The sequence below is a fragment of the Phyllobates terribilis genome, unplaced genomic scaffold (assembly GCF_046119375.1).
Source record: "Phyllobates terribilis strain yellow unplaced genomic scaffold, ASM4611937v1 Scaffold_4__5_contigs__length_816908805, whole genome shotgun sequence".
Taxonomy (NCBI): Eukaryota; Metazoa; Chordata; class Amphibia; order Anura; family Dendrobatidae; genus Phyllobates; species Phyllobates terribilis.
Genome location: NW_027362764.1, coordinates 19,188,983 through 19,477,340, shown reverse-complemented (window position 1 = coordinate 19,477,340; position 288,358 = coordinate 19,188,983).

Sequence of the window (288,358 nt, the reverse complement as noted above, 5' to 3'; positions counted from 1 at the left end):
TCTCCTCATCCTCCACCACCATATCACGAGGGTGACGTGGTCCGTGATGCAACACCCGCATAATTTTTTTAAGGGTGTTTATGATGCCTGTAGGATTTTTTTTAGAGGCTTACCTCTAACATTCTGTATGAAATACAGTATGTTCATGTATACCCCCCCAGGGGTACATGTTTTTCAGCCCATGCACTTAGTGCATGGGCATTACAAGTATAGGAGAGCCAACCCTTAACAATGGTAAAAAATTTTTGAATGAGGCCCTCCTCTACATCTCTTCAAAGGGTATTGGAGTGCGCCCAATTTTTTGGCAGCCCTTGCAGTCACAGCATGGGCATTACCACTATAGGAGACCCGCTCCTTTATAATTGGAACATTTTCTTACTGGGGCCCTCCTCTGACTCTTCAAAGGGGCATTGGAGTGCGTCCAATTTTTGGCAGTCCTTGCAGTCACTGCATACGCAATACCAGCATAGGAGACCCGCCTCTTAATAATGGGAACATTTTTTTACTGAGTCCCTCCTCTATGTGTCTTTAAATTGGTATTGGGGTTTTCCAAAATTCAGGAAGCTGGTGCAGTCACTGTATACGCAATAACTGTATAGCAGAACTGCTCCTTTCTAATGGGAACATGTAGTTACGGAGACTCACCTCTATGTGTCTTTAAATTGGTATTGGGGTTTTTCCAAAAATTAGGCAGCCGTTGTACTCACTGCATATGACGCGCCCCTGGGCCTACTTGGTGTAGCGTTGCGCACGTGGGGACTACCCGGAGCCGGGCCTGTTGGGGGTAGTAGTCTCGTGGCGGTGACCCGGTCCGTGCCCAGGGAGTCAAACTGTGTAGCTGAGTATTAGCAGTAGATGTTGGACGACTACGCCACCCGTTGAATGCAGCTATGGAGCTGCCGCTGCAGGGCAGACCGCTGAGGCCGGTGGAAGGATTGTGCAGCGTGGATGGTATAACCCCCAACGGGAGGGGTATGGCCTCAGGGCAGCCGACGTGGATGATGGGGGTAGCAGGAACCACTCAGAGACGATGCGGTGTAGTTCAGGGTCTTTACTGGTGACATAAATAGACCCTCCCGGAGTACTGGCTAGCGATTGGGGCCTGGTCAGTCCTTGAGCAGATGGGATCTCCCCTGGCCAGGCGGAGTTGTAGGCCTCCCCAACTAATTGTACTCTTCTGGCTACCTTGCTAAAGGCGGGTAAAAGTAGCCCACGTCCCTGAGTGTACCGTGTGGTGCTCACCCGTATGGCCGGTGACTCGGGGCCTTCTAGTGGCTTCCGCTCTACGACAGCGGTGCTGGTCCCACGCGTGTGACCGTGCCTTCGGGTTTCTTGGCCAGAGGACCTGAAATCCTCTGCCGGTCGGTTTCTGCTGCTGGGTAAGGATTAGTCCCCACAGCCTCGGACTCCGGGTCCGGTGGTAACTCTTCAATCAGGGCGAGCTCTACAGCTGCCAGCCCCTGATTCCTTTTAGCACGACTTCCCCAGAGCTCCTGATCTCTCTTTCCTATAGCTGCTTCTCCTCTTCTTAACTCTACTTCTTAACTCTCTAACCCTGCCTCAGCCCCAGTTTTATATAGGGGAAGTTCTTCCCCTCCCAGGACTGGGCAGGAGGTGTGGCATGCATAGGATTCCTGACCAAGAGACCTCCCACCTGCTCTCAGACATAATATAGCTATTACTGTGGAAACCAGACCCCTGGGGTGCCACATTCCCCCCTAGTGAAATTTAGTACTCCGGGACTAAACATACTTTTGTAAAACATAACAAGTAAAAACAGAAACAACGCAATAAAGAAAAACATTAGGATGGTCACGGCGTGTCCGCAACCGGGTGCAGTTTTTGAGAAAACAAGGGTGTCCATTTCACCAAAACAGGGAGACGTAACCAGGTAGGGGTCTGTCCTGCCCCGAGTCCTTATCAGTCTTTTAGTCCGTCCTGGGTTACGCTCCAACTATGTGCACAAAGGATTCCCGGTAAATCCACCAAAGACTCCTACAAATAACTAGAAACACATAATTATACACAAGCAACAATAAACAGGTAAACATTAATAAAATAGCTTGAACATTTAGATCCTCCACCGTATGGGCAACTGGCCTCTAGTGACCCTAGTGGACCTACGGAGCTGGCTGACTGGTCCTGAGCTACAGGGTATAGGAGCTGTCAAGGGTAAACTGGGCAGCCGTCTACGGACTCTTTGGCTCACTAGGGGTATGGCAGGCTCACTATAAGCAGAGGGTTGATTCTCCTGGTCTGCTTGTGTGGGGTCTTCTGCCTCCTGGACCGGCTGTTCTTCCAGCTCTACCTGTGTCTCCGTAGGCACTTGGGATGCTGGTTGGAGGAACGTGAGGACGGGTAACACAACAGCACCATTGACTTGAGTCCAAGACCGAGGGAAGTCTCCGAGCACAGTACTAACCATATCTTCCCTTTCCTCTACGGGTCGAGGGTCTTCTTGTTCCTCTTCAGGGTTCCGTAGCTGTTCGGGACACTTCTTCAGGTGATCCCGGGATACAATGGCTGTGGTTTCCCCTCCGTCTTTACTGATTGTACAGATCTTTGGGTTGTCGTGGCTTGAGGGCAGTACGGTGTACGGGTCCTTCTCCCACTGGTCGTCCAACTTGTGGAGCCGTCTTTTCCTCTTCAAGACCTGCTCTCCGGGCACCAGGGGAACAGCGGGAGCATACTGGTTGTAAGTTTTCTCTTGTCTTTCCCTAGCTTGACAGAGACTTCGCTCCACGCTCTCCTGTACTTTCCGGTACTGCTGCTGCCTCTCTGTGTCCCAGTCTGCTTCTGGTGAAGTGTCCTCGGGTGTCAGGACTCCCATCTCCAGATCAACAGGAAGCTTACCAGGTCTTGCCCTCATTAGGTAAGCCGGGGTACAGTTGGTGGAACCTACAGGGATGTGGTTGTATAGGTCCACCAGGTCGGGCAGCTTTTCAGGCCACAGACTACGTTCTTCCAGGGGCAATGTTTTCAGAAGATCTATCACCACCTGGTTCATTTTCTCACAAAGTCCATTAGTTTGCGGGTGATAGGGTGTTGTTCTTATCTTCCGGCAGCCATACAGGGTGCAGAACTCCTGGAAGACTTCCGCTTCAAAGGCAGGCCCCTGGTCCGTCAGCACCTGCTCCGGGTATCCGTGCGGACGGCAGAAGTGCTGCTGGAAGGCTCTAGCTGCTGTTTGAGCCGTTAAGTCCTTGACGGGGACGACAACCAAGAACCGGGAGTAGTGATCCACGATGGTTAACGCGTAGACGTAGCCACTTCTGCTTGGGGTCAGTTTTACATGATCCAAGGCTACCAGTTCCAACGGCTGTCTGGTGATGATGGACTGCAGGGGAGTCTTCTGGCTGGCACGGTCCCTCCTTCTTAGGTTGCAAGGGCCACAGTCTCTGCACCACCTCTCGATGGTTCCTCTCATGCCTACCCAATGGAACCGCCCGCGCAGCAGGAATTCCAGCTTCTTCCATCCGAAGTGCCCAGCTCCGTCGTGGTATGCCTCCATTACCATAGCTGCGTCTCTTCTTGGCACCACTACTTGCCAGATTAGTTCATGCGTCCGGGAGTTAACCATTCTGCGGCACAACTTCCCCTTGTAAAGGAACAGTCGACTCTTCTCAGCCCACAGTTGCTTGGCTTCCTCCGGAGCGTCTGGGTCAAGGCGTGCATCTGGCCGAGTCAGCATCTCCTTTACCAGTCGGACGGCAGGGTCACTGTCTTGCGTCTCCGCCCAGTTGTAATGAGGTAATGGGTTGAACGTAGCGGATTGCTTACTCCTTACACGGTGGGAATACTGAATAGTCCCATGACGGTGGAACGCGGGGAGTTCAACTTCTTCCAGTTCCTCTGAATCTTCCCCTACGTCCGGTAGGTTCGGCATCCTGGACAGGGCGTCCGCGTTGGTATTGGAGCGTCCTGCCCGGTATTTGATTGTAAACTCATAGTTGGACAAGCGGGCCATCCATCTCTGCTCTAGGGCACCGAGTCTTGCAGTGTCCAGGTGTGTCAACGGGTTGTTATCCGTGTACACGGTGAACCGGGAAGCAGCGAGGTAGTGCTTAAAGCGTTCGGTGACTGCCCACACCACTGCCAGGAACTCTAGCTTAAATGAGCTGTAATTCTCAGGGTTTCTTTCGGTGGGTCGCAGTTTTCGGCTGGCGTAAGCAATTACCCGTTCCTTCCCCTGCTGGATCTGGGACAGTACGGCTCCTAGCCCGATGTTACTGGCGTCGGTGTAGAGGATAAAGGGCTGGCTATAATCAGGGTACGCCAGGATTTCATCCCCCGTGAGGGCCATCTTCAGCTGGCGGAAGGACTCTTCTTCCAGCTTCTCCCATCTGAAGGGTGGCTTCTGGTTCTTGGCCTTCCTGGACTGGCCTATCAGGAGGTCCTGCATAGGAGCTGCCTTTTTGGTGAAACCGGGAATGAACCTTCGGTAGTAGCCTACCAACCCGAGGAACTGCCTCACTTCCTTTACGCTGGAGCGGCTTGGCCATGCCTTAATTGCGGTGATCTTATCAGGGTCGGGAGCCACTCCGTCAGCACTCACCACGTGTCCCAGGTACTGCACCTTTGGCTTCAGGAGGTGACACTTGGAGGGTTTCAACTTTAGGCCGTAACTTGCCAGAGCTTCGAACACTTCCGCCAGGTGTTTCAGGTGGTCCTCGTAGGTCTTGGAATAGACGATGACATCGTCCAGGTATAACAGGACCGTCTCAAAGTTTCGGTGTCCCAGACAGCATTCCATCAATCGCTGGAAGGTTCCTGGTGCGTTGCAGAGTCCGAACGGCATGCAGGTAAACTCGCTAAGTCCCATCGGGGTGGTGAATGCGGTCTTCTCCCGGTCCGCCTCTGCTACAGGAACCTGCCAGTACCCGCTAGTGAGATCCAAGGTGGAGAAGAAGTTAGCAGATTTTAAAGCAGCCAAAGACTCCTCTATTCTTGGTAAGGGGTACGCATCTTTGTGTGTGATACGGTTAATTTTCCGGTAATCTACACACATTCTCATGGTGTTGTCTTTCTTTTTGACCAAGACTAGTGGAGCTGCCCAGGGGCTACAGCTATCCCTGATTACCCCAGCCTCCTTCATGTCTCTAAGCATCCCCTTGGCGTGTTGGTAGTGTGCAGGGGGTACGGGTCGATACCTCTCTTTTATGGGAGGATGGTCTCCCGTGGGGATGTGGTGTTCTACCCCCTTGACTCGCCCGAAGTCTAACGGGTGTTTACTAAACACTCTCTCGTACTCTCGAACCACCCGGTAGACTCCCTGTTTCTGGTGGGAGGGAGTGGAGTCAGTACCCAAATGTAGTTGCTGACACCAATCCTCCATTATTTTCGTAGAGTCGTTACCTTCCTCCGGGTGAGATGGAGGCAAGGGTTCCACAGACTGTATAGAATTTTGGTTGATAGTATATAATTTGGCTAGCGTAGCATACCGGGGCAGGTATACTTCCCTTTTCCCGATATTTATTATACGAACGGGCACCCTCCCATGGCGTACCTCAACTACCCCCCGTGCTGTCAAAATGGTGGGCCTACTGTCCGAGTAGACTGGTTCTACCATGGCCTGGTAATCTCTACCTCTCAGACCAATAGCTGCCCGGCACCAAATCATCATTTCACTTTTCGGGGGCATGGCAATAGGGAAAGGGTCACACATTCTTACGCTACCAATCTCACCACCGGAGAGTTCCACCTGTTGCCGTCGCATCAGTGCCCGGATCTCTTTCTGGAGCACTCGCTGCTGGCCGGAGCTGGCATTCTTGGCAACCTGCTGTAAAATGAAAATCACCTCTGCAAGACAATTTTCAATCACATTAGTTCCTAGAGTTATCTTTGGGTGACTCTCGCGCTTGTCAATGTCTACAATGATCAGTCCCTGTGCTGCCAGTTCGACTCTACCGATTTTAATGGTCATTTCTTTAAATCCGATCTGTGGCACGGGCTGACCATTACTGGCGATGATACTCAAGTCGTCGTCTGGATAGCGGGTTATATCCGAGTCATTCCAGTACTGCTTGAAGAGCACGTACGGGATGGTGGTGACCTGTAACCCGGTGTCCAGTAGGGCACTCATAGGGATGCCATCCAGTACCACAGGCAAGACTGGACGTCCTCCCACATATTTGTCGCGCCAGTTCGATGGGCCTGGTGATCTTTTTCCTGGGGGTTGGCCCTCTACCCCAGGTTGTGCCAGTTTAAAGGACAGTACCTTGCCATATGTCCGGGTTGATTGCAGCGGCGGCAGATAGGTTGTCCGTCCTCGTTGTACCGGTCGCTGGGTCTTCCTCTGGCCGGTGGGGTCCTCCTTGGTCGACGCCACGGGATGTCCTCCGGTCCGGATGCCAGCTGGATCTTCCCTGGAGTGGAAACCTGTAAAGACTGCACAGTTCGGGTTAGCGCAGCAACGCTTTTAGCTAGCTCTTGGACCTGATGGTGCAGGTCCGGAGCCGGGTCATTGTTCAAAGCCTGCGCATCAGCCCCCACAGGCGCTGCCGACAAGGGCGCCGCCTCCTGGTGGTAAGCGGTAGTAGGGCGCCTGTGGGCCACAACGCCACCCGGTGCCGGTTCTCGGAGCACCCGGATGGCTCTGTCCTTGAACTGTGCAAAGTCCAGATGAGGGTCCTGTAAGGCCATTGCCCGCAACTGGGTTCGGTGGGCATTGCAATATAGTCCCTCTATAAATTGTTCGGTCAACAGCCTGTCCTCGTTTCCCACGCCGTCAGGGTCGGTCTGCTTAATGGCTCTCAGGGCCTCTTGTAGGTTTAGTGCATAGTCCCTTATACTCTCATGCGCTAGCTGCTTGCACCCATAGAATCTAAGCTTAATCTCGGCTGAGGTGCGGGTATCAAAGGTGTCCCTCAGCCGGGTTAGTATCCCTGCGACAGTCCTCCTCCCAGGTGGCCAGGACTTTACCTCCCTTTGGGCTGCCCCGGTTAGTTGGGCCACCAGGATGCTCACTTTTTGCTCTTCTGTGAGGGGGTACACCTGGAAGAGGCTATCCAGCTTTTCTTTAAAGTCATTCAGGGTATGTGACTCCCCTGAGTACTGGGGTAGCCAGGCTGCTCCCGGGATATAGGGCATGGTGAAAGGCATGACCGCAGCAGCGGTGGCGCTGGCGGTGGCTGCGGCAGTGAAGCTCTCCTCCATATCCGACATCTTTCTCCCCCCCTAGTGGACCGTGGCCTACCTTGCGATGATCCTCTTCCGTAGGCCGCGGCTCCTCAGTGGATCGTCAGAGTTGAGGACCTTCCGTCGCGCTCCTGTGACGTCGACGTCTGCTGGGCTCCTTCCAGGACCTTACGCAACGTCCGGACGTGAGGCGGGGCTTCAGTTCTCGCGCGCTTTCGGAGTCCACGCCCCTCTTCTTCCCGCGCGGCATCTTCAAGATGGCGTCCAACGGCGGGAAAACTCCACGGATGGCGGGAAGAAGGCAGAAGATGGCGCCGGATGGCGGGAAAATTCCACGGATGGCGGGAATCTTCACCACTGGTAAGTTTGAACAGTCTCTTTCAGGCACGCAGTACCCGGTGGTTGCGGGCACGAAATCCTGCCGACTACGCCAAAAGTTGACGCGCCCCTGGGCCTACTTGGTGTAGCGTTGCGCACGCGGGGACTACCCGGAGCCGGGCCTGTTGGGGGTAGTAGTCTCGTGGCGGTGACCCGGTCCGTGCCCAGGGAGTCAAACTGTGTGGCTGAGTATTAGCAGTAGATGTTGGACGACTACGCCACCCGTTGAATGCAGCTATGGAGCTGCCGCTGCAGGGCAGACCGCTGAGGCCGGTGGAAGGATTGTGCAGCGTGGATGGTATAACCCCCAACGGGAGGGGTATGGCCTCAGGGCAGCCGACGTGGATGATGGGGGTAGCAGGAACCACTCAGAGACGATGCGGTGTAGTTCAGGGTCTTTACTGGTGACATAAATAGACCCTCCCGGAGTACTGGCTAGCGATTGGGGCCTGGTCAGTCCTTGAGCAGATGGGATCTCCCCTGGCCAGGCGGAGTTGTAGGCCTCCCCAACTAATTGTACTCTTCTGGCTACCTTGCTAGAGGCGGGTAAAAGTAGCCCACGTCCCTGAGTGTACCGTGTGGTGCTCACCCGTATGGCCGGTGACTCGGGGCCTTCTAGTGGCTTCCGCTCCACGACGGCGGTGCTGGTCCCACGCGTGTGACCGTGCCTTCGGGTTTCTTGGCCAGAGGACCTGAAATCCTCTGCCGGTCGGTTTCTGCTGCTGGGTAAGGATTAGTCCCCACAGCCTCGGACTCCGGGTCCGGTGGTAACTCTTCAATCAGGGCGAGCTCTACAGCTGCCAGCCCCTGATTCCTTTTAGCACGACTTCCCCAGAGCTCCTGATCTCTCTCTCCTATAGCTGCTTCTCCTCTTCTTAACTCTCCTCCTTAACTCTCTAACCCTGCCTCAGCCCCAGTTTTATATAGGGGAAGTTCTTCCCCTCCCAGGACTGGGCAGGAGGTGTGGCATGCATAGGATTCCTGACCAAGAGACCTCCCACCTGCTCTCAGACATAATATAGCTATTACTGTGGAAACCAGACCCCTGGGGTGCCACACATACCCTATAACTGTATAGCAGAATCGCTCCTTTATAATGGGAACATTTTTTTACTGAGGCCCTCCTCTATGTGTCTTTAAATTGGTATTGAGGTTTTTCCAAAATTCAGGCAGCCGTTGCAGTCACTGCATATGCAATAACTGTACAGGAGACCCACTCCTTAATAATGGGAACAACAAAGCATAGCCAGCTGATGGCCCTCTAACAATAGTGAGGGACGACTGTTGGCCCTCTAACAATAGTAAGGGCTGCCTGATGGCCCTATAAAAATATGGTTTGTGACTTTCAGAGTCCCACCTTCATAAATGAAACAGGATGCGTCTGATCATGTCTCACACACCACATGGCCAGATAAGGTTGGAAAATGTTAAAATGACATTTCGCAGTGAATGTATTTTTTATAGTTTGAAAGTAATGCAAAAGTGCAAAAATGCATCAAAAACGCTACGTGTGAACATAGCCCAAGGTGTGGAGGAGTATTTTTGATTTTGGATATTTATTTTGCCTTATATACAAGTCATTACCCTGGAAAGGATGTTCCTTAACATATTTCCCAGGAAAATCCATCTTGGTTTTGTTTTGGTATGTTTTATTGTGAGTCCGTAAAAGTGGTGTAATACTCTGACCACGTTGTTGACAGCAGTGATCTGGGAGTTAGAGATGCTTCCAGGGGTCTTCCCCATGTTGTTTCCATGTAATTTCAGCACTGTTCCCATCGATTTGGGTAATGTTTAGGCCCCCTGCAGACCTCCGGGGGACAATGACGCCGGAAAAATGCTCGAGTTTCCCATAGACTTACATTGGGCTCGTTGCTCGACCCAAACAACGAGCACCTGAGCATTTTAGTGCTCGCTCATCACTATTCTTAATGCACCTTTTAAAAAATAAATGACAAATGTGCAACTAATATAGATATTTTTGGGAACCCTGTAATTGTAACAGCTTATACAATACAGGAAACCAATTATTTACTGTGAATAAAAAATGGATTAAAAATGTGGTGTTTCTTTTTGTCAATTTAAACACGTGAAAATTTAATAAAAATCTTACACTTAATGTGTGTTTGGCAAAATGGAACTTAAAATACTACAGGTTGTCTAGCAAAAAAAGCAAGATGTCATGTAGTGAGTCTTATGAAAAATTAAAAAGATATGGCCACTAGCAAAAAATAAATCCATAGGTCCAAACTGTTACTGGATACAGTGGGACAGTCCTGGATTTCTTTCTCTGCCCTGTTCTCCTGGGAGGTCTCATAGATTTCCATCAAGACCACTATGCTGTTCTGACATCTCCTCCTTTCATTAGCGCTGTGCAATGTGAGTATGGCACTGGCCTGCTGAGCTCACGTTGCCTATTGTCATACAGATGACCAGCCTGACCCAGAATTTTCACTTCAGCTATGGGAAGCTGCAGAGAGCAGAGAGAAGTGATGAGGAGATGGCCTGAGGGCAAAGAGGAGCTGAGGAGATGGTCTGAGGGCAAAGAGGAGCTGAGGAGATGGCATGAGGACACAGAGAAGTTCTGAGGAGATGGCCTGAGGGCAAAGAGGAGCTGAGGAGATGGCCTGAGGGCAAAAAGGAGCTGAGGAGATGGCATGAGGACACAGAGAAGTTCTGAGGAGATGGCCTGAGGGCAAAGAGGAGCTGAGGAGATGGCCTGAGGGCAAAGAGGAGCTGAGGAGAAGGCCTGAGGGCAAAGAGGAGCTGAGGAGATGGCCCGAGGGCAAAGAGGAGCTGAGGAGATGGCATGAGGACACAGAGAAGTTCTGAGGAGATGGCCTGAGGGCAAAGAGGAGCTGAGGAGATGGCCTGAGGGCAAAGAGGAGCTGAGGAGATGGCATGAGGACACAGAGAAGTTCTGAGGAGATGGCCTGAGGGCAAAGAGGAGCTGAGGAGATGGCATGAGGACACAGAGAAGTTCTGAGGAGATGGCCTGAGGGCAAAGAGGAGCTGAGGAGATAGCATGAGGACACAGAGAAGTTCTGAGGAGGAGGCCTAGGGGCAGAGAGGAGCTGAGGAGATGGCATGAGGACACAGAGAACTTCTGAGGAGGCGGCCTAAGGGCAGAGAGGAGAACTAATTAGACAGCCTGAGAGTAACGATGAGCAGTGAGGGGAGAAAAGAGCAAAGGAGATTGTCTGAGGGCTGAGAGGAATGCTGAGAATATGAACTGAAAGCAGTGAGCAGATGGCCTGAGAACAGAGAGGAACGCTAAGGAGAAGACCTGAGGGCAGATAGGAATTCTGAGGAGGCAGTCTGAGAACAGAGCGGAATACTGAAGAGATGGCCTGAGGGCTAAGAGGAGCCGAGAAGATGGCCTGAGAGCAAAGAAAAGCACTGAACAGACAGCTCAAGTGCAGAGAGGAGCACTGAGGAGACAGCCTGAAAGAAGTGGAATGCTGAGAAGACCTGAGAGCAGAAAGGAACACTGAGGAGACAGCCTGAGAGCAGAGACCGCTGAGGAGGTGGACTGAGAGCGAAGAGGAGCAGTGAGGGGATGGCCTGAGGGCAGAAAGAAGCTGATGAGACTGTCTAAGGGCAAAGAAGAATACTGAGCAGATGGACTGCATTGAGGAGACGGCCTGAAAGCAGAGAGGAGCACTGAGGAGATGGCATGAGAGAAAACAGGAGCTGAGGAGACGGCCTGAGGACATAGAGAAGTGCTGAGGAGACAGCTTGAGGGCAGAGAGGACAATAAGGAAATGGCCTGAGAGCAGAGAGGAGCAGTGAGGGGATGGCCTAAGGGAAGAAAGGAACTGAGGAGATGGCCTGATGGCAGACAAGATCACTGAGGAGATGGACTGAGAGCAAAGAAGATCAATGAGGAAACTGGCTGCGGGCAGAGAGGAGCACTGAGGAAACGACCTGAGAGCAGAGAGAAGCACTGAAGAAACGGCCTAAGGCTGTGTGCCCACGATGCATTTTTTAAGCGTTTCCGCAGCGGCAATGCTTGGTAGAAGGCCTGCCATGTTCCCCAATGATAATCCGCATGTGCTGTGCACATACTGCAGAAATTTCCGCTGCGGATTATCATTGCGGAAAAAAATGCAGCACTACCAATTATTTTGCGGAAGCGCTGCGTTTTCGCCGCCACTGACTTGCATTGGAACACATGGAATCCGCATCACTGCATCTGTACATGCAGAATCCATGCATTTCAATGTGCGGATGGTACCCGGGTGTGGAGGACAGGAGACTCTCCTCCAGACCCGGGTACCTCTAAAAAAAAGAATAAAATAAAAAATATACATTATACTCACCTTCTGATGGCCCCCGGTGTCCTTGTCTCGTGGTAGACTCAAGGACCTGCCATGACGTCATTTAGTCATGTGACGGGTCACGTGACGGCTGACGTCGGCAGGTCCTTTAGTCTGCCGCGAGCTGCCGGCAAGCCAGGACGCATCGGATAAAGACACCGGGCGCCATCAGAAGGTAAGTATAAGATTTATTTTTTACCATTCTTTCGGTCACACTATAAATGCCGGTTGCATGGATTTATATAGTGTGACCAAGTTGTCAAGCACTTTCTAAGTGATGCTAAAATCGCTTGTCAACCCGCATGCGGAAATGCATGTGAAGAACACTACACTTCCACTTGTCCCTGGAAGGAAAACGCATGTACAATCCGCATGTACAATCCACATGCACAATCCGCATGTACAATCCGCATGCACAATCCACATGTACAATCCGCATGTACAATCCACATGTACAATCCGCATGCGTTTTTTTCTGCCAGGGAGAAGCAGAAACACTCAGGAAAAATCCAGAGTATTTCTGCTTCGTGGTCACATAGCCTAAGGGTAAAGAAGAGCTGAGAACATGGCCTCAGAACAAAGGGGAGCAGTGAGGAGATGGGCTGAGGACAGAGAGTAGCTGAAGAGATGGTCTGAAGGCAGAGAGGAACGCTGAGGAGATGGACTGAAAGCAAAGAAGAGCTGTGAGGAGATGGCCTGAGGGAAAAAAAGAGTACTGAGGAAACGGCCTGAGGACATAGAGAAGTGCTGAGGAGACAGCTTGAGGGCAGAGAGGAACACTAAGGAAATGACCTGACAGTAAAGAGGACCAGTGAGGAGCTGGCCTAAGGGCAGAAAGGAACTGAGGAGATGGCCTGATGGCAGACAAGATCACTGAGGAGATGGACTGATAGCAGACACGATCACTGTGGAGATGGACTGAGAGCAGAAGGGAACAGTGAGGAGATGGTCTGAGAGCAAAGAGGAGCACTGAGGAAATGGCCTAAGGGTAAAGAAGAGCTGAGGAGATGGCCTGAAACATAGAGAAGTGCAAGCAGAGAGCAACACTGAGTAGACAGACTGACAGCAAAGGGGAGCATTGAGGAGATGGTCTGAGGGCAGGGAGGAACGCTGAGGAGATGAACTGAGAGTAGAGAAGAGCAGTGAGGAGATGGCCTGAGAGCAAAGAGTAGATGAGGAGGAGGCCTGAATGCAGAGAGGAAAGCTGAGGAGATGGACCAAGCATAGAGAAAAGTGCTGGGGAGACAGCCTGAGATAGAGAGGAGTGCTGAGAGGCAGCCTGAGAGCAAAGAGGATGTGAGGAGGTGGCCTGCGTGAGGAGAGGAACACTGAGGAGAGGGCCTGAGGACATAGAGTGATGCTGAGGAAACAGCCTGAGTGCAGAGAGGAACACTGAGGAGAGGGCCTGAGGACATAGAATGGTGCGGAGGAAACGGCCTGAGGGCAGAGAGGAACACTGAGGAGAGGGCCTGAGGACATAGAGTGGTGCGGAGGAAACGGCCTGAGGGCAGAGAGGAACACTGAGGAGAGGGCCTGCGGACATAGAGTGGTGCGGAGGAAACGGCCTGAAGGCAGAGAGGAACACTGAGGAGAGGGCCTGAGGACATAGAGTGGTGCGGAGAAAACGGCCTGAGGGCAGAGAGGAACACTGAGGAGAGGGCCTGAGGATATAGAGTGGTGCGGAGGAAACGGCCTGAGGGCAGAGAGGAACACTGAGGAGAGGGCCTGAGGACATAGAGTGGTGCGGAGGAAACGGCCTGAGGGCAGAGAGAAACACTGAGGAGAGGGCCTGAGGACATAGAGTGGTGCGGAGGAAACGGCCTGAGGGCAGAGAGGAACACTGAGGAGAGGGCCTGAGGACATAGAGTGGTGCGGAGGAAACGTCCTGAGGGCAGAGAGGAACACTGAGGAGAGGGCTTGAGGACATAGAGTGGTGCGGAGGAAACGGTCTGAGGGCAGAGAGGAACACTGAGGAGAGGGCCTGAGGACATAGAGTGGTGCGGAGGAAACGGCCTGAGGGCAGAGAGGAACACTGAGGAGAGGGCTTGAGGACATAGAGTGGTGCGGAGGAAACGGTCTGAGGGCAGAGAGGAACACTGAGGAGAGGGCCTGAGGACATAGAGTGGTGCAGCGGAAACGGCCTGAGGGCAGAGAGGAACACTGAGGAGTATGCCTGAATACAGATAGGAGCACTAAGTGGATGACCTGAAAATAGAGAAATGCTGAGGAGACTGCCTGAAGGCAGAGATGATCACTGAGAAAATGGCTTGAGAGGAAAGAAAAACAGTTAGATGGACTGAGGGCAGATAGGAGCTGGGGAGACGGCCTGATGGCAGAGAGGAACGCTAAAGATACATCGTGATAGCAAAGAAAATGGCAGCGGAGACTGTCTTAAAGCAAAAGAAGAACGCTGAGTGTACGGCCTCAAAGCAGAGAGGGGTGCCGAGGAGATGGTCTGAGGGCAGAGAGAAACACTGAGGTAAAGGCAGTTGAGTGCAAAGGTATATATCAGGAAGGTGGGTGCATTGGTGAATATCAGGTAGATGTGCATATTGGTGAATATCGAGCAGGTGGGCGCATTGTTGAGTATTGTGCTGGTGTGGAACATTGGTGAATATGACGCAAGTGAGAGCACTGGTGTTTTCCCTGGTAAATATCATGCACTTGGGAACATTAGTGAATGTTGGGAAATTAGGCATATTGGTGAAAATCAGGCAGGAGGATGCATTGGCTAATGTGGGACTGGTGGGCTTATTGATGCATATGGGGCAGGTGGGTGTACTTATGAATATGAGGTTGGTGGGCTCAGTGGTAAATATTGGGCAGCTGGGTGAATTGGTGATTCTGGGCCAGTTCAGCACATTGATGAAAATTGAGAAGATGAGCATAATGTGTAATGTAGGGCAGATGGGCTTAATGGTTGAACATTGGTCAACTGGGCGAATTGCTGAATACTGGCCAGGTGGGGTTATTGGTGAATATTTGCTCATTGGTAAATACCAAGCAGGTGGGAACATTGGTGAATAATGGGCAGGTGGGCTCATTAGTGAATGGAGACTGCATTATTGAAAACCTAGCAGGTGGGATCATTTGTAAATACTGGGCAGGTGTGACTCTGAATCACTTCTCACGAGCAAGCCGTGAGTCGGATAGTCAAGTAGTCCAAGGTCAAAAGCCAGGAGGCAACATCATAAACAGAGGTAAAAGACAAAGGCGTAGTCAGGTAACAGTCCGAGGTCATAATACTGGGAGGATAGTGGATTACAGCAAAGGGGTTTAACAGATGGATGGTCAGAACAAAGTGTAAAGTCAAGCAGCGAAAGATCATCAAGCAAAAACACTAGTCACAGAAAAATCCAACCACACTTAGCTGAAGCTACGTCTGGCAGAGGTCTGGGACTGACAGCCCAGTTAAGTAGCCTGGCAATAGCCTGGGTCAGAGAACACCTGAAGACAGCCCATCACCTCCCAGTCTCAGACTGAACGGCCGAGCTGTCAATCAAAACACTGACATGCTCAGCACGCCCTTGCACCAGACTGGACAACTGAGCTGTCAGTCAAAGTACTGACAGCTTCAGCACGCCCCTGCACCAGACTGGATGGCTGGGCCATCAGTAACTGCATCCCAGACACACTGAGGGGTAGAATCGTGGCAGCAGGTGGGTTCATTTGTGAATATGGGGCAGGTAGGCTCATTAGTGAATACCGGGCAGGTGGCCTTACATGTGAATATTTGGTAGGTTGGCCAAATGTTGAATATCGGGTGAGTGGGCTCATATGTGAATATCTGGTAGGTTGGCACATTTGTGAATATCGGGTAGATGCGTTCACTGGTGTATACCGGGCAGGTGGGCTTATATGTGTGTCACCCTGACCTGGATGCCACAAGTGTAATTAAAGCTGTGTCTGAGAGCAAGGGGGAGGTTCTCTAATCAGGGGAACATTAGCATGCAATGCCTCCTGTGTCAGGCCAGTAGGGGGAGCAGGCTGCCCCTATAAAAGCTGGTGCTGGGGGCAGGGTTAGAGAGAACTAGATGACCTGTCTCAGGACTGAGGCGTGTCTCAGCAGAGCAGGGACAGAGAGTTGCATTGTAACCTAAGAGGAAGTGTGGCAGGAGAAGAGCCACAAGCCAGAGACAAGAGGCGAAGAGAGCCTGTCTTGGCAGAGAAAAGACTTAACTTTACCAGACTTTGGTGTCTGAGGCTGGAAGGATTCCACATCCCCCAGCAGAGAACCAGTCCGCAAGGGACCGTACATTCCTTGGCCTAAGAAGCCTGGAGGCCCTGCCACAACCGAAGGGACCAGTAAAGCCGTACGAGGCTGGGAGCAGAAAGGAACCCACATCGCAGGCCATACAGGCGAGAATACACGGAAAGCTCGGAAACGTGGGCTGTTACCCTATCAGGAGGAGATAGCCAGAAGGAGCGCAGAAAGCACGGTAGGCCTACACCCTCACCCTGACCAGGGCCAATTTCCCCGTTGCTCTCAGACATCCAGGTCCCCTCCTACCCGGGACTGTTTGTGGGTCAATTTACCTGTTTTAGTAAAGACCCTGGACTGCAACCTGTTGTCCGTGTGCTCCTTGCTCCTCCAGCACTACCAGCACTGGGACTCTCGCTACCATCACTCCCACCATCCACTATACTGCCCTGGGGCCGCACTCTTCCCGTGGGGAGTCACACTACCCTAGCTGCACACCTCATCAGCCCCAGCGGTCTGCATGCAGCGGCGGTTCCTAATAACCGCAATCCACGGGTGGCGTAGTCGGACATTATCAGCAGAACATAGCAGACTACCACTGGCCTGACCACCCTGAGCCACGGAACCGGGTCGCCACTACTACCCCCATCGTCTCCCTATTGCCCGGATCCGAGTGCCCCACGGCCCAGGGGGCGAGTCAGCTTTGGCGTAGTCGGCAGGATTTCATGCCCGCAACCACCGGGTACTGCGTGCCTGAAAAAGACTTTTGTAACCTACCTGTGGCGAAGTTTCCCGCCGTCCGGAGTCGTTTCCCGCCATCCGGAGCCGATTCCCGCCATCAGACGCCATCTTGGACCTTTTCCCGCCGTCTTCCCGCCATCCGCAGCTGTTTCCCGCCATCGGACGCCATCTTCAGGACGCCGCGCGGGAAGAAGAGGGGCGTGGACGTCAAAACCGCCCGAAATCCGAAGCTCCGCCCCACGCACCGACGCTGCGCAAGGTCCTGGAAGGGAGAGAGAGCGACCCTGACGTCATCAGGACTCGACGCCAGGTCCTCGTCCATAGCAGCAGCAGCGGAGCCGCGGCCTACAGAAGAGGATCGTCGGAAGGTAGGCCACGCTTAACTAGGGGGGAGGAAGATGTCGGACACAGAGGCCCCCACTACCACCAACGCAGCTGCAGCAGCGGTGATGCCCTTTTCCCTGCCCTACATCCCTGGAGCGGCTTGGCTGCCCAAATACTCAGGGGTGCTCCATGCCCTAACTGACTTCAAGGAAAGGCTATACAGTTTGTTCCACGTTTACCCCCTGACAGAGGAACAGAAGGTCAGCATATTAACAGGGCAGTTAACTGGCGCAGCCCAAAGGGAGGTAAAATCGTGGCCCACTGAGGAGAAAAGGACTGTGAAGGGTATTCTGGCCCGGCTGCGGGGTACCTTTGACACACGTACCTCCGCTGAAATTAAAATGAGGTTCTATGGGTGTAAGCAGCGGGCACAGGACAGCATCAGAGACTATGCCCTAAATCTACAGGAAGCCTTGAGGGCTATTCAACAAACTGACCCTGGCAGCGTGCAGGAAACGGATAAGCTGCTAACAGAACAATTCATAGAAGGTCTGCTGTCTAGCGCCCACAGGGCCCAACTGCGCCTCATGTTCTTTCAGAACCCCGACCTGACCTTTGCCCAATTTAAGGACAGGGCCATAAGGGTGCTCCGTGAATCTGCAACCAGTGGCGCTATAAACCCCCGGCGCCCTGCTATCACCTACCACCAGGAGGCGGCGCCCTCCTCTATGGACTCCGTGGAGGCTGATGCACAGGCCCTGAACCAAGCCCCGTCGAAAGATCTGCACCACCAAGTCCAGGAGCTGACCAGGAGCGTCGCGGCGTTGACCAGGACCGTCCAGGCGTTGCAAGTGGACCCGTCAAGACCCATCGAGCTGGCTTCAAGTCCGGAGGATGTCCCGTGGCGTCGACAGAGGAGGATCCCGTCGTTCCGAGGGAGGCCCACAGACCGCTACGCAGAGGATGGACAGCCCATTTGCCGTTGATGCAACCAGCCCGGACACATTTCCAGGTACTGTAATTTAAACGGGTCCTACCTGGGGCAGAGGGCCGACCCCCAGGCATAAGATCACCAGGCCCTTATAATTGGCGTGATAAGTACATTGGGGGGTGCCCGGTTTTACCCGTGGTGCTGGACGGTATCCCCATGAGCGCCTTGCTGGATACTGGGTCACAAGTAGCCACTATCCCTTATGTACTTTTTAAGCAGTATTGGACTGATGCTGATATCACACGGTATCCAGCCAGTAACTTGAGCATCATCGCCAGTAATGGCTTACCCGTGCCGCAGATGGGGTTCAAGGAGATGACCATTAAAATTGGTAAAGTTGAACTGCCGGCACAGGGAGTGATTATTGTGGACATTGACCGTCATGAAAGTCACCCTAAAATAACTGTGGGTACTAACATAATTGAAAATTGTCTTTCAGAGGTAATTGTAATTCTACAACAGGTGGCGGTGAATGCTAGTTCCAGCCAACAGAGAGTCCTCAACAAGGAGATAAAAGCCCTGATGAGACGGCAGCAGGTAGAACTGTCTGGTGGTGAGATCGGTAGCGTAAGACTCAGTGATCCATTCCCCATTTACATGCCTCCCAAAAGTGAAATGATGATCTGGTGTCGGACTGCAATCGGGTTGAGAGGTAGAGACTACCAAGCCATGGTAGAACCCGTGTACTCAGACAGCAGGCCCACCATTTTGACAGCCCGGGGGGTGGTTGATGTCCGTCATGGGAGGGTGCCCGTCCGCATCCTCAACATTGGGGAGAGGGAAGTACACTTACCCAGGTACGCTACACTCGCCAAACTGTTTGTTGTCGAACACCAAGCTATCAGGGCCGTGGAACCCTTGCCTCCATCTCCTCAGGCGGAGGGTAATGGCTCCCAGAAACAAAAAGAGGACTGGTGCCAGAAACTCCACGTGGGTGCTGACTCCACTCCCCTGCACCAAAAACAAGGAGTCTACCGGGTGGTACAGGAGTACGAGAGAGTCTTTAGTAAGCACCCGCTAGACTTCGGCAGAGTAAAAGGGATAGAACACCACATCCCCACAGGGAGCCACCCACCAATAAAAGAGAGGCACAGACCGGTACCCCCTGCACATTATCAGAACGCCAAGGGTATGCTGCGGGAAATGAAAGAAGCTGGGGTCATTAGAGATAGCTGTAGCCCCTGGGCAGCCCCCTTGGTTCTGGTGAAAAAGAAAGACGGCACCATGAGAATGTGCGTGGACTATAGACAAATCAACCGTATCACCCACAAAGACGCATATCCGCTGCCTAGAATAGAAGAGTCTTTAGCCGCACTAAAATCTGCTAACTTCTTTTCTACTTTGGACCTTACTAGCGGGTACTGGCAGGTTCCTGTGGCAGAGGCTGACAAGGAGAAGACCGCCTTCACCACCCCGATGGGACTGAGCGAATTCAGCTGTATGCCTTTCGGGCTCTGCAACGCACCAGGGACCTTCCAGCGGCTGATGGAATGCTGTCTAGGGCACCGAAACTTCGAGACGGTCCTCCTTTACCTGGACGACGTGATCGTCTATTCGAAGACCTACGAGGACCATCTAAAGCACCTGGCCGAGGTGTTCGAAGCCCTGGCAGGCTATGGCCTGAAGGTGAAGCCATCGAAGTGTCACCTGCTGAAACCAAAGGTCCAGTACCTAGGGCACGTGGTAAGCGCGGAAGGAATGGCCCCCGACCCTGACAAGGTCACGGCAATCAAGAGCTGGCCAAGCCCCTCGAACATCAAAGAGGTGAGACAGTTTCTCGGGTTGGTAGGCTACTACCGAAGGTTCATCCCCGGGTTCACTAAGATGGCAGCTCGTATGCAGGACCTCCTGATCGGACAGTCTAAGTCCCGAAGTCAAAAGCCACCCTTCAAGTGGGATAAACCGGAAGAGGAGTCCTTCCGCCAGCTAAAGATGGCCCTCACGGGGGATGAGATCCTGGCCTACCCTGATTACGGCCAGCCTTTCATTCTCCACACAGACGCCAGTAATGTGGGACTGGGAGCCGTACTGTCCCAAAACCAACAGGGCAGAGAACGGGTGATCGCATACGCCAGTCGGAAGCTGAGGCCCACCGAGAGGAACCCGGAGAATTACAGCTCCTTCAAGCTAGAATTCTTGGCAGTGGTGTGGGCCGTGACGGAACGCTTCAAGCATTACCTGGCCTCCGCAAAGTTCACCGTGTACACGGACAATAACCCGTTGACACACCTGGACAATGCAAGACTGGGTGCCCTAGAACAGCGGTGGATGGCCCGTCTCTCTAACTATGACTTCGTGATCAAGTACCGGGCCGGCAAAACCAATGCCAACGCTGACGCCCTATCGAGGATGCCTCACTTACCTGAAGGTGACGAAGACCCAGAAGAGCTGGAGGAGGTAGAACTCCCCGCGTTTCACCGGTATGGAGCCGCTCAATACTCCCACCGTGTGAAGGAGGAGGATCTAACAACCGTGATGATCAATCCCCTACCTCACCACAGCTGGGCCGAGACCCAAGATAGTGACCCTGCCATCCATCTGGTGAAAGAACTGCTGACCCAGGAAGACGCCCGCATGAATCCGGATGCTCCAGAGGAAGCTAGACAGCTATGGAAGGAGAAGAGCAAGCTGTTCCTCTACGAAGGCAAGTTGTGCAGAAGGATTGTCAACCACCGGACGCACGAGCTGACCTGGCAAGTCGTGGTCCCAAGGCGGGATGCAGCTATGGTCCTGGGGGCTTACCATAACAGAGCGGGACACTTCGGTTGGAAGAAACTGGAGTTCCTACTAAGAGGAAGATTCTTTTGGGTCGGCATGAGAGGAGCTGTAGAAAAATGGTGCAGAGACTGTGGCCCTTGTCACCTAAGGAGGAAGGACTGTGTCAGCCAGAAGACACCCTTGAGGCCCATCGTCACCACGCAGCCTCTTGAGCTGGTAGCTCTGGACCACGTCAAATTGGCTCCAAGCCGGTCTGGATACATCTATGCCCTGACAATCGTGGACCACTATTCCCGTTTTCTAGTGGTGGTCCCGGTAAAGGACTTGACAGCCCAAACAGCGGCCAGAGCCTTCCAGCAATATTTCTGCCGTCCACACGGGTATCCGGAACAGGTCCTGACAGACCAGGGTCCAGCGTTCGAGGCTGAAATCTTCCAGGAGTTCTGCAACCTCTATGGCTGTAAGAAAATACGGACAACGCCTTACCACCCCCAAACCAACGGGATGTGTGAGAAGATGAACAATATAGTCATTGATCTCCTGAAGACGTTGCCCCTGGAGGAACGCAGCCTGTGGCCAGAAAAATTGCCGGACCTGGTAGACATGTACAACAACATCCCGGTGAACGTTACAAACTGCACCCCGGCTTACCTGATGCGAGCTAGACCAGGTAAGCTGCCCGTAGACCTGGAGATGGGAGTCCTAATACCTGAGGACACCTCCCCGGATGCGGACTGGGATACGGAAAGGCAACTGCAGTACAAGAAGGTACAGGAGAGTGTGGAGAAGAGCCTGGCCCAGGTGAGAGAGAGGCAAGAAAAACTCTTCAATCAACACGCCCCTGCTGGTCCCCTAGAACCTGGTGAGCAAGTCCTGAAGCGAAAAAGAAGGCTACATAAGTTGGACGACCAGTGGGAAAGGGAACCCTACACCGTACTGCAGTCTGACCACGACAACCCAAAGGTGTGCGTAATCACCAAGGACGGAGGAGAAACCACTAGTGTCGTCTCCAGAGACCACCTCAAAAGATGCCCCGAGCAACTCCGTAGTGCAGAAGAGGATCAGAGTGACCTTGAACCCGCAGAGGACAAGGAAGAAATGATCAGCACCGTTCTCGGAGAGTTCCCTCAGTCCTGGACTCGCATAAATGATTCCATAGTGGTACCTGTCCTGCATTTCCTGCAACCGGCACAGCAACAACCAACACCAGAGCCGGAAGGTGAAGAGGAGCAAGCGGTTCCAGAGGCAGAAGAGCCTGTACCAGCAGCCCAGGAGAGTCAACCCTCTGCTGACAGTGAGCCTGCCATGCCTGCGGTAAGCCAAAGGACCCGCAGACAGCTGCCTGCCCTACCTGTACACCCAGCTGGTAGCTGTACCCCTAACGCTAGTGGGGAAAGCCAGGTTGGTCCACCACCAGACAGTGGGTTAAGGAGGTCAACCAGGAGCACAAAGGGGCAGATACCCGCTCGCTGGAGAATATAGAGTGTACAAAAATTGTAAATAACCCTGTTGCAAAATGTTGAATTGTTTGCCAGAGTTACCTGCGTGTTTATTAATAGTGTGTTTCAGTTTCTTGCAGCTACCAAAAGGACTCAAAGGTTATGGACTTTTTATAACCGGGACCTTGTATGGACTGTGTTCGGAGCCTAACCCAGGAATGAACTAAGACTGTAAAGGACTTGGGGTAGGACAGACCCCCACCTGGTTAAGGCTCCCCGTTGTGTTGGTGATATGGACACCCGGTCACAGGCCACACTGTGACCTTAAGAACTCAATCTGTGCGTCACTTGTATACTAATGTTTTATGGTATGCATATTGTCTTTGTTTACTGTTTAGTCCCGGAGTACTAAATTTCACTAAGGGGGAATGTGTCACCCTGACCTGGATGCCACAAGTGTAATTAAAGCTGTGTCTGAGAGCAAGGGGGAGGTTCTCTAGTCAGGGGAACATTAGCATGCAATGCCTCCTGTCTCAGGCCAGTAGGGGGAGCTGGCTGCCCCTATAAAAGCTGGTACTGAGGGCAGGGTTAGAGAGAACCAGATGACCTGTCTCAGGACTGAGACGTGTCTCAGCAGAGCAGGGACAGAAAGTTGCATTGTAACCTAAGAGGAAGTGTGGCAGGAGAAGAGCCACAAGCCAGAGACAAGAGGCGAAGAGAGCCTGTCTTGGCAGAGAAAAGACTTAACTTTACCAGACTTTGGTCTCTGAGGCTGGAAGGATTCCACATCCCCCAGCAGAGAACCAGTCCGCAAGGGACCGTACATTCCTTGGCCTAAGAAGCCTGGAGGCCCTGCCACAACCGAAGGGACCAGTAAAGCCGTACAAGGCTGGGAGCAGAAAGGAACCCACGTCGCAGGCCATACAGGCGAGAATACACGGAAAGCTCGGAAACGTGGGCTGTTACCCTATAACGAGGAGATAGCCAGAAGGAGCGCAGAAAGCACGGTAGGCCTACACCCTCACCCTGACCAGGGCCAAATTCCCCGTTGCTCTCAGACATCCAGGTCCCCTCCTAGCCGGGACTGTTTGTGGGTCAATTTACCTGTTTTAGTAAAGACCCTGGACTGCAACCTGTTGTCCGTGTGCTCCTTGCTCCTCCAGCACTACCAGCACTGGGACTCTCACTACCATCACTCCCACCATCCACTATACTGCCCTGGGGCCGCACTCTTCCCGTGGGGAGTCACACTACCCTAGCTGCACACCTCATCAGCCCCAGCAGTCTGCATGCAGCGGCGGTTCCTAATAACCGCAATCCACGGGTGGCGTAGTCGGGCATTATCAGCAGAACATAGCAGACTACCACTGGCCTGACCACCCTGAGCCACGGAACCGGGTCGCCACTACTACCCCCATCGTCTCCCTATTGCCCGGATCCGAGTGCCCCACGGCCCAGGGGGCGAGTCATATGTGAATATCTGGTACGTGGGTTCATTTGTGAATGTTGGGTAGTTGGGTGCATTGATGAACATTGAGCAGTTGGGCGCATTAGTGAACATCGGGCAGATGATTGTCACACTTTAGTTTGCAGGTGAATAAGTCAGTTATTAATGACCCTCAGTGAGGCGACCAATGGCAGCTTTATATCGGGGTACGGAACATGTTAAGATTTCAATCCTTTTGCAGATGGGATTAAAGAAGTTGTCCAGTACTTTATATTACCCCCCCTCCCCAATGTATCCCAACAGGGCCCCTAAGGATTTTTGTAATTACCTTACGTTGCTGATAATGCCTGTGAGCGGCGCTATCGGTGGCCGCTCACAGGCATCATGTGACCCCGCGCTGATGTCGCGTCAAGTGAGGCGTGGCTCAGCGCTGGGGTCCCCGCGGTGGCTGCTGGGTTGCATCACACCCAGCATCCATCGCGCACTTTCCCAATGAATGGGGAGAGGCAGAGCGCGCGGTGGATGCTGGGTGTGACGCGGGGGGGGGGGGTAACCCCACCCATAGCCTGGCATCCACTGTGGAACCAGGAAGACAGAGACTGCCGGCTGCTGCCAGCACTTGTCGTGACGTCAGCGGATGTCAGAGCCGGCTGTAGCCGGGGGTCACGTGATGCCTGTGAGCGGCCAGTGATAGCGCCACTCACAGGCAGTATCTGCAACATAAGCTAATTACAAAAATCCTTAGGGGCCCCGGGGGAATACATTGGGGGGGTAATATAAAGTAGTGCACAACCCCTTTAAGGTAAAGTCCTGGACTTCATCACCCCTCCAGCTTACGTTCAATCCCCCAATTGTCACTCGTGTCAAATGGAATCATATCTGATTGATGTAACTAAGAAAGCCAGGGGTGGAAATCTGCGCTCAGTCTACACGGATTAGGTTTCTTATAGGTAGAGTTGCATGTTCTCAGCTCAGACAATGGAGCCTCTTTGTTTCGGATCATGTTTCTAAAATTACCTGCAAACTAATGAGCCAAGAGGAAAATGTGGAGGTGACTCTGACCCTAATAAGGTCAGTGGAGGACAGTGTGTAGGATATATTATATGCTATGTACTGTATATTGTGCTGCCTCTCATGCCTTTGCAGATGACGACTCTATCACGATTCCTCCACTCAGTGAGACTTGGACGCAGTGATTGACAGCTCAGTCGTCCAACCTTTTGCAGGGGCATTCTGAGTAGTCAGTATTCTGATAGACAGATCTGAGACTGGGAGGTGCTGAGTTTCCTTCCGGTGTTCTCTGTTCTAAATATTTACCCAGCTACTTAGCTAAGCTGTCAGCCCCAGATCTCCGCCAGCCATAGGATTTCTTGGTGGTGCATGTTTGCCTTGTATTTCTGTGCTCTCTTTGTTGATCTATTGCTGCCTGATCTTGGACCTCGTTCTGACCATCCATTTGCCTAGCCCCTTTGCTTTGATTCGCGATCTTCTTGGTATTCTGACCTCGGACCGTGACCTGACTACACCTTTGTCTTTCACCTTTAGTTTACAATGTGCTCTCCTGGTATTTGACCCTGGAACGTTTGACTACTCTGCCTCACAGCTTGTCTGTGAGAAGTGACTAGCATCATTTCTGGAGACACTTCCACAGAGGAGCCTTTTTTTATAGTCAATTCAGTAGAGAAGTTTTACCTCCATCATCAGTTGGATATGATCCCAAAATACCACAAACTCTCCAAGGTTTGGTCTTTTCTTGAGCTATGGGCCAAAGTTATGAGGAACTGAAAAGTTGTTTAGCTGTAAAGTGTATCTTTAATTAGTAAGACATCTAATATGACGATGAACCAGGATGAAGAACCTCCATATCATTGACTTGGGATGAAGAAGAATCACTGATGTCCACCCTCTTTGGGCTCTGATCCATACACGATCCTTTATCGTTAGAAGGGTCCATTGACAATAAGTGGACTAGAAGGAATCCCTCTTACTGGAAGCTGCAGTAATCGTGTTCCCTGCAGCTCCCCCAGAGGGAGAATGAAGCATTACACAGTGTCCATATCAGTGTCAATCACATGGGGTCAATCATGAAGGGTTCAATCTCCAAAATGGGGACACTACAAACCCTGGAAATCATTGCAGATCCCACTAACAATCAGTCATCCAGTGGTGAAAGTCATATAACTGTACAAAGAGGGCAGGGATATATTGTGAAAATTACAAGTTATATAGAACGTTCTACGTGAAGCCATGATGGGTGGGGGGGACACAGGTGTGAACTGGCTCCAGGGAATCCATTTATGAGACACTTGGCATGAATAAGCCCCTTAGGATCACTGCATATATTTGTTGCAGAACTGGGGAGTTGAGAGAAAATCATGGACCTGATGATAAACACTCAACGCTTGCTTCCTTTTCCAAACTTGAAAATATATTCTTCATTACTTGAAACAATCTACAGCGTGAGACGCTGAAAATCTGGGCAGGAGACGAGGTAATGAATTTATATATTGAGCTGATATTTATATATAATTTTCAGGCTGGCGCTTCACAATCAGGCTGTAAATCCAGCGTCCTCCAACACATTGTAACCCAAGGAGTATAACTCAACACAGACGCACATTCCCATCAGATCCCATCAGCACGGGGTCTCCATGAAAAAAAGAGTAGGGTTGGAGAATGTGAGAATCAGAACTTCACCCAAATCCTGATAATAATGAGAAATTCCTCTAGTCCGGGGCACTTGGAGATGTGATAATCTGCCACCAAACTGTGGAAAAATTCAGAATGTTACTCCCTTTACCTGGTGGAGATTCTTTTTTTATATATTTTTGGTTTCCTGCAATTGGTGAGTGTTGCAGCTTATCCAACCATTATTTTTCTATCCCTGGTCACTACCAAAGTCCGACCTCTCATGAAATACTTGTCACCCAGGTGCTGAATAAACCTCCTGCAAAGCCGCACTCCCCCAAAATTTCCATTCAATTGATGCATCATCAGACTCCGCTCTTGTGTCTAGACACAAATTTGGGGATTGTTAACTGGGGCATGACCTGCTGGAAAGAGGGCATGTGTGTGCAAATAAAAATGTGGAGCTGAACTTTGTGCACCACAATCCTTAATCATCCGTGGAAGAATTTATAAAAGTTGGCAAGTATTTCCTACAGAAGAAATCCAAGGTTTACGGCCACGCTATTCTCTAGAAGTATAACTATTATTAATGTCTATAAAGCTTTCTAGAGAACTTTTAAGGGTCAGAACCTGATATTTTTGAAGACATGAAGCGTGAACCTGCCCAGACCAGTGGAACAACCTTGATCATAGACATATAACCTCTCTGGAGTTTGTTTTGGCATAGTGCGATATTTGGCATTCTTAGGTGGCCTCCCTTAACCTGCGAGCACGGGCTGACACTTGAATCCGAGCCCTGTCTTCCTTTTGTGGTCAACCACATTGCCCCTTAGAGGTCTCAGAGGAAACATTACATTTCCTAAAACTGTCTTTGAACTGTTGGATCTGCACTTCCTTTTCATCTGGAGCTGTTCCTGCAAACACGCTCTTGAACACGTGAACTCGGCCTGACCATAATCAGGCTTTGTTTCTGTGTAAGCAATTCATCCCATGGCGCGCGGCTCTTACACATCGAGGAAAAGAGGGGAATATTTAATGCTTAGAAAGGTTTTACTGGAGCTAAGATCACAGGAGAACAGATTCTACCAACAGGAAAACCTTGAAGGATACCCCTACTGGTGTCAAGCCATGGTCAAGAAGAACGACGGATAGACTTCCTCGGAATCAGGATGTTTTCTTGCATAACCTAGAGTCCTGTTCGTAACATGGCACAGGAAAAAAATCAGAGCGTTGACAAAACAAAAGCTTAAGCTTCATCCAAGATCAGCACATTTGAAAATTTAACTTTCTTTATTTTTTTTTACTTAAACATTAAAACTTTTTAAAAAATTTTTTTCAAAAAGTTGAGTTTAAAAAAATTGGATTTAAAAACTATTTTAGAATGTCAAAGCTTTGGCCGAGCAATTTCTTATCCAAACTCTAAGACATCCAAAAAGTGAATACTCAACGCCCTCTATCCAACGCCTTCTCTTCTGGTTCAGCCAGATCCATTAAGAAGTCATCTCATGTCACCTGTATGGCTGGGCCTCTGGATTAATGGACTTCGAAGAAGGGGATATTACAATCTATGTGGTGACCCCGACATTATTTGGGAATTTTGAGGAAATAGACCGGATTCTCCACTCAGTGCCCCATTCCATCAAATATCTCACCACTTCCCAATGGAATGGATAGACATTGACCACTCAGCGAGAGTTCTTGTGGTTGATAACAGCTCATAGACCTTCTCTAAAGAGTTGACATTTCAGATAACTCCTTTAATTAAATGTTTTAATGAGTTATATTGAAAACATATTTTATCAGAACACTAGAGATTCATCCATCCAAGTACCAAAGCACCTCCACCACCATGACACCATCCAGTCCTCGACTAGATCATCTTGACTCTTAGTCAACTTACAAGCAGCCCATTTGCAACCTAAGAGCTGGGCAACCAACCGCTATATTCACCTCACAAATCAAATCCTTGTCTGAAAACACATGGCCAAGTCCAGTGCATTATCGGCACTGGATGCCATGGAGAAGATAAAGCAGCTACCACTAAGAGCTGAATGCAGGGAATGCTCATGCTTCTAATGGGCACAAACATCTGGAACATCTGGCCATGTCCTTCAGAATTGAGGCCACGGAGACAGCGGCAAATCAATGATACCACTACACAGTAATTGGAATTTACCAAAATTTACTCTGGGAGTGACATGTAAGGACTTTGCACTCTCCAACGCTCTACTAGATGCTTAATAAGACCACTCCAAACATTCCAAGAACTTTTCATAAGTCAATACTGTCTGAGGTCACAGCACATTACAGGTGTTCCTACATGAGATTTGTTTGTAGTCCGTAATGATGGAGAGTAGACGCATAACTCTGCATATGAGCTCTGTACACAAAACAGGGAGGATTCTCGATGTAAGACTATTTGTAGTGTTGCAGAGAAGTTTTAAAGAGACCACTCCATATTTATTCTCCATTGAGTAAAATGGCAGATGTATTATTTTCTGCCAGTAAACCTGGGGCTAAGCTCCTCTCACTGTAGGAGACCAGACTACAAGCTTTGCGGCCAGGTTATATGGTTCCATATTGTGAGATCTTTTTTTCGCAGGTGAGATCGGCATCTGATCTCCGGACATCTCCATGATTGTCATAGAGAATATGAAAATATTAACAGCACTGAAACCCCTCTCCCCCTCCCTCCTTCCCTTTGTCATTTGCAATCTGAGCTGACACTTAGATGTAGGATTGTACAATAGATTATTACAAGTAGGAAATTGAATAGTGAACCAGATTAATTAACATGCAAGAGCCAACAGTCTAGTGAATTACGCAGTTTAAAATATGGGCCAGGTGACTGAACGAGGATGTGTACTGCGTATAGACAAAGAGTACAGATTAAAAGATAGGAAAAGGCTTGTTATGGATAAAAGGGAATATCTCACACTCTCTACAAATAGCTATTGTCCTTCATATTTCTATAAATCCAATATTAATGAGACATACATTTTCAACCCCGGGGATATATTAATGAGACATACATGTTCGACCCTGGGGATAACCAGGGAAAAGATACATATTTTTTAATATCTGTAGCTCCTGCATATAAGCCACAAATCAGTTGTGAACAGTTAACTGGCAACAGCTATGCCATGCTTGGTCTCTAAGTAAAGATAAAATCCCAATGGAAAATATGGCATCAATCTCCAACTTCTGCGACCATCCGAAGAGGAGTTATTGCATAAGTTGGAGATTTCAAAAAATCACGAAGGGCTGAGACCAGCAAACAACCCTGCCCAAGTGAGGTCATCACGGGGGAGTGTGTGGGTGGGACTCAGGGGCTTATAAAAGATAAAGTCAAATTATAATCTGCATTCGTGTAAAGAGATACATATTGTGTATGCATTGACCCCGTTCGCTGAATGGCCAATCAAAGTGCTCTCCTTCAGCTAAAATGAATCGTCTCTGTGATCAGTGTAGTAAGTTCTCTTGTTAATCCCTTTTATTTTCTGTAACTGTATATGGTGTACTGATTTGTCCTCTTAGTTAAATCATTTGTATATTTTTCTTTAACACTGCCTCCCTTTGGATTAAATATAAAATGTAATAGTTCTGTTCCTTTTGTTCTGTAAACGTGCCCCGCCTCAGAGCCATACTCTACCTATAAGGCGTCTAATCGGCCTGAATTTAAAAACGGATTGGTGGTGGCAGCGAGTAGTCTGGAGTTATCATGAAATTTGCAGTGACTGCATTGGAAGTATATACACATATTCCAGGTGTGGGAATCCGTATGCGTATATGCCATATGCTCACTGTTAGTTTTCCAATAACCGGCCAGTTAATGCAAACAGCCCGCGGCCCCTTTCGTTAATCATCAGCCAATCGTGTAATTGTCCAGATGATAGGGGGCAGAAGAGAGCTGTTCACTCCAAAGATCACAGAGGGTGGTTCTGAGAGACTCCCCGCCTGTGATCTCTGTGAAAATTGGATTTAATGATTATTCTTTGTTGTCTCTTCAACATAGAATTATGATCTTATGGACATTTGTTACACGCACGCCGCTAGGTTCAGATAGGGCGAGACGGGTTTCATGAATTCTTTGGAATCCTGGGGGAACCATTACTCAGGGCGACCATAGGATGCAACTTCTCTCAGGCACACAATAGATTCAATTGCTGACCAGACACATCTGACAAGAGTCTTTTTCAACAGTTTAACAGTGGAATTTAATCTGAAGCACGACCATTACAATTCAGGGATATTAAAGCAACAATCTTCATTACAGTACAGTTTAATAAAGCAGGCACAGTAACATCAGTCTCTTCAGTAGCATAATTCAGCACAGATTAGATCTCTTAGTTGCACACTTCTATGCATATGACGCGCCCCTGGGCCTGTGTCGCGCTGCGTTGCGCACGCGGGAGCTTACCCGGAGCCGGATCTCTTGAGGGTTGTAGTCTCGTGGCGGTGACCCGGTCCGTGCCCAGGGAGTCAAACTGAGCGGCGATGTAACAGCGGTAGATGCAGGACGACTACGCCACCCGTTGAATGCAGCTATGGAGCTGCCGCTGCAGGACAGTCCGCTGAGGCCGGTGGATGGATGGTGCAGCGTAGATGGTATAACCCCCAACGGGAGGGGTATGGCCTCAGGGCAGCAGATGTGGATGATGGGGGTAGCAGGAACCACTCAGAGACGGTGCGGTGTAATTCAGGGTCTTTACTGGTAACAACGATAGACCCTCCCGGAGTACTTGCTAGTGAACGGGGCCTGGTCAGTCCTTGAGCAGATGGGATCTCCCCTGGCCAGGCGGAGTTGTAGGCCTCCCAAACTGACTGTACTCTTCTGGCTACCTTGCTAGAAGCGGATATAAGTAGCCCACGTCCCTGAGTGTACCGTGTGGTGCTCACCCGTATGGCCGGTGACTCGGGGCCTTCTAATGGCTTCCGCTCCACGATGGCGGTGCTGGTCCCACGCGTGTGACCGTGCCTTCGGGTTTCTGGGCCTGAGGACCTGAAATCCCCTGCCGGTCGGCTTCTGCTGCTGGGTAAGAGTTAGTCCCCACAGCCTCGGACGCCGGGTCCGGTAAGAAAGCTTCTCAGTCAGGGCGAGCTCTGCAGCTGCCAGCCCCTGACTCGTAGTAGTATTGCTCCCACTGAGCTTCTGCTGTTTCTTCCTATGCTGCTTCTCTGTCTCTACTCTCCTTGACTGACTAACCCTGCCTCAGCCCAGGGTTTATACAGGGGAAGTTCTTCCCCTCCCAAGACTGGGCAGGAGGTGTGGCATGCACAGGATCCCTGACCAAAGGACCTCCCACCTGCTCTCAGACATAACATTACATTACTGTGGAAAACCAGACCCCTGGGGTGCCACATTCCCCCCTAGTGAAATTTAGTACTCCGGGACTAAACATATTTTAGAAAAACATAACAAGATATAACAACAATAACAGTACAATAAGAAGAAACACATAAAGGTGGTCACGGCATGTCCGTAACCGGGTGCAGTCTTTGAAGAAAAGCAAGGTGTCCATTTCACCAAAACAGGGAGACGTAACCAGGTAGGGGTCTGTCCTACCCCGAGTCCTTAACAGTCTCTAGTCCATCCTGGGTTACGCTCCAACTAATTGTACAAGGATTCCCGGTAGATCCACCAAGGATTCCTAAAAATAACTGGAAACACAAAATTATACACAAGCAACAATACACAGATAAACATAAATAAAACAATTTATACACTTCAAATCCTCCAGCGTGCGGTTAACTGGCCTCTAGTGGCCCTAGTGGACCTACGGAGCTGACTGTCTGGCCCTGAACTACAGGGTGTAGGAGCTGTCAAGGGTAAACTGGGCAGCTGTCTACCGGCTCTTTGTCTCACTAGGGGTACGGCAGGCTCACTATAAGCAGAGGGTTGATCCTCCTGTTCTGCTTGTGTGGAATCTTCTGCCTCCTGGACCGGCTGTTCTTCCAGCTCTACCTGTTGCTCCGTAGGTGCTTGGGATGCTGGTTGGAGGAAGGTGAGTATGGGTACCACAACTGCACCATTGACTTGAGTCCAAGACCGAGGGAAGTCCCCGAGCACAGTACTAACCATATCTTCCCTTTCCTCTACGGGTCGATGGTCTTCTTGTTCCTCTTCAGGGTTCCTCAGTTGTTCGGGACACTTCTTCAGGTGGTCCCGGGATACAATAGCTGTGGTTTCCCCTCCGTCTTTACTGATGGTACAAACCTTCGGGTTCTCGTGGCTTGAGGGCAGTACGGTGTACGGGTCCTTTTCCCACTGGTCGTCCAACTTGTGGAGCCGTCTCTTCCTCTTCAAGACCTGCTCTCCGGGTACCAGGGGAACAGCGGGAGCATACTGGTTGTAAGTTTTCTCTTGTCTTTCCCTAGCCTGGTGAAGTGTCCTCGGGTGTCAGGACTCCCATTTCCAGGTCAACAGGTAACTTACCAGGTCTTGCCCTCATTAGGTAAGCCGGGGTACAGTTGGTGGAACCTACCGGGATGTGGTTGTATAGGTCCACCAGATCGGGCAACTTCTCAGGCCACAGACTGCGTTCTTCCAGGGGCAACGTTTTTAAAAGATCCATTACCACCTGGTTCATTTTCTCACAAAGTCCATTAGTTTGCGGATGGTAGGGTGTCGTCCTTATCTTCCGGCAGCCATACAGATTGCAGAATTCCTGGAAGACCTCCGCTTCAAAGGCAGGTCCCTGGTCCGTCAGCACTTGGTCCGGGTACCCGTGTGGACGGCAAAAGTGCTGCTGGAAGGCTCTAGCTGCTGTTCGAGCCGTTAAGTCCTTGACGGGGACGACAACCAGAAACCGGGAGTAATGATCCACGATGGTTAACGCGTAGACGTAGCCACTTCTGCTTGGGGTCAGTTTTACATGATCCAAGGCTACCAGTTCCAACGGTTGCCGGGTGACGATGGACTGCAGGGGAGTCTTCTGGCTGGCACGGTCCTTCCTTCTCAGGTTGCACGGGCCACAGTCTCTGCACCACTTCTCGATGGTTCCCCTCATGCCTACCCAGTGGAACCGCTCGCGCAGCAGGAACTCCAGCTTCTTCCACCCGAAGTGTCCAGCTCCGTCGTGGTATGCCTCCATCACCATGGCTGCGTCTCTTCGTGGCACCACTACTTGCCAGAGTAATTCATGCGTCCGGGAGTTAACCATTCTGCGGCACAACCTCCCTTTGTAAAGGAACAGTCGACTCTTCTCTGCCCATAGTTGTTTGGCTTCCTCCGGAGCGTCTGGTTCAAGGCGAGCCTCCGGCCGAGTCAGCATCTCCTTCACCAGTCGGACGGCAGGGTCGCTGTCTTGCGTTTCCGCCCAGTTGTAGTGGGGTAAGGGGTTCAACGTAGCAGCCTGCTTACTCCTTACCCGGTGGGAATACTGGATAGTCCCATGACGGTGGAACGCAGGGAGTTCAACTTCTTCGTGTCCCTCCGGATCTTCTCCTCCGTCCGGCAGGTTGGGCATACTGGACAGGGCGTCCGCGTTGGTATTGGAGCGTCCTGCCCGGTATTTGATTGTGAACTCGTAGTTGGACAGACGGGCCATCCACCTCTGCTCCAGGGCACCGAGTCTTGCCGTGTCCAGGTGTGTCAACGGGTTGTTATCCGTGTACACGGTGAACCGGGAAGAAGCGAGGTAATGCTTAAAGCGCTCGGTGACTGCCCATACTACGGCCAGGAACTCTAACTTAAATGAGCTGTAATTCTCGGGGTTCCTTTCGGTGGGTCGCAGTTTTCGGCTGGCGTAGGCGATTACTCGTTCCTTCCCCTGCTGGATCTGGGACAGTACGGCTCCTAGCCCGATGTTACTGGCGTCGGTGTAGAGGATAAAGGGCTGGCTATAATCCGGGTACGCCAGGATTTCGTCCCCCGTGAGGGCCATCTTCAGCTGGCGGAAGGACTCTTCTTCCAGCTCCTCCCATTTGAAGGGCGGCTTCTGGTTCTTGGCCTTCCGGGACTGGCCTATCAGGAGGTCCTGCATAGGTGCTGCCTTTTTGGTGAAACCGGGAATAAACCTTCGGTAGTAGCCTACCAACCCGAGGAATTGCCGCACTTCTTTTACGCTGGAGGGGCTTGGCCATTCCTTAATTGCGGTGATCTTATCAGGGTCGGGAGCCACTCCGTCAGCGCTCACCACGTGTCCCAGGTACTGCACCTTTGGTTTCAGGAGGTGACACTTGGAGGGTTTCACCTTTAGGCCGTAACTTGCCAGAGCTTCGAACACTTCCGCCAGGTGTTTCAGGTGGTCCTCATACGTCTTGGAATATACGATGACATCGTCCAGGTACAACAGGACCGTCTCGAAGTTTCTGTGGCCCAGACAACACTCCATCAGTCGTTGGAAGGTTCCCGGTGCGTTGCAGAGTCCGAACGGCATGCAGGTGAACTCGCTAAGTCCCATCGGGGTGGTGAATGCGGTCTTCTCCCGGTCCGCCTCTGCTACAGGAACCTGCCAGTACCCGCTAGTGAGATCCAAGGTAGAGAAGAAGTTAGCAGATCTTAAAGCAGCCAATGACTCCTCTATCCTTGGTAAGGGGTACGCATCCTTGTGTGTGATACGATTGATTTTCCGGTAATCCACACACATCCTCATGGTGTTGTCTTTCTTTCGGACTAAGACTAGTGGAGCTGCCCAGGGGCTACAGCTATCCCTGATCACCCCAGCCTCCTTCATGTCTCTAAGCATCCCCTTGGCGTGTTGGTAGTGGGCAGGGGGTACGGGTCGATACCTCTCTTTTATAGGAGGATGGTCTCCCGTGGGGATGTGGTGTTCTACCCCCTTGACTCGCCCGAAGTCTAACGGGTGTTTACTGAACACTCTCTCGTACTCCTGAACCACCCGATAGACTCCTTGTTTCTGGTGTGCGGGAGTGGAGTCAGTACCCAGATGTAGTTGCTGACACCAGTCCTCCATGTTTTTCTTAGAGCCGTTACCTTCCTCCGGGTGAGATGGAGGCAAGGGTTCCACAGATTGTATAGAATTTTGGTTAATGGTATATAATTTGACTAGCGTGGCATACCGGGGCAGGTACACTTCCCTCTCCCCGATATTTATTATGCGAACGGGCACCCTCCCATGGCGTACATCAACCACCCCCCGTGCTGTCAAAATGGTGGGCCTACTGTCCGAGTAAACTGGTTCTACCATTGCCTGGTAATCTCTACCTCTCAGACCAATAGCTGCCCGGCACCAAATCATCATTTCACTTTTTGGGGGCATGGCAATAGGAAAAAGGTCACACATTCTTACGCTACCAATCTCACCACCGGAGAGTTCCACCTGTTGCCGTCGCATCAGTGCCCGGATCTCTTTCTGGAGCACCCGCTGCTCGCCGGAGCTGGCGTTCTTGGCAACCTGCTGTAAAAGGAAAATCACCTCTGCAAGACAATTTTCAATTACATTAGTTCCTAGAGTTATTTTTGGGTGACTCTCATGTTTGTCAATATCTACAGTGATCAGTCCCTGTGCTGCCAGTTCGACTCTACCGATTTTGATGGTCACCTCTTTAAATCCGATCTGTGGCACGGGCTGGCCATTGCTGGCGATGATACTCAAGTCGTCGTCAGGGTAGCGGGTAATATCCGAGTCATTCCAGTACTGCTTAAAGAGCACGTACGGGATGGTGGTGACCTGTGACCCGGTGTCCAGTAGGGCACTCATGGGAATGCCATCCAGTACCACAGGCAAGACTGGACGTCCTCCCACATATCTGTCGCGCCAGTTCGATGGGCCTGGTGATCTTTTTCCTGGGGGTTGGCCCTCTACCCCAGGTTGTGCCCGTTTAAAGAACAGTACCTTGCCATATGTCCAGGTTGATTGCAGCGGCGGCAGATGGGTCGTCCGTCCTCGCTGTATCGGTCACTGGGTCTTCCTCTGGCCGGTGGGGTCCTCCTTGGTCGACGCCACGGGATGTCCTCCGGTCCGGATGCCAGCTGGATCTTTTCTGGGGTGGAAGCCTGTAAAGACTGCACAGTTCGGGTTAGCGCAGCAACGCTCTTAGCTAGCTCTTGGACCTGATGGTGTAGGTCTGGAGCCGGGTCATTGTCCAAAGCCTGCGCATCAGCTCCCACAGGCCCTGCCGACAAGGGCGCCGCCTCCTGGTGGTAAGTAATAGCTGGGCGCCTGTGGGTCATAACGCCACCCGGTGCCGGTTCTCGGAGCACCCGGATGGCTCTGTCCTTGAACTGTGCAAAGCCCAGATGGGGATCCTGTAAGGCCATTGCCCGCAACTGGGTTCGGTGGGTATTACAATACAGTCCCTCTATAAACTGTTCGGTCAACAGCCTGTCCTCGTTTCCCACTCCATCAGGGTCGGTCTGCTTAATGGCCCTCAGGGCCTCTTGTAGGTTTAGTGCATAGTCCCTTATACTCTCATGCGCTCGCTGCTTGCACCCGTAGAATCTAAGCTTAATCTCGGCTGAGGTGCGGGTATCAAAGGTGTCCTTCAGCCGGGTTAGTATCCCTGCGACAGTCTTCCTCCCAGGTGGCCAGGATTTTACTTCCCTTTTGGCTGCCCCGGTTAGTTGGGCCACCAGGATGCTCACTTTTTGCTCTTCTGTGAGGGGGTACACCTGGAAGAGGCTATCCAGCTTTTCTCTAAAGTCATGCAGGGTATGTGACTCCCCTGAGTACTGGGGTAGCCAAGCTGCTCCCGGGATATAGGGCATGGTGAAGGGCATAACTGCAGCAGCGGTAGCGCTGGCGGGGGTTGAGGCAGTGAAGCTCTCCTCCGTATCCGACATCTTCCTCCCCCCTAGTGGACCGTGGCCTACCTTGCGATGATCCTCTTCCGTAGGCCGCGGCTCCGCAGTGGATCGTCAGGGTTGAGGACCTTCCGTCGCGCTCCTGTGACGTCGGCGTCTGCTGGGCTCCTTCCAGGACCTTACGCAACATCCGGACGTGAGGCGGGGCTTCAGTTCTCGCGCGCTTTCGGAGTCCACGCCCCTCTTCTTCCCGCGCGGCGTCCTCAAGATGGCGTCCAATGGCGGGAAAACTCCACGGATGGCGGGAAGAAGGCAGAAGATGGCGCCGGATGGCGGGAAACTTCACCGATGGCGGGAAGAAGGCTGAAGATGGCGCCGGATGGCGGGAATCTTCACCACAGGTAAGTTTGAAAAGTCTCTTTTTCAGGCACGCAGTACCCGGTGGTTGCGGGCACGAAATCCTGCCGACTACGCCAAAGTTGACGCGCCCCTGGAGCCGGATCTCTTGAGGGTTGTAGTCTCGTGGCGGTGACCCGGTCCGTGCCCAGGGAGTCAAACTGAGCGGCGATGTAACAGCGGTAGATGCAGGACGACTACGCCACCCGTTGAATGCAGCTATGGAGCTGCCGCTGCAGGACAGTCCGCTGAGGCCGGTGGATGGATGGTGCAGCGTAGATGGTATAACCCCCAACGGGAGGGGTATGGCCTCAGGGCAGCAGATGTGGATGATGGGGGTAGCAGGAACCACTCAGAGACGGTGCGGTGTAATTCAGGGTCTTTACTGGTAACAACGATAGACCCTCCCGGAGTACTTGCTAGTGAACGGGGCCTGGTCAGTCCTTGAGCAGATGGGATCTCCCCTGGCCAGGCAGAGTTGTAGGCCTCCCAAACTGACTGTACTCTTCTGGCTACCTTGCTAGAAGCGGATATAAGTAGCCCACGTCCCTGAGTGTACCGTGTGGTGCTCACCCGTATGGCCGGTGACTCGGGGCCTTCTAATGGCTTCCGCTCCACGATGGCGGTGCTGGTCCCACGCGTGTGACCGTGCCTTCGGGTTTCTGGGCCTGAGGACCTGAAATCCCCTGCCGGTCGGCTTCTGCTGCTGGGTAAGAGTTAGTCCCCACAGCCTCGGACGCCGGGTCCGGTAAGAAAGCTTCTCAGTCAGGGCGAGCTCTGCAGCTGCCAGCCCCTGACTCGTAGTAGTATTGCTCCCACTGAGCTTCTGCTGTTTCTTCCTATGCTGCTTCTCTGTCTCTACTCTCCTTGACTGACTAACCCTGCCTCAGCCCAGGGTTTATACAGGGGAAGTTCTTCCCCTCCCAAGACTGGGCAGGAGGTGTGGCATCCACAGGATCCCTGACCAAAGGACCTCCCACCTGCTCTCAGACATAACATTACATTACTGTGGAAAACCAGACCCCTGGGGTGCCACACATACACAACCACAGGCTTTTCCTTCACAAGGACACAATAGTACACAGCATTCTTTATCCTGCATGGAGATGGAGGGGGGGAGGGTTTGATGAGGGAGATGATCCCTGTGACAAAATTCCCTTTCAGTCCTTATCTTCCTGCCCGATAATACTCTGCACTGTTCCTTCAGGGAGTTTATCTGACCTGTGTTTAGTTTCTCTCTTGATCTGAATCCTGTTCAGTTGCCTTCTGTCAGATACAGATAACACACCACCTTTCTCTTTGGCTTCAGCCAGACTACAATAACAAGTTCCTCACAATCCCCCTGGGGCTCTGCTAAAACACTCCCTGTCTCCTGTGACTGTCTTAACCCCTCTAGTTGCTGGATGCTTCTGAAGCACAACACTTCCTGTCTCCTGTGCTTGTATTATTTGTAACAGTTGCTGGATGCTTTTGAACCAACAGCACTACTTCTGTATGTCACACATTCCTAGTCATTTTTTCTAATTAATGAGACGTCTTCTTTGTGGCATAACAGATAATTAAGATTCCTTGTCTTTACTGTCAGCAGATTCCTGATCATATATAACTTGTGGGATGGAGAGGTTTGTTATCCAAACTGATAAAAGGACAGAGAAGCAGCGTGACCCGGAGACATGGAGGACAGAGGCTTCCTGAGTTCTGTCCATCTGAGGATCTGAATGTGTCTCCTACACAGAGTTTCCTTTTAATAGGACATCACTGTTGTATGTTTTGGGAACACTGGGGCCCAAATAAATCAGCACAATGAAGGCACAGCAGATAAGATCCACTGCCATCATGCTTGCCAACTCTCCAATAATGTCTGGGAGGCTGTCACGATTCCACCATTCATTATGTACTGGATGCAGTGAGTGACAGATCAGCCACCCTATAGAATCAGGGTTGTGCTGAGCTGTCAGTATTGTGAGTGACAGTCTAACCACCAATCAGGGCAGGGGCATGCTGTTTTTTTTTCCAGGTGTTTCATGTTCTGGCTGATTACCTAGCTATTTAGGTTGGCTGTCAGTGTCTGATTATTGCCAGTTGCTGCTGTAGTTTGGTGGTGTGTGTGCCTTGTTTTCCAGTGCTCTGTTCTGATCTTTTGTTGCCCAACCTTGCACCTTGCCTTTGACCATCCATTTGCCTAGCCCCTTTGTCTTCATCCACTACCTTCCTGGAATTCTGACCTCGGACTCTGACCTGACTATGCCTTTGTCTTACCCCCTATGTTTAGGACGAGCTCTCTTGGTATCTGACCCCAGACCTCTTGACTACCCTGTCCCACAGCTTGTCCGTGAGTAGTGTCAGTGTCACATTTGTGACTCAGCGTTACAGAGGCTCAAGGAAAAGGGAAGATCCCACTGAATATCCAGAAGAGTCAGCAAATCTCCTGGTTGCCACCAAAATCTTATGGAGAACAATCAGGATCCTAGTGCCATGGCATCTTGGGGAGAAATGGGTCAAGGTACTGAGGTGGTGAATATTGGGAGTGGTGCCCCAAAAGCTGCCCCTCTCCTAATGCCAACTTTTACTGCCAAGCATGCATTAATGCTTATCAGTGATGATTTCTACTGAGTGTTTCCATCTCAGGTTCCAGTCTGGTGCATTTTCTTGGTGGACGACTCGGATTAGACACCTGGATGTGATGGAGCTTTTAGGTATTCTAATGTTGGGATGTTTGTTTTAAGAACAGACTATCAGTATTACCGTTCTGTGGAACCCTTGTAATCCCTCTCCTGGGGTCTCCCTGTAAAGTTCAGGCACCCCCTCCACCTCTCCGTCTTCCTGGGGAGGCCGGCAGCGCCCTGGTTGATCCTCGCGATCAGATTCCAGCCTCGGCTCTCAGCGTCACAGCAACTTTCTACAGTTTATTATTATTTCCAAATACAGAAATTCCATTGAATGGCAATCAAACCAGAGCGGGAAATCCCAGATCCAGAGATCGTCACTTTCTGTAAATGATTTGCTTTTGCTTCTCAAACATTCAATTTCCTGACCAACGAGATAATGTGTTTCCGTCTCTGTGCCATGTATTGTTACGTCTGCGGGGGGGAGAAATCTGCGTCAGGAAGCAATAAAGTCCAATATTCAGTAAATGTTCCTTTGCGACAAAGGTCCGGGTGACAAAGCTTCGTCATCGCATTGCAAAGTTCTAGAACTTACTACCATATTATGTTTGTTACAATGTATCAATTCAGGTGAAATGTATCGTTCTGGAGTCCAGAGGATTGTCCAGCCTGGATACAGTTGTAACAAGCCCTCAGCTGTGCCACATGTTGGGTCAGGGCAGGGTTTAAGGGGAACTTGTACAAGTTTCAGGTTCCCTCGAATTATCTAATCTGTGTTACGTCGATGCAATTCAGATTCACTCCGGACCATTGTTTTTTCAAGCCCCCCTGCACTTGAGGCTCATTTACATAAATTTATAAAAGTGATAATTTGAGAATGGAATAAAGAAATGAGAAAACAAAGGTCCTGTATGAATCTGCATTACAGCCACATAACAAAGATTAAATCAGTTGGGGAATTAAAACGTGCAGAGAAAAAGCAATGGCTTCCAGCTTCTGGTAAAAATATTTCAGTCCAACCTTATTGGGTTAAAAATCCATAGCAGAAGTAAGGTGCAAGAGACAGAAATATGTCTTACGCCTCTGTCATGGCAGACTTAGTAGGCTCCCATACACATTAGATTGTTGTACAACTTGATCAGTATTGGTGGGTTTGGGTGACTTTAGTGGCGGTAATATATGGGTGCTGTGTGGGCATTATATTTGTCCTGTGCGGATAATGTATGGGTGGGGCAGTGTAGGGAGTTGTGTGGCTATTATAGGAGTGCTGTGGGAGTGTTACATGGGTGCTGGCGTCGTGCCTGTGTTGCATGGTGCTTTGTGGCTGTATTATGGGTGCACTGGTTTTGCACAGTTGCTGTGTGGGTGCGGTATGAGTGGTGCGTCCACCTGGGTAAGGGCTCGGTTTTGGGACAGCACTTTTGCAGCTTCATACATCCTTCTGAAGTCATTGTCGGATGCGGTAGACGTTCCCTGAGCCGCAGGGTGCTCTTTGGTTTGGGTTTGGGTTGTATTTTCTCCTTGTGGCGAGGTTCTCTCTCCCCTTCAGCGATGTGATTGATATGGGGTTAGTGGACTCGTGTTTCTACAGCTGCTCTGGAGCCATTCTTCTACACTCCATCTCCTGCTAACAATTAATATGTTTCAAATCCATCATTTATTATTTAGAAATGTAGAAAATCCAAACTTCCCCTTAACTCCATCTGGAGCATCCCTGGGGGGGGGGGGGGGGGGTAAATGCACCACCAAAGTCCTGAAGACTCCTCCGAGAACCCCTTCTAGAGACAATGGTGCAGACGCTGCAGGGTGCTGCACCCCCTGAGATCAAGTCTAATTGTTAAGCTACTCTTTCACAAATTAGTACACCCCATATTTCATAAACCTCGTGTTTAAATATTGCACCATATATGTTATATATACTGCAGCCTAAAACTTGATATTTTATATACTACACCCGCTAAAATTGTCACAGTAATGTGGGCGGAATACTCTGCGTCATGCGCTTGGCGTGGGACCCCTGCGGGCAGGACAGCAAGGTACCCTCTCTGTGGTTATATTGTAGCTGGGGATAACAATTATCACCCTAGGGGCTGCATAGGGGGCTGCACAGTCGGGGGTCATTGTTTGCTTGGATCCTTCTGGCCGCCATGATCTACAGAATATACATCAGTCGTTCCTCCGTCTCACAATAATGTGAAGAATGATTGATATCCGCCTGAGATCAGATCTGTGGTCAGAGTCCCAGAAGAAGAGAAATGAATATATATCGGCCCATAAATCGATTTTCTATATAAGCAAAGCATAGTACTACTAGAAAGCCACGAATAATACAAAAAAACAAAACTGTTCCTGGTGCCCGACGGACCTGACGGTGGAGGCCACAACCTCCCGGAGAAGAGGTCGCTCTTCCCTTCTTACATCTCACCAGACTCCTGACGTCTCTCTCGAGGCTGGAGCCATTTTTTTTTCCGTGCTCGGGACACATGGTTCGTATTTCCACGCAAACGTCGACGAAGAATAGAAAATAAATAAAAACATTCAGTGAAAAATCTACCGAAGCCAAGAGGAGGGGGTTTTTATTTCCATTCTCGGAGAAATGTGCAAGCGAAGCAAGAAGACGAGAGAAAGCTCAGAAGAGTCAGAAGAAAGGGGAAAAAGAATGCCGAGCGCGGAGCAGCAAAGAGCGAAAGGAGGAGAAAACAAAAACATTCCGAAAAAGTGAGCCCTGAAGGAAGGTTCAGGCCGGAGCGGGGGGCTTCCTCGGGATCTGCAGGCCCCGGGGGGGCTTGGACAACGGCCAACTCCTAATGAAGATCATTACTCCAATAGCAGAGAAAAATAATGGCCTGTCCTGTCAGGGCTTCTCTGGCCGTGAACCTGGGTGTTCCTGCCCAGCAGAACATATTTAGTCTGGATATTACAGGGATTGTTTGAAGAGAGAGATAGGAGGAATTCTGCTCCGTACCCACAGTCTGACCCCACCCGACATTCCTGGCCCACCTCCAGGTTATTGCTTTCTTCATTTTCCTGCAGTTTTCTGGATTTCGCACGGCTCCCGCTGACACGTGTCTTCTGCACATTTCTCACAAACTTCTGGGAGGAAAAGTGAAAAGACAAGTATCAGATTGTTATCGGGAACCCACAGGTCTTATGGAAAACTGCTATAAATATGGGAAGAAGGCAACAGGGAAAAAAACAGTAACCTGCAGCCAGAGGCATTCACACTATTCTCAAAAGTAACAATATTAACCTCTCCACGAAGGAAAAAAGACCTGCATAAAAGAAAGCCCAACAACAACTCCTGGACAATCGTGGCTAGTCTGCTCTGAGACCTGTGTCCTCAGTGATCGCATGACATAAAAAATATAAAGTACATGCTACAGTCCTCAATAAACTGTCTCCAAACATCTCTGTATACAGGGAGCTCCCCCTAGTGGTGTCTGCAGACAGGATCTTATCATGTATCTCTGTATACAGGAAGCTCCCCCTAGTGGTGGCTGCAGACAGAATCTTATCATGTATCTCTGTATACAGGGAGCTCCCCCTAGTGGTGGCTGCTGACAGAATCTTATCATGTATCTCTGTATACAGGGAGCTCCCCCTAGTGGTGGCTGCAGACAGAATCTTATCATGTATCTGTGTATACAGGGAGCTCCCCCTAGTGGTGGCTGCAGACAGAATCTTATCATGTATCTCTGTATACAGGGAGCTCCCCCTAGTGGTGGCTGCAGACAGAATCTTATCATGTATCTCTGTATACAGGGAGCTCCCCCTAGTGGTGGCTGCAGACAGAATCTTATCATGTATCTCTGTATACAGGGAGCTCCCCCTAGTGGTGGCTGCTGACAGAATCTTATCATGTATCTCTGTATACAGGGAGCTCCCCCTAGTGGTGGCTGCAGACAGAATCTTATCATGTATCTGTGTATACAGGGAGCTCCCCCTAGTGGTGGCTCCAGACAGAGTTTTATTATACACTGCTCAAAAAATAAAGGGAACACTTAAACAACAGAATATAACTCTAATTAAATCAAACTTCTGTGGAATCAAACTGTCCACTTAGGAAGCAACACTGATTGACAATCAATTTCACCTGCTGTTGTGCAAATGGAATAGACAATAGATGGAAATTATTGGCAATTATCAAGACACCCTCAATAAAGGAGTGGTTCTGCAGGTGGGGACCACAGACCACTTCTCAGTACCAATGCTTTCTGGCTGATGTTTTGGTCACTTTTGAATGTTGGTTGTGCTTTCACACTTGTGGTAGCATGAGACGGACTCTACAACCCACAGAAGTTGCTCAGGTAGTGCAGCTCATCCAGGATGGCACATCAGTGCGAGCTGTGGCAAGAAGGGTAGCTGTGTCTGTCAGCATAGTGTCCAGAGCATGGAGCAGATACCAGGAGACGTGGAGGGGGCCGTAGGAGGGCAACAACCAAGCAGCAGGACCGCTACTTCTGCCTTTGTGCAAGGAGGAACAGGAGGAGCACTGCCAGAGCCCTGCAAAATGACCTCCAGCAGGCCACAAATGTGCATGTGTCTGCACAAACGGTTAGAAACCGACTCCATGAGGGTGGTATGAGGGCCCGCCGTCCACAGATGGGGGTTATGCTCACAGCCCAACACCGTGCAGGACGCTTGGCATTTGCCACAGAACACCAGGATTGGCGAAGTCTCCACTGGCGCCCTGTGCTCTTCACAGATGAAAGCAGGTTCACACGGAGCACATGTGACAGACGTGACAGAGTCTGGAGACGCCGTGGAGAGCGATCTGCTGCCTGCAACATCCTTCAGCATGACTGGTTTGGCAACAGGACAGTAATGGCGTGGGGTGGCATTTCTTTGGAGGGCCGCACAGCCCTCCATGTGCTCGCCAGAGGTAGCTTGACTGCCATTAGGTATCGAGATGAGACCCTCAGACCCCTTGTGAGACCACATGCTGGTGCGGTTGGCCCTGGGTTCCTCCTAATGCAGACAATTCCAGACCTCATGTGGCTGGAGTGTGTCAGCAGTTCCTGCAAGATGAAAGCATTGAAGCTATGGACTGGCCGCCCGTTCCCCAGACCTGAATCCGATTGAGCACATCTGGGACATCATGTTTCGCTCCATCCACCAACATCACGTTGCACCACAGACTGTCCAGGAGTTGGCGGATGCTTTAGTCCAGGTCTGGGAGGAGACCATCCACAACCTCATCAAGAGCATGCCCAGGCGTTGTAGGGAGGTCATACAGGCACGTGGAGGCCACACACAATACTCAGCCTCATCAGGAGCATGCCCAGGCGTTGTAGGGAGGTCATACAGGCACGTGGAGGCCACACACAATACTCAGCCTCATCAGGAGCATGCCCAGGCGCTGTAGGGAGGTCATACAGGCACGTGGAGGCCACACACAATACTGAGACTCATCAGGAGCATGCCCAGGCGTTGTAGGGAGGTCATACAGGCACGTGGAGGCCACACAGAATACTCAGCCTCATCAGGAGCATGCCCAGGCGTTGTAGGGAGGTCATACAGGCACGAGGAGGCCACACACAATACTTAGCCTCATCAGGAGCATGCCCAGGCGTTGTAGGGAGGTCATACAGGTACGTGGAGGCCACACACAATACTCAGCCTCATCAGGAGCATGCCCAGGCGTTGTAGGGAGGTCATACAGGCACGAGGAGGCCACACACAATACTCAGCCTCATCAGGAGCATGCCCAGGCGTTGTAGGGAGGTCATACAGGTACGTGGAGGCCACACACAATACTCAGCCTCATCAGGAGCATGCCCAGGCGTTGTAGGGAGGTCATACAGGTACGTGGAGGCCACATACAATACTCAGCCTCATCAGGAGCATGCCCAGGCATTGTAGGGAGGTCATACAGGTACGTGGAGGCCACACACAATACTCAGCCTCATCAGGAGCATGCCCAGGCGTTGTAGGGAGGTCATACAGGTACGTGGAGGCCACACACAATACTCAGCCTCATCAGGAGCATGCCCAGGCGTTGTAGGGAGGTCATACAGGTACGTGGAGGCCACACACAATACTCAGCCTCATCAGGAGCATGCCCAGGCGTTGTAGGGAGGTCATACAGGCACGAGGAGGCCACACACAATACTCAGCCTCATCAGGAGCATGCCCAGGCGTTGTAGGGAGGTCATACAGGTACGTGGAGGCCACACACAATACTCAGCCTCATCAGGAGCATGCCCAGGCGTTGTAGGGAGGTCATACTGGCACGTGGAGGCCACACACAATACTCAGCCTCATCAGGAGCATGCCCAGGCGCTGTAGGGAGGTCATACAGGCACGTGGAGGCCACACACAATACTCAGCCTCATCAGGAGCATGCCCAGGCGTTGTAGGGAGGTCATACAGGTACGTGGAGGCCACACACAATACTCAGCCTCATCAGGAGCATGCCCAGGCGTTGTAGGGAGGTCATACAGGTACGTGGAGGCCACACACAATACTCAGCCTCATCAGGAGCATGCCCAGGCGTTGTAGGGAGGTCATACAGGCACGTGGAGGCCACACACAATACTCAGCCTTATCAGGAGCATGCCCAGGCGTTGTAGGGAGGTCATACAGGTGTAGCACCCTGAGGATTCGGCTGCTACAGGGGTATTGCACCTCAAGCCAGAGGTGTGATATTCCACTCCCGGGTAAGGATGGAGTGTGGAGCTGAGCTCAGTTAGCTGCATGCACTACACACATCCCATTTCCGGAGGACGGACCAATGGTACTCCCACTTAATAATGTGCAGGTACGACCGAGTCTGTCCTTGGCTGGAGTGGGAGGGGGGTGGAAAATCCCAGTAGTGTAGGGGCAGATAGGGGGAGCAGTCTGGGTAGTGCTAGGAGCTCATTGGGTGCTGGTCACCTGAGCTCACACATAGAGGGAGTATATAAGGTGGGCACCATCTTAGGACAGGGTCTTTGCAGAGGAGTCTTTTGCAGAAGGCTGGTCAGTCAGTGAGACATCAGTCTTTTGCAGAGCAGTGGAGGAAAGCAGAGGAGCAGAGCAGCCCCAAGGCCAAGAGTGAGAGAGGAGAAAGAAAGACCCAGAGGGGGAGAAAGAAGGAACTCTGAGAGCCCAAACTAAATCAAAGGGTGAAGAGTTGGCAACAGGGTACCGGATCCCAAGCTGGCAGAGGCTACAGCACACCTTAGCCAGGAACCGGAGGTCGTGGGCAGGATTGATCTGCCACGATCACCCACTATATCCACCCGGAAGGCAGACCACGCATAGGGTCAGGGAACCCAGAGACAAGGGTTCACCAACAAGAGGCCCGAGGGAGCCGGACTTAGGTGGATCCCTGGTGGGGAAGGCCAGAGACGAGGACAGGACAGAAAGGGAGCTCAGAACCACGCTCCAGAACTACTTGGGGGTTGGCCGAGTCCAGGACCTGGTGGACGCAGCGCGGCTCGGGTGGTCACTCAAGGCCGGAGTGACCGGTACAAGAACAGCAGTAAGTAAAGAACCCTGAACTGCACAACCCGACTCTGACTCTCATTACCATCTTCACTGCACTTCCACAACCACCATCCTCTGCACCTGACCCCCTGAGGCTATACCCCTCCCGTTGGGGGTTATACTACCTGGGCTGCACAAACACCATCAGCCTCAGCGGACCCTGCTGCAGCGGCGGCCGAAGTGACCGCAATTCAACGGGTGGCGTAGTCGACATAAAGAACTTTAGTAACATCAGTAAGGACTGCCACACACTGAGCTTGACACCCTGGGCACGGACCGGGTCACAGCCACTCGGAGACTACAACCCCCATCTGATCCGGCTCCGGGTATCCCTAACAGCACTGGCCCAGGGGGCGCGTCACAGGCACGTGGAGGCCACACACAATACTCAGCTTCATCAGGAGCATGCCCAGGCGTTGTAGGGAGGTCATACAGGCACGTGGAGGCCACACACAATACTGAAACTCATCAGGAGCATGCCCAGGCGTTGTAGGGCGGTCATACAGGCATGTGGAGGCCACACACAATACTCAGCCTCATCAGGAGCATGCCCAGGCGTTGTAGGGAGGTCATACAGGCACGTGGAGGCCACACACAATACTCAGCCTCATCAGGAGCATGCCCAGGCGTTGTAGGGAGGTCATACAGGCACGTGGAGGCCACACACAATACTCAGCCTCATCAGGAGCATGCCCAGGTGCTGTAGGGAGGTCATACAGGCACGTGGAGGCCACACACAATACTCAGCCTCATCAGGAGCATGCCCAGGCGCTGTAGGGAGGTCATACAGGCACGTGGAGGCCACACACAATACTGAGACTCATCAGGAGCATGCCCAGGCGTTGTAGGGAGGTCATACAGGCACGTGGAGGCCACACGGAATACTCAGCCTCATCAGGAGCATGCCCAGGCGTTGTAGGGAGGTCATACAGGCACGAGGAGGCCACACACAAAACTCAGCCTCATCAGGAGCATGCCCAGGCGTTGTAGGGAGGTCATACAGGTACGTGGAGGCCACACACAATACTCAGCCTCATCAGGAGCATGCCCAGGCGTTGTAGGGAGGTCATACAGGTACGTGGAGGCCACACACAATACTCAGCCTCATCAGGAGCATGCCCAGGCGTTGTAGGGAGGTCATACTGGCACGTGGAGGCCACACACAATACTCAGCCTCATCAGGAGCATGCCCAGGCGCTGTAGGGAGGTCATACAGGCACGTGGAGGCCACACACAATACTCAGCCTCATCAGGAGCATGCCCAGGCGTTGTAGGGAGGTCATACAGGTACGTGGAGGCCACACACAATACTCAGCCTCATCAGGAGCATGCCCAGGCGTTGTAGGGAGGTTATACAGGCACGAGGAGGCCACACACAATACTCAGCCTCATCAGGAGCATGCCCAGGCGTTGTAGGGAGGTCATACAGGTACGTGGAGGCCACACACAATACTCAGCCTCATCAGGAGCATGCCCAGGCGTTGTAGGGAGGTCATACAGGTACGTGGAGGCCACACACAATACTCAGCCTCATCAGGAGCATGCCCAGGCGTTGTAGGGAGGTCATACTGGCACGTGGAGGCCACACACAATACTCAGCCTCATCAGGAGCATGCCCAGGCGCTGTAGGGAGGTCATACAGGCACGTGGAGGCCACACACAATACTCAGCCTCATCAGGAGCATGCCCAGGCGTTGTAGGGAGGTCATACAGGTACGTGGAGGCCACACACAATACTCAGCCTCATCAGGAGCATGCCCAGGCGTTGTAGGGAGGTCATACAGGTACGTGGAGGCCACACACAATACTCAGCCTCATCAGGAGCATGCCCAGGCGTTGTAGGGAGGTCATACAGGCACGTGGAGGCCACACACAATACTCAGCCTTATCAGGAGCATGCCCAGGCGTTGTAGGGAGGTCATACAGGTGTAGCACCCTGAGGATTCGGCTGCTACAGGGGTATTGCACCTCAAGCCAGAGGTGTGATATTCCACTCCCGGGTAAGGATGGAGTGTGGAGCTGAGCTCAGTTAGCTGCATGCACTACACACATCCCATTTCCGGTGGACGGACCAATGGTACTCCCACTTAATAATGTGCAGGTACGACCGAGTCTGTTCCTGGCTGGAGTGGGAGGGGGGTGGAAAATCCCAGTAGTGTAGGGGCAGATAGGGGGAGCAGTCTGGGTAGTGCTAGGAGCTCATTGGGTGCTGGTCACCTGAGCTCACACATAGAGGGAGTATATAAGGTGGGCACCATCTTAGGACAGGGTCTTTGCAGAGGAGTCTTTTGCAGAAGGCTGGTCAGTCAGTGAGACATCAGTCTTTTGCAGAGCAGTGGAGGAAAGCAGAGGAGCAGAGCAGCCCCAAGGCCAAGAGTGAGAGAGGAGAAAGAAAGACCCAGAGGGGGAGAAAGAAGGAACTCTGAGAGCCCAAACTAAATCAAAGGGTGAAGAGTTGGCAACAGGGTACCGGATCCCAAGCTGGCAGAGGCTACAGCACACCTTAGCCAGGAACCGGAGGTCGTGGGCAGGATTGATCTGCCACGATCACCCACTATATCCACCCGGAAGGCAGACCACGCATAGGGTCAGGGAACCCAGAGACAAGGGTTCACCAACAAGAGGCCCGAGGGAGCCGGACTTAGGTGGATCCCTGGTGGGGAAGGCCAGAGACGAGGACAGGACAGAAAGGGAGCTCAGAACCACGCTCCAGAACTACTTGGGGGTTGGCCGAGTCCAGGACCTGGTGGACGCAGCGCGGCTCGGGTGGTCACTCAAGGCCGGAGTGACCGGTACAAGAACAGCAGTAAGTAAAGAACCCTGAACTGCACAACCCGACTCTGACTCTCATTACCATCTTCACTGCACTTCCACAACCACCATCCTCTGCACCTGACCCCCTGAGGCTATACCCCTCCCGTTGGGGGTTATACTACCTGGGCTGCACAAACACCATCAGCCTCAGCGGACCCTGCTGCAGCGGCGGCCGAAGTGACCGCAATTCAACGGGTGGCGTAGTCGACATAAAGAACTTTAGTAACATCAGTAAGGACTGCCACACACTGAGCTTGACACCCTGGGCACGGACCGGGTCACAGCCACTCGGAGACTACAACCCCCATCTGATCCGGCTCCGGGTATCCCTAACAGCACTGGCCCAGGCGGCGCGTCACAGGCACGTGGAGGCCACACACAATACTCAGCTTCATCAGGAGCATGCCCAGGCGTTGTAGGGAGGTCATACAGGCACGTGGAGGCCACACACAATACTGAAACTCATCAGGAGCATGCCCAGGCGTTGTAGGCGGTCATACAGGCATGTGGAGGCCACACACAATACTCAGCCTCATCAGGAGCATGCCCAGGCGTTGTAGGGAGGTCATACAGGCACGTCGAGGCCACACACAATACTCAGCCTCATCAGGAGCATGCCCAGGCGTTGTAGGGAGGTCATACAGGCACGTGGAGGCCACACACAATACTCAGCCTCATCAGGAGCATGCCCAGGTGCTGTAGGGAGGTCATACAGGCACGTGGAGGCCACACACAATACTCAGCCTCATCAGGAGCATGCCCAGGCGCTGTAGGGAGGTCATACAGGCACGTGGAGGCCACACACAATACTGAGACTCATCAGGAGCATGCCCAGGCGTTGTAGGGAGGTCATACAGGCACGTGGAGGCCACACGGAATACTCAGCCTCATCAGGAGCATGCCCAGGCGTTGTAGGGAGGTCATACAGGCACGAGGAGGCCACACACAAAACTCAGCCTCATCAGGAGCATGCCCAGGCGTTGTAGGGAGGTCATACAGGTACGTGGAGGCCACACACAATACTCAGCCTCATCAGGAGCATGCCCAGGCGTTGTAGGGAGGTCATACAGGTACGTGGAGGCCACACACAATACTCAGCCTCATCAGGAGCATGCCCAGGCGTTGTAGGGAGGTCATACAGGTACGTGGAGGCCACACACAATACTCAGCCTCATCAGGAGCATGCCCAGGCGTTGTAGGGAGGTCATACAGGCACGTGGAGGCCACACACAAAACTCAGCCTCATCAGGAGCATGCCCAGGCGTTGTAGGGACGTCATACAGGCACGTGGAGGCCACACACAATACTCAGCCTCATCAGGAGCATGCCCAGGCGTTGTAGGGAGGTCATACAGGCACGTGGAGGCCACACACAATACTCAGCCTCATCAGGAGCATGCCCAGGCGTTGTAGGGTGGTCATACAGGCACGTGGAGGCCACACACAATACTCAGCTTCATCAGGAGCATGCCCAGGCGTTGTAGGGAGGTCATACAGGCACGTGGAGGCCACACACAATACTGAGACTCATCAGGAGCATGCCCAGGCGTTGTCGGGTGGTCATACAGGCACGTGGAGGCCACACACAATACTCAGCTTCATCAGGAGCATGCCCAGGCGTTGTAGGGAGGTCATACAGGCATGTGGAGGCCACACACAATACTCAGCCTCATCAGTAGCATGCCCAGGTGTTGTAGGGAGGTCATACAGGCACGTGGAGGCCACACACAATACTCAGCCTCATCAGGAGCATGCCCAGGCGTTGTAGGGAGGTCATACAGGCACGTGGAGGCCACACACAATATTCAGACTCATCAGGAGCATGCCCAGGCATTGTAGGGAGGTCATACAGGCACGTGGAGGCCACACACAATACTCACCCTCATCAGGAGCATGCCCAGGCGTTGTAGGGAGGTCATACAGACAGGTGGAGGCCACACACAATACTGAGCCTCATCAGGAGCATGCCCAGTCGTTGTAGGGAGGTCATACAGGCACGAGGAGGCCACACACAATACTCAGTCTCATCAGGAGCATGCCCAGGCATTGTAGGGAGGTCATACAGGCACGAGGAGGCCACACACAATACTGAGCCTCATCAGGAGCATGCCCAGGCGTTGTAGGGAGGTCATACAGACACGTGGAGGCCACACACAATACTCAGCCTCATCAGGAGCATGCCCAGGCGTTGTAGGGAGGTCATACAGGCACGTGGAGGCCACACACATTACTCAGCCTCATCAGGAGCATGCCCAGGCGTTGTAGGGAGGTCATACAGGCACGTGGAGGCCACACACAATACTCAGCCTCATCAGGAGCATGCCCAGGCGTTGTAGGGAGGTCATACAGGCACGTGGAGGCCACACACAATACTCAGCCTCATCAGGAGCATGCCCAGGCGCTGTAGGGAGGTCATACAGGCACGTGGAGGCCACATAGAATACTCAGCCTCAACAGGAGCATGCCCAGGCGTTGTAGGGAGGTCATACAGGCACGTGGAGGCCGCACACAATACTCAGCCTCATCAGGAGCATGCCCGGGCGTTGTAGGGAGGTCATACAGGCACGGGGAGGCCACACACAATACTGAGACTCATCAGGAGCATGCCCAGGCATTGTAGGGAGGTCATACAGGCACGTGGAGACCACACAGAATACTCAGCCTCATCAGGAGCATGCCCAGGCGTTGTAGGCAGGTCATACAGGCACGAGGAGGCCACACACAATACTGAGCCTCATCAGGAGCATGCCCAGGCGTTGTAGGGAGGTCATACAGGTACGTGGAGGCCACACACATTACTCAGCCTCATCAGGAGCATGCCCAGGCGTTGTAGGGAGGTCATACTGGCACGTGGAGGCCACACACAATACTCAGCCTCATCAGGAGCATGCCCAGGCGCTGTAGACAGGTCATACAGGCACGTGGAGGCCACACACAATACTCAGCCTCATCAGGAGCATGCCCAGGCATTGTAGGGAGGTCATACAGGTACGTGGAGGCCACACACAATACTCAGCCGCATCAGGAGCATGCCCAGGCGTTGTAGGGAGGTCATACAGGTACGTGGAGGCCACACACAATACTCAACCTCATCAGGAGCATGCCCAGGCGTTGTAGGGAGGTCATACAGGTACGTGGAGGCCACACACAATACTCAGCCTCATCAGGAGCATGCCCAGGCGTTGTAGGGAGGTCATACAGGCACGTGGAGGCCACACACAATACTCAGCCTTATCAGGAGCATGCCCAGGCGTTGTAGGGAGGTCATACAGGCACGTGGAGGCCACACACAATACTCAGCCTCATCAGGAGCATGCCCAGGCGTTGTAGGGAGGTCATACAGGTACGTGGAGGCCACACACAATACTCAGCCTCATCAGGAGCATGCCCAGGCGTTGTAGGGAGGTCATACAGGCACGTGGAGGCCACACACAATACTCAGCCTCATCAGGAGCATGCCCAGGCGTTGTAGGGAGGTCATACAGGCACGTGGAGGCCACACACAATACTCAGCCTTATCAGGAGCATGCCCAGGCGTTGTAGGGAGGTCATACAGGCACGTGGAGGCCACACACAATACTCAGCTTCATCAGGAGCATGCCCAGGTGTTGTAGGGAGGTCATACAGGCACGTGGAGGCCACACACAATACTGAGACTCATCAGGAGCATGCCCAGGCGTTGTAGGGCGGTCATACAGGCATGTGGAGGCCACACACAATAATCAGCCTCATCAGGAGCATGCCCAGGCGTTGTAGGGAGGTCATACAGGCACGTGGAGACCACACACAATACTCAGCCTTATCAGGAGCATGCCCAGGCGTTGTAGGGAGGTCATACAGGCACGTGGAGGCCACACACAATACTCAGCTTCATCAGGAGCATGCCCAGGCGTTGTAGGGAGGTCATACAGGCACGTGGAGGCCACACACAATACTCAGCCTCATCAGGAGCATGCCCAGGCGCTGTAGGGAGGTCATACAGGCACGTGGAGGCCACACACAATACTCAGCCTCATCAGTAGCATGCCCAGGTGTTGTAGGGAGGTCATACAGGCACGTGGAGGCCACACACATTACTCAGCCTCATCAGGAGCATGCCCAGGCGTTGTAGGGAGGTCATACAGGCACGTGGAGGCCACACACAATATTCAGACTCATCAGGAGCATGCCCAGGCATTGTAGGGAGGTCATACAGGCACGTGGAGGCCACACACAATACTCACCCTCATCAGGAGCATGCCCAGGCGTTGTAGGGAGGTCATACAGACAGGTGGAGGCCACACACAATACTGAGCCTCATCAGGAGCATGCCCAGTCGTTGTAGGGAGGTCATACAGGCACGAGGAGGCCACACACAATACTCAGTCTCATCAGGAGCATGCCCAGGCGTTGTAGGGAGGTCATACAGGCACGAGGAGGCCACACACAATACTGAGCCTCATCAGGAGCATGCCCAGGCGTTGTAGGGAGGTCATACAGACACGTGGAGGCCACACACAATACTCAGCCTCATCAGGAGCATGCCCAGGCGTTGTAGGGAGGTCATACAGGCACGTGGAGGCCACACACATTACTCAGCCTCATCAGGAGCATGCCCAGGCGTTGTAGGGAGGTCATACAGGCACGTGGAGGCCACACACAATACTCAGCCTCATCAGGAGCATGCCCAGGCGTTGTAGGGAGGTCATACAGGCACGTGGAGGCCACACACAATACTCAGCCTCATCAGGAGCATGCCCAGGCGCTGTAGGGAGGTCATACAGGCACGTGGAGGCCACATAGAATACTCAGCCTCATCAGGAGCATGCCCAAGCGTTGTAGGGAGGTCATACAGGCACGTGGAGGCCGCACACAATACTCAGCCTCATCAGGAGCATGCCCAGGCGTTGTAGGGAGGTCATACAGGCACGGGGAGGCCACACACAATACTGAGACTCATCAGGAGCATGCCCAGGCATTGTAGGGAGGTCATACAGGCACGTGGAGACCACACAGAATACTCAGCCTCATCAGGAGCATGCCCAGGCGTTGTAGGGAGGTCATACAGGCACGAGGAGGCCACACACAATACTGAGCCTCATCAGGAGCATGCCCAGGCGTTGTAGGGAGGTCATACAGGCACGAGGAGGCCACACACAATACTGAGACTCATCAGGAGCATGCCCAGGCGTTGTAGGGAGGTCATACAGGTACGTGGAGGCCACACACAATACTCAGCCTCATCAGGAGCATGCCCAGGCGTTGTAGGGAGGTCATACTGGCACGTGGAGGCCACACACAATACTCAGCCTCATCAGGAGCATGCCCAGGCGCTGTAGGCAGGTCATACAGGCACGTGGAGGCCACACACAATACTCAGCCTCATCAGGAGCATGCCCAGGCATTGTAGGGAGGTCATACAGGTACGTGGAGGCCACACACAATACTCAGCCTCATCACGAGCATGCCCAGGCGTTGTAGGGAGGTCATACAGGTACGTGGAGGCCACACACAATACTCAGCCTCATCAGGAGCATGCCCAGGCGTTGTAGGGAGGTCATACAGGTACGTGGAGGCCACACACAATACTCAGCCTCATCAGGAGCATGCCCAGGCGTTGTAGGGAGGTCATACAGGCACGTGGAGGCCACACACAATACTCAACCTTATCAGGAGCATGCCCAGGCATTGTAGGGAGGTCATACAGGCACGTGGAGGCCACACACAATAGTCAGCCTCATCAGGAGCATGCCCAGGCGTTGTAGGGAGGTCATACAGGTACGTGGAGGCCACACACAATACTCAGCCTCATCAGGAGCATGCCCAGGCGTTGTAGGGAGGTCATACAGGCACGTGGAGGCCACACACAATACTCAGCCTCATCAGGAGCATGCCCAGGCGTTGTAGGGAGGTCATACAGGCACGTGGAGGCCACACACAATACTCAGCCTTATCAGGAGCATGCCCAGGCGTTGTAGGGAGGTCATACAGGCACGTGGAGGCCACACACAATACTCAGCTTCATCAGGAGCATGCCCAGGTGTTGTAGGGAGGTCATACAGGCACGTGGAGGCCACACACAATACTGAGACTCATCAGGAGCATGCCCAGGCGTTGTAGGGCGGTCATACAGGCATGTGGAGGCCACACACAATAATCAGCCTCATCAGGAGCATGCCCAGGCGTTGTAGGGAGGTCATACAGGCACGTGGAGACCACACACAATACTCAGCCTTATCAGGAGCATGCCCAGGCGTTGTAGGGAGGTCATACAGGCACGTGGAGGCCACACACAATACTCAGCCTCATCAGGAGCATGCCCAGGCGCTGTAGGGAGGTTATACAGGCACGTGGAGGCCACACACAATACTCAGCCTCATCAGGAGCATACCCAGGCGTTGTAGGGAGGTCATACAGGCACGTGGAGGCCACACACAATACTCAGCCTCATCAGGAGCATGCCCAGGCATTGTAGGGAGGTCATACAGGCACGTGGAGGCCACACACAATACTCAGCCTCATCAGGAGCATGCCCAGGCGTTGTAGGGAGGTCATACAGGCACGTGGAGGCCACACACAATATTCAGACTCATCAGGAGCATGCCCCGGCATTGTAGGGAGGTCATACAGGCACGTGGAGGCCACACACAATACACAGCCTCATCAGGAGCATGCCCAGGCGTTGTAGGGAGTTCATACAGGCACGTGGAGGCCACACACAATACTCACCCTCATCAGGAGCATGCCCAGGCGTTGTAGGGAGGTCATACAGACAGGTGGAGGCCACACACAATACTGAGCCTCATCAGGAGCATGCCCAGGCGTTGTAGGGAGGTCATACAGGCACGAGGAGGCCACACACAATACTCAGTCTCATCAGGAGCATGCCCAGGCGTTGTAGGGAGGTCATACAGACACGTGGAGGCCACACACAATACTCAGCCTCATCAGGAGCATGCCCAGGCGTTGTAGGGAGGTCATACAGGCACGTGGAGGCCACACACATTACTCAGCCTCATCAGGAGCATGCCCAGGCGTTGTAGGGAGGTCATACAGACACGTGGAGGCCGCACACAATACTCAGCCTCATCAGGAGCATGCCCAGGCGTTGTAGGGAGGTCATACAGGCACGGGGAGGCCACACACAATACTGAGACTCATCAGGAGCATGCCCAGGCGTTGTAGGGAGGTCATACAGGCACGTGGAGACCACACAGAATACTTAGCCTCATCAGGAGCATGCCCAGGCGTTGTAGGGAGGTCATACAGGCACGAGGAGGCCACACACAATACTCAGCCTCATCAGGAGCATGCCCAGGCGTTGTAGGGAGGTCATACAGGTACGTGGAGGCCACACACAATACTCAGCCTCATCAGGAGCATGCCCAGGCGTTGTAGGGAGGTCATACTGGCACGTGGAGGCCACACACAATACTCAGCCTCATCAGGAGCATGCCCACGCGCTGTAGGGAGGTCATACAGGCACGTGGAGGCCACACACAATACTCAGCCTCATCAGGAGCATGCCCAGGCGTTGTAGGGAGGTTATACAGGTACGTGGAGGCCACACACAATACTCAGCCTCATCAGGAGCATGCCCAGGTGTTGTAGGGAGGTCATACAGGTACGTGGAGGACACACACAATACTCAGCCTCATCAGGAGCATGCCCAGGCGTTGTAGGGAGGTCATACAGGTACGTGGAGGCCACACACAATACTCAGCCTCATCAGGAGCATGCCCAGGCGTTGTAGGGAGGTCATACAAGCACGTGGAGGCCACACACAATACTCAGCCTTATCAGGAGCATGCCCAGGCGTTGTAGGGAGGTCATACAGGCACGTGGAGGCCACACACAATACTCAGCCTCATCAGGAGCATGCCCAGGCGTTGTAGGGAGGTCATACAGGTACGTGGAGGCCACACACAATACTCAGCCTCATCAAGAGCATGCCCAGGCGTTGTAGGGAGGTCATACAGGCACGTGGAGGCCACACACAATACTCAGCCTCATCAGGAGCATGCCCAGGCGTTGTAGGGAGGTCATACAGGCACGTGGAGGCCACACACAATACTCAGCCTTATCAGGAGCATGCCCAGGCATTGTAGGGAGGTCATACAGGCACGTGGAGGCCACACACAATACTCAGCTTCATCAGGAGCATGCCCAGGTGTTGTAGGGAGGTCATACAGGCACGTGGAGGCCACACACAATACTGAGACTCATCAGGAGCATGCCCAGGCGTTGTAGGGCGGTCATACAGGCATGTGGAGGCCACACACAATACTCAGCCTCATCAGGAGCATGCCCAGGCGTTGTAGGGAGTTCATACAGGCACGTGGAGGCCACACACAATACTCAGCCTCATCAGGAGCATGCCCAGGCGTTGTAGGGAGGTCATACAGGCACGTGGAGGCCACACACAATACTCAGCCTCATCAGGAGCATGCCCAGGCATTGTAGGGAGGTCATACAGGCACGTGGAGGCCACACACAATACTCACCCTCATCAGGAGCATGCCCAGGCGTTGTAGGCAGGTGATACAGGCACGTGGAGGCCACACACAATACTGAGCATCATCAGGAGCATGCCCAGGCGTTGTAGGGAGGTCATACAGGCACGTGGAGGCCACACACAATACTCAGCCTCATCAGGAGCATGCCCAGGCGTTGTACGGAGGTCATACAGGTACGTGGAGGCCACACACAATACTCAGCCTCATCAGGAGCATGCCCAGGCGTTGTAGGGAGGTCATACAGGCACGTGGAGGCCACACACAATACTCAGCCTCATAAGGAGCATGCCCAGGCGTTGTAGGGAGGTCATACAGGCACGTGGAGGCCACACACAATACTAAGCATCATCAGGAGCATGCCCAGGCGTTGTAGGGAGGTCATAGAGGCACGTGGAGGCCACACACAATACTCAGCCTCAACAGGAGCATGTCCAGGCATTGTAGGGAGGTCATACAGGCACGTGGAGGCCACACACAATACTCACCCTCATCAGGAGCATGCCCAGGCGTTGTAGGGAGGTCATACAGACACGTGGAGGCCACACACAATACTTAGCCTCATCAGGAGCATGCCCAGGTGTTGTAGGGAGGTCATACAGGCACGTGGAGGCCAAACACAATACTCAGCCTCATCAGGAGCATGCCCAGGCGTTGTAGGGAGGTCATACAGGCACGTGGAGGCCACACACAATACTCAGCCTCATCAGGAGCATGCCCAGGCGTTGTAGGCAGGTCATACAGGCACGTGGAGGCCACACACAATACTCAGCCTCATCAGGAGCATGCTCAGGCGTTGTAGGGAGGTCATACAGGCACGTGGAGGCCACACACAATACTCAGTCTCATCAGGAGCATGCCCAGGCGTTGTAGGGAGGTCATACAGGCACGTGGAGGCCACACACAATACTCAGCCTCATCAGGAGCATGCCCAGGCGTTGTAGGGACGTCATACAGACAAGTGGAGGGCACACACAATACTCAGCCTCATCAGGAGCATGCCCAGGCGTTGTAGGAAGGTCATACATGCACGTGGAGGCCACACACAATACTCAGCCTCATCAGGAGCATGCCCAGGTGTTGTAGGGAGGTCATACAGGCACGTGGAGGCCACACACAATACTCAGCCTCATCAGGAGCATGCCCAGGCGTTGTAGGGAGGTCATACAGGCAGGAGGAGGCCACACACAATACTGAGCCTCATCAGGAGCATGCCCAGGCGTTGTAGGGAGGTTATACAGGCACGAGGAGGCCACACACAATACTGAGCCTCATCAGGAGCATGCCCAGGCGTTGTAGGGAGGTCATACAGGCACGTGGAGGCCACACACAATACTCAGCCTCATCAGGAGCATGCCCAGGCGTTGTAGGGAGGTCATACAGGCACGTGGAGGCCACACACAATACTCAGCCTCATCAGGAGCATGCCCAGGCGTTGTAGGGAGGTCATACAGGCACGTGGAGGCCACACACAATACTCAGCCTCATCAGGAGCATGCCCAGGCGTTGTAGGGAGGTTATACAGGCACGTGGAGGCCACACACAATACTCAGTCTCATCAGGAGCATGCCCAGGCGTTGTAGGGAGGTCATACAGGCACGTGGAGGCCACACACAATACTCAGCCTCATCAGGAGCATGCACAGGCGTTGTAGGGAGGTCATACAGACACGTGGAGGCCACACACAATACTCAGCCTCATCAGGAGCATGCCCAGGCATTGTAGGGAGGTCATACAGGCATGCGGAGGCCACACACAATACTCAGCCTCATCAGGAGCATGCCCAGGCGTTGTGGGGAGGTCATACAGGCACGTGGAGGCCACACACAATACTCAGCCTCATCAGGAGCATGTCCAGGCGTTGTAGGGAGGTCATACAGGCATGCGGAGGCCACACACAATACTCAGCCTCATCAGGAGCATGCCCAGGCGTTGTAGGGAGGTCATACAGGCACGTGGAGGCCACACACAATACTCAGCCTCATCAGGAGCATGCCCAGGCGTTGTAGGGAGGTCATACAGTCACGTGGAGGCCACACACAATACTGAGCCTCATCAGGAGCATGCCCAGGCGTTGTAGGGAGGTCATACAGGCACGTGGAGGCCACACACAATACTGAGCCTCATCAGGAGCATGCCCAGGCGTTGTAGGGAGGTCATACAGGCACGAGTAGGCCACACACAACACTGAGCCTCATCAGGAGCATGCCCAGGCGTTGTAGGGAGGTCATACAGGCACGTGGAGGCCACACACAATACTCATCCTCATCAGGAGCATGCCCAGACATTGTAGAGAGGTCATACAGGCACGAGGAGGCCACACACAATACTGAGCCTCATCAGGAGCATGCCCAGGCATTGTAGGGAGGTCATACAGACACGTGGAGGCCACACACAATACTTAGCCTCATCAGGAGCATGCCGAGGCGTTGTAGGGAGGTCATACAGGCACGTGGAGGCCACACACAATACTCAGCCTCATCAGGAGCATGCCCAGGCGTTGTAGGGAGGTCATACAGGCACGTGGAGGCCACACACAATACTCAGCCTCATCAGGAGCATGCCCAGGCGTTGTAGGGAGGTCATACAGGCACGTGGAGGCCACACACAATACTCAGTCTCATCAGGAGCATGCCCAGGCATTGTAGAGAGGTCATACAGGCATGTGGAGGCCACACACAATACTGAGCCTCATCAGGAGCATGCCCAGGCGTTGTAGGGAGGTCATACAGACACGTGGAGGCCACACACAATACTTAGCCTCATCAGGAGCATGCCCAGGTGTTGTAGGGAGGTCATACAGGCACGTGGAGGCCAAACACAATACTCAGCCTCATTAGGAGCATGCCCAGGCGTTGTAGGGAGGTCATACAGGCACGTGGAGGCCACACACAATACTCAGCCTCATCAGGAGCATGCCCAGGCGTTGTAGGCAGGTCATACAGGCACGTGGAGGCCACACACAATACTCAGCCTCATCAGGAGCATGCTCAGGCGTTGTAGGGAGGTCATACAGGCACGTGGAGGCCACACACAATACTCAGTCTCATCAGGAGCATGCCCAGGCGTTGTAGGGAGGTCATACAGGCACGTGGAGGCCACACACAATACTCAGCCTCATCAGGAGCATGCCCAGGCGTTGTAGGGACGTCATACAGACACGTGGAGGGCACACACAATACTCAGCCTCATCAGGAGCATGCCCAGGCGTTGTAGGAAGGTCATACATGCACGTGGAGGCCACACACAATACTCAGCCTCATCAGGAGCATGCCCAGGTGTTGTAGGGAGGTCATACAGGCACGTGGAGGCCACACACAATACTCAGCCTCATCAGGAGCATGCCCAGGCGTTGTAGGGAGGTCATACAGGCAGGAGGAGGCCACACACAATACTGAGCCTCATCAGGAGCATGCCCAGGCGTTGTAGGGAGGTCATACAGGCACGTGGAGGCCACACACAATACTCAGCCTCATCACGAGCATGCCCAGGCATTGTAGAGAGGTCATACAGGCACGAGGAGGCCACACACAATACTGAGCCTCATCAGGAGCATGCCCAGGCGTTGTAGGGAGGTCATACAGGCACGTGGAGGCCACACACAATACTCAGCCTCATCAGGAGCATGCCCAGGCGTTGTAGGGAGGTCATACAGGCACGTGGAGGCCACACACAATACTCAGCCTCATCAGGAGCATGCCCAGGCGTTGTAGGGAGGTCATACAGGCACGTGGAGGCCACACACAATACTCAGCCTCATCAGGAGCATGCCCAGGCGTTGTAAGGAGGTTATACAGGCACGTGGAGGCCACACACAATACTCAGTCTCATCAGGAGCATGCCCAGGCGTTGTAGGGAGGTCATACAGGCACGTGGAGGCCACACACAATACTCAGCCTCATCAGGAGCATGTCCAGGCGTTGTAGGGAGGTCATACAGGCATGCGGAGGCCACACACAATACTCAGCCTCATCAGGAGCATGCCCAGGCGTTGTAGGGAGGTCATACAGGCACGTGGAGGCCACACACAATACTCAGCCTCATCACGAGCATGCCCAGGCATTGTAGAGAGGTCATACAGGCACGAGGAGGCCACACACAATACTGAGCCTCATCAGGAGCATGCCCAGGCGTTGTAGGGAGGTCATACAGGCACGTGGAGGCCACACACAATACTCAGCCTCATCAGGAGCATGCCCAGGCGTTGTAGGGAGGTCATACAGGCACGTGGAGGCCACACACAATACTCAGCCTCATCAGGAGCATGCCCAGGCGTTGTAGGGAGGTCATACAGGCACGTGGAGGCCACACACAATACTCAGCCTCATCAGGAGCATGCCCAGGCGTTGTAAGGAGGTTATACAGGCACGTGGAGGCCACACACAATACTCAGTCTCATCAGGAGCATGCCCAGGCGTTGTAGGGAGGTCATACAGGCACGTGGAGGCCACACACAATACTCAGCCTCATCAGGAGCATGTCCAGGCGTTGTAGGGAGGTCATACAGGCATGCGGAGGCCACACACAATACTCAGCCTCATCAGGAGCATGCCCAGGCGTTGTAGGGAGGTCATACAGGCACGTGGAGGCCACACACAATACTCAGCCTCATCAGGAGCATGCCCAGGCGTTGTAGGGAGGTCATACAGTCACGTGGAGGCCACACACAATACTGAGCCTCATCAGGAGCATGCCCAGGCGTTGTAGGGAGGTCATACAGGCACGTGGAGGCCACACACAATACTGAGCCTCATCAGGAGCATGCCCAGGCGTTGTAGGGAGGTCATACAGGCACGAGTAGGCCACACACAACACTGAGCCTCATCAGGAGCATGCCCAGGCGTTGTAGGGAGGTCATACAGGCACGTGGAGGCCACACACAATACTCATCCTCATCAGGAGCATGCCCAGACATTGTAGAGAGGTCATACAGGCACGAGGAGGCCACACACAATACTGAGCCTCATCAGGAGCATGCCCAGGCATTGTAGGGAGGTCATACAGACACGTGGAGGCCACACACAATACTTAGCCTCATCAGGAGCATGCCGAGGCGTTGTAGGGAGGTCATACAGGCACGTGGAGGCCACACACAATACTCAGCCTCATCAGGAGCATGCCCAGGCGTTGTAGGGAGGTCATACAGGCACGTGGAGGCCACACACAATACTCAGCCTCATCAGGATCATGCCCAGGCGTTGTAGGGAGGTCATACAGGCACGTGGAGGCCACACACAATACTCAGTCTCATCAGGAGCATGCCCAGGCATTGTAGAGAGGTCATACAGGCATGTGGAGGCCACACACAATACTGAGCCTCATCAGGAGCATGCCCAGGCGTTGTAGGGAGGTCATACAGACACGTGGAGGCCACACACAATACTTAGCCTCATCAGGAGCATGCCCAGGTGTTGTAGGGAGGTCATACAGGCACGTGGAGGCCAAACACAATACTCAGCCTCATCAGGAGCATGCCCAGGCGTTGTAGGGAGGTCATACAGGCACGTGGAGGCCACACACAATACTCAGCCTCATCAGGAGCATGCCCAGGCGTTGTAGGCAGGTCATACAGGCACGTGGAGGCCACACACAATACTCAGCCTCATCAGGAGCATGCTCAGGCGTTGTAGGGAGGTCATACAGGCACGTGGAGGCCACACACAATACTCAGTCTCATCAGGAGCATGCCCAGGCGTTGTAGGGAGGTCATACAGGCACGTGGAGGCCACACACAATACTCAGCCTCATCAGGAGCATGCCCAGGCGTTGTAGGGACGTCATACAGACACGTGGAGGGCACACACAATACTCAGCCTCATCAGGAGCATGCCCAGGCGTTGTAGGAAGGTCATACATGCACGTGGAGGCCACACACAATACTCAGCCTCATCAGGAGCATGCCCAGGTGTTGTAGGGAGGTCATACAGGCACGTGGAGGCCACACACAATACTCAGCCTCATCAGGAGCATGCCCAGGCGTTGTAGGGAGGTCATACAGGCAGGAGGAGGCCACACACAATACTGAGCCTCATCAGGAGCATGCCCAGGCGTTGTAGGGAGGTCATACAGGCACGTGGAGGCCACACACAATACTCAGCCTCATCACGAGCATGCCCAGGCATTGTAGAGAGGTCATACAGGCACGAGGAGGCCACACACAATACTGAGCCTCATCAGGAGCATGCCCAGGCGTTGTAGGGAGGTCATACAGGCACGTGGAGGCCACACACAATACTCAGCCTCATCAGGAGCATGCCCAGGCGTTGTAGGGAGGTCATACAGGCACGTGGAGGCCACACACAATACTCAGCCTCATCAGGAGCATGCCCAGGCGTTGTAGGGAGGTCATACAGGCACGTGGAGGCCACACACAATACTCAGCCTCATCAGGAGCATGCCCAGGCGTTGTAAGGAGGTTATACAGGCACGTGGAGGCCACACACAATACTCAGTCTCATCAGGAGCATGCCCAGGCGTTGTAGGAAGGACATACAGGCACGTGGAGGCCACACACAATACTCAGCCTCATCAGGACCATGCACAGGCGTTGTAGGGAGGTCATACAGACACGTGGAGGCCACACACAATACTCAGCCTCATCAGGAGCATGCCGAGGCATTGTAGGGAGGTCATACAGGCATGCGGAGGCCACACACAATACTCAGCCTCATCAGGAGCATGCCCAGGCGTTGTAGGGAGGTCATACAGGCACGTGGAGGCCACACACAATACTCAGCCTCATCAGGAGCATGTCCAGGCGTTGTAGGGAGGTCATACAGGCATGCGGAGGCCACACACAATACTCAGCCTCATCAGGAGCATGCCCAGGCGTTGTAGGGAGGTCATACAGGCACGTGGAGGCCACACACAATACTCAGCCTCATCAGGAGCATGCCCAGGCGTTGTAGGGAGGTCATACAGTCACGTGGAGGCCACACACAATACTGAGCCTCATCAGGAGCATGCCCAGGCGTTGTAGGGAGGTCATACAGGCACGTGGAGGCCACACACAATACTGAGCCTCATCAGGAGCATGCCCAGGCGTTGTAGGGAGGTCATACAGGCACGAGTAGGCCACACACAACACTGAGCCTCATCAGGAGCATGCCCAGGCATTGTAGGGAGGTCATACAGGCACGTGGAGGCCACACACAATACTCATCCTCATCAGGAGCATGCCCAGGCATTGTAGAGAGGTCATACAGGCACGAGGAGGCCACACAGAATACTGAGCCTCATCAGGAGCATGCCCAGGCGTTGTAGGGAGGTCATACAGACACGTGGAGGCCACACACAATACTTAGCCTCATCAGGAGCATGCCGAGGCGTTGTAGGGAGGTCATACAGGCACGTGGAGGCCACACACAATACTCAGCCTCATCAGGAGCATGCCCAGGCGTTGTAGGGAGGTCATACAGGCACGTGGAGGCCACACACAATACTCAGCCTCATCAGGAGCATGCCCAGGCGTTGTAGGGAGGTCATACAGGCACGTGGAGGCCACACACAATACTCAGTCTCATCAGGAGCATGCCCAGGCGTTGTAGGGAGGTCATACAGGCACGTGGAGGCCACACACAATACTCAGCCTCATCAGGAGCATGTCCAGGCGTTGTAGGGAGGTCATACAGGCATGCGGAGGCCACACACAATACTCAGCCTCATCAGGAGCATGCCCAGGCGTTGTAGGGAGGTCATACAGGCACGTGGAGGCCACACACAATACTCAGCCTCATCAGGAGCATGCCCAGGCGTTGTAGGGAGGTCATACAGTCACGTGGAGGCCACACACAATACTGAGCCTCATCAGGAGCATGCCCAGGCGTTGTAGGGAGGTCATACAGGCACGTGGAGGCCACACACAATACTGAGCCTCATCAGGAGCATGCCCAGGCGTTGTAGGGAGGTCATACAGGCACGAGTAGGCCACACACAACACTGAGCCTCATCAGGAGCATGCCCAGGCATTGTAGGGAGGTCATACAGGCACGTGGAGGCCACACACAATACTCATCCTCATCAGGAGCATGCCCAGGCATTGTAGAGAGGTCATACAGGCACGAGGAGGCCACACAGAATACTGAGCCTCATCAGGAGCATGCCCAGGCGTTGTAGGGAGGTCATACAGACACGTGGAGGCCACACACAATACTTAGCCTCATCAGGAGCATGCCGAGGCGTTGTAGGGAGGTCATACAGGCACGTGGAGGCCACACACAATACTCAGCCTCATCAGGAGCATGCCCAGGCGTTGTAGGGAGGTCATACAGGCACGTGGAGGCCACACACAATACTCAGCCTCATCAGGAGCATGCCCAGGCGTTGTAGGGAGGTCATACAGGCACGTGGAGGCCACACACAATACTCAGTCTCATCAGGAGCATGCCCAGGCGTTGTAGGGAGGTCATACAGGCACGTGGAGGCCACACACAATACTCAGCCTCATCAGGAGCATGCCCAGGCGTTGTAGGGAGGGCATACAGACATGTGGAGGCCACACACAATACTCAGCCTCATCAGGAGCATGCCCAGGCGTTGTAGGAAGGTCATACATGCACGTGGAGGCCACACACAATACTCAGCCTCATCAGGAGCATGCCCAGGTGTTGTAGGGAGGTCATACAGGCACGTGGAGGCCACACACAATACTCAGCCTCATCACGAGCATGCCCAGGCATTGTAGAGATGTCATACAGGCACGAGGAGGCCACACACAATACTTAGCCTCATCAGGAGCATGCCCAGGTGTTGTAAGGAGGTCATACAGGCACGTGGAGGCCACACACAATACTCAGCCTCATCAGGAGCATGCCCAGGCGTTGTAGGGAGGTCATACAGACACGTGGAGGCCACACACAATACTTAGCCTCATCAGGAGCATGCCGAGGCGTTGTAGGGAGGTCATACAGGCACGTGGAGGCCACACACAATACTCAGCCTCATCAGGAGCATGCCCAGGCGTTGTAGGGAGGTCATACAGGCACGTGGAGGCCACACACAATACTCAGCCTCATCAGGAGCATGCCCAGGCGTTGTAGGGAGGTCATACAGGCACGTGGAGGCCACACACAATACTCAGCCTCATCAGGAGCATGCCCAGGCGTTGTAGGGAGGTCATACAGGCACGTGGAGGCCACACACAATACTCAGTCTCATCAGGAGCATGCCCAGGCGTTGTAGGGAGGTCATACAGGCACGTGGAGGCCACACACAATACTCAGCCTCATCAGGAGCATGCCCAGGCGTTGTAGGGAGGGCATACAGACATGTGGAGGCCACACACAATACTCAGCCTCATCAGGAGCATACCCAGGCGTTGTAGGAAGGTCATACATGCACGTGGAGGCCACACACAATACTCAGCCTCATCAGGAGCATGCCCAGGTGTTGTAGGGAGGTCATACAGGCACGTGGAGGCCACACACAATATTCAGCCTCATCAGGAGCATGCCCAGGTGTTGTAGGGAGGTCATACAGGCACGAGGAGGCCACACACAATACTGAGCCTCATCAGGAGCATGCCCAGGCGTTGTAGGGAGGTCATACAGGCACGTGGAGGCCACACACAATACTCAGCCTCATCACGAGCATGCCCAGGCATTGTAGAGAGGTCATACAGGCACGAGGAGGCCACACACAATACTTAGCCTCATCAGGAGCATGCCCAGGTGTTGTAGGGAGGTCATACAGGCACGTGGAGGCCACACACAATACTCAGCCTCATCAGGAGCATGCCCAGGCGTTGTAGGGAGGTCATACAGGCACGTGGAGGCCACACACAATACTCAGCCTCATCAGGAGCATGCCCAGGCGTTGTAGGGAGGTCATACAGGCACGTGGAGGCCACACACAATACTCAGCCTCATCAGGAGCATGCCCAGGCGTTGTAGGGAGGTCATACAGGCACGTGGAGGCCACACACAATACTCAGTCTCATCAGGAGTATGCCCAGGCGTTGTAGGGAGGTCATACAGGCACGTGGAGGCCACACACAATACTCAGCCTCATCAGGAGCATGCCCAGGCGTTGTAGGGAGGTCATACAGATGTAGCACCCTGAGGATTCGGCTGCTACAGGGGTATTGCACCTCAACCCAGAGGTGTGATATTCCACTCCCGGGTAAGGATGGAGTGTGGAACTGAGCTCGGTAGGCTGCATGCACTACACACATCCCATTTCCGAGGAGCAGACCGACGGTACTCCCACTTAGAAATGTGCAGGTACGACCGAGTCTGTTCCTGGCTGGAGTGGGAGGGGGGTGGTACATCCCAAGTAGTGTAGGGGCAGATAGGGGGAGCAGCCTGGGTAAAGATAGGAGCTCATTGGGTGCTGGTCACCTGAGCTCACACATAGAGGGTGTATATAAGGTGGGCACCAACTAAGAACAGGGTCAGTCAGTCAGCCACAGTCAGTCAGTCTGTGAGTCTTTGCAGAGAAGTCAGAGGAAGAGCAGAGCAGAGAAGTCTGAGCCAGAGTGAGAGAGGAGAAGAAAGAAAGACCCAGAGGGGGAAACAGAAAAGGAACTCTGAGAACCCAAAGTCCATCAGCGGGTGAAGAGTTGGCATCAGGGTACCGGAACCCAAGCTGGTGGGGGCAAAAACACACCCCAGCCAGAGACCGGAGGCCGTGGGCAGCGTCTGCCACGGCCACCCACCACATCCACCACGAAGGCATACCACGTGGAGGGTCAGGGAACCCAAGGCCAAGGGTCTCCCAACAGAAGGCCCGAGGGAGCTGGACCTGGGTGGATCACTAGTGGGGACGGCCAGAGAAAGGACAGAAGGAGAGCTCAGGGTCACGCTCCGGACTTGCTTGGGGGTTGGCTGGATCCAGGACCTGGTGGATGCAGCACGGCTCGGGAGGTCACTTGAAGCTGGAGTGACCAGAACATCAGCAGTGAGTAAATACCCTAAACTGCATAACCCGACTCTGTCTTCATTTAACACCTATGCTGCACCACCACAACCCCCATCCTCTGCACCTGACCCCCTGAGGCTATACCCCACCCGTTGGGGGTTATATCACCAAAGCTGCACCTACACCATCAGCCTCAGCGGACCCTGCTGCAGCGGCGGCCATAGTGACCGCAATACAACGGGTGGCGTAGTCGACATTAAGAACTTATTAACATCTGTAGGACTGCCACATACAACTGAGTTTGACACCCTGGGCACGGACCGGGTCACAGCCACTCGGAAGACTACAACCCCCATCTGATCCGGCTCCGGATATTCCCTCTAAAGAATATGGCCCAGGGGGCGCGTCAACTTTGGCGTAGTCGGCAGGATTACGTGCCCGCAACACCCGGGTACTGCGTGCCTGAAGAAGAGTGCAAGTTTACCTCAAAAAGAAGTCTCCTGCCGGTTCCGGAGGGTCCCCGCCATCGGACCCCATCACCAGTCGATTCCAGCCGGTTGTCCGCCATTAACAGCGTTTTCCCGCCATCTGCAGAGTTTCCCGCCACTGGGAAGCGATTCCCGCCATTTCCAAAGGTTTCCCGCCTTGCCAGAGCGGACGTCATTATGGGCGTGCCAGAGGGTGGCGAGAGGCCACCTCCCATCGTGGGCCAGGACCGAAAATGGCGCCAAAAGTGGAAACCGCCCCCACCAACAGAGACTGTGATGCTAGCGGTGTCTGTCAGCGTGAAAGAACCGCCCCTGGAGCTGACAATCACCAAGTGGCCCCGGGACCGCCCTCGAGGTGGGAGGAGACGAAAGGAGAGAACAAAGATGGGTGCCGCCTGGAGCAGTCTAGAGCGAGCGCACCCGGAGGCAAGAAGCCTGGAGAAGAGTATCGGAGGAGCTTACCCGGAGATGGCGAGAAAGCAGAGCAGCACCGGCCCGTTGGCCAGGAGCCTGCTAGAAACCGAGGAGGGAGAGCAGAGCAGCACCGGCCCGCTGGCCAGGAGCCTGCTGGAGACGACTGTAGGAGAGCAGAGCAGCACCGACCCGTTGGTCAGGAGCCTGCTGGAAACAACGACCCCACTAGGACTAGTGGAGGTCCTAGCACAGCTCCCCCGAGACCGGGAGTGTGCACAGACCGCTCTGGAGGGCCTCGCAAGGAGGATGGCCCGGGTGCAGCGAGAGACGTTGGCGGAGTGGAGCCGTGAGATGGCCCAGCAGACTGAGACCTGTCAGCGGAGCACGCCACCCGAGACGAGGAGACAGACCGCCTCTGAGGATGGCGCGGGAGGACTGAAGGCCGGAGACGGCGCCGAGAAGGGAGCCGAACGAGTGGAGGCAGGTAAAGGGGACGTCTATACCCCAGACCGGGAAACCGCGTACCTGCCCCAGCTCCCCGTCGCAGAGCCCGAAGTCTATCCTGCCGTGCCCGTCGCTGCAACGTCACCGCCGCAGACTAGGCCTCAAACGGGAGCCGCGACCCCTGTGACGTCACACGCCTCGACCCCGAGCGTGACCAAGCAGGAAGTACCACCAGCCTGGTCGCAAGGCCTAGTACCCCCGGGCGCCGCAATACCAACAGCGCCCCCTACCTCCGCGGAGCCCCCGGCCTGGTGGCAGGGCCAAGTAGCCCAGGGCGCCGCCGTCCTTACGGTGCCCTTTACCTTCCAGATACCCCAGGCCTGACCGCAAGGCCCGGGCAACCCGGGCGCTAACACCACCGCGCCCATAAGACCAAGAGTGCCGCATCTGGGAGAGGACCTGTACGCCCAGCATACGTGCCCGGATGGGCAGCCATTTATATGGCCACCGGAGTACCACCATCCCCGACTCCGGAGAGAGAGACCCCTGGATGAACCCCTGATCCCGGCTCCAAAGCCCGTAAAGAGGATCTCGCCCCCGCTAGCGGAAGCACAGTTTGAGTGGGACCCCACCGGAGAAGATCTTATGGGGTTCACTCAAGAAACTCGGGCAGCTGCAGCGGAGCGTGCTGAGTGCTGCCGCCAACAGCTCGAGGACTTCGAGAGGGAGCGGAGAGAGAGGCGGGTCCGGGAACAGCAAGCTCAAGTAAAGAGCGCGGAGCAGAAGAGCCGAGCCAGGAGAGACCCCCGTGCAGCGCATAGTCCCCGCACCACCGGGACTGTGATAAAGTTTAACCTGCAGCATGGGTGGGGCTTCATCCGAGACCACCACACCCTAGGCGACGTCTTCGTAACCAGGAGAGACGTTGAGTCCCACCTACCGGAGGGACACAGAGGTCGTGACCTTTACATCGGGGACGAGGTCACCTTCACCCGGCACAAGTGTGCCAAAGGTCCCTACGCCCTCCATGTGCATCGCCTGACGGAGGAAGAGCTGCGGTGTGAGGAGGAAGAACAAGAGGACCCGGACGGGTCTGAAACTAGAGCCAAAGGTAACCAAAAAGCAAGAGCAGGAGGACGCCGTCGCTAAGGACAGCGAAGCAGAAGCTGTATATAGTTGCCCGTCGGGGCACAGTAAATTGAAACCGTAAACTGAAACTGAGTACTGAAACTGAAACTGTTGCTGTTGCTAATATAGTCCCCGTTGGGACCAGCATGTGTGAACTGTTACCCGTTTTTCCCTTAATCCCACTGACCGAGGACTGAGAGCGGTCATTCCTCCCTAATACTTGGCCGAGGACTGAGAGCGGCCATATCCTTGTATATAGTTGCGCATCCTAAAGCGCCCCCTACCGGTTTTATAGAAAAACCAGTTTTCCAGAGAGACTGTCGCACTTTACCCGGTCACACGTTGCACAGTGACCGGAGGAGGAGCCAGAGGCGACGAGAATGTTTTATAATGTTTTATATATATATAATGTTTTATATGTTTTATATGTTTATGCAAAAATTTGTATGTTTTGGTGTTTTGTCTTACAGCCCGAGGACGTGCTGTGATTTACCAGGGGGGAATGTAGCACCCTGAGGATTCGGCTGCTACAGGGGTATTGCACCTCAACCCAGAGGTGTGATATTCCACTCCCGGGTAAGGATGGAGTGTGGAACTGAGCTCGGTAGGCTGCATGCACTACACACATCCCATTTCCGAGGAGCAGACCGACGGTACTCCCACTTAGAAATGTGCAGGTACGACCGAGTCTGTTCCTGGCTGGAGTGGGAGGGGGGTGGTACATCCCAAGTAGTGTAGGGGCAGATAGGGGGAGCAGCCTGGGTAAAGATAGGAGCTCATTGGGTGCTGGTCACCTGAGCTCACACATAGAGGGTGTATATAAGGTGGGCACCAACTAAGAACAGGGTCAGTCAGTCAGCCACAGTCAGTCAGTCTGTGAGTCTTTGCAGAGAAGTCAGAGGAAGAGCAGAGCAGAGAAGTCTGAGCCAGAGTGAGAGAGGAGAAGAAAGAAAGACCCAGAGGGGGAAACAGAAAAGGAACTCTGAGAACCCAAAGTCCATCAGCGGGTGAAGAGTTGGCATCAGGGTACCGGAACCCAAGCTGGTGGGGGCAAAAACACACCCCAGCCAGAGACCGGAGGCCGTGGGCAGCGTCTGCCACGGCCACCCACCACATCCACCACGAAGGCATACCACGTGGAGGGTCAGGGAACCCAAGGCCAAGGGTCTCCCAACAGAAGGCCCGAGGGAGCTGGACCTGGGTGGATCACTAGTGGGGACGGCCAGAGAAAGGACAGAAGGAGAGCTCAGGGTCACGCTCCGGACTTGCTTGGGGGTTGGCTGGATCCAGGACCTGGTGGATGCAGCACGGCTCGGGAGGTCACTTGAAGCTGGAGTGACCAGAACATCAGCAGTGAGTAAATACCCTAAACTGCATAACCCGACTCTGTCTTCATTTAACACCTATGCTGCACCACCACAACCCCCATCCTCTGCACCTGACCCCCTGAGGCTAGACCCCACCCGTTGGGGGTTATATCACCAAAGCTGCACCTACACCATCAGCCTCAGCGGACCCTGCTGCAGCGGCGGCCATAGTGACCGCAATACAACGGGTGGCGTAGTCGACATTAAGAACTTATTAACATCTGTAGGACTGCCACATACAACTGAGTTTGACACCCTGGGCACGGACCGGGTCACAGCCACTCGGAAGACTACAACCCCCATCTGATCCGGCTCCGGATATTCCCTCTAAAGAATATGGCCCAGGGGGCGCGTCACAGACATGTGGAGGCCACACACAATACTCAGCCTCATCAGGAGCATGCCCAGGCGTTGTAGGAAGGTCATACATGCACGTGGAGGCCACACACAATACTCAGCCTCATCAGGAGCATGCCCAGGTGTTGTAGGGAGGTCATACAGGCACGTGGAGGCCACACACAATACTCAGCCTCATCAGGAGCATGCCCAGGCGTTGTAGGGAGGTCATACAGGCACGAGGAGGCCACATACAATACTGAGCCTCATCAGGAGCATGCCCAGGCGTTGTAGGGAGGTCATACTGGCACGTGGAGGCCACACACAATACTCAGCCTCATCACGAGCATGCCCAGGCATTGTAGAGAGGTCATACAGGCACGAGGAGGCCACACACAATACTGAGCCTCATCAGGAGCATGCCCAGGCATTGTAGGGAGGTCATACAGGCACGTGGAGGCCACACACAATACTCAGCCTCATCAGGAGCATGCCCAGGCGTTGTAGGGAGGTCATACAGGCACGTGGAGGCCACACACAATACTCAGCCTCATCAGGAGCATGCCCAGGCGTTGTAGGGAGGTCATACAGGCACGTGGAGGCCACACACAATACTCAGCCTCATCAGGAGCATGCCCAGACGTTGTAGGGAGGTTATACAGGCACGTGGAGGCCACACACAATACTCAGTCTCATCAGGAGCATGCCCAGGCATTGTAGGGAGGTCATACAGGCACGTGGAGGCCACACACAATACTCAGCCTCATCAGGAGCATGCCCAGGCGTTGTAGGGAGGTCATACAGACACGTGGAGGCCACACACAATACTCAGCCTCATCAGGAGCATGCCCAGGCGTTGTAGGGAGGTCATACAGGCATGCGGAGGCCACACACAATACTCAGCCTCATCAGGAGCATGCCCAGGCATTGTAGGGAGGTCATACAGGCACATGGAGGCCACACACAATACTCAGCCTCATCAGGAGCATGTCCAGGCGTTGTAGGGAGGTCATACTGGCATGAGGAGGCCACACACAATACTCAGCCTCATCAGGAGCATGCCCAGGCGTTGTAGGGAGGTCATACAGGCACGTGGAGGCCACACACAATACTCAGCCTCATCAGGAGCATGCCCAGGCGTTGTAGGGAGGTCATACAGGCACGTGGAGGCCACACACAATACTCAGCCTCATCAGGAGCATGCCCAGGCGTTGTAGGGAGGTCATACAGGCACGTGGATGCCACACACAATACTCAGCCTCATCAGGAGCATGCCCAGGCGTTGTAGGGAGGTCATACAGGCACGCGGAGGCCACACACAATACTCAGCCTCATCAGGAGCATGCCCAGGCGTTGTAGGGAGGTAATACAGGCATGCGGAGGCCACACACAATACTCAGCCTCATCAGGAGCATGCCCAGGCATTGTAGGGAGGTCATACAGGCACGTGGAGGCCAGACACAATACTCAGCCTCATCAGGAGCATGCCCAGGCGTTGTAGGGAGGTCATACAGGCACGTGGAGGCCATACACAATACTCAGCCTCATCAGGAGCATGCCCAGGCGTTGTAGGGAGGTCATACAGGCACGTGGAGGCCACACACAATACTGAGCTGTAGCACCCTGAGGATTCGGCTGCTACAGGGGTATTACACCTCAAGCCAGAGGTGTGGTATTCCACTCCCGGGTAAGGATGGAGTGTGGAACTGAGCTCAGTAGGCTGCATGCACTACACACATCCCATTTCCGGGGGACAGACCAATGGTACTCCCACTAGAGAAATGTGCAGGTACGACAGTGTCTGTCCCTGGCTGGAGTGGGAGGGGGGTGGAACATCCCAGTAGTGTAGGGGCAGATAGGGGGAGCAGTCTGGGTAGTGCTAGGAGCTCATTGGGTGCTGGTCACCTGAGCTCACACATAGAGGGAGTATATAAGGTGGGAACCATCTTAGGTCAGGGTCAGTCAGTCAGTCTGTCAGTCTTTTGTAGAGTGAGTCAGAGGAAGAGAGCAGAGGAGAAGAGCAGCTCCAAGGCCCAGAGAGAGAGAGGAGAAAGAAGGACCCAGAGGGGGAGAAGAGAGAACTCCAAGAACCCAAGATTAGATCAGCGGGTGAAGAGTTGGCACAAGGGTACCGGATCCCAAGCTGGTGGAGGGCCCTAATCCTTAGCCAGAGACCGGAGGTCGTGGGCAGGATCTGCCACGACCACCCACTAAATCCACCCGGAAGGCAAACCAAGAATAGGGTCAGGGAACCCAGAGACAAGGGTTTACCAACAAGAGGCCCGAGGGAGCCGGACTTAGGTGGATCCCTGGTGGGGAAGTCCAGAGAGAAGGAACGTCAGAAAGGGAGCTCAGGATCACGCTCCAGAATTACTTGGGAGTTGGCCGAGTCCAGGACCTGGTGGACGCAGCACGGCTCGGGCGGTCACTCAAGGCCGGAGTGACCAGCATAACAGCAGTAAGTAAAGACCCTGAACTGCACAGCCCGACTCTGAGTCTCATTACCATCCTCACTGCACCTCCACAACCACCATCCTCTACACCTGACCCCCTGAGGCTATACCCCTCCCGTTGGGGGTTATACTACCTGAGCTGCACACACACCACCAGCCTCAGCGGACCCTGCTGCAGCGGCGGCCGTAGTGACCGCAATTCAACGGGTGGCGTAGTCGACACTAAAGAACATCCAGTAACATCTGTAGGACTGCCACACACTGAGCTTGACACCCTGGGCACGGACCGGGTCACCGCCACTCGGAGACTACAACCCCCATCTGATCCGGCTCCGGGTATCCCCCAAACAACACTGGCCCAGGGGGCGCGTCAACTTTGGCGTAGTCGGCAGGATAACGTGCCCGCAACAACCGGGTACTGCGTGCCTGAAGAAAAGTTCAACGTTACCTTAAAAAGAAGTCTCCCGCCGGTTCCGGAGGGTCCCCGCCAACGGACCCCATCACAGGTCGTTTCCCGCCGGTTGTCCGCCATTTGCAGCTTTTTCCCGCCATCCATGGAGTTTCCCGCCACTGGGAGACGATTCCCGCCATTTCCAAAGATTTCCCGCCTTGGAAGAGCGGACGCCATTATGGGCGTGCCAGAGGGTGGCAAAAGGCCACCTCCCATCGTGGGCCAGGTCGAAGAATGGCGCCAAAAGCGGAAACCGCGCCCACCAACAGAGACTGTGATGCTGGAAGTGTCCATCAGCGTAAGAGAACTGCCCCTGGAACTGACAATCACAAAGTTGCCCCGGGACCACCCTAAATGTGGGCGGAGACAGAACAAGAGAGCAAAGATGGGTGTCGCCTGGAGCAGTCTGGAGAGAGCGCACCCGGAGACAAGAAGTCTGGAGGGGAGTCCAGAGAAAGCCTACCCGGAGATGGAGGGAGAGTCAGGCAGCACCGACCCAGTGGTCAGGAGCCTGCTGCAAGCAACGACCCCACTAGGCTTAGTGGAGGTCCTGGCACAGCTCCCCCGAGACCGGGAGTGTGCACAGACTGCGCTGGAGAGCCTCGCACGGAGGATGGCCCGGGTACAGCGAGAGACGTTGGCGGAGTGGAGCCGAGAGATGGCCCAGCAGACCGAAACCCGACAGCGGAGCACGCCACCCGAGACGAGGAGACAGACCGCCTCTGAGGATGGTGCAGGAGGACTCAAGGCCGGAGACGGCGCCGAGAAGGGAGCTGAACGGACGGAGGCAGGTAAAGGGGACGTCTCTACCCCGAGCCGGGAAACCGTGTACCTGCCCCAGCTCCCCGTCGCAGAGCCCGAAATTCCCCCTGCCGTGCCCGTCGCTGCATCGTCACCGCCGCAGACTAGGCCTCAACCGGAAACCGCGGCCGCGACCCCTGTGACGTCACGCGCTTCGACCCTGAGCGCGGCAAAGCAGGAAATACCATCGGCCTGGTCGCAAGGCCTAGTACCCCCGGGCGCCGCCATTCCAACAGCGCCCCCTACCTCCGCGGAGCCACCAGCCTGGTCGCAGGGCCGAGTAACCACGGGCGCCGCCGTTCTTACGGTGCCCTTTTCCTTTAGCGTGCCCCAAGCCTGGTCGCAAGGTCTGGTCAACCCGGGCGCCGCTACCACCACAGCGCCCATAACACCTAAAGTACCGCACCTGGGTGAGGACCTGTTCGCCCAGCATACGTGCCCGGATGGGCAGCCCTTCATATGGCCACCGGAGTTTCACCATCCCCGACTCCGGAAAGAAAGACCCCTAGATGAACCCCTGATTCCGGTTCCGAAGCCCGTCAGGAGGACCCAGCCCCCGCTAGAGGAGGTACAGTTTGAGTGGGACCCCACCGGAGAAGACCTCATGGGGTTCACTCAGGAGACTCGGGTGGCCGCAGCGGAGCATGCAGAGTGCTGCCGGCAGCAGCTCGAAGTCTTCGAGAGGGAGCGGAGAGAGGCGGGTCCGGGAACAGCAAGCCCAGATAAGGAGCGCGGAGCAGAAGAGCCGGACCAGGAGGAATCCCCGTGCAGCTCATGGTCCCCCTTCCACCGGGACTGTGATAAAATTCAACATGCAGCATGGGTGGGGCTTCATAAGAGACCATCATACCCCCGGCGACGTCTTTGTGACCCGCAGAGACGTAGAAAGCCATCTGCCGGAGGGACACAGAGGTCGTGACCTGTATGTAGGGGACGAGGTCACCTTCACCCGGCACAAGTGTGCCAAAGGACCCTACGCCCTCCATGTGCATCGCCTGACGGAGGAGGAGCTGCGGTGTGAGGAGGAGCAAGAGGGCCCGGACGGGTCTGAAACTGAAACCAACCAACAAGAAAGAGCAGGAGGACGCCGTCGTTGAAGTACGGTAGAGAGAGACTGTACAAAGTTGCCCGTCGGGGTACCAAGAACTGTTACTTATTTAAAATATGTTCCCCGTTGGGACAAAGTGTGAACTGATGCCCGTGTGTCCCTAGTTCCTAATAGCTGGCCGAGGACTGAGAGCGGCCATATCCCCTTTGTATATAGTTGCGCTTCCTAAAGCGCCCCCTACTGGTTTTATGGGAAAACCATTTTTCTTCAAGAGACTGTCGCACTTTACCCGGTCACAAGTTGCACCGTGACCGGAGGAACCAGCGACAGGAATGTTTACAAGAATGTTATTTATGAAAACGTTTTATTGCTGATATATATATGATGTTTTATATGTTTATATGTTGATGTTTATGAAAAATAATTGTATGTTTTGGATGTTTTTATCTTTAACAGCCCGAGGACGTGCTGTGATTTACCAGGGGGGAATGTAGCACCCTGAGGATTCGGCTGCTACAGGGGTATTACACCTCAAGCCAGAGGTGTGGTATTCCACTCCCGGGTAAGGATGGAGTGTGGAACTGAGCTCAGTAGGCTGCATGCACTACACACATCCCATTTCCGGGGGACAGACCAATGGTACTCCCACTAGAGAAATGTGCAGGTACGACAGTGTCTGTCCCTGGCTGGAGTGGGAGGGGGGTGGAACATCCCAGTAGTGTAGGGGCAGATAGGGGGAGCAGTCTGGGTAGTGCTAGGAGCTCATTGGGTGCTGGTCACCTGAGCTCACACATAGAGGGAGTATATAAGGTGGGAACCATCTTAGATCAGGGTCAGTCAGTCAGTCTGTCAGTCTTTTGTAGAGTGAGTCAGAGGAAGAGAGCAGAGGAGAAGAGCAGCTCCAAGGCCCAGAGAGAGAGAGGAGAAAGAAGGACCCAGAGGGGGAGAAGAGAGAACTCCAAGAACCCAAGATTAGATCAGCGGGTGAAGAGTTGGCACAAGGGTACCGGATCCCAAGCTGGTGGAGGGCCCTAATCCTTAGCCAGAGACCGGAGGTCGTGGGCAGGATCTGCCACGACCACCCACTAAATCCACCCGGAAGGCAAACCAAGAATAGGGTCAGGGAACCCAGAGACAAGGGTTTACCAACAAGAGGCCCGAGGGAGCCGGACTTAGGTGGATCCCTGGTGGGGAAGGCCAGAGAGAAGGAACGTCAGAAAGGGAGCTCAGGATCACGCTCCAGAATTACTTGGGAGTTGGCCGAGTCCAGGACCTGGTGGACGCAGCACGGCTCGGGCGGTCACTCAAGGCCGGAGTGACCAGCATAACAGCAGTAAGTAAAGACCCTGAACTGCACAGCCCGACTCTGAGTCTCATTACCATCCTCACTGCACCTCCACAACCACCATCCTCTACACCTGACCCCCTGAGGCTATACCCCTCCCGTTGGGGGTTATACTACCTGAGCTGCACACACACCACCAGCCTCAGCAGACCCTGCTGCAGCGGCAGCCGTAGTGACCGCAATTCAACGGGTGGCGTAGTCGACACTGAAGAACATCCAGTAACATCTGTAGGACTGCCACACACTGAGCTTGACACCCTGGGCACGGACCGGGTCACCGCCACTCGGAGACTACAACCCCCATCTGATCCGGCTCCGGGTATCCCCCAAACAACACTGGCCCAGGGGGCGCGTCAGAGCCTCATCAGGAGCATGCCCAGGCGTTGTAGGAAGGTCATACAGGCACGTGGAGGCCACACACAATACTCAGCCTCATCAGGAGCATGCCCAGGCGTTGTAGGGAGGTCATACAGGCACGTGGAGGCCACACACAATACTCAGCCTCATCAGGAGCATGCCCAGGCGTTGTAGGGAGGTCATATAGACACGTGGAGGCCACACACAATACTCAGCCTCATCAGGAGCATGCCCAGGCGTTGTAGGGAGGTCATACAGACATGTGGAGGCCACACACAATACTCAGCCTCATCAGGAGCATGCCCAGGCGTTGTAGGGAGGTCATCCAGACACGTGGAGGTCACACACAATACTCAGCCTCATCAGGAGCATGCCCAGGCGTTGTAGGGAGGTCATACAGGCACGTGGAGGCCACACACAATACTCAGCCTCATCAGGAGCATGCCCAGGCGTTGTAGGGAGGTCATACAGGCACGTGGAGGCCACACACAATACTGAGCCTCATCAGGAGCATGCCCAGGCGTTGTAGGGAGGTCATACAGGCACGTGGAGGCCACACACAATACTCAGCCTCATCAGGAGCATGCCCAGGCGTTGTAGGGAGGTCATACAGGCACGTGGAGGCCGCACACAATACTCAGCCTCATCAGGAGCATGCCCAGGCGTTGTAGGGAGGTCATCCAGACACGTGGAGGTCACACACAATACTCAGCCTCATCAGGAGCATGCCCAGGCGTTGTAGGGAGGTCATACAGGCACGTGGAGGCCAAACACAATACTCAGCCTCATCAGGAGCATGCCCAGGCGTTGTAGGAAGGTCATACAGGCACGTGGAGGCCACACACAATACTCAGCCTCATCAGGAGCATGCCCAGGCGTTGTAGGGAGGTCATACAGGCACATGGAGGCCACACACAATACTGAGCATCATCAGGAGCATGCCCAGGCGTTGTAGGGAGGTCATACAGGCATGTGGAGGCCACACACAATACTCAGCCTCATCAGGAGCATGCCCAGTCCTTGTAGGGAGGTCATACAGGCACGTGGAGGCCACACACAATACTCAGCCTCATCAGGAGCATGCCTAGGCGTTGTAGGAAGGTCATACAGGCACGTGGAGGCCACACACAATACTCAGCCTCATCAGGAGCATGCCCAGGTGTTGTAGGAAGGTCATACAGGCATGTGGAGGCCACACACAATACTCAGCCTCATCAGGAGCATGCCCAGGCGTTGTAGGGAGGTCATACAGGCACGTGGAGGCCACACACAATACTCAGCCTCATCAGGAGCATGCCCAGGCGTTGTAGGGAGGTCATACAGGCACGTGGAGGCCACACACAATACTCAGCCTCATCAGGAGCATGCCCAGGCGTTGTAGGGAGGTCATACAGGCACGTGGAGGCCAAACACAATACTCAGCCTCATCAGGAGCATGCCCAGGCGTTGTAGGGAGGTCATACAGGCACGTGGAGGCCACACACAATACTCAGCCTCATCAGGAGCATGCTCAGGCGTTGTAGGGAGGTCATACAGGCACGAGGAGGCCACACACAATACTCAGCCTCATCAGGAGCATGCCCAGGCGTTGTAGGAAGGTCATACAGGCACGAGGAGGCCACACACAATACTCAGTCTCATCAGGAGCATGCCCAGGCGTTGTAGGGAGGTCATACAGGCACGTGGAGGCCACACACAATACTCAGCCTCATCAGGAGCATGCACAGGCGTTGTAGGGAGGTCATACAGGCACGTGGAGGCCACACACAATACTCAGCCTCATGAGGAGCATGCCCAGGCGTTGTAGGGAGGTCATACAGGCACGTGGAGGCCACACACAATACTTAGCCTCATCAGGAGAATGCCCAGGCGTTGTAAGGAGGTCATACAGGCACGAGGAGGCCACACACAATACTGAGACTCATTGTGACTTGTTTTAAGGACATTACATCACAGGTGGATCAGCCTGTAGTGTGTTTTTCTACTTTAATTTTGGGGGTGACTCCACATCCAGGCCTCCATTGGTTAATAAATGTGATTTCCATTGATGATTTTTGTGTGATTTTGTTGTCAGCACATTCAGCTTCTACAGAACAAAGTATTTAATGAGAATATTTCATTCATTCACATCTAGGATTGGTTAGTTCAGGGTTCCCTTGATTTTTTGAGCAGTGTATATATGTGTACAGGCAACTGCCCCTAGTGGTGGCTGCAGGCAGAATCTTATCATGTATCTCTGTATACAGGGAGCTCCCCCTTATGGTGGCTGCAGACAGAATCTTATCATGTATCTCTGTATACAGGGAGCTCCCCCTAGTGGTGGCTGCAGACAGAATCTTATCATGTATCTCTGTATACAGGGAGCTCCCCCTAGTGGTGGCTGCAGACAGTATCTTATCATGTATCTCTGTATACAGGGAGCTCCCCCTAGTGGTGGCTGCAGACAGTATCTTATCATGTATCTCTGTATACAGGGAGCTCCCCCTAGTGGTGGCTGCAGACAGAATCTTATCATGTATCTCTGTATACAGGGAGCTCCCCCTAGTGGTGGCTGTAGACAGAATCGTGTCATGTATCTCTGTATACAGGGACCTCTCTCTCTCTCCCCCTAGTGGTGGCTACAGACAAGATCTTATCATGTATCTCTGTAAAGAAGGAGCTCCCCCTAGTGGTGGCAATATAATCTAATTATATATATCTGTATACAGGGACCTCTCTCTCTCTCCCCCTAGTGGTGGCTGCAGACAGAATCTTATCATGTATCTCTGTATACAGGCAGCTGCCCCTAGTGGTGGCAGCAGACAGAATCTCATCACTTATCTCTGTATTAAGGGGAGCGCCCCCTGGTGGTGGCTATAGACAAAATCTTATTATATATATCTGTATACAGGCAGCTCCCCCTAGTGGTGGCTGCAGACAGAATCTCATCACTTATCTCTGTATTAAGGGGAGCACCCCCTGGTGGTGGCTATAGACAGAATCTTATTATATATATCTGTATACAGGCAGCTTCCCCTAGTGGTGGCTGCAGACAGGATGTTATCATTTATTTCTGTATACAAGGTGCTCCCCCGAGTGGTCGCTGAAGACAGAATCCTAATAAGCATCGCTGTATACAAGGAGCTCCCCCTAGTGGTGACTGCAAACAGCATCTTATCACATATCTCTGTATACAGGGAGCTCCCCCTAGTGGTGGCTGCAGACAGAATCTTATCATGTATCTCTGTATACAGGGAGCTCCCCCTAGTGGTGGCTATAGACAGAATCGTGTCATGTATCTCTGTATACAGGGACCTCTCTTTCTCTCCCCCTAGTGGTGGCTGCAGACAAGATCTGATCATGTATCTCTGTAAAGAAGGAGCTCCCCCTAGTGGTGGCAATAGAATCTTATTATATATATCTGTATACAGGCAGCTGCCCCTAGTGGTGGCAGCAGACATAATCTTATCATGTATGTCTGTATACAGGGAGCTCCCCCTAGTGGTGGCTGCAGACAGAATCTCATCACTTATCTCTGTATTAAGGGGAGCGCCCCCTGGTGGTGGCTATAGACAGAATCTTATTATATATATCTGTATACAGGCAGCTCCCCCTAGTGGTGGCTGCAGACAGAATCTCATCACTTATCTCTGTATTAAGGGGAGCGCCCCCTGGTGGTGGCTATAGACAGAATCTTATTATATATATCTGTATACAGGGAGCTCCCCCTAGTGGTGACTGCCGACAAAATCTTATCATGTATCTACGTATACAGGGAACTCCCTCTAGTGGTGGCTGCAGACAAAATCTTATCATGTATCTCTGTATACAGGGAGCTCCCCCTAGTGGTGGCTGCAGACAGAATCTTATCATGTATCTCTGTATACAGGGAGCTCCCCCTAGTGGAGGCTGCAGACAGGATCTTATCATGTATCTCTATATACAGGGAGCTCCCCCTAGTGGAGGCTGCAGACAGGATCTTATCATGTATCTCTGTATACAGGGAGCTCCCCCTAGTGGTGGCTGCAGACAGAATCTTATTATGTATCTCTCTATACAGGAAGCTCCCCCTAGTGGTGGCTGCAGACAGGATCTTATCATGTATCTCTATATACAGTGAGCTCCCCCTAGTGGTGTCTGCAGACAGAATGTTATCATGTATCTCTGTATACAGGGAGCTCACCCTGGAGGTGGCTGCTGACAGAATCTTATCATGTATCTCTGTATACAGGGAGCTCCTCCTAGTGGTGGCTGCAGACAGAATATTATCATGTATCTCTGTATACAGGGAGCTCCCCCTAGTGGTGTCTGCAGACAGAATCTTATCATGTATCTCTGTATACAGGGAGCTCCTCCTAGTGGTGGCTGCAGACAGGATCTTATCATGTATCTCTGTATACAGGGAGCTCCCCCTAGTGGTGGCTGCAGACAGAATCTTATTATGTATAGTGTTGAGCCACCCCCGTAGTGTTCGAGTTCGGTTCGGTTCGTCGAACACCTTCGAACACCGTTAAAACCAATGGCAGGCAAACAAAAACACATAGAAACACATAGAAAACACCTTCAAACGTGTCCAAAAGCTGACAAACTGCTCAGAAGGACACAACTAACACATGGAAAAGTGACAAGTACATATAGTCATGCGAAAAGAAAAGAGGTGGAGGAGTAAAAGGAGGGGGAGACACAGATATAGGCATGTCATGCCCTTCTAAAATCCAAAAAGTGAGAAGCCGACACGTTCAGTCCGCTCCTGCCCGTGCCACCTCCGTGTCGCCGGGTTTGTGCCAGAGCCGCGGTGAACCCTGACGGCCAGCCCCCCTCTCCCAATACTGGTGCCTGTCCGCTGGTGGGTCGAGAGAGCCCCCCTGTGGTGGAGGCAGCTCTAAGCTTTTTAATTTAAATTGTCCCTCTAATTTGAATAAATACACTTTAAATCCATTTACAAGGATCTATTGGAGGGCAAGTCTCATGCCAGCAGCCGCGTAATTCCAGCTCCAGTAGCGTCCACTAAAGCTGCTGCAGTTAAAAAGCTTTTATAAGGATCGAGCTCGGCTGTCCACCGCAAGGCATCCTACTGCCAGTCCCAGCCCCTATGCCTTGGGGTGCCTCCTGATGCTCTTCACTGAGTATCCCGTGGTCCCGAAGCATTTCCTTTGAAAAAATGAAGTGTCCAAACTACAGGTGGTGTAGCTTGCTTAACAGCCGGGATAATCCGCTGACTAGCAGACACTGCTACTAGGCACAAAGTATTTCCTGGGCTAGATGCAGTTAAAAATTTGTAATTAGATACTCTCGTTGGATGCTGAGAAAGCATTCCATAGAGTCTCCTGGCACGCCATATATGATTCTCTTAAAAAGCTTGGGGTAGGGGTCTAGGGGACCCTTTTATAGCCAAAATCACGGCCCTGTATCGCAATACGTCACCTAGGCTGAAGATAAATGGAACTGTAGCACCCTGAGGGCTCGGTTGCTACAGAGGTATTGCACCTCACCCAGAGGTGTGATATCTCACTCTCAGGTAAGGATGTAGTGTGGATCAGGACCCGACACCTGCATGCATTACACCACATTGCCGTGGGGCAGGGCGACCAATATGCCCCTGAGATGGGCACGACAGTCCCTGTCCCTGGCTGGAGTGGGGGGAGGGAACACTGAGGAAGGGGAACCCTGTAGTGCAGGAGCAGGGAGGAAGCAGTTCCTGGGTGCATTGAGAAGGGAGTATAAAAGGTGGGCACCATCTTAGTTCAGTGCAGAGAAGTCTGAGCAGAAGTGGCAGGGAGCAGGGGCTCTGCATGAGCTCTGCTCCGGAGGCGGGCCTAGTAACAGAGGCCCAGGCCTGGAAGAGGGAGAAGGAAGGAAGAGGAGCGGAGAAGGCTCCAGGAACGAGGAATGAAGGGATCCCAGGGGTGCGGACGGGCGAGTCGCCACCGCACGCCCGAATCCACCTGCGTGGAGGGGTCAGGCCAAAGGGGGAGACCGGTTCCCGAACTAGTGGAGGCAGGAAACGACCCTCAGCTAGAAACAGGAGGCTGTGACATTTTATGTGGCGCAGCCCCTCGCGACACCCGCTAGGAAGGCACCACATAGGGTCAGGGAAACTGGCGCCAAGTTTACCAAGAGGAGGCCCGAGGCAGCCGGACAGAAGGGTTGGTAAGAAAGGCCAGACAAAGGACACACAAAGGGGGTTCTGTGAAGCGCTCCAAAGTTATCTGGGAGTTGTCTGAGCCCCTCACCTGGTGAGCACAGTACGACGTGGACAGCCATTACCTGCAGACGTGGTCTGGATAATAAGAACTGTGAGTAAAGGCCCTGGACTGCATCACTGACTCCGTGTCGTTACTGCTGCTGCCCTGCACCATCACCCCCATCCTCCGCATATGTGGCACCCCAGGGGTCTGGTTTCCACAGTAACAGCAATGTTATGTCTGAGAGCAGGTGGGAGGTCTCTTGGTCAGGGATCCTGTGCATGCCACACCTCCTGCCCAGTCCTGGGAGGGGAAGAACTTCCCCTATATAAACCTAGGGCTGAGGCAGGGTTAGTGAGTAGAGAAGAAGTAGAGACAGAGAAGAGAAGCAGATATAGGAAAAGAACATCAGGAGCTCTGTGGGCGCAGTGCTACAAGGAGTCAGGGGCTGGCAGCTGCAGAGCTCGCCCTGACTGAGAAGATTTCTTACCGGACCCGGAGTCCGAGGCTGTGGGGACTAACTCCTACCCAGCAGCAGAATCCGTCAGGCAGGGGATTCCAGGTCCTCTGGCCAAGAAACCCGAAGGCACGGTCACACGCATGGGACCAGCACCGCCGTCGTGGAGCGGAAGCTACTAGAAGGCCCCGAGTCACCGGCCATACGGGTGAGCACCACACGGTACACTCAGGGACGTGGGCTACTTATACCCGCCTCTAGCAAGGTAGCCAGAAGAGTACAGTTAGTTTGGGAGGCCTACAACTCCGCCTGGCCAGGGGAGATCCCATCTGCTCAAGGACTGACCAGGCCCCAATCGCTAGCCAGTACTCCGGGAGGGTCTATCTTTGTCACCAGTAAAGACCCTGAACTACACCGTACCGTCTCCGAGTGGTTCCTGCTACCCCCATCATCCACGTCGGCTGCCCTGAGGCCATACCCCTCCCGTTGGGGGTTATACTATCACGCTGCACAATCCTACCACCGGCCTCAGCGGTCTGCCCTGCAGCAGCAGCTCCTTAGCTGTACTCAACGGGTGGCGTAGTCGTCCAACATCTACCGCTGATACATCGCCGCTCAGTTTGACTCCCTGGGCACGGACCGGGTCACCGCCACGAGACTACAACCCTCAACAGATCCGGCTCCGGGTAAGCTCCCGTGCGCGCGATGCCGCGCGACGAAGGCCCAGGGGTGCGTCAACTTTTGGCGTAGTCGGCAGGATCTCGTGCCCGCAACCACCGGGTACTGCGTGCCTGAAAAAGACTGTTCAAACTTACCTGTGGTGAAGATTCCCGCCATCCGGCGCCATCTTCCGCTTCCTTCCCGCCATCGGTGAAGTTTTCCCGCCATTCGGCGCCATCTTCGGCCTTCTTCCCGCCAGCCGTGGAGTTTTCCCGCCATTGGACGCCATCTTGAGGACGCCGCGCGGGAAGAAGAGGGGCGTGGACTCCGAAAGCGCGCGAGAAACTGAAGCCCCGCCTCACGTCCGGACGTTGCGTAAGGTCCTGGAAGGAGCCCAGCAGACGCCGACGTCACAGGAGCGCGACGGAAGGTCCTCAACCCTGACGATCCACTGCGGAGCCGCGGCCTACGGAAGAGGATCATCGCAAGGTAGGCCACGGTCCACTAGGGGGGAGAAGGATGTCGGATACGGAGGAGAGCTTCACCGCTTCAACCCCCGCCAGCGCCACCGCTGTTGCGGTCATGCCTTTCACCATGCCCTATATCCCGGGGGCAGCCTGGCTACCCCAGTACTCAGGGGAGTCACATACCCTGCATGACTTTAGAGAAAAGCTGGATAGCCTCTTCCAGGTGTATCCCCTCACAGAGGAGCAAAAAGTGAGCATCCTGGTGGCCCAATTAACCGGGGCAGCCCAAAGGGAGGTAAAGTCCTGGCCACCTGGGAGGAGGACTGTCGCAGAGATACTAACCCGGCTGAGGGACACCTTTGATACCCGCACCTCAGCCGAGATCAAGCTTAGATTCTACGGGTGCAAGCAGCGGGCACATGAGAGTATAAGGGACTATGCCCTGAACCTACAAGAGGCCCTGAGAGCCATTAAGCAGACCGACCCTGACGGCGTGGGAGACGAGGACAGGCTGTTGACTGAACAATTTATAGAGGGTTTATATTGCAATGCCCACCGAACCCAGTTGCGGGCAATGGCCTTACAGGACCCTCATCTGGGATTTGCACAGTTCAAGGACAGAGCCATCCGGGTGCTCCGAGAACCAGCACCAGGTGGCGTTGTGACCCACAGACGCCCCACTACCACTTACCACCAGGAGGCGGCGCCCTTGTCGGCAGGGCCTGTGGGAGCTGATGCGCAGGCTTTGAACAATGACCCGGCTCCAGACCTGCACCATCAGGTCCAAGAGCTAGCTAAAAGCGTTGCTGCGCTAACCCGAACTGTGCAGTCTTTACAGGTTTCCACTCCAGGGAAGATCCAGCTGGCATCCGGACCGGAGTACATCCCGTGGCGTCGACCAAGGAGGACCCCACCGGCCAGAGGAAGACCCAGCGACCGATACAACGAGGACGGACAACCCATCTGCCGCCGCTGCAATCAACCCGGACATATGGCAAGGTACTGTCCTTTAAACTGGCACAACCTGGGGTAGAGGGCCAACCCCCAGGAAAAAGATCATCAGGCCCATCGAACTGGCGTGACAGATATGTGGGAGGACGTCCAGTCTTGCCTGTGGTACTGGATGGCATCCCTATGAGTGCCCTATTGGACACCGGGTCACAGGTCACCACTATCCCGTACGTGCTCTTCAAGCAGTACTGGAATGACTCGGATATCACCCGCTACCCTGACGACGACTTGAGTATCATCGCCAGCAATGGTCAGCCCGTGCCACAGATTGGATTTAAAGAGGTGACCATTAAAATCGGTAGAGTCGAACTGGCGGCACAGGGACTGATCATTGTAGACATTGATAAACACGAGAGTCACCCAAAGATAACTCTAGGAACTAATGTAATTGAAAATTGTCTTGCAGAGGTGATTTTCCTTTTACAACAGGTTGCCAAGAACGCCAGCTCCGGCCAGCAGCGAGTGCTCCAGAAAGAGATCCGGGCACTGATGCGACGGCAACAGATAGAACTCTCCGGTGGTGAGATTGGTAGCGTAAGAATGTGTGACCCTTTCCCTATTGCCATGCCCCCAAAAAGTGAAATGATGATTTGGTGCCGGGCAGCTATTGGTCTGAGAGGTAGAGATTACCAGGCAATGGTAGAACCAGTTTACTCAGACAGTAGGCCCACCATTTTGACAGCTCGGGGGGTGGTCAATGTACGCCATGGGAGGGTGCCCGTTCGCATAATAAATATCGGGAAGAGGGAAGTGTACCTGCCCCGGTATGCCACGCTAGCCAAATTGTATACCATCAATCAAAATTCCATACAGTCCGTGGAGCCCTTGCCTCCATCTTCCCCGGAGGAAGGTAACGGCTCCAAGGAAACAATGGAGGACTGGTGTCAGCAACTACATTTGGGTACTGACTCCACTCCCTCACACCAGAAACAGGGAGTCTATCGGGTGGTTCAAGAGTACGAGAGAGTGTTTAGTAAACACCCGTTAGACTTCGGGCGAGTCAAAGGGGTAGAACACCACATCCCCACGGGAGACCATCTTCCCATAAAAGAGAGGTATCGACCCGTACCCCCTGCACACTACCAACACGCCAAGGGGATGCTTAGGGACATGAAGGAGGCTGGGGTGATCAGAGATAGCTGTAGCCCCTGGGCAGCTCCACTAGTCTTAGTCAAAAAGAAAGACAACACCATGAGGATGTGTGTAGATTACTGGAAAATTAACCGTATCACACACAAGGATGCGTACCCCTTACCAAGGATAGAGGAGTCTTTGGCTGTTTTAAGATCTGCTAACTTCTTCTCTACCTTGGCTCTCACTAGCGGGTACTGGCAGGTTCCTGTAGCAGAGGCGGACCGGGAGAAGACCGCATTCACCACCCCGATGGGACTTAGCGAGTTTACCTGCATGCCGTTCGGACTCTGCAACGCACCGGGAACCTTCCAACGATTAATGGAGTGCTGTCTGGGCCACAGAAACTTCGAGACGGTCCTGTTGTACCTGGACGATGTCATCGTATATTCCAAGACTTATGAGGACCACCTGAAACACCTGGCGGAAGTGTTCGAAGCTCTGGCAAGCTACGGCTTAAAGGTAAAACCCTCCAAGTGTCACCTCTTGAAACCAAAGGTGCAGTACCTGGGACACGTGGTGAGCGCTGACGGAGTGGCTCCCGACCCTGATAAGATCACCGCAATTAAGGAATGGCCAAGTCCCTCCAGTGTAAAGGAAGTGCGGCAGTTCCTCGGGTTGGTAGGCTATTACCGCAGATTCATCCCCGGTTTCACCAAAAAGGCAGCTCCTATGCAGGACCTCCTGATAGGCCAGTCCCGGAAGGCCAAGAACCAGAAGCCGCCCTTCAAATGGGAGAAGTTAGAAGAAGAGTCCTTCCGCCAGCTGAAGATGGCCCTCACGGGGGATGAAATCCTGGCGTACCCTGATTACAGCCAGCCCTTTATCCTCTACACCGACGCAAGTAACATCGGGCTAGGAGCCGTACTGTCCCAGATCCAGCAGGGGAAAGAACGAGTAATCGCTTACGCTAGCCGAAAACTGCGACCCACCGAAAGAAACCCTGAGAATTACAGCTCATTTAAGCTAGAGTTCCTGGCAGTGGTGTGGGCAGTCACCGAACTCTTTAAGCACTACCTTGCTTCTTCCCGGTTCACCGTGTACACGTATAACAACCCATTGACACACCTGGACACGGCAAGACTCGGTGCCCTAGAGCAGAGATGGATGGCCCGTCTGTCCAACTACGAGTTCACAATCAAATACCGGGCAGGACGCTCCAATACCAACGCGGACGCCCTGTCCAGGATGCCAAACCTACCGGACGTAGGAGAAGATCCAGAGGGACTGGAAGAAGTCGAACTCCCCGCGTTCCACCGTCATGGGACTATCCAGTATTCCCATCGGGTAAGGAGTAAGCAAGCCGCTACGTTTAACCCCTTGCCTCACTACAACTGGGAGGAAACGCAAGACAGTGACCCTGCCGTCCGGCTGGTAAAGGAGATGCTGACTCGGCCAGAGGCTCGCCTTGACCCAGACGCTCCGGAGGAAGCCAAGCAACTGTGGGCTGAGAAGAGTCGACTGTTCCTTTACAAGGGGAAGTTGTGCCACAGAATGGTTAACTCCCGGACGCATGAACTAATCTGGCAAGTAGTGGTGCCACGGAGAGACGCAGCCATGGTGATGGAGGCATACCACGACGAGGCTGGACACTTCGGATGGAAGAAGCTGGAGTTCCTGCTGCGTGGGCGGTTCCACTGGGTAGGCATGAGGGGAACCATCGAGAGGTGGTGCAGAGACTGTGGCCCGTGCAACCTAAGAAGGAAGGACCGTGCCAGCCAGAAGACTCCCCTGCAGTCCATCGTCACCCGGCAGCCGTTGGAACTGGTAGCCTTGGATCATGTAAAACTGACCCCAAGCAGAAGTGGCTACGTCTACGCGTTAACCATTGTGGATCATTACTCCCGGTTCGTGGTTGTCGTCCCCGTTAAGGACTTAACGGCTCAAACAGCAGCTAGAGCCTTCCAGCAGCACTTCTGCCGTCCACACGGGTACCCGGACCAAGTGCTGACGGACCAGGGACCTGCCTTTGAAGCGGAGGTCTTCCAGGAATTCTGCAATCTATATGGCTGCCGGAAGATAAGGACGACACCCTATCATCCGCAAACTAATGGACTTTGTGAGAAAATGAACCAGGTGGTAATGGATCTCCTGAAAACGTTGCCCCTGGAAGAACGCAGTCTGTGGCCTGAGAAGCTGCCCGATCTAGTGGACCTATACAACCACATCCCGGTAGGTTCCACCAACTGTACCCCGGCTTACCTAATGAGGGCGAGACCTGGTAAGTTACCTGTTGACCTGGAAATGGGAGTCCTGACACCCGAGGACACTTCACCAGAAGCAGACTGGGACACAGAGAGGCAGCGGCAGTACCGGAAAGTACTGGAGAGCGTGGAGCGAAGTCTCTGTCAGGCTAGGGAAAGACAAGAGAAAACTTACAACCAGTATGCTCCCGCTGTTCCCCTGGTACCCGGAGAGCAGGTCTTGAAGAGGAAAAGACGGCTCCACAAGTTGGACGACCAGTGGGAGAAGGACCCGTACACCGTACTGCCCTCAAGCCACGAGAACCCAAAAGTCTGTACCATCAGTAAAGACGGAGGGGAGACCATAGCCATTGTATCCCGGGATCACCTGAAGAAGTGTGCTGAACAGCTACGGAACCCTGAAGAGGAACAAGAAGACCATCGACCCGTAGAGGAAAGGGAAGATATGGTTAGTACTGTGCTCGGAGACTTCCCTCGGTCCTGGACTCAAGTCAATGGTGCAGTTGTGGTACCCGTCCTCACGTTCCTCCAACCAGCATCCCAATTGCCTACGGAGCAACAGGTAGAGCTGGAAGAGCAGCCGGTCCAGGAGGCAGAAGACTCCACACAAGCAGAACAGGAGGATCAACCCTCTGCTTATAGTGAGCCTGCCGTACCCCTAGTGAGCCAAAGAGCCGGTAGACAGCTGCCCAGTTTACCCTTGACAGCTCCTACACCCTGTAGTTCAGGGCTAGACAGTCAGCTCCGTAGGTCCACTAGGGCCACTAGAGGCCAGTTACCCGCACGTTGGAGGATTTGAAGTGTATAAATTGTTTTATTTGTGGTTACCTGTTTTTCTTGTTGCTTGTGTATAATTATGTGTTTCTAGTTATTTATAGGAGTCCTTGGTGGATTTACCGGGAATCCTTGTACATGGTTGGAGCGTAACCTAGGAATGGACTAAAGACTGTTAAGGACTCGGGGCAGGACAGACCCCTACCTGGTTACGTCTCCCTGTTTTGGTGAAATGGACACCTTGCTTTTCTTCAAAGACTGCACCCGGTTGCGGACACGCCGTAACCATCTTTATGTGTTTTTCTTATTGTATTATTATTGTTTATACCTTGTTATGTTTTTCTAAAAATATGTTTAGTCCCGGAGTACTAAATTTCACTAGGGGGGAATGTGGCACCCCAGGGGTCTGGTTTCCACAGTAACAGCAATGTTATGTCTGAGAGCAGGTGGGAGGTCTCTTGGTCAGGGATCCTGTGCATGCCACACCTCATGCCCAGTCCTGGGAGGGGAAGAACTTCCCCTATATAAACCTAGGGCTGAGGCAGGGTTAGTGAGTAGAGAAGAAGTAGAGACAGAGAAGAGAAGCAGATATAGGAAAAGAACATCAGGAGCTCTGTGGGCGCAGTGCTACAAGGAGTCAGGGGCTGGCAGCTGCAGAGCTCGCCCTGACTGAGAAGATTTCTTACCGGACCCGGAGTCCGAGGCTGTGGGGACTAACTCCTACCCAGCAGCAGAATCCGTCAGGCAGGGGATTCCAGGTCCTCTGGCCAAGAAACCCGAAGGCACGGTCACACGCATGGGACCAGCACCGCCGTCGTGGAGCGAAAGCTACTAGAAGGCCCCGAGTCACCGGCCATACGGGTGAGCACCACACGGTACACTCAGGGACGTGGGCTACTTATACCCGCCTCTAGCAAGGTAGCCAGAAGAGTACAGTTAGTTTGGGAGGCCTACAACTCCGCCTGGCCAGGGGAGATCCCATCTGCTCAAGGACTGACCAGGCCCCAATCGCTAGCCAGTACTCCGGGAGGGTCTATCTTTGTCACCAGTAAAGACCCTGAACTACACCGTACCGTCTCCGAGTGGTTCCTGCTACCCCCATCATCCACGTCGGCTGCCCTGAGGCCATACCCCTCCCGTTGGGGGTTATACTATCACGCTGCACAATCCTACCACCGGCCTCAGCGGTCTGCCCTGCAGCAGCAGCTCCTTAGCTGTACTCAACGGGTGGCGTAGTCGTCCAACATCTACCGCTGATACATCGCCGCTCAGTTTGACTCCCTGGGCACGGACCGGGTCACCGCCACGAGACTACAACCCTCAACAGATCCGGCTCCGGGTAAGCTCCCGTGCGCTCGATGCCGCGCGACGAAGGCCCAGGGGTGCGTCACATACACTGCCCTGAGGCTATACTCCTCCCGTGGGGAGTTATGCTACGCTCTGCTGCACCCACAACACCAGCCTCAGCGGTCTGCCCTGCAGCGGCGGTTCACTCTGACCGCAATCCACGGGTGGCGTAGTCGGACATTTAAACATCAAAACCACATAAATAGTTCCGCCACTGGTTTGACCGCCCTGAGCCACGGAACCGGGTCGCCGCCACGGAGACTACAACCACCAGCATCCACCAAAAAGGGTCCGGCTCCGGGTGTCCCAAGGCCCAGGGGGCGCGTCAGAACATTTTCATCACCTTTCACAATCACCAATGGGACAAGGCAGGGATGTCCTCTGTCCCCTCTCTTATACATCCTAGTGACGGAGCACCTGCTCTCATCAATTCGCCATAACCCCAATATTAGGTGGATTGAGGTGGGAGGCACCGAGTACAAGTGCTCTCTATTTGCTGATGATGTCCTAGTATATATCACTCAATCACATATATCCATCCCTGCTGTTATGGCTGAAATAGATCACTTTGTTACATGGTCAAATTTTAAAATCAATGCAGCGAAGTCTGAGGCCCTCGATGTCTCCCTCCCCAAATCCATATAGGATTCCATCCAGTCCAACTTTCCCTTTGCCTGGCCCTCACAGGGTATCAAATACTGAGGAATTCCTATTCATAGAGACCTCTCCCATCTATGTTATCTTAATTTTGGGCCCTTTATTGAACAATTCCATACAGACCACGGTTGGCAAGTTAGAACTGTAAGATTCACTACGTGAACCACTGGTGTTTTGTGGAAAAGCACATGTACACTGTGTTCCAAATTATTATGCAAAAAGTGTTTAGGAGTGATAAGGGAAGAGTTTGTCAGTTAAACTCATTGATGGTGATGTGTGTCAGGGCTCTTTATATCACTGTAAGCAATTGCAGACACCTGTGCTAATTAGTTTGGCAGGTGTGTCCAATGAAAGGCAAGACTACTTAAGAAGGCTGTCTCACATTATTAAGCAGCCTACATTTTCTGCCAAAATGGGAAAGAAAAAGGATGTGTCGGCTGCTGAGAAGCAACAAATTGTGGAGTGTTTAGGTCAAGGCATGACTACAAACAACATTGTGCGATGATCAGGATGAAGTGTCTTGGCAATCAAGAAGTATGTAGCTGATTCACAGTACACACGTGTGCGTGCTGATAAGGGCAAATTGAGGACTCTTTCCTACAGGCAATTACGTCAGGTTGAAAGAGCAGCGGCAAAAAAGCCTTGTCATAGCAGCAGACAAGTTTTTGAAGCTGCTTGTGCCTCCAACGTCCCCCGAACAACAAGATGCAGGGTCCTTCAGAGGTTTGCAGCTGTGCATACGCCATCCTGTCGACCTCCTCTATCCACTTCACACAAGCAGAAACGGCTCCAGTAGGCCAAACATTACATGAAGACTGATTTCAAAACTGTTTTGTTCACGGATGAGTGCCGTGCAGCGCTCGATGGTCCAGATGGATGGAGTGGAGGATGGCTGGTTGATGGACACCCCACGCAAACACGGCTACAGCGCCAACAAGGAGGAGGTGGAGTAATGTTTTGGGCTGGAATCATGGGGAGAGAGATTGTCGGCCCCTTTAGGATCCCTGAAGGCGCTAAAGATGAACTCCATAATGTATGTGGATTTTCTCAAACAGCACTTCCTGCCATGGTTCAAGAAGAAGAACCGTGTATTTCACAGCAAGATCATTTTTCTGCATGATAATGCACCATCTCATGCTGCACATAAAACATCTGCATCTCTGGCTGATATGGGCATAAAAGGGGACAAACTTATGGTGTGACCCCCATGCTCCCCTGACCTCTACCCCATTCAGAACCTTTGGAGCATCATTAAAAGGAGTGTCTATGATGGCGGGAGGCAGTTCACATCTAAGCAACAGCTCTGGGAGGGTATTCTGTCCTCATGCAAAACAATTGAAGCAGAAACCATCCAAAACCTGACAAATTCAATGGACGAGAGAGTTCAGAAGCTCCTTTCGAACAAGGGGTCCTATGTGAAAATGTAACATCACCTAGAATAAAGTTTTGAGTTGAAAACTGTTTGATTTCAGTTTCTAACAACCTGCTAATGCTTATAATTTCAAAAATGACCATTTTTTTGGTCTTTATTAAAATGAAAAGGTTGATCGAAAAGTTTGGGGGATCTAAGAGTGTGGCAACCCAGTAGTCATGATTACTTCGAATTCTGACAATATGAGGGTCATGCTGCAGGTAGTGCAGCAAGAAGGCACTTATGTGTCTTGCGCATCTCGGAGCCCCAAAATTATTTTCCGGGCTAGATGCAGCTAAAAATTATTATTAATTTTAAATCTGGTGAAGCTTTAGTATAGATGGCCTAATAGGATCAGTGCTGCACACTGCTACAAAGCCCAAATTATTTTCCAGTCAAGATACAGATAAACATGATTAGTAATTTTAAATCTGGTGGAGCTTATTATAGATGGCCTAATAGAATCAGTGCTGCACACTGCTACAAAGCCCAAATTATTTTCCAGCCAAGATACAGATAAACATGATTAGTAATTTGAAAGCTTAAAACGGTTGGTAGGGTGATTTTAACCAATCCTCAAGCTTTTACTCTCCCCAGGATGACACAGGGGTAGAAAAGTCGTTTCGGATCCATGATTTGTTCACCTTTATGAACGTGAGTCTGTCTACATTATCAGTGGAGAGCCGCGTGCGCTTATCTGTCAGCACACCACCAGCAGCGCTGAACACACGTTCAGACAGAACGCTGGCTGCGGGGCATGACAAGATCTCCAAGGCGTAAGTGGCTAGCTCCGGCCATTTCTCCAGATTGGAAGCCCAAAAAGAGCAAGGGTCCAGTGACACAGTCATGGCTTCAATGTTTACTTGGAGATACTCCTGTACCATCGTCTCTAGGCGTTGACTATGTGTCAGACTTCTTGTCTCCTGTGGCCTTGCAAAGGATGGGCTAAAAAAGTGATGAAATGATTCCGCAAAATTGATGTTACCAGCAGATACTGTGGTTCTGTTACGGTTTGAGTGCTGAACACTTGACGGTCCCACGGTTGGCAAGTTGGAACTGTGAGATTCACTACATGCACCACTGGTATTTTGTGGAAAAGCACATGTAAGATTCTGCAACAGTCTCTGCTGATACTACTGCATGCGTGCATCCCTTTCTATGGCAGGAATAATTTCTGCAAATTTACTTTTGTACCGGGGATCTAACAGTGTGGCAACCCAGTAGTCAGGATTATTTCTAATTCTCACAATTCGAGGGTCATGTTGCAGGTAGTGCAGCAAGAAGGCACTCATGTGTGTTGCGCATCCAGGAGCACCAAGTCCCTGTTGTGTTGGTGGCGAGGTAACAATCATGCTTCCTTCCTCTGTCCTCTCCCCCCAACCTCGCACAACAGAAATGTGATCAAGGTCTCCCTCATCTGATGAGTCTTCCATCAGTTCGTCCTCCACTTCTTCCTGGGCTCCTGCACCTTCCTCACTAGTTTGGCTGCTACCATGCGCCCTGGTAAAACCATCTCTCCCACCCTCACATGCCTGCCGCCTTGGTGCTGCCGACCGTCTGGACCTTGCAGATGTTAGCCCTTCCGCATACAACTCCTCCTCCTCTACTTCCTCCACCTCCTCTTGTGCCACCACCTGACTCCGAATTCTGTTTAACATGTGCTCCAGCATGTAAATCACCGGAATAGTCATGCTGATAATGGCATCGTCAGCACTAAACATCTTCGTCGCCATTTCAAAACTGTGCAGAAGGGTGCATAGGTCCCTGATCTGAGACCACTCCTCCAGCGTGATTTGCCCCACCTCTGGATCTCGTTGGCCCAGGCTATACGTCAGAACGTATTGCACCAGGGCTTGTCGGTGCTGCCACAGTCGCTGCAACATGTGCAGAGTTGAATTCCACCGGGTAGGCACATCGCATTTTAGCCGGTGAAGTGGCAGGCCCAACGACTTCTGTAGAGATGTAAGTCGCTGAGCTGCGGGATGCGAACGGCGGAAGTGAGCACACAGCGACCGTGCCCTCTGCAGAAGGCCATCTAGTCTGGGATAGTGGGCTAAAAGTTGCTGGACAACCAGGTTCAACACGTGAGCCATACAAGGCACGTGTGTGACATTGTCCCGGCGAAGGGCCGCACCCAGGTTTGCAGCATTGTCGCACACGGCCTTCCCTGGTTTCAGGTCGAGTGGAGACAACCATTCATGAAATTGGTTCTCCAGAGCTGACCACAACTCCTCAGCTGTGTGACTCACATTTCCCAGACATTTCAATGTAAAAACCGCCTGATGACGTTGAGCCCTACTGCCAGCATAGTAAGGAGGTGTGCAGGATCCCTTCTGCGCAGTTAGAAAGCTTGTGGCATGACCAGACAGGCTTTGGGTGCAGGTGGAAGACCGAGAGGAGGTTGAGGAGGCAGAAGCAGTGGAGGAACTTTGACATAAAGAGGATTGACGCACAACTCGTGGGGACAGCAAGACTTGGACAGCAGCCCCTTGTCCTGCTGTCACCATAGTTACCCAGTGCCCAGTCAGCGACATGTAACGCCCCTGTCCATGCCTACTCGTCCAAGTGTCTGTGGTGAAATGCACCCTGTCACACACAGAGTTTCTCAAAGAAGCGGTGATGTTGTGTGCGACATGCTGGTGGAGCGCAGGCACACCTTTCTTTGAGAAGTAGTGCCGACTGGGCATCTGGTACTGGGGCACTGCGACGGACATAAGGTCTCGAAAATCCTCTGTGTCCACCAGGCGGAAAGGCAGCATTTCTGTAGCCAAGAGCTTGCAGATGGTGAAATTCAACCTCTTAGCTTTCTCATGGCTAGGAGGAAATGGTCTTTTACTTGTCCACATCTGAGGGACCGAGGGCTGGCTATTGTGCTTAGACGGGGTTGATAAGGGTGTCCCCGGCAAACTGCCGGTCTGTGAGGAAGATGCAGGCGGACATGTTAGGTTGCCTTGATCCAAAGGTGGTGCTATCGATGTCGGACAGCGCTCAACACCAGCTGGTGTTACCACCTCCAAAGAAAATGATGACCTGCCAATCACGCTGGCTGTTGCGGGTAAAGAGGTGGCAGGTCTGCGCCCCAAAACAGGTGTGACTGCTGTCCCCCCAGTCACAGAGGATGAAGAGGCCGCGGATGCACAAGATATGGCAGACGGTGGTTGGCCCGGCCGGCTAGGCCGCATTGTAGCACACTGAGCTTCCCACTGCAACTTATGCTTCATGTCCATGTGCCGGTTCATGCATGAAGTACTCAAACTATGTATTTTTTGGCCTCTACTTAGCTTTTGCTGACAAATGTTACAGATAACACGAGTTGGGTCATCTTTATCGATCTGAAAAAATGCCCAGGCTATGCAAGGCTTAGCACCCATGCGACCTGAAGAGCCACCACGACTTGTGGTGAGAGGCAGAGTTGTGTTTGAGGATGCAGTTGTTGACGTGCTTCCAGTACTACGTCTCTGTCCAGGAAGGCGCAACCTGACCTCGTCGTCACTAGCATCTTCCTCCACCTCCTCTGCTGACCTCATCTCTTGGCTGACTGTGGGTTGACAGTAAGTGGGATCTCCAACCTCATCATCATCACCCTGTGCGTTATCACACCCGTCGTCCTCAGAGCCAACCTGTTCCTGCCCTGACAAAAAACTAAAGTTGTCGCTCCAATCAGGTATTTGAGTCTTATCATCGTCTTCCTCATTGTCTCCACCAACAGGAGTTACAGTTTGGGAATGAGGGTCTACATTATGGTCAGAACCTTCTGCGTCTGGTCCTGGATCCGATTCATAAAGATTCTGGGCATCAGTGCAGATCATTTCCTCGTCTGGATTCACAGAAGCGCTGGAGTCGACCTCTGATTCCCAGGCTATAGTATGAGTAAACAGCTCTGCAGACTCAACCATCTGTTCTACCTCATACTCAGACGGGCAGCTGGAGATTTGGGAGCTGTGAGGAAGCAAGTGCGATTGGGTTGACACCTTTGAGGACTGGAGTATTTGTGATGTTGAAGTTGATGTGGAGGAGAGCCCACTTAAAGGAGCACTTGATATCCGTTGAAGCACCTGCTGTTTTTTTTCCTCATCTGGAATTTGTAGCGATTGGCGTGGCCGTAAGAAAGGGATCTTATCACATTGTCCGCTAAAAGAAGTAGACATTTTAGTTTGGCTGGAAGATGGTCTTTCTTCTGCAGATGTTACTGTTGCTTTAACACCTACCCCACGGACACAACCTTTTTTCCCCTTCCCAACACGCCTATTCCCCTTTCCACCAGCAGCAGGCCTTTTTCCACTCATTTTGGTGGTTAACTAATTCACAACTCTGGAGTTGTTTGCACAAAAAAACAATGGATGGTAACCGAGCAGAGCTGAGTGGCCAAACTGTGGTATTAGGCCAAAACTATTGGCTGGGTTAGATGCAGAAAAAAATTATATTCAATTTGCAACCTGATGGAGGTCAGTATAGATGGACTAATAGAGAAAGTCCCACACACTGCTAGAAGGCCAAATATTTTTTCAGAGCTAGATGCAGAAAAAAATATATTCAGTTTGCAACCTGATGGAGGTCTGTATAGATGGATTAATAGAACAAGTCCCACACACAGCTAGAAGCCCAATATTTTTTCAGAGGTAGATGCAGAAAAAAATATATTCAGTTTGCAACCTGATGGAGGTCAGTATAGATGGACTAATACAACAAGTCCCACACACAGCTAGAAGCCCAATATTTTTTCAGAGGTAGATGCAGAAAAAAATATATTCAGTTTGCAACCTGATGGAGGTCTGTATAGATGGATTAATAGAACAAGTCCCACACACAGCTAGAAGCCCAATATTTTTTCAGAGGTAGATGCAGAAAAAAATATATTCAGTTTGCAACCTGATGGAGGTCAGTATAGATGGATTAATAGAACAAGTCCCACACACAGCTAGAAGCCCAATATTTTTTCAGAGGTAGATGAAGAAAAAAATATATGCAGTTTGCAACCTGATGGAGGTCTGTATAGATGGATTAATAGAACAAGTCCCACACACAGCTAGAAGCCCAATATTTTTTCAGAGGTAGATGAAGAAAAAAATATATGCAGTTTGCAACCTGATGGAGGTCAGTATAGATGGATTAATAGAACAAGTCCCACACACAGCTAGAAGCCCAATATTTTTTCAGAGGTAGATGCAGAAAAAAATATATTCAGTTTGCAACCTGATGGAGGTCAGTATAGATGGATTAATAGAACAAGTCCCACACACAGCTAGAAGCCCAATATTTTTTCAGAGGTAGATGAAGAAAAAAATATATTCAGTTTGCAACCTGATGGAGGTCAGTATAGATGGATTAATAGAACAAGTCCCACACACAGCTAGAAGCCCAATATTTTTTCAGAGGTAGATGAAGAAAAAAATATATTCAGTTTGCAACCTGATGGAGGTCAGTATAGATGGATTAATAGAACAAGTCCCACACACAGCTAGAAGCCCAATATTTTTTCAGAGGTAGATGAAGAAAAAAATATATGCAGTTTGCAACCTGATGGAGGTCTGTATGGATGGATTAATAGAACAAGTCCCACACACAGCTAGAAGCCCAATATTTTTTCAGAGGTAGATGAAGAAAAAAATATATGCAGTTTGCAACCTGATGGAGGTCTGTATAGATAGATTAATAGAACAAGTCCCACACACAGCTAGAAGCCCAATATTTTTTTCAGAGGTAGATGAAGAAAAAAATATATGCAGTTTGCAACCTGATGGAGGTCTGTATGGATGGATTAATAGAACAAGTCCCACACACAGCTAGAAGCCCAATATTTTTTCAGAGGTAGATGAAGAAAAAAATATATGCAGTTTGCAACCTGATGGAGGTCTGTATAGATGGATTAATAGAACAAGTCCCACACACTGCTAGAAGGCCAAATATTTTTTCAGAGCTAGATGTAGAAAAAAATTATATTCAGTTTGCAACCTGATGGAGGTCAGTATAGATGGACTAATAGAACAAGACCCACACACAGCTAGAAGCCCAGCTATTTTTTCAGAGGTAGATGCAGATAAAAATTAGTTTTAATTTGCAACCTGATGGAGGTCAGTATAGATGGACTAATAGAATGATGCTATGCCGAAAAGATTTTACTTCACTAGGTGCAGTAAAAAAATTGGTATTCTATACACAGGTGGTATATCTTGCAACACAGATAGGCTACTCCACTGACTAACACACTCTGCAATAGGCCAAAAAGGATTAGCTTTGCTAGATTCAGCCAAATGCTGTGAAAAAAACTTGCACAGCACTGGCACAGACCTGCCTGGCAAAAACTGATAGGAACTGATGTAACCTAGTCCTGAAAAGGACTGCAATCACAACTATTCCCTACTCCCACAACCTATCTGTAGATTTGTGCGAAAATTGGCTTGAAATTAACAAGGTATAGCGCACACAGCAACAGCGGTGCCGTCTAACACGCAGCTGCAGCAGTGAGAAAATGGTGGCGACGGGGAAAATGGCTTGGTCTTATAGGGCAAGGACATGTGACATACACTGCCAATGACACATGCCCTTGCTTGTGTGAAAAAAAGCACTTCGCTCCGTGTGTGCGCTGCTGATAGGCTGACAGATTGCACCTCCCCACTGCAAATGCGGGAAAGAGAAAAAAAAATGGAGATCTTCATTATTCCTGCAGAGATCCATCCCCTGCCCCTCCCCCCGCCCCGCTGTACACTCAAACTGCGGATTAACATTAATTTTCATCATTACTGAGAAAAAATCCAGTTATGATTTTGGTGCACGAACAGTTATCGAACATAACCTCGAACAGCCGAATTTTTCTCAAATTGTTCGTGTTCGCCGACCGGCTCGAACACCGCCCAAAACAGCTCGAATTTGAGATTGGCGAACAGTTCGAGTAGAACAACGCTCATCTCTAATTATGTATCTCTCTATACAGTGAGCTCCCCCTAGTGGTGGCTGCAGACAGGATCTTATCATGTATCTCTGTATACAGGGAACTCCCCCTAGTGGTGGCTGCAGACAGGATCTTATCATGTATCTCTGTATACAGGGAGCTCCCCCTAGTGGTGGCTGCAGACAGGATCTTATCATGTATCTCTATATACAGGGAGCTCCCCCTAGTGGTGTCTGCAGACAGAATGTTATCATGTATCTCTGTATACAGGGAGCTCCCCCTATTGGTGGCTGCAGACAGGATCTTATATATCTCTGTATACAGGGAGCTCCCCCTAGTGGTGGCAGCTGACAGAATCTTATCATGTATCTCTGTATACAGGGAGCTCCCCCTAGTGGTGGCTGCAGACAGAATCTTATCATGTATCTCTGTATACAGGGAGCTCCCCCTAGTGGTGGCTGCAGACAGGATCTTATCATGTATCTCTGTATACAGGGAGCTCCCCCTAGTGGTGGCTGCAGACAGGATCTTATCATGTATCTCTATATACAGGGAGCTCCCCCTAGTGGTGTCTGCAGACAGAATGTTATCATGTATCTATGTATACAGGGAGCTCCCCCTATTGGTGGCTGCAGACAGGATCTTATATATCTCTGTATACAGGGAGCTCCCCCTAGTGGTGGCAGCTGACAGAATCTTATCATGTATCTCTGTATACAGGGAGCTCCCCCTAGTGGTGGCTGCAGACAGGATCTTATCATGTATCTCTCTATACAGGGAGCTCCCCCTAGTGGTGGCTGCAGACAGGATCTTATCATGTATCTCTATATACAGGGAGCTCCCCCTAGTGGTGTCTGCAGACAGAATGTTATCATGTATCTCTGTATACAGGGAGCTCCCCCTATTGGTGGCTGCAGACAGGATCTTATATATCTCTGTATACAGGGAGCTCCCCCTAGTGGTGGCAGCTGACAGAATCTTATCATGTATCTCTGTATACAGGGAGCTCCTCCTAGTGGTGGCTGCAGACAGAATGTTATCATGTATCTCTGTATACAGGGAGCTCCCCCTAGTGGTGTCTGCAGACAGAATCTTATCATGTATCTCTGTATACAGGGAGCACCCTCTTGTGGTGGCTGCTGACAGGTTCTAATCCTGTATCTCTGTATACAGAGAGCTCCCCCTAGTGGTGACTGCAGACAGAATCTTATCATGCATCTCTGTATACAGGGAGCTCCTCCTAGTGGTGGCTGCAGACATAATCTTATCATATATATCTGTATACAGGGAGCTCCCCCTAGTGGTGACTGCAGACAGAATCTTATCATGCATCTCTATATACAGTGAGCTCATTCTAGTGGTGGCTGCAGAGAGGAACTCATCATTTATCTCTGTATTAAGGGGAGCTCCCCCTAGTGGTGACCACAGACAGACAGAATCTTATCATTTATTTCTGCATACAAAGAGCTCCCTTTAGTGGTGGCTGCAGACAGAATCTTATCATGTATCTCTGTATACAAGGAGCCCCCCCTAGTGGCGTCTGCAGACAGAATCTTATCATGTATCTCTGTATACAGGGAGCTCCCCCTAGTGGTGGCTGCAGACAGGATCTTATCATGTATCTCTGTATACAGGGAGCTCCCCCTAGTGGTGGCTGCAGACAGGATCTTATCATGTATCTCTATATACAGGGAGCTCCCCCTAGTGGTGTCTGCAGACAGAATGTTATCATGTATCTCTGTATACAGGGAGCTCCCCCTATTGGTGGCTGCAGACAGGATCTTATATATCTCTGTATACAGGGAGCTCCCCCTAGTGGTGGCAGCTGACAGAATCTTATCATGTATCTCTGTATACAGGGAGCTCCTCCTAGTGGTGGCTGCAGACAGAATGTTATCATGTATCTCTGTATACAGGGAGCTCCCCCTAGTGGTGTCTGCAGACAGAATCTTATCATGTATCTCTGTATACAGGGAGCACCCTCTTGTGGTGGCTGCTGACAGGTTCTAATCCTGTATCTCTGTATACAGAGAGCTCCCCCTAGTGGTGACTGCAGACAGAATCTTATCATGCATCTCTGTATACAGGGAGCTCCTCCTAGTGGTGGCTGCAGACATAATCTTATCATATATATCTGTATACAGGGAGCTCCCCCTAGTGGTGACTGCAGACAGAATCTTATCATGCATCTCTATATACAGTGAGCTCATTCTAGTGGTGGCTGCAGAGAGGATCTCATCATTTATCTCTGTATTAAGGGGAGCTCCCCCTAGTGGTGACCACAGACAGACAGAATCTTATCATTTATTTCTGTATACAAAGAGCTCCCTTTAGTGGTGGCTGCAGACAGAATCTTATCATGTATCTCTGTATACAAGGAGCCCCCCCTAGTGGCGTCTGCAGACAGAATCTTATCATGTATCTCTGTATACAGGGAGCTCCCCCTAGTGGTGGCTGCAGACAGAACCTTATCATGTATCTCTGTATCCAGGGAGCTCCTCCTAGTGGTGGCTACAGACAGAATCTTATCATGTATCTCTGCATACAGGGAGCTCCCCCTAGTGGTGGCTACAGACAGAATCTTATTGAGTATCTCTGTATAAAGGGAGCTCCCCCTAGTGGTGGCAGCAGACACAATCTTTCATGTATCTCTATATACAGGAATCTCCCCCTAGTGGTGGCTGCAGACAGGATGTTATCACGTATTTCTATATACAGGGAGCTCCCCCTAGTGGTGGCTGCAGACAGGATCTTATCATATATCTCTGTATACACGGAGCTCCCCCTGGTGGTGGCTGCAGACAGAATCTTAATAAGTCTTTCTGTATACAGGGAGCTCCTCCTAGTGGTGCCTGCAGACAAAATCGTGTCATGTATCTCTGTATACAGGGACCTCTCTCTCTCTCCCCCTACTGGTAGCTGCAGACAGAATCTTACCATGTATCTCTGTATACAGGGAGCTCCCCCTAGTGGTGGCTATAAACAGAATCTTATTATATATATCTGTACACAGGCAGCTACCCCTAGTGGTGGCAGCAGACATAATCTTATCATGTATGTCTGTATACAGGGAGTTCCCCCTAGTGGTGGCTGCAGACAGGATATTATCATGTATCTCTGTATACAGGGAGCGCCCTCTAGTGGTGGCTGCAGACAGGATCTCATAATTTATCTCTGTATTAAGGGGAGCTCCCCCTAGTGTTGGCAGCAGACATAATCTTATCATGTATCTCTGTATACAGTGAGCTCACTCTAGTGGTGCCTGCAGACAGGATCTTATCATGTATGTTTGTATACAGGGAGCTCCCCCTAGTGGTGGCTGCAGACAGGATCTCATCATTTATCTCTGTATTAAGGGCAGCTCCCCCTGGTAGTGGCTGCAGGCAGAATCTGATCATGTATCTCTGTATACAGGGAGCTCCTCCTAGTGGTGGCTGCAGACAGGATGTTATCATGTATCTCTGTATACAAGGAGCTCCCCTAGTGGTGGCTGCAGACAATCGTGTCATGTATCTCTGTATACAGGGAGCTCCCCCTAGTGGTGGCTGCAGACAATCGTGTCATGTATCTCTGTATACAGGGAGCTCCCCATAGTGGTGGCTGCAGACAGGGTCTTATGTATCTATGTATACAGGGAGCTCCCTCTAGTGGTGGCTGCAGACAGGATCTAATGCTGTACCTCTGTATACAGAGAGCTCCCCCTAGTGGTGACTGCAGACAGAATCTTATCATATATCTCTGTATACAGGGAGCTCCCCCTAGTGGTGACTGCTGACAGAATCTTATCATGTATCTCTGTATACAGGGAGCTCCCCCTAGTGGTGACTGCAGACAGGATCTTATCATATATCTCTGTATACAGGGAGCTCCTCCTAGCGGTGACTGCAGACAGAATCTTATCATATATCTCTGTATACAGGGAGCTCCCCCTAGTGGTGACTGCTGACAGAATCTTATCATGTATCTCTGTATACAGGGAGCTCCCCCTAGTGGTGACTGCAGACAGGATCTTATCATATATCTCTGTATACAGGGAGCTCCCCCTAGTGGTGACTGCAGACAGAATCTTATCATGCATTTCTATATGCAGTGAGCTCATTCTAGTGGTGGCTACAGACAGGATCCTATCATATATCTCTGTATACAGGGAGCTCCCCCTAGTGGTGACTGCTGACAGAATCTTATCATATATCTCTGTATACAGGGAGCTCCCCCTAGTGGTGACTGCTGACAGAATCGTATCATGTATCTCTGTATACAGGGAGCTCCCCCTAGTGGTGACTGCAGACAGGATCTTATCATATATCTCTGTATACAGGGAGCTCCCCCTAGTGGTGACTGCAGACAGAATCTTATCATGCATTTCTATATGCAGTGAGCTCATTCTAGTGGTGGCTACAGACAGGATCCTATCATATATCTCTGTATACAGGGAGCTCCCCCTAGTGGTGACTGCTGACAGAATCTTATCATGTATCTCTGTATACAGGGAGCTCCCCCTAGTGGTGACTGCAGACAGAATCTTATCATGCATCTCTGTATACAGGGAGCTCCCCCTAGTGGTGGCTGCAGACATGATCTTATCATGTATCTCTGTATACAGGGAGCTCCCCCTAGTGGTGGCTGCAGACAGAATCTTATCATGCATCTCTGTATGCAGTGAGCTCATTCTAGTGGTGGCTACAGACAGAATCTTATCATGTATCTCTGTATACAGGGAGCTCCCCCTAGTGGTGACTGCAGACAGGATCTTATCATATATCTCTGTATACAGGGAGCTCCTCCTAGCGGTGACTGCAGACAGAATCTTATCATATATCTCTGTATACAGGGAGCTCCCCCTAGTGGTGACTGCAGACAGAATCTTATCATGCATCGCTATATGCAGTGAGCTCATTCTAGTGGTGGCTGCAGACAGAATCTTATCATGTATCTCTATATATAAGTGTAGCATCGGCGTCTCTGCCCTCTGCCAGGCAGAGACGCCATCCCTCTCACCTCCCCACTCCCCGCGCGGTGTTCTCCTGCGCTCCTCTTCCTGCTGCCGGTGCGCGCAGCTTCCCGGGCACTGTGCTTAGGGCGCGCGCGCTCCCTCTCTCTTAAAGGGGCCGCGCGCGCCGAGGGTCCTCCCATATATAAGGCACCTCCTCCAAAATGGAGGTGCCCGAGCAAAAGTTGATGCATAGCATACTTACCTCTTCTTCAGCAATCAGGTCCAGTTGCCAGCCTGACTACTGTTCCAGTCCGCCAGTCTGACTACTCTCCAGCCCGACAGTCTGCTTTCCGTTCTACCCACCAGTCTGTCTATGAGCAAGTCCGCCTGCTTACCAGGAAGCACCTGCCAGTTACCTGCCTGCTACCTGCCGTACCTGCTAGCCCGCTCACCTGGGAGCACTCGCCTGTTACCTGCCTGTTACCTGATAGCCTACCTGGAGGCTCCTGCTGTCACTTGCCATGACCACCTGTCAACTATCCAGAGACTTCACCCTGCCTGTTGTGACCATCCACCATACAGGTCAGTCCCAGTCATCTGACCCGTGGGAGCCACTTGCTCTCTTACAAGGTCGTCCCCAGAGTAGCACCTGGTCCCTCTGCTCAGTCCCTCCCTGGTCACGGAGTCGTTAGCCGCCGTACGACCAGGGTCGGTCTGAGTTGATACTTAGTTACGCCCCTCTGGGTCCCTCCTTGCACCGCGGCACAGAGGTTCCACCACCCGGACCCGTAACAATAGGGAGCTCCCCCTAGTGGTGACTGCAAATAGGATCTTATCACGTATCTCTTTATACAAGGAGTTCATCAATGAGATTGTCTCTCTGGTTTCTATGTCGTATGAAAATGTGAATTTTCCCTTTAAATATTTTTTGTGCTCAGAGAGGGACGCAGACAATCTTGAGCGATGTCAGATCATAAATATCCCAGACGCTTCTCAGCTTCTTCCAACACCACAAGATGCATAGAATAAGTCAGCGGAGGTCCTGGATCTTCGGGTCTGTAATCATGACCAGTGCGTGCGACATCTGCGAGAGGTAAGCGGTGGAGAGCCCCCTCGACTTATGGAGTGTGATTCCACGCTGTACGTTCCCGGCGTGCAGCCCCCGCCTGTGTTCCTCATAGACTGTGATCATGGGACATATGGAATTGATTGTGGTTGCTGTTGTCTGATCCACCACGGATGGGTCCGGCACGTAGAGTCGTTTTCACAATCACTTATGGTTCTGGCTCTCGTCCACGGAAGCCACATCCAAATAGCGCGGATTAAAGGTTTTATATCGTCAGTTTGTGAGACGGATCTGCCGAGGACGTCAAGGTCTCGGTCCCGAGGTGCGGAGGAGTCCTGCGGCTCCTGGAGGGGCGGAGGAGTCCTGCGGCTCCTGGAGGTGCGGAGGAGTCCTGCGGCTCCTGGAGGGGCGGAGGAGTCCTGCGGCTCCTGGAGGTGCGGAGGAGTCCTGCGGCTCGTGAAGGTGCGGAGGAGTCCTGCGGCTCCCGGAGGTGAGGAGGAGTCCTGCGGCTCCTGGAGGTGCGGAGGAGTCCTGCGGCTCCCGGAGGTGCGGAGGAGTCCTGCGGCTCCTGGAGGTGCGGAGGAGTCCTGCAGCTCCTGAAGGTGCGGAGGAGTCCTGCGGCTCCTGGAGGTGCGGAGGAGTCCTGCGGCTCCCGGAGGTGCGGAGGAGTCCTGCGGCTCCTGGAGGGGCGGAGCCCGCGACACTGATACATTGTTAATTATTTCACTTACAGAAAAGAAACTTTAATTTATGTTTAAAGAGACCTTGCTTCAATTACGGACCCTTTCTGACGAGGGGGCAGGGTAGTGGGTGTAATGTGCCCTCTGTATAACTCTAGTAGGGGGTCTCACTGAGGTCCGGTCAGCTGCAGTGAGAATCAGGTGATGTATTCTGGGATAGTAAGCAGGTACCTTCATCTGTCACTTGCTGATGAGCGGAAGCTGTGCCAGGGCAAACCGCCATCCATGGGAGTGTGTCACCCTGACCTGGATGCCACAAGTGTAATTAAAGTTGTGTCTGAGAGCAAGGGGGAGGATCTCTAGTCAGGGGAACATTAGCATGCAATGCCTCCTGTCTCAGGCCAGTAGGGGGAGCAGGCTGCCCCTATAAAAGCTGGTACTGGGGGCAGGGTTAGAGAGAACCAGATGACCTGTCTCAGGACTGAGACGTGTCTCAGCAGAGCAGGGACAGAGAGTTGCACTGCACCTAAGAGGAAGTGTGGCAGGAGGAGAGCCACAAGCCAGGGACAAGAGGCAAGGAGAGCCTGTCTTGGCAGAGAAAAGACTTAATTTTACCAGACTTTGGTGTCTGAGGCTGGAAGGATTCCACATCCCCCAGCAGAGAACCAGTCCGCAAGGGACTGTATATTCCTTGGCCTAAGAAGCCTGGAGGCCCTGCCACAACCGAAGGGACCAGTAAAGCCGTACAAGGCTGGGAGCAGAAAGGAACCCACGTCGCAGGCCATACAGGCGAGAATACACGGAAAGCTCGGAAACGTGGGCTGTTACCCTATCAGGAGGAGATAGCCAGAAGGAGCGCAGAAAGCACGGTAGGCCTACACCCTCACCCTGACCAGGGCCAATTTCCCCGTTGCTCTCAGACATCCAGGTCCCCTCCTAGCTGGGACTGTTTATGGGTCAGTTTACCTGTTGTAGTAAAGACCCTGGACTGCAACTTGTTGTCTGTGTGCTCCTTGCTCCTCCAGCACTATCAGCACTGGGATTCTCACTACCATCACTCCCACCATCCACTATACTGCCATGGGGCCGCACTCTTCCCGTGGGGAGTCACACTACCCTAGCTGCACACCTGATCAGCCCCAGCGGTCTGCATGCAGCGGCGGTTCCTAATAACCGCAATCCACGGGTGGCGTAGTCGGACATTATCAATAACACATAACGGACTACCACTGGCCTGACCACCCTGAGCCACGGAACCGGGTTGCCACTACTACTCCAATCGTTTCCCTAATTGCCCGGATCCGAGTGCCCCACGGCCCAGGGGGCGAGGCAGCTTTGGCGTAGTCGGCAGGATTTCGTGCCCGCAACCACCGGGTACTGCGTGCCTGAAAAAGACTTTTGTAACTTACCTGTGGCGAAGTTTCCCGCCGTCCAGAGTCGTTTCTCGCCATCCGGAGCCAATTCCCGCCATCAGACGCCATCTTGGACCGTTTCCCGCCGTCTTCTGCCGTCTTCCCGCCATCCGCAGCTGTTTCCCGCCATCGGACGCCATCTTCAGGACACCGCGCGGGAAGAAGAGGGGCGTGGACGTCAAAACCGCGGGAGATCCGAAGCTCCGCCCCACGCATCGACGCTGCGCAAGGTCCTGGAAGGGAGAGAGAGCGACGCTGACGTCATCAGGACGCGACGCCAGGTCCTCGTCCATAGCAGCAGCAGCGGAGCCGCGGCCTACAGAAGAGGATCGTCGGAAGGTAGGCCACACTTGACTAGGGGGGAGGAAGATGTCGAACACAGAGGCCCCCACTACCACCAACGCAGCTGCAGCAGCGGTGATGCCCTTTTCCCTGCCCTACATCCCTGGAGCGGCCTGGCTGCCCAAATACTCAGGGGAGCCCCATGCCCTAACTGACTTCAAGGAAAGGCTATACAGTTTGTTCCACGTTTACCCCCTGACAGAGGAACAGAAGGTCAGCATATTAACAGGGCAGTTAACTGGCGCAGCCCAAAGGGAGGTAAAATCATGGCCCACTGAGGAGAAAAGGACTGTGAAGGGTATTCTGGCCCAGCTGCGGGGTACCTTTGACACACGTACCTCCGCTGAAATTAAAATGAGGTTCTATGGATGTAAGCAGCGGGCACAGGACAGCATCAGAGACTATGCCCTAAATCTACAGGAAGCCTTGAGGGCTATTCAACAAACTGACCCAGGCAGTGTGCAGGAAACGGATAAGCTGCTAACAGAACAACTCATAGAAGGTCTGCTGTCTAGCGCCCACAGGGCCCAACTGCGCCTCATGTTCTTTCAGAACCCCGACCTGACCTTTGCCCAATTTAAGGACAGGGCCATAAGGGTGCTCCGTGAATCTGCAACCAGTGGCGCTATAAACCCCCGGCGCCCTGCTATCACCTACCACCAGGAGGCGGCGCCCTCCTCTATGGATCCCGTGGGGGCTGATGCACAGGCCCTGAACCAAGCCCCGTCGAAAGACCTGCACCACCAAGTCCAGGAGCTGACCAGGAGCGTCGCGGCGTTGACCAGGACCGTCCAGGCGTTGCAAGTGGACCCATCAAGACCCATCGAGCCGGCTTCAAGTCCGGAGGATGTCCCGTGGCGTCGACAGAGGAGGATCCCGTCGTTCCGAGGGAGGCCCACAGACCGCTACGCAGAGGATGGACAGCCCATTTGCCGTCGATGCAACCAGCCCGGACACATTTCCAGGTACTGTAATTTAAACGGGTCCAACCTGGGGCAGAGGGCCAACCCCCAGGCATAAGATCACCAGGCCCTTATAATTGGCGTGATAAGTACGTTGGGGGGCGCCCGGTTTTACCCGTGGTGCTGGACGGTATCCCCATGAGCGCCTTGCTGGATACTGGGTCGCAAGTAACCACAATCCCTTATGTACTTTTTAAGCAGTATTGGACTGATGCTGATATCACACGGTATCCAGACAGTAACTTGAGCATCATCGCCAGTAATGGCTTACCCGTGCCGCAGATGGGGTTCAAGGAGATGACCATTAAAATTGGTAAAGTTGAACTGCCGGCACAGGGAGTAATTGTTGTAGACATTGACCGTCATGAAAGTCACCCTAAAATAACTGTGGGTACTAACATAATTGAAAATTGTCTTTCAGAAGTAATTGTAATTCTACAACAGGTGGCGGTGAATGCTAGTTCCAGCCAACAGAGAGTCCTCAACAAGGAGATAAAAGCCCTGATGAGACGGCAGCAGGTAGAACTGTCTGGTGGTGAGATCGGTATCGTAAGACTCAGTGATCCATTCACCATTTCCATGCCTCCCAAAAGTGAAATGATGATCTGGTGTCGGACTGCAATCGGGTTGCGAGGTAGAGACTACCAAGCCATGGTAGAACCCGTGTACTCAGACAGCAGGCCCACCATTTTGACTGCCCGGGGGGTGGTTGATGTCCGTCATGGGAGGGTGCCCGTCCGCATCCTCAACTTTGGGGAGAGGGAAGTACACTTACCCAGGTACGCTACACTCGCCAAACTGTTTGTCGTCGAACACAAAGCTATCAGGGCCGTGGAACCCTTGCCTCCATCTCCTCAGGCGGAGGGTAATGGCTCCCAGAAACAAAAGGAGGACTGGTGCCAGAAACTCCATGTGGGTACTGACTCCACTCCCCTGCACCAAAAACAAGGAGTCTACCGGGTGGTACAGGAGTACGAGAGAGTCTTTAGTAAGCACCCGCTAGACTTCGGCAGAGTAAAGGGGATAGAACACCACATCCCCACAGGGAGCCACCCACCAATAAAAGAGAGACACAGGCCTGTACCCCCTGCACATTATCAGAACGCAAAGGGCATGCTAAGAGAGATGAAAGAAGCTGGGGTTATTAGAGACAGCTGTAGCCCCTGGGCAGCCCCTTTGGTTCTGGTCAAAAAGAAAGACGGCACCATGAGAATGTGCGTCGACTATAGACAAATCAACCGTATCACCCACAAAGACGCATATCCGCTGCCTAGAATAGAAGAGTCTTTAGCCGCACTAAAATCAGCTAACTTCTTTTCTACTTTGGACCTTACTAGCGGGTACTGGCAGGTTCCTGTGGCAGAGGCTGACAAGGAGAAGACCGCCTTCACCACCCCGATGGGACTGAGTGAGTTCAACTGTATGCCCTTCGGGCTCTGCAATGCACCAGGGACCTTCCAGCGGCTGATGGAATGCTGTCTAGGGCACCGAAACTTCGAGACGGTCCTCCTTTACCTGGACGACGTGATCGTCTATTCGAAAACCTACGAGGACCATCTAAAGCACCTGGCCGAGGTGTTCGAAGCCCTGGCAGGCTACGGCCTGAAGGTGAAACCATCGAAGTGTCACCTGCTGAAACCAAAGGTCCAGTACCTAGGGCACGTGGTAAGCGCGGAAGGAGTGGTCCCCGACCCTGACAAGGTCACGGCAATCAAGAGCTGGCCAAGCCCCTCGAACATCAAAGAGGTGAGACAGTTTCTCGGGTTGGTAGGCTACTACCGAAGGTTCATCCCCGGGTTCACTAAGATGGCAGCTCCTATGCAGGACCTCCTGATCGGACAGTCTAAGTCCAGGAGTCAAAAGCCACCTTTCAAGTGGGATAAACCGGAAGAGGAGTCCTTCCGCCAGCTAAAGATGGCCCTCACGGGGGATGAGATCCTGGCCTACCCTGATTACGGCCAGCCTTTCATCCTCCACACAGACGCAAGTAATGTGGGACTGGGAGCCGTACTGTCCCAAAACCAACGGGGCAGAGAGCAGGTGATCGCATACGCCAGCCGGAAGCTGAGGCCCACCGAGAGGAACCCGGAGAATTACAGCTCCTTCAAGCTAGAATTCTTGGCGGTGGTGTGGGCCGTGACGGAACGCTTCAAGCATTACCTGGCCTCTGCAAAGTTCACCGTGTACACGGACAACAACCCGTTGACACACCTGGACAATGCAAGACTGGGTGCCCTGGAACAGCGGTGGATGGCCCGTCTCTCCAACTATGACTTCGTGATCAAGTACCGGGCAGGCAAAACCAACGCCAACGCGGACGCCCTATCAAGGATGCCTCACTTACCTGAAGGTGACGAAGACCCAGAAGAGCTGGAGGAGGTAGAACTCCCCGCGTTTCACCGGTATGGAGCCGCTCAACACTCTCACCGCGTGAAGGAGGAGGATCTAACAACTGTGATGATGAATCCCCTACCTCACCACAGCTGGGCCGAGACCCAAGATAGTGACCCTGCAGTCCGCCTGGTGAAAGATCTGCTGACCCGGGAAGACGCCCGCCTAGATCCAGATGCCCCAGAGGAAGCCAAGCAGCAATGGAAGGAGAAGAGCAAGCTGTTCCTCTACGAAGGCAAGTTGTGCAGAAGGATTGTCAACCACCGGACGCACGAGCTGACCTGGCAAGTCGTGGTCCCAAGGCGAGATGCAGCTATGGTCCTGGGGGCTTACCATGACAGAGCGAGACACTTCGGTTGGAATAAACTGGAGTTCCTACTAAGAGGAAGGTTCTTTTGGGTCAGCATGAGAGGAGCTGTGGAAAAATGGTGCAGAGACTGTGGCCCTTGTCACCTAAGGAGGAAGGACCGTACCAGCCAGAAGACACCCTTGAGGCCCATCGTCACCACGCAGCCTCTTGAGCTGGTAGCTCTGGACCATGTCAAATTGGCTCCCAGCCGGTCAGGATACATCTATGCCCTGACAATCGTGGACCACTATTCCCCTTTTCTAGTGGTGGTCCCGGTAAAGGACTTAACAGCCCAAACAGCGGCCAGAGCCTTCCAGCAATACTTCTGCCGTCCACACGGGTATCCGGAACAGGTCCTGACAGACCAGGGTCCAGCGTTCGATTCTGAAATCTTCCAGGAGTTCTGCAACCTCTATGGCTGTAAGAAAATACGGACAACGCCTTACCACCCCCAAACCAACGGGATGTGTGAGAAGATGAACAATATAGTCATTGATCTCCTGAAGACGTTGCCCCTGGAGGAACGCAGCCTGTGGCCAGAAAAATTGCCGGACCTGGTAGACATGTCCAACAACATCCCAGTGAACGCTACAAACTGCACCCCGGCTTACCTGATGCGAGCTAGACCAGGTAAGCTGCCCGTAGACCTGGAGATGGGAGTCCTAATACCTGAGGACACCTCCCCGGATGCGGACTGGGATACGGAAAGGCAACTGCAGTACAAGAAGGTACAGGAGAGTGTGGAGAAGAGCCTGGCCCAGGTGAGAGAGAAGCAAGAAAGACTCTTCAATCAACACGCCCCTGCTAGCCCCCTAGAACCTGGTGAGCAAGTCCTAAAGCGAAAAAGAAGGCTACATAAGTTGGACGACCAGTGGGAAAGGGAACCCTACACCGTACTGCAGTCTGACCACGACAACCCAAAGGTGTGCGTAATCACCAAGGACGGAGGAGAAACCACTAGTGTCGTCTCCAGAGACCACCTCAAAAGGTGCCCCGAGCAACTCCGTAGTGCAGAAGAGGATCAGAGTGACCTTGAACCCGCAGAGGACAAGGAAGAAATGATCAGCACCGTTCTCGGAGAGTTCCCTCAGTCCTGGACTCGCATAAATGATGCCATAGTAGTACCCGTCCTGCATTTCCTGCAACCGGCACAGCAACAACCAACACCAGAGCCGGAAGGTGAAGAGGAGCGAGCGGTTCCACAGGCAGAAGAGCCTGTACCAGCAGCCCAGGAGAATCAACCCTCTGCTGACAGTGAGCCTGCCATGCCTGCGGTAAGCCAAAGGACCCGCAGACAGCTACCTGCCCTACCTGTACACCCAGCTGGTAGCTGTACCCCTAACGCTAGTGGGGAAAGCCAGGTTGGTCCACCACCAGACAGTGGGCTACGTAGGTCAACCAGGAGCACAAAGGGGCAGATACCCGCTCGCTGGAGAATATAGGATGCACTAAATTGTAAATAACCCTGTTGCCAAATGTTGAAATGTTTGCCAAGTTAAATGCATGTTTGGTAATTCTGTGTTTCAGTTTCTTGCAGCTACCGTAAGGACTCAAAGGTTATGGACTTTTTATAACCGGGACCTTGTATGGACTGCGTTTGGAGCCTAACCAAGGAATGAACTAAGACTGTGAAGGACTTGGGGTAGGACAGACCCCCACCTGGTTAAGGCTCCCGTTGTTTTGGTGATATGGACACCCGGTCACAGACCACACTGTGACCTTAAGAACTCAATTTGTGCGTCGTCTGTCTATTAATGTTTTATTGTTATGCATGTTATTCTTTATTTACTGTTTAGTCCCGGAGTACTAAATTTCACTAGGGGGGAATGTGTCACCCTGACCTGGATGCCACAAGTGTAATTAAAGCTGTGTCTGAGAGCAAGGGGGAGGTTCTCTGGTCAGGGGAACATTAGCATGCAATGCCTCCTGTCTCAGGCCAGTAGGGGGAGCAGGCTGCCCCTATAAAAGCTGGTACTGGGGGCAGGGTTAGACAGAACCAGATGACCTGTCTCAGGACTGAGACGTGTCTCAGCAGAGCAGGGACAGAGAGTTGCACTGCACCTAAGAGGAAGTGTGGCAGTAGGAGAGCCACAAGCCAGGGACAAGAGGCAAGGAGAGCCTGTCTTGGCAGAGAAAAGACTTAATTTTACCAGACTTTGGTGTCTGAGGCTGGAAGGATTCCACATCCCCCAGCAGAGAACCAGTCCGCAAGGGACTGTATATTCCTTGGCCTAAGAAGCCTGGAGGCCCTGCCACAACCGAAGGGACCAGTAAAGCCGTACAAGGCTGGGAGCAGAAAGGAACCCACGTCGCAGGCCATACAGGCGAGAATACACGGAAAGCTCGGAAACGTGGGCTGTTACCCTATCAGGAGGAGATAGCCAGAAGGAGCGCAGAAAGCACGGTAGGCCTACACCCTCACCCTGACCAGGGCCAATTTCCCCGTTGCTCTCAGACATCCAGGTCCCCTCCTAGCTGGGACTGTTTATGGGTCAGTTTACCTGTTGTAGTAAAGACCCTGGACTGCAACTTGTTGTCTGTGTGCTCCTTGCTCCTCCAGCACTATCAGCACTGGGACTCTCACTACCATCACTCCCACCATCCACTATACTGCCCTGGGGCCGCACTCTTCCGTGGGGAGTCACACTACCCTAGCTGCACACCTCATCAGCCCCAGCGGTCTGCATGCAGCGGCGGTTCCTAATAACCGCAATCCACGGGTGGCGTAGTCGGACATTATCAATAACACATAACGGACTACCACTGGCCTGACCACCCTGAGCCACGGAACCGGGTTGCCACTACTACTCCCATCGTTTCCCTAATTGCCCGGATCCGAGTGCCCCACGGCCCAGGGGGCGAGTCAGGAGTATATGAGGGGGGGTGGTATGGACTAATCCTTCTGATATAAGCGGGGGTGGTATGCACTAATCCTTCTGATATAAGGGGGGGGGAGTGGTATGGACTAATCCTTCTGATATAAGGGGGGGGAGTGGTATGGATTAATCCTTCTGATATAAGGGGGCGTGGTATGGACTAATCCTTCTGATATAAGGGGAGGTGGTATGGACTAATCCTTCTGATATAAGGGGGGAGTGGTATGGACTAATCCTTCTGATATAAGGGGGGAGATGGTATGGACTAATCCTTCTGATATAAGGGGGAGGTGGTATGGACTAATCCTTCTGATATAAGGGGGAGGTGGTATGGACTAATCCTTCTGATATAAGGGGGGAGTGATATGGACTAATCCTTCTGATATAAGGGGGAGGTGGTACGGACTAATCCTTCTGATATAAGGGGGAGGTGGTATGGACTAATCCTTCTGATATAAGGGGGAGGTGGTATGGACTAATCCTTCTGATATAAGGGGGAGGTGGTATGGATTAATCCTTCTGATATAAGGGGGAGGTGGTACGGACTAATCCTTCTGATATCAGGGGGGGTGGTATGGACTAATCCTTCTGATATAAGGGGGAGGTGGTATGGACTAATCTATCTGATATAAGGAGAGGTGGTATGGACTAATCCTTATGATATAAGGGGGGAGTGGTATGGACTAATCCTTCTGATATAAGGGGGGGGGTGTTATGGACTAACCCATCTGATATAAGGGGGGGGTGGTATGGACTAATCCTTCTGATATAAGGGGGGGGTGGTATGGACTAATCCTTCTGATATAAGGGGGGGGGTGGTATGGACTAACCCATCTGATGTAAGGGGGGGACGGTATGGACTAATCCTTCTGAAATAAAGGGAGGTGGTATGGACTAATCCTTCTGATATAAGGGGGGAGATGGTATGGACTAATCCTTCTGATATAAGGGGGGGTTGGTATGGACTAATCCTTCTGATATAAGGAGGGGTGGTATGGACTAATCCTTCTGATATAAGGGGGAGGTGGTATGGACTAACCCATCTGATATAAGGGGAGGTGGTATGGACTAATCCTTCTGATATAAGGGGGTGTGGTATGGACTAATCCTTCTGATATAAGGAGGGGTGGTATGGACTAATCCTTCTGATATAAGGGGGAGGTGGTATGGACTAACCCATCTGATATAAGGGGGGGTTGGTATGGACTAATCCTTCTGATATAAGGAGGGGTGGTATGGACTAACCCATCTGATATAAGGGGGGTGGTGGTATGAACTAATCCTTCTGATATAAGGGGGTGTGGTATGGACTAATCCTTCTGATATAAGGGGGGGGTTGGTATGGACTAATCCTTCTGATATAAGGGGGGGTGGTATGGACTAATCCTTCTGATATAAGGGGGGGAGGTGATGTGGACTAATCCTGATATAAGGGGGGGTGGTATGGATTAACCCATCTGATGTAAGGGGGGGACGGTATGGACTAATCCTTCTGATATAAAGGGAGGTGGTATGGACTAATCCTTCTGATATAAGGGGGGAGGTGGTATGGACTAACCCATCTGATATAACGGGGTGGTGGTATGGACTAATCCTTCTGATGTAAGGAGAGGTGGTATGGACTAACCCATTTGATATAAGGGGGGGTGGTATGGACTAATCCTTCTGATATAAGGGGGGTGGTGGTATGGACTAACCCATCTGACATAAGGGGGGGTGGTATGGACTAATCCTTCTGATATAAGGGGGGGTGGTATGGACTAATCCTTCTGATATAAGGGGGGTGGTATGGACTAACCCATCTGATATAACGGGGGGGTGGTATGGACTAATCCTTCTGATATAAGGGGAGGTGGTACGGACTAATCCTTCTGATATAAGGGGGATGGTATGGACTAATCATTCTGATATAAGGGGGGGTGGTATGGACTAATCCTTCTGATATAAGGGGGGTGGTATGGACTAATCCTTCTGATATAAGGGGGGAGGTGATATGGACTAATCCTGATATAAGGGGGGGTGGTATGGACTAATCATTCTGATATAAGGGGGGGTGGTATGGACTAATCCTTCTGATATAAGGGGAGGTGATATGGACTAATCCTTCTGATATAAGGGGGGGGGGTGGTATGGACTAACCCATCTGATATAAGGGGGGGGTGGTATGGACTAATCATTCTGATATAAGAGGGGGTGGTATGGACTAATCTTTCTGATATAAGGGGGGTGGTATGGACTAATCCTTCTGATATAAGGGGGGGAGGTGATATGGACTAATCCTGATATAAGGGGGGGTGGTATGGACTAATCATTCTGATATAAGGGGGGGTGGTATGGACTAATCCTTCTGATATAAGGGGAGGTGGTATGGACTAATCCTTCTGATATAAGGGGGGGGTGGTATGGACTAACCCATCTGACATAAGGAGGGTGGTATGGACTAATCCTTCTGATATAAGGGGGGGTGGTATGGACTAATCCTTCTGATATAAGGGGGGAGTGGTATGGACTAATCCTTCTGATATAAGGGGGAGGTGGTATGGACTAATCCTTCTGATATAAGGGGGAGGTGGTACGGACTAATCCTTCTGATATCAGGGGGGGTGGTATGGACTAATCCTTCTGATATAAGGGGGAGGTGGTATGGACTAATCTATCTGATATAAGGAGAGGTGGTATGGACTAATCCTTATGATATAAGGGGGGAGTGGTATGGACTAATCCTTCTGATATAAGGGGGGGGTGTTATGGACTAACCCATCTGATATAAGGGGGGGGTGGTATGGACTAATCCTTCTGATATAAGGGGGGGGTGGTATTTACTAATACTTCTGATATAAGGGGGGGAGGTATGGACTAACCCATCTGATGTAAGGGGGGGACGGTATGGACTAATCCTTCTGATATAAAGGGAGGTGGTATGGACTAATCCTTCTGATATAAGGGGGGAGATGGTATGGACTAATCCTTCTGATATAAGGGGGGGTTGGTATGGACTAATCCTTCTGATATAAGGAGGGGTGGTATGGACTAATCCTTCTGATATAAGGGGGAGGTGGTATGGACTAACCCATCTGATATAAGGGGAGGTGGTATGGACTAATCCTTCTGATATAAGGGGGTGTGGTATGGACTAATCCTTCTGATATAAGGAGGGGTGGTATGGACTAATCCTTCTGATATAAGGGGGAGGTGGTATGGACTAACCCATCTGATATAAGGGGTGGTTGGTATGGACTAATCCTTCTGATATAAGGAGGGGTGGTATGGACTAACCCATCTGATATAAGGGGGGTGGTGGTATGGACTAATCCTTCTGATATAAGGGGGTGTGGTATGGACTAATCCTTCTGATATAAGGGGGGGTTGGTATGGACTAATCCTTCTGATATAAAGGGGGGTGGTATGGACTAATCCTTCTGATATAAGGGGAGGAGGTGATATGGACTAATCCTGATATAAGGGGGGGTGGTATGGACTAACCCATCTGATGTAAGGGGGGGACGGTATGGACTAATCCTTCTGATATAAAGGGAGGTGGTATGGACTAATCCTTCTGATATAAGGGGGGAGGTGGTATGGACTAACCCATCTGATATAAGGGGGGGTGGTATGGACTAATCCTTCTGATGTAAGGAGAGGTGGTATGGACTAACCCATCTGATATAAGGGGGGGTGGTATGGACTAATCCTTCTGATATAAGGGGGGTGGTGGTATGGACTAACCCATCTGACATAAGGGGGGGTGGTATGGACTAATCCTTCTGATATAAGGGGGGGTGGTATGGACTAATCCTTCTGATATAAGGGGGGTGGTATGGACTAACCCATCTGATATAAGGGGGGGTGGTATGGACTAATCCTTCTGATATAAGGGGAGGTGGTAGGGACTAATCCTTCTGATATAAGAGGGATTTTATGGACTAATCATTCTGATATAAGGGGGGGTGGTATGGACTAATCCTTCTGATATAAGGGGAGGTGGTATGGACTAATCCTTCTGATATAAGGGGGGGGTGGTATGGACTAACCCATCTGATATAAGGGGGGGTGGTATGGACTAATCCTTCTGAAATAAGGGGGGGTGGTATGGACTAACCCATCTGATATAAGGGGGGGGTGGTATGGACTAATCCTTCTGATATAAGGGGGGGTGGTATGGACTAACCCATCTTATATAAGGGGGGGGTGGTATGGACTAATCCTGATATAAGGGGGGGTGGTATGGACTAATCCTTCTGATATAAGGGGGGGTGGTATGGACAAATCCTTCTGATATAAGGGGGGAGTGGTATGGACTAATCTTTCTGATATAAGGGGGAGGTGGTATGGACTAATCCTTCTGATATAAGGGGGGAGTGGTATGGACTAATCCTTCTGATATAAGGGGGAGGTGGTATGGACTAATCCCTCTGATATAAGGGGGGAGTGGTATGGACTAATCCTTCTGATATAAGGGGGAGGTGGTATGGACTAATCCTTCTGATATAAGCGGGGAGTGGTATGGACTAATCCTTCTAATATAAGGGGGGGTGGTATGGACTAATCCTTCTGATATAAGGGGGGGTGGTATGGACTAATTCTTCTGATATAAGTGGGGGTGGTATGGACTTACCCATCTGATATAAGGGGGGGTGGTATGGACTAACCCATCTGATATACGGGGAGGGTGGTATGGACTAATCCTTCTGAAATAAGGGGGGGTGGTATGGACTAATTCTTCTGATATAAGAGGGGGGGTGGTATGGACTAACCCATCTGATATAAGGGTGGGTGGTATGGACTAATCCTTCTGATATAAGGGGGCATGGTATGGACTAATCCTTCTGATATAAGGGGAGGTGGTATGGACTAATCCTTCTGATATAAGGGGGGAGTGGTATGGACTAATCCTTCTGATATAAGGGGGGAGATGGTATGGACTAATCCTTCTGATATAAGGGGGAGGTGGTATGGACTAATCCTTCTGATATAAGGGGGAGGTGGTATGGACTAATCCTTCTGATATAAGGGGGGAGTGGTATGGACTAATCCTTCTGATATAAGGGGGAGGTGGTACAGACTAATCCTTCTGATATCAGGGGGGGTGGTATGGACTAATCCTTCTGATATAAGGGGGAGGTGGTATGGACTAATCCTTCTGATATAAGGGGGAGGTGGTATGGAATAATCCTTCTGATATAAGGGGGAGGTGGTATGGACTAATCGTTCTGATATAAGGGGGAGGTGGTATGGACTAATCCTTCTGATATAAGGGGGAGGTGGTATGGACTAATCCTTCTGATATCAGGGGGGGTGGTATGGACTAATCCTTCTGATATAAGGGGGAGGTGGTATGGACTAATCTATCTGATATAAGGAGAGGTGGTATGGACTAATCCTTATGATATAAGGGGGGAGTGGTATGGACTAACCCATCTGATATAAGGGGGGGTGGTATGGACTAATCCTTCTGATATAAGGGGGGGGTGGTATGGACTAATCCTTCTGATATAAGGGGGGGTGGTATATACTAACCCATCTGATGTAAGGGGGGGACGGTATGGACTAATCCTTCTGATATAAAGGGAGGTGGTATGGACTAATCCTTCTGATATAAGGGGGGAGATGGTATGGACTAATCCTTCTGATATAAGGGGGGGTTGGTATGGACTAATCCTTCTGATATAAGGAGGGGTGGTATGGACTAATCCTTCTGATATAAGGGGGAGGTGGTATGGACTAACCCATCTGATATAAGGGGAGGTGGTATGGACTAATCCTTCTGATATAAGGGGGTGTGGTATGGACTAATCCTTCTGATATAAGGAGGGGTGGTATGGACTAATCCTTCTGATATAAGGGGGAGGTGGTATGGACTAACCCATCTGATATAAGGGGGGGTTGGTATGGACTAATCCTTCTGATATAAGGAGAGGTGGTATGGACTAACCCATCTGATATAAGGGGGATGGTAGTATGGACTAATCCTTCTGATATAAGGGGGTGTGGTATGGACTAATCCTGATATAAGGGGGGTGGTATGGACTAACCCATCTGATGTAAGGGGGGGACGGTATGGACTAATCCTTCTGATATAAAGGGAGGTGGTATGGACTAATCCTTCTGATATAAGGGGGGAGGTGGTATGGACTAACCCATCTGATATAAGGGGGGGGGTGGTATGTGACGCGCCCCCTGGGACATATTCCTTTTTGAGGGGAATACCCGGCACCAGATCAGATGGGGGGTTGTAGTCTCCGAGCGGCTGTGACCCGGCCCCGTGCCCAGGGCGTCAAGCTCAGTGTTATGTGGCAGCTTTACAGATGTTACTAAAGTTCTTTTGTGTCGACTACGCCACCCGTTGGGATGCGGTCACTGTGGCCGCCGCTGCAGCAGGGTCCGCTGAGGCTGATGGTGGGTGCGCAGCTTGGTGGGATAACCCCCAACGGGAGGGGTATAGCCTCAGGGGGTCAGGTGCAGAGGATGGGGGTTGTAGTGGTGCGGTGCAGCCGGCAATGAAGACAGACTCGGGTTGTGCAGTTAAGGGTGTTTACTTACTGCAGATGTTGTACTGGTCACTCCAGCTGCTAGTGACCACCCGAGCCGTGCTGCGTCCACCAGGTCCTGGATCCAGCCAACCCCCAAACAAGTCCGGAGCGTGGCCCTGAGCTCTCCCTCTGTCCTTTCTTCAGCCGTCCCCACCAGGGATTCACCTAGGTCCAGCTCCCTCGGGCCTTCTTTTGGGACACCCTTGGCCCTGGGTTCCCTGACCCTTCACGTGGTGTGCCTTCGGGGTGAATATGGTGGGTGACCGTGGCAAACGCTGCCCACGATCTCCGGTCTCTGGCTAGGGATTGTTTTTGCCCCCACCAGCTTGGGTTCCGGTACCCTCTTGCTGACTCCTCACCCGGTGTTCTAATTTGGGTTCTTGGGTCCCTTCAGTCTTCCCCCTCTGGGTCTTTCTCTTTCTTTCTCCTCTCTCTCTCTCCAGGGCTGCTGTTTCCTTCTCTCTCTCCAACTGACTTGTTCTCAGCGTCTGACCCTGATCTAAGTTGGTGCCCTCCTTATATATCCCTCTATGTGTGAGCTCAGGTGACCAGCACCCAATGAGCTCCTATCACTACCCAGACTGCTCCCCCTATCTGCCCCTACACTACATGGGATGTACCACCCCCCTCCCACTCCAGCCAGGAACAGGCTCGGTTGTACCTGCACATTTCTAAGTGGGAGTACCGTCGGCCTGCTCCTCTGGAATGGGATGTATGTAGTGCATGCAGTCTATCTGAGCTCAGTTCCACACTCCTTCCTTACCCGGGAGTGGAATATCACACCTCTGGGTTGAGGTGCAATACCCCTGTAGCAGCCGAATCCTCAGGGTGCTACATTCCCCCCTGGTAAATCACAGCACGTCCTCGGGCTGTAAGACATAAAACACCAAAACATACAAAATTTTTCATATAAACATATAAAACATATAAAACATTATATATATAACATATCTTATCAGATAAAACTTTCTCGTAGACTTCTCTTGTCTCTGGTTCCTCCTCCGGACACTGTGCAACGTGTGTCCGGGAAAAGTGCGACAGTCTCTTAGAAAATCTGGTTTTCTTATAAAACCGGTAGGGGGCGCTTTAGGACGCGCAACTATATACAGGGAAGTTGGAAGTTGGCCGCTCTCAGTCCTCGGCCAGGTAGAGGGAAGGGAATGGCTGCTCACAGTCCTCAGCCTGTAAGATGAAGGGGTTAACGGGTAAAACAGTTCACTGGTCCCAACGGGGACTATTTTAGCAGCAACAACAGTTCCAGTTCCTTTATACCCTGATTGGGTAACTATTTACAACACCTGCTCTGCCGCACTCAACGGCGTCTTCCTCCTGCTCTTTGCTTATAGCTGGTTGTTACTTCAGACCCGTCCGGGTCCTCTTGCTCCTCCTCCTCGCACCGCAACTCCTCCTCCGTCAGGCGGTGTACGTGGAGGGCGTAAGGTCCTTTGGCACACTTGTGCCGGGTGAAAGTGACCTCGTCTCCGACGTAGAGGTCACGGCCTTTGTGACCTTCCGGCAGGTGGGACTCGACGTCTCTGCGGGTCACAAAAACGTCACCGCGGTTGTTACGGTCCCGAATAAAGCCCCACCCATGCTGCGGGTTGAACTTTATCACTGTCCCGATGGTGCGGGGACAATGCGCTGCACGGGGGTTCCTCCTAGTCCGGCTCTTCTGCTCCGCGCTCTGGATTTGGGCCTGTTGTTCTCTGACCCGCCTCTCCTCCCGTTCTCTCTTAAACTCTGCCAGCTGTTGACGGCAACACTCTGTACGTTCAGCTGCGGCTGCCCGAGTTTCTCCGGTGAACCCCATCAAATCTTCTCCCGTGGGGTCCCACACGAATTGGGCTTCTGCTAGAGGAGGCGAGACCCGAGCCACGGGCTTCGGAGCCGGGATTAGGGGCTCACACAAGGGCCCTAGTCTTTGCTGCCGCTCCAGCTCAGGGTACCCTTCGGGCCAGATGAAGGGCCGCCCGTCCGGCCATGTGAGCTGGCCGAAGAGGTCCTCCCCCAGGTGTGGCACCCTAGGTATTGCGGGCGCGGTGGTGGTGGCGCCCGGGTTGCCCAGGCCTTGCGGCCAGGCCTGGGGCACCTGGAAGGTGAAGGGCACCGTTAGGACGGCGGCGCCCTGGGCTACCTGGCCTTGCGGCCAGGCCGGAGGCTCCGCGGAGGTAGGGGGCGCTGTTGGTGGTGCGGCGCCCGGGGGTACTAGGCCTTGCGACCAGGCTGGTGGTATTTCCTGCTTTGTCACGCCCCGGGTCGAGACGCGTGACGTCACAGGGGTCGCGGCGGCGGCTTCCGGTTGGGGCCTAGTCTGCGTCGGTGACATGGCGTTTTCGGGCACAGCAGGGGGACTTTCGGGCTCTGCGACGGGGAGCTGGGGCAGGTAAGCGGTGTCACGGCTTGGGGTATAGGCGTCCCCTTTACCTGCCTCCATGCGTTCGGCTCCCTCCTCGGCGCCGTCTCCGGCCTTGGGTCCTCCTGCGCCATCCTCAGAGGCGGTCTGCTTCCTCTTCCAGGGTAGCGTGCTCCGTTGACTGGTCTCTGGTTGCTGGGCCATCTCCCGGCTCCACTCCGCCAGTATCTCGCGCTGTACCCGGGCCATCCTCCTTGCGAGGCCCTCCAGGGCAGTTTGTGCACACTCCCGGTCTCGGGGGAGCTGCGCTAGGATCTCCGCTAGACCTAGCGGGGTTGTGGACTCTAGCAGGCTCCTGACCATCGGGTCGGTGCTGCTCTGCTCGGCTTCCGGCAGGCTCCTGGCCAGCGGGCCGGTGCTGCTCTGCCCTCCTTCCTCGGTCTCTAGCAGACTCCTGGCCAGCGGGCCGGTGCTGTTCTGCTCTCTTTCCATCTCCGGGTGAGCTTTTCTGCTGCTCCTTTCCAGGCTTCCTGCCTCCGGGTGCGCTCGCTCCAGACTGCTCCAAGCGACACCCATCTTTTCTCTTCTCTTTCGTCTCCTCCCACTTCGAGGGCGGTCCCGGGGCAACTCGGTGACTGTCAGCTCCAGGGGGAGTTCTTTCACGCTGACAGACACCTCCAGCATCACAGTCTCTGTTGGTGGGGGCGGTTTCCACTCTTGGCGCCATTTTCTGCCCCGGCCCACGATGGGAGGTGGCCTCTTGCCCTCCTTTGGCACGCCCATAATGGCGTTCGCTGCTCTTCCAAGGCGGGAAATCTGCGGTTTTGGCGGGAAGCGTCGCCCAGTGGCGGGAAACTCTGCAGATGGCGGGAACAAGTTGGAAATGGCGGACAATCGGCGGGAAACGACTTGTGATGGGGTCCGATGGTGTGGACCCTCCGGAACCGGCGGGAGACTTCTTTCTGAGGTAAACTTGCACTTTTCTTCAGGCACGCAGTACCCGGGTGTTGCGGGCACGTAATCCTGCCGACTACGCCAAAGTTGACGCGCCCCCTGGGACATATTCCTTTTTGAGGGGAATACCCGGCACCGGATCAGATGGGGGGTTGTAGTCTCCGAGCGGCTGTGACCCGGCCCCGTGCCCAGGGCGTCAAGCTCAGTGTTATGTGGCAGCTTTACAGATGTTACTAAAGTTCTTTTGTGTCGACTACGCCACCCGTTGGGATGCGGTCACTGTGGCCGCCGCTGCAGCAGGGTCCGCTGAGGCTGATGGTGGGTGCGCAGCTTGGTGGGATAACCCCCAACGGGAGGGGTATAGCCTCAGGGGGTCAGGTGCAGAGGATGGGGGTTGTAGTGGTGCGGTGCAGCCGGCAATGAAGACAGACTCGGGTTGTGCAGTTAAGGGTGTTTACTTACTGCAGATGTTGTACTGGTCACTCCAGCTGCTAGTGACCACCCGAGCCGTGCTGCGTCCACCAGGTCCTGGATCCAGCCAACCCCCAAACAAGTCCGGAGCGTGGCCCTGAGCTCTCCCTCTGTCCTTTCTTCAGCCGTCCCCACCAGGGATTCACCTAGGTCCAGCTCCCTCGGGCCTTCTTTTGGGACACCCTTGGCCCTGGGTTCCCTGACCCTTCACGTGGTGTGCCTTCGGGGTGAATATGGTGGGTGACCGTGGCAAACGCTGCCCACGATCTCCGGTCTCTGGCTAGGGATTGTTTTTGCCCCCACCAGCTTGGGTTCCGGTACCCTCTTGCTGACTCCTCACCCGGTGTTCTAATTTGGGTTCTTGGGTCCCTTCAGTCTTCCCCCTCTGGGTCTTTCTCTTTCTTTCTCCTCTCTCTCTCTCCAGGGCTGCTGTTTCCTTCTCTCTCTCCAACTGACTTGTTCTCAGCGTCTGACCCTGATCTAAGTTGGTGCCCTCCTTATATATCCCTCTATGTGTGAGCTCAGGTGACCAGCACCCAATGAGCTCCTATCACTACCCAGACTGCTCCCCCTATCTGCCCCTACACTACATGGGATGTACCACCCCCCTCCCACTCCAGCCAGGAACAGGCTCGGTTGTACCTGCACATTTCTAAGTGGGAGTACCGTCGGCCTGCTCCTCTGGAATGGGATGTATGTAGTGCATGCAGTCTATCTGAGCTCAGTTCCACACTCCTTCCTTACCCGGGAGTGGAATATCACACCTCTGGGTTGAGGTGCAATACCCCTGTAGCAGCCGAATCCTCAGGGTGCTACATATGGACTAATCCTTCTGATGTAAGGAGAGGTGGTATGGACTAACCCATCTGATATAAGGGGGGGTGGTATGAACTAATCCTTCGATATAAGAGGGGTGGTGGTATGGACTAACCCATCTGACATAAGGGGGGTGGTATGGACTAATCCTTCTGATATAAGGGGGGGGTGGTATGGACTAATCCTTCTGATATAAGGGGGGTGGTATGGACTAACCCATCTGATATAAGGGGGGGGTGGTATGAACTAATCCTTCTGATATAAGGGGAGGTGGTACGGACTAATCCTTCTGATATAAGGGGGGATGGTATGGACTAATCATTCTGATATAAGGGGGGGTGGTATGGACTAATCCTTCTGATATAAGGGGGGTGGTATGGACTAATCCTTCTGATATAAGGGGGGGGTGGTATGGATTAACCCATCTGATATAAGGGGGGTGGTATGGACTAATCCTTCTGATATAAGGGGGGGTGGTATGGACTAATCCTTCTGATATAAGGGGGGTGGTATGGACTAATCCTTCTGATATAAGGGGGGGAGGTGATATGGACTAATCCTGATATAAGGGGGGGTGGTATGGACTAATCATTCTGATATAAGGGGGGGTGGTATGGACTAATCCTTCTGATATAAGGGGAGGTGGTATGGACTAATCCTTCTGATATAAGGGGGGGTGGTATGGACTAACCCATCTGACATAAGGGGGGGTGCTATGGACTAATCCTTCTGATAAAAGGGGGGGTGGTATGGACTAATCCTTCTGATATAAGGGGGGAGTGGTATGGACTAATCCTTCTGATATAAGGGGGAGGTGGTACGGACTAATCCTCCTGATATAAGGGGAGGTGGTATGGACTAATCCTTCTGATATAAGGGGGAGGTGGTATGGACTAATCCTTCTGATATAAGGGGGAGGTGGTACGGACTAATCCTTCTGATATCAGGGGGGGTGGTATGGACTAATCCTTCTGATATAAGGGGGAGGTGGTATGGACTAATCTATCTGATATAAGGAGAGGTGGTATGGACTAATCCTTATGATATAAGGGGGGAGTGGTATGGACTAATCCTTCTGATATAAGGGGGGGGTGTTATGGACTAACCCATCTGATATAAGGGGGGGTGGTATGGACTAATCCTTCTGATATAAGGGGGGGGTGGTATGGACTAATCCTTCTGATATAAGGGGGGGGTGGTATGGACTAACCCATCTGATGTAAGGGGGGGACGGTATGGACTAATCCTTCTGATATAAAGGGAGGTGGTATGGACTAATCCTTCTGATATAAGGGGGGAGATGGTATGGACTAATCCTTCTGATATAAGGAGGGGTGGTATGGACTAATCCTTCTGATATAAGGGGGAGGTGGTATGGACTACCCCATCTGATATAAGGGGAGGTGGTATGGACTAATCCTTCTGATATAAGGGGGTGTGGTATGGACTAATCCTTCTGATATAAGGAGGGGTGGTATGGACTAATCCTTCTGATATAAGGGGGAGGTGGTATGGACTAACCCATCTGATATAAGGGGGGGTTGGTATGGACTAATCCTTCTGATATAAGGAGGGGTGGTATGGACTAACCCATCTGATATAAGGGGGGTGGTGGTATGGACTAATCCTTCTGATATAAGGGGGTGTGGTATGGACTAATCCTTCTGATATAAGGGGGGGTGGTATGGACTAATCCTTCTGATATAAGGGGGGGAGGTGATATGGACTAATCCTGATATAAGGGGGGGTGGTATGGACTAACCCATCTGATGTAAGGGGGGGACGGTATGGACTAATCCTTCTGATATAAAGGGAGGTGGTATGGACTAATCCTTCTGATATAAGGGGGGAGGTGGTATGGACTAACCCATCTGATATAAGGGGGGGGGGTGGTATGGACTAATCCTTCTGATGTAAGGAGAGGTGGTATGGACTAACCCATCTGATATAAGGGGGGGTGGTATGGACTAATCCTTCTGATATAAGGGGGGTGGTGGTATGGACTAACCCATCTGACATAAGGGGGGTGGTATGGACTAATCCTTCTGATATAAGGGGGGGTGGTATGGACTAATCCTTCTGATATAAGGGGGGTGGTATGGACTAACCCATCTGATATAAGGGGGGGGTGGTATGGACTAATCCTTCTGATATAAGGGGAGTTGGTACGGACTAATCCTTCTGATATAAGGGGGATGGTATGGACTAATCATTCTGATATAAGGGGGGGTGGTATGGACTAATCCTTCTGATATAAGGGGGGTGGTATGGACTAATCCTTCTGATATAAGGGGGGGAGGTGATATGGACTAATCCTGATATAAGGGGGGGTGGTATGGACTAATCATTCTGATATAAGGGGGGGGTGGTATGGACTAATCCTTCTGATATAAGGGGAGGTGGTATGGACTAATCCTTCTGATATAAGGGGGGGGTGGTATGGACTAACCCATCTGATATAAGGGGGGGTGGTATGGACTAATCCTTCTGAAATAAGGGGGGGTGGTATGGACTAACCCATCTGATATAAGGGGGGGGGGTGGTATGGACTAATCCTTCTGATATAAGGGGGGGGTGGTATGGACTAACCCATCTTATATAAGGGGGGGTGGTATGGACTAATCCTGATATAAGGGGGGGTGGTATGGACTAATCCTTCTGATATAAGGGGGGGTGGTATGGACAAATCCTTCTGATATAAGGGGGGAGTGGTATGGACTAATCCTTCTGATATAAGGGGGAGGTGGTATGGACTAATCCTTCTGATATAAGGGGGGAGTGGTATGGACTAATCCTTCTGATATAAGGGGGAGGTGGTATGGACTAATCCCTCTGATATAAGGGGGGAGTGGTATGGACTAATCCTTCTGATATAAGGGGGGAGTGGTATGGACTAATCCTTCTAATATAAGGGGGGGGGTGGTATGGACTAATCCTTCTGATATAAGGGGGGGTGGTATGGACTAATCCTTCTGATATAAGAGGGGGTGGTATGGACTAACCCATCTGATATAAGGGGGGGTGGTATGGACTAACCCATCTGATATACGGGGGGGTGGTATGGACTAATCCTTCTGATATAAGGGGGGGTGGTATGGACTAATCCTTCTGATATAAGAGGGGGGGTGGTATGGACTAACCCATCTGATATAAGGGGGGGTGGTATGGACTAATCCTTCTGATATAAGGGGGGGGTGGTATGGACTAACCCATCTTATATAAGGGGGGGTGGTATGGACTAATCCTGATATAAGGGGGGGTGGTATGGACTAATCCTTCTGATATAAGGGGGGGTGGTATGGACAAATCCTTCTGATATAAGGGGGGAGTGGTATGGACTAATCCTTCTGATATAAGGGGGAGGTGGTATGGACTAATCCTTCTGATATAAGGGGGGAGTGGTATGGACTAATCCTTCTGATATAAGGGGGAGGTGGTATGGACTAATCCCTCTGATATAAGGGGGGAGTGGTATGGACTAATCCTTCTGATATAAGGGGGGAGTGGTATGGACTAATCCTTCTAATATAAGGGGGGGGTGGTATGGACTAATCCTTCTGATATAAGGGGGGGTGGTATGGACTAATCCTTCTGATATAAGAGGGGGTGGTATGGACTAACCCATCTGATATAAGGGGGGGTGGTATGGACTAACCCATCTGATATACGGGGGGGTGGTATGGACTAATCCTTCTGATATAAGGGGGGGTGGTATGGACTAATCCTTCTGATATAAGAGGGGGGGTGGTATGGACTAACCCATCTGATATAAGGGGGGGTGGTATGGACTAATCCTTCTGATATAAGGGGGGGGTGGTATAGACTAACCCATCTGATATAAGGGGGGGTGGTATGGACTAATCCTTCTGATATAAGGAGGGGTGGTATGGACTAACCCATCTGATATAAGGGGGGTGGTGGTATGGACTAATCCTTCTGATATAAGGGGGTGTGGTATGGACTAATCCTTCTGATATAAGGGGGGGTTGGTATGGACTAATCCTTCTGATATAAGGGGGAGGAGGTATGGACTAACCCATCTGATATAAGGGGAGGTGGTATGGACTAATCCTTCTGATATAAGGGGGGGTGGTATGGACTAACCCATCTGATGTAAGGGGGGGACGGTATAGACTAATCCTTCTGATATAAAGGGAGGTGGTATGGACTAATCCTTCTGATATAAGGGGGGAGGTGGCATGGACTAACCCATCTGATATAAGGGGGGGGGTGGTATGGACTAATCCTTCTGATATAAGGGGGGGGGTGGTATGGACTAACCCATCTTATATAAGGGGGGGTGGTATGGACTAATCCTGATATAAGGGGGGGTGGTATGGACTAATCCTTCTGATATAAGGGGGGGTGGTATGGACAAATCCTTCTGATATAAGGGGGGAGTGGTATGGACTAATCCTTCTGATATAAGGGGGAGGTGGTATGGACTAATCCTTCTGATATAAGGGGGGAGTGGTATGGACTAATCCTTCTGATATAAGGGGGTGGTGGTATGGACTAATCCCTCTGATATAAGGGGGGAGTGGTATGGACTAATCCTTCTGATATAAGGGGGGAGTGGTATGGACTAATCCTTCTAATATAAGGGGGGGTGGTATGGACTAATCCTTCTGATATAAGGGGGGGTGGTATGGACTAATCCTTCTGATATAAGGGGGGAGGTGGTATGGACTAACCCATCTGATATAAGGGGGGGGTGGTATGGACTAATCCTTCTGATGTAAGGAGAGGTGGTATGGACTAACCCATCTGATATAAGGGGGGGTGGTATGGACTAATCCTTCTGATATAAGAGGGGTGGTGGTATGGACTAACCCATCTGACATAAGGGGGGTGGTATGGACTAATCCTTCTGATATAAGGGGGGGTGGTATGGACTAATCCTTCTGATATAAGGGGGGTGGTATGGACTAACCCATCTGATATAAGGGGGGGGGGTGGTATGAACTAATCCTTCTGATATAAGGGGAGGTGGTACGGACTAATCCTTCTGATATAAGGGGGGATGGTATGGACTAATCATTCTGATATAAGGGGGGGTGGTATGGACTAATCCTTCTCATATAAGGGGGGTGGTATGGACTAATCCTTCTGATATAAGGGGGGGAGGTGATATGGACTAATCCTGATATAAGGGGGGGTGGTATGTACTAATCATTCTGATTTAAGGGGGGGGTGGTATGGACTAATCCTTCTGATATAAGGGGAGGTGATATGGACTAATCCTTCTGATATAAGGGGGGGGTGGTATGGATTAACCCATCTGATATAAGGGGGGTGGTATGGACTAATCCTTCTGATATAAGGGGGGGTGGTATGGACTAATCCTTCTGATATAAGGGGGGTGGTATGGACTAATTCTTCTGATATAAGGGGGGGAGGTGATATGGACTAATCCTGATATAAGGGGGGGTGGTATGGACTAATCCTTCTGATATAAGGGGGGTGGTATGGACTAACCCATCTGATATAAGGGGGGGGGGTGGTATGAACTAATCCTTCTGATATAAGGGGAGGTGGTACGGACTAATCCTTCTGATATAAGGGGGGATGGTATGGACTAATCATTCTGATATAAGGGGGGGTGGTATGGACTAATCCTTCTCATATAAGGGGGGTGGTATGGACTAATCCTTCTGATATAAGGGGGGGAGGTGATATGGACTAATCCTGATATAAGGGGGGGTGGTATGTACTAATCATTCTGATTTAAGGGGGGGGTGGTATGGACTAATCCTTCTGATATAAGGGGAGGTGATATGGACTAATCCTTCTGATATAAGGGGGGGGTGGTATGGATTAACCCATCTGATATAAGGGGGGTGGTATGGACTAATCCTTCTGATATAAGGGGGGGTGGTATGGACTAATCCTTCTGATATAAGGGGGGTGGTATGGACTAATTCTTCTGATATAAGGGGGGGAGGTGATATGGACTAATCCTGATATAAGGGGGGGGTGGTATGGACTAATCATTCTGATATAAGGGGCGGTGGTATGGACTAATCCTTCTGATATAAGGGGAGGTGGTATGGACTAATCCTTCTGATATAAGGGGGGGTGGTATGGACTAACCCATCTGACATAAGGGGGGGTGCTATGGACTAATCCTTCTGATATAAGGGGGGGTGGTATGGACTAATCCTTCTGATATAAGGGGGGAGTGGTATGGACTAATCCTTCTGATATAAGGGGGAGGTGGTACGGACTAATCCTCCTGATATAAGGGGAGGTGGTATGGACTAATCCTTCTGATATAAGGGGGAGGTGGTATGGACTAATCCTTCTGATATAAGGGGGAGGTGGTACGGACTAATCCTTCTGATATCAGGGGGGGTGGTATGGACTAATCCTTCTGATATAAGGGGGAGGTGGTATGGACTAATCTATCTGATATAAGGAGAGGTGGTATGGACTAATCCTTATGATATAAGGGGGGAGTGGTATGGACTAATCCTTCTGATATAAGGGGGGGGTGTTATGGACTAACCCATCTGATATAAGGGGGGGTGGTATGGACTAATCCTTCTGATATAAGGGGGGGTGGTATGGACTAATCCTTCTGATATAAGGGGGGGGTGGTATTTACTAATACTTCTGATATAAGGGGGGGAGGTATGGACTAACCCATCTGATGTAAGGGGGGGACGGTATGGACTAATCCTTCTGATATAAAGGGAGGTGGTATGGACTAATCCTTCTGATATAAGGGGGGAGATGGTATGGACTAATCCTTCTGATATAAGGGGGGGTTGGTATGGACTAATCCTTCTGATATAAGGAGGGGTGGTATGGACTAATCCTTCTGATATAAGGGGGAGGTGGTATGGACTAACCCATCTGATATAAGGGGAGGTGGTATGGACTAATCCTTCTGATATAAGGGGGTGTGGTATGGACTAATCCTTCTGATATAAGGAGGGGTGGTATGGACTAATCCTTCTGATATAAGGGGGAGGTGGTATGGACTAACCCATCTGATATAAGGGGTGGTTGGTATGGACTAATCCTTCTGATATAAGGAGGGGTGGTATGGACTAACCCATCTGATATAAGGGGGGTGGTGGTATGGACTAATCCTTCTGATATAAGGGGGTGTGGTATGGACTAATCCTTCTGATATAAGGGGGGGTTGGTATGGACTAATCCTGATATAAGGGGGGGTGGTATGGACTAATCCTTCTGATATAAGGGGAGGAGGTGATATGGACTAATCCTGATATAAGGGGGGGTGGTATGGACTAACCCATCTGATGTAAGGGGGGGACGGTATGGACTAATCCTTCTGATATAAAGGGAGGTGGTATGGACTAATCCTTCTGATATAAGGGGGGAGGTGGTATGGACTAACCCATCTGATATAAGGGGGGGTGGTATGGACTAATCCTTCTGATGTAAGGAGAGGTGGTATGGACTAACCCATCTGATATAAGGGGGGGTGGTATGGACTAATCCTTCTGATATAAGGGGGGTGGTGGTATGGACTAACCCATCTGACATAAGGGGGGGTGGTATGGACTAATCCTTCTGATATAAGGGGGGGTGGTATGGACTAATCCTTCTGATATAAGGGGGGTGGTATGGACTAACCCATCTGATATAAGGGGGGGTGGTATGGACTAATCCTTCTGATATAAGGGGAGGTGGTAGGGACTAATCCTTCTGATATAAGGGGGATGGTATGGACTAATCATTCTGATATAAGGGGGGGTGGTATGGACTAATCCTTCTGATATAAGGGGAGGTGGTATGGACTAATCCTTCTGATATAAGGGGGGGGTGGTATGGACTAACCCATCTGATATAAGGGGGGGTGGTATGGACTAATCCTTCTGAAATAAGGGGGGGTGGTATGGACTAACCCATCTGATATAAGGGGGGGGTGGTATGGACTAATCCTTCTGATATAAGGGGGGGTGGTATGGACTAACCCATCTTATATAAGGGGGGGGTGGTATGGACTAATCCTGATATAAGGGGGGGTGGTATGGACTAATCCTTCTGATATAAGGGGGGGGTGGTATGGACAAATCCTTCTGATATAAGGGGGGAGTGGTATGGACTAATCTTTCTGATATAAGGGGGAGGTGGTATGGACTAATCCTTCTGATATAAGGGGGGAGTGGTATGGACTAATCCTTCTGATATAAGGGGGAGGTGGTATGGACTAATCCCTCTGATATAAGGGGGGAGTGGTATGGACTAATCCCTCTGATATAAGGGGGAGGTGGTATGGACTAATCCCTCTGATATAAGGGGGGGGTGGTATGGACAAATCCTTCTGATATAAGGGGGGAGTGGTATGGACTAATCTTTCTGATATAAGGGGGAGGTGGTATGGACTAATCCTTCTGATATAAGGGGGGAGTGGTATGGACTAATCTTTCTGATATAAGGGGGAGGTGGTATGGACTAATCCTTCTGATATAAGGGGGGAGTGATATGCACTAATCCTTCTGATATAAGGGGGAGGTGGTATGGACTAATCCTTCTGATATAAGCGGGGAGTGGTATGGACTAATCCTTCTAATATAAGGGGGGGTGGTATGGACTAATCCTTCTGATATAAGGGGGGGTGGTATGGACTAATTCTTCTGATATAAGTGGGGGTGGTATGGACTTACCCATCTGATATAAGGGGGGGTGGAATGGACTAACCCATCTGATATACGGGGAGGGTGGTATGGACTAATCCTTCTGAAATAAGGGGGGGTGGTATGGACTAATTCTTCTGATATAAGAGGGGGGGTGGTATGGACTAACCCATCTGATATAAGGGTGGGTGGTATGGACTAATCCTTCTGATATAAGGGGGCGTGGTATGGACTAATCCTTCTGATATAAGGGGAGGTGGTATGGACTAATCCTTCTGATATAAGGGGGGAGTGGTATGGACTAATCCTTCTGATATAAGGGGGGAGATGGTATGGACTAATCCTTCTGATATAAGGGGGAGGTGGTATGGACTAATCCTTCTGATATAAGGGGGAGGTGGTATGGACTAATCCTTCTGATATAAGGGGGGAGTGGTATGGACTAATCCTTCTGATATAAGGGGGAGGTGGTACAGACTAATCCTTCTGATATCAGGGGGGGTGGTATGGACTAATCCTTCTGATATAAGGGGGAGGTGGTATGGACTAATCCTTCTGATATAAGGGGGAGGTGGTATGGAATAATCCTTCTGATATAAGGGGGAGGTGGTATGGACTAATCGTTCTGATATAAGGGGGAGGTGGTATGGACTAATCCTTCTGATATAAGGGGGAGGTGGTATGGACTAATCCTTCTGATATCAGGGGGGGTGGTATGGACTAATCCTTCTGATATAAGGGGGAGGTGGTATGGACTAATCTATCTGATATAAGGAGAGGTGGTATGGACTAATCCTTATGATATAAGGGGGGAGTGGTATGGACTAACCCATCTGATATAAGGGGGGGTGGTATGGACTAATCCTTCTGATATAAGGTGGGGGTGGTATGGACTAATCCTTCTGATATAAGGGGGGGTGGTATATACTAACCCATCTGATGTAAGGGGGGGACGGTATGGACTAATCCTTCTGATATAAAGGGAGGTGGTATGGACTAATCCTTCTGATATAAGGGGGGAGATGGTATGGACTAATCCTTCTGATATAAGGGGGGGTTGGTATGGACTAATCCTTCTGATATAAGGAGGGGTGGTATGGACTAATCCTTCTGATATAAGGGGGAGGTGGTATGGACTAACCCATCTGATATAAGGGGAGGTGGTATGGACTAATCCTTCTGATATAAGGGGGTGTGGTATGGACTAATCCTTCTGATATAAGGAGGGGTGGTATGGACTAATCCTTCTGATATAAGGGGGAGGTGGTATGGACTAACCCATCTGATATAAGGGGGGGTTGGTATGGACTAATCCTTCTGATATAAGGAGAGGTGGTATGGACTAACCCATCTGATATAAGGGGGATGGTAGTATGGACTAATCCTTCTGATATAAGGGGGTGTGGTATGGACTAATCCTTCTGATATAAGGTGGGGTTGGTATGGACTAATCCTTCTGATATAAGGGGGGGTGGTATGGACTAATCTTTCTGATAAAAGAGGGGGAGGTGATATGGACTAATCCTGATATAAGGGGGGTGGTATGGACTAACCCATCTGATGTAAGGGGGGGACGGTATGGACTAATCCTTCTGATATAAAGGGAGGTGGTATGGACTAATCCTTCTGATATAAGGGGGGAGGTGGTATGGACTAACCCATCTGATATAAGGGGGGGGGTGGTATGGACTAATCCTTCTGATGTAAGGAGAGGTGGTATGGACTAACCCATCTGATATAAGGGGGGGTGGTATGAACTAATCCTTCGATATAAGAGGGGTGGTGGTATGGACTAACCCATCTGACATAAGGGGGGTGGTATGGACTAATCCTTCTGATATAAGGGGGGGGTGGTATGGACTAATCCTTCTGATATAAGGGGGGTGGTATGGACTAACCCATCTGATATAAGGGGGGGGTGGTATGAACTAATCCTTCTGATATAAGGGGAGGTGGTACGGACTAATCCTTCTGATATAAGGGGGGATGGTATGGACTAATCATTCTGATATAAGGGGGGGTGGTATGGACTAATCCTTCTGATATAAGGGGGGTGGTATGGACTAATCCTTCTGATATAAGGGGGGGGTGGTATGGATTAACCCATCTGATATAAGGGGGGTGGTATGGACTAATCCTTCTGATATAAGGGGGGGTGGTATGGACTAATCCTTCTGATATAAGGGGGGTGGTATGGACTAATCCTTCTGATATAAGGGGGGAGGTGATATGGACTAATCCTGATATAAGGGGGGGTGGTATGGACTAATCATTCTGATATAAGGGGGGGTGGTATGGACTAATCCTTCTGATATAAGGGGAGGTGGTATGGACTAATACTTCTGATATAAGGGGGGGTGGTATGGACTAACCCATCTGACATAAGGGGGGGTGCTATGGACTAATCCTTCTGATATAAGGGGGGGTGGTATGGACTAATCCTTCTGATATAAGGGGGGAGTGGTATGGACTAATCCTTCTGATATAAGGGGGAGGTGGTACGGACTAATCCTCCTGATATAAGGGGAGGTGGTATGGACTAATCCTTCTGATATAAGGGGGAGGTGGTATGGACTAATCCTTCTGATATAAGGGGGAGGTGGTACGGACTAATCCTTCTGATATCAGGGGGGGTGGTATGGACTAATCCTTCTGATATAAGGGGGAGGTGGTATGGACTAATCTATCTGATATAAGGAGAGGTGGTATGGACTAATCCTTATGATATAAGGGGGAGTGGTATGGACTAATCCTTCTGATATAAGGGGGGGGTGTTATGGACTAACCCATCTGATATAAGGGGGGGTGGTATGGACTAATCCTTCTGATATAAGGGGGGGGTGGTATGGACTAATCCTTCTGATATAAGGGGGGGGGTGGTATGGACTAACCCATCTGATGTAAGGGGGGGACGGTATGGACTAATCCTTCTGATATAAAGGGAGGTGGTATGGACTAATCCTTCTGATATAAGGGGGGAGATGGTATGGACTAATCCTTCTGATATAAGGAGGGGTGGTATGGACTAATCCTTCTGATATAAGGGGGAGGTGGTATGGACTACCCCATCTGATATAAGGGGAGGTGGTATGGACTAATCCTTCTGATATAAGGGGGTGTGGTATGGACTAATCCTTCTGATATAAGGAGGGGTGGTATGGACTAATCCTTCTGATATAAGGGGGAGGTGGTATGGACTAACCCATCTGATATAAGGGGGGGTTGGTATGGACTAATCCTTCTGATATAAGGAGGGGTGGTATGGACTAACCCATCTGATATAAGGGGGGTGGTGGTATGGACTAATCCTTCTGATATAAGGGGGTGTGGTATGGACTAATCCTTCTGATATAAGGGGGGTGGTATGGACTAATCCTTCTGATATAAGGGGTAGAGGTGATATGGACTAATCCTGATATAAGGGGGGGTGGTATGGACTAACCCATCTGATGTAAGGGGGGGACGGTATGGACTAATCCTTCTGATATAAAGGGAGGTGGTATGGACTAATCCTTCTGATATAAGGGGGGAGGTGGTATGGACTAACCCATCTGATATAAGGGGGGGGGGTGGTATGGACTAATCCTTCTGATGTAAGGAGAGGTGGTATGGACTAACCCATCTGATATAAGGGGGGGTGGTATGGACTAATCCTTCTGATATAAGGGGGGTGGTGGTATGGACTAACCCATCTGACATAAGGGGGGTGGTATGGACTAATCCTTCTGATATAAGGGGGGGTGGTATGGACTAATCCTTCTGATATAAGGGGGGTGGTATGGACTAACCCATCTGATATAAGGGGGGGGTGGTATGGACTAATCCTTCTGATATAAGGGGAGTTGGTACGGACTAATCCTTCTGATATAAGGGGGATGGTATGGACTAATCATTCTGATATAAGGGGGGGTGGTATGGACTAATCCTTCTGATATAAGGGGGGTGGTATGGACTAATCCTTCTGATATAAGGGGGGGAGGTGATATGGACTAATCCTGATATAAGGGGGGGTGGTATGGACTAATCATTCTGATATAAGGGGGGGGTGGTATGGACTAATCCTTCTGATATAAGGGGAGGTGGTATGGACTAATCCTTCTGATATAAGGGGGGGTGGTATGGACTAACCCATCTGATATAAGGGGGGGTGGTATGGACTAATCCTTCTGAAATAAGGGGGGGTGGTATGGACTAACCCATCTGATATAAGGGGGGGGGGTGGTATGGACTAATCCTTCTGATATAAGGGGGGGGTGGTATGGACTAACCCATCTTATATAAGGGGGGGTGGTATGGACTAATCCTGATATAAGGGGGGGTGGTATGGACTAATTCTTCTGATATAAGGGGGGGTGGTATGGACAAATCCTTCTGATATAAGGGGGGAGTGGTATGGACTAATCCTTCTGATATAAGGGGGAGGTGGTATGGACTAATCCTTCTGATATAAGGGGGGAGTGGTATGGACTAATCCTTCTGATATAAGGGGGAGGTGGTATGGACTAATCCCTCTGATATAAGGGGGGAGTGGTATGGACTAATCCTTCTGATATAAGGGGGGAGTGGTATGGACTAATCCTTCTAATATAAGGGGGGGGTGGTATGGACTAATCCTTCTGATATAAGGGGGGGTGGTATGGACTAATCCTTCTGATATAAGATGGGGTGGTATGGACTAACCCATCTGATATAAGGGGGGGTGGTATGGACTAACCCATCTGATATACGGGGGGGTGGTATGGACTAATCCTTCTGATATAAGGGGGGGTGGTATGGACTAATCCTTCTGATATAAGAGGGGGGGTGGTATGGACTAACCCATCTGATATAAGGGGGGGTGGTATGGACTAATCCTTCTGATATAAGGGGGGGGTGGTATGGACTAACCCATCTTATATAAGGGGGGGTGGTATGGACTAATCCTGATATAAGGGGGGGTGGTATGGACTAATCCTTCTGATATAAGGGGGGGTGGTATGGACAAATCCTTCTGATATAAGGGGGGAGTGGTATGGACTAATCCTTCTGATATAAGGGGGAGGTGGTATGGACTAATCCTTCTGATATAAGGGGGGAGTGGTATGGACTAATCCTTCTGATATAAGGGGGAGGTGGTATGGACTAATCCCTCTGATATAAGGGGGGAGTGGTATGGACTAATCCTTCTGATATAAGGGGGGAGTGGTATGGACTAATCCTTCTAATATAAGGGGGGGTGGTATGGACTAATCCTTCTGATATAAGGGGGGGTGGTATGGACTAATCCTTCTGATATAAGAGGGGGTGGTATGGACTAACCCATCTGATATAAGGGGGGGTGGTATGGACTAACCCATCTGATATACGGGGGGGTGGTATGGACTAATCCTTCTGATATAAGGGGGGGTGGTATGGACTAATCCTTCTGATATAAGAGCGGGGGTGGTATGGACTAACCCATCTGATATAAGGGGGGGTGGTATGGACTAATCCTTCTGATATAAGGGGGGGGTGGTATAGACTAACCCATCTGATATAAGGGGGGGTGGTATGGACTAATCCTTCTGATATAAGGAGGGGTGGTATGGACTAACCCATCTGATATAAGGGGGGTGGTGGTATGGACTAATCCTTCTGATATAAGGGGGAGGTGGTATGGACTAACCCATCTGATATAAGGGGAGGTGGTATGGACTAATCCTTCTGATATAAGGGGGGGTGGTATGGACTAACCCATCTGATGTAAGGGGGGGACGGTATGGACTAATCCTTCTGATATAAAGGGAGGTGGTATGGACTAATCCTTCTGATATAAGGGGGGAGGTGGCATGGACTAACCCATCTGATATAAGGGGGGGTGGTATGGACTAATCCTTCTGATATAAGGGGGGGGTGGTATGGACTAATCCTTCTGATATAAGGGGGGGGGGGGGTGGTATGGACTAACCCATCTGATGTAAGGGGGGGACGGTATGGACTAATCCTTCTGATATAAAGGGAGGTGGTATGGACTAATCCTTCTGATATAAGGGGGGAGATGGTATGGACTAATCCTTCTGATATAAGGGGGGGTTGGTATGGACTAATCCTTCTGATATAAGGAGGGGTGGTATGGACTAATCCTTCTGATATAAGGGGGAGGTGGTATGGACTACCCCATCTGATATAAGGGGAGGTGGTATGGACTAATCCTTCTGATATAAGGGGGTGTGGTATGGACTAATCCTTCTGATATAAGGAGGGGTGGTATGGACTAATCCTTCTGATATAAGGGGGAGGTGGTATGGACTAACCCATCTGATATAAGGGGGGGTTGGTATGGACTAATCCTTCTGATATAAGGAGGGGTGGTATGGACTAACCCATCTGATATAAGGGGGGTGGTGGTATGGACTAATCCTTCTGATATAAGGGGGTGTGGTATGGACTAATCCTTCTGATATAAGGGGGGGTGGTATGGACTAATCCTTCTGATATAAGGGGGGGAGGTGATATGGACTAATCCTGATATAAGGGGGGGTGGTATGGACTAACCCATCTGATGTAAGGGGGGGACGGTATGGACTAATCCTTCTGATATAAAGGGAGGTGGTATGGACTAATCCTTCTGATATAAGGGGGGAGGTGGCATGGACTAACCCATCTGATATAAGGGGGGGTGGTATGGACTAATCCTTCTGATGTAAGGAGAGGTGGTATGGACTAAGCCATCTGATATAAGGGGGGGTGGTATGGACTAATCCTTCTGATATAAGGGGGGTGGTGGTATGGACTAACCCATCTGACATAAGGGGGGTGGTATGGACTAATCCTTCTGATATAAGGGGGGGGTGGTATGGACTAATCCTTCTGATGTAAGGGGGGTGGTATGGACTAACCCATCTGATATAAGGGGGGGGGTGGTATGGACTAATCCTTCTGATATAAGGGGAGGTGGTACGGACTAATCCTTCTGATATAAGGTGGGATGGTATGGACTAATCATTCTGATATAAGGGGGGGTGGTATGGACTAATCCTTCTGATATAAGGGGGGGAGGTGATATGGACTAATCCTCATATAAGGGGGGGTGGTATGGACTAATCATTCTGATGTAAGGGGGGAGGTGATATGGACTAATCCTCATATAAGGGGGGGTGGTATGGACTAATCATTCTGATGTAAGGGGGGGTGGTATGGACTAATCCTTCTGATATAAGGGGAGGTGGTATGGACTAATCCTTCTGATATAAGGGGGGGGTGGTATGGACTAACCCATCTGATATAAGGGGGGGTGGTATGGACTAATCCTTCTGAAATAAGGGGGGGTGGTATGGACTAACCCATCTGATATAAGGGGGGGGTGGTATGGACTAATCCTTCTGATATAAGGGGGGGTGGTATGGACTAACCCATCTTATATAAAGGGGGGGGGTGGTATGGACTAATCCTGATATAAGGGGGGGTGGTATGGACTAATCCTTCTGATATAAGGGGGGGTAGTATGGACAAATCCTTCTGATATAAGGGGGGAGTGGTATGGACTAATCCTTCTGATATAAGGGGGAGGTGGTATGGACTAATCCTTCTGATATAAGGGGGGAGTGGTATGGACTAATCCTTCTGATATAAGGGGGAGGTGGTATGGAGACTAATCCCTCTGATATAAGGGGGGAGTGGTATGGACTAATCCTTCTGATATAAGGGGGAGGTGCTATGGACTAATCCTTCTGATATAAGGGGGGAGTGGTATGGACTAATCCTTCTAATATAAGGGGGGGAGGTATGGACTAATCATTCTGATATAAGGGGGGGGTGGTATGGACTAATCCTTCTGATATAAGGGGGGTGGTATGGACTAACCCATCTGATATAAGGGGGGGTGGTATGGACTAACCCATCTGATATACGGGGGGGGGGTGGTATGGACTAATCCTTCTGATATAAGGGGGGGTGGTATGGACTAATCCTTCTGATATAAGAGGGGGGTGGTATGGACTAACCCATCTGATATAAGGGGGGGTGGTATGGACTAATCCTTCTGATATAAGGGGGGGGTGGTATGGACTAACCCATCGGATATAAGGGGGGGTGGTATGGACTAATCCTTCTGATATAAGGAGGGGTGGTATGGACTAACCCATCTGATATAAGGGGGGTGGTGGTATGGACTAATCCTTCTGATATAAGGGGGTGTGGTATGGACTAATCCTTCTGATATAAGGGGGGGTTGGTATGGACTAATCCTTATGATATAAGGGGGAGTGGTATGGACTAATCCTTCTGATATAAGGGGGGGGGTGTTATGGACTAACCCATCTGATATAAGGGGGGTGGTATGGACTAATCCTTCTGATATAAGTGGGAGGTGGTATGGACTAACCCATCTGATATAAGGGGAGGTGGTATGGACTAATCCTTCTGATATAAGGGGGTGTGGTATGGACTAATCCTTCTGATGTAAGGAGGGGTGGTATGGACTAATCCTTCTGATATAAGGGGGAGGTGGTATGGACTAACCCATCTGATATAAGGGGGGGTTGGTATGGACTAATCCTTCTGATATAAGGAGGGTTGGTATGGACTAACCCATCTGATATAAGGGGGGTGGTGGTATGGACTAATCCTTCTGATATAAGGGGGTGTGGTATGGACTAATCCTTCTGATATAAGGGGGGGTTGGTATGGACTAATCCTTCTGATATAAGGGGGGGTGGTATGGACTAATCCTTCTGATATAAGGGGGGGTGGTATGGACTAACCCATCTGATGTAAGGGGGGTACGGTATGGACTAATCCTTCTGATATAAAGGGAGGTGGTATGGAGTAATCCTTCTGATATAAGGGGGGAGGTGGTATGGACTAACCCATCTGATATAAGGGGGGGGGGGTGGTATGGACTAATCCTTCTGATGTAAGGAGAGGTGGTATGGACTAACCCATCTGATATAAGGGGGGTGGTATGGACTAATCCTTCTGATATAAGGGGGGTGGTGGTATGGACTAACCCATCTGACATAAGGGGGGTGGTATGGACTAATCCTTCTGATATAAGGGGGGGTGGTATGGACTAATCCTTCTGATATAAGGGGGGTGGTATGGACTAACCCATCTGATATAAGGGGGGGGTGGTATGGACTAATCCTTCTGATATAAGGGGAGTTGGTACGGACTAATCCTTCTGATATAAGGGGGGATGGTATGGACTAATCATTCTGATATAAGGGGGGGTGGTATGGACTAATCCTTCTGATATAAGGGGGGTGGTATGGACTAATCCTTCTGATATAAGGGGGGGGGGGTGGTATGGACTAACCCATCTGATGTAAGGGGGGGACGGTATGGACTAATCCTTCTGATATAAAGGGAGGTGGTATGGACTAATCCTTCTGATATAAGGGGGGAGATGGTATGGACTAATCCTTCTGATATAAGGGGGGGTTGGTATGGACTAATCCTTCTGATATAAGGAGGGGTGGTATGGACTAATCCTTCTGATATAAGGGGGAGGTGGTATGGACTACCCCATCTGATATAAGGGGAGGTGGTATGGACTAATCCTTCTGATATAAGGGGGTGTGGTATGGACTAATCCTTCTGATATAAGGAGGGGTGGTATGGACTAATCCTTCTGATATAAGGGGGAGGTGGTATGGACTAACCCATCTGATATAAGGGGGGGTTGGTATGGACTAATCCTTCTGATATAAGGAGGGGTGGTATGGACTAACCCATCTGATATAAGGGGGGTGGTGGTATGGACTAATCCTTCTGATATAAGGGGGTGTGGTATGGACTAATCCTTCTGATATAAGGGGGGGTGGTATGGACTAATCCTTCTGACATAAGGGGGGGAGGTGATATGGACTAATCCTGATATAAGGGGGGGTGGTATGGACTAACCCATCTGATGTAAGGGGGGGACGGTATGGACTAATCCTTCTGATATAAAGGGAGGTGGTATGGACTAATCCTTCTGATATAAGGGGGGAGGTGGCATGGACTAACCCATCTGATATAAGGGGGGGTGGTATGGACTAATCCTTCTGATGTAAGGAGAGGTGGTATGGACTAAGCCATCTGATATAAGGGGGGGTGGTATGGACTAATCCTTCTGATATAAGGGGGGTGGTGGTATGGACTAACCCATCTGACATAAGGGGGGTGGTATGGACTAATCCTTCTGATATAAGGGGGGGGTGGTATGGACTAATCCTTCTGATGTAAGGGGGGTGGTATGGACTAACCCATCTGATATAAGGGGGGGGGTGGTATGGACTAATCCTTCTGATATAAGGGGAGGTGGTACGGACTAATCCTTCTGATATAAGGTGGGATGGTATGGACTAATCATTCTGATATAAGGGGGGGTGGTATGGACTAATCCTTCTGATATAAGGGGGGGAGGTGATATGGACTAATCCTCATATAAGGGGGGGTGGTATGGACTAATCATTCTGATGTAAGGGGGGGAGGTGATATGGACTAATCCTCATATAAGGGGGGGTGGTATGGACTAATCATTCTGATGTAAGGGGGGGTGGTATGGACTAATCCTTCTGATATAAGGGGAGGTGGTATGGACTAATCCTTCTGATATAAGGGGGGGGTGGTATGGACTAACCCATCTGATATAAGGGGGGGTGGTATGGACTAATCCTTCTGAAATAAGGGGGGGTGGTATGGACTAACCCATCTGATATAAGGGGGGGGTGGTATGGACTAATCCTTCTGATATAAGGGGGGGTGGTATGGACTAACCCATCTTATATAAAGGGGGGGGGTGGTATGGACTAATCCTGATATAAGGGGGGGTGGTATGGACTAATCCTTCTGATATAAGGGGGGGTAGTATGGACAAATCCTTCTGATATAAGGGGGGAGTGGTATGGACTAATCCTTCTGATATAAGGGGGAGGTGGTATGGACTAATCCTTCTGATATAAGGGGGGAGTGGTATGGACTAATCCTTCTGATATAAGGGGGAGGTGGTATGGACTAATCCCTCTGATATAAGGGGGGAGTGGTATGGACTAATCCTTCTGATATAAGGGGGAGGTGCTATGGACTAATCCTTCTGATATAAGGGGGGAGTGGTATGGACTAATCCTTCTAATATAAGGGGGGGAGGTATGGACTAATCATTCTGATATAAGGGGGGGGTGGTATGGACTAATCCTTCTGATATAAGGGGGGTGGTATGGACTAACCCATCTGATATAAGGGGGGGTGGTATGGACTAACCCATCTGATATACGGGGGGGGGGTGGTATGGACTAATCCTTCTGATATAAGGGGGGGTGGTATGGACTAATCCTTCTGATATAAGAGGGGGGGTGGTATGGACTAACCCATCTGATATAAGGGGGGGTGGTATGGACTAATCCTTCTGATATAAGGGGGGGGTGGTATGGACTAACCCATCGGATATAAGGGGGGGTGGTATGGACTAATCCTTCTGATATAAGGAGGGGTGGTATGGACTAACCCATCTGATATAAGGGGGGTGGTGGTATGGACTAATCCTTCTGATATAAGGGGGTGTGGTATGGACTAATCCTTCTGATATAAGGGGGGGTTGGTATGGACTAATCCTTATGATATAAGGGGGGAGTGGTATGGACTAATCCTTCTGATATAAGGGGGGGGGTGTTATGGACTAACCCATCTGATATAAGGGGGGTGGTATGGACTAATCCTTCTGATATAAGTGGGAGGTGGTATGGACTAACCCATCTGATATAAGGGGAGGTGGTATGGACTAATCCTTCTGATATAAGGGGGTGTGGTATGGACTAATCCTTCTGATGTAAGGAGGGGTGGTATGGACTAATCCTTCTGATATAAGGGGGAGGTGGTATGGACTAACCCATCTGATATAAGGGGGGGTTGGTATGGACTAATCCTTCTGATATAAGGAGGGTTGGTATGGACTAACCCATCTGATATAAGGGGGGTGGTGGTATGGACTAATCCTTCTGATATAAGGGGGTGTGGTATGGACTAATCCTTCTGATATAAGGGGGGGTTGGTATGGACTAATCCTTCTGATATAAGGGGGGGTGGTATGGACTAATCCTTCTGATATAAGGGGGGGTGGTATGGACTAACCCATCTGATGTAAGGGGGGTACGGTATGGACTAATCCTTCTGATATAAAGGGAGGTGGTATGGAGTAATCCTTCTGATATAAGGGGGGAGGTGGTATGGACTAACCCATCTGATATAAGGGGGGGGGGGTGGTATGGACTAATCCTTCTGATGTAAGGAGAGGTGGTATGGACTAACCCATCTGATATAAGGGGGGGTGGTATGGACTAATCCTTCTGATATAAGGGGGGTGGTGGTATGGACTAACCCATCTGACATAAGGGGGGTGGTATGGACTAATCCTTCTGATATAAGGGGGGGTGGTATGGACTAATCCTTCTGATATAAGGGGGGTGGTATGGACTAACCCATCTGATATAAGGGGGGGGTGGTATGGACTAATCCTTCTGATATAAGGGGAGTTGGTACGGACTAATCCTTCTGATATAAGGGGGGATGGTATGGACTAATCATTCTGATATAAGGGGGGGTGGTATGGACTAATCCTTCTGATATAAGGGGGGTGGTATGGACTAATCCTTCTGATATAAGGGGGGGGGGGTGGTATGGACTAACCCATCTGATGTAAGGGGGGGACGGTATGGACTAATCCTTCTGATATAAAGGGAGGTGGTATGGACTAATCCTTCTGATATAAGGGGGGAGATGGTATGGACTAATCCTTCTGATATAAGGGGGGGTTGGTATGGACTAATCCTTCTGATATAAGGAGGGGTGGTATGGACTAATCCTTCTGATATAAGGGGGAGGTGGTATGGACTACCCCATCTGATATAAGGGGAGGTGGTATGGACTAATCCTTCTGATATAAGGGGGTGTGGTATGGACTAATCCTTCTGATATAAGGAGGGGTGGTATGGACTAATCCTTCTGATATAAGGGGGAGGTGGTATGGACTAACCCATCTGATATAAGGGGGGGTTGGTATGGACTAATCCTTCTGATATAAGGAGGGGTGGTATGGACTAACCCATCTGATATAAGGGGGGTGGTGGTATGGACTAATCCTTCTGATATAAGGGGGTGTGGTATGGACTAATCCTTCTGATATAAGGGGGGGTGGTATGGACTAATCCTTCTGATATAAGGGGGGGAGGTGATATGGACTAATCCTGATATAAGGGGGGGTGGTATGGACTAACCCATCTGATGTAAGGGGGGGACGGTATGGACTAATCCTTCTGATATAAAGGGAGGTGGTATGGACTAATCCTTCTGATATAAGGGGGGAGGTGGCATGGACTAACCCATCTGATATAAGGGGGGGTGGTATGGACTAATCCTTCTGATGTAAGGAGAGGTGGTATGGACTAAGCCATCTGATATAAGGGGGGGTGGTATGGACTAATCCTTCTGATATAAGGGGGGTGGTGGTATGGACTAACCCATCTGACATAAGGGGGGTGGTATGGACTAATCCTTCTGATATAAGGGGGGGGTGGTATGGACTAATCCTTCTGATGTAAGGGGGGTGGTATGGACTAACCCATCTGATATAAGGGGGGGGGTGGTATGGACTAATCCTTCTGATATAAGGGGAGGTGGTACGGACTAATCCTTCTGATATAAGGTGGGATGGTATGGACTAATCATTCTGATATAAGGGGGGGTGGTATGGACTAATCCTTCTGATATAAGGGGGGGAGGTGATATGGACTAATCCTCATATAAGGGGGGGTGGTATGGACTAATCATTCTGATGTAAGGGGGGGAGGTGATATGGACTAATCCTCATATAAGGGGGGGTGGTATGGACTAATCATTCTGATGTAAGGGGGGGTGGTATGGACTAATCCTTCTGATATAAGGGGAGGTGGTATGGACTAATCCTTCTGATATAAGGGGGGGGTGGTATGGACTAACCCATCTGATATAAGGGGGGGTGGTATGGACTAATCCTTCTGAAATAAGGGGGGGTGGTATGGACTAACCCATCTGATATAAGGGGGGGGTGGTATGGACTAATCCTTCTGATATAAGGGGGGGTGGTATGGACTAACCCATCTTATATAAAGGGGGGGGGTGGTATGGACTAATCCTGATATAAGGGGGGGTGGTATGGACTAATCCTTCTGATATAAGGGGGGGTAGTATGGACAAATCCTTCTGATATAAGGGGGGAGTGGTATGGACTAATCCTTCTGATATAAGGGGGAGGTGGTATGGACTAATCCTTCTGATATAAGGGGGGAGTGGTATGGACTAATCCTTCTGATATAAGGGGGAGGTGGTATGGACTAATCCCTCTGATATAAGGGGGGAGTGGTATGGACTAATCCTTCTGATATAAGGGGGAGGTGCTATGGACTAATCCTTCTGATATAAGGGGGGAGTGGTATGGACTAATCCTTCTAATATAAGGGGGGGAGGTATGGACTAATCATTCTGATATAAGGGGGGGGTGGTATGGACTAATCCTTCTGATATAAGGGGGGTGGTATGGACTAACCCATCTGATATAAGGGGGGGTGGTATGGACTAACCCATCTGATATACGGGGGGGGGGTGGTATGGACTAATCCTTCTGATATAAGGGGGGGTGGTATGGACTAATCCTTCTGATATAAGAGGGGGGGTGGTATGGACTAACCCATCTGATATAAGGGGGGGTGGTATGGACTAATCCTTCTGATATAAGGGGGGGGTGGTATGGACTAACCCATCGGATATAAGGGGGGGTGGTATGGACTAATCCTTCTGATATAAGGAGGGGTGGTATGGACTAACCCATCTGATATAAGGGGGGTGGTGGTATGGACTAATCCTTCTGATATAAGGGGGTGTGGTATGGACTAATCCTTCTGATATAAGGGGGGGTTGGTATGGACTAATCCTTATGATATAAGGGGGGAGTGGTATGGACTAATCCTTCTGATATAAGGGGGGGGGTGTTATGGACTAACCCATCTGATATAAGGGGGGTGGTATGGACTAATCCTTCTGATATAAGTGGGAGGTGGTATGGACTAACCCATCTGATATAAGGGGAGGTGGTATGGACTAATCCTTCTGATATAAGGGGGTGTGGTATGGACTAATCCTTCTGATGTAAGGAGGGGTGGTATGGACTAATCCTTCTGATATAAGGGGGAGGTGGTATGGACTAACCCATCTGATATAAGGGGGGGTTGGTATGGACTAATCCTTCTGATATAAGGAGGGTTGGTATGGACTAACCCATCTGATATAAGGGGGGTGGTGGTATGGACTAATCCTTCTGATATAAGGGGGTGTGGTATGGACTAATCCTTCTGATATAAGGGGGGGTTGGTATGGACTAATCCTTCTGATATAAGGGGGGGTGGTATGGACTAATCCTTCTGATATAAGGGGGGGTGGTATGGACTAACCCATCTGATGTAAGGGGGGTACGGTATGGACTAATCCTTCTGATATAAAGGGAGGTGGTATGGAGTAATCCTTCTGATATAAGGGGGGAGGTGGTATGGACTAACCCATCTGATATAAGGGGGGGGGGGTGGTATGGACTAATCCTTCTGATGTAAGGAGAGGTGGTATGGACTAACCCATCTGATATAAGGGGGGGTGGTATGGACTAATCCTTCTGATATAAGGGGGGTGGTGGTATGGACTAACCCATCTGACATAAGGGGGGTGGTATGGACTAATCCTTCTGATATAAGGGGGGGTGGTATGGACTAATCCTTCTGATATAAGGGGGGTGGTATGGACTAACCCATCTGATATAAGGGGGGGGTGGTATGGACTAATCCTTCTGATATAAGGGGAGTTGGTACGGACTAATCCTTCTGATATAAGGGGGGATGGTATGGACTAATCATTCTGATATAAGGGGGGGTGGTATGGACTAATCCTTCTGATATAAGGGGGGTGGTATGGACTAATCCTTCTGATATAAGGGGGGGAGGTGATATGGACTAATCCTGATATAAGGGGGGGTGGTATGGACTAATCATTCTGACATAAGGGGGGGTGGTATGGACTAATCCTTCTGATATAAGGGGAGGTGGTATGGACTAATCCTTCTGATATAAGGGGGGGGTGGTATGGACTAACCCATCTGATATAAGGGGGGGTGGTATGGACTAATCCTTCTGAAATAAGGGGGGGTGGTATGGACTAACCCATCTGATATAAGGGGGGGGGTGGTATGGACTAATCCTTCTGATATAAGGGGGGGGGTGGTATGGACTAACCCATCTTATATAAGGGGGGGTGGTATGGACTAATCCTGATATAAGGGGGGGTGGTATGGACTAATCCTTCTGATATAAGGGGGGGTGGTATGGACAAATCCTTCTGATATAAGGGGGGAGTGGTATGGACTAATCCTTCTGATATAAGGGGGAGGTGGTATGGACTAATCCTTCTGATATAAGGGGAGAGTGGTATGGACTAATCCTTCTGATATAAGGGGGAGGTGGTATGGACTAATCCCTCTGATATAAGGGGGGAGTGGTATGGACTAATCCTACTGATATAAGGGGGGAGTGGTATGGACTAATCCTTCTAATATAAGGGGGGGTGGTATGGACTAATCCTTCTGATATAAGGGGGGGTGGTATGGACTAATCCTTCTGATATAAGAGGGGGTGGTATGGACTAACCCATCTGATATAAGGGGGGGTGGTATGGACTAACCCATCTGATATACGGGGGGGTGGTATGGACTAATCCTTCTGATATAAGGGGGGGTGGTATGGACTAATCCTTCTGATATAAGAGGGGGGGTGGTATGGACTAACCCATCTGATATAAGGGGGGGTGGTATGGACTAATCCTTCTGATATAAGGGGGGGGTGGTATGGACTAACCCATCTGATATAAGGGGGGGTGGTATGGACTAATCCTTCTGATACAAGGAGGGGTGGTATGGACTAACCCATCTGATATAAGGGGGGTGGTGGTATGGACTAATCCTTCTGATATAAGGGGTGTGGTATGGACTAATCCTTCTGATATAAGGGGGGGTTGGTATGGACTAATCCTTCTGATATAAGTGGGAGGTGGTATGGACTAACCCATCTGATATAAGGGGAGGTGGTATGGACTAATCCTTGTGATATAAGGGGGAGTGGTATGGACTAACCCATCTGATGTAAGGGGGGGACGGTATGGACTAATCCTTCTGATATAAAGGGAGGTGGTATGGACTAATCCTTCTGATATAAGGGGGGAGGTGGCATGGACTAACCCATCTGATATAAGGGGGGGGGGTGGTATGGACTAATCCTTCTGATATAAGGGGGGGTGATATGGACTAACCCATCTTATATAAGGGGGGGTGGTATGGACTAATCCTGATATAAGGGGGGGTGGTATGGACTAATCCTTCTGATATAACGGGGGGTGGTATGGACAAATCCTTCTGATATAAGGGGGGAGTGGTATGGACTAATCCTTCTGATATAAGGGGGAGGTGGTATGGACTAATCCTTCTGATATAAGGGGGGAGTGGTATGGACTAATCCTTCTGATATAAGGGGGAGGTGGTATGGACTAATCCCTCTGATATAAGGGGGGAGTGGTATGGACTAATCCTTCTGATATAAGGGGGGAGTGGTATGGACTAATCCTTCTAATATAAGGGGGGGTGGTATGGACTAATCCTTCTGATATAAGGGGGGGTGGTATGGACTAATCCTTCTGATATAAGAGGGGGTGGTATGGACTAACCCATCTGATATAAGGGGGGGTGGTATGGATTAACCCATCTGATATACGGGGGGGTGGTATGGACTAATCCTTCTGATATAAGGGGGGTGGTATGGACTAATCCTTCTGATATAAGAGGGGGGGTGGTATGGACTAACCCATCTGATATAAGGGGGAGTGGTATGGACTAATCCTTCTGATATACGGGGGGGGGTGGTATGGACTAACCCATCTGATATAAGGGGGGGTGGTATGGACTAATCCTTCTGATATAAGGAGGGGTGGTATGGACTAAGCCATCTGATATAAGGGGGGTGGTGGTATGGACTAATCCTTCTGATATAAGGGGGTGTGGTATGGACTAATCCTTCTGATATAAGGGGGGGTTGGTATGGACTAATCCTTCTGATATAAGGGGGAGGTGGTATGGACTAACCCATCTGATATAAGGGGAGGTGGTATGGACTAATCCTTCTGATATAAGGGGGGGTGGTATGGACTAACCCATCTGATGTAAGGGGGGGACGGTATGGACTAATCCTTCCGATATAAAGGGAGGTGGTATGGACTAATCCTTCTGATATAAGGGGGGAGGTGGCATGGACTAACCCATCTGATATAAGGGGGGGGGTGGTATGGACTAATCCTTCTGATATAAGGAGAGGTGGTATGGACTAACCCATCTGATATAAGGGGGGGTGGTATGGACTAATCCTTCTGATATAAGGGGGGTGGTGGTATGGACTAACCCATCTGACATAAGGGGGGGTGGTATGGACTAATCCTTCTGATATAAGGGGGGGGTGGTATGGACTAATCCTTCTGATATAAGGGGGGGTGGTATGGACTAACCCATCTGATATAAGGGGGGGGGGTGTTATGGACTAATCCTTCTGATATAAGGGGAGGTGGTACGGACTAATCCTTCTGATATAAGGGGGGGGGGTGGTATAGACTAACCCATCTGATATAAGGGGGGGTGGTATGGACTAATCCTTCTGATATAAGGGGGGTGGTATGGACTAATCCTTCTGATATAGGGGGGGGTGGTATGGACTAATCCTGATATAAGGGGGGGGTGGTATGGACTAATCATTCTGATTTAAGGGGGGGTGGTATGGACTAATCCTCCTGATATAAGGGGAGGTGGTATGGACTAATCCTTCTGATATAAGGGGGGGGGTGGTATGGACTAACCCATCTGATATAATTGTGGGTGGTATGGACTAATCCTTCTGAAATAAGGGGGGGTGGTATGGACTAACCTATCTGATATAAGGGGGGGTGGTATGGACTAATCCTTCTGATATAAGGGGGGGGTGGTATGGACTAACCCATCTGATATAAGTGGGGGTGGTATGGACTAATCCTTCTGATATAAGGGGGGGGTGGTATGGACTAACCCATCTTATATAAGGGGGTTGGTATGGACTAATCCTGATATAAAGGGGGGTGGTATGGACTAATCCTTCTGATATAAGGGGGGGTGGTATGGACAAATCCTTCTGATATAAGGGGGGAGTGGTATGGACTAATCCTTCTGATATAAGGGGGTGGTGGTATGGACTAATTCTTCTGATATAAGGGGGGAGTGGTATGGACTAATCCTTCTGATATAAGGGGGGAGTGGTATGGACTAATCCTTCTGATATAAGGGGGAGGTGGTATGGACTAATCCTTCTGATATAAGGGGGGAGTGGTATGGACTAATCCTTCTAATATAAGGGGGGGTGGTATGGACTAATCCTTCTGATATAAGGGGGGGTGGTATGGACTAATTCTTCTGATATAAGGGGGAGGTGGTATGGACTAATCCTTCTGATATAAGGGGGGAGTGGTATGGACTAATCCTTCTAATATAAGGGGGGGTGGTATGGACTAATCCTTCTGATATAAGGGGGGGTGGTATGGACTAATCCTTCTGATATAAGGGGGGGTGGTATGGACTAACCCATCTGATATAAGGGGGGGTGGTATGGACTAATCCTTCTGATATAAGAGGGGGGGTGGTATGGACTAACCCATCTGATATAAGGGGGGGTGGTATGGACTAATCCTTCTGATATAAGAGGGGGGTGGTATGGACTAACCCATCTTATATAAGGGGGGGTGGTATGGACTAATCCTTCTGATATAAGGGGGGGTGGTATGGACTAATCCTTCTAATATAAGGGGGGGTGGTATGGACTAATCCTTCTGATATAAGGGGGGAGTGGTATGGACTAATCCTTCTAATATAAGGGGGGGTGGTATGGACTAATCCTTCTGATATAAGGGGGGGTGGTATGGACTAATCCTTCTGATATAAGGGGGGTGGTATGGACTAACCCATCTGATATAAGGGGGGGGTGGTATGGACTAATCCTTCTGATATAAGAGGGGGGTGGTATGGACTAACCCATCTGATATAAGGGGGGGTGGTATGGACTAATCCTTCTGATATAAGAGGGGGGTGGTATGGACTAACCCATCTTATATAAGGGGGGGTGGTATGGACTAATCCTTCTGATATAAGGGGGGGTGGTATGGACTAACCCATCTGATATAAGGGGGGGGTATGGACTAATCCTTCTGATATAAGAGGCGGGGTGGTATGGACTAACCCATCTGATATACGGGGGGGTGTTATGGACTAATCCTTCTGATATAACGGGGGGTGGTATGGACTAATCCTTCTGATATAAGAGGGGGGGTGGTATGGACTAACCCATCTGATATAAGGGGGGGTGGTATGGACTAATCCTTCTGATATAAGAGGGGGGGTGGTATGCACTAACCCATCTGATATACGGGGGGGGTGGTATGGACTAATCCTTCTGATATAAGGGGGGTGGTATGGACTAATCCTTCTGATATAAGAGGGGGTGGTATGGACTAACCCATCTGATATAAGGGGGGGACGGTATGGACTAATCTATCTGATATGAGATCAGCTGCTCATTTCTACCATGATTTAATATTTGCTGGTTTTTCTTCTACTTTTTGGTTCTGCAGGTGGAGGAGCCTGCGGTGAGACGTTCCCTGCTCTCTGCGCTCTGTCATGTCCCGGCCGCGCTCCTCGTACAGTAACATCCATTTGGCCGGGGAGATATTTTATTTGGTTTCAGCAACAAGGAATCCCGACCAAACCGAATATTATTCTAATGATTAACATTTTCTTACGGTCGAGTTTAAAAGTACAAAGTCATGTAATGGGAAGTTCACGGCTGCGCTGGAAGAAGGCGGCCGTGTCCCCGCCAGCGGCCACTGACACCGCAGATCTGGCCGGCCGTTAGATTTCTTTCATTTTTATTATTTTGCACCTTTAAAGGGTTAATTTTAGGAACAGATAAAATATGGAAAGCCAAAATCTCTACCCTGGTTATAAAAGTGCAGTCTGGAGCCAATGATGATGCTGCAGAAACGTGCGCGCCCTTTATATCGGGGGTCCAGGTGAGCCCTTGTGTGGCCCTTCCCGAGTCACATATGTTGGATGAAAACCCCAATGTGGCGACTATGACACAATAGAAAGCGGACTGCACAACTGGCGTAGTCCTGCTCACACAGCTAATGGGTTGTTACAATGTATCAGTGTACAAAATGATCTGTGAGCCAAACAAATCAGCAAAGTAAATGTGTCCTGATAGTCTGTAACAATGTATCATGTGTCAATGCCTGATACATGGCAGGTTATACCAGCAGTTTACTGCGGGGGTCGGTTACAGAGGTAACATTTACTAATGAAGTCTAAGCTTCCACAGGCTTTTTCACCTGTTTTTAGGTAAAGATTTTTTTGGACGAGTAGCAATTTTTAAATGGGGGGTGTAACGTGTGCATGGAGCATGTGAAGAAGAGTTAGGGCAGATTCAAAAATCTGTGACTTTTTAAAAAGTCGTAAAAAAGTAGAAAATCATCTCCAGACAGAAGTTATAGGCCGGTTTCACATGTCCATGAAACATCAGCCATGCTGCCATCAGATTACCGGACTCCCGGGTCTCCTGACATGAGCTGACTGCCTCTACTTTGTCTATGAGACATTTAGCTCTGGTGAGGAGACCTTGCGGTCAGGCTGGTTATTCCGATCCCACCACGAACATATGAACCAGACCTTATATCTAAAGATGCGCCAAATTTATCAACCGTCGTGCAACAAGCTGATACAGTGGCGTGTAAAAGTTTTGGCACCCCTGGTCAAAATTCCTGTTATTGTTAACAGTTAAGCAAGTTGAAGATGAAATGATCTAAAAGGCCTAAAGTTACAGATGACACGTTTCCTTTGTTTTTTAGGCCAAAAAATATATATATTTTCATCTTTTACATTTTAAAAATTACAAAAAGGAAAATTATCCAATGCAAAAGTTTGTGCGCCCTGCATGGTTAGTACCTAGTAGCGCCCCGTTCTGAAAGTATCACAGCTTGTAAACGCTTTGTGTAGCCAGACAGGAGTATTTCAATTCTTGTTTGAGGGATTTTCCTCCGTTCTTCCTTGGAGAATTCTTCCAGTTCTGTGAGATTCCTGGGGCGTCTTTCATGCTCTGCTATTTTGAGGCCACAGATTTTCAATGATCAGATCAGGGGACTGTGAGGGCCATTGTAAAACCTTCAGCTTGCGCCTTTTGAGGTCGCATCCATTTTTAGAATCATCCCCTTTTCATCTTCAGCTTTTTTACAGATGATGTTATTGTTTGCATGAAATGTTTGTTGAAATTTCATTGAATTCATTCTTTCCTCTACCCGTGAAATGTCCCCCATGCCATTGGCTGCAACACAACCCGAAAGCGTGATTGATCCTCCCCCATGATTAATGGTTGGCGAGATGTTCTTTTCCTGAAATTCTGTGCCCTTTTTTCTCCACACATACCTTTGATCATTGTGGCCACAGACTTCTATTTTAACCTCATCGGTCCACAGGACTTGTTTCCAACGTGCATCAGGCTTGTTTAGATGTTCCTTTGCAGACTTCTGATGCTGAATTTTATGGTGAGGACACAAGAGAGGTTTTCTTCTGATGACTCTTCCATGAAGGCCATATTTGTGCAGGTGTCTCTGAACAGTAGAACAATGGACCACAACTCCAGAATCTGCTAAATCTTTCTTAAGGTCTTCTGCAGTCAAGCGGGGGGTTCTGATTTGCCTCTCTAGCAATCCTACATGCAGCTCTCACTGAAATTTTGCTTGGTCTTCAAGACATTATCTTGACCTCCCCTTTTCCTGGTAACTGACATTTCTTCATTACATTTTGAACTGAGGAAAGGGCAACTTGAAAACGCTTTGCTATCTTCTTATACTTTTCACCTGCTTTGTGGCCTCCACCATTTTCAGAGTGCTCGGCAGCTGCTTAGAAGATCCTATCGCTGCTGGTTTTTGGCACAAGATCAGACGAGGTTGGGTTTTTAAAAAGCTGGAATATTGCATCACCTGACCTTTCCTAACTATAATAGTGAACAAGCCATAACCCTATTAGGCTAATTAAGGTCTGAAACCTTAGCCAAACTTATCTGAGCACACAAATCTCCAAGGTGCCCAAACTTTTGCATCAGCCCAGTTTCCTTTTTTGCAATTTTTAAAATGTAAAACATGACAATACATAACTTTAGGCCTTTTAGTGATCATTTCATCTTCAACTTTCTTAACTATTCACAATAACAGTAATTTTGACCAGGGGTGCCAAAACTTTTACATGCCACTGTAAATTTGGTACGAATAACAGCAAGACAGGCAGCACAAAACTGGCTTGAAAAAAAGATTCCCTTCATAATTCCCCCTGATCCAAAATATCATCTGGAGGGTTCCTTTAAGCCTGTAACACTATACAGCCACATGATGTCATTGTATTAGAAGGATTGGGGTGATGATTCAGTGATTGCTGTGATCCGTCATCTGCACTGTGAATCCTCAGGAGGCATCCATATCCTCCATCCTTGGGCATGTTGTTCAGAGATCCCCTTGTTCATAATCTTCCTAAGATCTAAAGTGTTCCGATAAATTTTCGAAAACTTTTACTCTTTTTTTCTCTTCTTTGGCACGAGCCCTCACTATTGGGTAATGCCCCGATCCCGTCCAGCAATGTAATTGTGTTAGAAAACTGGAAGAAAAGATCAATTTTCTACATGAAGAAATATGAGCTCCACTCTCTACCAGCGATGATCAGCAGCCATTACTTCTCCAAAAGTGACCTCAAAAGTGAGTAATCCATCTCCATCCAACCCCCGGACTTGGCGGAGACCCGACATTACACTCACACTTCTGGACGGATGGTCACCCCTAATCAACAGGAGGGAACACACTGATCCTGGGATTAAGTGGGTTGGAAGTCCCAGGACGATGACTGGTGGGCATAGAGTGAGCCATGGCCCAAACTGTGAGCTTCTCATATCCATGTAGGTTAGACTGGTTCATGGTGTGTCACAATAGTGAGCAGAATCCACACAGTGAATGGCATGAACCACCAAGTGTTGTGCCTTCTAGTAATGCAATAGCCAAGATGTGTACCTCCTAGTAGTGTAACCCCCAAGCATTGTGCCTCCTATTAGTGTAACCCCCAAGCATTGTGCCTCCTAGTAGTGTAACCCCCAAGCATTGTGCCTCCTAGTAGTGTAACCCCCAAGCATTGTGCCTCCTAGTAGTATAACCCCCAAGTTTTATGCCTCCTAGCAGTGTAACCTCCAAGCTTCTGTCTTCCTACCTCACAAGATTTGTGCTTACTAGTAGTGAAATTCTTCAACTTTGTGCTTCCTAGTAGTGTAGTCTCCAACCTTTGTGCCTCCTAGTAGTGTAGCTGATCTTTGTGACTCCTAGAAGTATAACCCCCAAGCATTGTGCCTCCTAGTTGTGAAACCCCCAATTGTTGTGCCTTCTAGTTGTGAAACCCCCGTGCATTGTGCCTCCTAGTTGTGAAACCCCCAAGTTTTATGCCTCCTAGCAGTGTAACCTCCAAGCTTCTTTCTTCCTACCAGTGTAACTCACAAGATTTGTGCTTCCTACTAGTGTATTCTCCAACCTTTGTGCCTCCTAGTAGTGTAGCTGATCTTTGTGATTCTTAGTAGTGTAACTCCCAAGCATTGTGCCTCCTAATAGCCAAACGGCCAAGCTGTTATACTGAGTATCTTTGTGTCTCAACTGTGATTCACAACCCACAAGATTAGAGCCTACGTACCGCCCTGGAATCAATATTTTTGTGCTTTCCTTAAAAGACTGTAACCACTGTCCTTACCGGCCTTATTCTGAGTAAATTTGTCTTCCTCTTTTCCGCTCTTTTGCTGTTTCTCATTCTCCTTCCCATTTTCTTTTCTCCATTCTCTACACCTCATTCTTTCCTCCTTCCTCCTTCGTCCATTCTTTTTCTCATTTCCTCATTCTTTACCCCTTCCCTTTCTTTCCTCTTATTCCCTCATTACTTTCTCTTTTTTTTTCAGCTTTCGCCTCTCATTTCTTCCATCATCCCTTCCTCTCATTTCCTTCTTTCTCTTTTCCACCTTTCTTCTCCCTTTCCGCCTTCTTTCTGTCATGTCCATTTCCTCCTCTCATTTCTTTTCTCCTCTCTTTTTTCCTCTCATTTTCTGCTACCCGTCCGTCCTCCCATTTTCTCTTCTCTCCCACCTTTTCCCTATTCTTTGCTTCCACTTCCGCCATTCTTCCTCCGTCCATCCGCTGTTTGTCAGGACCTGACATCTCCACTCTGTACTATGTGTTTAGCAGTAGAAGCCACACATGAAATAATCGGCGCACTGTCCGCCAGCCGCACAGTCTTCATTTTGAGGAGATGAGTCACCGGTGATGACATTTTGGGTGATGGTTCTGACGGGATGAGATACAGTAATAAATTACTGGACTCCGTGATCAGAGGAATATCAGACTGTTCCGCCCGGATTCTGACGCTTACGGGACTGTTATGGAAGAAGTATCAGATGGACGGGGACGGAATTACATGGGATATCAATGTAGATTTCTCACCTTGATACTTAACTCAGAATTATACCCTGACTCTTTTTTTATAATTAACTCTTTATCTTCACTGTATAGAGAGAATGAGAGAAATGATCAGGATGAAGAGGAGCCATAAAATGCATCAAATTTTCTAAAGCCGCTCTTTATAGTGACTCTCCATTTTGATTTACAGAAGAAGACTTTGCTATTCGCCTGTTCCTGCACGAGTGCTGCGCCGGGCGCCCTTTTACATTGGCATTAGTACCGCGCTATGGTTCTCTGTAAACCTTGTGAACTTCTCTGACATCTCCACCCTCGGCTTTTTAAGGCAGAGCTCAGTTGCTTGGGCATTAAGTAACATAGTTTGAGTTTCCTAAAGTTTGTCAGGAGTTTGCTGCTACCACTTGGCTCAGCTCCGGCCAGGTATCTGTCACCTCTTCATCTCCTGACTTCCATGCTACAATCAGAGATATTTCCAAGCTTAATCTAATACTGTATACATAGATGTTATTCACATTCAGCAAGTTACCAACTTCTCACAAATGTTTAGACCTAGCCTCTGTAATCAAGGAAACGCATCTCCCAATCTCAAGTTTGCCTACACATCATTGTATTCCTGCAATTACCTATTGCCCTGCTGGAAGAGGCTTGCATAGGACGCCAATTACACAGGTACGTGTGATGCACAGTGTCTGGCTTACAGCCTATCGATGACGGCCATATTATTAGATCAGGCGGCTGCCCAGCACTATATACGTGCACCCCACAAGGACAGAGGCCCTAGTTCACCCAGCCAACACTAAGGGGCCTGGCTGCATCCTGCAAAAAAAGGAAAAATGTGCATTAAAAAATAATGTATAAGATAAATACATTACATGAGGTATTGGTCGATATTTTGGCCAAAATACAAAAGCTCGCAACCTGCCTCAAGGGTCCTCACACTTGCGAATCCTAACATGTATTCAAAACACATACCAGGAATATACCCCCATGATAAAGGCGGGGGCAGCACAGGTGCAAAATACTGATGAGAACAGCTACTCGCAAACCTCCCAATTCATAGAGGGAGTGGCGGCCTAGTAAAACTGCACATAAATGAGGCTTGCATAGGGCGCCAGTCACACAGCTACGTGTGATGTACAGTGTCTGGCTTACAGCCTTTTAATGACTCCCTGACTATTAGATCAGGCATTTTTTACTAGGCAGCCACCCACTACATGAATTAGTAAGTTTGTAAGTGGCTGTTCCCATCAGTATTTTGCACCTGTGCTGCCCCCGTCTTCATCATGGGGGTCTGCTGCATCTGTTTTTCTCCCTGCTAGAAGAGGCCAGACTGCATTTACTTCTCTATTACATTGCTACTATCAACCATTGCCCTGCCAAAAGAAGCCAGACTGCATTCCTGTGATTAACTGTTTTCCTGACAGAAAATACCAGTTTCCTATCTTGGTACTCTTTCTGTGTGTATCCACACAATTGTCTCTGCTTTATCTGTGCTACCTGCTCTGCTTTGTTTAACTGCAGTCCTGCATATACTGCTGTCTTGATCTTCACTGACCGACATGTCTTCTGATAATACCTGCTTCCCTGCAACTCTGGTCCACACTGCTGTGCTAACCAACCAGACAGACCTATGGCTTAGAGAGTATACAGGTGGGCCCACAACACAAACGTTCTAGATGACATCCACTCAAACACCATCTCCGCCTTAGATAAAAAAAAAAAAATCTTTAAAACTTTGAGACCTTCATTCCTTCCATCATTTTATACTTCCATTTAGATGTTTCTTAGGTTTATATCTGTTTTCCTAAAGCGAGAAGAGGAATGATGACGGATATGACGTCACTGAAAGCTTCTCGCCTCCTAGAAGGATAGAAAGATCATCTATAGATACTTTCATGCTCGGCATTCCCAGGTAGGCAGACCATTCAGGAGTCTGTAGGAATGCGAGGAGACAGCAATCATAGGCTGTAATATTGTCACATTTGGGAAATATAGTGAAATAAATCACTGACAAGTAAGAAATCATAGTACGAAGAACGGCCTACATTTGTGGGTGATATTTTAGGGTTGGGGAGAGTTGCCCTCTAAGAACCTTACTTTTGACTAGAACATTTAATAAAACGTAACAAGACATCATTATAACGCTGTACTGGACACCCTGCTGACTGTACTTTATCATATCTTCTTAAAACGAATGTCCAGGATTAGAAAAAAAACATTTTTTTTTGCTGTCTTCCAAAAACAGTGCCACTCTTCTCCACAGGTTGAGTCAGGTATTGCAGGTGAACCACATTAATTTCAAGACAAAACTCTTGGACAAGAGTGGACTGTCTCTACAAGAGATCAGAAATATATTTCCAATTCTAGACAACCCCTTTAATTATATGAAGAAAAAAACAAAAAACAGAAGAATAGAGAATTTTTCAGTGTTTTGGGATTTCTATTACACGGACTTGAAGGTGTGAAGAAATCTCGATTCTTTCACTCCAGTAAAAATATTATTGCGTCCATATAGTGGAGATGCGTTTTTAATCAGGCTGTCTTTGTGTTGGCCCAGGCCTCCACATACATTAGACAGTGTTTCACTTTCTGGCACGTTGTGAACGTTGGGGGGAGAGTCCAAGTCATTCATCTCAATTCCCATAATATCGAGTCATATTTAAATAATATCAGTCCGCTAAATCTGCACCATGAGGAGGGTTACGAGAGGATCGCGGGGATGTAGCCGGGGAAGGGAAACCTCGCGCACGCTCGTAAAATGAACATTTATGGTGAGAAAATGAAATAAATAATGACGGGCGAGAACCACCCATAGGGGAATGAAACGATAATTGATTCCATTTGTTTCGATTTCACATCCAACAATAAAATTAGTAAAGTAAATTAAAAAGTGGAAAGAAGAAAAAAAAAAAATGAAAAATAGTTGAGAAAACAAAAACAACAACAACAGCAAAAAAAAATACATGCTAAATGATGGCCGCAAAACAAAAATATATAAAAGCTACCATGGACGTACAACTAAAAATATATGTAATAAAGACGATAAGATAAAAAAAATACAGCTGAAATTATGATTCTAAATATACAGGTAGAAACTAAGACCATGAGACCAAATCGGTTCCGCAAGGCCAAAAACCAGGTGACAACCAGGGAAAGTGCATCAAAAATACATTACAAGGCACTAAACCACTGGATGATCCATTATAAATGTCACTGATAACAGTCGAGGGGGTCAAGCACTTTCCACCGCTGCCACCAGTTTATCAGATGGAACGCAACTCCGCTGCTTCCAATCGTCAAGACATTTACGCAATTGACTGTCGAGTGATGGACAAGGTCGCGGCTGCTTCGACTACTAGGCCGGTTATTTGGGAACTGTCACGAGTGTGTCAGAGGTGACAGACAGTCGCCCTGCGGTGGCTTGCAGGAGATCTCCACGTTTGGCAGTGTAGACAGCTGTCTAGATAGGAGGCTGTGTTTAGGACCCAGCGACTACCTCCCATTAGTCTGGGTGTATATATACCTGGTGTGTCTAGGTTGGCATCGTCGGTTATACTCATTTCTATTCGGAACTTGGCTGAAGCAGCATCATGTCCTCTCTGGAGTCTTGAGGCCGTGTGCCCTGTTGGAGTTCTTCTAAAAGCTAAGTTATTATTCCCCTGTGTTGTCTTCCCCTTTTGTATTTAGAGTGCTAGCAGAGGTTGCCTAGTGCTCATCTCCTTCCACCCCCAGCTATAGCCTTACGCCAGGGATAGTAGGGCGAGGCACGTGATTGACGACAGCTGCAGAGGCTGTATAGGTACGTTAGGGGGAGACAGGGTGACGCTAGTCTAGATTAGGAGGTCACCTCTTCCCCCTTTCTCTATTGTCTGGGCTCCCTTTCCCCTCTGTGTTGCTTTCACACCTGGCATGACAGGAACACAGTGAGCGTATGGTATATATATATATCTCCGATTCCAACGCATGGAATATATACAGTACGGTGTAAAATAAGAACTACTAGATGCCACCACCAATCGTTTATACAGGCCGATTGGACGCCCATTACAAGTAGCATATGGCTTCAGGGGTGCAGTTTACAGAGCAAGAGGAACAGAGCTAATAAATTGTATATATTTTAATCCGGAAAGCTAGGCAATGTTTTTAAAAAAATATACAAAGATGATACAAAATGGGAACTAAACAATACGATGTATACAATTACATGAAATAAAAAGGAATAACTAAAGAAAATTACTAAACCTGATGTCATAGAAATGGCTCATAGATTAGTGGAGGGAGGAAAATGGACAGAATCCACAGCAAGCTGCACCTTCCAGGACCGACAAATGACCAAACCCAAATTTTGCTTTTTATTAGATCAAAATTACGCCCATATACATCCCATTGGTGAGCTCACGTGGGGGCTAATTGAGGGACGTGCTAGGTGCTTTCAAATTTTATGAGATCCCCAACTTACAGGATATCTTCCCTCCTGGAGATCCCAGGTAATAGATATTGTCGTCATGTTTCTTATTGTGATTTTACTTGTCTATAGAGATGAAACATGGCATCGATAGCATAATCCATCTGATCAATATTAAGTTGGAGGGATTCTGCTGGCCTTACGGTGATGAGAGTGAATGAGTTCTGATTGTCCCTTCACTATGACACCAAAAATATGTCTCCCATAATTATCGGATTAATGCAAACCCCAATATTCAACACTGACCTCTGGCTCCGACTGGTCTGAGATCAGTGCTTTGATCAGAGGAAGTTATTTCATTTAGAAACATACTTCCCCGCCGCTGTGAAAGAGAATCTCAGCCTTGGTGCCTTCTTTCCAGCAAATCTCTATGCTGTAATTACCTGGTCACTGCAGGGGCACCAACTTCAATGGAGATTGAAATGACAGTGCTCTCCCTCTCACTTCCCCTGTTTTAATTAGTTTTTCTCTTTCTCGGTTATAACTAGTTTCTCTTTTTCCCAGAAACAATTAATCCCATAATATGTTGAATGAAAGGGTGACATGTCGTCCCCGCCCCCCCCCCCCCGGAGATGTCTGTATGGATTTTAATTTTTCTCTATGACAATAACTAAATTATTTATCATAATCAAAATTATGGCTCACCTATTATGATGGATTCTTTAAGCCGTAGGTCAGGATATACAGCACGAACTGGAAGTGTATTGTAGGTGCACCAAAAAAGTAGAGTTAAAAGTTGTCAAAATCGGCAAAAGTAGTTTTGGTTCTGCAGATCAGTTTAGTTCAGCATGGAACAGCAGAACTGGACAATCTGGGCAGCACCTGGAGCAACAGAGCTGGATAAGCTGGAAGGTACCTGGAGCAGCGTGGAACAGCATAACTGAATAAGCTGGGCTTCACCTGGAGCAGTGTGGAACAGAGCTGGATAAGCTCTGCCCGGTCCACTTGCACAGAGATGTCTGACACAGATTGTACATGATATAAGACTCAGGGTGGGCCCTTTTCATTATGAAGTAATTCCTTGTTATGTCCTTCCCACTCCGGTTGTGCTGGGTCTACCCTGGTTGGTGAAACATAATCCGGTAGTGGATTGGCAATACAGGGAAATTGTGGAATGGGGAGATTACTGTCATGAGAACTGTTTAAACATTTCCCTTTCTGTGGTCTCTACGTAGACCTTACCTGCGTTTTTGTCTGGTTTTGAGGATGTTTTTTCTGAGAGGGTTGTCAGGATTTGCCTTCTCATCGTGCGTATGACTGTCCTATTAACCTGACCCCCGGAACTAAACTACCCAAGTCCAGATTGTATAATCTTTCTGGTCCTGAGAGACAAACTACAAAGGATTTCATTGCTGAGAGTCTGGAGAAGGGACATATCAGACCTTCATCTTTTGCCCATGGTGGCAGGGTTCTTCTTCGTTAAGAAGAAACCATGGGGGTCTCCGTCCCTGTTTAGATTTCCGGGAATCTAATCAAATCACCCTCCAAGATCCTTATCCTCTTCCTCTGATTCGGGATAAATTCAACCAGGTTGTGGAAGCTAAAATGTTCTCCAAGTTGGATTTAAGGGGAGCCTACAATCTGGTTAGAATCAGAGAGAGGGATGAATGGAAAACAGCTTTCAATACCCCTGAGGGACATTTCGAGAGTCTGGTTATGCCTTTCGGTCTGACCAATGCACCTGCAGTTTACCAGCATTTCATAAATGATATTTTCCATCATTTGGTGGGGAGGTTTGTGGTGGTCTATCTGGATGATATTTGGTTTACTCATCTGATTTAGAGACACATCGGTGGCATGTTAAACAGGTTCTACAGATTTTAAGAGATGAAAAAACTATATGCCAAACTAGAGAAATGTGTTTTCACTGTTCATGAGGTGCAATATTTGGGGTACCTGTTGTCATCATTGGGTTTTTGGATGGATCCGGAAAAGATCCATGCTGTACTTGATTGGGACCATCTTGAGAACCTGAAGGCATTACAGTACTTTCTGGGCTTTACTAATTTTTACTGGAGATTTATCCAAAATGATTATAATTGTGAAACCCCTCAGTGACTTGACAAGAAGGGGGTCAGATTTCTCTAAATAGTCAAATGCCATCAAGCAGGCTTTCTTCTCTTTAAAGAGATGTTTTGCCACAGCACCTATACTCAGTCAACCCGATGTCTCTCAACCTTTCATCATAGACGTTGATTCGTCGGATGTGGGGGTTGAGGCTGTGTTGTCTCAGGGTCAATCCCCTGGTAAATGGCGTCCATGCACTTTCTTTTCCAAAAAGTTGTCTCCGGCCGAGAGAAATTATGACGTGGGTAATATGGAGCTTTTGGCGATTAAACTGGCTTTCGAGGAATGGCGACATTGGTTATAGGGTGCAGTCCATCCTATTACTGTTATCAAGGACCATAAGAACCTGTTATATCTTCAGTCTGCTAAACGTCTCAAACCTAGGCAGGCTAGGTGGTCTCTGTTTTTTTTTCTAGGTTCAATTTTGTTGTCACTTTACATCCTCTGGTTAAAAACATCAAGGCTGATGCTTTATTCCGGAGCTTCCCTGGTGGTAGTGACCATAAGAACCCTGTCCATATTTTAAATAAGGGGATGGTCATTTTGGCCTTGTGCCCTGACCTGGAGTTGGAAGTGTTGGAGGCTCGGGGGGACGCCCCTGCCTCCTGCCCTTCGGGGAGGTTATTTGTACCATCTAATCTGTGCTGTAAAGTAATTAGGGAACATCACAACGCTGTGCTTGCTGGTCATCCAGGTAGTAAGGCAACTGCGGACCTCCTTTCTCGTAGTTTTTGGTGGCCGGGGTTGCATCAGGATGTGGTTGAACATGTGCCTGCTTGCAGTACTTGTGCGCATTCTAAAGTATCGCATACCCGTCCGTCTGGTTCTCTTCTGCCGCAGCCTATTCCTAGCATTTCATGGACACACTTGTCCATGGATTTTATTACTGACCTACCAGTATCTGCAGGCAACACTGTGGTTCTGGTGGTTGTAGATAGCTCAGTAAGATGGTACATTTCATCGCATTACCGGCACTTCCGAATGCCAAAACTCTTGCTCAGGTATTCATTAATGAGATCGTGAAACTTCAAGGGGTTCCTTCCAATGTGGTGTCAGATCGGGGACCCAGTTCATTTCTAAATTCCGGAGAGTTTTCTGAACTCGACTGAGGGTGCAGTTGTCCTTTTCCTCTGCCTTCCATCCTCAGTCAAATGGACAGACTGAGTGCATAAATCAGAATTTGGAGACTTACCTCAAGTGCTTTGTCTCTGAGAACCTGGAGGATTGGGCATCTTACCGTTGGCCGAGTTTGCTATAAACAATCATCGCCAAGAGTCTACTTGCAGGTCACCTTTCTTTGGTGAATACGGTTTTCATCCACAGTTTGCTACCTTTGGTGGTGGAGGGGATTTCGAGAGTTACTGAGGAGGAGCATTTTGCTTCGTCACTCTCTTCTGTGTGGCGGGGGTGGGGGGGGGGGTTCAGAGTAATTTAAAAATCATGGGAGTCAGATACAAACGTATGACTGACAGGGAACGCTCGCCAGGTCTGGACATACGTGTGAATGAGTTGTGTGGTTGTCTACCAGGAATATCAAGTTGAAGGTTCCTTCCTGGAAGCTGGGACCTAGGTTTATTGGTCCCTATAAAATAACCACCGTCATTAACCCAGAAGTTTCACGTTTCGTCTGGAGTTACCTCAGGCTCTTAGGATCCACTATGTGTTTCACAGGTCTCTGCTCAAGAAGTATGTAGTACCTCTTAAACCCTCCCCCCTGTCGCCACCCCTAACCATGGATGGTGGCAATTTACAGTTCCAAATTTCGAAGATTGTGGATTCTCGTCTTCAGCGTCGTTCCCTTCAGTACTTGGTGCACTGGAGGCGTTATGGTCCAGAGGAAAGGATGTGGGTTTCAGCATCGAAGGTGAATACCCCTAGGTTGGTTAGTTCATTCCATGCCTCTCATCCAGAGAAACCTGGTCCTGATTGTCCGGAGACCACTTATAGAAGGCGGGTACTGTGACGGGTGTGTCAGGTTTGAAAGACAGTCATACGGGATCCGGCTGTAGAAGGTCGCTGCAAACATCTTCATTATCCATTATACTTTCATTATCCCTTTCTCTCTAGGACGCAGCAGTGATCTTCACCTTGCTTGGGGATTATACCTTTAGGACCCAGTGGTGATCTTCACCTTCTGCTGCTAATTATCACATCCTTGCTGGATCCTTAAATACACCCAGTTTCTCTAGTAAGTTGCTGGTGATAAAGTTTACTCTTCTATTCAGGCCTGAAATTCTTGTAGTCGGCTAGAATTTCCTTGGAGCTCCTTTGTGAATTGTAGCCGTGTTCTCTCCAGTGTCATCTTAAAGCTAAGTGTAGTGTTTGTTTCGCTGGTTTGTACTTTAGTTTGCAGTTGGGTTGACTAGTGCTCACCCCTTCCCCTCCCTACCTAGGGCCTAGCTCTAGGGTCAGCTAGGGCTAAGGTATCCTGCTCAGCGATAGGTGCAGAACTTATTTAGGGTCGATAGGGAGTCAGATCTGTGTCGTTAGTCTCCACTCTCCATTTCCCTAGTTGTAGGGCTCCCTCCCCTATTCCCGTCACTATACGCTGAGTTCTCCGTATACCTAGCGTGACATTACGTGACTGATATCAGCCTCTTATAATGCTCCAGTACTGATATAACCTTCAGACATTACACCATATGTGACTGATAACAGCCCCTTTTATAACGCTCCAGTACTGTGAATCTTCACATTTTGAGGCTGACTAACAGTCATAAATCGTGCAGATGCAGGGACTCAACTTAATATATGAGCACGCCTAAGATACTCGAAAAGCACCCGAACGTGCACGCTCGCTCATCACTCAGCATCTAAAATTCACATAAACACAGAAAACTAGTTGTCTCTTCTTCGCAGGGTATAGAGTGTTCATTTCCAGTGAGCACAATGACCCCGGAATAAAAGAGCTCAAGTTCTTGGGCCCATAGGCCAACATAACAACCGCCCAGCAGTCCTTGGGCGCATACCAAGTTCTCCTCCTGCACAATACTTTAGTCGGTCCTCTTGGTTAGAACTGCAGAACTAATGTCCATCAGAGTCCTTGTTCCTGAAAACAATGAGCCTTAGGTTCACAAAACAACAGTTGCCCAACAATCCATGGGCAGATTCCAGTTTCTTCAACCCGGTAGGGACATCGGATAGACCATTTGTCTCCGTGGGTCTGCATGACCCTGGCTTCACCAGTTTGGAGACTCCGACACAGCGTCTCCAAGTTCTTTGTAGTTAAGGCCCATTGGCCAACACATCAATAGCTCCGGCAGTTCAGGAGCACAGCCATGAAGTCGATCATCATTCCTTTAAGACAAGGGTACAGTTCACACAGTCCTGACCCGGCTCGAACTTTGGTTTGTCCGCTTGCTCCCCTCCTCTTTTTGCAAACAACTGTCCCTTAAAATTGAACGGGCCCGTAGTCCATTGAGGCAAACTTCATAGAAAAACAGGTTGCAGAGACCATGGGTAGATAGGACAGAGTCCATGGGCCAATGTGCACAGTCCACAGAGACAGAAAGGGTTTGAGACCTTAAATGCTTCACAGTCCCTTAATCCAGCAGGGGAATATGCAACCTTGCATAAAACAACTGGGAGGGGGATAAACACAAACTTTTTTCTGTCCTGGCCAACACCTGGGTTTTTCCGGCACACTTAGGGCCTTCAGCCCTCTTGAACGCAGAACAGTTCCTTTAGTGGATCTCTTCATGCAACAAGCACAACTGAGCTTGCCAAGTAAATTTCCCTCCTGGTTCAGGCATCTGTGTTATTCCCTCCTTCTTCAGGGGGCTCTGGGGACAGCCTCCATCTGCTCCCTAGTGCCGGGTTTCCAGGTGCCCGGGCTGCAAGTGACCAAGCTTCGGATAATGCCGGAGCCCCCGACATGTAGAAATGGACTACGGCCCCCTGCGTCACTTGCACCATCACCTGCTCTCATATAGGATGTGGAGGCCCCCATATGTGATGGTCTCAACTCGAGCCTCCTCGATGTGCCTCTCCCAGGGCCTTCCATTCTGCAGGAAGGGCTCATCCTGCTCCCTGCCTTCCCGGATCATGCCTACGGCATTCCACCAATGTCACCCCTCCATTTTTAAGAAGGTGACCATGGTACCGACTGTCAGCTCCTGCAAACTTCAGGGTAGGTGGTCCCTCTTGACTGTCCACTGGTCAAACAGAATGCGGTGGCGAGTTCTGAACTCTTCTATGGACCCCAGATTGCTCTGCAAGTCATAAGTGATGACCTCCCACTGGCATGCAAACATTCAGTACCTTATGGCTAGTGGACCACCTAGCATGTCCCTGGCTCTGATTCTGGCCCATCTCCTTCACTCTTCTGTCCAGCCCAGGCCCTTTCAGTCAATCACCAGCTGCCGGATCCCATCCTCAGTCTTCAGGAACCTGCTACCTCTGCTGCTCCATCAGCCTGCTCCGGTTCCTGCATTCTTCTGGTCACACCCTCGGAGACCTCGCTCGAATCCGCCATTGCTTCATCCTGCTGCACCTTTGCCGACTCGTTATCCATAAATGGCGTTGTCTCTTCTTGCTTCTGAGGCCCGTCATGGTTCCACCTCTTCAAGGATGTGCCTTCTCCCAACTGCCAGTTTCTTGGGAGTCTCCACCCATTGTAGAAAATCAGAAAGGAACAGAACCGTTTTAGGCGGGTCTCTGTCCATCTTCCCCTATATGCCAAAGGACATAATGTGCCTGGAAGCCCCTATGTCAGACCTTGGGCCTCGGATGTCACAGGCGATTCCGCACAGAATTCTAGTATGGCGCCCCACTGCCTCGAATGGTAGACACATGCTGACCCTAGCAGCCCACTGGACTTGTTGCTTCACTTCTTTATCTCCTGACACTACCAGGAAGTGCCCACCTTTTATTAACACTAGTTCCCACCCACTGGCTAGTTCTATCCATTAACTATGTCCAATCCTGTAGACTAAACCTATTGTCCTTCTTATGTCCTATGCGGTTGCTAAACCACTTGCTATATATACAGTACGTAACTTATCCCTAGTCTCATCCTGTGCTCGCTCAGCACTAGGAGCTATTCACATTGTACATTAACAGTATATGATGCGCATTACCATCACGCCATAAAGAAGACGCACGTCTCTATTCACATTACATAAGGAAACCGCATAACACTGTACACATAGTGCGGGACAGTCCACCATTATTACAACTCCTTATCCCATCCGGAGCCGCTATATATAGGCTGTTAGCGCTGCTCGAGTGGGACCCGGAGACCCCACGCTGCTCCGCGGAGTCACTGCAGCCATTTCCGATCGTCCTCTTATATGAAGGACGAGTCTCGTGTCGGACGGACGGCAGCTCTCACTTCTTCCCCTTTCTGAGAACTCTGCTTTCCTGCTTATCATTGTGATGGAAGAGTCCATTGTGCTGAACTGGGGCCGGCGTGTGCCGGGTTTCCTGCCCCTTGCTAGAGATAACGAGATTAATGAGGCTGAGGAGGACCTGGGAGCAAGAGGCAGATTGTCACCTGCAGTCCTATGTAACACCACAGATAACACAGTGATAACTCTCTGAGTACAGATAATGTAGTAGATGTCACCTGCAGTCCTATGTAACACCACTGATAACACAGTGATAACTCCCTGAGTACAGATAATGTAGTAGATGTCACCTGCAGTCCTATGTAACACCACCGACAACACAGTGATATCTCTCTGAGTACAGATAATGTAGTAGATGTCACCTGCAGTCCTATGTAACACCACAGATAACACAGTGATATCTCTCTGAGTACAGATAATGTAGTAGATGTCACCTGCAGTCCTATGTAATACCACTGATAACACAGTGATAACTCTCTGGGTACAGATAATGTAGTAGATGTCACCTGCAGTCCTATGTAACACCACAGATAACACAGTGATAACTCTCTGGGTACAGATAATGTAGTAGATGTCACCTGCAGTCCTATGTAACACCACAGATAACACAGTGATAACTCTCTGAGTACAGATAATGTAGTAGATGTCACCTGCAGTCCTATGTAACACCACAGATAACACAGTGATAACTCTCTGAGTACAGATAATGTAGTAGATGTCACCTGCAGTCCTATGTAATACCACTGATAACACAGTGATAACTCTCTGAGTACAGATAATGTAGTAGATGTCACCTGCAGTCCTATGTAACACCACAGATAACACAGTGATAACTCTCTGAGTACAGATAATGTAGTAGATGTCACCTGCAGTCCTATGTAATACCACTGATAACACAGTGATAACTCTCTGAGTACAGATAATGTAGTAGATGTCACCTGCAGTCCTATGTAATACCACTGATAACACAGTGATAACTCTCTGAGTACAGATAATGTAGTAGATGTCACCTGCAGTCCTATGTAATACCACTGATAACACAGTGATAACTCTCTGAGTACAGATAATGTAGTAGATGTCACCTGCAGTCCTATGTAATACCACTGATAACACAGTGATAACTCTCTGAGTACAGATAATGTAGTAGATGTCACCTGCAGTCCTATGTAACACCACAGATAACACAGTGATAACTCTCTGAGTACAGATAATGTAGTAGATGTCACCTGCAGTCCTATGTAACACCACAGATAACACTGTGATAACTCTCTGAGTACAGATAATGTAGTAGATGTCACCTGCAGTCCTATGTAACACCACAGATAACACAGTGATAACTCTCTGAGTACAGATAATGTAGTAGATGTCACCTGCAGTCCTATGTAACACCACAGATAACACAGTGATCACTCTCTGAGTGCAGTTAATGTAGTAGATGTCACCTGCAGTCCTATGTAACACCACAGATAACACAGTGATAACTCTCTGAGTACAGATAATGTAGTAGATATCACCTGCAGTCCTATGTAACACCACTGATAACACAGTGATCACTCTCTGAGTACAGATAATGTAGTAGATGTCACCTGCAGTCCTATGTAACACCACAGATAACACAGTGATAACTCTCTGAGTACAGATAATGTAGTAGTTGTCACCTGCAGTCCTATGTAACACCACAGATAACACAGTGATAACTCTCTGAGTACAGATAATGTAGTAGATGTCACCTGCAGTCCTATGTAACACCACTGATAACACAGTGATCACTCTCTGAGTACAGATAATGTAGTAGATATCACCTGCAGTCCTATGTAACACCACAGATAACACAGTGATCACTCTCTGAGTACAGATAATGTAGTAGATGTCACCTGCAGTCCTATGTAACACCACAGATAACACAGTGATAACTCTCTGAGTACAGATAATGTAGTAGATGTCACCTGCAGTCCTATGTAACACCACAGATAACACAGTGATAACTCTCTGAGTACAGATCATGTAGTAGATGTCACCTGCAGTCCTATGTAACACCACAGATTATATGGAGATTATATTTCCAAGCTCTTCTGCATTTGTGTGTTTACAGTCAGTGATCTGTACTGGTCGGTGTGTATATAGTGACCTCTACTGGAAATCTGATGTTACTATTTTTGCTTTTTCTGATAGCTGCAGATCCCCGTATTTTACTACTGATATCTAACATTAGGCCTCAATATATTTCATATAATTTGATGCAACTTGGACATTTTATGTTTAGTTCTTTTGTAGTTATAATTTCCAGTGACATTCCCAATGAGAATGTTCTAGTAGCACTTTCGATGAGCATAACCCTGTGGCTCTGAAATAAGTGATATTTGCGGTGAGAATGTGCTTGTGGTACTTGTGGGAAGAATTTCCTGGAGGCACTCTCACTGAGAATGTCCTGGTGACATTTATAGTGAGAACATCCTGGTTGCACTCATGGCAAGAATGTCCTGCTGGCACTCATGGTGAGAATGTCCTGGTGGCCACTGTGGTGAGAATGTCCTGCTGCCACTCATGATGAATATATCCTGCTGGCACTCATGGTGAGAATATTCTGGTAGCACTCTCAGTGAGAATGTTTTGGTGGCACTTTCGAGAAACTCCTGGTGGCATTAATGATGAGAATGTCTCTCTAGCACTCATGATGAGTATATCTTGCTGTCACTCATGGGTGGAATGTCCTCGTGACACTTGTGGTAAGAATGTCCTGCTGCACTCATTATGAGAATGTCCTGCTGGCACTCATGGAATATATCCTGCTGGCACTATATCCTGGTAGTTCTCTTGGTGAGAATGTCCTTGTGACACTTCTGGTGAGAATGCCCTGGTGGCACTCTCGGTGAGAATGTGTTGTTGGCACTCTCATCGAGAATGTCCTGGTGGCATTAATGGTGAAAATGTCCGTCTGGCACTCATGATGAGAATATCCTGCTGTCACTCAAGGGTGGAATGTCCTGGTGTCACTCTCGGTGACAATGTCCTGGTGGCACTCTCATTGAGAATGTCCTGGTGGTACTCTCGGCGAGAATGTCCTGGTGGCATTAATGGTGAGAATGTCCCGGTGGCACTCATTGTGAAATTGTCCCGGTGGCACTTATGGTAAGATTGTCTTGGTGGCATTCTTGGTGAGACTGTCCTGGAGGAACTCTCGGTGAGAATGTCCTGGTGGAACTCACGGTGAGCATGTCCTGGTGTCACTCGTGGGGATATTGTCCTGGTGGTACCCTTGCTGAGATTGTCCTGGTGTCACTCGTGGTGAAATTGTCCCAGTGGCACTTGTGGTGAGAGTGTACTGGTGGCACCCGTGGTGAAATTGTCCTGGTGGCACCCGTGGTGAAATTGTCCTGGTGGAACTCGTGGTGAAATTGTCCCGGTGGCGCTTGTGGTGAGAGTGTCCCAGTGGCGCTCTTGGTGAGAGTGTCCCGGTGGCGCTCTCAGTGAGTGTCCCGGTGGCACTCGAGCTGAGATTGTCCTGGTGGCACTTGTGCTGAGATTGTCCTGGTGGCACTCGTGCTGAGATTGTCCTAGTGGCACTCGTGCTGAGATTGTCCTGCTGGCACTCGTGCTGACATTGTCCTGGTGGCACTCATTCTGAGATTGTCCTGGTGGCACTCGTGCTGAGATTGTCCTGGTAGCACTCGTGCTGAGATTGTCCTGGTGGCACTCGTGCTGAGATTGTCCTAGTGGCACTCGTGCTGAGATTGTCCTAGTGGCACTCTTGCTGAGATTGTCCTAGTGGCACTCGTGCTGAGATTGTCCTGCTGGCACTCGTGTTGAGATTGTCCTGCTGGCACTCGTGCTGAGATTGTCCTGGTGGCACTCATGCTGAGATTGTCCTAGTGGCACTCGTGCTGAGATTGTCCTGGTGGCACTCGTGCTGAGATTGTCCTAGTGGCACTCGTGCTGACATTGTCCTAGTGGCACTCGTGCTGACATTGTCCAGGTGGCTCTCGTGCTGATATTGTCCTGGTGGCACTCGTGCTGAGATTGTCCTGGTGGCACTCGTGCTGAGATTGTCCTAGTGGCACTCGTGCTGAGATTGTCCTAGTGGCACTCGTGCTGAGATTGTCCTGCTGGCACTCGTGCTGACATTGTCCTGGTGGCACTCGTTCTGAGATTGTCCTGGTGGCACTCGTGCTGAGATTGTCCTGGTGGCACTCGTGCTGAGATTGTCCTGGTGGCACTCGTGCTGAGATTGTCCTGGTGGCACTCGTGCTGAGATTGTCCTAGTGGCACTCGTGCTGAGATTGTCCTAGTGGCACTCATGCTGAGATTGTCCTGCTGGCACTCGTGCTGACATTGTCCTGCAGGCACTCGTGCTGAGATTGTCCTGGTGGCACTCGTTCTGAGATTGTCCTGGTGGCACTCGTGCTGAGATTGTCCTGGTGGCACTTGTGCTGAGATTGTCCTGGTGGCACTCGTGCTGAGATTGTCCTGGTGGCACTCGTGCTGAGATTGTCCTGGTGGCACTCATGCTGAGATTGTCCTAGTGGTACTCGTGCTGAGATTGTCCTGGTGGCACTTGTGCTGAGACTGTCCTGGTGGCACTCGTGCTGAGACTGTCCTGGTGGCACTCGTGCTGAGATTGTCCTGGTGGCACTCGTGCTGACATTGTCCTGGTGGCACTCGTGCTGAGATTGTCCTGGTGGCACTCGTGCTGACATTGTCATGGTGGCACTCGTGCTGACATTGTCCTAGTGGCACTCGTGCTGAGATTGTCCTGGTGGCACTCGTGCTGAGATTCTCCTAGTGGCACTCGTGCTGAGATTGTCCTGGTGGCACTCGTGCTGAGATTGTCCTGGTGGCACTCGTGCTGAGATTGTCCAGGTGGCACTCGTGCTGAGATTGTCCTGGTGGCACTCGTGCTGAGATTGTCCTGGTGGCACTCGTGCTGAGATTGTCCTGGTGGCACTCGTGCTGAGATTGTCCTGCTGGCACTCGTGCTGACATTGTCCTGGTGGCACTCGTGCTGAGATTGTCCTAGTGGCACTCGTGGTGAAATTGTCCTGGTGGCACCCGTGCTGAGATTTGTCCTGGTGGCACTCGTGCTGAGATTTTGTCCTGGTGGCACTCGTGCTGAGATTGTCCTGCTGGCACCCGTGCTGAGATTGTCCTGGTGACACTCGTGCTGAGATTGTCCTGGTGGCACTCGTGCTGAGATTGTCCTGGTGGCACTTGTGCTGAGATTGTCCTAGTGGCTCTCGTGCTGACATTGTCCTGGTGGCTCTCGTGCTGACATTGTCCTGGTGGCTCTCGTGCTGACATTGTCCTGGTGGTACTCATGCTGAGATTGTCCTGGTGGCACTCGTGCTGAGATTGTCCTAGTGGCACTCGTGCTGAGATTGTCCTGCTGGCACTCGTGCTGACATTGTCCTAGTGGCACTCGTTCTGAGATTGTCCTGGTGGCACTCGTGCTGAGATTGTCCTGGTGGCACTCGTGCTGAGATTATCCTGGTGGCACTCGTGCTGAGATTGTCCTGGTGGCACTCGTGCTGAGATTGTCCTAGTGGCACTCGTGATGAGATTGTCCTAGTGGCACTCGTGCTGAGATTGTCCTGCTGGCACTCGTGCTGACATTGTCCTGGTGGCACTCGTTCTGAGATTGTCCTGGTGGCACTCGTTCTGAGATTGTCCTGGTGGCACTTGTGCTGAGATTGTCCTGGTGGCACTCGTGCTGAGATTGTCCTAGTGGCACTCGTGCTGAGATTGTCCTGCTGGCACTCGTGCTGACATTGTCCTGGTGGCACTCGTTCTGAGATTGTCCTGGTGGCACTCCTTCTGAGATTGTCCTGGTGGCACTCGTGCTGAGATTGTCCTGGTGGCACTCGTGCTGAGATTGTCCTGGTGGCACTCGTGCTGAGATTGTCCTAGTGGCACTCGTGCTGAGATTGTCCTAGTGGCACTCTTGCTGAGATTGTCCTAGTGGCACTCGTGTTGAGATTGTCCTGCTGGCACTCGTGCTGAGATTGTCCTGGTGGCACTCGTGCTGAGATTGTCCTGGTGGCACTCGTGCTGAGATTGTCCTAGTGGCACTCATGCTGAGATTGTCCTGGTGGCACTCGTGCTGAGATTGTCCTGGTGGCACTTGTGCTGAGATTGTCCTAGTGGCACTCGTGCTGACATTGTCCTGGTGGCACTCGTGCTGAGATTGTCCTGGTGGCACTCGTGCTGAGATTGTCCAGGTGGCACTCGTGCTGAGATTGTCCTGGTGGCACTCGTGCTGAGATTGTCCTAGTGGCACTCGTGCTGAGATTGTCCTAGTGGCACTCGTGCTGAGATTGTCCTGCTGGCACTCGTGCTGACATTGTCCTGGTGGCACTCGTTCTGAGATTGTCCTGGTGGCACTCGTGCTGAGATTGTCCTGGTGGCACTCGTGCTGAGATTGTCCTGCTGGCACTCGTGCTGACATTGTCCTGGTGGCACTCGTACTGAGATTTTCCTGGTGGCACTCATTCTGAGATTGTCCTGGTGGCACTTGTGCTGAGATTGTCCTGGTGGCACTCGTGCTGAGATTGTCCTAGTGGCACTCGTGCTGAGATTGTCCTGCTGGCACTCGTGCTGACATTGTCCTGGTGGCACTCGTTCTGAGATTGTCCTGGTGGCACTCCTTCTGAGATTGTCCTGGTGGCACTCGTGCTGAGATTGTCCTGGTGGCACTCGTGCTGAGATTGTCCTGGTGGCACTCGTGCTGAGATTGTCCTAGTGGCACTCGTGCTGAGATTGTCCTAGTGGCACTCTTGCTGAGATTGTCCTAGTGGCACTCGTGCTGAGATTGTCCTGCTGGCACTCGTGCTGAGATTGTCCTGGTGGCACTCGTGCTGAGATTGTCCTGGTGGCACTCGTGCTGAGATTGTCCTAGTGGCACTCATGCTGAGATTGTCCTGGTGGCACTCGTGCTGAGATTGTCCTGGTGGCACTTGTGCTGAGATTGTCCTAGTGGCACTCGTGCTGACATTGTCCTGGTGGCTCTCGTGCTGACATTGTCCTGGTGGCACTCGTGCTGAGATTGTCCTGGTGGCACTCGTGCTGAGATTGTCCTGGTGGCACTCGTGCTGAGATTGTCCTAGTGGCACTCGTGCTGAGATTGTCCTAGTGGCACTCGTGCTGAGATTGTCCTGCTGGCACTCGTGCTGAGATTGTCCTGCTGGCACTCGTGCTGAGATTGCCCTAGTGGCACTCGTGCTGACATTGTCCTGGTGGCACTCGTGCTGAGATTGTCCTGGTGGCACTCGTGCTGAGATTGTCCTAGTGGCACTCGTGCTGAGATTGTCCTGCTGGCACTCGTGCTGACATTGTTCTGGTGGCACTCGTGCTGAGATTGTCCTGGTGGCACTCGTGCTGAGATTGTCCTAGTGGCTCTCGTGCTGACATTGTCCTGGTGGCACTCGTGCTGAGATTGTCCTGGTGGCACTCGTGCTGAGATTGTCCTGGTGGCACTCGTGCTGAGATTGTCCTGGTGGCACTCGTGCTGAGATTGTCCTAGTGGCACTCGTGCTGAGATTGTCCTAGTGGCACTCGTGCTGAGATTGTCCTGCTGGCACTCGTGCTGACATTGTCCTGGTGGCACTCGTTCTGAGATTGTCCTGGTGGCACTCGTGCTGAGATTGTCCTGGTGGCACTCGTGCTGAGATTGTCCTGGTGGCACTCGTGGTGAGATTGTCCTGCTGGCACTCGTGCTGACATTGTCCTGGTGGCACTCGTGCTGAGATTGTCCTAGTGGCACTCGTGCTGACATTGTCCTGGTGGCACTCGTTCTGAGATTGTCCTGGTGGCACTCGTGCTGAGATTGTCCTAGTGGCACTCGTGCTGACATTGTCCTGGTGGCACTCATTCTGAGATTGTCCTGGTGGCACTCGTGCTGAGATTGTCCTAGTGGCACTCGTGCTGACATTGTCCTGGTGGCACTCGTACTGAGATTGTCCTGGTGGCACTCGTGCTGAGATTGTCCTAGTGGCACTCGTGCTGAGATTGTCCTAGTGGCACTCGTGCTGACATTGTCCTGGTGGCACTCGTACTGAGATTGTCCTGGTGGCACTCGTGCTGAGATTGTCCTAGTGGCACTCGTGCTGACATTGTCCTGGTGGCACTCGTTCTGAGATTGTCCTGGTGGCACTCGTTCTGAGATTGTCCTGGTGACACTCGTGCTGAGAATGTCCTGATGAAGGGGCCAATGACCTATACTTTCTCTTTGATTTGCTGGATGACACTGTCTACCCAATTGCCACGGTTGGCACCATATTTTCCCTCTACCCAATGACCTCCATGATCTCTTCCATACGGTTATGGCAGAGTAAAGTCTTTTTTTCTGAACTTGTTAGTTCCGGATTCAATCCCGACGTCTGGCAGGGAAGTCGAATGAGGACGTTGTGTGCGCGGGACATGGGTAATGATCACAGCGGCCTTGTCCTCTCCTCATCATCCCCCATGAAAGTCATGTTTATATTGAGGGGATTAAGCGGCTTGATTGGCATCTGGTGGGATCATCTGAGGCGTCTGTGGAATCCACAGATCCCGCTGTCCTTCAGTCTGTTCTCTCTGCTCTTTATAGACTACAGATGTGCGCGGCTTTCATCTGCTGACTAGCATTGAGCGCCTTCATCTGATGATGGATGATGTCACTGGTTGTCATCGGGTCATTCGTACCTGTCAAGGATGGGCACACAGACCTCTTGGACCCTTGTGGAGGAGGGGGGGGGGGCAAATTATTTTTTTTATTTCATATTCGCTTTGCTATTTTTACACTTTTCTATTTAATTAATTTAAAACCAACAACTTTGTAAAAGTCTTTATGTTTCAACTCTTCACAATTTCAAGATCTCTTCTTGCCGCCAGTGAATGGGGGGACATTGTGCTCTCTGACAGGTGGATACAATTGTATCCAGTGTAGAAAGTGAACAAAATCTCTCTGCTGCTTTGCTACAATGTATCAAGCCCTTGTCGATAGAGGCGTGGTGTGAACAGTGAGCACTGGGATGAGGCGTCCGCAGTTGGGGCGTCTCTGGAGGAAAAAGCTGCCGCCCTCCAGGAACTTTGCTCTCTGCTAATAGACCACCATAAGGAGAGAGAAGAAACAGCAGATAATTTACCTTTAAATATTATGGAAAGAGAAAATCTCACCTCGTCCGGAGATCAGATCATCCTCGGGACACGATCATTGAAGTCTCAGGATCAAGATGTTCTTCAACGAGAATGAACCAGAACATTTTAAGGGTTCACAAAACTTTCTAGGCCAACAGTAAATTGTCAGATTACAGAAATCTCCCCCTCTCTGTATAAACGATCCGCACATGTGAATTCTCTCCATGGACAAATGACCTCATGTTTGGTGAATATCTGCTCTGCATCCTCAGAATTCACGTAGCCGCACCCCAAGACGTCAAAGAGGGAAGCGTGTCCACCCGCCCAAGTCCTGTACGCCCTCGCTCCCAGTTATGTCATACACTCAACACAAGAACCCACCTCCAGAGCGCATGTCTCCGAAGTGACACGTCTGCATCCCTTCTGGTGTAACAAGGAGTTAATAATATCATGGGAGATATAGGGCAGCTATAAGGTTAATGTAGGCACCCCTGGTGGTCTATGGTTATTGTTAGTATGCCTGGTTTTCTAGAGTTAACTGAGGTATACTTGGTGGTCTAGGGTTAATGTGGCCACCAATGGTAATGTAGGGTTAATGTCGCCATCCCTGGTGGTGTAGGGTTAATGTGGCCATCCCTGGAGGTCTACTGTTAATGTGACCATCCCTGGTGGTCTAGGATTAATGTCACAAACCGTGGTAGTGTAGGGTTAATGTGAACATCCCTGGTGGTGTAGGGTTAATGTGGCCATCCCTGGTGGTGTAGGGTTAATGTGGCCATCCCTGGTGGTATAGGGTTAATGTGGCCATCCCTGGTAGCATAGGGTTAATGTGGCCATCCCTGGTGGTGTAGGGTTAATGTGGCCATCCCTGGTGGTGTAGGGTTATATGTTACCATCCCTAAAAATAACGGTGCCCAACAGAAAATGGTCTCGAAAATAGTGTGAAATCGACATTGCTTGATAAATGGTAAAAGTGACAACTCTTGTGCACAACATAATAATAATAGTTTTAGTTCATCCCCCAAAAAAGTGCTTCCTCTAGTAACAATGCTCTGTGTGTCCCCTCTAGTAATAATGCTCTGTGTGCCCCCTCTAGTAATAATGCTCTGTGTGCCCCTTCTAGTAATAATGCCCTGTGTGCCCCCTCTAGTAATAATGCTCTCTGTGCTCCCTCTAGTAATAATGCTCTGTGTGCTCCCTCTAGTAATATTGCTCTGTGTGCTCCCTCTAGTAATAATGCTCTGTGTGCCCCCTCTAGTAATAATGCTCTGTGTGCTCCCTCTAGTAATAATGCTCTGTGTGCTCCCTCTAGTAATATTGCTCTGTGTGCTCCCTCTAGTAATAATGCTCTGTGTGCCCCCTCTAGTAATAATGCTCTGTGTGCCCCCTCTAGTAATAATGCTCTGTGTGCCCCCTCTAGTAATAATGCTCTGTGTGCTCCCTCTAGTAATAATGCTCTCTGTGTGCCCCCTCTAGTAATAATGCTCTCTGTGCTCCCTCTAGTAATAATGCTCTGTGTGCCCCCTCTAGTAATAATGCTCTGTGTGCTCCCTCTAGTAATAATGCTCTGTGTGCTCCCTCTAGTAATATTGCTCTGTGTGCCCCCTCTAGTAATAATGCTCTGTGTGCTCCCTCTAGTAATAATGCTCTCTGTGTGCCCCCTCTAGTAATAATGCTCTCTGTGCTCCCTCTAGTAATAATGCTCTGTGTGCCCCCTCTAGTAATAATGCTCTGTGTGCTCCCTCTAGTAATAATGCTCTGTGTGCTCCCTCTAGTAATAATGCTCTCTGTGCTCCCTCTAGTAATAATGCTCTGTGTGCCCCCTCTAGTAATAATGCTCTGTGTGCTCCCTCTAGTAATAATGCTCTGTGTGCTCCCTCTAGTAATAATGCCCTGTGTGCTCCCTCTAGTAATAATGCTCTGTGTGCTCCCTCTAGTAATAATGCTCTGTGTGCTCCCTCTAGTAATAATGCTCTCTGTGTGCCCCCTCTAGTAATAATGCTCTGTGTGCCCCCTCTAGTAATAATGCTCTCTGTGCTCCCTCTAGTAATAATGCTCTGTGTGCCCCCTCTAGTAATAATGCTCTGTGTGCTCCCTCTAGTAATAATGCTCTGTGTGCTCCCTCTAGTAATAATGCTCTCTGTGCTCCCTCTAGTAATAATGCTCTGTGTGCCCCCTCTAGTAATAATGCTCTGTGTGCTCCCTCTAGTAATAATGCTCTGTGTGCTCCCTCTAGTAATAATGCTCTCTGTGTGCTCCCTCTAGTAATAATGCTCTGTGTGCTTCCTCTAGTAATAATGCTCTGTGTGGCCTCTCTAGTAATAATGCTCTGTGTGCCCCCTCTAGTAATAATGCTCTGTGTGCCCCCTCTAGTAATAATGCTCTGTGTGCTCACTCTAGTAATAATGCTCTGTGTGCCCCTCTAGTAATAATGCTCTGTGTGCCCCCTCTAGTAATAATGCTCTGTGTGCCCCTCTAGTAATAATGCTCTGTGTGCTTCCTCTAGTAACAATGCTCTGTGTGCTCCCTCTAGTAATAATGCTCTGTGTGCCCCCTCTAGTAATAATGCTCTGTGTGGCCTCTCTAGTAATAATGCTCTCTGTGTGCCCCCTCTAGTAATAATGCTCTGTGTGCTCCCTCTAGTAATAATGCTCTGTGTGCTCACTCTAGTAATAATGCTCTGTGTGCCCCTCTAGTAATAATGCTCTGTGTGCCCCCTCTAGTAATAATGCTCTGTGTGCCCCTCTAGTAATAATGCTCTGTGTGCTTCCTCTAGTAACAATGCTCTGTGTGCTCCCTCTAGTAATAATGCTCTGTGTGCCCCCTCTAGTAATAAAGCTCTGTGTGCCCCTCTAGTAGTAATGATCTCTGTGTTCCCCCTCTAGTAATAATGCTCTGTGTGCCCCCTCTAGTAATAATGCTCTGTGTGCCCCCTCTAGTAATAATGCTCTGTGTGCCCCCTCTAGTAATAATGCTCTGTGTGCTCCCTCTAGTAATAATGCTCTGTGTGCCCCCTCTAGTAATAATGCTCTGTGTGCCCCCTCTAGTAATAATGCTCTGTGTGCTCCCTCTAGTAATAATGCTCTGTGTGCTCCCTCTAGTAATAATGCTCTGTGTGCTCCCTCTAGTAATAATGCTCTGTGTGCTCCCTCTAGTAATAATGCTCTGTGTGCTCCCTCTAGTAATAATGCTCTGTGTGCCCCCTCTAGTAATAATGCTCTGTGTGCTCCCTCTAGTAATAATGCTCTCTGTGTGCTCCCTCTAGTAATAATGCTCTGTGTGCTCCCTCTAGTAATAATGCTCTGTGTGCTCCCTCTAGTAATAATGCTCTGTGTGCCCCCTCTAGTAATAATGCTCTGTGTGCTCCCTCTAGTAATAATGCTCTGTGTGCTCCCTCTAGTAATAATGCTCTGTGTGCTCCCTCTAGTAATAATGCTCTGTGTGCTCCCTCTAGCAATAATGCTCTGTGTGCTCCCTCTAGTAGTAATGCTCTGTGTGCTCCCTCTAGTAATAATGTTCTGTGTGCCCCCTCTAGTAATAATGCTCTGTGTGCTCCCTCTAGTAATAATGCTCTGTGTGCCCCCTCTAGTAATAATGCTCTGTGTGCTCCCTCTAGTAATAATGCTCTGTGTGCTCCCTCTAGTAATAATGCTCTGTGTGCTCCCTCTAGTAATAATGCTCTGTGTGCTCCCTCTAGTAATAATGCTCTGTGTGCCCCCTCTAGTAATAATGCTCTGTGTGCTCCCTCTAGTAATAATGCTCTGTGTGCTCCCTCTAGTAATAATGCTCTGTGTGCCCCCTCTAGTAATAATGCTCTGTGTGCTCCCTCTAGTAATAATGCTCTGTGTGCTCCCTCTAGTAATAATGCTCTGTGTGCTCCCTCTAGTAATAATGCTCTGTGTGCTCCCTCTAGTAATAATGCTCTGTGTGCTCCCTCTAGTAATAATGCTCTGTGTGCTCCCTCTAGTAATAATGCTCTGTGTGCCCCCTCTAGTAATAATGCTCTGTGTGCCCCCTCTAGTAATAATGCTCTGTGTGCTCCCTCTAGTAATAATGCTCTGTGTGCCCCCTCTAGTAATAATGCTCTGTGTGCTCCCTCTAGTAATAATGCTCTGTGTGCCCCCTCTAGTAATAATGCTCTGTGTGCTCCCTCTAGTAATAATGCTCTGTGTGCCCCCTCTAGTAATAATGTTCTGTGTGCTCCCTCTAGTAATAATGCTCTGTGTGCTCCCTCTAGTAATAATGCTCTGTGTGCCCCCTCTAGTAATAATGCTCTGTGTGCTCCCTCTAGTAATAATGCTCTGTGTGCCCCCTCTAGTAATAATGCTGTGTGTGCCCCCTCTAGTAATAATGCTCTGTGTGCTCCCTCTAGTAATAATGCTCTGTGTGTGCTCCCTCTAGTAATAATGCTCTGTGTGCCCCCTCTAGTAATAATGCTCTGTGTGCCTCCTCTAGTAATAATGCTCTGTGTGCTCCCTCTAGTAATAATGCTCTGTGTGCTCCCTCTAGTAATAATGCTCTCTGTGTGCTCCCTCTAGTAATAATGCTCTGTGTGCCCCCTCTAGTAATAATGCTCTGTGTGCTCCCTCTAGTAATAATGCTCTGTGTGCTCCCTCTAGTAATAATGCTCTGTGTGCTCCCTCTAGTAATAATGCTCTGTGTGCTCCCTCTAGTAATAATGCTCTGTGTGCCCCCTCTAGTAATAATGCTCTTTGTGCTCCCTCTAGTAATAATGCTCTGTGTGCTCCCTCTAGTAATAATGCTCTGTGTGCCCCCTCTAGTAATAATGCTCTGTGTGCTCCCTCTAGTAATAATGCTCTGTGTGCTCCCTCTAGTAATAATGCTCTGTGTGCTCCCTCTAGTAATAATGCTCTGTGTGCTCCCTCTAGTAATAATGCTCTGTGTGCTCCCTCTAGTAATAATGCTCTCTGTGTGCTCCCTCTAGTAATAATGCTCTGTGTGCCCCCTCTAGTAATAATGCTCTGTGTGCTCCCTCTAGTAATAATGCTCTGTGTGCTCCCTCTAGTAATAATGCTCTGTGTGTGCCCCCTCTAGTAATAATGCTCTGTGTGCTCCCTCTAGTAATAATGTTCTCTGTGTGCTCCCTCTAGTAATAATGCTCTGTGTGCCCCCTCTAGTAATAATGCTCTGTGTGCTCCCTCTAGTAATAATTCTCTGTGTGTGCTCCCTCTAGAAATAATGCTCTGTGTGCCCCCTCTAGTAATAATGCTCTGTTTGCCCCCTCTAGTAATAATACTCTGTGTGCCCCCTCTAGTAATAATGCTGTGTGCTTCCTCTAGTAATAATGCTCTGTGTGCCCCCTCTAGTAATAATGCTCTGTGTGACCCCTCTAGTAATAATGCTGTGTGCCCCCTCTAGTAATAATGCTCTGTGTGCCCCCTCTAGTAATAATGCTCTGTGTGACCCCTCTAGTAATAATGCTGTGTGCTTCCTCTAGTAATAATGCTCTGTGTGCCCCCTCTAATAATAATGCTCTCTGTGTGCCCCCTCTAGTGATAATGCTCTGTGTGCTCCCTCTAATATTAATGCTCTGTGTGTGCCCCCTCTAGTAATAATGCTCTGTGTGCCCCCTCTAGTAATAATGCTCTGTGTGCCCCCTCTAGTAATAATGCTCTGTGTGCCCCCTCTAGTAATAATGCTTTGTGTGTCCCCTCTAGTAATAATGCTCTGTATGCCCCCACTGGTAATAATGCTCTGTGTGTGCCCCCTCTAGTAATAATGCTCTGTGTGTGCTCCCTCTAGTAATAATGCTGTGTGTGCTCCCTCTAGTAATAATGCTCTCTGTGTGCCCCCTTCAGTAATAATGCTCTGTGTGCCCCCTCTAATAATAATGCTCTGTGTGCCCCCTCTAATAATAATGCTCTGTGTGTGCTCCCTCTAGTAATAATGCTCTGTGTGCCCCCTCTAATAATAATGCTCTGTGTGTGCTCCCTCTAGTAATAATGCTCTGTGTGCCCCCTCTAGTAATAATGCTCTTTGTGCCCCCTCTAGTAATAATGCTCTGTGTGCTCCCTCTAGTAATAATGCTCTGTGTGCCCCCTCTAGTAATAATGCTCTGTGTGCCCCCTCTAGTAATAATGCTCTGTGTGCCCCCTCTAGTAATAATGCTCTGTGTGCTCCCTCTAGTAATAATGCTCTGTGTGCCCCCTCTAGTAATAATGCTCTCTGTATGCCCCCTCTAGCAATAATGCTCTGTGTGCCCCTCTAGTAATAATGCTCTGTGTGCCCCTCTAGTAATAATGCTCTGTGTGCTCCCTCTAGTAATAATGCTCTCTGGGTGCCCCCTCTAGTAATAATGCTCTCTGTGTGCCCCCTCTAGTAATAATGCTCTGTGTGTGCCCCCTCTAGTAATAATGCTCTGTGTGCCCCCTCTAATAATAATGCTCTGTGTGCCCCCTCTAGTAATAATGATCTGTGTGCTCCCTCTAGTAATAATGCTCTCTGTGTGCTCCCTCTAGTAATAATGCTCTGTGTGCCCCCTCTAGTAATAATGCTCTGTGTGCCCCCTCTAGTAATAATGCTCTGTGTGCCCCCTCTAGTAATAATGCTCTGTGTGCCCCCTCTAGTAATAATGCTCTGTGTGCTCCCTCTAGTAATAATGCTCTCTGTGTGCTCCCTCTAGTAATAATGCTCTGTGTGCCCCCTCTAGTAATAATGCTCTGTGTGCCCCCTCTAGTAATAATGCTCTCTGTGTCCCCCCTCTAGTAATAATGCTCTCTGTGTGCTCCCTCTAGTAATAATGCTCTGTGTGCTCCCTCTAGTAATAATGCTCTGTGTGCCCCCTCTAGTAATAATGCTCTCTGTGTCCCCCCTCTAGTAATAATGCTCTCTGTGTGCTCCCTCTAGTAATAATGCTCTGTGTGCCCCCTCTAGTAATAATGCTCTGTGTGCCCCCTCTAGTAATAATGCTCTGTGTGCCCCCTCTAGTAATAATGCTCTGTGTGCCCCCTCTAGTAATAATGCTCTGTGTGCTCCCTCTAGTAATAATGCTCTCTGTGTGCTCCCTCTAGTAATAATGCTCTGTGTGCTCCCTCTAGTAATAATGCTCTGTGTGCTCCCTCTAGTAATAATGCTCTGTGTGCCCCCTCTAGTAATAATGCTCTGTGTGCCCCCTCTAGTAATAATGCTCTGTGTGCTCCCTCTAGTAATAATGCTCTGTGTGCTCCCTCTAGTAATAATACTTTGTGTGCTCCCTCTAGTAATAATGCTCTCTGTGTGCTCCCTCTAGTAATAATGCTCTATGTGCCCCCTCTAGTAATAATGCTCTCTGTGTGCTCCCTCTAGTAATAATGCTCTGTGTGCCCCCTCTAGTAATAATGCTCTGTGTGCTCCCTCTAGTAATAATGCTCTGTGTGCCCCCTCTAGTAATAATGCTCTGTGTGCCCCCTCTAGTAATAATGCTGTGTGTGCTCCCTCTAGTAATAATGCTTTGTGTGCTCCCTCTAGTAATAATGCTCTGTGTGCCCCCTCTAGTAATAATGCTCTGTGTGCCCCCTCTAGTAATAATGCTCTGTGTGCTCCATCTAGTAATAATGCTCTGTGTGCCCCCTCTAGTAATAATGCTCTGTGTGCTCCCTCTAGTAATAATGCTCTGTGTGCCCCCTCTAGTAATAATGCTCTGTGTGCCCCCTCTAGTAATAATGCTCTCTGTGTGCTCCCTCTAGTAATAATGCTCTGTGTGCTCCCTCTAGTAATAATGCTCTGTGTGCCCCCTCTAGTAATAATGCTCTCTGTGTGCTCCCTCTAGTAATAATGCTCTGTGTGCCCCCTCTAGTAATAATGCTCTGTGTGCTCCCTCTAGTAATAATGCTCTGTGTGCTCCCTCTAGTAATAATGCTCTGTGTGCCCCCTCTAGTAATAATGCTCTCTGTGTGCTCCCTCTAGTAATAATGCTCTGTGTGCTCCCTCTAGTAATAATGCTCTGTGTGCCCCCTCTAGTAATAATGCTCTCTGTGTGCTCCCTCTAGTAATAATGCTCTGTGTGCTCCCTCTAGTAATAATGCTCTGTGTGCTCCCTCTAGTAATAATGCTCTGTGTGCCCCCTCTAGTAATAATGCTCTCTGTGTGCTCCCTCTAGTAATAATGCTCTGTGTGCCCCCTCTAGTAATAATGCTCTCTGTGTGCTCCCTCTAGTAATAATGCTCTGTGTGCCCCCTCTAGTAATAATGCTCTGTGTGCTCCCTCTAGTAATAATGCTCTGTGTGCCCCCTCTAGTAATAATGCTCTGTGTGCTCCCTCTAGTAATAATGCTCTGTGTGCCCCCTCTAGTAATAATGCTCTCTGTGTGCTCCCTCTAGTAATATTGCTCTGTGTGCTCCCTCTAGTAATAATGCTCTGTGTGCCCCCTCTAGTAATAATGCTCTCTGTGTGCTCCCTCTAGTAATAATGCTCTGTGTGCTCCCTCTAGTAATAATGCTCTGTGTGCTCCCTCTAGTAATAATGCTCTCTGTGTGCTCCCTCTAGTAATAATGCTCTGTGTGCCCCCTCTAGTAATAATGCTTTGTGTGCTCCCTCTAGTAATAATGCTCTGTGTGCCCCCTCTAGTAATAATGCTCTGTGTGCTCCCTCTAGTAATAATGCTCTGTGTTCTCCCTCTAGTAATAATGCTCTGTGTGCCCCCTCTAGTAATAATGCTCTGTGTTCTCCCTCTAGTAATAATGCTCTGTGTGCTCCCTCTAGTAATAATGCTCTGTGTGCTCCCTCTAGTAATAATGCTCTGTGTGCCCCCTCTAGTAATAATGCTCTGTGTGCTCCCTCTAGTAATAATGCTCTGTGTTCTCCCTCTAGTAATAATGCTCTGTGTGCCCCCTCTAGTAATAATGCTCTGTGTTCTCCCTCTAGTAATAATGCTCTGTGTGCTCCCTCTAGTAATAATGCTCTGTGTGCTCCCTCTAGTAATAATGCTCTGTGTGCCCCCTCTAGTAATAATGCTCTGTGTGCTCCCTCTAGTAATAATGCTCTGTGTTCTCCCTCTAGTAATAATGCTCTGTGTGCTCCCTCTAGTAATAATGCTCTGTGTGCTCCCTCTAGTAATAATGCTCTGTGTGCCCCCTCTAGTAATAATGCTCTGTGTGCCCCCTCTAGTAATAATGCTCTGTGTTCTCCCTCTAGTAATAATGCTCTGTGTGCTCCCTCTAGTAATAATGCTCTGTGTGCCCCCTCTAGTAATAATGCTCTGTGTGCTCCCTCTAGTAATAATGCTCTGTGTGCCCCCTCTAGTAATAATGCTCTGTGTTCTCCCTCTAGTAATAATGCTCTGTGTGCTCCCTCTAGTAATAATGCTCTGTGTGCCCCCTCTAGTAATAATGCTCTGTGTTCTCCCTCTAGTAATAATGCTCTGTGTGCTCCCTCTAGTAATAATGCTCTGTGTGCTCCCTCTAGTAATAATGCTCTGTGTTCTCCCTCTAGTAATAATGCTCTGTGTGCTCCCTCTAGTAATAATGCTCTGTGTGCCCCCTCTAGTAATAATGCTCTGTGTTCTCCCTCTAGTAATAATGCTCTGTGTGCTCCCTCTAGTAATAATGCTCTGTGTGCCCCCTCTAGTAATAATGCTCTGTGTTCTCCCTCTAGTAATAATGCTCTGTGTGCTCCCTCTAGTAATAATGCTCTGTGTGCCCCCTCTAGTAATAATGCTCTGTGTTCTCCCTCTAGTAATAATGCTCTGTGTGCTCCCTCTAGTAATAATGCTCTGTGTGCCCCCTCTAGTAATAATGCTCTGTGTTCTCCCTCTAGTAATAATGCTCTGTGTGCTCCCTCTAGTAATAATGCTCTGTGTTCTCCCTCTAGTAATAATGCTCTGTGTGCTCCCTCTAGTAATATTGCTCTGTGTGCCCCCTCTAGTAATAATGCTCTGTGTGCTCCCTCTAGTAATATTGCTCTGTGTGCCCCCTCTAGTAATAATGCTCTGTGTGCTCCCTCTAGTAATAATGCTCTCTGTGTGACCCCTCTAGTAATAATGCTCTGTGTGCCCCCTCTAGTAATAATGCTCTGTGTGCTCCCTCTAGTAATAATGCTCTGTGTGCTCCCTCTAGTAATAATGCTCTGTGTGCTCCCTCTAGTAATAATGCTCTGTGTGCCCCCTCTAGTAATAATGCTCTGTGTGCTCCCTCTAGTAATAATGCTCTGTGTGCTCCCTCTAGTAATAATGCTCTGTGTGCCCCCTCTAGTAATAATGCTTTGTGTGCTCCCTCTAGTAATAATGCTCTCTGTGTGCTCCCTCTAGTAATAATGCTCTGTGTGCCCCCTCTAGTAATAATGCTCTCTGTGTGCTCCCTTTAGTAATAATGCTCTGTGTGCCCCCTCTAGTAATAATGCTCTGTGTGCTCCCTCTAGTAATAATGCTGTGTGCTCCCTCTAGTAATAATGCTTTGTGTGCTCCCTCTAGTAATAATGCTCTGTGTGCCCCCTCTAGTAATAATGCTCTGTGTGCCCCCTCTAGTAATAATGCTCTGTGTGCTCCCTCTAGTAATAATGCTCTGTGTGCCCCCTCTAGTAATAATGCTCTCTGTGTGCTCCCTCTAGTAATAATGCTCTGTGTGCCCCCTCTAGTAATAATGCTCTGTGTGCCCCCTCTTGTAATAATGCTCTGTGTGCTCCCTCTAGTAATAATGCTTTGTGTGCCCCCTCTAGTAATATTGCTCTGTGTGCTCCCTCTAGTAATAATGCTCTCTGTGTGCCCCCTCTAGTAATAATGCTCTCTGTGTGCCCCCTCTAGTAATAATGCTCTCTGTGTGCCCCCTCTAGTAATAATGCTGTGTGTGCCCCCTCTAGTAATAATGCTCTGTGTGCTCCCTCTAGTAATAATGCTCTCTGTGTGCCCCCTCTAGTAATAATGCTCTCTGTGTGCCCCCTCTAGTAATAATGCTCTCTGTGTGCCCCCTCTAGTAATAATGCTCTCTGTGTGCCCCCTCTAGTAATAATGCTCTCTGTGTGCCCCCTCTAGTAATAATGCTCTCTGTGTGCTCCCTCTAGTAATAATGCTCTCTGTGTGCCCCCTCTAGTAATAATGCTCTCTGTGTGCCCCCTCTAGTAATAATGCTCTGTGTGTGCCCCCTCTAGTAATAATGCTCTGTGTGCCCCCTCTAATAATAATGCACTGTGTGTGCCCCCTCTAGTAATAATGCTCTGTGTGCCCCCTCTAGTAATAATGCTCTCTGTGTGCCCCCTGTAGTAATAATGCTCTGTTTGCCCCCTCTAGTAATAATTCTCTGTGTGTGCTCCCTCTAGTAATAATGCTCTGTGTGCCCCCTCTAGTAATAATGCTCTGTTTGCCCCCTCTAGTAATAATACTCTGTGTGCCCCCTCTAGTAATAATGCTGTGTGCTTCCTCTAGTAATAATGCTCTGTGTGCCCCCTCTAGTAATAATGCTCTGTGTGACCCCTCTAGTAATAATGCTGTGTGCCCCCTCTAGTAATAATACTCTGTGTGCCCCCTCTAGTAATAATGCTCTGTGTGCCCCCTCTAGTAATAATGCTCTGTGTGACCCCTCTAGTAATAATGCTGTGTGCCCCCTCTAGTAATAATACTCTGTGTGCCCCCTCTAGTAATAATGCTGTCTGTGTGCTCCCTCTAGTAATAATGCTCTGTGTGCCCCCTCTAGTAATAATGCTCTGTGTGCCCCCTCTAGTAATAATGCTCTCTGTGTGCCCCCTCTACTAATAGTGCTCTCTGTGTGCCACCTCTAGTAATAATGCTCTGTGTGACCCCTCTAGTAATAATGCTCTCCTTGTGCTCCCTCTAGTAATAATGCTCTCTGTGTGCTCCCTCTAGTAAAAATGCTTTGTGTGCCCCCTCTAGTAATAATGCTCTCTGTGTGCCCCCTCTAGTAATAATGCTCTGTGTGACCCCTCTAGTAATAATGCTCTCTGTGCCCCCTCTAGTAATAATGCTGTGTGCTTCCTCTAGTAATAATGCTCTGTGTGCCCCCTCTAATAATAATGCTCTCTGTGTGCCCCCTCTAGTAATAATGCTCTGTGTGACCCCTTTAGTAATAATGCTCTCTGTGTGCCTCCTCTAGTAATAATGCTCTGTGTGCCCCCTCTAATAATAATGCTCTCTGTGTGCCCCCTCTAGTAATAATGCTGTGTGTGACCCCTCTAGTAATAATGCTCTCTGTGTGCCCCCTCTAGTAATAATGCTCTGTGTGCCCCCTCTAGTGATAATGCTCTGTGTGCCCCCTCTAGTAATAATGCTCTGTGTGCTCCCTCTAATATTAATGCTCTGTGTGTGCCCCCTCTAGTAATAATGCTCTGTGTGCCTCCTCTAGTAATAATGCTGTGTGCCCCCTCTAGTAATAATGCTTTGTGTGTCCCCTCTAGTAATAATGCTCTGTGTGCCCCCACTGGTAATAATGCTCTGTGTGTGCCCCCTCTAGTAATAATGCTCTGTGTGCCCCCTCTAGTAATAATGCTCTGTGTGCTCCCTCTAGTAATAATGCTGTGTGTGCTCCCTCTAGTAATAATGCTGTGTGTGCTCCCTCTAGTAATAATGCTCTCTGTGTGCCCCCTTTAGTAATAATGCTCTGTGTGTGCCCCCTCTAGTAATAATGCTCTGTGTGCCCCCTCTAATAATAATGCTCTGTGTGTGCCCCCTCTAGTAATAATGCTCTTTGTGCCCCCTCTAGTAATAATGCTCTGTGTGCTCCCTCTAGTAATAATGCTCTTTGTGCCCCCTCTAGTAGTAATGCTCTGTGTGCCCCCTCTAGTAATAACGCTCTTTGTGCCCCCTTTAGTAATAATGCTTTGTGTGCTCCCTCTAGTAATAATGCTCTCTGTGTGCTCCCTCTAGTAATAATGCTTTGTGTGTCCCCTCTAGTAATAATGCTCTGTGTGCCCCCACTGGTAATAATGCTCTGTGTGTGCCCCCTCTAGTAATAATGCTCTGTGTGCCCCCTCTAGTAATAATGCTCTGTGTGACCCCTCTAGTAATAATGCTGTGTGCCCCCTCTAGTAATAATACTCTGTGTGCCCCCTCTAGTAATAATGCTGTCTGTGTGCTCCCTCTAGTAATAATGCTCTGTGTGCCCCCTCTAGTAATAATGCTCTGTGTGCCCCCTCTAGTAATAATGCTCTCTGTGTGCCCCCTCTACTAATAGTGCTCTCTGTGTGCCCCCTCTAGTAATAATGCTCTGTGTGACCCCTCTAGTAATAATGCTCTCCTTGTGCTCCCTCTAGTAATAATGCTCTCTGTGTGCTCCCTCTAGTAAAAATGCTTTGTGTGCCCCCTCTAGTAATAATGCTCTCTGTGTGCCCCCTCTAGTAATAATGCTCTGTGTGACCCCTCTAGTAATAATGCTCTCTGTGCCCCCTCTAGTAATAATGCTGTGTGTTTCCTCTAGTAATAATGCTCTGTGTGCCCCCTCTAATAATAATGCTCTCTGTGTGCCCCCTCTAGTAATAATGCTCTGTGTGACCCCTTTAGTAATAATGCTCTCTGTGTGCCTCCTCTAGTAATAATGCTCTGTGTGCCCCCTCTAATAATAATGCTCTCTGTGTGCCCCCTCTAGTAATAATGCTGTGTGTGACCCCTCTAGTAATAATGCTCTCTGTGTGCCCCCTCTAGTAATAATGCTCTGTGTGCCCCCTCTAGTGATAATGCTCTGTGTGCCCCCTCTAGTAATAATGCTCTGTGTGCTCCCTCTAATATTAATGCTCTGTGTGTGCCCCCTCTAGTAATAATGCTCTGTGTGCCTCCTCTAGTAATAATGCTGTGTGCCCCCTCTAGTAATAATGCTTTGTGTGTCCCCTCTAGTAATAATGCTCTGTGTGCCCCCACTGGTAATAATGCTCTGTGTGTGCCCCCTCTAGTAATAATGCTCTGTGTGCCCCCTCTAGTAATAATGCTCTGTGTGCTCCCTCTAGTAATAATGCTGTGTGTGCTCCCTCTAGTAATAATGCTGTGTGTGCTCCCTCTAGTAATAATGCTCTCTGTGTGCCCCCTTTAGTAATAATGCTCTGTGTGTGCCCCCTCTAGTAATAATGCTCTGTGTGCCCCCTCTAATAATAATGCTCTGTGTGTGCCCCCTCTAGTAATAATGCTCTTTGTGCCCCCTCTAGTAATAATGCTCTGTGTGCTCCCTCTAGTAATAATGCTCTTTGTGCCCCCTCTAGTAGTAATGCTCTGTGTGCCCCCTCTAGTAATAACGCTCTTTGTGCCCCCTTTAGTAATAATGCTTTGTGTGCTCCCTCTAGTAATAATGCTCTCTGTGTGCTCCCTCTAGTAATAATGCTTTGTGTGCTCCCTCTAGTAATAATGCTCTCTGTGTGCTCCCTCTAGTAATAATGCTCTGTGTGCCCCCTCTAATAATAATGCTCTCTGTGTGCCCCCTCTAGTAATAATGCTCTGTGTGACCCCTTTAGTAATAATGCTCTCTGTGTGCCTCCTCTAGTAATAATGCTCTGTGGGCCCCCTCTAATAATAATGCTCTCTGTGTGCCCCCTCTAGTAATAATGCTCTGTGTGACCCCTCTAGTAATAATGCTCTCTGTGTGCTCCCTCTAGTAATAATGCTCTCTGTGTGCTCCCTCTAGTAATAATGCTTTGTGTGCCCCCTCTAGTAATAATGCTCTCTGTGTGCCCGCTCTAGTAATAATGCTCTGTGTGACCCCTCTAGTAATAATGCTCTCTGTGCCCCCTCTAGTAATAATGCTGTGTGCTTCCTCTAGTAATAATGCTCTGTGTGCCCCCTCTAATAATAATGCTCTCTGTGTGCCCCCTCTAGTAATAATGCTCTGTGTGCCCCCTCTAATAATAATGCTCTCTGTGTGCCCCCTCTAGTAATAATGCTGTGTGTGACCCCTCTAGTAATAATGCTCTCTGTGTGCCCCCTCTAGTAATAATGCTCTGTGTGCCCCCTCTAGTGATAATGCTCTGTGTGCTCCCTCTAATATTAATGCTCTGTGTGTGCCCCATCTAGTAATAATGCTCTGTGTGCCCCCTCTAGTAATAATGCTCTGTGTGCCCCCTCTAGTAATAATGCTCTGTGTGCCCCCTCTAGTAATAATGCTTTGTGTGTCCCCTCTAGTAATAATGCTCTGTGTGCCCCCACTGGTAATAATGCTCTGTGTGTGCCCCCTCTAGTAATAATGCTCTGTGTGTGCTCCCTCTAGTAATAATGCTGTGTGTGCTCCCTCTAGTAATAATGCTCTCTGTGTGCCCCCTTTAGTAATAATGCTCTGTGTGTGCCCCCTCTAGTAATAATGCTCTGTGTGCCCCCTTTAATAATAATGCTCTGTGTGTGCCCCCTCTAGTAATAATGCTCTTTGTGCCCCCTCTAGTAATAATGCTCTGTGTGCTCCGTCTAGTAATAATGCTCTTTGTGCCCCCTCTAGTAATAATGCTCTGTGTGCCCCCTCTAGTAATAATGCTCTGTGTGCCCCCTCTAGTAATAATGCTCTGTGTGCCCCCTCTAGTAATAATGCTCTGTGTGCCCCCTCTAGTAATAATGCTCTGTGTGCTCCCTCTAGTAATAATGCTCTGTGTTCCCCCTCTAGTAATAATGCTCTCTGTATGCCCCCTCTAGCAATAATGCTCTGTGTGCCCCTCTAGTAATAATGCTCTGTGTGCCCCTCCAGTAATAATGCTCTGTGTGCTCCCTCTAGTAATAATGCTCTCTGGGTGCCCCCTCTAGTAATAATGCTCTCTGTGTGCCCCCTCTAGTAATAATGCTCTGTGTGTGCCCCCTCTAGTAATAATGCTCTGTGTGCCCCCTCTAATAATAATGCTCTGTGTGCCCCCTCTAGTAATAATGCTCTGTGTTCCCCCTCTAGCAATAATGCTCTCTGTATGCCCCCTCTAGCAATAATGCTCTGTGTGTCCCTCTAGTAATAATGCTCTGTGTGCCCCTCTAGTAATAATGCTCTGTGTGCTCCCTCTAGTAATAATGCTCTCTGGGTGCCCCCTCTAGTAATAATGCTATCTGTGTGCCCCCTCTAGTAATAATGCTCTCTGTGTGCCCCCTCTAGTAATAATGCTCTCTGTGTGCCCCCTCTAGTAATAATGCTCTGTGTGTGCCCCCTCTAGTAATAATGCTCTGTGTGCTCCCTCTAATAATAATGCTCTCTGTGTGCTCCCTCTAGTAATAATGCTCTCTGTGTGCCCCCTCTAATAATAATGCTCTGTGTGCTCCCTCTAGTAATAATGCTCTGTGTGCCCCCTCTAGTAATAATGCTCTCTGTGTCCCCCCTCTAGTAATAATGCTCTGTGTGCTCCCTCTAGTAATAATGCTCTGTGTGCCCCCTCTAGTAATAATGCTCTGTGTGCCCCCTCTAGTAATAATGCTCTGTGTGCCCCCTCTAGTAATAATGCTCTGTGTGCTCCCTCTAGTAATAATGCTCTGTGTGCCCCCTCTAGTAATAATGCTCTGTGTGCTCCCTCTAGTAATAATGCTCTCTGTGTGCTCCCTCTAGTAATAATGCTCTGTGTTCTCCCTCTAGTAATAATGCTCTGTGTGCCCTCTCTAGTAATAATGCTCTGTGTGCCCCCTCTAGTAATAATGCTCTCTGTGTCCCCCTCTAGTAATAATGCTCTCTGTGTGCTCCCTCTAGTAATAATGCTCTGTGTGCTCCCTCTAGTAATAATGCTCTGTGTGCCCTCTCTAGTAATAATGCTCTGTGTGCCCCCTCTAGTAATAATGCTCTCTGTGTCCCCCCTCTAGTAATAATGCTCTGTGTGCTCCCTCTAGTAATAATGCTCTGTGTGCTCCCTCTAGTAATAATGCTCTGTGTGCTCCCTCTAGTAATAATGCTCTGTGTGCTCCCTCTAGTAATAATGCTCTGTGTGCCCCCTCTAGTAATAATGCTCTGTGTGCTCCCTCTAGTAATAATGCTCTCTGTGTCCCCCCTCTAGTAATAATGCTCTGTGTGCTCCCTCTAGTAATAATGCTCTCTGTGTCCCCCCTCTAGTAATAATGCTCTGTGTGCTCCCTCTAGTAATAATGCTCTGTGTGCTCCCTCTAGAAATAATGCTCTGTGTGCCCCCTCTAGTAATAATGCTCTGTGTGCTCCCTCTAGTAATAATGCTCTGTGTGCCCCCTCTAGTAATAATGCTCTGTGTGCTCCCTCTAGTAATAATGCTCTGTGTGCTCCCTCTAGTAATAATGCTCTGTGTGCCCCCTCTAGTAATAATGCTCTGTGTGCTCCCTCTAGTAATAATGCTCTGTGTGCTCCCTCTAGTAATAATGCTCTGTGTGCCCCCTCTAGTAATAATGCTCTGTGTGCCCCCTCTAGTAATAATGCTCTGTGTGCCCCCTCTAGTAATAATGCTCTGTGTGCCCCCTCTAGTAATAATGCTCTGTGTGCCCCCTCTAGTAATAATGCTCTGTGTGCCCCCTCTAGTAATAATGCTCTGTGTGCCCCCTCTAGTAATAATGCTCTGTGTGCCCCCTCTAGTAATAATGCTCTGTGTGCCCCCTCTAGTAATAATGCTCTGTGTGCCCCCTCTAGTAATAATGCTCTGTGTGCCCCCTCTAGTAATAATGCTCTGTGTGCCCCCTCTAGTAATAATGCTCTGTGTGTGCCCCCTCTAGTAATAATGCTCTGTGTGCTCCCTCTAGTAATAATGCTCTGTGTGCTCCCTCTAGTAATAATGCTCTGTGTGCTCCCTCTAGTAATAATGCTCTCTGTGTGCTCCCTCTAGTAATAATGCTCTGTGTGCTCCATCTAGTAATAATGCTCTGTGTGCCCCCTCTAGTAATAATGCTCTGTGTGCCCCCTCTAGTAATAATGCTTTGTGTGTCCCCTCTAGTAATAATGCTCTGTGTGCCCCCACTGGTAATAATGCTCTGTGTGTGCCCCCTCTAGTAATAATGCTCTGTGTGTGCTCCCTCTAGTAATAATGCTGTGTGTGCTCCCTCTAGTAATAATGCTCTCTGTGTGCCCCCTTTAGTAATAATGCTCTGTGTGTGCCCCCTCTAGTAATAATGCTCTGTGTGCCCCCTCTAATAATAATGCTCTGTGTGTGCCCCCTCTAGTAATAATGCTCTTTGTGCCCCCTCTAGTAATAATGCTCTGTGTGCTCCCTCTAGTAATAATGCTCTTTGTGCCCCCTCTAGTAATAATGCTCTGTGTGCCCCCTCTAGTATTAATGCTCTGTGTGCCCCCTCTAGTAATAATGCTCTGTGTGCCCCCTCTAGTAATAATGCTCTGTGTGCCCCCTCTAGTAATAATGCTCTGTGTGCTCCCTCTAGTAATAATGCTCTGTGTTCCCCCTCTAGTAATAATGCTCTCTGTATGCCCCCTCTAGCAATAATGCTCTGTGTGCCCCTCTAGTAATAATGCTCTGTGTGCCCCTCCAGTAATAATGCTCTGTGTGCTCCCTCTAGTAATAATGCTCTCTGGGTGCCCCCTCTAGTAATAATGCTCTCTGTGTGCCCCCTCTAGTAATAATGCTCTGTGTGTGCCCCCTCTAGTAATAATGCTCTGTGTGCCCCCTCTAATAATAATGCTCTGTGTGCCCCCTCTAGTAATAATGCTCTGTGTTCCCCCTCTAGTAATAATGCTCTCTGTATGCCCCCTCTAGCAATAATGCTCTGTGTGCCCCTCTAGTAATAATGCTCTGTGTGCCCCTCTAGTAATAATGCTCTGTGTGCTCCCTCTAGTAATAATGCTCTCTGGGTGCCCCCTCTAGTAATAATGCTATCTGTGTGCCCCCTCTAGTAATAATGCTCTCTGTGTGCCCCCTCTAGTAATAATGCTCTCTGTGTGCCCCCTCTAGTAATAATGCTCTGTGTGTGCCCCCTCTAGTAATAATGCTCTGTGTGCTCCCTCTAATAATAATGCTCTCTGTGTGCTCCCTCTAGTAATAATGCTCTCTGTGTGCCCCCTCTAATAATAATGCTCTGTGTGCTCCCTCTAGTAATAATGCTCTGTGTGCCCCCTCTAGTAATAATGCTCTCTGTGTCCCCCCTCTAGTAATAATGCTCTGTGTGCTCCCTCTAGTAATAATGCTCTGTGTGCCCCCTCTAGTAATAATGCTCTGTGTGCCCCCTCTAGTAATAATGCTCTGTGTGCCCCCTCTAGTAATAATGCTCTGTGTGCTCCCTCTAGTAATAATGCTCTGTGTGCCCCCTCTAGTAATAATGCTCTGTGTGCTCCCTCTAGTAATAATGCTCTCTGTGTGCTCCCTCTAGTAATAATGCTCTGTGTTCTCCCTCTAGTAATAATGCTCTGTGTGCCCTCTCTAGTAATAATGCTCTGTGTGCCCCCTCTAGTAATAATGCTCTCTGTGTCCCCCTGTAGTAATAATGCTCTCTGTGTGCTCCCTCTAGTAATAATGCTCTGTGTGCTCCCTCTAGTAATAATGCTCTGTGTGCCCTCTCTAGTAATAATGCTCTGTGTGCCCCCTCTAGTAATAATGCTCTCTGTGTCCCCCCTCTAGTAATAATGCTCTGTGTGCTCCCTCTAGTAATAATGCTCTGTGTGCTCCCTCTAGTAATAATGCTCTGTGTGCTCCCTCTAGTAATAATGCTCTGTGTGCTCCCTCTAGTAATAATGCTCTGTGTGCCCCCTCTAGTAATAATGCTCTGTGTGCTCCCTCTAGTAATAATGCTCTCTGTGTCCCCCCTCTAGTAATAATGCTCTGTGTGCTCCCTCTAGTAATAATGCTCTCTGTGTCCCCCCTCTAGTAATAATGCTCTGTGTGCTCCCTCTAGTAATAATGCTCTGTGTGCTCCCTCTAGAAATAATGCTCTGTGTGCCCCCTCTAGTAATAATGCTCTGTGTGCTCCCTCTAGTAATAATGCTCTGTGTGCCCCCTCTAGTAATAATGCTCTGTGTGCTCCCTCTAGTAATAATGCTCTGTGTGCTCCCTCTAGTAATAATGCTCTGTGTGCCCCCTCTAGTAATAATGCTCTGTGTGCTCCCTCTAGTAATAATGCTCTGTGTGCTCCCTCTAGTAATAATGCTCTGTGTGCCCCCTCTAGTAATAATGCTCTGTGTGCCCCCTCTAGTAATAATGCTCTGTGTGCCCCCTCTAGTAATAATGCTCTGTGTGCCCCCTCTAGTAATAATGCTCTGTGTGCCCCCTCTAGTAATAATGCTCTGTGTGCCCCCTCTAGTAATAATGCTCTGTGTGCCCCCTCTAGTAATAATGCTCTGTGTGCCCCCTCTAGTAATAATGCTCTGTGTGCCCCCTCTAGTAATAATGCTCTGTGTGCCCCCTCTAGTAATAATGCTCTGTGTGCCCCCTCTAGTAATAATGCTCTGTGTGTGCCCCCTCTAGTAATAATGCTCTGTGTGCTCCCTCTAGTAATAATGCTCTGTGTGCTCCCTCTAGTAATAATGCTCTGTGTGCTCCCTCTAGTAATAATGCTCTCTGTGTGCTCCCTCTAGTAATAATGCTCTGTGTGCTCCCTCTAGTAATAATGCTCTGTGTGCCCCCTCTAGTAATAATGCTCTGTGTGCTCCCTCTAGTAATAATGCTCTGTGTGCCCCCTCTAGTAATAATGCTCTGTGTTCTCCCTCTAGTAATAATGCTCTGTGTGCTCCCTCTAGTAATAATGCTCTGTGTGCTCCCTCTAGTAATAATGCTCTGTGTGCTCCCTCTAGTAATAATGCTCTGTGTGCTCCCTCTAGTAATAATGCTCTGTGTGCTCCCTCTAGTAATAATGCTCTCTGTGTGCTCCCTCTAGTAATAATGCTCTGTGTGCTCCCTCTAGTAATAATGCTCTCTGTGTGCTCCCTCTAGTAATAATGCTCTGTGTGCTCCCTCTAGTAATAATGCTCTGTGTGCTCCCTCTAGTAATAATGCTCTGTGTGCCCCCTCTAGTAATAATGCTCTGTGTGCTCCCTCTAGTAATAATGCTCTGTGTGCCCCCTCTAGTAATAATGCTCTGTGTGCTCCCTCTAGTAATAATGCTCTGTGTGCCCCCTCTAGTAATAATGCTCTGTGTGCTCCCTCTAGTAATAATGCTCTCTGTGTGCTCCCTCTAGTAATAATGCTCTGTGTGCTCCCTCTAGTAATAATGCTCTGTGTGCCCTCTCTAGTAATAATGCTCTGTGTGCCCCCTCTAGTAATAATGCTCTCTGTGTCCCCCTCTAGTAATAATGCTCTCTGTGTGCTCCCTCTAGTAATAATGCTCTGTGTGCTCCCTCTAGTAATAATGCTCTGTGTGCCCTCTCTAGTAATAATGCTCTGTGTGCCCCCTCTAGTAATAATGCTCTCTGTGTACCCCCTCTAGTAATAATGCTCTGTGCGCTCCCTCTAGTAATAATGCTCTGTGTGCTCCCTCTAGTAATAATGCTCTGTGTGCTCCCTCTAGTAATAATGCTGTGTGTGCTCCCTCTAGTAATAATGCTCTGTGTGCCCCCTCTAGTAATAATGCTCTGTGTGCTCCCTCTAGTAATAATGCTCTCTGTGTCCCCCCTCTAGTAATAATGCTCTGTGTGCTCCCTCTAGTAATAATGCTCTCTGTGTCCCCCCTCTAGTAATAATGCTCTGTGTGCTCCCTCTAGTAATAATGCTCTGTGTGCTCCCTCTAGAAATAATGCTCTGTGTGCCCCCTCTAGTAATAATGCTCTGTGTGCTCCCTCTAGTAATAATGCTCTGTGTGCCCCCTCTAGTAATAATGCTCTGTGTGCTCCCTCTAGTAATAATGCTCTGTGTGCACCCTCTAGTAATAATGCTCTGTGTGCCCCCTCTAGTAATAATGCTCTGTGTGCTCCCTCTAGTAATAATGCTCTGTGTGCTCCCTCTAGTAATAATGCTCTGTGTGCCCCCTCTAGTAATAATGCTCTGTGTGCCCCCTCTAGTAATAATGCTCTGTGTGCCCCCTCTTGTAATAATGCTCTGTGTGCCCCCTCTAGTAATAATGCTCTGTGTGCCCCCTCTAGTAATAATGCTCTGTGTGCCCCCTCTAGTAATAATGCTCTGTGTGCCCCCTCTAGTAATAATGCTCTGTGTGCCCCCTCTAGTAATAATGCTCTGTGTGCCCCCTCTAGTAATAATGCTCTGTGTGCCCCCTCTAGTAATAATGCTCTGTGTGTGCCCCCTCTAGTAATAATGCTCTGTGTGCTCCCTCTAGTAATAATGCTCTGTGTGCTCCCTCTAGTAATAATGCTCTGTGTGCTCCCTCTAGTAATAATGCTCTCTGTGTGCTCCCTCTAGTAATAATGCTCTGTGTGCTCCCTCTAGTAATAATGCTCTGTGTGCCCCCTCTAGTAATAATGCTCTGTGTGCTCCCTCTAGTAATAATGCTCTGTGTGCCCCCTCTAGTAATAATGCTCTGTGTGCTCCCTCTAGTAATAATGCTCTGTGTGCTCCCTCTAGTAATAATGCTCTGTGTGCTCCCTCTAGTAATAATGCTCTGTGTGCTCCCTCTAGTAATAATGCTCTGTGTGCTCCCTCTAGTAATAATGCTCTGTGTGCTCCCTCTAGTAATAATGCTCTCTGTGTGCTCCCTCTAGTAATAATGCTCTGTGTGCTCCCTCTAGTAATAATGCTCTGTGTGCCCCCTCTAATAATAATGCTCTGTGTGCCCCCTCTAGTAATAATGCTCTCTGTGTGCTCCATCTAGTAATAATGCTCTGTGTGCTCCCTCTAGTAATAATGCTCTGTGTGCTCCCTCTAGTAATAATGCTCTGTGTGCTCCCTCTAGTAATAATGCTCTGTGTGCTCCCTCTAGTAATAATGCTCTGTGTGCTCCCTCTAGTAATAATGCTCTCTGTGTGCTCCCTCTAGTAATAATGCTCTGTGTGCCCCCTCTAGTAATAATGCTCTGTGTGCTCCCTCTAGTAATAATGCTTTGTGTGCTCCCTCTAGTAATAATGCTCTGTGTGCTCCCTCTAGTAATAATGCTCTGTGTGCTCCCTCTAGTAATAATGCTCTGTGTGCTCCCTCTAGTAATAATGCTCTGTGTGCCCCCTCTAGTAATAATGCTCTGTGTGCTCCCTCTAGTAATAATGCTCTGTGTGCTCCCTCTAGTAATAATGCTCTGTGTGCTCCCTCTAGTAATAATGCTCTGTGCGCTCCCTCTAGTAATAATGCTCTGTGTGCTCCCTCTAGTAATAATGCTCTGTGTGCTCCCTCTAGTAATAATGCTCTGTGTGCTCCCTCTAGTAATAATGCTCTGTGTGCCCCCTCTAGTAATAATGCTCTGTGTGCTCCCTCTAGTAATAATGCTCTCTGTGTCCCCCCTCTAGTAATAATGCTCTGTGTGCTCCCTCTAGTAATAATGCTCTCTGTGTCCCCCCTCTAGTAATAATGCTCTGTGTGCTCCCTCTAGTAATAATGCTCTGTGTGCTCCCTCTAGAAATAATGCTCTGTGTGCCCCCTCTAGTAATAATGCTCTGTGTGCTCCCTCTAGTAATAATGCTCTGTGTGCCCCCTCTAGTAATAATGCTCTGTGTGCTCCCTCTAGTAATAATGCTCTGTGTGCTCCCTCTAGTAATAATGCTCTGTGTGCCCCCTCTAGTAATAATGCTCTGTGTGCTCCCTCTAGTAATAATGCTCTGTGTGCTCCCTCTAGTAATAATGCTCTGTGTGCCCCCTCTAGTAATAATGCTCTGTGTGCCCCCTCTAGTAATAATGCTCTGTGTGCCCCCTCTTGTAATAATGCTCTGTGTGCCCCCTCTAGTAATAATGCTCTGTGTGCCCCCTCTAGTAATAATGCTCTGTGTGCCCCCTCTAGTAATAATGCTCTGTGTGCCCCCTCTAGTAATAATGCTCTGTGTGCCCCCTCTAGTAATAATGCTCTGTGTGCCCCCTCTAGTAATAATGCTCTGTGTGCCCCCTCTAGTAATAATGCTCTGTGTGCCCCCTCTAGTAATAATGCTCTGTGTGTGCCCCCTCTAGTAATAATGCTCTGTGTGCTCCCTCTAGTAATAATGCTCTGTGTGCTCCCTCTAGTAATAATGCTCTGTGTGCTCCCTCTAGTAATAATGCTCTCTGTGTGCTCCCTCTAGTAATAATGCTCTGTGTGCTCCCTCTAGTAATAATGCTCTGTGTGCCCCCTCTAGTAATAATGCTCTGTGTGCTCCCTCTAGTAATAATGCTCTGTGTGCCCCCTCTAGTAATAATGCTCTGTGTGCTCCCTCTAGTAATAATGCTCTGTGTGCTCCCTCTAGTAATAATGCTCTGTGTGCTCCCTCTAGTAATAATGCTCTGTGTGCTCCCTCTAGTAATAATGCTCTGTGTGCTCCCTCTAGTAATAATGCTCTGTGTGCTCCCTCTAGTAATAATGCTCTCTGTGTGCTCCCTCTAGTAATAATGCTCTGTGTGCTCCCTCTAGTAATAATGCTCTGTGTGCCCCCTCTAGTAATAATGCTCTGTGTGCCCCCTCTAGTAATAATGCTCTCTGTGTGCTCCATCTAGTAATAATGCTCTGTGTGCTCCCTCTAGTAATAATGCTCTGTGTGCTCCCTCTAGTAATAATGCTCTGTGTGCTCCCTCTAGTAATAATGCTCTGTGTGCTCCCTCTAGTAATAATGCTCTGTGTGCTCCCTCTAGTAATAATGCTCTCTGTGTGCTCCCTCTAGTAATAATGCTCTGTGTGCCCCCTCTAGTAATAATGCTCTGTGTGCTCCCTCTAGTAATAATGCTTTGTGTGCTCCCTCTAGTAATAATGCTCTGTGTGCTCCCTCTAGTAATAATGCTCTGTGTGCTCCCTCTAGTAATAATGCTCTGTGTGCTCCCTCTAGTAATAATGCTCTGTGTGCCCCCTCTAGTAATAATGCTCTGTGTGCTCCCTCTAGTAATAATGCTCTGTGTGCTCCCTCTAGTAATAATGCTCTGTGTGGTCCCTCTAGTAATAATGCTCTGTGTGCTCCCTCTAGTAATAATGCTCTGTGTGCCCCCTCTAGTAATAATGCTCTGTGTGCTCCCTCTAGTAATAATGCTCTGTGTGCTCCCTCTAGTAATAATGCTCTGTGTGCCCCCTCTAGTAATAATGCTCTGTGTGCTCCCTCTAGTAATAATGCTCTGTGTGCTCCCTCTAGTAATAATGCTCTGTGTGCCCCCTCTAGTAATAATGCTCTGTGTGCTCCCTCTAGTAATAATGCTTTGTGTGCCCCCTCTAGTAATAATGCTCTGTGTGCTCCCTCTAGTAATAATGCATTGTGTGCTCCCTCTAGTAATAATGCTCTGTGTGCTCCCTCTAGCAATAATGCTCTGTGTGCTCCCTCTAGTAATAATGCTCTGTGTGCTCCCTCTAGTAATAATGCTCTGTGTGCTCCCTCTAGTAATAATGCTCTGTGTGCCCCCTCTAGTAATAATGCTCTGTGTGCTCCCTCTAGTAATAATGCTTTGTGTGCCCCCTCTAGTAATAATGCTCTGTGTGCTCCCTCTAGTAATAATGCATTGTGTGCTCCCTCTAGTAATAATGCTCTGTGTGCCCCCTCTAGTAATAATGCTCTGTGTGCTCCCTCTAGTAATAATGCTCTGTGTGCTCCCTCTAGTAATAATGCTTTGTGTGCTCCCTCTAGTAATAATGCTCTGTGTGCCCCCTCTAGTAATAATGCTCTGTGTGTGCCCCCTCTAGTAATAATGCTCTGTGTGCCCCCTCTAGTAATAATGCTCTCTGTGTGCTCCCTCTAGTAATAATGCTCTGTGTGCCCCCTCTAGTAATAATGCTCTGTGTGTGCTCCCTCTAGTAATAATGCTCTGTGTGCCCCCTCTAGTAATAATGCTGTGTGTGCCCCCTCTAGTAATAATGCTCTGTGTGCCCCCTCTAGTAATAATGCTCTGTGTGCCCCCTCTAGTAATAATGCTCTGTGTGCTCCCTCTAGTAATAATGCTCTGTGTGCTCCCTCTAGTAATAATGCTCTGTGTGCCCCCTCTAGTAATAATGCTCTGTGTGCTCCCTCTAGTAATAATGCTCTGTGTGCCCCCTCTAGTAATAATGCTCTGTGTGCTCCCTCTAGTAATAATGCTCTGTGTGCTCCCTCTAGTAATAATGCTCTGTGTGCTCCCTCTAGTAATAATGCTCTGTGTGCTCCCTCTAGTAATAATGCTCTGTGTGCTCCCTCTAGTAATAATGCTCTCTGTGTGCCCCCTCTAGTAATAATGCTCTGTGTGCCCCCTCTAGTAATAATGCTCTGTGTGCTCCCTCTAGTAATAATGCTCTGTGTGCTCCCTCTAGTAATAATGCTCTGTGTGCCCCCTCTAGTAATAATGCTCTGTGTGCTCCCTCTAGTAATAATGCTCTGTGTGCTCCCTCTAGTAATAATGCTCTGTGTGCTCCCTCTAGTAATAATGCTCTGTGTGCTCCCTCTAGTAATAATGCTCTGTGTGCTCCCTCTAGTAATAATGCTCTGTGTGCTCCCTCTAGTAATAATGCTTTGTGTGCCCCCTCTAGTAATAATGCTCTGTGTGCCCCCACTGGTAATAATGCTCTGTGTGCCCCCTCTAGTAATAATGCTCTGTGTGCTCCCTCTAGTAATAATGCTTTGTGTGCCTCCTCTAGTAATAATGCTCTGTGTGCCCCCTCTAGTAATAATGCTCTGTGTGCCCCCTCTAGTAATAATGCTTTGTGTGCTCCCTCTAGTAATAATGCTCTGTGTGCTCCCTCTAGTAATAATGCTCTGTGTGCTCCCTCTAGTAATAATGCTCTGTGTGCCCCCTCTAGTAATAATGCTTTGTGTGCTCCCTCTAGTAATAATGCTCTGTGTGCCACCTCTAGTAATAATGCTTTGTGTGCCTCCTCTAGTAATAATGCTCTGTGTGCCCCCACTGGTAATAATGCTCTGTGTGCCCCCTCTAGTAATAATGCTCTGTGTGCTCCCTCTAGTAATAATGCTTTGTGTGCCTCCTCTAGTAATAATGCTCTGTGTGCCCCCTCTAGTAATAATGCTCTGTGTGCTCCCTCTAGTAATAATGCTGTGTGTGCTCCCTCTAGTAATAATGCTTTGTGTGCCTCCTCTAGTAATAATGCTCTGTGTGCCCCCTCTAGTAATAATGCTCTGTGTGCCCCTTCTAGCAATAGTGCTCTCTGTGTGCTCCCTCTAGTAATAATGCTCTGTGTGTCCCCTCTAGTAATAATGCTCTGTGTGCCCCCTCTAGTAATAATGCTCTGTGTGCTCGCTCTAGAAATAATGCTCTGTGTGCCCCCTCTAGTAATAATGCTCTGTGTGCTCCCTCTAGTAATAATGCTCTGTGTGCCCCCTCTAGTAATAATGCTCTGTGTGCTCCCTCTAGTAATAATGCTCTGTGTGCCCCCTCTAGTAATAATGCTCTGTGTGCCCCCACTGGTAATAATGCTCTGTGTGCCCCCTCTAGTAATAATGCTCTCTGTGTGCTCCCTCTAGTAATAATGCTCTGTGTGCCCCCTCTAGTAATAATGCTCTGTGTGCCCCCACTGGTAATAATGCTCTGTGTGCCCCCTCTAGTAATAATTCTCTGTGTGCTCCCTCTAGTAATAATGCTTTGTGTGCTCCCTCTAGTAATAATGCTCTGTGTGCCCCCTCTAGTAATAATGCTCTGTGTGCCCCCACTGGTAATAATGCTCTGTGTGCCCCCTCTAGTAATAATGCTCTGTGTGCCCCCTCTAGTAATAATGCTCTGTGTGCCACCTCTAGTAATAATGCTCTGTGTGCTCCCTCTAGTAATAATGCTGTGTGTGCTCCCTCTAGTAATAATGCTCTGTGTGCCTCCTCTAGTAATAATGCTCTGTGTGCCCCCTCTAGTAATAATGCTCTGTGTGCTCCCTCTAGTAATAATGCTTTGTGTGCCCCCTCTAGTAATAATGCTCTGTGTGCCCCCTCTAGTAATAATGCTCTGTGTGCTCCCTCTAGTAATAATGCTCTGTGTGACCCCTCTAGATATAATACTCTGTGTGCCCCTTCTAGCAATAGTGCTCTCTGTGTACTCCCTCTAGTAATAATGCTCTGTGTGCCCCCTCTAGTAATAATGCTCTGTGTGCCCCCTCTAGTAATAATGCTCTGTGTGCTCCCTCTAGAAATAATGCTCTGTGTGCCCCCTCTAGTAATAATGCTCTGTGTGCCCCCTCTAGGAATAATGCTCTGTGTGCCCCCTCTAGTAATAATGCTCTGTGTGCTCCCTCTAGTAATAATGCTCTGTGTGCCCCCTCTAGTAATAATGCTCTGTGTGCCCCCACTGGTAATAATGCTCTGTGTGCCCCCTCTAGTAATAATGCTCTGTGTGCTCCCTCTAGTAATAATGCTTTGTGTGCCTCCTCTAGTAATAATGCTCTGTGTGCTCCCTCTAGTAATAATGCTGTGTGTGCTCCCTCTAGTAATAATGCTTTGTGTGCCTCCTCTAGTAATAATGCTCTGTGTGCCCCCTCTAGTAATAATGCTCTGTGTGCTCCCTCTAGTAATAATGCTCTGTGTGACCCCTCTAGATATAATACTCTGTGTGCCCCTTCTAGCAATAGTGCTCTCTGTGTGCTCCCTCTAGTAATAATGCTCTGTGTGCCCCCTCTAGTAATAATGCTCTGTGTGCCCCCTCTAGTAATAATGCTCTGTGTGCTCCCTCTAGAAATAATGCTCTGTGTGCCCCCTCTAGTAATAATGCTCTGTGTGCTCCCTCTAGTAATAATGCTCTGTGTGCCCCCTCTAGTAATAATGCTCTGTGTGCTCCCTCTAGTAATAATGCTCTGTGTGCCCCCACTGGTAATAATGCTCTGTGTGCCCCCTCTAGTAATAATGCTCTCTGTGTGCTCCCTCTAGTAATAATGCTCTGTGTGCCCCCACTGGTAATAATGCTCTGTGTGCCCCCTCTAGTAATAATGCTCTCTGTGTGCTCCCTCTAGTAATAATGCTCTGTGTGCCCCCTCTAGTAATAATGCTCTGTGTGCCACCACTGGTAATAATGCTCTGTGTGCCCCCTCTAGTAATAATTCTCTGTGTGCTCCCTCTAGTAATAATGCTTTGTGTGCTCCCTCTAGTAATAATGCTCTGTGTGCCCCCTCTAGTAATAATGCTCTGTGTGCCCCCACTGGTAATAATGCTCTGTGTGCCCCCTCTAGTAATAATGCTCTGTGTGCCCCCTCTAGTAATAATGCTCTGTGTGCCCCCACTGGTAATAATGCTCTGTGTGCCCCCTCTAGTAATAATGCTCTTTGTGCCCCCTCTAGTAATAATGCTTTGTGTGCTCCCTCTAGTAATAATCCTCTGTGTGCCCCCTCTAGTAATAATCCTCTGTGTGCCCCCTCTAGTAATAATGCTCTGTGTGCTCCCTCTAGTAATAATGCTCTGTGTGCCCCTCTAGTAATAATGCTCTGTGTGCCCCCTCTAGTAATAATGCTCTGTGTGCTCCCTCTAGTAATAATGCTCTGTGTGCTCCCTCTAGTAATAATGCTCTGTGTGTGCTCCCTCTAGTAATAATGCTCTGTGTGCCCCTCTAGTAATAATGCTCTGTGTGCCCCCTCTAGTAATAATGCTCTGTGTGCTCCCTCTAGTAATAATGCTCTGTGTGCCCCCTCTAGTAATAATGCTCTGTGTGCTCCCTCTAGTAATAATGCTCTGTGTGCCCCTCTAGTAATAATGCTCTGTGTGCCCCCTCTAGTAATAATGCTCTGTGTGCCCCCTCTAGTAATAATGCTGTGTGTGCCCCCTCTAGTAATAATGCTCTGTGTGCCCCCTCTAGTAATAATGCTCTGTGTGCCCCCTCTAGTAATAATGCTCTGTGTGCCCCCTCTAGTAATAATGCTCTGTGTGCTCCCTCTAGTAATAATGCTCTGTGTGCCCCTCTAGTAATAATGCTCTGTGTGCCCCCTCTAGTAATAATGCTCTGTGTGCTCCCTCTAGTAATAATGCTCTGTGTGTGCTCCCTCTAGTAATAATGCTCTGTGTGCCCCCTCTAGTAATAATGCTGTGTGTGCTCCCTCTAGTAATAATGCTCTGTGTGCCCCTCTAGTAATAATGCTCTGTGTGCCCCCTCTAGTAATAATGCTCTGTGTGCTCCCTCTAGTAATAATGCTCTGTGTGTGCTCCCTCTAGTAATAATGCTCTGTGTGCCCCCTCTAGTAATAATGCTGTGTGTGCTCCCTCTAGTAATAATGCTGTGTGTGCCCCCTCTAGTAATAATGCTGTGTGTGCCCCCTCTAGTAATAATGCTCTGTGTGCCCCCTCTAGTAATAATGCTCTGTGTGCCCCTCTAGTAATAATGCTCTGTGTGCCGCCTCTAGTAATAATGCTCTGTGTGCTCCCTCTAGTAATAATGCTCTGTGTGTGCTCCCTCTAGTAATAATGCTGTGTGTGCTCCCTCTAGTAATAATGCTCTCTGTGTGCCCCCTTTAGTAATAATGCTCTGTGTGTGCCCCCTCTAGTAATAATGCTCTGTGTGCCCCCTCTAATAATAATGCTCTGTGTGTGCCCCCTCTAGTAATAATGCTCTTTGTGCCCCCTCTAGTAATAATGCTCTGTGTGCCCCCTCTAGTAATAATGCTCTGTGTGCCCCCTCTAGTAATAATGCTCTGTGTGCCCCCACTAGTAATAATGCTCTGTGTGCCCCCTCTAGTAATAATGCTCTGTGTGCTCCCTCTAGTAATAATGCTCTGTGTGCCCCCTCTAGTAATAATGCTCTGTGTGCCCCCTCTAGTAATAATGCTCTGTGTGCTCCCTCTAGTAATAATGCTCTGTGTGTGCTCCCTCTAGTAATAATGCTCTGTGTGCCCCCTCTAGTAATAATGCTCTGTGTGCCCCCTCTAGTAATAATGCTCTGTGTGCCCCCTCTAGTAATAATGCTCTGTGTGCCCCCTCTAGTAATAATGCTCTGTGTGCTCCCTCTAGTAATAATGCTCTGTGTGTGCTCCCTCTAGTAATAATGCTCTGTGTGCCCCCTCTAGTAATAATGCTCTGTGTGCTCCCTCTAGTAATAATGCTCTGTGTGCCCCTCTAGTAATAATGCTCTGTGTGCCCCCTCTAGTAATAATGCTCTGTGTGCTCCCTCTAGTAATAATGCTCTGTGTGTGCTCCCTCTAGTAATAATGCTCTGTGTGCCCCCTCTAGTAATAATGCTGTGTGTGCTCCCTCTAGTAATAATGCTGTGTGTGCCCCCTCTAGTAATAATGCTGTGTGTGCCCCCTCTAGTAATAATGCTCTGTGTGCCCCCTCTAGTAATAATGCTCTGTGTGCCCCTCTAGTAATAATGCTCTGTGTGCCCCCTCTAGTAATAATGCTCTGTGTGCTCCCTCTAGTAATAATGCTCTGTGTGTGCTCCCTCTAGTAATAATGCTGTGTGTGCTCCCTCTAGTAATAATGCTCTCTGTGTGCCCCCTTTAGTAATAATGCTCTGTGTGTGCCCCCTCTAGTAATAATGCTCTGTGTGCCCCCTCTAATAATAATGCTCTGTGTGTGCCCCCTCTAGTAATAATGCTCTTTGTGCCCCCTCTAGTAATAATGCTCTGTGTGCCCCCTCTAGTAATAATGCTCTGTGTGCCCCCTCTAGTAATAATGCTCTGTGTGCCCCCTCTAGTAATAATGCTCTGTGTGCCCCCTCTAGTAATAATGCTCTGTGTGCTCCCTCTAGCAATAATGCTCTGTGTTCCCCCTCTAGTAATAATGCTCTCTGTATGCCCCCTCTAGCAATAATGCTCTGTGTTCCCCTCTAGTAATAATGCTCTGTGTGCCCCTCTAGTAATAATGCTCTGTGTGCTCCCTCTAGTAATAATGCTCTCTGGGTGCCCCCTCTAGTAATAATGCTCTCTGTGTGCCCCCTCTAGTAATAATGCTCTGTGTGTGCCCCCTCTAGTAATAATGCTCTGTGTGCCCCCTCTAATAATAATGCTCTGTGTGCCCCCTCTAGTAATAATGCTCTGTGTGCTCCCTCTAGTAATACTGCTCTCTGTGTGCTCCCTCTAGTAATAATGCTCTGTGTGCTCCCTCTAGTAATAATGCTCTCTGTGTGCTCCCTCTAGTAATAATGCTCTGTGTGCTCCCTCTAGTAATAATGCTCTCTGTGTGCTCCCTCTAGTAATAATGCTCTCTGTGTGCTCCCTCTAGTAATAATGCTCTGTGTGCTCCCTCTAGTAATAATGCTCTGTGTGCCCCCTCTAGTAATAATGCTCTCTGTGTCCCCCTCTAGTAATAATGCTCTCTGTGTGCTCCCTCTAGTAATAATGCTCTGTGTGCTCCCTCTAGTAATAATGCTCTCTGTGTGCTCCCTCTAGTAATAATGCTCTCTGTGTGCTCCCTCTAGTAATAATGCTCTCTGTGTGCTCCCTCTAGTAATAATGCTCTGTGTGCTCCCTCTAGTAATAATGCTCTGTGTGCCCCCTCTAGTAATAATGCTCTGTGTGCTCCCTCTAGTAATAATGCTCTCTGTGTGCTCCCTCTAGTAATAATGCTCTGTGTGCTCCCTCTAGTAATAATGCTCTGTGTGCCCCCTCTAGTAATAATGCTCTCTGTGTCCCCCTCTAGTAATAATGCTCTCTGTGTGCTCCCTCTAGTAATAATGCTCTGTGTGCCCCCTCTAGTAATAATGCTCTGTGTGCCCCCTCTAGTAATAATGCTCTGTGTGCCCCCTCTAGTAATAATGCTCTGTGTGCTCCCTCTAGTAATAATGCTCTCTGTGTGCTCCCTCTAGTAATAATGCTCTGTGTGCTCCCTCTAGTAATAATGCTCTGTGTGCCCCCTCTAGTAATAATGCTCTGTGTGCTCCCTCTAGTAATAATGCTCTGTGTGCTCCCTCTAGTAATAATGCTCTGTGTGCTCCCTCTAGTAATAATGCTCTGTGTGCTCCCTCTAGTAATAATGCTCTGTGTGACCCCTCTAGTAATAATGCTCTGTGTGCTCCCTCTAGTAATAATGCTCTGTGTGCTCCCTCTAGTAATAATGCTCTGTGTGCCCCCTCTAGTAATAATGCTCTGTGTGCTCCCTCTAGTAATAATGCTCTGTGTGCTCCCTCTAGTAATAATGCTCTGTGTGCCCCCTCTAGTAATAATGCTCTGTGTGCCCCCTCTAGTAATAATGCTCTATGTGCCCCCTCTAGTAATAATGCTCTGTGTGCTCCCTCTAGTAATAATTCTCTCTGTGTGCCCCCTCTAGTAATAATGCTCTGTGTGCACCCTCTAGTAATAATGCTCTGTGTGCCCCCTCTAGTAATAATGCTCTGTGTGCCCCCTCTAGTAATAATGCTCTGTGTGCTCCCTCTAGTAATAATGCTCTCTGTGTGCTCCCTCTAGTAATAATGCTCTGTGTGCCTCCTCTAGTAATAATGCTCTGTGTGCTCCCTCTAGTAATAATGCTCTCTGTGTGCTCCCTCTAGTAATAATGCTCTGTGTGCTCCCTCTAGTAATAATTCTCTCTGTGTGCTCCCTCTAGTAATAATGCTCTGTGTGCCCCCTCTAGTAATAATGCTCTGTGTGCTCCCTCTAGTAATAATGCTCTCTGTGTGCTCCCTCTAGTAATAATGCTCTGTGTGCTCCCTCTAGTAATAATGCTCTCTGTGTGCTCCCTCTAGTAATAATGCTCTGTGTGCCCCCTCTAGTAATAATGCTCTGTGTGCTCCCTCTAGTAATAATGCTCTCTGTGTGCTCCCTCTAGTAATAATGCTCTGTGTGCTCCCTCTAGTAATAATGCTCTGTGTGCCTCCTCTAGTAATAATGCTCTGTGTGCTCCCTCTAGTAATAATGCTCTCTGTGTGCTCCCTCTAGTAATAATGCTCTGTGTGCTCCCTCTAGTAATAATGCTCTCTGTGTGCTCCCTCTAGTAATAATGCTCTGTGTGCTCCCTCTAGTAATAATGCTCTGTGTGCCCCCTCTAGTAATAATGCTCTGTGTGCTCCCTCTAGTAATAATGCTCTGTGTGCTCCCTCTAGTAATAATGCTCTGTGTGCCCCCTCTAGTAATAATGCTCTGTGTGCCCCCTCTAGTAATAATGCTCTATGTGCCCCCTCTAGTAATAATGCTCTGTGTGCTCCCTCTAGTAATAATTCTCTCTATGTGCCCCCTCTAGTAATAATGCTCTGTGTGCACCCTCTAGTAATAATGCTCTGTGTGCCCCCTCTAGTAATAATGCTCTGTGTGCCCCCTCTAGTAATAATGCTCTTTGTGCCCCCTCTAGTAATAATGCTCTGTGTGCCCCCTCTAGTAATAATGCTCTGTGTGCCCCCTCTAGTAATAATGCTCTGTGTGCCCCCACTAGTAATAATGCTCTGTGTGCCCCCTCTAGTAATAATGCTCTGTGTGCTCCCTCTAGTAATAATGCTCTGTGTGCCCCCTCTAGTAATAATGCTCTGTGTGCCCCCTCTAGTAATAATGCTCTGTGTGCTCCCTCTAGTAATAATGCTCTGTGTGTGCTCCCTCTAGTAATAATGCTCTGTGTGCCCCCTCTAGTAATAATGCTCTGTGTGCCCCCTCTAGTAATAATGCTCTGTGTGCCCCCTCTAGTAATAATGCTCTGTGTGCCCCCTCTAGTAATAATGCTCTGTGTGCTCCCTCTAGTAATAATGCTCTGTGTGTGCTCCCTCTAGTAATAATGCTCTGTGTGCCCCCTCTAGTAATAATGCTCTGTGTGCTCCCTCTAGTAATAATGCTCTGTGTGCCCCTCTAGTAATAATGCTCTGTGTGCCCCCTCTAGTAATAATGCTCTGTGTGCTCCCTCTAGTAATAATGCTCTGTGTGTGCTCCCTCTAGTAATAATGCTCTGTGTGCCCCCTCTAGTAATAATGCTGTGTGTGCTCCCTCTAGTAATAATGCTGTGTGTGCCCCCTCTAGTAATAATGCTGTGTGTGCCCCCTCTAGTAATAATGCTCTGTGTGCCCCCTCTAGTAATAATGCTCTGTGTGCCCCTCTAGTAATAATGCTCTGTGTGCCCCCTCTAGTAATAATGCTCTGTGTGCTCCCTCTAGTAATAATGCTCTGTGTGTGCTCCCTCTAGTAATAATGCTGTGTGTGCTCCCTCTAGTAATAATGCTCTCTGTGTGCCCCCTTTAGTAATAATGCTCTGTGTGTGCCCCCTCTAGTAATAATGCTCTGTGTGCCCCCTCTAATAATAATGCTCTGTGTGTGCCCCCTCTAGTAATAATGCTCTTTGTGCCCCCTCTAGTAATAATGCTCTGTGTGCCCCCTCTAGTAATAATGCTCTGTGTGCCCCCTCTAGTAATAATGCTCTGTGTGCCCCCTCTAGTAATAATGCTCTGTGTGCCCCCTCTAGTAATAATGCTCTGTGTGCTCCCTCTAGCAATAATGCTCTGTGTTCCCCCTCTAGTAATAATGCTCTCTGTATGCCCCCTCTAGCAATAATGCTCTGTGTTCCCCTCTAGTAATAATGCTCTGTGTGCCCCTCTAGTAATAATGCTCTGTGTGCTCCCTCTAGTAATAATGCTCTCTGGGTGCCCCCTCTAGTAATAATGCTCTCTGTGTGCCCCCTCTAGTAATAATGCTCTGTGTGTGCCCCCTCTAGTAATAATGCTCTGTGTGCCCCCTCTAATAATAATGCTCTGTGTGCCCCCTCTAGTAATAATGCTCTGTGTGCTCCCTCTAGTAATACTGCTCTCTGTGTGCTCCCTCTAGTAATAATGCTCTGTGTGCTCCCTCTAGTAATAATGCTCTCTGTGTGCTCCCTCTAGTAATAATGCTCTGTGTGCTCCCTCTAGTAATAATGCTCTCTGTGTGCTCCCTCTAGTAATAATGCTCTCTGTGTGCTCCCTCTAGTAATAATGCTCTGTGTGCTCCCTCTAGTAATAATGCTCTGTGTGCCCCCTCTAGTAATAATGCTCTCTGTGTCCCCCTGTAGTAATAATGCTCTCTGTGTGCTCCCTCTAGTAATAATGCTCTGTGTGCTCCCTCTAGTAATAATGCTCTCTGTGTGCTCCCTCTAGTAATAATGCTCTCTGTGTGCTCCCTCTAGTAATAATGCTCTCTGTGTGCTCCCTCTAGTAATAATGCTCTGTGTGCTCCCTCTAGTAATAATGCTCTGTGTGCCCCCTCTAGTAATAATGCTCTGTGTGCTCCCTCTAGTAATAATGCTCTCTGTGTGCTCCCTCTAGTAATAATGCTCTGTGTGCTCCCTCTAGTAATAATGCTCTGTGTGCCCCCTCTAGTAATAATGCTCTCTGTGTCCCCCTCTAGTAATAATGCTCTCTGTGTGCTCCCTCTAGTAATAATGCTCTGTGTGCCCCCTCTAGTAATAATGCTCTGTGTGCCCCCTCTAGTAATAATGCTCTGTGTGCCCCCTCTAGTAATAATGCTCTGTGTGCTCCCTCTAGTAATAATGCTCTCTGTGTGCTCCCTCTAGTAATAATGCTCTGTGTGCTCCCTCTAGTAATAATGCTCTGTGTGCCCCCTCTAGTAATAATGCTCTGTGTGCTCCCTCTAGTAATAATGCTCTGTGTGCTCCCTCTAGTAATAATGCTCTGTGTGCTCCCTCTAGTAATAATGCTCTGTGTGCTCCCTCTAGTAATAATGCTCTGTGTGACCCCTCTAGTAATAATGCTCTGTGTGCTCCCTCTAGTAATAATGCTCTGTGTGCTCCCTCTAGTAATAATGCTCTGTGTGCCCCCTCTAGTAATAATGCTCTGTGTGCTCCCTCTAGTAATAATGCTCTGTGTGCTCCCTCTAGTAATAATGCTCTGTGTGCCCCCTCTAGTAATAATGCTCTGTGTGCCCCCTCTAGTAATAATGCTCTATGTGCCCCCTCTAGTAATAATGCTCTGTGTGCTCCCTCTAGTAATAATTCTCTCTGTGTGCCCCCTCTAGTAATAATGCTCTGTGTGCACCCTCTAGTAATAATGCTCTGTGTGCCCCCTCTAGTAATAATGCTCTGTGTGCCCCCTCTAGTAATAATGCTCTGTGTGCTCCCTCTAGTAATAATGCTCTCTGTGTGCTCCCTCTAGTAATAATGCTCTGTGTGCCTCCTCTAGTAATAATGCTCTGTGTGCTCCCTCTAGTAATAATGCTCTCTGTGTGCTCCCTCTAGTAATAATGCTCTGTGTGCTCCCTCTAGTAATAATTCTCTCTGTGTGCTCCCTCTAGTAATAATGCTCTGTGTGCCCCCTCTAGTAATAATGCTCTGTGTGCTCCCTCTAGTAATAATGCTCTCTGTGTGCTCCCTCTAGTAATAATGCTCTGTGTGCTCCCTCTAGTAATAATGCTCTCTGTGTGCTCCCTCTAGTAATAATGCTCTGTGTGCCCCCTCTAGTAATAATGCTCTGTGTGCTCCCTCTAGTAATAATGCTCTCTGTGTGCTCCCTCTAGTAATAATGCTCTGTGTGCTCCCTCTAGTAATAATGCTCTGTGTGCCTCCTCTAGTAATAATGCTCTGTGTGCTCCCTCTAGTAATAATGCTCTCTGTGTGCTCCCTCTAGTAATAATGCTCTGTGTGCTCCCTCTAGTAATAATGTTCTCTGTGTGCTCCCTCTAGTAATAATGCTCTGTGTGCTCCCTCTAGTAATAATGCTCTCTGTGTGCTCCCTCTAGTAATAATGCTCTGTGTGCCCCCTCTAGTAATAATGCTCTGTGTGCTCCCTCTAGTAATAATGCTCTCTGTGTGCTCCCTCTAGTAATAATGCTCTGTGTGCTCCCTCTAGTAATAATGCTCTCTGTGTGCTCCCTCTAGTAATAATGCTCTGTGTGCCCCCTCTAGTAATAATGCTCTGTGTGCTCCCTCTAGTAATAATGCTCTTTGTGTGCTCCCTCTAGTAATAATGCTCTGTGTGCTCCCTCTAGTAATAATGCTCTGTGTGCCTCCTCTAGTAATAATGCTCTGTGTGCTCCCTCTAGTAATAATGCTCTCTGTGTGCTCCCTCTAGTAATAATGCTCTGTGTGCTCCCTCTAGTAATAATGCTCTCTGTGTGCTCCCTCTAGTAATAATGCTCTGTGTGCCCCCTCTAGTAATAATGCTCTGTGTGCTCCCTCTAGTAATAATGCTCTCTGTGTGCTCCCTCTAGTAATAATGCTCTGTGTGCCTCCTCTAGTAATAATGCTCTGTGTGCTCCCTCTAGTAATAATGCTCTGTGTGCCCCCTCTAGTAATAATGCTCTCTGTGTGCTCCCTCTAGTAATAATGCTCTGTGTGCTCCCTCTAGTAATAATGCTCTGTGTGCTCCCTCTAGTAATAATGCTCTGTGTGCCCCCTCTAGTAATAATGCTCTGTGTGCCCCCTCTAGTAATAATGCTCTGTGTGCTCCCTCTAGTAATAATGCTTTGTGTGCTCCCTCTAGTAATAATGCTCTGTGTGCCCCCTCTAGTAATAATGCTCTGTGTGCTCCCTCTAGTAATAATGCTCTGTGTGCTCCCTCTAGTAATAATGCTCTGTGTGCCCCCTCTAGTAATAATGCTCTCTGTGTGCTCCCTCTAGTAATAATGCTCTGTGTGCTCCCTCTAGTAATAATGCTCTGTGTGCTCCCTCTAGTAATAATGCTCTGTGTGCTCCCTCTAGTAATAATGCTCTGTGTGCTCCCTCTAGTAATAATGCTCTGTGTGCTCCCTCTAGTAATAATGCTCTGTGTGCCCCCTCTAGTAATAATGCTCTGTGTGCTCCCTCTAGTAATAATGCTTTGTGTGCTCCCTCTAGTAATAATGCTTTGTGTGCTCCCTCTAGTAATAATGCTCTGTGTGCTCCCTCTAGTAATAATACTCTGTGTGCTCCCTCTAGCAATAATGCTCTGTGTGCTCCCTCTAGTAATAATGCTCTGTGTGCCCCCTCTAGTAATAATGCTCTGTGTGCTCCCTCTAGTAATAATGCTCTGTGTGCTCCCTCTAGTAATAATGCTCTGTGTGCCCCCTCTAGTAATAATGCTCTCTGTGTGCTCCCTCTAGTAATAATGCTCTGTGTGCTCCCTCTAGTAATAATGCTCTGTGTGCTCCCTCTAGTAATAATGCTCTGTGTGCCCCCTCTAGTAATAATGCTCTCTGTGTGCTCCCTCTAGTAATAATGCTCTGTGTGCCCCCTCTAGTAATAATGCTCTGTGTGCTCCCTCTAGTAATAATGCTCTGTGTGCTCCCTCTAGTAATAATGCTCTGTGTGCCCCCTCTAGTAATAATGCTCTCTGTGTGCTCCCTCTAGTAATAATGCTCTGTGTGCCCCCTCTAGTAATAATGCTCTCTGTGTGCCCCCTCTAGTAATAATGCTCTGTGTGCTCCCTCTAGTAATAATGCTCTGTGTGCCCCCTCTAGTAATAATGCTCTGTGTGCTCCCTCTAGTAATAATGCTCTGTGTGCCCCCTCTAGTAATAATGCTCTGTGTGCTCCCTCTAGTAATAATGCTTTGTGTGCTCCCTCTAGTAATAATGCTCTGTGTGCTCCCTCTAGTAATAATGCTCTGTGTGCTCCCTCTAGTAATAATGCTCTGTGTGCTCCCTCTAGTAATAATGCTTTGTGTGCTCCCTCTAGTAATAATGCTCTGTGTGCCCCCTCTAGTAATAATGTTCTGTGTGCTCCCTCTAGTAATAATGCTCTGTGTGCTCCCTCTAGTAATAATGCTTTGTGTGCTCCCTCTAGTAATAATGCTCTGTGTGCCCCCTCTAGTAATAATGCTTTGTGTGCTCCCTCTAGTAATAATGCTCTGTGTGCTCCCTCTAGTAATAATGCTCTGTGTGCTCCCTCTAGTAATAATGCTCTGTGTGCTCCCTCTAGTAATAATGCTCTGTGTGCTCCCTCTAGTAATAATGCTCTGTGTGCCCCCTCTAGTAATTATGCTCTGTGTGCCCCCTCTAGTAATAATGCTCTGTGTGCTCCCTCTAGTAATAATGCTCTGTGTGCTCCCTCTAGTAATAATGCTCTGTGTGCCCCCTCTAGTAATAATGCTCTGTGTGCCCCCTCTAGTAATAATGCTCTGTGTGCTCCCTCTAGTAATAATGCTCTGTGTGCTCCCTCTAGTAATAATGCTCTGTGTGCCCCCTCTAGTAATAATGCTCTGTGTGCTCCCTCTAGTAATAATGCTCTGTGTGCTCCCTCTAGTAATAATGCTCTGTGTGCCCCCTCTAGTAATAATGCTTTGTGTGGTCCCTCTAGTAATAATGCTCTGTGTGCTCCCTCTAGTAATAATGCTTTGTGTGCCCCCTCTAGTAATAATGCTCTGTGTGCCCCCACTGGTAATAATGCTCTGTGTGCTCCCTCTAGTAATAATGCTCTGTGTGCCACCTCTAGTAATAATGCTTTGTGTGCCTCCTCTAGTAATAATGCTCTGTGTGCCCCCACTGGTAATAATGCTCTGTGTGCCCCCTCTAGTAATAATGCTCTGTGTGCTCCCTCTAGTAATAATGCTTTGTGTGCCTCCTCTAGTAATAATGCTCTGTGTGCCCCCTCTAGTAATAATGCTCTGTGTGCTCCCTCTAGTAATAATGCTGTGTGTGCCTCCTCTAGTAATAATGCTGTGTGTGCTCCCTCTAGTAATAATGCTTTGTGTGCCTCCTCTAGTAATAATGCTCTGTGTGACCCCTCTAGATATAATACTCTGTGTGCCCCTTCTAGCAATAGTGCTCTCTGTGTGCTCCCTCTAGTAATAATGCTCTGTGTGCCCCCTCTAGTAATAATGCTCTGTGTGCCCCCTCTAGTAATAATGCTCTGTGTGCTCCCTCTAGAAATAATGCTCTGTGTGCCCCCTCTAGTAATAATGCTCTGTGTGCTCCCTCTAGTAATAATGCTCTGTGTGCCCCCTCTAGTAATAATGCTCTGTGTGCTCCCTCTAGTAATAATGCTCTGTGTGCCCCCTCTAGTAATAATGCTCTGTGTGCCCCCACTGGTAATAATGCTCTGTGTGCCCCCTCTAGTAATAATGCTCTCTGTGTGCTCCCTCTAGTAATAATGCTCTGTGTGCCCCCTCTAGTAATAATGCTCTGTGTGCCCCCACTGGTAATAATGCTCTGTGTGCCCCCTCTAGTAATAATTCTCTGTGTGCTCCCTCTAGTAATAATGCTTTGTGTGCTCCCTCTAGTAATAATGCTCTGTGTGCCCCCTCTAGTAATAATGCTCTGTGTGCCCCCACTGGTAATAATGCTCTGTGTGCCCCCTCTAGTAATAATGCTCTGTGTGCCCCCACTGGTAATAATGCTCTGTGTGCCCCCTCTAGTAATAATGCTTTGTGTGCTCCCTCTAGTAATAATGCTCTGTGTGCCCCCTCTAGTAATAATCCTCTGTGTGCCCCCTCTAGTAATAATGCTCTGTGTGCTCCCTCTAGTAATAATGCTCTGTGTGCCCCTCTAGTAATAATGCTCTGTGTGCCCCCTCTAGTAATAATGCTCTGTGTGCCCCCTCTAGTAATAATGCTCTGTGTGCCCCCTCTAGTAATAATGCTGTGTGTGCTCCCTCTAGTAATAATGCTCTCTGTGTGCCCCCTTTAGTAATAATGCTCTGTGTGTGCCCCCTCTAGTAATAATGCTCTGTGTGCCCCCTCTAATAATAATGCTCTGTGTGTGCCCCCTCTAGTAACAATGCTCTTTGTGCCCCCTCTAGTAATAATGCTCTGTGTGCTCCCTCTAGTAATAATGCTCTTTGAGCCCCCTCTAGTAATAATGCTCTGTGTGCCCCCTCTAGTAATAATGCTCTTTGTGCCCCCTTTAGTAATAATGCTTTGTGTGCTCCCTCTAGTAATAATGCTCTCTGTGTGCTCCCTCTCGTAATAATGCTTTGTGTGCCCCCTCTAGTAATAATGCTCTCTGTGTGCCCCCTCTAGTAATAATGCTCTGTGTGACCCCTCTAGTAATAATGCTCTCTGTGCCCCCTCTAGTAATAATGCTGTGTGCTTCCTCTAGTAATAATGCTCTGTGTGCCCCCTCTAATAATAATGCTCTCTGTGTGCCCCCTCTAGTAATAATGCTCTGTGTGACCCCTTTAGTAATAATGCTCTCTGTGTGCCTCCTCTAGTAATAATGCTCTGTGTGCCCCCTCTAATAATAATGCTCTCTGTGTGCCCCCTCTAGTAATAATGCTCTGTGTGACCCCTCTAGTAATAATGCTCTCTGTGTGCTCCCTCTAGTAATAATGCTCTCTGTGTGCTCCCTCTAGTAATAATGCTTTGTGTGCCCCCTCTAGTAATAATGCTCTCTGTGTGCCCCCTCTAGTAATAATGCTCTGTGTGACCCCTCTAGTAATAATGCTCTCTGTGCCCCCTCTAGTAATAATGCTGTGTGCTTCCTCTAGTAATAATGCTCTGTGTGCCCCCTCTAATAATAATGCTCTCTGTGTGCCCCCTCTAGTAATAATGCTCTGTGTGACCCCTTTAGTAATAATGCTCTCTGTGTGCCTCCTCTAGTAATAATGCTCTGTGTGTGCCCCCTCTAATAATAATGCTCTCTGTGTGCCCCCTCTAGTAATAATGCTGTGTGTGACCCCTCTAGTAATAATGCTCTCTGTGTGCCCCCTCTAGTAATAATGCTCTGTGTGCCCCCTCTAGTGATAATGCTCTGTGTGCTCCCTCTAATATTAATGCTCTGTGTGTGCCCCCTCTAGTAATAATGCTCTGTGTGCCCCCTCTAGTAATAATGCTCTGTGTGCCCCCTCTAGTAATAATGCTCTGTGTGCCCCCTCTGGTAATAATGCTTTGTGTGTCCCCTCTAGTAATAATGCTCTGTGTGCCCCAACTGGTCTTAATGCTCTGTGTGTGCCCCCTCTAGTAATAATGCTCTGTGTGTGCTCCCTCTAGTAATAATGCTGTGTGTGCTCCCTCTAGTAATAATGCTCTCTGTGTGCCCCCTTTAGTAATAATGCTCTGTGTGTGCCCCCTCTAGTAATAATGCTCTGTGTGCCCCCTCTAATAATAATGCTTTGTGTGTGCCCCCTCTAGTAATAATGCTCTTTGTGCCCCCTCTAGTAATAATGCTCTGTGTGCTCCCTCTAGTAATAATGCTCTTTGTGCCCCCTCTAGTAATAATGCTCTGTGTGCCCCCTCTAGTAATAATGCTCTGTGTGCCCCCTCTAGTAATAATGCTCTGTGTGCCCCCTCTAGTAATAATTCTCTGTGTGCCCCCTCTAGTAATAATGCTCTGTGTGCTCCCTCTAGTAATAATGCTCTGTGTGCCCCCTCTAGTAATAATGCTCTCTGTATGCCCCCTCTAGCAATAATGCTCTGTGTGCCCCTCTAGTAATAATGCTCTGTGTGCCCCTCTAGTAATAATGCTCTGTGTGCTCCCTCTAGTAATAATGCTCTCTGGGTGCCCCCTCTAGTAATAATGCTCTCTGTGTGCCCCCTCTAGTAATAATGCTCTGTGTGTGCCCCCTCTAGTAATAATGCTCTGTGTGCCCCCTCTAATAATAATGCTCTGTGTGCCCCCTCTAGTAATAATGCTCTGTGTGCTCCCTCTAGTAATAATGCTCTCTGTGTGCTCCCTCTAGTAATAATGCTCTGTGTGCCCCCTCTAGTAATAATGCTCTGTGTGCCCCCTCTAGTAATAATGCTCTGTGTGCCCCCTCTAGTAATAATGCTCTGTGTGCTCCCTCTAGTAATAATGCTCTCTGTGTGCCCCCTCTAGTAATAATGCTCTGTGTGCCCCCTCTAGTAATAATGCTCTCTGTGTGCCCCCTCTAGTAATAATGCTGTGTGTGCTCCCTCTAGTAATAATGCTCTGTGTGCCCCCTCTAGTAATAATGCTCTCTGTGTGCCCCCTCTAGTAATAATGCTGTGTGTGCTCCATCTAGTAATAATGCTCTGTGTGCTCCCTCTAGTAATAATGCTCTGTGTGCCCCCTCTAGTAATAATGCTCTCTGTGTCTCCCCTCTAGTAATAGTGCTCTCTGTGTGCTCCCTCTAGTAATAATGCTCTGTGTGCCCCCTCTAGTAATAATGCTCTGTGTGCCTCCTCTAGTAATAATGCTCTGTGTGCCCCCTCTAGTAATAATGCTCTGTGTGCCCCCTCTAGTAATAATGCTCTGTGTGCTCCCTCTAGTAATAATGCTCTCTGTGTGCTCCCTCTAGTAATAATGCTCTGTGTGCTCCCTCTAGTAATAATGCTCTGTGTGCCCCCTCTAGTAATAATGCTCTGTGTGCTCCCTCTAGTAATAATGCTCTGTGTGCTCCCTCTAGTAATAATGCTCTGTGTGCTCCCTCTAGTAATAATGCTCTGTGTGCTCCCTCTAGTAATAATGCTCTGTGTGCCCCCTCTAGTAATAATGCTCTGTGTGCTCCCTCTAGTAATAATGCTCTGTGTGCCCCCTCTAGTAATAATGCTCTGTGTGCTCCCTCTAGTAATAATGCTCTGTGTGCTCCCTCTAGTAATAATGCTCTGTGTGCTCCCTCTAGTAATAATGCTCTGTGTGCTCCCTCTAGTAATAATGCTCTGTGTGCTCCCTCTAGTAATAATGCTCTGTGTGCTCCCTCTAGTAATAATGCTCTGTGTGCCCCCTCTAGTAATAATGCTCTCTGTGTCCCCCCTCTAGTAATAATGCTCTCTGTGTGCTCCCTCTAGTAATAATGCTCTGTGTGCCCCCTCTAGTAATAATGCTCTGTGTGCCCCCTCTAGTAATAATGCTCTGTGTGCTCCCTCTAGTAATAATGCTCTCTGTGTGCTCCCTCTAGTAATAATGCTCTGTGTGCCCCCTCTAGTAATAATGCTCTGTGTGCTCCCTCTAGTAATAATGCTCTGTGTGCTCCCTCTAGTAATAATGCTCTGTGTGCTCCCTCTAGTAATAATGCTCTCTGTGTCCCCCCTCTAGTAATAATGCTCTCTGTGTGCTCCCTCTAGTAATAATGCTCTGTGTGCCCCCTCTAGTAATAATGCTCTGTGTGCCCCCTCTAGTAATAATGCTCTGTGTGCTCCCTCTAGTAATAATGCTCTCTGTGTGCTCCCTCTAGTAATAATGCTCTGTGTGCCCCCTCTAGTAATAATGCTCTGTGTGCTCCCTCTAGTAATAATGCTCTCTGTGTCCCCCCTCTAGTAATAATGCTCTGTGTGCTCCCTCTAGTAATAATGCTCTCTGTGTGCTCCCTCTAGTAATAATGCTCTGTGTGCCCCTCTAGTAATAATGCTCTGTGTGCTCCCTCTAGTAATAATGCTCTCTGTGTGCTCCCTCTAGTAATAATGCTCTGTGTGCCCCCTCTAGTAATAATGCTCTGTGTGCCCCCTCTAGTAATAATGCTCTGTGTGCTCCCTCTAGTAGTAATGCTCTCTGTGTGCTCCCTCTAGTAATAATGCTCTGTGTGCCCCTCTAGTAATAATGCTCTGTGTGCTCCCTCTAGTAATAATGCTCTGTGTGCCCCCTCTAGTAATAATGCTCTGTGTGCTCCCTCTAGTAATAATGCTCTGTGTGCTCCCTCTAGTAATAATGCTCTGTGTGCTCCCTCTAGTAATAATGCTCTGTGTGCTCCCTCTAGTAATAATGCTCTGCGTGCCCCCTCTAGTAATAATGCTCTGTGTGCCCCCTCTAGTAATAATGCTCTGTGTGCTCCCTCTAGTAATAATGCTCTCTGTGTGCCCCCTCTAGTAATAATGCTCTGTGTGCTCCCTCTAGTAATAATGCTCTGTGTGCCCCCTCTAGTAATAATGCTCTGTGTGCTCCCTCTAGTAATAATGCTCTGTGTGCTCCCTCTAGTAATAATGCTCTGTGTGCTCCCTCTAGTAATAATGCTCTCTGTGTGCTCCCTCTAGTAATAATGCTCTGTGTGCCCCCTCTAGTAATAATGCTCTGTGTGCTCCCTCTAGTAATAATGCTCTGTGTGCCCCCTCTAGTAATAATGCTCTGTGTGCTCCCTCTAGTAATAATGCTCTGTGTGCTCCCTCTAGTAATAATGCTCTGTGTGCCCCCTCTAGTAATAATGCTCTGTGTGCTCCCTCTAGTAATAATGCTTTGTGTTCTCCCTCTAGTAATAATGCTCTGTGTGCCCCCTCTAGTAATAATGCTCTGTGTGCTCCCTCTAGTAATAATGCTCTCTGTGTGCTCCCTCTAGTAATAATGCTCTGTGTGCTCCCTCTAGTAACAATGCTCTCTGTGTGCCCCCTCTAGTAATAATGCTCTGTGTGCTCCCTCTAGTAATAATTCTCTGTGTGCCCCCTCTAGTAATAATGCTCTGTGTGCTCCCTCTAGTAATAATGCTCTGTGTGCCCCCTCTAGTAATAATGCTCTCTGTATGCCCCCTCTAGCAATAATGCTCTGTGTGCCCCTCTAGTAATAATGCTCTGTGTGCCCCTCTAGTAATAATGCTCTGTGTGCTCCCTCTAGTAATAATGCTCTCTGGGTGCCCCCTCTAGTAATAATGCTCTCTGTGTGCCCCCTCTAGTAATAATGCTCTGTGTGTGCCCCCTCTAGTAATAATGCTCTGTGTGCCCCCTCTAATAATAATGCTCTGTGTGCCCCCTCTAGTAATAATGCTCTGTGTGCTCCCTCTAGTAATAATGCTCTCTGTGTGCTCCCTCTAGTAATAATGCTCTGTGTGCCCCCTCTAGTAATAATGCTCTGTGTGCCCCCTCTAGTAATAATGCTCTGTGTGCCCCCTCTAGTAATAATGCTCTGTGTGCTCCCTCTAGTAATAATGCTCTCTGTGTGCCCCCTCTAGTAATAATGCTCTGTGTGCCCCCTCTAGTAATAATGCTCTCTGTGTGCCCCCTCTAGTAATAATGCTGTGTGTGCTCCCTCTAGTAATAATGCTCTGTGTGCCCCCTCTAGTAATAATGCTCTCTGTGTGCCCCCTCTAGTAATAATGCTGTGTGTGCTCCATCTAGTAATAATGCTCTGTGTGCTCCCTCTAGTAATAATGCTCTGTGTGCCCCCTCTAGTAATAATGCTCTCTGTGTCTCCCCTCTAGTAATAGTGCTCTCTGTGTGCTCCCTCTAGTAATAATGCTCTGTGTGCCCCCTCTAGTAATAATGCTCTGTGTGCCTCCTCTAGTAATAATGCTCTGTGTGCCCCCTCTAGTAATAATGCTCTGTGTGCCCCCTCTAGTAATAATGCTCTGTGTGCTCCCTCTAGTAATAATGCTCTCTGTGTGCTCCCTCTAGTAATAATGCTCTGTGTGCTCCCTCTAGTAATAATGCTCTGTGTGCCCCCTCTAGTAATAATGCTCTGTGTGCTCCCTCTAGTAATAATGCTCTGTGTGCTCCCTCTAGTAATAATGCTCTGTGTGCTCCCTCTAGTAATAATGCTCTGTGTGCTCCCTCTAGTAATAATGCTCTGTGTGCCCCCTCTAGTAATAATGCTCTGTGTGCTCCCTCTAGTAATAATGCTCTGTGTGCCCCCTCTAGTAATAATGCTCTGTGTGCTCCCTCTAGTAATAATGCTCTGTGTGCTCCCTCTAGTAATAATGCTCTGTGTGCTCCCTCTAGTAATAATGCTCTGTGTGCTCCCTCTAGTAATAATGCTCTGTGTGCTCCCTCTAGTAATAATGCTCTGTGTGCTCCCTCTAGTAATAATGCTCTGTGTGCCCCCTCTAGTAATAATGCTCTCTGTGTCCCCCCTCTAGTAATAATGCTCTCTGTGTGCTCCCTCTAGTAATAATGCTCTGTGTGCCCCCTCTAGTAATAATGCTCTGTGTGCCCCCTCTAGTAATAATGCTCTGTGTGCTCCCTCTAGTAATAATGCTCTCTGTGTGCTCCCTCTAGTAATAATGCTCTGTGTGCCCCCTCTAGTAATAATGCTCTGTGTGCTCCCTCTAGTAATAATGCTCTGTGTGCTCCCTCTAGTAATAATGCTCTGTGTGCTCCCTCTAGTAATAATGCTCTCTGTGTCCCCCCTCTAGTAATAATGCTCTCTGTGTGCTCCCTCTAGTAATAATGCTCTGTGTGCCCCCTCTAGTAATAATGCTCTGTGTGCCCCCTCTAGTAATAATGCTCTGTGTGCTCCCTCTAGTAATAATGCTCTCTGTGTGCTCCCTCTAGTAATAATGCTCTGTGTGCCCCCTCTAGTAATAATGCTCTGTGTGCTCCCTCTAGTAATAATGCTCTCTGTGTCCCCCCTCTAGTAATAATGCTCTGTGTGCTCCCTCTAGTAATAATGCTCTCTGTGTGCTCCCTCTAGTAATAATGCTCTGTGTGCCCCTCTAGTAATAATGCTCTGTGTGCTCCCTCTAGTAATAATGCTCTCTGTGTGCTCCCTCTAGTAATAATGCTCTGTGTGCCCCCTCTAGTAATAATGCTCTGTGTGCCCCCTCTAGTAATAATGCTCTGTGTGCTCCCTCTAGTAGTAATGCTCTCTGTGTGCTCCCTCTAGTAATAATGCTCTGTGTGCCCCTCTAGTAATAATGCTCTGTGTGCTCCCTCTAGTAATAATGCTCTGTGTGCCCCCTCTAGTAATAATGCTCTGTGTGCTCCCTCTAGTAATAATGCTCTGTGTGCTCCCTCTAGTAATAATGCTCTGTGTGCTCCCTCTAGTAATAATGCTCTGTGTGCTCCCTCTAGTAATAATGCTCTGCGTGCCCCCTCTAGTAATAATGCTCTGTGTGCCCCCTCTAGTAATAATGCTCTGTGTGCTCCCTCTAGTAATAATGCTCTCTGTGTGCCCCCTCTAGTAATAATGCTCTGTGTGCTCCCTCTAGTAATAATGCTCTGTGTGCCCCCTCTAGTAATAATGCTCTGTGTGCTCCCTCTAGTAATAATGCTCTGTGTGCTCCCTCTAGTAATAATGCTCTGTGTGCTCCCTCTAGTAATAATGCTCTCTGTGTGCTCCCTCTAGTAATAATGCTCTGTGTGCCCCCTCTAGTAATAATGCTCTGTGTGCTCCCTCTAGTAATAATGCTCTGTGTGCCCCCTCTAGTAATAATGCTCTGTGTGCTCCCTCTAGTAATAATGCTCTGTGTGCTCCCTCTAGTAATAATGCTCTGTGTGCCCCCTCTAGTAATAATGCTCTGTGTGCTCCCTCTAGTAATAATGCTTTGTGTTCTCCCTCTAGTAATAATGCTCTGTGTGCCCCCTCTAGTAATAATGCTCTGTGTGCTCCCTCTAGTAATAATGCTCTCTGTGTGCTCCCTCTAGTAATAATGCTCTGTGTGCTCCCTCTAGTAACAATGCTCTCTGTGTGCCCCCTCTAGTAATAATGCTCTGTGTGCTCCCTCTAGTAATAATGCTCTCTCTGTGCCCCCTCTAGTAATAATGCTCTGTGTGCTCCCTCTAGTAATAATGCTCACTGTGTGCTCCCTCTAGTAATAATGCTTTGTGTGCTCCCTCTAGTAATAATGCTTTGTGTGGTCCCTCTAGTAATAATGCTCTGTGTGCCCCCTCTAGTAATAATGCTCTGTGTGTGCCCCCTCTAGTAATAATGCTCTGTGTGCCCCCTCTAGTAATAATGCTCTCTGTGTGCTCCCTCTAGTAATAATGCTCTGTGTGCCCCCTCTAGTAATAATGCTCTGTGTGCCCCCTCTAGTAATAATGCTCTGTGTGCCCCCTCTAGTAATAATGCTCTGTGTGCTCCCTCTAGTAATAATGCTCTGTGTGTGCCCCCTCTAGTAATAATGCTCTGTGTGCCCCCTCTAGTAATAATGCTCTGTGTGCTCCCTCTAGTAATAATGCTCTGTGTGTGCCCCCTCTAGTAATAATGCTCTGTGTGCTCCCTCTAGTAATAATGCTCTCTGTGTGCTCCCTCTAGTAATAATGCTCTGTGTGCTCCCTCTAGTAATAATGCTCTGTGTGCTCCCTCTAGTAATAATGCTCTGTGTGCTCCCTCTAGTAATAATGCTCTGTGTGCCCCCTCTAGTAATAATGCTCTGTGTGCCACCTCTAGTAATAATGCTCTCTGTGTGCTCCCTCTAGTAATAATGCTCTGTGTGCTCCCTCTAGTAATAATGCTCTGTGTGCTCCCTCTAGTAATAATGCTCTCTGTGTGCTCCCTCTAGTAATAATGCTCTGTGTGCTCCCTCTAGTAATAATGCTCTGTGTGCTCCCTCTAGTAATAATGCTCTCTGTGTGCTCCCTCTAGTAATAATGCTCTGTGTGCTCCCTCTAGTAATAATGCTCTGTGTGCTCCCTCTAGTAATAATGCTCTGTGTGCTCCCTCTAGTAATAATGCTCTGTGTGCCCCCTCTAGTAATAATGCTCTGTGTGCCCCCTCTAGTAATAATGCTCTGTGTGCTCCCTCTAGTAATAATGCTCTGTGTGTGCCCCCTCTAGTAATAATGCTCTGTGTGCTCCCTCTAGTAATAATGCTCTCTGTGTGCTCCCTCTAGTAATAATGCTCTGTGTGCTCCCTCTAGTAATAATGCTCTGTGTGCTCCCTCTAGTAATAATGCTCTGTGTGCTCCCTCTAGTAATAATGCTCTGTGTGCCCCCTCTAGTAATAATGCTCTGTGTGCCACCTCTAGTAATAATGCTCTGTGTGCTCCCTCTAGTAATAATGCTCTGTGTGCTCCCTCTAGTAATAATGCCCTGTGTGCTCCCTCTAGTAATAATGCTCTGTGTGCTCCCTCTAGTAATAATGCTCTGTGTGCTCCCTCTAGTAATAATGCTCTTTGTGCCCCCTCTAGTAATAATGCTCTGTGTGCCACCTCTAGTAATAATGCTCTGTGTGCTCCCTCTAGTAATAATGCTCTGTGTGCTCCCTCTAGTAATAATGCTCTGTGTGCTCCCTCTAGTAATAATCCTCTGTGTGCCCCCTCTAGTATAATGCTCTGTGTGCCCCCTCTAGTAATAATGCTCTGTGTGCTCCCTCTAGTAATAATGCTCTGTGTGCCCCCTCTAGTAATAATGCTCTGTGTGCTCCCTCTAGTATAATGCTCTGTGTGCCCCCTCTAGTAATAATGCTCTGTGTGCTCCCTCTAGTAATAATGCTCTGTTTGCCCCCTCTAGTAATAATGCTCTGTGTGCTCCCTCTAGTAATAATGCTCTGTGTGCTCCCTCTAGTAATAATCCTCTGTGTGCCCCCTCTAGTATAATGCTCTGTGTGCCCCCTCTAGTAATAATGCTCTGTGTGCTCCCTCTAGTAATACTGCTCTGTTTGCCCCCTCTAGTAATAATGCTCTGTGTGCCCCCTCTAGTAATAATGCTCTGTGTGCTCCCTCTAGTAATACTGCTCTGTTTGCCCCCTCTAGTAATAATGCTCTGTGTGCCCCCTCTAGTAATAATGCTCTGTGTGCCCCCTCTAGTAATACTGCTCTGCTTGCCCCCTCTAGTAATAATGCTCTGTGAGCTCCCTCTAGTAATAATGCTCTGTGTGCTCCCTCTAGTAATAATGCTCTGTGTGCTCCCTCTAGTAATAATGCTCTGTGTGCCCCCTCTAGTAATAATGCTCTCTGTGTGCTCCCTCTAGTAATAATGCTCTGTGTGCCCCCTCTAGTAATAATGCTCTGTGTGCCACCTCTAGTAATAATGCTCTGTGTGCTCCCTCTAGTAATAATGCTCTGTGTGCCCCCTCTAATAATAATGCTCTGTGTGTGCCCCCTCTAGTAATAATGCTCTGTGTGCCCCCTCTAGTAATAATGCTCTGTGTGCTCCCTCTAGTAATAATGCTCTGTGTGCTCCCTCTAGTAATAATGCTCTGTGTGCCCCCTCTAGTAATAATGCTCTGTGTGCTCCCTCTAGTAATAATGCTCTGTGTGCTCCCTCTAGTAATAATGCTCTGTGTGCCCCCTCTAGTAATAATGCTTTGTGTGCTCCCTCTAGTAATAATGCTCTGTGTGCTCCCTCTAGAAATAATGCTCTGTGTGCTCCCTCTAGTAATAATGCTCTGTGTGCTCCCTCTAGTAATAATGCTTTGTGTGCTCCCTCTAGAAATAATGCTCTGTGTGCTCCCTCTAGTAATAATGCTCTGTGTGCTCCCTCTAGTAATAATGCTTTGTGTGCTCCCTCTAGTAATAATGCTCTGTGTGCTCCCTCTAGTAATAATGCTTTGTGTGCCCCCTCTAGTAATAATGCTCTGTGTGCCCCCACTGGTAATAATGCTCTGTGTGCTCCCTCTAGTAATAATGCTCTGTGTGCCACCTCTAGTAATAATGCTTTGTGTGCCTCCTCTAGTAATAATGCTCTGTGTGCCCCCACTGGTAATAATGCTCTGTGTGCCCCCTCTAGTAATAATGCTCTGTGTGCTCCCTCTAGTAATAATGCTTTGTGTGCCTCCTCTAGTAATAATGCTCTGTGTGCCCCCTCTAGTAATAATGCTCTGTGTGCTCCCTCTAGTAATAATGCTTTGTGTGCCTCCTCTAGTAATAATGCTCTGTGTGCCCCCTCTAGTAATAATGCTCTGTGTGCTCCCTCTAGTAATAATGCTGTGTGTGCTCCCTCTAGTAATAATGCTTTGTGTGCCTCCTCTAGTAATAATGCTCTGTGTGCCCCCTCTAGTAATAATGCTCTGTGTGCTCCCTCTAGTAATAATGCTCTGTGTGACCCCTCTAGATATAATACTCTGTGTGCCCCTTCTAGCAATAGTGCTCTCTGTGTGCTCCCTCTAGTAATAATGCTCTGTGTGCCCCCTCTAGTAATAATGCTCTGTGTGCTCCCTCTAGAAATAATGCTCTGTGTGCTCCCTCTAGTAATAATGCTCTGTGTGCTCCCTCTAGTAATAATGCTCTGTGTGCCCCCTCTAATAATAATGCTCTGTGTGTGCCCCCTCTAGTAATAATGCTCTGTGCGCCCCCTCTACTAATAATGCTCTGTATGCCCCCTCTAGTAATAATGCTCTGTGTGCCCCCTCTAGTAATAATGCTCTGTGTGCTCCCTCTAGTAATAATGCTCTGTGTGCTCCCTCTAGTAATAATGCTCTGTGTGCTCCCTCTAGTAATAATGCTCTGTGTGCCCCCTCTAGTAATAATGCTCTGTGTGCCCCCTCTAGTAATAATGCTTTGTGTGCTCCCTCTAGTAATAATGCTCTGTGTGCCCCCTCTAGTAATAATGCTCTGTGTGCTCCCTCTAGCAATAATGCTCTGTGTGCTCCCTCTAGTAATAATGCTCTGTGTGCCCCCTCTAGTAATAATGCTCTGTGTGCCACCTCTAGTAATAATGCTCTGTGTGCCCCCTCTAGTAATAATGCTCTGTGTGCCCCCTCTAGTAATAATTCTTTGTGTGCCCCCTCTAGTAATAATGCTCTGTGTGCCCCCTCTAGTAATAATGCTCTGTGTGCCCCCTCTAGTAATAATGCTCTGTGTGCCCCCTCTAGTTATAATGCTCTGTGTGCCCCCTCTAGTAATAATGCTCTGTGTGCCCCCTCTAGTAATAATGCTCTGTGTGCTCCCTCTAGTAATAATGCTCTGTGTGCCCCCTCTAGTAATAATGCTCTGTGTGCTCCCTCTAGTAATAATGCTCTGTGTGACCCCTCTAGATATAATACTCTGTGTGCCCCTTCTAGCAATAGTGCTCTCTGTGTGCTCCCTCTAGTAATAATGCTCTGTGTGCCCCCTCTAGTAATAATGCTCTGTGTGCTCCCTCTAGAAATAATGCTCTGTGTGCTCCCTCTAGAAATAATGCTCTGTGTGCTCCCTCTAGTAATAATGCTCTGTGTGCCTCCTCTAGTAATAATGCTCTGTGTGCCCCCTCTAGTAATAATGCTCTGTGTGCCCCCTCTAGTAATAATGCTCTGTGTGCTCCCTCTAGTAATAATGCTCTGTGTGCCCCCTCTAATAATAATGCTCTGTGTGTGCCCCCTCTAGTAATAATGCTCTGTGCGCCCCCTCTAGTAATAATGCTCTGTATGCCCCCTCTAGTAATAATGCTCTGTGTGCCCCCTCTAGTAATAATGCTCTGTGTGCTCCCTCTAGTAATAATGCTCTGTGTGCTCCCTCTAGTAATAATGCTCTGTGTGCTCCCTCTAGTAATAATGCTCTGTGTGCCCCCTCTAGTAATAATGCTCTGTGTGCCCCCTCTAGTAATAATGCTTTGTGTGCTCCCTCTAGTAATAATGCTCTGTGTGCCCCCTCTAGTAATAATGCTCTGTGTGCTCCCTCTAGTAATAATGCTCTGTGTGCTCCCTCTAGTAATAATGCTCTGTGTGCTCCCTCTAGTAATAATGCTCTGTGTGCCCCCTCTAGTAATAATGCTCTGTGTGCCACCTCTAGTAATAATGCTCTGTGTGCCCCCTCTAGTAATAATGCTCTGTGTGCCCCCTCTAGTAATAATGCTTTGTGTGCCCCCTCTAGTAATAATGCTCTGTGTGCCCCCTCTAGTAATAATGCTCTGTGTGCCCCCTCTAGTAATAATGCTCTGTGTGCCCCCTCTAGTAATAATGCTCTGTGTGCCCCCTCTAGTAATAATGCTCTGTGTGCCCCCTCTAGTAATAATGCTCTGTGTGCTCCCTCTAGTAATAATGCTCTGTGTGCCCCCTCTAGTAATAATGCTCTGTGTGCCACCTCTAGTAATAATGCTTTGTGTGCCCCCTCTAGTAATAATGCTCTGTGTGCCCTGACTGGTAATAATGCTCTGTGTGCCCCCTCTAGTAATAATGCTCTGTGTGCTCCCTCTAGTAATAATGCTCTGTGTGCCCCCTCTAGTGATAATGCTCTGTGTGCCCCCTCTAGTAATAATGCTCTGTGTGCCCCCTCTAGTAATAATGCTCTGTGTGCTCCCTCTAGTAATAATGCTTTGTGTGCCCCGTCTAGTAATAATGCTCTGTGTGCCCCCTCTAGTAATAATGCTCTGTGTGCCCCCTCTAGTAATAATGCTCTGTGTGCCCCCTCTAGTAATAATGCTCTGTGTGCCCCCTCTAGTAATAATGCTCTGTGTGCCCCCTCTAGTAATAATGCTCTGTGTGCTCCCTCTAGTAATAATGCTCTGTGTGCCCCCTCTAGTAATAATGCTCTGTGTGCCACCTCTAGTAATAATGCTTTGTGTGCCCCCTCTAGTAATAATGCTCTGTGTGCCCTGACTGGTAATAATGCTCTGTGTGCCCCCTCTAGTAATAATACTCTGTGTGCTCCCTCTAGTAATAATGCTCTGTGTGCCCCCTCTAGTAATAATGCTCTGTGTGCTCCCTCTAGTAATAATGCTGTGTGTGCTCCCTCTAGTAATAATGCTCTGTGTGCCCCCACTGGTAATAATGCTCTCTGTGTGCTCCCTCTAGTAATAATGCTTTGTGTGCCCCCTCTAGTAATAATGCTCTGTGTGCCCCCTCTAGTAATAATGCTCTGTGTGCTCCCTCTAGAAATAATGCTCTGTGTGCCCCCTCTAGTAATAATGCTCTGTGTGCTCCCTCTAGTAATAATGCTCTGTGTGCCCCCTCTAGTAATAATGCTCTGTGTGCTCCCTCTAGTAATAATGCTCTGTGTGCCCCCTCTAGTAATAATGCTCTGTGTGCCCCCACTGGTAATAATGCTCTGTGTGCCCCCTCTAGTAATAATGCTCTCTGTGTGCTCCCTCTAGTAATATTGCTCTGTGTGCCCCCTCTAGTAATAATGCTCTGTGTGCCCCCACTAGTAATAATGCTCTGTGTGCCCCCTCTAGTAATAATGCTCTGTGTGTCCCCACTGGTAATAATGCTCTGTGTGCCCCCTCTAGTAATAATGCTCTTTGTGCCCCCTCTAGTAATAATGCTTTGTGTGCTCCCTCTAGTAATAATGCTCTGTGTGCCCCCTCTAGTAATAATGCTCTGTGTGCTCCCTCTAGTAATAATGCTCTGTGTGCCCCTCTAGTAATAATGCTCTGTGTGCTCCCTCTAGTAATAATGCTCTCTGTGTGCCCCCTCTAGTAATAATGCTCTGTGTGACCCCTCTAGTAATAATGCTCTCTGTGCCCCCTCTAGTAATAATGCTGTGTGCTTCCTCTAGTAATAATGCTCTGTGTGCCCCCTCTAATAATAATGCTCTCTGTGTGCCCCCTCTAGTAATAATGCTCTGTGTGACCCCTTTAGTAATAATGCTCTCTGTGTGCCTCCTCTAGTAATAATGCTCTGTGTGTGCCCCCTCTAATAATAATGCTCTCTGTGTGCCCCCTCTAGTAATAATGCTGTGTGTGACCCCTCTAGTAATAATGCTCTCTGTGTGCCCCCTCTAGTAATAATGCTCTGTGTGCCCCCTCTAGTGATAATGCTCTGTGTGCTCCCTCTAATATTAATGCTCTGTGTGTGCCCCCTCTAGTAATAATGCTCTGTGTGCCCCCTCTAGTAATAATGCTCTGTGTGCCCCCTCTAGTAATAATGCTCTGTGTGCCCCCTCTAGTAATAATGCTTTGTGTGTCCTCTCTAGTAATAATGCTCTGTGTGCCCCCACTGGTATTAATGCTCTGTGTGTGCCCCCTCTAGTAATAATGCTCTGTGTGTGCTCCCTCTAGTAATAATGCTGTGTGTGCTCGCTCTAGTAATAATGCTCTCTGTGTGCCCCCTTTAGTAATAATGCTCTGTGTGTGCCCCCTCTAGTAATAATGCTCTTTGTGCCCCCTCTAGTAATAATGCTCTGTGTGCCCCCTCTAGTAATAATGCTCTGTGTGCCCCCTCTAGTAATAATGCTCTGTGTGCCCCCTCTAGTAATAATTCTCTGTGTGCCCCCTCTAGTAATAATGCTCTGTGTGCTCCCTCTAGTAATAATGCTCTGTGTGCCCCCTCTAGTAATAATGCTCTCTGTATGCCCCCTCTAGCAATAATGCTCTGTGTGCCCCTCTAGTAATAATGCTCTGTGTGCCCCTCTAGTAATAATGCTCTGTGTGCTCCCTCTAGTAATAATGCTCTCTGGGTGCCCCCTCTAGTAATAATGCTCTCTGTGTGCCCCCTCTAGTAATAATGCTCTGTGTGTGCCCCCTCTAGTAATAATGCTCTGTGTGCCCCCTCTAATAATAATGCTCTGTGTTCCCCCTCTAGTAATAATGCTCTGTGTGCTCCCTCTAGTAATAATGCTCTGTGTGCCCCCTCTAGTAATAATGCTCTGTGTGCCCCCTCTAGTAATAATGCTCTGTGTGCCCCCTCTAGTAATAATGCTCTGTGTGCCCCCTCTAGTAATAATGCTCTGTGTGCTCCCTCTAGTAATAATGCTCTCTGTGTGCCCCCTCTAGTAATAATGCTCTGTGTGCCCCCTCTAGTAATAATGCTCTCTGTGTGCCCCCTCTAGTAATAATGCTGTGTGTGCTCCCTCTAGTAATAATGCTCTGTGTGCCCCCTCTAGTAATAATGCTCTCTGTGTGCCCCCTCTAGTAATAATGCTGTGTGTGCTCCCTCTAGTAATAATGCTCTGTGTGCCCCCTCTAGTAATAATGCTCTGTGTGCTCCCTCTAGTAATAATGCTCTGTGTGCACCCTCTAGTAATAATGCTCTCTGTGTCCCCCCTCTAGTAATAGTGCTCTCTGTGTGCTCCCTCTAGTAATAATGCTCTGTGTGCCCCCTCTAGTAATAATGCTCTGTGTGCCCCCTCTAGTAATAATGCTCTGTGTGCCCCCTCTAGTAATAATGCTCTGTGTGCCCCCTCTAGTAATAATGCTCTGTGTGCTCCCTCTAGTAATATTGCTCTCTGTGTGCTCCCTCTAGTAATAATGCTCTGTGTGCTCCCTCTAGTAATAATGCTCTGTGTGCTCCCTCTAGTAATAATGCTCTGTGTGCTCCCTCTAGTAATAATGCTCTGTGTGCCCCCTCTAGTAATAATGCTCTCTGTGTCCCCCCTCTAGTAATAATGCTCTCTGTGTGCTCCCTCTAGTAATAATGCTCTGTGTGCCCCCTCTAGTAATAATGCTCTGTGTGCCCCCTCTAGTAATAATGCTCTGTGTGCTCCCTCTAGTAATAATGCTCTCTGTGTGCCCCCTCTAGTAATAATGCTCTGTGTGCCCCCTCTAGTAATAATGCTCTGTGTGCTCCCTCTAGTAATAATGCTCTGTGTGCTCCCTCTAGTAATAATGCTCTGTGTGCTCCCTCTAGTAATAATGCTCTGTGTGCTCCCTCTAGTAATAATGCTCTGTGTGCTCCCTCTAGTAATAATGCTCTGTGTGCCCCCTCTAGTAATAATGCTCTGTGTGCCCCCTCTAGTAATAATGCTCTGTGTGCTCCCTCTAGTAATAATGTTCTCTGTGTGCCCCCTCTAGTAATAATGCTCTGTGTGCTCCCTCTAGTAATAATGCTCTGTGTGCCCCCTCTAGTAATAATGCTCTGTGTGCTCCCTCTAGTAATAATGCTCTGTGTGCTCCCTCTAGTAATAATGCTCTGTGTGCCCCCTCTAGTAATAATGCTCTCTGTGTGCTCCCTCTAGTAATAATGCTCTGTGTGCCCCCTCTAGTAATAATGCTCTGTGTGCTCCCTCTAGTAATAATGCTCTGTGTGCCCCCTCTAGTAATAATGCTCTGTGTGCTCCCTCTAGTAATAATGCTTTGTGTGCTCCCTCTAGTAATAATGCTCTGTGTGCCCCCTCTAGTAATAATGCTCTCTGAGTGCTCCCTCTAGTAATAATGCTCTGTGTGCTCCCTCTAGTAATAATGCTCTCTGTGTGCCCCCTCTAGTAATAATGCTCTGTGTGCTCCCTCTAGTAATAATGCTCTCTGTGTGCTCCCTCTAGTAATAATGCTCTGTGTGCTCCCTCTAGTAATAATGCTCTCTGTGTGCCCCCTCTAGTAATAATGCTCTGTGTGCTCCCTCTAGTAATAATGCTTTGTGTGCTCCCTATAGTAATAATGCTTTGTGTGGTCACTCTAGTAATAATGCTCTGTGTGCCCCCTCTAGTAATAATGCTCTGTGTGTGCCCCCTCTAGTAATAATGCTCTGTGTGCCCCCTCTAGTAATAATGCTCTCTGTGTGCTCCCTCTAGTAATAATGCTCTGTGTGCCCCCTCTAGTAATAATGCTCTGTGTGCCCCCTCTAGTAATAATGCTCTGTGTGCCCCCTCTAGTAATAATGCTCTGTGTGCTCCCTCTAGTAATAATGCTCTGTGTGTGCCCCCTCTAGTAATAATGCTCTGTGTGCCCCCTCTAGTAATAATGCTCTCTGTGTGCCCTCTCTAGTAATAATGCTCTGTGTGCCCCCTCTAGTAATAATGCTCTGTGTGTGCCCCCTCTAGTAATAATGCTCTGTGTGCCCCCTCTAGTAATAATGCTCTGTGTGCCCCCTCTAGTAATAATGCTCTGTGTGCTCCCTCTAGTAATAATGCTCTGTGTGTCCCCTCTAGTAATAATGCTCTGTGTGCCCCCTCTAGTAATAATGCTCTGTGTGCCCCCTCTAGTAATAATGCTCTGTGTGCTCCCTCTAGTAATAATGCTCTGTGTGCTCCCTCTAGTAATAATGCTCTGTGTGCTCCCTCTAGTAATAATGCTCTGTGTGCCCCCTCTAGTAATAATGCTCTGTGTGTGCCCCCTCTAGTAATAATGCTCTGTGTGCCCCCTCTAGTAATAATGCTCTGTGTGCCCCCTCTAGTAATAATGCTCTGTGTGCTCCCTCTAGTAATAATGCTCTGTGTGTCCCCTCTAGTAATAATGCTCTGTGTGCCCCCTCTAGTAATAATGCTCTGTGTGCCCCCTCTAGTAATAATGCTCTGTGTGCTCCCTCTAATAATAATGCTCTGTGTGCCCCCTCTAGTAATAATGCTCTGTGTGCCCCCTCTAGTAATAATGCTCTGTGTGCCCCCTCTAGTAATAATGCTCTGTGTGCTCCCTCTAGTAATAATGCTCTGTGTGCTCCCTCTAGTAATAATGCTCTGTGTGCTCCCTCTAGTAATAATGCTCTGTGTGCCCCCTCTAGTAATAATGCTCTGTGTGCTCCCTCTAGTAATAATGCTCTGTGTGCTCCCTCTAGTAATAATGCCCTGTGTGCTCCCTCTAGTAATAATGCTCTGTGTGCTCCCTCTAGTAATAATGCTCTGTGTGCTCCCTCTAGTAATAATGCTCTGTGTGCTCCCTCTAGTAATAATGCTCTGTGTGCTCCCTCTAGTAATAATGCTCTGTGTGCTCCCTCTAGTAATAATGCTCTGTGTGCCACCTCTAGTAATAATGCTCTGTGTGCTCCCTCTAGTAATAATGCTCTGTGTGCTCCCTCTAGTAATAATGCCCTGTGTGCTCCCTCTAGTAATAATGCTCTGTGTGCTCCCTCTAGTAATAATGCTCTGTGTGCTCCCTCTAGTAATAATGCTCTGTGTGCCCCCTCTAGTAATAATGCTCTGTGTGCCACCTCTAGTAATAATGCTCTGTGTGCTCCCTCTAGTAATAATGCTCTGTGTGCTCCCTCTAGTAATAATGCCCTGTGTGCTCCCTCTAGTAATAATCCTCTGTGTGCCCCCTCTAGTATAATGCTCTGAGTGCCCCCTCTAGTAATAATGCTCTGTGTGCTCCCTCTAGTAATAATGCTCTGTGTGCTCCCTCTAGTAATAATGCTCTGTGTGCTCCCTCTAGTAATAATGCTCTGTGTGCCCCCTCTAGTAATAATGCTCTCTGTGTGCTCCCTCTAGTAATAATGCTCTGTGTGCCCCCTCTAGTAATAATGCTCTGTGTACTCCCTCTAGTAATAATGCTCTGTGTGCTCCCTCTAGTAATAATGCTCTGTGTGCCCCCTCTAATAATAATGCTCTGTGTGCCCCCTCTAGTAATAATGCTCTGTGTGCTCCCTCTAGTAATAATGCTCTGTGTGCTCCCTCTAGTAATAATGCTCTGTGTGCCCCCTATAGTAATAATGCTCTGTGTGCTCCCTCTAGTAATAATGCTCTGTGTGCCCCCTCTAGTAATAATGCTCTGTGTGCCCCCTCTAGTAATAATGCTCTGTGTGCTCCCTCTAGTAATAATGCTCTGTGTGCTCCCTCTAGTAATAATGCTCTGTGTGCCCCCTCTAGTAATAATGCTCTGTGTGCTCCCTCTAGTAATAATGCTCTCTGTGTGCTCCCTCTAGTAATAATGCTCTGTGTGCCCCCTCTAGTAATAATGCTCTGTGTGCTCCCTCTAGTAATAATGCTCTGTGTGCTCCCTCTAGTAATAATGCTCTGTGTGCTCCCTCTAGTAATAATGCTCTGTGTGCCCCCTCTAGTAATAATGCTCTCTGTGTGCTCCCTCTAGTAATAATGCTCTGTGTGCCCCCTCTAGTAATAATGCTCTGTGTGCTCCCTCTAGTAATAATGCTCTGTGTGCTCCCTCTAGTAATAATGCTCTGTGTGCTCCCTCTAGTAATAATGCTCTGTGTGCCCCCTCTAATAATAATGCTCTGTGTGTGCCCCCTCTAGTAATAATGCTCTGTGTGCCCCCTCTAGTAATAATGCTCTGTGTGCTCCCTCTAGTAATAATGCTCTGTGTGCTCCCTCTAGTAATAATGCTCTGTGTGCCCCCTATAGTAATAATGCTCTGTGTGCTCCCTCTAGTAATAATGCTCTGTGTGCCCCCTCTAGTAATAATGCTCTGTGTGCTCCCTCTAGTAATAATGCTCTGTGTGCTCCCTCTAGTAATAATGCTCTGTGTGCCCCCTCTAGTAATAATGCTCTGTGTGCCCCCTCTAGTAATAATGCTCTGTGTGCTCCCTCTAGTAATAATGCTCTGTGTGCTCCCTCTAGTAATAATGCTCTGTGTGCTCCCTCTAGTAATAATGCTCTGTGTGCTCCCTCTAGTAATAATGCTCTGTGTGCTCCCTCTAGTAATAATGCTCTGTGTGCCCCCTCTAGTAATAATGCTCTGTGTGCTCCCTCTAGTAATAATGCTCTGTGTGCTCCCTCTAGTAATAATGCTCTGTGTGCTCCCTCTAGTAATAATGCTCTGTGTGCTCCCTCTAGTAATAATGCTCTGTGTGCTCCCTCTAGTAATAATGCTCTGTGTGCTCCCTCTAGTAATAATGCTCTGTGTGCTCCCTCTAGTAATAATGCTCTGTGTGCTCCCTCTAGTAATAATGCTCTGTGTGCTCCCTCTAGTAATAATGCTCTGTGTGACCCCTCTAGATATAATACTCTGTGTGCCCCTTCTAGCAATAGTGCTCTCTGTGTGCTCCCTCTAGTAATAATGCTCTGTGTGCCCCCTCTAGTAATAATGCTCTGTGTGCTCCCTCTAGAAATAATGCTCTGTGTGCCTCCTCTAGTAATAATGCTCTGTGTGCCCCCTCTAGTAATAATGCTCTGTGTGCCCCCTCTAGTAATAATGCTCTGTGTGCTCCCTCTAGTAATAATGCTCTGTGTGCCCCCTCTAATAATAATGCTCTGTGTGTGCCCCCTCTAGTAATAATGCTCTGTGCGCCCCCTCTAGTAATAATGCTCTGTATGCCCCCTCTAGTAATAATGCTCTGTGTGCCCCCTCTAGTAATAATGCTCTGTGTGCTCCCTCTAGTAATAATGCTCTGTGTGCTCCCTCTAGTAATAATGCTCTGTGTGCTCCCTCTAGTAATAATGCTCTGTGTGCCCCCTCTAGTAATAATGCTCTGTGTGCCCCCTCTAGTAATAATGCTTTGTGTGCTCCCTCTAGTAATAATGCTCTGTGTGCCCCCACTGGTAATAATGCTCTGTGTGCTCCCTCTAGTAATAATGCTCTGTGTGCTCCCTCTAGTAATAATGCTCTGTGTGCCACCTCTAGTAATAATGCTTTGTGTGCCTCCTCTAGTAATAATGCTCTGTGTGCCCCGACTGGTAATAATGCTCTGTGTGCTCCCTCTAGTAATAATGCTCTGTGTGCTCCCTCTAGTAATAATGCTCTGTGTGCCACCTCTAGTAATAATGCTTTGTGTGCCTCCTCTAGTAATAATGCTCTGTGTGCCCCGACTGGTAATAATGCTCTGTGTGCCCCCTCTAGTAATAATGCTCTGTGTGCTCCCTCTAGTAATAATGCTCTGTGTGCTCCCTCTAGTAATAATGCTCTGTGTGCTCCCTCTAGTAATAATGCTCTGTGTGCTCCCTCTAGTAATAATGCTCTGTGTGCCCCCTCTAGTAATAATGCTCTGTGTGCCCCCTCTAGTAATAATGCTTTGTGTGCTCCCTCTAGTAATAATGCTCTGTGTGCCCCCACTGGTAATAATGCTCTGTGTGCTCCCTCTAGTAATAATGATCTGTGTGCCCCCTCTAGTAATAATGCTCTGTGTGCTCCCTCTAGAAATAATGCTCTGTGTGCCCCCTCTAGTAATAATGCTCTGTGTGCTCCCTCTAGTAATAATGCTCTGTGTGCCCCCTCTAGTAATAATGCTCTGTGTGCTCCCTCTAGTAATAATGCTCTGTGTGCCCCCTCTAGTAATAATGCTCTGTGTGCCCCCACTGGTAATAATGCTCTGTGTGCCCCCTCTAGTAATAATGCTCTCTGTGTGCTCCCTCTAGTAATATTGCTCTGTGTGCCCCCTCTAGTAATAATGCTCTGTGTGCCCCCACTAGTAATAATGCTCTGTGTGCCCCCTCTAGTAATAATGCTCTGTGTGCCCCCACTGGTAATAATGCTCTGTGTGCCCCCTCTAGTAATAATGCTCTTTGTGCCCCCTCTAGTAATAATGCTTTGTGTGCTCCCTCTAGTAATAATGCTCTGTGTGCTCCATCTAGTAATAATGCTCTGTGTGCCCCCTCTAGTAATAATGCTCTCTGTGTGCTCCCTCTAGTAATAATGCTCTGTGTGCCCCCTCTAGTAATAATGCTCTGTGTGCTCCCTCTAGTAATAATGCTCTGTGTGCTCCCTCTAGTAATAATGCTCTGTGTGCTCCCTCTAGTAATAATGCTCTGTGTGCCCCCTCTAATAATAATGCTCTGTGTGTGCCCCCTCTAGTAATAATGCTCTGTGTGCCCCCTCTAGTAATAATGCTCTGTGTGCTCCCTCTAGTAATAATGCTCTGTGTGCTCCCTCTAGTAATAATGCTCTGTGTGCCCCCTATAGTAATAATGCTCTGTGTGCTCCCTCTAGTAATAATGCTCTGTGTGCCCCCTCTAGTAATAATGCTCTGTGTGCTCCCTCTAGTAATAATGCTCTGTGTGCTCCCTCTAGTAATAATGCTCTGTGTGCCCCCTCTAGTAATAATGCTCTGTGTGCCCCCTCTAGTAATAATGCTCTGTGTGCTCCCTCTAGTAATAATGCTCTGTGTGCTCCCTCTAGTAATAATGCTCTGTGTGCTCCCTCTAGTAATAATGCTCTGTGTGCTCCCTCTAGTAATAATGCTCTGTGTGCTCCCTCTAGTAATAATGCTCTGTGTGCTCCCTCTAGTAATAATGCTCTGTGTGCTCCCTCTAGTAATAATGCTCTGTGTGCTCCCTCTAGTAATAATGCTCTGTGTGCTCCCTCTAGTAATAATGCTCTGTGTGCTCCCTCTAGTAATAATGCTCTGTGTGACCCCTCTAGATATAATACTCTGTGTGCCCCTTCTAGCAATAGTGCTCTCTGTGTGCTCCCTCTAGTAATAATGCTCTGTGTGCCCCCTCTAGTAATAATGCTCTGTGTGCTCCCTCTAGAAATAATGCTCTGTGTGCCTCCTCTAGTAATAATGCTCTGTGTGCCCCCTCTAGTAATAATGCTCTGTGTGCCCCCTCTAGTAATAATGCTCTGTGTGCTCCCTCTAGTAATAATGCTCTGTGTGCCCCCTCTAATAATAATGCTCTGTGTGTGCCCCCTCTAGTAATAATGCTCTGTGCGCCCCCTCTAGTAATAATGCTCTGTATGCCCCCTCTAGTAATAATGCTCTGTGTGCCCCCTCTAGTAATAATGCTCTGTGTGCTCCCTCTAGTAATAATGCTCTGTGTGCTCCCTCTAGTAATAATGCTCTGTGTGCTCCCTCTAGTAATAATGCTCTGTGTGCCCCCTCTAGTAATAATGCTCTGTGTGCCCCCTCTAGTAATAATGCTTTGTGTGCTCCCTCTAGTAATAATGCTCTGTGTGCCCCCACTGGTAATAATGCTCTGTGTGCTCCCTCTAGTAATAATGCTCTGTGTGCTCCCTCTAGTAATAATGCTCTGTGTGCCACCTCTAGTAATAATGCTTTGTGTGCCTCCTCTAGTAATAATGCTCTGTGTGCCCCGACTGGTAATAATGCTCTGTGTGCTCCCTCTAGTAATAATGCTCTGTGTGCTCCCTCTAGTAATAATGCTCTGTGTGCCACCTCTAGTAATAATGCTTTGTGTGCCTCCTCTAGTAATAATGCTCTGTGTGCCCCGACTGGTAATAATGCTCTGTGTGCCCCCTCTAGTAATAATGCTCTGTGTGCTCCCTCTAGTAATAATGCTCTGTGTGCTCCCTCTAGTAATAATGCTCTGTGTGCTCCCTCTAGTAATAATGCTCTGTGTGCTCCCTCTAGTAATAATGCTCTGTGTGCCCCCTCTAGTAATAATGCTCTGTGTGCCCCCTCTAGTAATAATGCTTTGTGTGCTCCCTCTAGTAATAATGCTCTGTGTGCCCCCACTGGTAATAATGCTCTGTGTGCTCCCTCTAGTAATAATGATCTGTGTGCCCCCTCTAGTAATAATGCTCTGTGTGCTCCCTCTAGAAATAATGCTCTGTGTGCCCCCTCTAGTAATAATGCTCTGTGTGCTCCCTCTAGTAATAATGCTCTGTGTGCCCCCTCTAGTAATAATGCTCTGTGTGCTCCCTCTAGTAATAATGCTCTGTGTGCCCCCTCTAGTAATAATGCTCTGTGTGCCCCCACTGGTAATAATGCTCTGTGTGCCCCCTCTAGTAATAATGCTCTCTGTGTGCTCCCTCTAGTAATATTGCTCTGTGTGCCCCCTCTAGTAATAATGCTCTGTGTGCCCCCACTAGTAATAATGCTCTGTGTGCCCCCTCTAGTAATAATGCTCTGTGTGCCCCCACTGGTAATAATGCTCTGTGTGCCCCCTCTAGTAATAATGCTCTTTGTGCCCCCTCTAGTAATAATGCTTTGTGTGCTCCCTCTAGTAATAATGCTCTGTGTGCCCCCTCTAGTAATAATGCTCTGTGTGCCCCCTCTAGTAATAATGCTCTGTGTGCTCCCTCTAGTAATAATGCTCTGTGTGCCCCTCTAGTAATAATGCTCTGTGTGCTCCCTCTAGTAATAATGCTCTCTGTGTGCCCCCTCTAGTAATAATGCTCTGTGTGTGCCCCCTCTAGTAATAATGCTCTGTGTGCCCCCTCTAATAATAATGCTCTGTGTGCCCCCTCTAGTAATAATGCTCTGTGTGCTCCCTCTAGTAATAATGCTCTCTGTGTGCTCCCTCTAGTAATAATGCTCTGTGTGCCCCCTCTAGTAATAATGCTCTGTGTGCCCCCTCTAGTAATAATGCTCTGTGTGCCCCCTCTAGTAATAATGCTCTGTGTGCCCCCTCTAGTAATAATGCTCTGTGTGCTCCCTCTAGTAATAATGCTCTCTGTGTGCCCCCTCTAGTAATAATGCTCTGTGTGCCCCCTCTAGTAATAATGCTGTGTGTGCTCCCTCTAGTAATAATGCTGTGTGTGCCCTCTCTAGTAATAATGCTCTGTGTGCTCCCTCTAGTAATAATGCTCTGTGTGCTCCCTCTAGTAATAATGCTCTCTGTGTGCCCCCTCTAGTAATAATGCTCTGTGTGCCCCCTCTAGTAATAATGCTGTGTGTGCTCCCTCTAGTAATAATGCTGTGTGTGCCCTCTCTAGTAATAATGCTCTGTGTGCTCCCTCTAGTAATAATGCTCTGTGTGCCCCCTCTAGTAATAATGCTGTGTGTGCTCCCTCTAGTAATAATGCTCTGTGTGCCCCCTCTAGTAATAATGCTCTGTGTGCCCTCTCTAGTAATAATGCTCTGTGTGCTCCCTCTAGTAATAATGCTCTGTGTGCCCTCTCTAGTAATAATGCTCTGTGTGCTCCCTCTAGTAATAATGCTCTGTGTGCTCCCTCTAGTAATAATGCTGTGTGTGCCCCCTCTAGTAATAATGCTCGGTGTGCCCCCTCTAGTAATAATGCTCTGTGTGCATCCCCTCTAGTAATAATGCTCTGTGTGCCCCCTCTAGTAATAATGCTCTGTGTGCCCCCTCTAGTAATAATGCTCTGTGTGCTCCCTCTAGTAATAATGCTCTGTGTGCTCCCTCTAGTAATAATGCTCTCTGTGTGCTCCCTCTAGTAATAATGCTCTGTGTACCCCCTCTAGTAATAATGCTCTGTGTGCCCCCTCTAGTAATAATGCTCTGTGTGCTCCCTCTAGTAATAATGCTCTGTGTGCCCCCTCTAGTAATAATGCTCTGTGTGCTCCCTCTAGTAATAATGCTCTGTGTGCCCCTCTAGTAATAATGCTCTGTGTGCTCCCTCTAGTAATAATGCTCTCTGTGTGCCCCCTCTAGTAATAATGCTCTCTGTGTGCCCCCTCTAGTAATAATGCTCTGTGTGCTCCCTCTAGTAATAATGCTCTGTGTGCCCCCTCTAGTAATAATGCTCTGTGTGCTCCCTCTAGTAATAATGTGCTCTGTGTGCCCCCTCTAGTAATAATGCTCTGTGTGCTCCCTCTAGTAATAATGCTTTGTGTGCCCCCTCTAGTAATAATGCTCTCTGTGTGTTCCCTCTAGTAATAATGCTCTGTGTGCTCCCTCTAGTAATAGTGCTCTCTGTGTGCCCCCTCTAGTAATAATGCTCTGTGTGCTCCCTCTAGTAATAATGCTCTGTGTGCCTCCTCTAGTAATAATGCTCTGTGTGCTCCCTCTAGTAATAATGCTCTGTGTGCTCCTCTAGTAATAATGCTCTCTGTGTGCCCCCTCTAGTAATAATGCTCTCTGTGTGCCCCCTCTAGTAATAATGCTCTGTGTGCTCCCTCTAGTAATAATGCTCTGTGTGACCCCTCTAGATATAATACTCTGTGTGCCCCTTCTAGCAATAGTGCTCTCTGTGTGCTCCATCTAGTAATAATGCTCTGTGTGCCCCCTCTAGTAATAATGCTCTGTGTGCCCCCTCTAGTAATAATGCACTGTGTGCTCCCTCTAGTAATAATGCTCTGTGTGCCCCCTCTAGTATTAATGCTCTGTGTGCTCCCTCTAGTAATAATGCTCTGTGTGCCCCCTCTAGTAATAATGATCTGTGTGCCCCCACTGGTAATAATGCTCTGTGTGCCCCCTCTAGTAATAATGCTCTCTGTGTGCTCCCTCTAGTAATAATGCTCTGTGTGCCCCCTCTAGTAATAATGCTCTGTGTGCCCCCACTAGTAATAATGCTCTGTGTGCCCCCTCTAGTAATAATGCTCTGTGTGCCCCCACTGGTAATAATGCTCTGTGTGCCCCCTCTAGTAATAATGCTCTTTGTGCCCCCTCTAGTAATAATGCTTTGTGTGCTCCCTCTAGTAATAATGCTCTGTGTGCCCCCTCTAGTAATAATGCTCTGTGTGCGCCCTCTAGTAATAATGCTCTGTGTGCCCCCTCTAGTAATAATGCTCTGTGTGCTCCCTCTAGTAATAATGCTCTGTGTGCTCCCTCTAGTAATAATGCTCTGTGTGCTCCCTCTAGTAATAATGCTCTCTGTGTGCCCCCTCTAGTAATAATGCTCTGTGTGTGCCCCCTCTAGTAATAATGCTCTGTGTGCCCCCTCTAATAATAATGCTCTGTGTGCCCCCTCTAGTAATAATGCTCTGTGTGCTCCCTCTAGTAATAATGCTCTCTGTGTGCTCCCTCTAGTAATAATGCTCTGTGTGCCCCCTCTAGTAATAATGCTCTGTGTGCCCCCTCTAGTAATAATGCTCTGTGTGCCCCCTCTAGTAATAATGCTCTGTGTGCTCCCTCTAGTAATAATGCTCTCTGTGTGCTCCCTCTAGTAATAATGCTCTGTGTGCCCCCTCTAGTAATAATGCTCGGTGTGCCCCCTCTAGTAATAATGCTCTGTGTGCGCCCTCTAGTAATAATGCTCTGTGTGCCCCCTCTAGTAATAATGCTCTGTGCGCCCCCTCTAGTAATAATGCTCTGTGTGCCCCCTCTAGTAATAATGCTCTGTGTGCCCCCTCTAGTAATAATGCTCTGTGTGCTCCCTCTAGTAATAATGCTCTGTGTGCCCCCTCTAGTAATAATGCTCTGTGTGCCCCCTCTAGTAATAATGCTCTGTGTGCTCCCTCTAGTAATAATGCTCTGTGTGCTCCCTCTAGTAATAATGCTCTCTGTGTGCTCCCTCTAGTAATAATGCTCTGTGTGCCCCCTCTAGTAATAATGCTCTGTGTGCCCCCTCTAGTAATAATGCTCTGTGTCCTCCCTCTAGTAATAATGCTCTGTGTGCCCCCTCTAGTAATAATGCTCTGTGTGCTCCCTCTAGTAATAATGCTTTGTGTGCCCCTCTAGTAATAATGCTCTGTGTGCTCCCTCTAGTAATAATGCTCTCTGTGTGCCCCCTCTAGTAATAATGCTCTCTGTGTGCCCCCTCTAGTAATAATGCTCTGTGTGCCCCCTCTAATAATAATGCTCTGTGTGCCCCCTCTAGTAATAATGCTCGGTGTGCTCCCTCTAGTAATAATGCTCTCTGTGTGCTCCCTCTAGTAATAATGCTCTGTGTGCTCCCTCTAGTAATAATGCTCTCTGTGTGCTCCCTCTAGTAATAATGCTCTGTGTGCCCCCTCTAGTAATAATGCTCTGTGTGCTCCCTCTAGTAATAATGCTCTGTGTTCCCCCTCTAGTAATAATGCTCTCTGTGTGCTCCCTCTAGTAATAATGCTCTGTGTGCCCCCTCTAGTAATAATGCTCTGTGTGCCCCCTCTAGTAATAATGCTCTGTGTGCCCCCTCTAGTAATAATGCTCTGTGTGCTCCCTCTAGTAATAATGCTCTCTGTGTGCTCCCTCTAGTAATAATGCTCTGTGTGCTCCCTCTAGTAATAATGCTCTGTGTGCTCCCTCTAGTAATAATGCTCTGTGTGCCCCCTCTAGAAATAATGCTCTGTGTGCCCCCTCTAGTAATAATGCTCTGTGTGCCCCCTCTAGTAATAATGCTCTGTGTGCTCCCTCTAGTAATAATGCTCTGTGTGCTCCCTCTAGTAATAATGCTCTGTGTGCTCCCTCTAGTAATAATGCTCTGTGTGCTCCCTCTAGTAATAATGCTCTGTGTGCTCCCTCTAGTAATAATGCTTTGTGTGCTCCCTCTAGTAATAATGCTCTCTGTGTGCCCCCTCTAGTAATAATGCTCTCTGTGTGCCCCCTCTAGTAATAATGCTCTCTGTGTGCCCCCTCTAGTAATAATGCTCTGTGTGTGCCCCCTCTAGTAATAATGCTCTGTGTGCCCCCTCTAATAATAATGCTCTGTGTGCCCCCTCTAGTAATAATGCTCTGTGTGCTCCCTCTAGTAATAATGCTCTGTGTGCCCCCTCTAGTAATAATGCTCTGTGTGCCCCCTCTAGTAATAATGCTCTCTGTGTCCCCCCTCTAGTAATAATGCTCTCTGTGTGCTCCCTCTAGTAATAATGCTCTGTGTGCCCCCTCTAGTAATAATGCTCTGTGTGCTCCCTCTAGTAATAATGCTCTGTGTGCTCCCTCTAGTAATAATGCTTTGTGTGCTCCCTCTAGTAATAATGCTCTGTGTGCCCCCTCTAGTAATAATGCTCTGTGTGCCCCCTCTAGTAATAATGCTCTGTGTGCTCCCTCTAGTAATAATGCTCTGTGTGCTCCCTCTAGTAATAATGCTTTGTGTGCTCCCTCTAGTAATAATGCTCTGTGTGCCCCCTCTAGTAATAATGCTCTGTGTGTGCCCCCTCTAGTAATAATGCTCTGTGTGCCCCCTCTAGTAATAATGCTCTCTGTGTGCTCCCTCTAGTAATAATGCTCTGTGTGCCCCCTCTAGTAATAATGCTCTGTGTGCCCCCTCTAGTAATAATGCTCTGTGTGCTCCCTCTAGTAATAATGCTCTGTGTGCTCCCTCTAGTAATAATGCTCTGTGTGCCCCCTCTAATAATAATGCTCTGTGTGTGCCCCCTCTAGTAATAATGCTCTGTGTGCCCCCTCTAGTAATAATGCTCTGTGTGCTCCCTCTAGTAATAATGCTCTGTGTGCTCCCTCTAGTAATAATGCTCTGTGTGCTCCCTCTAGTAATAATGCTCTGTGTGCCCCCTCTAATAATAATGCTCTGTGTGTGCCCCCTCTAGTAATAATGCTCTGTGTGCTCCCTCTAGTAATAATGCTCTGTGTGCTCCCTCTAGTAATAATGCTCTGTGTGCTCCCTCTAGTAATAATGCTCTGTGTGCTCCCTCTAGTAATAATGCTCTGTGTGCCCCCTCTAATAATAATGCTCTGTGTGTGCCCCCTCTAGTAATAATGCTCTGTGTGCCCCCTCTAGTAATAATGCTGTGTGTGCCCCCTCTAGTAATAATGCTCTGTGTGCCCCCTTTAGTAATAATGCTCTGTGTGCCCCCTCTAGTAATAATGCTCTGTGTGCCCCCTCTAGTAATAATGCTCTGTGTGCTCCCTCTAGTAATAATGCTCTGTGTGCCCCCTCTAGTAATAATGCTCTCTCTGTGCTCCCTCTAGTAATAATGCTCTGTGTGCCCCCTCTAGTAATAATGCTCTGTGTGCCCCCTCTAGTAATAATGCTCTGTGTGCCCCCTCTAGTAATAATGCTCTGTGTGCTCCCTCTAGTAATAATGCTCTGTGTGCTCCCTCTAATAATAATGCTCTGTGTGCTCCCTCTAGTAATAATGCTCTGTGTGCCCCCTCTAATAATAATGCTCTGTGTGTGCCCCCTCTAGTAATAATGCTCTGTGTGCCCCCTCTAGTAATAATGCTCTGTGTGCCCCCTCTAGTAATAATGCTCTGTGTGCTCCCTCTAGTAATAATGCTCTGTGTGCTCCCTCTAGTAATAATGCTCTGTGTGCCCCCTCTAGTAATAATGCTCTGTGTGTCCCCTCTAGTAATAATGCTCTCTGTGTGCCCCCTCTAATAATAATGCTCTGTGTGCTCCCTCTAGTAATAATGCTCTGTGTGCTCCCTCTAGTAATAATGCTCTGTGTGCTCCCTCTAGTAATAATGCTCTGTGTGCCCCCTCTAGTAATAATGCTCTCTGTGTGCCCCCTCTAATAATAATACTCTGTGTGCTCCCTCTAGTAATAATGCTCTGTGTGCTCCCTCTAGTAATAATGCTCTGTGTGCTCCCTCTAGTAATAATGCTCTGTGTGCTCCCTCTAGTAATAATGCTCTGTGTGCTCCCTCTAATAATAATGCTCTGTGTGCTCCCTCTAGTAATAATGCTCTGTGTGCTCCCTCTAGTAATAATGCTCTGTGTGCCCCCTCTAGTAATAATGCTCTCTGTGTGCCCCCTCTAATAATAATGCTCTGTGTGCTCCCTCTAGTAATAATGCTCTGTGTGCTCCCTCTAATAATAATGCTCTGTGTGCTCCCTCTAGTAATAATGCTCTGTGTGCCCCCTCTAGTAATAATGCTCTGTGTGCTCCCTCTAGTAATAATGCTCTGTGTGCTCCCTCTAATAATAAAACTCTGTGTGCCCCCTCTAATAATAATGCTCTGTGTGCTCCCTCTAGTAATAATGCTCTGTGTGCCCCCTCTAGTAATAATGCTCTGTGTGCTCCCTCTAGTAATAATGCTCTGTGTGCCCCCTCTAGTAATAATGCTTTGTGTGCTCCCTCTAGTAATAATGCTTTGTGTGCTCCCTCTAGTAATAATGCTCTGTGTGTCCCCTCTAGTAATAATGCTCTGTGTGCTCCCTCTAGTAATAATGCTCTGTGTGCCCCCTCTAGTAATAATGCTTTGTGTGCTCCCTCTAGTAATAATGCTTTGTGTGCCCCCTCTAGTAATAATGCTCTGTGTGCCCCCTCTAGTAATAATGCTCTGTGTGCTCCCTCTAGTAATAATGCTCTGTGTGCTCTCTCTAGTAATAATGCTCTGTGTGCTCCCTCTAGTAATAATGCTCTGTGTGCTCCCTCTAGTAATAATGCTCTGTGTGCCCCCTCTAGTAATAATGCTCTGTGTGCTCCCTCTAGTAATAATGCTCTGTGTGCTCCCTCTAGTAATAATGCTCTGTGTGCTCCCTCTAGTAATAATGCTCTGTGTGCTCCCTCTAGTAATAATGCTCTGTGTGCCCCCTCTAGTAATAATGCTTTGTGTGCTCCCTCTAGTAATAATGCTTTGTGTGCCCCCTCTAGTAATAATGCTCTGTGTGCTCCCTCTAGTAATAATGCTCTGTGTGCCCCCTCTAGTAATAATGCTTTGTGTGCTCCCTCTAGTAATAATGCTTTGTGTGCTCCCTCTAGTAATAATGCTCTGTGTGCTCCCTCTAGTAATAATGCTCTGTGTGTCCCCTCTAGTAATAATGCTCTGTGTGCTCCCTCTAGTAATAATGCTCTGTGTGCTCCCTCTAGTAATAATGCTCTGTGTGCTCCCTCTAGTAATAATGCTATGTGTGCCCCCTCTAGTAATAATGCTTTGTGTGCTCCCTCTAGTAATAATGCTCTGTGTGCTCCCTCTAGTAATAATGCTTTGTGTGCCCCCTCTAGTAATAATGCTCTGTGTGCCCCCACTGGTAATAATGCTCTGTGTGCTCCCTCTAGTAATAATGCTCTGTGTGCTCCCTCTAGTAATAATGCTCTGTGTGCCACCTCTAGTAATAATGCTTTGTGTGCCTCCTCTAGTAATAATGCTCTGTGTGCCCCCACTGGTAATAATGCTCTGTGTGCCCCCTCTAGTAATAATGCTCTGTGTGCTCCCTCTAGTAATAATGCTTTGTGTGCCTCCTCTGGTAATAATGCTCTGTGTGCCCCCTCTAGTAATAATGCTCTGTGTGCTCCCTCTAGTAATAATGCTCTGTGTGCATCCTCTAGTAATAATGCTCTGTGTGCCCCCTCTAGTAATAATGCTCTGTGTGCTCCCTCTAGTAATAATGCTCTGTGTGACCCCTCTAGATATAATACTCTGTGTGCCCCTTCTAGCAATAGTGCTCTCTGTGTGCTCCCTCTAGTAATAATGCTCTGTGTGCCCCCTCTAGTAATAATGCTCTGTGTGCCCCCTCTAGTAATAATGCTCTGTGTGCTCCCTCTAGAAATAATGCTCTGTGTGCTCCCTCTAGTAATAATGCTCTGTGTGCTCCCTCTAGTAATAATGCTCTGTGTGCCCCCTCTAGTAATAATGCTCTGTGTGCTCCCTCTAGTAATAATGCTCTGTGTGCCCCCTCTAGTAATAATGCTTTGTGTGCCCCCACTGGTAATAATGCTGTGTGTGCCCCCTCTAGTAATAATGCTCTCTGAGTGCTCCCTCTAGTAATAATGCTCTGTGTGCCCCCTCTAGTAATAATGCTCTGTGTGCCCCCACTGGTAATAATGCTCTGTGTGCCCCCTCTAGTAATAATGCTCTGTGTGCCCCCTCTAGTAATAATTCTCTGTGTGCTCCCTCTAGTAATAATGCTTTGTGTGCTCCCTCTAGTAATAATGCTCTGTGTGCCCCCTCTAGTAATAATGCTCTGTGTGCCCCCACTGGTAATAATGCTCTGTGTGCCCCCTCTAGTAATAATGCTCTGTGTGCCCCCTCTAGTAATAATGCTCTGTGTGCCCCCACTGGTAATAATGCTCTGTGTGCCCCCTCTAGTAATAATGCTCTTTGTGCCCCCTCTAGTAATAATGCTTTGTGTGCTCCCTCTAGTAATAATGCTCTGTGTGCCCCCTCTAGTAATAATGCTCTGTGTGCCCCCTCTAGTAATAATGCTCTGTGTGCTCCCTCTAGTAATAATGCTCTGTGTGCCCCTCTAGTAATAATGCTCTGTGTGCTCCCTCTAGTAATAATGCTCTCTGTGTGCCCCCTCTAGTAATAATGCTCTGTGTGTGCCCCCTCTAGTAATAATGCTCTGTGTGCCCCCTCTAATAATAATGCTCTGTGTGCCCCCACTAGTAATAATGCTCTCTGTGCTCCCTCTAGTAATAATGCTCTCTGTGTGCTCCCTCTAGTAATAATGCTCTGTGTGCCCCCTCTAGTAATAATGCTCTGTGTGCCCCCTCTAGTAATAATGCTCTGTGTGCCCCCTCTAGTAATAATGCTCTGTGTGCCCCCTCTAGTAATAATGCTCTGTGTGCTCCCTCTAGTAATAATGCTCTCTGTGTGCTCCCTCTAGTAATAATGCTCTGTGTGCCCCCTCTAGTAATAATGCTCTGTGTGCCCCCTCTAGTAATAATGCTCTGTGTGCCCCCTCTAGTAATAATGCTCTGTGTGCCCCCTCTAGTAATAATGCTCTGTGTGCCCCCTCTAGTAATAATGCTCTGTGTGCCCCCTCTAGTAATAATGCTCTGTGTGCCCCCTCTAGTAATAATGCTCTGTGTGCCCCCTCTAGTAATAATGCTCTGTGTGCTCCCTCTAGTAATAATGCTCTGTGTGCTCCCTCTAGTAATAATGCTCTGTGTGCTCCCTCTAGTAATAATGCTCTGTGTGCTCCCTCTAGTAATAATGCTCTGTGTGCCCCCTCTAGTAATAATGCTCTGTGTGCCCCCTCTAGTAATAATGCTCTGTGTGCTCCCTCTAGTAATAATGCTCTGTGTGCCCCCTCTAGTAATAATGCTCTGTGTGCCCCCTCTAGTAATAATGCTCTGTGTGCTCCCTCTAGTAATAATGCTCTGTGTGCTCCCTCTAGTAATAATGCTCTCTGTGTGCTCCCTCTAGTAATAATGCTCTGTGTGCCCCCTCTAGTAATAATGCTCTGTGTGCCCCCTCTAGTAATAATGCTCTGTGTGCTCCCTCTAGTAATAATGCTCTGTGTGCCCCCTCTAGTAATAATGCTCTGTGTGCTCCCTCTAGTAATAATGCTCTGTGTGCCCCTCTAGTAATAATGCTCTGTGTGCTCCCTCTAGTAATAATGCTCTCTGTGTGCCCCCTCTAGTAATAATGCTCTCTGTGTGCCCCCTCTAGTAATAATGCTCTGTGTGCCCCCTCTAATAATAATGCTCTGTGTGCCCCCTCTAGTAATAATGCTCTGTGTGCTCCCTCTAGTAATAATGCTCTCTGTGTGCTCCCTCTAGTAATAATGCTCTGTGTGCTCCCTCTAGTAATAATGCTCTCTGTGTGCTCCCTCTAGTAATAATGCTCTGTGTGCCCCCTCTAGTAATAATGCTCTGTGTGCCCCCTCTAGTAATAATGCTCTGTGTGCCCCCTCTAGTAATAATGCTCTGTGTGCTCCCTCTAGTAATAATGCTCTCTGTGTGCTCCCTCTAGTAATAATGCTCTGTGTGCTCCCTCTAGTAATAATGCTCTGTGTGCTCCCTCTAGTAATAATGCTCTGTGTGCCCCCTCTAGTAATAATGCTCTGTGTGCTCCCTCTTGTAATAATGCTCTCTGTGTGCCCCCTCTAGTAATAATGCTCTGTGTGCCCCCTCTAGTAATAATGCTCTGTGTGCTCCCTCTTGTAATAATGCTCTCTGTGTGCCCCCTCTAGTAATAATGCTCTGTGTGCCCCCTCTAGTAATAATGCTCTGTGTGCTCCCTCTTGTAATAATGCTCTCTGTGTGCCCCCTCTAGTAATAATGCTCTGTGTGCCCCCTCTAGTAATAATGCTCTGTGTGCTCCCTCTTGTAATAATGCTCTCTGTGTGCCCCCTCTAGTAATAATGCTCTGTGTGCTCCCTCTAGTAATAATGCTCTCTGTGTGCCCCCTCTAGTAATAATGCTCTGTGTGCCCCTCTAGTAATAATGCTCTGTGTGCCCCCTCTAGTAATAATGCTCTGTGTGCTCCCTCTAGTAATAATGCTCTGTGTGCTCCCTCTAGTAATAATGCTCTGTGTGCTCCCTCTAGTAATAATGCTCTGTGTGCTCCCTCTAGTAATAATGCTCTGTGTGCCCCCTCTAGTAATAATGCTCTGTGTGCTCCCTCTAGTAATAATGCTCTGTGTGCTCCCTCTAGTAATAATGCTCTGTGTGCTCCCTCTAGTAATAATGCTCTGTGTGCTCCCTCTAGTAATAATGCTCTCTGTGTGCCCCCTCTAGTAATAATGCTCTCTGTGTGCCCCCTCTAGTAATAATGCTCTGTGTGTGCCCCTTCTAGTAATAATGCTCTGTGTGCCCCCTCTAATAATAATGCTCTGTGTGCCCCCTCTAGTAATAATGCTCTGTGTGCTCCCTCTAGTAATAATGCTCTCTGTGTGCTCCCTCTAGTAATAATGCTCTGTGTGCCCCCTCTAGTAATAATGCTCTGTGTGCCCCCTCTAGTAATAATGCTCTGTGTGCCCCCTCTAGTAATAATGCTCTCTGTTTCCCCCCTCTAGTAATAATGCTCTCTGTGTGCTCCCTCTAGTAATAATGCTCTGTGTGCCCCTCTAGTAATAATGCTCTGTGTGCCCCCTCTAGTAATAATGCTCTGTGTGCCCCCTCTAGTAATAATGCTCTTTGTGCTCCCTCTAGTAATAATGCTCTCTGTGTGCTCCCTCTAGTAATAATGCTCTGTGTGCTCCCTCTAGTAATAATGCTCTGTGTGCCCCCTCTAGTAATAATGCTCTGTGTGCTCCCTCTAGTAATAATGCTCTGTGTGCTCCCTCTAGTAATAATGCTCTGTGTGCCCCCTCTAGTAATAATGCTCTTTGTGCCCCCTCTAGTAATAATGCTCTGTGTGCCCCCTCTAGTAATAATGCTCTGTGTGCCCCCTCTAGTAATAATGCTCTGTGTGCCCCCTCTAGTAATAATGCTCTGTGTGCCCCCTCTAGTAATAATGCTCTGTGTGCTCCCTCTAGTAATAATGCTCTCTGTGTGCTCCCTCTAGTAATAATGCTCTGTGTGCTCCCTCTAGTAATAATGCTTTGTGTGCCTCCTCTAGTAATAATGCTCTGTGTGCCCCCACTGGTAATAATGCTCTGTGTGCCCCCTCTAGTAATAATGCTCTGTGTGCTCCCTCTAGTAATAATGCTTTGTGTGCCTCCTCTAGTAATAATGCTCTGTGTGCCCCCACTGGTAATAATGCTCTGTGTGCCCCCTCTAGTAAAAATGCTCTGTGTGCCCCCTCTAGTAATAATGCTGTGTGTGCTCCCTCTAGTAATAATGCTTTGTGTGCCTCCTCTAGTAATAATGCTCTGTGTGCCCCCACTGGTAATAATGCTCTGTGTGCCCCCTCTAGTAATAATGCTCTGTGTGCTCCCTCTAGTAATAATGCTTTGTGTGCCTCCTCTAGTAATAATGCTCTGTGTGCCCCCACTGGTAATAATGCTCTGTGTGCCCCCTCTAGTAATAATGCTCTGTGTGCCCCCTCTAGTAATAATGCTGTGTGTGCTCCCTCTAGTAATAATGCTTTGTGTGCCTCCTCTAGTAATAATGCTCTGTGTGCCCCCTCTAGTAATAATGCTCTGTGTGCCCCCTCTAGTAATAATGCTGTGTGTGCTCCCTCTAGTAATAATGCTTTGTGTGCCTCCTCTAGTAATAATGCTCTGTGTGCCCCCTCTAATAATAATGCTCTGTGTGCCCCCTCTAGTAATAATGCTCTGTGTGCTCCCTCTAGTAATAATGCTCTCTGTGTGCTCCCTCTAGTAATAATGCTCTGTGTGCCCCCTCTAGTAATAATGCTCTGTGTGCCCCCTCTAGTAATAATGCTCTGTGTGCCCCCTCTAGTAATAATGCTCTGTGTGCCCCCTCTAGTAATAATGCTCTGTGTGCTCCCTCTAGTAATAATGCTCTCTGTGTGCTCCCTCTAGTAATAATGCTCTGTGTGCCCCCTCTAGTAATAATGCTCTGTGTGCCCCCTCTAGTAATAATGCTCTGTGTGCCCCCTCTAGTAATAATGCCCTGTGTGCCCCCTCTAGTAATAATGCTCTGTGTGCCCCCTCTAGTAATAATGCTCTGTGTGCCCCTTCTAGTAATAATGCTCTGTGTGCTCCCTCTAGTAATAATGCTCTGTGTGCTCCCTCTAGTAATAATGCTCTGTGTGCCCCCTCTAGTAATAATGCTCTGTGTGCCCCCTCTAGTAATAATGCTCTGTGTGCTCCCTCTAGTAATAATGCTCTGTGTGCCCCCTCTAGTAATAATGCTCTGTGTGCCCCCTCTAGTAATAATGCTCTCTGTGTGCCCCCTCTAGTAATAATGCTCTGTGTGCCCCCTCTAATAATAATGCTCTGTGTGCCCCCTCTAGTAATAATGCTCTGTGTGCTCCCTCTAGTAATAATGCTCTCTGTGTGCTCCCTCTAGTAATAATGCTCTGTGTGCCCCCTCTAGTAATAATGCTCTGTGTGCCCCCTCTAGTAATAATGCTCTCTGTGTGCCCCCTCTAGTAATAATGCTCTGTGTGTGCCCCCTCTAGTAATAATGCTCTGTGTGCCCCCTCTAATAATAATGCTCTGTGTGCCCCCTCTAGTAATAATGCTCTGTGTGCTCCCTCTAGTAATAATGCTCTCTGTATGCTCTCTCTAGTAATAATGCTCTGTGTGCCCCCTCTAGTAATAATGCTCTGTGTGCCCCCTCTAGTAATAATGCTCTGTGTGCCCCCTCTAGTAATAATGCTCTCTGTTTCCCCCCTCTAGTAATAATGCTCTCTGTGTGCTCCCTCTAGTAATAATGCTCTGTGTGCCCCCTCTAGTAATAATGCTCTGTGTGCCCCCTCTAGTAATAATGCTCTGTGTGCCCCCTCTAGTAATAATGCTCTGTGTGCTCCCTCTAGTAATAATGCTCTCTGTGTGCTCCCTCTAGTAATAATGCTCTGTGTGCTCCCTCTAGTAATAATGCTCTGTGTGCCCCCTCTAGTAATAATGCTCTGTGTGCTCCCTCTAGTAATAATGCTCTGTGTGCTCCCTCTAGTAATAATTCTCTGTGTGCTCCCTCTAGTAATAATGCTCTGTGTGCCCCCTCTAGTAATAATGCTCTTTGTGCCCCCTCTAGTAATAATGCTCTGTGTGCCCCCTCTAGTAATAATGCTCTGTGTGCCCCCTCTAGTAATAATGCTCTGTGTGCCCCCTCTAGTAATAATGCTCTGTGTGCTCCCTCTAGTAATAATGCTCTCTGTGTGCTCCCTCTAGTAATAATGCTCTGTGTGCCACCTCTAGTAATAATGCTTTGTGTGCCTCCTCTAGTAATAATGCTCTGTGTGCCCCCACTGGTAATAATGCTCTGTGTGCCCCCTCTAGTAATAATGCTCTGTGTGCTCCCTCTAGTAATAATGCTTTGTTTGCCTCCTCTAGTAATAATGCTCTGTGTGCCCCCACTGGTAATAATGCTCTGTGTGCCCCCTCTAGTAATAATGCTCTGTGTGCCCCCTCTAGTAATAATGCTCTGTGTGCTCCCTCTAGTAATAATGCTGTGTGTGCTCCCTCTAGTAATAATGCTTTGTGTGCCTCCTCTAGTAATAATGCTCTGTGTGCCCCCTCTAATAATAATGCTCTGTGTGCCCCCTCTAGTAATAATGCTCTGTGTGCTCCCTCTAGTAATAATGCTCTCTGTGTGCTCCCTCTAGTAATAATGCTCTGTGTGCCCCCTCTAGTAATAATGCTCTGTGTGCCCCCTCTAGTAATAATGCTCTGTGTGCCCCCTCTAGTAATAATGCTCTGTGTGCCCCCTCTAGTAATAATGCTCTGTGTGCTCCCTCTAGTAATAATGCTCTCTGTGTGCTCCCTCTAGTAATAATGCTCTGTGTGCCCCCTCTAGTAATAATGCTCTGTGTGCCCCCTCTAGTAATAATGCTCTGTGTGCCCCCTCTAGTAATAATGCTCTGTGTGCCCCCTCTAGTAATAATGCTCTGTGTGCCCCCTCTAGTAATAATGCTCTGTGTGCCCCTTCTAGTAATAATGCTCTGTGTGCTCCCTCTAGTAATAATGCTCTGTGTGCTCCCTCTAGTAATAATGCTCTGTGTGCCCCCTCTAGTAATAATGCTCTGTGTGCTCCCTCTAGTAATAATGCTCTGTGTGCCCCCTCTAGTAATAATGCTCTGTGTGCCCCCTCTAGTAATAATGCTCTGTGTGCCCCTTCTAGTAATAATGCTCTGTGTGCTCCCTCTAGTAATAATGCTCTGTGTGCTCCCTCTAGTAATAATGCTCTGTGTGCCCCCTCTAGTAATAATGCTCTGTGTGCTCCCTCTAGTAATAATGCTCTGTGTGCCCCCTCTAGTAATAATGCTCTGTGTGCTCCCTCTAGTAATAATGCTCTGTGTGCCCCCTCTAGTAATAATGCTCTGTGTGCTCCCTCTAGTAATAATGCTCTGTGTGCCCCCTCTAGTAATAATGCTCTGTGTGCCCTCTCTAGTAATAATGCTCTGTGTGCCCCCTCTAGTAATAATGCTCTGTGTGCCCCCTCTAGTAATAATGCTCTGTGTGCCCCCTCTAGTAATAATGCTCTGTGTGCCCCCTCTAGTAATAATGCTCTCTGTGTGCTCCCTCTAGTAATAATGCTCTGTGTGCCCCCTCTAGTAATAATGCTCTGTGTGCCCCTTCTAGTAATAATGCTCTGTGTGCTCCCTCTAGTAATAATGCTCTGTGTGCTCCCTCTAGTAATAATGCTCTGTGTGCCCCCTCTAGTAATAATGCTCTGTGTGCTCCCTCTAGTAATAATGCTCTGTGTGCCCCCTCTAGTAATAATGCTCTGTGTGCTCCCTCTAGTAATAATGCTCTGTGTGCCCCCTCTAGTAATAATGCTCTGTGTGCCCTCTCTAGTAATAATGCTCTGTGTGCCCCCTCTAGTAATAATGCTCTGTGTGCCCCCTCTAGTAATAATGCTCTGTGTGCCCCCTCTAGTAATAATGCTCTGTGTGCCCCCTCTAGTAATAATGCTCTGTGTGCCCCCTCTAGTAATAATGCTCTCTGTGTGCTCCCTCTAGTAATAATGCTCTGTGTGCCCCTTCTAGTAATAATGCTCTGTGTGCTCCCTCTAGTAATAATGTTCTGTGTGCTCCCTCTAGTAATAATGCTCTGTTTGCCCCCTCTAGTAATAATGCTCTGTGTGCCCCCTCTAGTAATAATGCTCTGTGTGCTCCCTCTAGTAATAATGCTCTGTGTGCCCCCTCTAGTAATAATGCTCTGTGTGCCCCCTCTAGTAATAATGCTCTCTGTGTGCCCCCTCTAGTAATAATGCTCTGTGTGCCCCCTCTAATAATAATGCTCTGTGTGCCCCCTCTAGTAATAATGCTCTGTGTGCTCCCTCTAGTAATAATGCTCTCTGTGTGCTCCCTCTAGTAATAATGCTCTGTGTGCCCCCTCTAGTAATAATGCTCTGTGTGCTCCCTCTAGTAATAATGCTCTCTGTGTGCTCCCTCTAGTAATAATGCTCTGTGTGCCCCCTCTAGTAATAATGCTCTGTGTGCCCCCTCTAGTAATAATGCTCTGTGTGCCCCCTCTAGTAATAATGCTCTGTGTGCCCCCTCTAGTAATAATGCTCTGTGTGCCCCCTCTAGTAATAATGCTCTCTGTTTCCCCCCTCTAGTAATAATGCTCTCTGTGTGCTCCCTCTAGTAATAATGCTCTGTGTGCCCCCTCTAGTAATAATGCTCTGTGTGCCCCCTCTAGTAATAATGCTCTGTGTGCCCCCTCTAGTAATAATGCTCTGTGTGCTCCCTCTAGTAATAATGCTCTCTGTGTGCTCCCTCTAGTAATAATGCTCTGTGTGCTCCCTCTAGTAATAATGCTCTGTGTGCCCCCTCTAGTAATAATGCTCTGTGTGCTCCCTCTAGTAATAATGCTCTGTGTGCTCCCTCTAGTAATAATTCTCTGTGTGCTCCCTCTAGTAATAATGCTCTGTGTGCCCCCTCTAGTAATAATGCTCTTTGTGCCCCCTCTAGTAATAATGCTCTGTGTGCCCCCTCTAGTAATAATGCTCTGTGTGCCCCCTCTAGTAATAATGCTCTGTGTGCCCCCTCTAGTAATAATGCTCTGTGTGCTCCCTCTAGTAATAATGCTCTCTGTGTGCTCCCTCTAGTAATAATGCTCTGTGTGCCACCTCTAGTAATAATGCTTTGTGTGCCTCCTCTAGTAATAATGCTCTGTGTGCCCCCACTGGTAATAATGCTCTGTGTGCCCCCTCTAGTAATAATGCTCTGTGTGCTCCCTCTAGTAATAATGCTTTGTGTGCCTCCTCTAGTAATAATGCTCTGTGTGCCCCCACTGGTAATAATGCTCTGTGTGCCCCCTCTAGTAATAATGCTCTGTGTGCCCCCTCTAGTAATAATGCTCTGTGTGCTCCCTCTAGTAATAATGCTGTGTGTGCTCCCTCTAATAATAATGCTTTGTGTGCCTCCTCTAGTAATAATGCTCTGTGTGCCCCCTCTAATAATAATGCTCTGTGTGCCCCCTCTAGTAATAATGCTCTGTGTGCTCCCTCTAGTAATAATGCTCTCTGTGTGCTCCCTCTAGTAATAATGCTCTGTGTGCCCCCTCTAGTAATAATGCTCTGTGTGCCCCCTCTAGTAATAATGCTCTGTGTGCCCCCTCTAGTAATAATGCTCTGTGTGCCCCCTCTAGTAATAATGCTCTGTGTGCTCCCTCTAGTAATAATGCTCTCTGTGTGCTCCCTCTAGTAATAATGCTCTGTGTGCCCCCTCTAGTAATAATGCTCTGTGTGCCCCCTCTAGTAATAATGCTCTGTGTGCCCCCTCTAGTAATAATGCTCTGTGTGCCCCCTCTAGTAATAATGCTCTGTGTGCCCCTTCTAGTAATAATGCTCTGTGTGCTCCCTCTAGTAATAATGCTCTGTGTGCTCCCTCTAGTAATAATGCTCTGTGTGCCCCCTCTAGCAATAATGCTCTGTGTGCTCCCTCTAGTAATAATGCTCTGTGTGCCCCCTCTAGTAATAATGCTCTGTGTGCCCCCTCTAGTAATAATGCTCTGTGTGCCCCTTCTAGTAATAATGCTCTGTGTGCTCCCTCTAGTAATAATGCTCTGTGTGCTCCCTCTAGTAATAATGCTCTGTGTGCCCCCTCTAGTAATAATGCTCTGTGTGCTCCCTCTAGTAATAATGCTCTGTGTGCCCCCTCTAGTAATAATGCTCTGTGTGCTCCCTCTAGTAATAATGCTCTGTGTGCCCCCTCTAGTAATAATGCTCTGTGTGCTCCCTCTAGTAATAATGCTCTGTGTGCCCCCTCTAGTAATAATGCTCTGTGTGCCCTCTCTAGTAATAATGCTCTGTGTGCCCCCTCTAGTAATAATGCTCTGTGTGCCCCCTCTAGTAATAATGCTCTGTGTGCCCCCTCTAGTAATAATGCTCTGTGTGCCCCCTCTAGTAATAATGCTCTCTGTGTGCTCCCTCTAGTAATAATGCTCTGTGTGCCCCCTCTAGTAATAATGCTCTGTGTGCCCCTTCTAGTAATAATGCTCTGTGTGCTCCCTCGAGTAATAATGCTCTGTGTGCCCCTTCTAGTAATAATGCTCTGTGTGCTCCCTCTAGTAATAATGCTCTGTGTGCCCCTTCTAGTAATAATGCTCTGTGTGCTCCCTCGAGTAATAATGCTCTGTGTGCCCCTTCTAGTAATAATGCTCTGTGTGCTCCCTCTAGTAATAATGCTCTGTGTGCTCCCTCTAGTAATAATGCTCTGTGTGCCCCCTCTAGCAATAATGGTCTGTGTGCTCCCTCTAGTAATAATGCTCTGTGTGCCCCCTCTAGTAATAATGCTCTGTGTGCCCCCTCTAGTAATAATGCTCTGTGTGCCCCTTCTAGTAATAATGCTCTGTGTGCTCCCTCTAGTAATAATGCTCTGTGTGCTCCCTCTAGTAATAATGCTCTGTGTGCCCCCTCTAGTAATAATGCTCTGTGTGCTCCCTCTAGTAATAATGCTCTGTGTGCCCCCTCTAGTAATAATGCTCTGTGTGCTCCCTCTAGTAATAATGCTCTGTGTGCCCCCTCTAGTAATAATGCTCTGTGTGCTCCCTCTAGTAATAATGCTCTGTGTGCCCCCTCTAGTAATAATGCTCTGTGTGCCCTCTCTAGTAATAATGCTCTGTGTGCCCCCTCTAGTAATAATGCTCTGTGTGCCCCCTCTAGTAATAATGCTCTGTGTGCCCCCTCTAGTAATAATGCTCTGTGTGCCCCCTCTAGTAATAATGCTCTCTGTGTGCTCCCTCTAGTAATAATGCTCTGTGTGCCCCCTCTAGTAATAATGCTCTGTGTGCCCCTTCTAGTAATAATGCTCTGTGTGCTCCCTCGAGTAATAATGCTCTGTGTGCCCCTTCTAGTAATAATGCTCTGTGTGCTCCCTCTAGTAATAATGCTCTGTGTGCCCCTTCTAGTAATAATGCTCTGTGTGCTCCCTCGAGTAATAATGCTCTGTGTGCCCCTTCTAGTAATAATGCTCTGTGTGCTCCCTCTAGTAATAATGCTCTGTGTGCTCCCTCTAGTAATAATGCTCTGTGTGCCCCCTCTAGCAATAATGGTCTGTGTGCTCCCTCTAGTAATAATGCTCTGTGTGCCCCCTCTAGTAATAATGCTCTGTGTGCCCCCTCTAGTAATAATGCTCTGTGTGCCCCTTCTAGTAATAATGCTCTGTGTGCCCCTTCTAGTAATAATGCTCTGTGTGCCCCCTCTAGTAATAATGCTCTGTGTGCTCCCTCTAGTAATAATGCTCTGTGTGCCCCCTCTAGTAATAATGCTCTGTGTGCTCCCTCTAGTAATAATGCTCTGTGTGCCCCCTCTAGTAATAATGCTCTGTGTGCTCCCTCTAGTAATAATGCTCTGTGTGCCCCCTCTAGTAATAATGCTCTGTGTGCTCCCTCTAGTAATAATGCTCTGTGTGCCCCCTCTAGTAATAATGCTCTGTGTGCCCTCTCTAGTAATAATGCTCTGTGTGCCCCCTCTAGTAATAATGCTCTGTGTGCCCCCTCTAGTAATAATGCTCTGTGTGCCCCCTCTAGTAATAATGCTCTGTGTGCCCCCTCTAGTAATAATGCTCTCTGTGTGCTCCCTCTAGTAATAATGCTCTGTGTGCCCCCTCTAGTAATAATGCTCTGTGTGCCCCTTCTAGTAATAATGCTCTGTGTGCTCCCTCGAGTAATAATGCTCTGTGTGCCCCTTCTAGTAATAATGCTCTGTGTGCCCCCTCTAGTAATAATGCTCTGTGTGCCCCCTCTAGTAATAATGCTCTGTGTGCCCCCTCTAGTAATAATGCTCTCTGTGTGCTCCCTCTAGTAATAATGCTCTGTGTGCTCCCTCTAGTAATAATGCTCTGTGTGCCCCTTCTAGTAATAATGCTCTGTGTGCTCCCTCGAGTAATAATGCTCTGTGTGCCCCTTCTAGTAATAATGCTCTGTGTGCTCCCTCTAGTAATAATGCTCTGTGTGCCCCTTCTAGTAATAATGCTCTGTGTGCTCCCTCTAGTAATAATGCTCTGTGTGCTCCCTCTAGTAATAATGCTCTGTGTGCTCCCTCGAGTAATAATGCTCTCTGTGTGCTCCCTCTAGTAATAATGCTCTGTGTGCTCCCTCTAGTAATAATGCTCTGTGTGCTCCCTCGAGTAATAATGCTCTCTGTGTGCCCCCTCTAGTAATAATGCTCTCTGTGTGCCCCCTCTAGTAATAATGCTCTGTGTGCTCCCTCTAGTAATAATGCTCTGTGTGCCCCCTCTAGTAATAATGCTCTGTGTGCTCCCTCTAGTAATAATGCTCTCTGTGTGCTCCCTCTAGTAATAATTAGTGTTGAGCCACCCCCGTAGTGTTCGAGTTCGGTTCGGTTCGTCGAACACCTTCGAACACCGTTAAAACCAATGGCAGGCAAACAAAAACACATAGAAACACATAGAAAACACCTTCAAAGGTGTCCAAAAGCTGACAAACTGCTCAGAAGACACAACTAACACATGGAAAAGTGACAAGTACATATAGTCATGCGAAAAGAAAAGAGGTGGAGGAGTAAAAGGAGGGGGAGACACAGATATAGGCATGTCATGCCCTTCTAAAATCCAAAAAGTGAGAAGCCGAGACGGCCAGTCCGCTCCTGCCCGTGCCACCTCCGTGTCGCCGGGTTTGTGCCAGAGCCGCGGTGAACCCTGACGGCCAGCCCCCCTCTCCCAATACTGGTGCCTGTCCGCTGGTGGGTCGAGAGAGCCCCCCTGTGGTGGAGGCAGCTCTAAGCTTTTTAATTTAAATTGTCCCTCTAATTTGAATGAATACACTTTAAATCCATTTACAAGGATCTATTGGAGGGCAAGTCTCATGCCAGCAGCCGCGTAATTCCAGCTCCAGTAGCGTCCACTAAAGCTGCTGCAGTTAAAAAGCTTTTATAAGGATCGAGCTCGGCTGTCCACCGCAAGGCATCCTAGTGCCAGTCCCAGCCCCTATGCCTTGGGGTGCCTCCTGATGCTCTTCACTAAGTATCCCGTGGTCCCGAAGCATTTCCTTTGAAAAAATTAAGTGTCCAAACTACAGGTGGTGTAGCTTGCTTAACAGCCGGGATAATCCGCTGACTAGCAGACACTGCTACTAGGCACAAAGTATTTCCTGGGCTAGATGCAGTTAAAAATTTGTAAGTAGATACTCTCGTTGGATGCTGAGAAAGCATTCCATAGAGTCTCCTGGCATGCCATATATGATTCTCTTAAAAAGCTTGGGGTAGGGGTCTAGGGGACCCTTTTATAGCCAAAATCACGGCCCTGTATCACAATACGTCACCTAGGCTGAAGATAAATGGAACTGTAGCACCGAGGGCTCGGTTGCTACAGACGTATTGCACCTCACCCAGAGGTGTGATATCTCACTCTCAGATAAGGATGGAGTGTGGATCAGGACCCGACACCTGCATGCATTACACCACATTGCCGTGGGGCAGGGCGACCAATATGCCCCTGAGATGGGCACGACAGTCCCTGTCCCTGGCTGGAGTGGGGGGAGGGAACACTGAGGAAGGGGAACCCTGCAGTGCAGGAGCAGGGAGGAAGCAGTTCCTGGGTGCATTGAGAAGGGAGTATAAAAGGTGGGCACCATCTTAGTTCAGTGCAGAGAAGTCTGAGCAGAAGTGGCAGGGAGCAGGGGCTCTGCATGAGCTCTGCTCCGGAGGCGGGCCTAGTAACAGAGGCCCAGGCCTGCAAGAGGGAGAAGGAAGGAAGAGGAGCGGAGAAGGCTCCAGGAACGAGGAATGAAGGGATCCCAGGGGTGCGGACGGGCGAGTCGCCACCGCACGCCCGAATCCACCTGCGTGGAGGGGTCAGGCCAAAGGGGGAGACCGGTCCCCGAACCAGTGGAGGCAGGAAACGACCCTCAGCTAGAAACCGGAGGCTCTGACATTTTATGTGGCGCAGCCCCTTGCTCCACCCGCTAGGAAGGCACCACATAGGGTCAGGGAAACTGGCGCCAAGTTTACCAAGAGGAGGCCCGAGGCAGCCGGACAGAAGTGTTGGTAAGAAAGGCCAGACAAAGGACACACAAAGGGGGTCCTGTGAAGCGCTCCAAAGTTATCTGGGAGTTGTCTGAGCCCCTCACCTGGTGAGCACAGTACGACGTGGGCAGCCGTTACCTGCAGACGTGGTCTGGATAATAAGAACTGTGAGTAAAGGCCCCGAACTGCATCACTGACTCCGTGTCGTTACTGCTGCTGCCCTGCACCATCACCCCCATCCTCCGCATACACTGCCCTGAGGCTATACTCCTCCCGTGGGGAGTTATGCTACGCTCTGCTGCACCCACAACACCAGCCTTAGCGGTCTGCCCTGTAGCGGCGGTTCACTCTGACCGCAATCCACGGGTGGCGTAGTCGGACATTTAAAAATCAAAACCACATAAATAGTTCCGCCACTGGTTTGACCGCCCTGAGCCACGGAACCGGATCGCCGCCACGAAGACTACAACCACCAGCATCCACCAAAAAGGGTCCGGCTCCGGGTGTCCCAAGGCCCAGGGGGTGCGTCAGAACATTTTCATCACCTTTCACAATCACCAATGGGACAAGGCAGGGATGTCCTCTGTCCCCTCTCTTATACATCCTAGTGACGGAGCACCTGCTCTCATCAATTCGCCATAACCCCAATATTAGGTGGATTGAGGTGGGAGGCACCGAGTACAAGTGCTCTCTATTTGCTGATGATGTCCTAGTATATATCACTCAATCACATATATCCATCCCTGCTGTTATGGCTGAAATAGATCACTTTGTTACATGGTCAAATTTTAAAATCAATGCAGCGAAGTCTGAGGCCCTCGATGTCTCCCTCCCCAAATCCATATAGGATTCCATCCAGTCCAACTTTCCCTTTGCCTGGCCCTCACAGGGTATCAAATACTTAGGAATTCCTATTCATAGAGACCTCTCCCATCTATGTTATCTTAATTTTGGGCCCTTTATTGAACAATTCCATACAGACCACGGTTGGCAAGTTAGAACTGTAAGATTCACTACGTGAACCACTGGTGTTTTGTGGAAAAGCACATGTACACTGCGTTCCAAATTATTATGCAAAAAGTGTTTAGGAGTGATAAGGGAAGAATTTGTTTGTCAGTTAAACTCATTGATGGTGATGTGTGTCAGGGCTCTTTATATCACTGTAAGCAATTGCAGACACCTGTGCTAATTAGTTTGGCAGGTGTGTCCAATGAAAGGCAAGACTACTTAAGAAGGCTGTCTCACATTATTAAGCAGCCTACATTTTCTGCCAAAATGGGAAAGAAAAAGGATGTGTCGGCTGCTGAGAAGCAACAAATTGTGGAGTGTTTAGGTCAAGGCATGACTACAATCAACATTGTGCGATGATCAGGATGAAGTGTCTTGGCAATCAAGAAGTATGTAGCTGATTCACAGTACACACGTGTGCGTGCTGATAAGGGCAAATTGAGGACTCTTTCCTACAGGCAATTACGTCAGGTTGAAAGAGCAGCGGCAAAAAAGCCTTGTCATAGCAGTAGACAAGTTTTTGAAGCTGCTTGTGCCTCCAACGTCCCCCGAACAACAAGATGCAGGGTCCTTCAGAGGTTTGCAGCTGTGCATACGCCATCCTGTCGACCTCCTCTATCCACTTCACACAAGCAGAAACGGCTCCAGTGGGCCAAACATTACATGAAGACTGATTTCAAAACTGTTTTGTTCACGGATGAGTGCCGTGCAGCGCTCGATGGTCCAGATGAATGGAGTGGAGGATGGCTGGTTGATGGCCACCCCACGCAAACACGGCTACAGCGCCAACAAGGAGGAGGTGGAGTAATGTTTTGGGCTGGAATCATGGGGAGAGAGATTGTCGGCCCCTTTAGGATCCCTGAAGGCGCTAAAGATGAACTCCATAATGTATGTGGATTTTCTCAAACAGCACTTCCTGCCATGGTTCAAGAAGAAGAACCGTGTATTTCACAGCAAGATCATTTTTCTGCATGATAATGCACCATCTCATGCTGCACATAAAACATCTGCATCTCTGGCTGATATGGGCATAAAAGGGGACAAACTTATGGTGTGACCCCCATGCTCCCCTGACCTCTACCCCATTCAGAACCTTTGGAGCATCATTAAAAGGAGTGTCTATGATGGCGGGAGGCAGTTCACATCTAAGCAACAGCTCTGGGAGGGTATTCTGTCCTCATGCAAAACAATTGAAGCAGAAACCATCCAAAACCTGATAAATTCAATGGACGAGAGAGTTCAGAAGCTCCTTTCGAACAAGGGGTCCTATGTGAAAATGTAACATCACCTAGAATAAAGTTTTGAGTTGAAAACTGTTTGATTTCAGTTTCTAACAACCTGCTAATGCTTATAATTTCAAAAATGACCATTTTTTTGGTCTTTATTAAAATGAAAAGGTTGATCGAAAAGTTTGGGGGATCTAAGAGTGTGGCAACCCAGCAGTCATGATTACTTCGAATTCTGACAATATGAGGGTCATGCTGCAGGTAGTGCAGCAAGAAGGCACTTATGTGTCTTGCGCATCTCGGAGCCCCAAAATTATTTTCCGGGCTAGATGCAGCTAAAAATTATTTTTAATTTTAAATCTGGTGAAGCTTATTATAGATGGCCTAATAGGATCAGTGCTGCACACTGCTACAAAGCCCAAATTATTTTCCAGTCAAGATACAGATAAACATGATTAGTAATTTGAAAGCTTAAAACGGTTGGTAGGGTGATTTTAACCAATCATCAAGCTTTTACTCTCCCCAGGATGACACAGGGGTAGAAAAGTCGTTTCGGATCCATGATTTGTTCATCTTTATGAACGTGAGTCTGTCTACATTATCAGTGGAGAGCCGCGTGCGCTTATCTGTCAGCACACCACCAGCAGCGCTGAACACACGTTCAGACAGAACGCTGGCTGCGGGGCATGACAAGATCTCCAAGGCGTAAGTGGCTAGCTCCGGCCATTTATCCAGATTGGAAGCCCAAAAAGAGCAAGGGTCCAGTGACACAGTCGTGGCTTCAATGTTTACTTGGAGATACTCCTGTACCATCGTCTCTAGGCGTTGACTATGTGTCAGATTTCTTGTCTCCTGTGGCCTTGCAAAGGATGGGCTAAAAAAGTGGTGAAATGATTCCGCAAAATTGATGTTACCAGCAGATACTGTGGTTCTGTTACGGTTTGAGTGCTGAACACTTGACGGTCCCACGGTTGGCAAGTTGGAACTGTGAGATTCACTACGTGCACCACTGGTATTTTGTGGAAAAGCACATGTAAGATTCTGCAACAGTCTCTGCTGATACTCCTGCATGCGTGCATCCCTTTCTATGGCAGGAATAATTTCTGCAAATTTACTTTTGTACCGGGGATCTAACAGTGTGGCAACCCAGTAGTCAGGATTATTTCTAATTCTCACAATTCGAGGGTCATGTTGCAGGTAGTGCAGCAAGAAGGCACTCATGTGTGTTGCGCATCCAGGAGCACCAAGTCCCTGTTGTGTTGGTGGCGAGGTAACAATCATGCTTCCTTCCTCTGTCCTCTCCCCCCAACCTCGCACAACAGAAATGTGATCAAGGTCTCCCTCATCTGATGAGTCTTCCATCAGTTCGTCCTCCACTTCTTCCTGGGCTCCTGCACCTTCCTCACTAGTTTGGCTGCTACCATGCGCCCTGGTAAAATCATCTCCCCCACCCTCACATGCCTGCCGCCTTGGTGCTGCCGACCGTCTGGACCTTGCAGATGTTAGCCCTTCCGCATACAACTCCTCCTCCTCTACTTCCTCCACCTCCTCTTGTGCCACCACCTGACTCCGAATTCTGTTTAACATGTGCTCCAGCATGTAAATCACCGGAATAGTCATGCTGATAATGGCATCGTCAGCACTAAACATCTTCGTCGCCATTTCAAAACTGTGCAGAAGGGTGCATAGGTCCCTGATCTGAGACCACTCCTCCAGCGTGATTTGCCCCACCTCTGAATCTCGTTGGCCCAGGCTATACGTCAGAACGTATTGCACCAGGGCTTGTCGGTGCTGCCACAGTCGCTGCAACATGTGCAGAGTTGAATTCCACCGGGTAGGCACATCGCATTTTAGCCGGTGAAGTGGCAGGCCCAACGACTTCTGTAGAGATGTAAGTCGCTGAGCTGCGGGATGCGAACGGCGGAAGTGAGCACACAGCGACCGTGCCCTCTGCAGAAGGCCATCTAGTCTGGGATAGTGGGCTAAAAATTGCTGGACAACCAGGTTCAACACGTGAGCCATACAAGGCACGTGTGTGACATTGCCCCGGCGAAGGGCCGCACCCAGGTTTGCAGCATTGTCGCACACGGCCTTCCCTGGTTTCAGGTCCAGTGGAGACAACCATTCATGAAATTGGTTCTCCAGAGCTGACCACAACTCCTCAGCTGTGTGACTCACATTTCCCAGACATTTCAATGTAAAAACCGCCTGATGACGTTGAGCCCTACTGCCAGCATAGTAAGGAGGTGTGCAGGATCCCTTCTGCGCAGTTAGAAAGCTTGTGGCATGACCAGACAGGCTTTGGGTGCAGGTGGAAGACCGAGAGGAGGTTGAGGAGGCAGAAGCAGTGGAGGAACTTTGACATAAAGAGGATTGACGCACAACTCGTGGGGACGGCAAGACTTGGACAGCAGCCCCTTGTCCTGCTGTCACCATAGTTACCCAGTGCCCAGTCAGCGACATGTAACGCCCCTGTCCATGCCTACTCGTCCAAGTGTCTGTGGTGAAATGCACCCTGTCACACACAGAGTTTCTCAAAGAAGCGGTGATGTTGTGTGCGACATGCTGGTGGAGCGCAGGCACACCTTTCTTTGAGAAGTAGTGCCGACTGGGCATCTGGTACTGGGGCACTACGACGGACATAAGGTCTCGAAAATCCTCTGTGTCCACCAGGTCTCGAAAATCCTCTGTGTCCACCAGGCGGAAAGGCAGCATTTCTGTAGCCAAGAGCTTGCAGATGGTGAAATTCAACCTCTTAGCTTTCTCATGGCTAGGAGGAAATGGTCTTTTACTTGTCCACATCTGAGGGACCGAGGGCTGGCTATTGTGCTTAGACGGGGTTGATAAGGGTGTCCCCGGCAAACTGCCGGTCTGTGAGGAAGATGCAGGCGGACATGTTAGGTTGCCTTGATCCAAAGGTGGTGCTATCGATGTCGGACAGCGCTCAAGACCAGCTGGTGTTACCACCTCCAAAGAAAATGATGACCTGCCAATCACGCTGGCTGTTGCGGGTAAAGAGGTGGCAGGTCTGCGCCCCAAAACAGGTGTGACTGCTGTCCCCCCAGTCACAGAGGATGAAGAGGCCGCGGATGCACAAGATATGGCAGACGGTGGTTGGCCCGGCCGGCTAGACCGCATTGTAGCACACTGAGCTTCCCACTGCAACTTATGCTTCATGTCCATGTGCCGGTTCATGCATGAAGTACTCAAACTATGTATTTTTTGGCCTCTACTTAGCTTTTGCTGACAAATGTTACAGATAACACGAGTTGGGTCATCTTTATCGATCTGAAAAAATGCCCAGGCTATGCAAGGCTTAGCACCCATGCGACCTGAAGAGCCACCACGACTTGTGGTGAGAGGCAGAGTTGTGTTTGAGGATGCAGTTGTTGACGTGCTTCCAGTACTACGTCTCTGTCCAGGAAGGCGCAACCTGACCTCGTCGTCACTAGCATCTTCCTCCACCTCCTCTGCTGACCTCATCTCTTGGCTGACTGTGGGTTGACAGTAAGTGGGATCTCCGACCTCATCATCATCACCCTGTGCGTTATCACACCCGTCGTCCTCAGAGCCAACCTGTTCCTGCCCTGACAAAAAACTAAAGTTGTCGCTCCAATCAGGTATTTGAGTCTTATCATCGTCTTCCTCATTGTCTCCACCAACAGGAGTTACAGTTTGGGAATAAGGGTCTACATTATGGTCAGAACCTTCTGCGTCTGGTCCTGGATCCAACTCATAAAGATTCTGGGCATCAGTGCAGATCATTTCCTCGTCTGGATTCACAGAAGCGCTGGAGTCGACCTCTGATTCCCAGGCTATAGTATGAGTAAACAGCTCTGCAGACTCAACCATCTGTTCTACCTCATACTCAGACGGGCAGCTGGAGATTTGGGAGCTGTGAGGAAGCAAGTGCGATTTGGGTGACACCTTTGAGGACTGGAGTATTTGTGATGTTGAAGTTGATGTGGAGGAGAGCCCACTTAAAGGAGCACTTGATATCCGTTGAAGCACCTGCTGTTTTTGTGCCTCATCTGGAATTTGTAGCGATTGGCGTGGCCGTAAGAAAGGGATCTTATCACATTGTCCGCTAAAAGAAGTAGACATTTTAGTTTGGCTGGAAGATGGTCTTTCTTCTGCACCTACCCCACGGACACAACCTTTTTTCCCCTTCCCAACACGCCTATTCCCCTTTCCACCAGTAGCAGGCCTTTTTCCACTCATTTTGGTGGTTAACTAATTCACAACTCTGGAGTTGTTTGCACAAAAAAACAATGGATGGTAACCGAGCAGAGCTGAGTGGCCAAACTGTGGTATTAGGCCAAAACTATTGGCTGGGTTAGATGCAGAAAAAAATTATTTTTAATTTGCAACCTGATGGAGGTCAGTATAGATGGACTAATAGACCAAGTCCCACACACCGCTAGAAGCCCAAATATTTTTTCAGAGCTAGATGCAGAAAAAAATTATTTTTAATTTGCAACCTGATGGAGGTCAGTATAGATGGACTAATAGACCAAGTCCCACACACTGCTAGAAGCCCAAATATTTTTTCAGAGCTAAATGAAGAAAAAAATTATTTTTAATTTGCAACCTGATGGAGGTCAGTATAGATGGACTAATAGAACAAGTCCCACACACTGCTAGAAGCCCAAATATTTTTTCAGAGCTAGATGCAGAAAAAAATTATATTCAGTTTGCAACCTGATGGAGGTCAGTATAGATGGACTAATAGAATGATGCTATGCCCAAAAGATTTTACTTCACTAGGTGCAGTAAAAAAATTGGTATTCTATACACAGGTGGTATATCTTGCAACACAGATAGGCTACTCCACTGACTAACACACTCTGCAATAGGCCAAAAAGGATTAGCTTTGCTAGATTCAGCCAAATGCTGTGAAAAAAACTTGCACAGCACTGGCACAGACCTGCCTGGCAAAAACTGATAGGAACTCATGTAACCTAGTCCTGAAAAGGACTCCAATTACAATTAGTCTTTACTCCCACAATCTATCTATTTAAGAGCACAGACCTGCCTGATAAAAGTCGTAGGAAATGCTGTCACCTAGTCCTTAAAAGGACTGCAATCACAACTATTCCCTACTCCCAAGCTATCTGTATATTTGTGCGAAAATTGGCTTGAAATTAACAAGGTATAGCGCACACAGCAACAGCGGTGCCATCTAACACGCAGCTGCAGCAGTGAGAAAATGGTGGCGACGGGGAAAATGGCTTGGTCTTATAGGGCAAGGACATGTGACATACACTGCCAATCACACATGCCCTTGCTTGTGTGAAAAAAAGCACTTCGCTCCGTGTGTGCGCTGCTGATAGGCTGACAGATTGCACCTCCCCACTGCAAATGCGGGAAAGAGAAAAAAAAATGGAGATCTTCATTATTCCTGCAGAGATCCATCCCCTGCCCCTCCCCCCGCCCCGCTGTACACTCAAACTGCGTATTAACATTAATTTTCATCATTACTGAGAAAAAATCCATTTATGATTTTGGTGCACGAACAGTTATCGAACATAACCTCGAACAGCCGAATTTTTCTCAAATTGTTCGTGTTCGCCAACCGGCTCGAACACCGCCCAAAACAGCTCGAATTTGAGATTGGCGAACAGTTCGAGTAGAACAACGCTCATCTCTAGTAATAATGCTCTGTGTGCTCCCTCTAGTAATAATGCTCTGTGTGCTCCCTCTAGTAATAATGCTCTGTGTGCCCCCTCTAGTAATAATGCTCTGTGTGCTCCCTCTAGTAATAATGCTCTGTGTGCTCCCTCTAGTAATAACGCTCTGTGTGCCCCCTCTAGTAATAATGCTCTGTGTGTCCCCTCTAGTAATAATGCTCTGTGTGCTCCTTCTAGTAATAATGCTCTGTGTGCCCCCTCTAGTAATAATGCTCTGTGTGCTCCCTCTAGTAATAATGCTCTGTGTGCTCCCTCTAGTAATAATGCTCTGTGTGCTCCCTCTAGTAATAATGCTCTGTGTGCTCCCTCTAGTAATAATGCTTTGTGTGCTCCCTCTAGTAATAATGCTCTCTGTGTGCCCCCTCTAGTAATAATGCTCTCTGTGTGCCCCCTCTAGTAATAATGCTCTCTGTGTGCCCCCTCTAGTAATAATGCTCTGTGTGTGCCCCCTCTAGTAATAATGCTCTGTGTGCCCCCTCTAATAATAATGCTCTGTGTGCCCCCTCTAGTAATAATGCTCTGTGTGCTCCCTCTAGTAATAATGCTCTCTGTGTGCTCCCTCTAGTAATAATGCTCTGTGTGCTCCCTCTAGTAATAATGCTTTGTGTGCTCCCTCTAGTAATAATGCTCTCTGTGTGCCCCCTCTAGTAATAATGCTCTCTGTGTGCCCCCTCTAGTAATAATGCTCGCTGTGTGCCCCCTCTAATAATAATGCTCTGTGTGTGCCCCCTCTAGTAATAATGCTCTGTGTGCCCCCTCTAATAATAATGCTCTGTGTGCCCCCTCTAGTAATAATGCTCTGTGTGCTCCCTCTAGTAATAATGCTCTCTGTGTGCTCCCTCTAGTAATAATGCTCTGTGTGCCCCCTCTAGTAATAATGCTCTGTGTGCCCCCTCTAGTAATAATGCTCTGTGTGCCCCCTCTAGTAATAATGCTCTGTGTGCCCCCTCTAGTAATAATGCTCTGTGTGCTCCCTCTAGTAATAATGCTCTGTGTGCTCCCTCTAGTAATAATGCTCTGTGTGCTCCCTCTAGTAATAATGCTCTGTGTGCCCCCTCTAGTAATAATGCTCTGTGTGCTCCCTCTAGTAATAATGCTCTGTGTGCTCCCTCTAGTAATAATGCTTTGTGTGCTCCCTCTAGTAATAATGCTCTGTGTGCCCCCTCTAGTAATAATGCTCTATGTGTGCCCCCTCTAGTAATAATGCTCTGTGTGCCCCCTCTAGTAATAATGCTCTCTGTGTGCTCCCTCTAGTAATAATGCTCTGTGTGCCCCGTCTAGTAATAATGCTCTGTGTGCCCCCTCTAGTAATAATGCTCTGTGTGCTCCCTCTAGTAATAATGCTCTGTGTGCTCCCTCTAGTAATAATGCTCTGTGTGCTCCCTCTAGTAATAATGCTCTGTGTGCTCCCTCTAGTAATAATGCTCTGTGTGCTCCCTCTAGTAATAATGCTCTCTGTGTGCTCCCTCTAGTAATAATGCTCTGTGTGCTCCCTCTAGTAATAATGCTCTCTGTGTGCTCCCTCTAGTAATAATGCTCTGTGTGCTCCCTCTAGTAATAATGCTCTGTGTGCTCCCTCTAGTAATAATGCTCTCTGTGTGCTCCTTCTAGTAATAATGCTCTGTGTGCTCCCTCTAGTAATAATGTTCTGTGTGCTCCCTCTAGTAATAATGCTCTGTGTGCCCCCTCTAATAATAATGCTCTGTGTGTGCCCCCTCTAGTAATAATGCTCTGTGTGGTCCCTCTAGTAATAATGCTCTCTGTGTGCTCCCTCTAGTAATAATGCTCTGTGTGCCCCCTCTAGTAATAATGCTCTGTGTGCCCCCTCTAGTAATAATGCTCTGTGTGCCCCCTCTAGTAATAATGCTCTGTGTGCCCCCTCTAATAATAATGCTCTGTGTGTGCCCCCTCTAGTAATAATGCTCTGTGTGCCCCCTCTAGTAATAATGCTCTGTGTGCTCCCTCTAGTAATAATGCTCTGTGTGCCCCCTCTAGTAATAATGCTCTGTGTGTGCCCCCTCTAGTAATAATGCTCGGTGTGCCCCCTCTAGTAATAATGCTCTGTGTGCTCCCTCTAGTAATAATGCTCTGTGTGCCCCCTCTAATAATAATGCTCTGTGTGTGCCCCCTCTAGTAATAATGCTCTGAGTGCCCCCTCTAGTAATAATGCTCTGTGTGCTCCCTCTAGTAATAATGCTCTGTGTGCCCCCTCTAATAATAATGCTCTGTGTGTGCCCCCTCTAGTAATAATGCTCTGTGTGCTCCCTCTAGTAATAATGCTCTCTGTGTGCTCCCTCTAGTAATAATGCTCTGTGTGCCCCCTCTAGTAATAATGCTCTGTGTGCCCCCTCTAGTAATAATGCTCTGTGTGCCCCCTCTAGTAATAATGCTCTCTGTGTCCCCCCTCTAGTAATAATGCTCTCTGTGTGCTCCCTCTAGTAATAATGCTCTGTGTGCCCCCTCTAGTAATAATGCTCTGTGTGCCCCCTCTAGTAATAATGCTCTGTGTGCCCCCTCTAGTAATAATGCTCTGTGTGCCCCCTCTAGTAATAATGCTCTGTGTGCTCCCTCTAGTAATAATGCTCTGTGTGCCCCCTCTAGTAATAATGCTCTGTGTGCCCCCTCTAATAATAATGCTCTGTGTGCCCCCTCTAGTAATAATGCTCTGTGTGCTCCCTCTAGTAATAATGCTCTCTGTGTGCTCCCTCTAGTAATAATGCTCTGTGTGCCCCCTCTAGTAATAATGCTCTGTGTGCCCCCTCTAATAATAATGCTCTGTGTGCCCCCTCTAGTAATAATGCTCTGTGTGCTCCCTCTAGTAATAATGCTCTCTGTGTGCTCCCTCTAGTAATAATGCTCTGTGTGCTCCCTCTAGTAATAATGCTTTGTGTGCTCCCTCTAGTAATAATGCTCTCTGTGTGCCCCCTCTAGTAATAATGCTCTCTGTGTGCCCCCTCTAGTAATAATGCTCTCTGTGTGCCCCCTCTAGTAATAATGCTCTGTGTGCTCCCTCTAGTAATAATGCTCTGTGTGCCCCCTCTAGTAATAATGCTCTGTGTGCTCCCTCTAGTAATAATGCTCTGTGTGCTCCCTCTAGTAATAATGCTTTGTGTGCTCCCTCTAGTAATAATGCTCTGTGTGCTCCCTCTAGTAATAATGCTCTGTGTGCTCCCTCTAGTAATAATGCTTTGTGTGCTCCCTCTAGTAATAATGCTCTCTGTGTGCCCCCTCTAGTAATAATGCTCTCTGTGTGCCCCCTCTAGTAATAATGCTCTCTGTGTGCCCCCTCTAGTAATAATGCTCTGTGTGTGCCCCCTCTAGTAATAATGCTCTGTGTGCCCCCTCTAATAATAATGCTCTGTGTGCCCCCTCTAGTAATAATGCTCTGTGTGCTCCCTCTAGTAATAATGCTCTCTGTGTGCTCCCTCTAGTAATAATGCTCTGTGTGCTCCCTTTAGTAATAATGCTTTGTGTGCTCCCTCTAGTAATAATGCTCTCTGTGTGCCCCCTCTAGTAATAATGCTCTCTGTGTGCCCCCTCTAGTAATAATGCTCTCTTTGTGCCCCCTCTAGTAATAATGCTCTGTGTGTGCCCCCTCTAGTAATAATGCTCTGTGTGCCCCCTCTAATAATAATGCTCTGTGTGCCCCCTCTAGTAATAATGCTCTGTGTGCTCCCTCTAGTAATAATGCTCTCTGTGTGCTCCCTCTAGTAATAATGCTCTGTGTGCCCCCTCTAGTAATAATGCTCTGTGTGCCCCCTCTAGTAATAATGCTCTGTGTGCCCCCTCTAGTAATAATGCTCTCTGTGTCCCCCCTCTAGTAATAATGCTCTCTGTGTGCTCCCTCTAGTAATAATGCTCTGTGTGCCCCCTCTAGTAATAATGCTCTGTGTGCCCCCTCTAGTAATAATGCTCTGTGTGCCCCCTCTAGTAATAATGCTCTGTGTGCTCCCTCTAGTAATAATGCTCTCTGTGTGCTCCCTCTAGTAATAATGCTCTGTGTGCTCCCTCTAGTAATAATGCTCTGTGTGCCCCCTCTAGTAATAATGCTCTGTGTGCCCCCTCTAGTAATAATGCTCTGTGTGCTCCCTCTAGTAATAATGCTCTGTGTGCTCCCTCTAGTAATAATGCTCTGTGTGCTCCCTCTAGTAATAATGCTCTGTGTGCCCCCTCTAGTAATAATGCTCTGTGTGCCCCCTCTAGTAATAATGCTCTGTGTGCTCCCTCTAGTAATAATGCTCTGTGTGCTCCCTCTAGTAATAATGCTCTGTGTGCTCCCTCTAGTAATAATGCTCTGTGTGCCCCCTCTAGTAATAATGCTCTGTGTGCTCCCTCTAGTAATAATGCTCTGTGTGCTCCCTCTAGTAATAATGCTTTGTGTGCTCCCTCTAGTAATAATGCTCTGTGTGCCCCCTCTAGTAATAATGCTATGTGTGTGCCCCCTCTAGTAATAATGCTCTGTGTGCCCCCTCTAGTAATAATGCTCTCTGTGTGCTCCCTCTAGTAATAATGCTCTGTGTGCCCCCTCTAGTAATAATGCTCTGTGTGCCCCGTCTAGTAATAATGCTCTGTGTGCCCCCTCTAGTAATAATGCTCTGTGTGCTCCCTCTAGTAATAATGCTCTGTGTGCTCCCTCTAGTAATAATGCTCTGTGTGCCCCCTCTAGTAATAATGCTCTGTGTACCCCCTCTAGTAATAATGCTCTGTGTGCCCCCTCTAGTAATAATGCTCTGTGTGCCCCCTCTAGTAATAATGCTCTCTGTGTCCCCCCTCTAGTAATAATGCTCTCTGTGTGCTCCCTCTAGTAATAATGCTCTGTGTGCCCCCTCTAGTAATAATGCTCTGTGTGCCCCCTCTAGTAATAATGCTCTGTGTGCCCCCTCTAGTAATAATGCTCTGTGTGCTCCCTCTAGTAATAATGCTCTGTGTGCCCCCTCTAGTAATAATGCTCTGTGTGCTCCCTCTAGTAATAATGCTCTGTGTGCCCCCTCTAGTAATAATGCTCTGTGTGCCCCCTCTAGTAATAATGCTCTTTGTGCTCCCTCTAGTAATAATGCTCTGTGTGCTCCCTCTAGTAATAATGCTCTGTGTGCTCCCTCTAGTAATAATGCTCTGTGTGCCCCCTCTAGTAATAATGCTCTTTGTGCTCCCTTTAGTAATAATGCTCTGTGTGCTCCCTCTAGTAATAATGCTCTGTGTGCCCCCTCTAGTAATAATGCTCTGTGTGCTCCCTCTATTAATCATGCTCTGTGTGCCCCCTCTAGTAATAATGCTCTGTGTGCTCCCTCTAGTAATAATGCTCTGTGTGCCCCCTCTAGTAATAATGCTCTGTGTGCCCCCTCTAGTAATAATGCTCTGTGTGCCCCCTCTAGTAATAATGCTCTGTGTGCCCCCTCTAGTAATAATGCTCTGTGTGCTCCCTCTAGTAATAATGCTCTGTGTGCTCCCTCTAGTAATAATCCTCTGTGTGCCCCCTCTAGTAATAATGCTCTGTGTGTGCCCCCTCTAGTAATAATGCTCTGTGTGTGCCCCCTCTAGTAATAATGCTCTGTGTGCCCCCTCTAATAATAATGCTCTGTGTGCCCCCTCTAGTAATAATGCTCTGTGTGCTCCCTCTAGTAATAATGCTCTCTGTGTGCTCCCTCTAGTAATAATGCTCTGTGTGCCCCCTCTAGTAATAATGCTCTGTGTGCCCCCTCTAGTAATAATGCTCTGTGTGCCCCCTCTAGTAATAATGCTCTCTGTGTCCCCCCTCTAGTAATAATGCTCTCTGTGTGCTCCCTCTAGTAATAATGCTCTGTGTGCCCCCTCTAGTAATAATGCTCTGTGTGCCCCCTCTAGTAATAATGCTCTGTGTGCTCCCTCTAGTAATAATGCTCTCTGTGTGCTCCCTCTAGTAATAATGCTCTGTGTGCTCCCTCTAGTAATAATGCTCTCTGTGTGCTCCCTCTAGTAATAATGCTCTGTGTGCTCCCTCTAGTAATAATGCTCTCTGTGTGCTCCCTCTAGTAATAATGCTCTCTGTGTGCCCCCTCTAGTAATAATGCTCTGTGTGCTCCCTCTAGTAATAATGCTCTGTGTGCTCCCTCTAGTAATAATGCTCTGTGTGCTCCCTCTAGTAATAATGCTCTGTGTGCCCCCTCTAGTAATAATGCTCTGTGTGCTCCCTCTAGTAATAATGCTCTGTGTGCTCCCTCTAGTAATAATGCTCTGTGTGCCCCCTCTAGTAATAATGCTCTCTGTGTGCTCCCTCTAGTAATAATGCTCTGTGTGCTCCCTCTAGTAATAATGCTCTCTGTGTGCTCCCTCTAGTAATAATGCTCTGTGTGCTCCCTCTAGTAATAATGCTCTGTGTGCTCCCTCTAGTAATAATGCTTTGTGTGCTCCCTCTAGTAATAATGCTCTGTGTGCCCCCTCTAGTAATAAAGCTCTCTGTGTGCCCCCTCTAGTAATAATGCTCTGTGTGCTCCCTCTAGTAATAATGCTCTGTGTGCCCGTCTAGTAATAATGCTCAGTGTGCTCCCTCTAGTAATAATGCTCTGTGTGCTCCCTCTAGTAATAATGCTTTGTGTGCTCCCTCTAGTAATAATGCTCTGTGTGCCCCCTCTAGTAATAATGCTATGTGTGTGCCCCCTCTAGTAATAATGCTCTGTGTGCCCCCTCTAGTAATAATGCTCTCTGTGTGCTCCCTCTAGTAATAATGCTCTGTGTGCCCCGTCTAGTAATAATGCTCTGTGTGCCCCCTCTAGTAATAATGCTCTGTGTGCTCCCTCTAGTAATAATGCTCTGTGTGCTCCCTCTAGTAATAATGCTCTGTGTGCTCCCTCTAGTAATAATGCTCTGTGTGCCCCCTCTAATAATAATGCTCTGTGTGTGCCCCCTCTAGTAATAATGCTCTGTGTGCCCCTTCTAGTAATAATGCTCTGTGTGCTCCCTCTAGTAATAATGCTCTCTGTGTGCTCCCTCTAGTAATAATGCTCTGTGTGCCCCCTCTAGTAATAATGCTCTGTGTGCCCCCTCTAGTAATAATGCTCTGTGTGCCCCCTCTAGTAATAATGCTCTGTGTGCCCCCTCCAATAATAATGCTCTGTGTGTGCCCCCTCTAGTAATAATGCTCTGTGTGCCCCCTCTAGTAATAATGCTCTGTGTGCTCCCTCTAGTAATAATGCTCTGTGTGCCCCCTCTAATAATAATGCTCTGTGTGTGCCCCCTCTAGTAATAATGCTCTGTGTGCCCCCTCTAGTAATAATGCTCTGTGTGCTCCCTCTAGTAATAATGCTCTGTGTGCCCCCTCTAATAATAATGCTCTGTGTGTGCCCCCTCTAGTAATAATGCTCTGTGTGCCCCCTCTAGTAATAATGCTCTGTGTGCTCCCTCTAGTAATAATGCTCTGTGTGTCCCCTCTAATAATAATGCTCTGTGTGTGCCCCCTCTAGTAATAATGCTCTGTGTGCCCCCTCTAGTAATAATGCTCTGTGTGCTCCCTCTAGTAATAATGCTCTCTGTGTGCTCCCTCTAGTAATAATGCTCTGTGTGCCCCCTCTAGTAATAATGCTCTGTGTGCCCCCTCTAATAATAATGCTCTGTGTGCCCCCTCTAGTAATAATGCTCTCTGTGTCCCCCTCTAGTACTAATGCTCTCTGTGTGTTCCCTCTAGTAATAATGCTCTGTGTGCCCCCTCTAGTAATAATGCTCTGTGTGCCCCCTCTAGTAATAATGCTCTGTGTGCCCCCTCTAGTAATAATGCTCTGTGTGCCCCCTCTAGTAATAATGCTCTGTGTGCTCCCTCTAGTAATAATGCTCTGTGTGCCCCCTCTAGTAATAATGCTCTGTGTGCCCCCTCTAGTAATAATGCTCTGTGTGCCCCCTCTAGTAATAATGCTCTTTGAGCTCCCTATAGTAATAATGCTCTGTGTGCTCCCTCTAGTAATAATGCTCTGTGTGCCCCCTCTAGTAATAATGCTCTTTGTGCTCCCTCTA